The following is a 235,907-nucleotide window of genomic DNA, read 5'->3' on the forward strand; positions in this document are numbered from 1 at the left end:
ATAATGATAATCGTAATCCTTAGGATCTCCCGGATAACTCATTTATTTCATTTAAAAGCCAAATTACAGCGCTCAGATGCAGCGGAGGCCACGGTGGCACTCAAAGCCGAGCTTCAGAAAGCGATGAGCGACGCGTCGTGTCTTCATTAACTGTGCGAGAGGGAACCAAAGACTCTGCACGCAATTAATGCAACATCACAGTGCTAACGTTTATCACTCGCCCCCATAGACACACACACACACACACATACACACTGGGCGACATAGACACAACAGCACGCTGCTCATTACTCCTGTGCATGGCTGGTCTCCATGGTCGACGTGATGTGATGGGGGCTGTGGGAGCAGCCTCCCAGTTGTCTGACACACACGCACCTAGCTTCACCTGCTACAGGGGATCAGGATGAGGGGAACCTCGGATTCACCGCCTTTCATCTCGGGCACATACAGACACACACTCGCTCCCTCTCTGTGTCTGTCTCTCACACAAAACACACACACACACATGCGGTGGAGTCATATCTTGATTAGGCAGCTTAGGTGGTCCCAGGGAAATACACTCATCCGTGTCTGTCTCCCTGCCTCCCCCTCTCTGGCATGTGGTTATCTCCAGGGTCCAAATGTTTGGAGATATCTTCACACACACCTGATGGCAAACAACCTCAGTTGTCTCCCCGGACTGTCCTTCTTCTAACAGGCTCCCGCAGCCTCGACCGGACCCACGGCCTGTTTACAAAGGGTCGGCCTCAACACAGCGATTTTGCACCAGCAGGTCAAACGGCAGGAACAGAAAGGTAAAAAAAAAAAGGCGGCAAGCTTTTACACGATCAAATCCTTCTCTGGAAATTGGATTTCTGACCAACTGTGAAACTAAATTTGCATTTTGTCCAAAATGACAACGTATTACTGAATAGTTGCCTACTCATTGCCATGCTATTAAAGAATATGAAATAAATGTTCTCTATCCTCATGGAAGCCTGTTTTTATTTGTGAATGGTTTGGTGAGATTAACCTATCTTAGCGTATTCATATGCTGTGACTTATTTGAAGAAATCTTTTTAAACTCTGAGCATATTTTAACCAACAAGAAAAGAGAGTTTGAAAATACGCAGCGTATATTTCTCGCAGTTGGACCAGAATATCGCACAAAAGACACAGCAGGCTGAAGCTGAGGCAGATCTGAATTTGTTCGCAGAGTAAGAACAAATATTAAAGCGTAAAACGTTTGTTTAAGCAATGATTTGTCTCTGTGGGAATTAGGCCCAATGTTTTAAATTTGCTCATGAATTTCCATCTCTTCAAGGAGAAAATTAATTCAACATAAACATGTCTTTTCTATTAAAAAACTGTTACCTCAGAAAGTACAATGTATCTGGTTAAATAGGATGCGTGTGTTTTTACATGAAATGCCTCATTAGTGTCGTTAATAAGCCCAACGCATTTAATTTTAGCAGTGATAAAAATGAAACTTGCTCCTCACAATATTACAGCAGGAGCGCTCAGAGCGTCGGCCCAACCACCTCCAACGACAGAGCTTCATAAAACTGTCAGAGCTGTGTGTTCACCTCTTCTTTACCTAAGACGCAGCCGTCTCCACCTTCATTTAAGTCAGAGATGGCAGTTGAAATATAAGCGCTCACATTGTGTCATGATGAACATTATGATCCTAGAAAAATACACAGTGTGACTCGTCAGTTAAGCAGGTAATAAAATAAGGTATATATATCAGCTAATCGACACAGTGCTTAACTAAACTGACAGTTGTCTTTATGAGTGTTTGTTAAGGGAAAAGTCTGCGTGATGAAAGGGACGTCAACTCTCCTCGCGCTTCGACTTCAAAGTTCAGTCAATAGAAAAGGCGACGTGACGCCTTCCCCCCCTCCAGCAAAAGGTCATCCAAAGGTGCGTTCAGATTAGTTAAGTCACGCTCTTTAGCAGAAATTAGACCACAATTCTCCATAATGATGGTCTTTAATGGGTGATTTTCCATGTAAAAATGAGAGAAATGGTATAATATGATAATACTATATATTAATAGTATCTTATGTATTACTCTATTTGATATTTATTACTCAAAAGGCATCTGTATCTTATCTATCAACACTTAAAAAACGGTGTGGTTTGAATAACAGTGGATGGCATCTTTAATCTGCTTTAATAAGGAGGCCCTCCGGCCTTTGTCTGTCTAGTAATGGCTACTGTCATTGCTCATGATAACACGTATTTCCTCTATAAGTCCATCCCAGCGCCGGAGCCGACTCCTTTAAAGTTCTCTTTTCAAGACCAAATACATGATACATGATACATGATACATATCTGATTGACACGGTCTGTCCTGTTGCAACACAGACTCACACACATCCTGCATTGAGCCCTGCTTATCTCAAAACTGTCAACTCAAATGTTTTCTTACTGTCTTTGGCAAAACATATTCCAACCATATTGTTCTTACAAGGCCTGTTGAGCAGGTGATTTCTAGTCGTAAATAAAGTGTTCCTGATCCTGTGAATTATAAAAACAGTGTTTGTTCCTGTTTGCTGAACATGTTGTTCATCACTTTGTAGGTTGTTACCTGTTATCTGGAATGAGGTATTTGCCGGTTCTCCATCACATGCAGAAGAGAAAGATCCCGCCACACGTTGCCTCATGAGCTACCTACTGTTGATCCCTGCAATGCTATCATTACTTTTCCCTCCAACACATCATTAGACAATTACAATACACCGGAATATGTAACGCTGAATGAGGGTCTGTAAACACAGGACACACACTGAACATATAGGTACATACAACTTTGTGTGACAGCAAGTAAACCGTGATGAGAGAATTCCTGCTGTTGACAAGCAGCAACAAGACTGAAGGATGATTGACTTGAGTACACACAAACACACACAAACCCATTTTGCACACATTGTCTCTTTCTGTCTCACACACACACACACACACACACACTGATCTGCTTGAATGGGCTCTGTTCAGCACGCCATGACTTTGCTATGTGCTTTTTATTTTTCTTAATCCCCTAGAGTTGACTCATGCTCCGCTGCCTTGCGTGTTGTGTGAGTGTGTGTGTGTGTGTGTGTGTGTGTGTGTGTGTGTGCATGTGTGTGTAGGTGTGTGTGATGAAACGCTAACAGAGTTCACTCTTCTCATATGCACAAGAACTGATGATGTGGTGTGATCGGTGACTGTAGCCAAAACTATTGCAGACAAGTTTCAAAAGGAGATATGAGGAGCGGTTCAATTTTCAAAATGACTGACTGTTGAAAGCCAGAGCTGCTTGTATAAATACAGGAATATGCACACACACACACACACACACACACACACACACACACACACACACACACATGCTCGTGGCAGGTTAAAATATTCAGATGCTCAAATGCACACAGTGTTGGAGGCATCATACAAAATAATTCACACTACTTTTTCACGTTTTTCACTCGTGCAAAAAATGGTGTGAAAAGCCACGCGGACAGCGAGAGGGAGGTTGTTTCATGCCGTCTGGGCCTCCAGCGCCATAGGGCCCAGTAATTGAAAGCAGGACAGAATGATCTGAGCGAATGACAGTCCTGAAAGATTATGTGAACGCAAACATTAACACAATTAAGTGTGTGAGCACTGGAGTATGTCGCAGCATTAGACTCTGTCTTAATAGTCCCCCCAGCAAAGAGATAGGAATGTGTGCATGTGTGAGAGAGAGTGCACGCATGACAACCCATATCACCATGGTGCGATGTACAAAGACCAGAAGCAACGCTTTTGAAAGCACCAAATGCTGCGAAACGACAAAATGTGCCGCCATTTTTGGTTTGGTTTTGCAATCGGTTTCATTTCAAAGCAAGAAATTCAACCAGACCTCTCCAGAACCACGTCAGGCGGGAAAAACACACTGATAACTAATGGTGTTATTTTTTATAGCGGTGATCCGGTTGTTAAAGACAGACGCTTTATCAGACAGTGAGCAAATGATTCAATTGTCTCCCGGTGATTCCACGCCTTGGCAACAGCCGCCGGGTCGGTGTGGCGGCGGCTCAGTTCTGATTTATCTAGCGGGCTATACTCAGGTGCTGTTTTGTTAACAGGATTGCAGCCATTTATAACTGTGTTTCATTACTGTACTCAGAGCCGATAAGATGATCACTCACGCACACAAACACCAACATTCGCACACACGGAGGCGCTAATTCAATCCGCTGACAGGGAAACACGGCAAACAACATCCATTATGGCCTTCGAGCTAATTGGTAATGGGGAAGGGGGAGGGGGACGGGGGAGGCGAAGGTGTAGGGCTGGGGAAAGGGAACCGGAGGAGGCCTGCGTTTGGTGGGCGATTTCTCCAATGAGGTGATCATTCGGGGAAAAATATGTCCTCTATTTTTCAGTATGGTTTGCAGGTATTCATCACATTGCCGCTCACCTTACTTTAGGACGAGGCCTTTCCAGACACAAGACACATCCCCTCTTCCTTCTTGGAAGAAAGCAGTTGCCGGGAGGTAAAGTAAAAATGAAAATACCTGCCAATAAACCAAACACATCCATGTGACCAGCAGCCAAATGTAAGCCCCGAAAAAGATGGCATCTCAGCCCTAGGTGGCATCAAACTACTGTTGACATTTAATAATTCCCTCTCTCCCGCTAACCCTCACTCCCTCCCTCCCTCTTCGATCACCAGACTCACCATTACAATTAGAGATAAATATCCTCCTATAGGCTACGCAGAAGAAGCAGGGAGAGAGAGAGAGAGACAAGGTAGTGATGAATTACCGTCATTCATGCTAAGACAAGATCTTTTAGGATTCCTGGCTTAGGCCCTGTTTATTTACTTCCTCCATCACACCACATCAGCAACAGAGTGACGGTGGATTAATGGCTGGAAAGGCAGGCAGACTATCAGACAGATGGAGTTGCGGGGAAAAATACATAATGCAAGTGGAGGAAAAAGAGAGGAAAAATTATAATGCGGAGAGAGGAGAGGAAAAGGCAAGAAAAGCGCAGCGGGGAAGGATTTGAATGCCCGGGGAAGAGAGACAGATACACAGACAGAGGCGAGTAGAGACAGAAGAGGCAGGGAGCGATGGAGGAGCAGATTTAGAGGGCAGGAGATAAGAGGAGAGATAAAAGCAGGGAGGAACAGAAGGAGGGAGGGATTGGGCTGCTGCAGCGTACAATGTTTACATGCACCAATACGTTGTTGAACATGTCTGCTTACTTATGTCATTAGCTGGAGATGTCGAGTACACACACACACACACGCACACGGCAGATGAGGCAGGTACCAAGACACACACACGCACGCACGGAAACCGGGAGCAAAAGACATGTTGGTACAACAAAAGTACGTCTCAGTAACTGGATACAGCGTTCTCATGTTGGCCTGTGCCAAGCTGTGTGTGTTTATCTGGACATACCAACGAACAGGACTAAAAAAGCAACGCTTTTATTTATTTTCAATCCAACTGTGGTGCGGTTGGTTTGAGCAGTTGGGAACGCAGGACCCATCTGAGCCAAAGGGAACATACAGAATATGATAAATAAAGTCTACATTTGAGATACATTGGGATAAAAAGGGATTTGTGCCCACAGTAGATCAGCGCTGAGTCACTGTGAAAAAACTTGGACCTCGTTCCTTTTTTGACACGCCCTTTAGGAAGTACTTTTTTTGTTTGATTGGTCTGATTCAGACTAACCAAACAGACTATGGATTGTCAAAGCGCCCTTACATTTAGGTTTGTGCTTTCCCTTTCTCGTTTCATGCCTCAGAATCTCATAAAACTTGAATTTAGGAAAGAACAACTTTGGCAGTGAGGTTTTAGTCATTTTTTAAACATGTCCGACCTGGCTCTCGGTTGGCCTGTTGATGCTCACTGGAGTTTTGGTCCAGACTTAAAACAAACTGATTGTGTTTCCATCAGCCTCAAGCTGTACTCTGTGTTTTGTGCTAATTAGCCAATGCAAGCTGCTAGCATGTTTGTTCATTCTTGTTCTTTGATTGACGACTAAAACTTGAAAGTCATTGAATGCACCAGTGGAAATAATATGAGCACCCTTTGTACATTGGGTACAACATGTAAAACTAGTGGTGGGCTGCTGTATAACCTCTCTCTCATCTCAGGGAGTTTCCATGCTGGTGTAAGTTATGTGACTACTGTGTCCAGTGAGTCGTAGTCGGCAGACATGGATCTGACGTCCAGAGCCATGTAGAAGTCACTGTTGATGTTGGGAGACCCAGAGACTGAACATGTTCTCCTCTTCTTCTTTTTCTACTTTAAGCACTAGTCCTGTCACTATTATTGTAACGGCCCAGCCGCTGCAAACACCGACTACGAGCATTATAGAGAAGGCAAACATGCGTTTACATTTGGGTGGCTGATAATTGTTGAAGATTTATCTGAATCGAAGCCATGTGTCTGAGTCGGTACACCGCTGTTCTTTGATCCGCCGTCAAGGATTGCAGACACCCCAGTGTTTATGGGTCTTCTCTGGACTGAGGAGGGGAGGTCTTCGTGGCCAATCATGGCGCAGACATAACTGCCCGTATCCTCATTACTGATTGGGTCCAAAGACAGGAAGGTGGTCTTTGCTCTGCTGCCATTTAATTGCAGTCTGTTCTTGTACCAGATGTAGCCTGGGTTGGGGTTCAGATTTCCAGCCCAGGTGGGGGCACAAGTCAGCTTTATCGCGTCTGACCCTCTATCACCGTCCGATCAGCAACAGGCACACCCTGTCCCCTAACAAGCTTCTCCACCAGGATTCTCACAGCAGAGGCAGACGTGTAGAGCCTCACACCAGGGAGTCCTTTACATGTCACACTATGACCTGTAACAGTTCTCAATGTGTATACAAAATAGTAAATGTAAGCGTCAGTCTCTTTTACGAATGTCAATGTTATCATGCAGTCGTTGTTTTCACTCTCAAGGTTGTCTATTCAAAAAAGAAATACCCTGGCATCGGTTTCGAGGGTATTTCTTTTGGACCACCGTGGCTTGGAGATGACCTGAGTGTTATTGGGATAGGAGCGGGAAACTTTACAGATGGGCCCTTTAAGACACAGGTTTCTTTGCATTTGTTGGTCACACACGTGGATGATGATATTTGAACTGAAATAAAAAACAAACACAAAATGATGTTGTGTTGCCCGATTAAAACTCTTGGTTGCCCAAAGTTTTCTCGACACAACAACAATTATGTAATGTAAACCTGTACCTGTCACAGGAAACAGCACGAGAAAGACGGACCAAAATATACTTCCTGCTGGCCTCGCCCCATTGATGCTTTAACCGACTACACCAAAATGGACAAAGAAAAAGGATATGAAGGGAAAGATGTCCAAACAGCTCATATTTTAGTGTAAATTACATGCACAGAAATGATACTTTTGCCATCCACAAATCAAAAATGTTAATAATAAGTGAAGATAAACAGTATACATAGAAGGGGACAAAAAAAGTTCCATTGTTTGAGTTTGAATAAGCACATTTTCTTTAATATATTATACATAGATTTCATGGTTATCTTTAGTTTTTCTCTGTTATATGAAGAATACTTGTTGTTTTCAACAACTTTTCGAACGGTTTTAATAATTACATTTTTTGTTTTTTCCTTAATATAAGAAGCAATCTTCCAACGACTACAGTTGGTCATAAATAACATAAATAATCTCACTTACAGCTGAGACAGACGTGCAGTCCTGTCTGAGGTGAACGTGGTGATGTGGACGTGGACGCCCTCCATCACACTCCTGGCTCCCGGCCATAATCAGCACACAAGATTATTAAAAACAAGATCATCAGCAGCACACACATGGTTAATTTACAAAGAGCTCAAATTAGAAGCATTAGACATATAAAGTGTTCCTCTTTATTTATGGTACATCTCAACGAGCGTATTCCCTCAATCATCACTATCTTCAATAATACATGTAGTGTTATTCCTTTTGTAATGTAATTCTACACACTATAGCATACATGTTAAACTATAATAAGTAGCTTTTTGTGTTTTTGCCTGGGTACTTGAACCTTAAAACATATGTTGGAATCACCATAAACAAGCTTTGAACGTCTGCTAATTTATAGTTTTACAATATAAAATTACATTTTTACATGGAGAGGTTTCTGTAATCCGTTGATTATTGATCGACCACCAGTGGTTAATTCATTATGGATAACTGAGGCGTTTCTGTCCTTGTTGTCGAGAGCAGCTGTTGTGCAGTTACATTTCCTTTTTTTTTTAACGCTACTTCAGCCCACATGCAGAGGAAGCAAGTCATTGGAGTGATGAGCGAGCGGCGTGTCCAGTAGTGTTATCACCTCTTTGAAGCAGACGTCTGAAGTCATGGTTAGCGACTCTGAGGAGAACGATGAAGATGACATGGAGGACTTTTCTTTTCTTATTAATGCTTATTTTGTTGTTCTGCCCAACTATTGTGATGTTCACGAAGAAACTGTAAAGGACGAAAGTACACATGCTATACAGTGCAACAGGACAGCCAGCAGCGCTACGTGTGAAAACAGACAACAATGAAGAGGAAAGCCATAATCTTTGTAAGTGTTCATTTGAAAGTAATTGTGATATGTGTGTGTGTGAGAAATATCAATCAAGCCCTGCAGCGCTGTCACTAAGTTTGAAAAATAAAAATCAACAAAATGTGTCTGTTTGAGAATATAGAGAAAGATCTTAAGTATCAATCTAACCTTTTATTATTTAAGAGCACAATAATATAATAATGTGTTTTCTTTAATCGATCTACTTCCTGCACCCGCAGGCCCATGTGATCCTCATGTGATATTTGTTTTCAGTCTTGGTTGTGTAGACAGAAATAGTTTCAAACGTTTCTGAAATGGCCGTGTGGATGGAGCTTGTTTTCAAACCTGGTTTGAGACAGAAACATATTGGTTAGACTACCTTTGGTGCAGAATCATCAAGTCATCAAGTCTTTTCTGTTGTTACATTTGTCATCTGCTGCAAAGTCTGAAAACCGACTGGGTGGCATTAAAAAAACCTTACTGCAGTTTTTATGTATTAATGCCTGTCAGGGTTAAAAAAATTCCATTGCTGTGTAAAACCAGTTGTGACAACATACAACATACCACATTCAACATGCCACATACAACATACCACATTCAACATGCCACATACAACATGCCACATACAACATACCACATACAACATACCACATTCAACATGCCACATACAACATGCCACATACAACATACCACATACAACATACCACATTCAACATGCCACATACAACATGCCACATACAACATACCACATTCAACATGCCACATACAACATGCCACATACAACATGCCACATACAACATACCACATACAACATGCAAAGGGTTATTAGACATAACCTGAATATTCTGGTTGCTGCCAGAGAACTAAACAATCATGGATAGTGTTTGAAAAATATATCAGATATTTCAATAAATGTGGCAATTTAATTGTGCACATTGTGCATTATTGCACACATTATACATGCTCCTCTGTGTGGAGTTTGCGTGTTCTTCCCGTGTCAGCGTGGGTTCCCTCCGGGTTCTCCGGCTTCCTCCCACAGTCCAAAGACAAGCAGCTCAGGTTAATTGGACTCTAAATTGCCCGTAGGTGTGAATGGTTGTCTGGCTCTATGTCTGCCCTGCGATGGGCTGGCGACTTGTTCGCGGTGAACCCGGCCTTCGCCCATTGGCAGCTGGGATCGGCTCCAGCGCGGTGCGGATAATGGATGGATGGATTTCACATGTTAGGTTTGATAACCCTAACGGGAGAACACTCATGCAATAGATACAAAAAACAACAATGTAGATTCATTGTGGATCCAACCCCTCCTGTGTTGTAGTTATTTTTAAAGTAACCTCTGAAGAAACGCTGTATTGTTTCTTCCTATTAATGAAATGCTATTTGCATTACAACTCAAATATAATGCACTTTAATGAATTTTAACGTGCAGTGTGCTTCCCCCCAAAGGCCATACTGTACATTTAAATTAACCACTTCGACAGGATTTTCCATTTGACATTTTTTATTTTATTATTTATATTATAAGTGATGTGTAAAAATGAATCATTAAAAATGTAATGTCTATTAAACTGGCGTAGAGACCTGGAACTCAATTTAGATCATTTAGATTTAAAAAATATATAATAATTACTCTTTCTGTACCAAAGTAGAGAAAAGTGCTTTTGATTGAGAGATGTAATGGGATAAAATATGACCTTTTAATCGTCCTATATATTTTTGGTATATCCGAGAGCTCATGGTGATCAGGATTTACATGGCAGGACCACCTCTCATTACTGGTTATACTAGATATTCGATTTGTATAATTTTCCTCCCAATCCTGCTTCCAGTGCTGTTACACGAGGCCTGAGCGGCGTGTGTTTTGATAAGATAAAAACACCTCCTATTCTTTAAGAGATGACCACGATGAATTTTTGCACTGACTGATAGAAGGTGTTTGACTTTCTCAGTGTGCATGCAAACATCATCATCTTGAGAAATGGGAAAATGATGCCCTAAAATGGCTTCATATTCCTCAACTGTTCCTCAAAAACATTGGACCCAGTCGACTGTCAGGACACCTGTAGAGACCCATGAAGGCAGCTCATTAGATCTTATTGCTCTTGTCCAGGGTTCTGGGTTTTCTGGTCCACACACAACAACTGCATCTTTGTGCATCGGCCTTGGTAATAGGCTGTTTGTGAATGGCAGCCCTGAATACCGGCTTTCACACTGTACAGCTTTAGTTAACCCTGTGCCACAGAAAGTTTAAGAGGTTGATTAAAATCAATGGCCAGAGTTTGTATTTCTACAAATATTAGAAGCATTCCCATTACAGTAAATGTTTGTCTATCTCTGTGGCTGTGCCCCGAAAACACTTTAACTCTTGGCTCTTTTCATCCATTAAATAAATACATGAAATACTTTTTATTCCTCTTTTGTATGTATTGGAAAAATGTTGCACATAAGAACCACATCCTGATAAAGTAGACTTTCATGACCAAGATGACAACTTTTTTCAGAAAATCACTATTGTGTATTTGTGTATTTATATATTTATTTACTTATTGTTAAGACTGACAGATAGCATCTTTCTCAACCCATAGAAACACATGGAGCCATTAATCTGGATGGCACCAGATTAAACACAGTTCAAGAAGCACAGGTACATTTAAATCAGGAGAATTTACATTTCCATATGCCTTGTTGTTTCACAGATTCGCAAATTTATGTAAATTGAGGTTTCTATAGTTTGTTAGCTTTTTTCATGCTGAGCAAACGTGTCGCCGTTCAAATGCATTTTAGAGAACGTGCAGCGGTAAATGAACGCATCACCATTCATAACTGTGACTGACTATACTCAGTTTAGTAGTACGTTCAGTGTGTTGTTGGTTCAACCAGTACAGGTGCCGACATTTTGATGTCGGTCGACTGAGCTAATCGGCTATTCTGGAGCCCTTGCTAACTAGCCGCACTTTGCTAGCTCTCTCCACCTCCACCAACAACTTTACATTTTAATCCAATCCAGCCTGGTCTCATTAAATGGTGTATGAATAACATGCCAAACTTGTCTGCTGAATGCAATTCTTGCTTTTAGCGTGTCATTTAACCCAACTTTTTTGACTGCTATGGATAGCCATTTGCGTGAAAACGCTACGCTCAGAGCTCGTGACGTAATAAAAAGACTTCTGAAGGGAGTTAGACTTGGTCAAAGAAACGCAGAACTATCACCCAGGAGTTTGGTGTTAGTGTCCCATGTAAAACCAAAAGTTTTGTTAACTTATTTGACATTATGTCAGTTACGTTAGTGACGTTTGTAACGTGTTTTCTTTAGTGACATCAGTAAAGCAAAGATGTATTTCCTTGCCTAAACATAACCACGAAAAGGCTGTTTCACAGTGTGAACAGTGTGGCATGGAATGACATGCAGAACTCTTAAAACGTGCATCATGACACACAGACGTCCTTAAAAGTGGCGTGCTATTCATGCGCGTTCTCATGAGATCACTTTGTCCACTTTGTTGATCGGTGAACGACGTGATGATGTGGAGGTGGATGGCAGGCTCCAGATGATGATGACTTCTTGCTTTTCACGAGGCCTACTCGCGGAATGATTTCAATTAATTATTGCATTACAGTCACACATTAGCCCACTGGCCAGAAAACAAATGTTCCTCGGCAAACAAAGAAAACCAAGAATAAACCAATGAATTAATTTACTCTTGAGGCGATGGCAGAGTCAAGCCCATGAAAATGGAACCAAATACCAACCATTATTCAGAGCAGAAGCAATGCCATCTGGTTTGAGTTTATATCTCTATGTGCATGTAATTTGTGCTGTAGTTGATCCGAGTACTGTGTAAACACATTTTAATGCACTGGGGGGGGGAAAGAGAGAAGAACATCAGGACAGAGACGAGTGACATGGGCTCTCTCTATTCACGTCTTCACCTCCCTCTCTTACTCCTCCATCACACATTTTTGGTATGTTGATGGATACAGCACACTCAGCAATATTTCAAGGTATGAAAGAAGAAAAAAATCCTCTCATGGCAAAACAAACAGGCCTTCGAGCTGCTGAGGCTTGTGTTGACAAATGGGCAGGGAGCAATAAGTACAGTCAGAAATGGCAATGTGAATCCCCTGAAGAATAGAAAGAAAAAATCTGACTACTTGGGGAGACCATAACCATAAGGCTGGGTAAATCTAACACTGACACACACACACACACACACACACACACACACACACACACACACACACACACACACACACACACACACACAGTCCTTTGATGAGCCTCAGGCGTAGAGGGAATAATGGTTAGCAACCTGAAAAATGCCCTCATCACAAAAGGCCTCCGACAGTAATAAATGAAATAGTTGAGCCAAACACATTAATCCATGCCGGTGCTTCAGTGCGTGTGTGTGTGTGTGACTCTCTGTGTGTAATTGTCTTCATATTTCCACTGGAATCTGTCAGTGTTTTTGTGCGTCAATACACACAGGCTTGTATGCATGCATACATGCATACAAGCCTGTGTGTGTGACCCGGAGAGAGAAAGGGAGACAGCTGAAAAAACTCTTTAGCGAATGAAAGTGAGGTACTAACACACTGTCAAAGAAAACACTCCCGCCGTCGCTCTCTCTAGGCTGCGTTCACACTAAGCCTACGTGGAAAACACTGGTTACGTGTGAAAAAAAACAATGTGTGTCTCAACTAACGTTTTCAGCTGAGGCATGCTTCATTTCAATTGTGGGATTTTTGTAAAGTTGTCTGGCGAAATCAACACCAAAACAGGTTGATGACACCCTCTTACCGAAAACCAGAACTCACAAGGAAGACTATGGCATGGGCTATTCGTACAAGTGCCTCAAAGTATGTATATCATGACGATGGCTCTGGAAGAGCTTAAAGTCTAATCGCGGCTTGGGCTTTGAGACACTATTGAGTTGCATTATGGACACGCACCCCCGAACCGTGAAAAGCAAATTGTGTCCGCATGAAGAACATTTTAAATAAAGCCCAAATCAGTGTCGACATACACATACAGAAATGTGCCCGTCGCCTCCCACTTCTTCCACTCTTTCTTTTTGAATCTTTATCACTTTCTACACAATATACTTTTTCAGTCTCTCTTTGTGTCTTAACTGTATATTTTTAGTCACCACTCTGCCTCTCCTCGTTCTCCCCCTCATTCTCTTTGCCTCCGCTCTTTCTCTCTCTCTCTCCAAACTGTGTATATTTGGGTCTGTCTATGGGGAGTCAGGGGTCATTATTAATCTAGCTAGCTCTCCTACCTCCAGGCATAACAGCAGGCAGAGTCTCTGTGTGTGTGTGTGTGTGTGTGTGTGTGTGTGTGTGTGTGTGTGTGTGTGTGTGTGTGTGTGTGTGTTAGTGTGTGTGTGTGTGTGTGTGTGTGCGTGCGTGTGTGTGTGCGTGTGTGCGTGTATGTGTATAAGTGAGTGGGAAAGGAGTTATTGTGAATGAGTCAGTTACGCTGTTGGAGTAAAGGTGTGGGAGAACATGTTTTTGTGAGTGCAGCGTCTGTATGCCGTTTAGGTGTGTGTGTGTGTGTGTGTGTGTGTGTGTGTGTGTGTGTGTGTGTGTGTGTGTCTGTGTGTGTGTGTGTGTGTGTGTGTGTGTGTGTGTGTGTGTGTGTGTGTGTGTGTGGGAGAGGGAAAGTGCATTTTGCCGTGATGGATCATGAGAGACCCACATTCTTAATGCACACTCGCACAAGACAGACACCCATGAGAAATGAAGGGTGGGGGAGAGGGCGCTGAGAGGGGAAGGGAGCAAGAGAGAGAGCGAGGTGGTGAGGAAACAGAGAAAGGAAGGAGAGAGCAGGGAGAGTCCCTGTTCCTCCTGAACTCATTAACCGTTGTCCTCTCCGCCCTCCCTCCCGCACTCCCACAATGCCGAGCAGCGGCGTGCATCAATAATGCCGGTGACAGCACGAGGGGGACGGGTCAGACAAGCAACCGCCATCTCCCTGGCAACCACCGCTACGGCCACCATCGCCACGACAACAATTCCCGAGCACACGCAGGGGGTGTCCCCCTTCCCCGCTGGCCCGGCTCCCCTCCTGCAGCCGGGACACAGCGAGGGCCGCCGTGCCTGCTGCTGGCGGATCAGAGGCAAGCTAAATCCGCAGCACGGCTCCGGCATCGGATGAGGCGAGAAAAAGCTGACTGATCTCGATTCTGAGGTGAACTGAATGGACGGGAGATTCAATCTGAGCCGAATTTAGCCGCATTATTCAACAATTCAAGAAGAAGAGGAAGGCCGAGGGATGTTCTGGGGCCAAGAAGAGTCACTGCGAGGCTCACGAAGGAGCTATAGCTGCAAGGAAGACTTCATTTCAAGAGGATAGTTGCCTTCATTGCATCAAGTTTGCATTTGTTACCAAATTACTCGGTGTTCAGGATGTTGAAATAAAAACTGGTGTTTGCAAAAACAAGTCTTATTTTGTGATTTGTCTTTCTCTGAATTTTTCTTGAACGTGAAAACAGCAATATTTATTATTTTAATTTAATTATCTTTCTTTTATAAAGGACTATGTAGAGTGCAGACATAAATCTCCCTATTTGATACACTACCAGATTATAACTTAAGATGATTTGCATCTGTAGTTATTTTGACATTAACACTGATGATATGACTATGTAATGTGAAAGGAGCCAATTAATGCTAAAGTCATAAAGAAATACTTCCCAACTCTGCAACTCTAACAGGACGTTTCAGCTCCTCATAGCTCATATATTTTTGGTTTTGCTGACAAGATCTTCATATCTGCAGTGAAGCAGTGATGCTCCAATAAACCTCTATATTACCTGCTTACAGACAGCAAATAAAGTTAGCAGGTAGCTAAAAAAACATAATTTGGAGATGGTGGAGACCATGGTGAAAACCAATACAAAGTTAAAAGGAATGAATGCAGCTGTGTTTCTGGTTTCATTTCATATCTGAATAAAAGACAAATTAACCTTAAAGAAATAAAATAATAAATAGAGTTAAAATTGTGGCTCATGGCTTAATTTACAAAGACTTCATACCATGCATGGAGGCTTTCCTAAATTAAAAAAAAATAGACAATACAATATTGCAATATTAAAAACTGATTAATAAAATCTGAACAAGCTATAACAATTAGTTTTATTAGCATTTTACACAAAGTTTTGACAGTGCATCAATGGCACATTTTTTTCTTTAAAGAACAAACACACACACACCACTGAGAATGAACTTTATATACAGTAATTCAACTATTACAAAATGTTGTGCACATCTTTGATGACAATGCAGGGGGCTTTACTTTTATCACACTGAGCTTTTTTAGAATGTTCAACATTGAGACGGACTCTGATCAATGTAGCCTATTTACATATTAATAGGTAATTTAATAACACTGCCACATGTTTTATTAGTGCAGACACTAATATATTTGTTAAAAGTGTAAGTAGGTAGGTAGGGAGGTAGGTAGGTAGGGAGGGAGGGAGAGAGGTAGGAAGGTAGATAGGTAACTAGATATAGATAGATAGATAGATAGATAGATAGATAGATAGATAGATAGATAGATAGATAGATAGATAGATAGATAAAGACCAGAGACTATACTCTCACACCAAATTTGATTAAGCTTCCTTGCCTGTTAATCTTTAGTAATATAATTAATTAATTAAAGGTTAATGGTCCTGTCACTGCCAAACTGCACATATGAACATGGACAAGTAAGTGTGTTGGTTTGTGTGTGTGTATGTGTGTGTGTGTGTGTGTGTGTGTGTGTGTGTGTGTTTGTGTGTGTGTGTGTGTGTGTGTGTGTGTGTGTGTGTGTGTGTGTTTGTGTGTGTGTGTGTGTGTGTGTGTGTGTGTGTGTGCACAGAGCACACACGCGGAGCGCAGCGGCTGCTTCTTTATGAAGAGAAAATGAAGAAACAGAGACTGGCTGAGCAAACGTTTCGGGGAAATTGGCGGTAAAATGAAATAACGGGGAACTCCGCGCGCGGCGATGTCGACGCTGAGTTAAATATAATATCTAGTAATCTGTTTTTTCGTATTTTCGGGCCGTTAAGAGGATCGGTGCGAAATGTCAGATCCGAGTTCGCGCGCCTCCTGATAGATGTGAAGGGACGGCGGCGGAGGCGCGGCTGCCCGCGCGAGCCCATCGAGCTCGCGAGAGGGATATTTCCTTTCCTCACGGACGAAAAAACAAGGCAAGGAAGGATAGGGGGGGAGAGGGAGGGGTTGATCGCAGGAGTTTGGCCAATCACGCAGTGAGACTCATATGGGCGGGTCTAGAGTGTCGGGTCTCCGCCAATGAGAACTCAAATTAGGGTTCTCGCCCCCACGTGGGTTCTGAGTTCCACAGAACAATGACCGGGCTGTAGACCAATCACGAACGAGCAAGGTGTTAATCTTGATGCGGATTGGCTCGCTGTTTTTCACAGAGTCCCCTCACTCATCACGTTTAGCCCTTTGTTATTAACTCTTTCCTACCACACAGGAAGGCGCTGCTCTACCCATAAAACAGGAACCCGCACTGTAATAGCCAAATGTGAATTAATGAATGATTCAGAGGCGGTTTGTTTTTAGAAACGCGATACATCAGTTAATCCGGACTGTTTCAAACACTCGTTTCAGACACATTTAAAGAAAAGCGAGGGTAATATACTGAACTGTAGTGGAGCACATGGGGCGACCAGAGCTGCGCTGCAGTCTTTTCAAGCGTGCATGTTGCCCTGATCATAATCAAATCAGCATGGAAGAAAACCAATGGGATTAAAAGCACATGATAAATGTATGCTTGGCACTGAGGTATAACCCACATTCACAGATTCAGGCTCTAAAATTGTGGGTCAAACCTGCTCCTGTTATACCATGTACAGCCTGCATTACATGGCAGAGAAACAGACTCTGGTACATTGACTTGAAATGATTGAAACATGGGGAAATAGTCCACCTCCTCCTCTCGTTTTAATTGCACTGATGTTTTACAGTTGATAACGCTGCACGTGTTGTTGAAGCCTTTCAGATTCAGGAAAGTTTCCCTCTGCTCAAAAAAAAAGAGACATTAAAAGCAGCCATTTTAAATAGCAAGTCATTCCCTCCTACGCTATGCAGTCACACAGGCACCAACACTGACAAACCAAGTATCAATCTTCTCTCTTTTTTTACCCTCCAAAAAATATATAGGCTCGGTTCTCATAAAGGAGTCAAAGTAGAAGGCGGACACCGCCTCTCAGTGGTGGCTTTAGGAACTAGAAACGTAAGACTGCCAGTTCAAGTCTGTGAGGAGGTTTCAACATGCATGAAAAGCAGAGATAAAAAAGTAGAAAATAGTGATTAAAAACGTTTGTTTTCTCACTGCAGTTGTATGACACGAGTTTGGATAATAGACAATAGAAATGTTCATCAAATGACATAAAATGTGAAAGTTGGGAGGATGAAGCGGTTGAAAGAAAAGCTTGATGGATACTGGACAGGCTTAACAAGTAAAAACCCTTTATGGATCTTCATGCGGGGAGCAGGATTGTGTTTTTGGTTCATTCAAATTGAAACATAATTTGCTTTTATAATTGATATTTCAGCCTTACAGTTAGCAACTGAAGCTCTATAGTGGGTGGCATCCTCAAACTTATTTTCATTTGTTCATACACCCATGCATGTAAAAACAAACAAACATGTGACTAAAAGAAAAGAGAAAGGGTATTTTCCTTTATTTTTCTTATATTCTTATGGAAAAAATATGACAGTGACTTCTGGTTAAATAAGAGCCATTGGCTAGTGTCACCTACCAATCGTAGGATTTAAGTTTATATGCAAACACCATAAATAGGACAAAGCAGTTCAACCGTACAGCAGAATACTTAACAAAGGCTGTTTTCCCCTTTTTCTCCCATGTTTCCCTTTGATTTCCAACATGGCTCTTTGTACAACTTTGCTCTTCTGGCACTATCTTTTGGCACAAAAATAGAAGAAAAAAAAAGAAGTTGTGTTTAACCGAGTAACAGGTTGCCATGAAATGCATACTCCAAAGTGTTGAGTACAATTTGGGGTCCAGATCCAAGTTTTTACTGAAACAGATTCATGAGTGAGGGAATAAAGGAAGGGAAGTGAACACAACCCCTTACAGCCTGTTTTGGCTTGCTTTTTACAACAACAAGGACAACCAGTGGACTCAAAGATTGATCCAGGTGATCTCTCTTTCATTCAGTTCACAACCTCTGGAATTGAACTGAAGACGAGCGAGAGGACGGGGGAAAATGACTTAAAGTGGAAAAAAAGGGGGGAAGAGAATGACTGGAAGAAGAGTGTGGACGCGAGTGTGTATTTGTGGTGTGTAGGGAGGGGGTGTGTGTAGGGGGGCACTGTGGGGTATGAGGCAGCCCCCCGCAGTCCCAAGTAATGGCAGAATAGAACTTAATAGGGTAGAAAAAGGCTGGAGGCTGTTAACTCAGAACGGTCATTTTGAATTCCCCATTCTCTCCCTCAGTCCCTCCCTTCCTCATCCCTTCTTCATGCACCTTCTATGTCTTTAACGTGGTTTCCCATCCCTGTCTGCCTGTGTAATTTGCCGATTCTCCCTCCGTCTCCCTACACCCTTAACCCATCTCCAACTGGTCTCCTCTCAGCTGCTGCCCCTTACTTTTCTTTCTTCCTTGCCTTCTCCCCGCTCTTCATCTTCTCCTCCTCCTCACCTCTTTTCCTCTCATCCTACAGCCTTCACCCGTCCATCCTTCCTTCTTCCTTTCCCTTGCCTCATCTCTCCGCTCCCCCTCCTCCCCCCCCCTCCTGTGTGTCTCCTTGGAGGAGGTGTAATGATAGCTATTTGAGTGTCATCAGAGGACCACTGTAATGGCTTCTAAAGCACCATTCCACGGTTGCCACGGTGAACCTTGCACATCCTCCGTCCCGGCATAAAGGATGGAGAGAAAAAAAGAAAAGAAAAAACATCTGGTTGGCCATCGACAGGCGTCACCGTGCCGACGGCAGCAGGAGTGCCGGCACAACAGCAGACGATGACGCAGCCCCCGGGGCCGCGGAGAGCAAGCTAATGATGCGTAGGATAGAGCACATGAGGAAGTACAGTCGTGATAATAGTGATGGTGATGGAAACAATAGACTGATAACAATAACAGTGTATGACTTTTTATTTGTGTCAGTCTGCTCCTCATGCCTCTCTTTTACTCCAACTCTCTGCAAGTGTTTTCTGAGTGTGTGTGTGTGTGTGTGTGTGTGTGTGTGTGTGTGTGTGTGTGTGTGTGTGTGTGTGTGTGTGTGTGTGTGTGTGAACAGTAGGTATGAATGTGTGTGTGTGTTTGTATATAAGATAAGAAAGGGAGGACAGGAATGTGTTGGTTTCCCTGATGAGGATTTCATGGGGAATGTGAGGATCTGATTTCCAATTTATTTATGTTATTTTAAAGATAATCAGTGTTGCTACACACACACACATGCACACGCACACACACACACACACACACACACACACACACACACACACACACCCACACACACACACACACACGCATACGATGCAGCTCCTTCTTCCAGGAGGAGAACAGGCATCTTGTCCAAGAAGCAGAGTGAACGTTTGTCATGTGATTCATACACATCATCAAGTGTGTTGATGAACAGGCCGGTGGACGAGATGGTCTTTCATATTTCCTGATTGACGACATAAAATAGCCTTCACTATTGTTCAAAGTCATTGTACCCTGCTGATGCTATTGAATGTCCCTTTAACGTCTTAGTTTCAAGTCAATTGAATCGTACATGTTAAAAGACAACCTAAAACTCTCCAATCCTGAAAAGTCGTTCGCAGGCTTCATGTCGGACGTCCTGCCTGCAGAGCAGCAACGTCCTCCCAATGTTCTTGTGAAGTATGAGGTGAGTCAGATGTATGTGCTGAAGAAACTTTACACGCAACAGTCATTCAATAGTCAATAAAATAATATCTTATAGTGATACTCAGAGCTACTTGTCAGCGTTGCAATTTTAGTTTTTTAGTTGTTCAGTAAGAGACAGTTAGTAAAAGGCCTTTAATAATCACCAATACAACATGTTTTAATACTTTAGTTTTTTATTAGATTCTCATTAAATATACTCATTTAGATAATAACTGATGTGAAGAGTCAACATTTTAATGAACACCTTTCTGTATCATAAGGCCATAATTAAAAAGATATGACACGTACACGTGACAGCGTCAACTTTAATCATCTGTAGGCCTTCAGAAGTCCCCTCAAAATAAAGTTGTTTGTCATAAAAAAAAGTTAGAAGTAATTACAATTAGACAAGTAGAACCCAAATTACAGTGACAGTACTGCATTACAGCAAGTAGTAAAACTATAATTATTATTGTTAAAGAGCCACAAAAAGCACCACAGCCACACGTTTGACTTCATGTCTGATCCCATGTTGGCTTTAGGACATTTTGAAGCTTTTTTAAGGTTCTTCTTATTTAGATATTGTGTGGTTAAAAGGGATCATTTTCCTGATATTGATTTTGAACTCCCTTTTCTTTTGCAAAGCCAGGTCTACTGCTGTCCCCTCACACAGTTTTTGCCATCGTAGTTTCATCCTGATGAAAGTATCAGAAAAAAGCAACATTTGCTGATCTCAAGCCAACATCTCAGAAATGTGGGAAGACCATCTGCTTAGTGTTCACACACTCAGTTAAGCACTCATGTTCTTCAGTATCTGTGTTTAAGTGTACGTGTGTGTGTGACACACATTGTGTATGTGTAAAGCGCAGCAGTTCAAGTCTGGGTCAGGAGGAGTAAATCTTTGGGTGGGTGGTGAACCCTTGGACCCTACTTTAACCTTTGTGTGTGTGTGTGTGTGTGTGTGTGTGTGTGTGTGTGTGTGTGTGTGTGTGTGTGTGTGTGTGTGTGTGTGTGTGTGTGTGTGTGTGGTGATAACACACATGTTGCTGTGGGTCATTGAGTCTATATATATGTATGTTTATAGCCATTGACAAGCAGAAGGTGTGTGTGTGTGTGTGTGTGTGTGTGTGTGTGTGTGTGTGTGTGTGTGTGTGTGTGTGTGTGTGTGTGTGTGTGTGTGTGTGTGTGTGTGCGTGTGTGCGTGTGTGTGTGTGTGTGTGTGTGTGTTGGGAGTGGGGTGGGGTTGTGCCGGTAGATTAGCTAGGTTGGGATGATTGGTTTGAGGATTAAATGGATTCAGGAACAGACACGTCTGTTTACTCGGCAAAGAAGACTTATAATAGGCTGATTGGCAAGGTTGATTACTCACACACACAATAACACACACACACACATACACACACACACGCACACACTTGTTGCACACACTCAGTCATTCAAAACCCCATATGTTGATTAGCTTATTATTGTTCCCTTTACAACACCACCTCCTTTCCCTTTGCTTGTCTCCTAAATTCGGATGTAGACTGCGACTCCCTCGGCCTCTCAGACACATTTCCCATTAGGACTGACCCAGAGAGCTTGCAATCAGAGAAGGTGTGTAACCTAACCCCCAGCAAGGCAAGTAAGGGGAGCCGCACTCAGGCAGCTACCCCAGGCACAGGGAGTGCTCTGGTTACCCGGTGCTGTGTGTGCATGTGTGTGTGTGTGTGTGAGCATTGTTTCTACTTACCTGTCTTTATGTGTCACAGAAAGAGGCAAAGTGCAGAGCTCAGAATAAAGCGCAGAGAAAGGCAGGATTATACACATGGCGGGTTAGAGAAAGGCAGAGGAGAGAGAGAGAAGGAGAGGATGGGAGGAAAGAGCGACAGAGAGAGGCTTAAGACTACAGAGGCGAGCACCCTTTGTTGCTGAGTTCAGCTGTGATGGACGGCTTATGTTTAGGGGAAGAGTGAAGGAGTCCTTCAATGCTCTACCATAAAATTTGCAGGACCGCTAAGGATGTTCTTCTTCATTGATCAAACTTGCGTCTGACAAACGAAGAAACTGGACTTCAAGGAAGGTGAAGAAGAAGGTCAGTGTGTTCGACGTGATCCAAAGATAGTCGGCAAAAGAACCAAAAGAGGGGCAAAATCAAAAACCCAAAGGGAGGCTAGTCAGGTGGGACAAGGGGATTGAACCTTCAGGGTGAATAACTAGTCAAGCACGAGTGAGGCTGGACGAGAGAGCACTGTTCCACGAGAGAGAGAGCGAGGAGGTCAGCTGCACAATTGGACACAAGCAGTCCAGAACAGAATTAGTCCACAGGAAAAGAGAGGTTGACTAAAGACAGATCAAGCTCGACCCAAGTCTTTGCTGCCTGATTAGGGTGAGGAGAGCCAGCGAGGAAGGGAGAGAAAAGAGAAAGAATTACAAGAGGACGCTTGGCAAAAGAAGCCTCTTAAATCTGGGAGCTGGAATTAGAGCCGCAGAAACTGCAGAGGGGAAGCCGCAAAACCACAGTAAGTAAATTAAGAGGCTGGAGCAGGAAAATGTATAATGAAGCCATGGGCGGGGGAAGGAATTTGTGGTCTATGGAGAGCTTTTTATACTGTACCTTAATTAATTGATTTCCTGTCTTTAAGATGTTCTCATTTCATCATTCTCCATGACTTCATCCCCTTCCATATTCCTCACCTCTTTAAACAACTCCTTATACCGCCCTTTTTTAAGGTATCGCCCTCACTTCTGCATCCCGGGTCAGGTCTATTGACCTGTCCTCATTCTCCGTTCCCACTCCTTCTCTCCATCCCTGACTTGTCTCACCCCTTGTTCTCCTTCCCCTGAATCCACAGGTGAAGATGCCTGCGAACGGGAATCGTCCCTTGAAGTTGCAGTTTGGTCTGATCAACCATGAGGGTCGCTACCTCACTGCTGAGGCCTTTGGCTTCAAGGTACAAACATGTCATGAAAGAAGAATTGTAACATATTTGCCATTTTTTTGGTGTTTAGGCATGAACTTCTTTATCTTATACAGAGAATATAAGACTAAGTTGAAAGGCCTTCATGCTCCTATGTTGGACCATGTGCTTGTCCCTCAGGTGAATGCGTCAGCCCCGAGCCTGAAGAAGAAGCAGATATGGACTCTGGAGCAGGACTCTCAGGACACCCAGGTGGTCTATTTGCGTAGCCACCTGGGACGCTACCTGGCCTCGGACAAGGACGGCAAAGTCACCTGTGAGGCTGATGGACAAAATTCTGACTGCCGCTTTCTCATCGTGGCTCAATCAGACGGCCGTTGGGCCCTGCAGTCTGAGCAGCACCTCCGCTTCTTTGGCGGCTCTCGGGACTACCTGTCCTGCTTTGCTCAGGTAATCACAGATGCAGAGCTGTGGGCAGTGCACCTGGCTCTGCATCCGCAGGCCAACCTGCTGTCTGTGGCCCGCAAGCGTTACGCCCACCTCTCCATGGAGGACGGGGAGATCGCTGTGGATATGAACATTCCCTGGGGTGTGGCAGCGCTCCTGACACTTGTCTACCTGGATGGGAAGTACTGCCTCAAGACCTGCGACAGCCGCTTCCTCAGCAATGACGGGAAGCTCTCGATGCAGAGTAGCAGAGCCACGGCGTTCACGCTGGAGCTGAAGTGTGGGAAGCTGGCCTTCAAGGACTGTGAGGGGAAGTATTTGTCTCCCATGGGACCTACTGGCACCCTGAGGTCTGGACGGTGCTCCAAGCCGGGCAAAGATGAACTGTTTGACCTCGAGGAGAGCCACCCACAGGTGGTTCTGATGGCCGCCAACGGGCGATATGTCTCCATAAGACAAGGTAAGGAAAACACAGACACACATCAGATCTTTGCCTTGAGGCTTCGCATGCATTTACATGCCGCATCTCCTGCAGCTTCCTAGGTTTCCTAAAGTCTTACACAGGATCCCAGATGTCTGATTAAATCGCCAAAGGCTGACCTTATGGACCACTGAGGTTGGTCACATGAGCTTTTAGCTGACACCCAGTGACCTGCTCACATACATAACAAAGCACAGTTGCAACAAATACTACAGCTCCGACAGTTACTCCTACTAACCTTTACACAGTATGTTGGCCACTGATACACCCCCAGGAAACTGATCTTACAATACACAGGAAGTAACTTGTGGGCCTGCTTAAGGGAATGGGCCATTCTCTAAAGATTGACAACTGATAAGAGATGCATGGTAATTATGGGTAGTGTAGTCTGCACATCAACATGGATCCCATCACATTGAATAGTGGCATCTTTCCAGGAAAACAAAATAGATGTAGCTGATATGGGAGACTATCAGCCTCATCTGGGAGACCTGAGACAAATACGTCATTCGTTTTGGGGGCTGCAATAGATTTGACAACAACAATTGGCAATGAGTTTTGTCAGAGAAGGTGTTGTATTTCTAAAAGGGTGGATAATTGTTATTGCATGCAGCAATTATAAGAGAAAAAGTTTTGCCAAATAATCCATCATAAATGATAATCTTTTCGAAAATCCCCTTTCATTCCTTCTCAAATGTACCTCCTGGCTTTGTCGGGTAATGGTGTTAACGTTCAACGCTTTTCCCTTTTGGGCTTACTGAAACAGCTGCTTGTAACCTATATGCTGTATAGTGCTGCTCTGTTGATACTGTATTATGTATTTACTCTGCAGTCTTGTGACAGGGCTGTTGGAGTGCGTTATTTGATCAGCATGCAGGCATGACACCACACTACTATACTGATGGATTACACCTTCTCCACATTGGCTTCAAAGTTGATGGGGTTTTTTCCCACAAAAACAAGGTTTGAATTTCTTTGATCAGTGTAAATACTAGAAACACTGTAATTGTGACGATCAGATTTCATCTAACCAGAGCTGCTCGAGACGGACTTGGACAAGTGTTCAGTTGCTGATATTCTAAATGGTTTGCTGGTCTGATTTGAAACTGGATTTGGGGTGGATTAGCATACACCAACCGTGCTTGTCAGCATACTTGGCCATGACACCCATCCACTGGCTGCAGATTCTTGTCTGCAGGGTCAAATTACTTCAGTCCCGGGTGCAGTAACTGAATCTCTCCCTGCTCATTGTTCCTGGGTAGCAGTGGGAGCTTCAGGCAGAAACCAAACGACTGGGAGCGCTGTAAACTGATTGGTTGAAGGGAAGGAAAGACGTGGTGCAGTATAACACACACACATGCAGCATATAGAGCAGCTTCATGTACGATCGTATGCACAGACAGCAATACTTGCAGCATGCTCACATTTTTCTGTTACTGTCGATCTTTTCCTTTCCTCACTCTCTCTTCCTACACTTGTTCTACACAAACAAAAGCTTTATCTTCCTCGAACACTCGCCCCCGCACACAACCATACCATCCTCCTGCTGCGGCGAGTGGTGAGTTGAGGTGTGTTGAATTATTGATGAAGTTGGCCCCTGTTCCTGGAAGGCGAGGGGGGGAGTCTGCTTTCAGAAACCCAAGCTGCTTCTCACCTGGGGCCAAAGCTTCTGCCCCTCCGAGTCCCGCTCTAACCCACTAATCTAACCCGGTTACCCCCAGCACGTCAGTCAGCGCTGATGCGCTGATGTGCTGCTGTAAATCAAACAAATAAACCGATATTAGGTGAAAGGTTAAACCGTTAAGTCGAACTAAAAGAGGGACAAAAGCATGCTAAAATGCTCTTTCTTCCAATTGTTTTTGTTTGTAAAAAAAGTGTTACCTTCTACCTTTCGGTTCCGTGTGATGATTAAGGAGATGAAGAGAAAATAGAAAGCAGAGAATCGAAGATACAACTCTCAAAGGATTTGAGGACAATAGGAGAACGTGTGAGACAGGTGGGCTCTTTATCCTACCTTGTGTCACCTGTGTCTTTACACATATATTAGCACCATTGTTTCTGCTCCATTTAGCGCAGAGGACTCACATCTATTTTAAAGCGAGTATGAAAGCAGTAAATGGGTTAGTATTGTAAGAGGGTCAGCTGTTATGAGGTACAGCTGAATTCAGGTGGAAAACTGTTAAAGGAAAGCACAGGAATGCAGAAACGTTCAGTCTGCCCTGAGTTGTTCTTTATCTTTATTGCCTGCAGTTTGTGTGTGTGTGTGTGTGTGTGTGTGTGTGTGTGTGTGTGTGTCTTTGCATGTCATGTGGATCTGCCACCATGTCCCTCATCATCTCCCTGTGGTTCGCCGTACGCTGGAAGTGAAAGAAATGATTGTCCAAAGAGACACACTTTTCATTAACACGCATGACCACATGCACACAAATACATGCATGCACCTGCGATGCACACGTGCACGCGCGGAGAAAACGAGAAGAAAAAAAACAGCAGAAAATGCAGTTGTGCAGGATGAAGGATTGGGAGAATGACGAAAATAAGGGACAGGGGGATAGTGGCAGCAGCTTACCATTAATAATAGATGTCAGAGCCAGCTATTGCTGATGGATTAGTTAGGCCTGCTCCACTTGCAGCCTGCAGGTAGGACAACGCCAGAAAGTGGAGCTGGATCTGGGGTCTGATCCAAAACGTGGCACTGCAAAATGTGTGCTTTTGTGTGTGTGCTTTTGTAGCTGCACCAGCAAGTGTACTGATTAGGAGCGCACTGTGCATAGTTTATCGGCGACCGTGGCTATGATGACAACACCTTATTTTGTATGCTTTACCAACTGCTGTGTCAAAGATGGTCATCAACACTGCAATTGATATCCTCAGATTGCTGGCTTGGATTTCAGCGTATCTAATCTCTTTTTCCCCCCATTCTCTGTTTCTTTCTCTTCCTCCATCCTTCTCTCCTTCCTCTGTCCCCCCTCTTCTCATCTATCAGATAGTGCCTGCGTGGTCCCAGCTGAGCCCTGTCGGAGAATCATTTTTGGGTTGAATTAGTGTGAAATGGACACATGGAATAGGTAGACAAAGCATGACATTGAGTCGGGATGAGAGAGAATGAAAGTGATGGGCCCCCAGGCATAGGTGCGGAGTAGAGGGGCAGAAATGTATGCTTCAAATGCACTTAAGATCAATGATAATTCACCAGTTGTAAGACCTCATGATTCCGAGTTTATCGGGTGTGAATAAGATGTGATTAAAGCGTCCCGGTAGCTCAGTAACCATGACATCTTTGTCGCCTGTCATCCCCTTTCTCCATCCTCCAGCCTGTATCTCCGATCAGATATCAAATTAAAGCAAAAGGCCTTCAAAAGAATCTCAACACAGATGATTCCCGCTGTCACTAACCACAGGCCAAGGCTGAACAACTGGTATACAACAAGAAACTGTTTGTTTTTTTCAATAAAAAAAACAACTCTAACCTGACTTTTTATAAGGTCATATGCATCTTTGCTGGAATATGCAGATGTCGTGTGTATGTATGTAACCAGGTTAGTGGCATTGCTCTCTGGCATTGTCAACCCGCCACTTTCGTCCAGAATGAAATATCTAGTGAACATGTAGCGGATGGATTACGATGACGTCCTGTAAAGTCATTCAACGTCCGGCAGCACCACCAGGTGAAATGTTGAGTTACTTTGGTTCGTGACAAAATAACTGCAAAGACAAAATTATAGTCAGCCTTAACTGTACTTAATGTTTAGTATCGGACAACATCGCCATTACATTTCTAGCATGTTTTCCATAGGCTTGATCCTTCAGCGCACCGTTAGCTCGCGGGTTGAGAGGGGTTGGTAATTATCTGTGCATCCCGCTAAGTGTGGACCATAAAATCCTCTGGTATTTTTCAGTTTTTCCTTTATTCTTTTTTTTTTGAGGGGATTGAGGGATTGGATGGGTAGCACTTGAAAGCTGATTACATCAGAACCCCGCTGTGAAGAGGGCAGATAGGCAAGGCCGGAGGTGGGGTGATGGTGGGAGGTGTAGGGGGTGTAGGAGGTCAGGGGTAAGGAGGGAGGGATGGGGGAAGGTAGGAGGAGAGAGAAGAGGGGCCAGAGAGGGGAGCAGAGAGATAGCAGGGGGGTTTGATGAGTACTTATGAGTGCTGTTAAAGGATTAAGGAAATGCATCTAATTTAATCTAATTTGGGATTTGGCTCTCTGCAATCTGTCTCTTGGCGGTGGCCAGCAATTGTTTTTTCTCTGCCAACATTCATGATAATCTTGACAGTTGAAATATAACAGCGGCTCGTTTTAATGTCACAAAGGACTTGTGAAAAAGAGAAGCGGTTTGATATTAAAGCAGATATATAGGTGAGTGATGTCCCCGTGTTGTGCTTCTCATTGTTTGACGGCAATACTCTTCGATGTGTGAGCAATGAAAATGATAAATAATTGGTTTCTGAGTGGTTTCTATAAAGTGTTTGGCAATCAAAGGTGTGGTTTCTGTTTGGTTGTGAAGTAGTAAGTGTCAGTGTCTGTTATCTCTGTTATCTCTGTGTCACACATTGTATTATAAGAAGCATGCGTTCTACACATTTAGTGTGTGATAGCTTGTCTCTGGGAGATTTTCCGGCATGGGCACATTTACCGCATTTGTTCTTGTTACATATATTCTTAGTCTGTTAATGCAACCAGAACGTCAATCAGTGAAAATGTGTTTACCCTCAGGAAAGTATATGCTTGGCTCATCAGAGCAAGGGTGCAGTTAAAGACGGAATTGCTTAAAAATAACCCAACATCCCAGGATCAAATGTGATTACCAACTCTTTCATGCTGAGCCAAACTAAACGTAACAATACAACCTGATGAGCACGCTGCTATGTTGCTGTTTTCCCAAATTGCATTGTTGGTTTTTCACTTTGAATCAAGAAGGAAAAAAGATGTCTCTAGAGAAATGTATTTATTTTATGATCAAATTACACCTACTCAGTACAATCATATGTATTTTTGTTAACACAAATATGGATGCTTCATCAAATTCCAGCAGCAATGGCACGCAATATACAAGTGAATACAACTGAGAAACGACTGAAATGGAAAGTGACCATTATTAGAAGATTGTGAACAGCGTTCTCCCGACACTGAATAGTCCTCAAGTTTTAACGTTGAAGTATTAATGACATTGAATGCCTGCTCTGCCCTCCCAGGAGTAAGCCTTGCAGCCAATCAGGAAGATGAGACGGACATGGAGACGTTTCAGATGGAGATCGACAAGGAAACCAGGAAGTGTACGTTGCGCACCAGCCAAGGCAACTACTGGGATCTGGTGGCCCACGGAGGCATCCAGATTACAGCCTCTGAAGTGTAAGTGAAAGCTCTCATGTAACCTGTGAAGAGTAAAAGTGTAGACGTAATCAATTGTATTGCGTGTCAGTTCTATAATTTATATTACAAATATGGGCCTAGAAAAGGAACTGTTCAATGATTAAATCACCATCGAAACATAAATATTTCCTTTTAATCACCTGCAGCCTTCCTCTATTCCACGTGAACTTTGACCTCTGAGTTCTTGAGGTATAGATGTAAATGAACGCTTTATATAATCGAAAGGGGATTTTATGACACAATGGCAGATATTTATTTAAGGAATAATGCTACATTTTCACCAACCCACATTCAGAGAATGAAAATAATACTTTAACTATACACGACTATAATTTGCTTGCATTCATAATGATGTCCCTGCTTTGAGTACATGATCTCAACCTCCAAACCTTCCTTGGTAAATTACATTTTCAGGAAACCTTCAGTCTCTCTTACTTGACCTGCTTTACCTCGTATGTGCACTCAACGTGCAATCACAGTATTTCCAAAAGCACTTCAGAGCAAAGAAAGGCTCATTTTCTCCCCTGTGATGGACCTGCAGGTCAGCAAACACCATGTTTTCAGTGGAGTGGCTTGGCCACAGGGTGGCACTGAAGGCTAACAATGGAAAATACATCTGCACCAAGAAGAATGGCCAGCTCCTGGCTGTCAGTGACTCCATAGGTAAAAGACTATTCTAGGTGTTCTTCTCTATCCATCTCTTCCCCATTGTGCCTCCTCACTCTTTCCTTGTGTTCCCTCTCCCTTGTCTTCGTGATTTGCCCGTCACCTTTTATCAGGCGAGGACGAACAGCTCACTTTGAAGCTGATCAACCGACCCATGCTGATCCTGAGAGGAGAGAATGGATTCATCTGCCACCACAAGAACTCCAACTTACTGGACGGCAGCAGATCGGTCTACGACATTTTCAGCCTGCAATTCAGTAATGGGGCGTACCATATCAAAGGTCAGGCCGCACCCGCTCAAACAAGAACGACTCAATCCCTGCTCCTTCTTTCTTTGCTCCCTTCTCGCAAACATATCTGTGTTTCAGCCACGAACGAACATCAAGCTGCTGCTCCGCTCCTTGTGTGTTCAAACTTGCAGGTGTGGACGGTCGGTTCTGGTACGTGAACAGCGCTGGACTCGTGTGCTCAGACGGCGAGGCCCCTGAGGACTTCACTCTGGAGCTCCTGGAGCACGGTCGCCTCGCCATCCGTGACAAGGGCGGCAAATACCTGCGTGGAGACCAGGGAGGCACGCTGAAGGGAGATGGACTCAGCCTGAGCAGCTCGGCCCTGTGGGAGTATTAACACAACCCAGTATTCGGTATTAGTCGGAAAACTGAATCCTCTCATCCTGCGATTCACCAAATAAATGCTTCATCTGGAGGTGAAAGACAGTTACAGCCTGTTCTGATTTTATCCCACTTTTTTTCACCTTCTTGTTACAAAGAGACAAACAGAGACCACACAGCAGATAATTGCCTCATACGACAGGAGAAAGAGCAAAAAGAACTGACCGTACCAAGATAATAAGTCTTGAGTGAACAGCAAGAGGTTTGTGTGAATGAACGTTCAAGTTGTTGTGTTGTTTCTTCAGATTGTTTTTTTTTTTCCAATAAGCTACTTTCCATAATGACATGTAGATCTCTCATTGGCCTTGAACCCCTGCAGATACAACTCCCATCTTTTCTTTGCATCACTTTTCTCTTCTGCTTTCAAACTTTTCTACCATCCTGACAGCAAGGCGACAAAGCGGTGATACAGGTGTGTAATGATGACGCTCCTCCAGTCTGTGCACAACGATTCAGAGTGCCACTCGACACCGACATGGTCACCGTTTCAAGCAAGGTCACCTTTTAGAAGTGATGAGCATGTCCGAGGATGTTCCTCAGGAGAGAAGGATGATTGGGTTTCTAGACGCTGGGCTGTATTCAAGACTCTTGTGCATGGAAGCGTTATTAATAGGAAGCGACTGGTAGGGGGTGGATTTTGCATTTGTCTCTCTTTTTTGTTTTTCTACATTTTTTCTGTCTTTTATGAACATAAAGATTAAAAAAAAAACACCTGTGCAACTGGTTATGTTTTGTTTTTAGCAATGTCACATTATACCAGGATTATAGGAATTGGGTGCAGTTTGTGTTGTACCATAGATTGTAAAAACAATCTTGTATAATGTGAATTTGTATCCAGTCTATGTCTTAGACAGACTAACTCACTCAGTTTGTTGGTAAAAAGCCAGTGTGAATATGAACCGGACCAGAACAACATATTTTAAACCAAAAAAACTGAACTACAGGTGTGCAAAGCGTCCTAGACGTCAATAATACAAAAGACTCAAGCTTTGTTAAGGCTTGTGCCCATGAAAAACCTTTAAATAATACAGTCGGAGAAGGAAAGATTGCTCTTTGGTTGACCTGCTCACCAAACATATCCATATTGAGGACAAGTTGTTCAGGAGCAAGACACACAGATTACATCTGTTTACCCTCTTATGTGACTCTCTGTAGTCATTACGCCTCTCCCTGTGGTTTTGTGTCACTATGTGGTTATTTTGTGTTTCTTTATAATTGATTTGATCTTTCTGTAGACATTTTGAGTCTCTTTGTTGTTGCTTTGTGTCTATTTGTGGTTGTTTCCCCCTTTCCATAGTCTTAGTTGTTTTGCATCTTATAATCTTTTTCTGTCTCTTTGTAGTCGTATGTTTCTTTGTGGTCCTTTTTGAGTCTCTTTGAGAGACATTTTGCCGGTGAAAGCCAGGGGGCGTGTGCACAGTAGGCCTGTTCAGTCATCCATCCATACTTATAGTCTCAGATCATAGTCTGGATGAACAGCACACACTCCAACTGTGGAAGATTCGTTAAAATGGTTTCCACAATGTACAAATACTCCATTGCAGTTTTGTTTTTTTAAACACTGATCCCTTCAGTCATCCAGATGACTTTATTTCAGTTGATGTACACTTCAACAATCTCTGAGGATGATTACAAGCTTCATTCAAATGTACTGACTTACTTTTTCTTTCTTTTTGGCATTGTATCATCAAACCACTGCAATCTAGCAGTCTTCTGGAAATTGCTGCAATTGTTCAAGAACTATGTATGATATAGACATCATATGTGTCAATGTTACACCTACATGTCTGACACCTTTTGATATTGTCAACCTGCGACCTTCAACCAGCTGCAAGACAGAGTTTACCCATTTACACTGTAATTGCAGATATTTTTATTCCACCTGAGCTCAACAGTCACCTTGAGTTGAATGCAACATCTGGTGCAGTGAGGTTGAGTTGAAGCAAAAGACCTGGCTGATGTACAATAGCAAAATATTGCGTCATAAATTCTTCTTTGTGTAAAATATAAAATGGTAACAGTCATTGACGGTGATAAAAAAAAGCACATTTATGTAGATTATTTCTCATGCATCAGCTGCAAAGACGAGTTACATAACATTGGAAGAGGCAGAGCGCAGCTGCGTGGGCTCAGCAGAAGAAAACAATTATTAAATTACAAGGAGAGGGTTTTCTCTGAGTTCTTGGTAAACGGCGAGAAGTGATTGGGTCATCGGCCTCGTGGACACGCCCACACCGAAGGACCCTGAGACTCGACTTTGCCGGATCTGCTGCAACAGACGCTGATTGACGAAGAAATACCAGCAATTTAGATTTAAACATCGACCATGAAAAATAGACAAATGGATCAAAATGAAGTACACGTGGGGTCTTACCTCGGCCCGCTGCACAGCCTGTCTCAACCCTAAACTCTGGACCGTCTTGGTAGAAGCAGCCCTCTCCGGAGCCGTCTGCAACAGAGCCTGTGTGAAGAAACAGAGGATAGTCAGAGGTAGTTGTGCTGTGTAGTTCCAGGCTAATCATTGAGATTGTGTCAGGGAATGATTTTGGTTTCCCTCTCACACGATCTAAATTGGCACGCCACAACTAACCTGTTTGATTCTATCACTTAGTCTTTCCATACTCCTGTGTTGAGAACTTTTAAAAGACTGGCAATGCAGCAGTTTTCAGTCACCGGCTGGATCCTCCTCCAAAAAAACTCTGCCAAAATGTCGGACAAAACTAACGCTATTGTTAAAATGTGTGTTTGTACCTGAATCCGGCGCAGCAAAGCGTGATGCAGCCCACACACTGCAGCTATAGAGGAGCTCTCAACCTGAACCTCCACTGCGGTCAGGGACTCTTCCTCCCCCGTGCTCTCCTCCCTCACATTTACCTGCAGACCAAATCAGCAACTCCTTCATTAAAATGATACAAGATAACTAAACCGTTATCAATACAACCCTCGATCAGTCTTTACCTCTTTTGCAGTCAGTTTGACTGCGTGTCCGTTTGGATCTTGAGCACGGACCACTGAGCTGCTGAGTGCAATCTTGTCTCCTTGGCGTCCCGCTGTGACGCCTCCAGGAGCTTCAGACAACAGCCACTCCAGCAGAGAGACACACACATTTTGAGGAGCCAACTTCGAGCGCCCCTGGGCGTCCAAATCCGATCCTTTCAACACGAGTGTGTCTCTCAGCAACTCTGACGACACCCGAACACTCGCTGAATGCCGCTCTCGCTCAGTCTCCTCTCCTCCCTCTGCTCTTCCACTGCGGCTAATCCGCCGTGATCTTAAAAAAGCTTGGATGGTGTCTGTCTTGTTGTAGGATTGAGACGTGGCCTTCCTATGGGTGGCGATGGGACTGGTCACCTGCAGAGCGTGCAGCCAATCCACCGTCAGTGTGTTCAAGGGCAGACTGACGCAACTACTCTGCAGTCCAGGGAGGTATTCGGCCTCCTCGCCCAGGAGACCGGTGAGTGAGAAGTCGAGTGAGCAGCTCACGGTCACGGGGAAGGATGTTTCACCGGCAGCCGCGAGGGGCAGCGACACTTCCAACGTCTCACCTGGATGGAGATTGTGGAACGGGAATGAGAAACTTGTGGAGGAGTTGTCCCCTCCTGCACCGGGAGGATAGGAGAGAGGAAATACAGCGATGCTCAGAGTCCAGCCTCGTTCTAAAATGTAAGGACTTGAATTATCCAGGACACATGTCAGGTTCAGGGAGTCTTTTTGAAGTAATCTGCTCCAACCGGCCGTGGCGTGACACCTGATTGGCTTCTCCTGGACGGGAAGATGCTCTTCGGCATTTGTGCTGGCCATCAACAGGAAGCTGATGTTAAGCACCTGATTCAGGTGCCTCAGAATTTGGTTTTTGGATTTGATGGCAATTTTCAGCACCGATGCTCTAAAAGGAAAGCAAAAAAAAAAAAAATCATATTAATATCAACAGAAACAGAATATTAACTACAATAAAGTCTACTATGCTGAGCATACCTTTCACAGACGTCCCCGATAGCAGACAGCAGGTCCTTGACACTGCGGCCGCCCCGTGTGGAGGGCACCTTGGGCAAACTTGCATCCTGTCTTTCCACAGGTAAGGTAATCCTCTGGAGCTGCCCTTTAACAGACAGTCCCAACAGCTGAACTTCCCCTTGTATGTAAAAGAAATCAAGGAAGAAAAAAAAAATACTGTTAAGTCTTAAGAAATCAGAGTCACAAGTTAAATGGAAAGGAGAATCACAACCTGTTGGAGGCCGCACCTCCATGCTAGGCCGTCTTACCTGCAGTGTTGCATGTCGGCTCAGCCAAGGCGACGACTCTACACACATTCAAACTAGTGGGGCTTTGGAGGGCAGCGTCCACCATACTGGATGTCTCTCCATCCCTTTCACGGCTGTCTGATGAGACCTCCGATAGATCCAGCACCAGCAGGTCGGACCCAGTGCTGTAGTAGAGACGCTTTGTATCCACACAGCCACACATCACAGGCCCCTGTACACAGCCCTCAATAAAAACTGTTCTTTTGCCCTCTCCCTTTGAATCTCCCTTATCTGATTTGATCAACACCACTCTCCCTTGTTCACCCACTGCCACCAAACACTGTGCAGGTCCTGGACCAGCTTGCATGACACCAGATGCTCCGACAAATACGACTGGCTGCTCAAGGATGTGAAGGACTTTGAGCCGCGATCCTTGGGGACGCAAAGGAAGAAAACACAGGCACCCATCTGGCAGGCCACAAAGGATGACCGGTGACTTGGCGAGGGCGGCGTCAATCCCAAACAGGAGTTTGAAGAGGACCGGCTCAAGGCTTAAGTGGCCGCCACTTCCGGTTTCCTCCAATGAAGAAGTGGAGGGGGGAGATGGTGGTGTTGCTACAGCACTAGAATGGACACAAACCAGCAGAGGCCTCTTTCTCATTCCCGTCTTTCCCTCAGTGTCACTGTGTAAAACTCCTGAGACAAGTGGTAGACTGACTGAATGGAGCATCTCATAGTTTGAGGAGCTGTACAGAGTCAAAATCCAGGACGTGTCTCTCTGAGAAAGAGTCAGGAGGAGAGAGCCGACGAGGAGCAGCGATAACACTCCTTCTTCTGCAACAGCAAGAAACTCAGTGGACATTTTCAGTTCAGCTGGACTGGAGGATGCGTCACCCGGGGAGCTTTGAGCTCTGCAGAGGTGAAAGGTCACATTTGACAGGATTGAACATAACCGATTTTATAGTACAAATTGGCATATATTAATGGATTTAGACTACATATGCACTAGACTAGAAGAATACATTTTTTGACCACCTACACAAGCGCTCATACCTGGATGACAGCAATTGTAAGCTGACACAGTAAACTCCGCTTCTACAGGCGACATAGAGGAACTGCCTGTCATGACTCTCAACTAGGTCAGTAACAGGTCCAGGACACTCGATGACAGCCTGAAATAATACAAAAATATTACAGTCAAACACATACAATGTAAAATATATATAGCTATCTTAAGTAATTACCTAATTTTGTAGTTTATTCGGGATGCAAGTGTGCAGTAAGAGTTATATTACCGTGAGTTTTCTTTCCTGAGAACTGAAGACATAGACCTGGTCGTTGTCAGTGCAGAGGAACACATCTGTGGCTACAGCAAACTTGAGCATCGGTGTGCATGATGATCCTGAAAAGCCAAACTCTGCCCAAGTCTCAACAGCACACCGTCCCTCCATACCGAAGAAGAAGAAGAAGAACACGGACTAGCCTGCATATGTGACGTTGACCATCCTATTAGCTTTGTGAGAGATAGTGAGGTAGAACATGTAGACGAACCCGGACGAGCTACTCCTGGACCGGTTGTTGACAGAGGATGGGACGCCCTCACGAAATTCCGCGCGTCGCGGTTTAGACCAATAAGAGCCAAGAACTACATTACCCATGATGCCAGACGGTGAACGTGAGTTTGGTGATTATTCTTCTTTTTGGCTGCAAAAAAAGGGTGATATAATAGAATTAACTAACAATTAGATTTTTGTAAAAGCGTGGATTGATCCTTTTTTTTGTTTCAGTCCAGTAAAAGTTTACGGTAAAAGTTGAGTGTTGCCGAGAACACTGGGTGGCGGACCCGGGATTTTTAATGAAAGTGTCGATCGGGTAATCCACGAAGAAGAATTCACGCGGTCACGTTGTTTTCATCAGCCAATCAAAAGAGTCCATCTGAACATTCGCCAAAATTCGAAAACACCCGTCAGCCTGCTGACTTCAGTTGGTAAAACCACTGCCGTGTATTGAGCCCTAAAACAATGGAGCTGTTAAACGAAGATGATATCAAAATGTATGTTTATGAGAACAGGCTGAAAACTTTTGAGGGATGGCCGTTTGACGAAGGCTGCTCGTGTACCCCGGAGAACGTGAGTAGACGTTTCACACGGTGTTGACAACACGGGCCTCCGAGCTAACGCGACAAATAGTTATGCTAGCTCGAGCTAAATATAAAGAAGCTCACATTTAAGTTCAATACGTTTTAACCTTACCTGGGGTTTAGCTTGAGCTGTCCGCCTCTTAGTTAGACCATCTTAATAGTCATATATACGTATATGAAAAAGTTACATTAATGTCAAACATTCTCACTCTGCATTAACGCAACAAGCTGGAACGAGCAGCAATTCCTCACATCTGAAAGGTGGAAATCCCTACACACATTTTGGAGGTCAAACTAAACTATTATTTTCCGTATGGACTAATTTATACATTAATTTCATATATACAATGGTAGAAATGCCCATCACATATACTCAGAGCTCAAGATGATTCTTCAAAGATAATTTTGTCTGACAGAGTCAAAAACATTAAATACACAATATAGAACTAGATGCGGCTTTAGCTTGGGAAATGGTTAATTATCAGTTAATTACTAAGTTAATTAATGCATTGCTTGTAGGTCTATGGTTATCCTGTTTCAGTTTAGGACATGTTTGCTTGGTATTAAAAATCTTTTTTCAACAATAGAGTGTTTGTTAATTCATTTTCTGACCATCAGCTCATCATTTGAAGCTGCACACACGAAAACATCTATATTTTTTTCATGTGGTCTGTCTGTTGTTTTGTTTCTCTAGATGGCCAAAGCTGGCTTCATTCACACCCCTTCAGGAAACAGCCCAGACATCGCGATGTGTTTCTTCTGCCTCAAAGAGCTGGAGGGCTGGGAGCCAGAGGATGACCCACAGTAAGATAATTGCATCATCATGCACATGATTTAGAAATGCCACTGAAAGCACAAGAGATTTATGCAGCTTCCTTTCTTTATTAATTTAAGTTCATCTTATTGTTACAAGTGTAAAATGTGACTAAGCAGGGTAGACAGACAAATAGCTCACAGCAAGCAATGGTGCAAGAAAATTATAAAACCATATTGCAGAATAATAAAGTAGGTTGTAAAGTAAAATAATTTGATCAGATATGCATATGATTAAAGTGGCCCTGTAGTGATTTTACATTGCACTTACATAAAGTTAGGGGGCTTATGTGAGTGTGTTACAACAAAGAAAGGTCAAAGATATGTCAACCTTTTTTTTTTTGTTCTCGGTCAACCCCAAAAATATTGGATCCCTTAATTTCATGCAATGTGATATCATCTTTATGCTTTGTAATCTTACTGTGTGGGGAATGCAGTGATGGAAGTAATGGAAAAAATAAACTTTACAATTGACAAAAAGCTTTTCTACATTCTGTAATTTAACATGTTGCAAAGCACATGTCCTTTTTTTTAAACTTCCTGTTCAGTTTCCAGTTAAAATGTGCACTTGTTATATATGATTTTTGTATTCACAAGACTTTCTTCCTTCTTGTGTTCCATAATTTTGCAGTGTTCTTGACCGATGAGTCGGCACCTCAGGCATTAACTATCGGAACTCTCTGTAACTCTGTAAATATGTAATTTATATTCATGGCCCTTGAAATGGCCCCATTACTGTGAAATCGCTGCTGGCGAAGTTAACAATATATGGTGTGTATAATTGTGTTTGTGTTTTACCAGCTGTCTTCACAGCAAGCAGACTGGTATCGGTAACCAGACTGTTGATTTCTAAGCAGAAACCTTAAGGAAAGTTACAGAGCTCTTCAGAAAATAAATTATATACTGGCAGGGGTCACTAACAGGACCGCGGTCCAAACCCAGACACCGTTGTCTTTGGACCGAAAACCGACAGATAATTAAGAAATATTACATTTACATCCCTTCTACGATCAGAACCCTGAATCATAAATTAACTGCCCAACAATGATGAGAAATGAGCTGAAACAAGTGGTTTAACAAGTGGTATAATAACCACAGATAAAGTTATCAACCCCAAATTCTCTAACCGGACGTTGCTGAATTTTTGTTCAATGCCCCGTGTCCTATGGGATTAACTCACAACACCAGTGGACATCTGAGACTTTACTGAAACATTCTATATGGGTGTTATTCCCTTAACTAATGGCCATGGATAATGCTGTAAAAGTACAGTGCACGTTATAATGTCTATTTCTTACATGTGTGTGTGCACATTTTGCAAATGCTCCTTAAAATTAGATACTGTATTTATATAGATACTTCTCCCTCTTCCACTGTTCTCGCTGATAGGAAGGAGCACGTATCTCATTCACCATCCTGCCAATTCATCGCCCTGAAGAAGAAAGTAGAAGAGCTGACTGTGGAGGAATTACTCAAACTACAGAAGGAGAGGCACAAGTTGATGATTGTACGTATGTCGGGGGAACTTCGTACATTTCATATGACTGATTTGCATGATTTTAATAAATTGACTGTTCGATTAAACTATGTAACTGCCAACATACTTTTCAAAACCGTTCTTTTTTATCTTTTGTTTTTTGTTATTCTTGAACGTCTTTAAACAAGAATAAATTGAACAGCAAGACTCGCATCCACGAATGTTGCCAGTTTCCTGTGACAAGATTGTCTCATCCAGATTTAATTTCCTCCTCCTCCTCACAGATCAAATGCTGTAACGAGCCCGTCACTAAGTTTGAAGAGGCAGCCAAATTGAGAAAAGCAGATATCATCAAGACTGTCATGGGCGAAGACTGACAAGACGACAGCAGATGAATGAGAGATTGATGTCTGTCTGACTGTTTCTCACTGAACATATGTTTATGTTTCCTTTTATGTCTTCTTCACCTTTTAACGTGTCCTGTTGTCCTGCTATCTGTTTTTATTCATTAAACCTGTTCTTTCTAGTCGGCTGTATTTGTTATTGGAGGGGCAGGATTCAGATGGGAAACATACTAATGTCTATAATCATGGATCTGGAAATATATTAAACTGTCAAGAGGAAAGCTGTACGACCCATTCACTCATAATGTCTGGCTTTATTATGACTGACGTGTTGGGGATGTTTTTCTTGACTCTAATGTATTCTCCTTATTCTGACTAGACTGCATGTGTGTGTTGTTCCACCTCTTGTTGTGTAAACGCCTCCCCAGTATCCAGTCCCTCCTAGCCTGAAGCTGCTGCATCAGACAGGATTCTCTGCAGCTCTGCGACTTCATGCATTCAGTCTGGATCAGCTGACCTCCATCTTCACCCTTCAGATTGTAATTAACGCCTCAGCAGAATTTTCTTCATCAACCTGGATGCATTGCGCAATGAGCGCGTCCACGTGTGACAGACAGGCGCAACACTAGAGACCCGCGTTACGCGCGAGACCGAGGTGCCGCTCACCTCGCCTCCTGCTCGGGATGAAGCTCTCTTTCGGCGCTCTGGTGATCGCAGCCGGAATCTGCGGCATCCTGAGTTTCGCTTTTTTGGCGACTTCCCTCGGAACCGAATACTGGTACATCATCGAGATGAATCCTCTGAATATGAGCGACTTTGAGGACTTCAGCTCCCACTCGGGACTGTGGAGCATCAACGAAGGTGTAGGCGACTTCTCCATAACTCTCATAATGATTTGAATATCAGTTCTCTGTGTGATAACCGAAATAATGATATGATATGGAACAACGCTACCATGAATGTAAGAATGGTCAACTATTTTTGAGTGTTACAAGTGTGAATGAAATGTGTGTGTGTATATATATATATATATATATATATATATATATATATATATATATATATATATATATATATATATATGTATATATATATGTATATATGTATATATATGTATATATATGTATATATATGTATATATATGTATATGTATGTATATATATGTATATATATATATATATGTATATATATATATATGTATGTATATATATATATGTATGTATATATATATATGTGTATGTATATATATATATGTGTATGTATATATATATATGTGTATGTATATATATATATGTATGTGTATATATATGTATATATGTATATGTATATATATATATATATATATATATATATATATATATATATATATATGTATATATATATATATATGTATATATGTATATATATGTATATTGAATTGATAAGAATGTAGGATATAAATATAAGCATTATGCTTCTCCTATACTTTTCAGTCTTTTTGTATATTAGACTGTGGCTTTACTTATTGAATTGTATGTAATGATTGACTGAATAATAACACATACTACATATGTACTTACCGTTGATTGCATTTGATTGTGACCACCAGATGGGAATATGAACGTGGACACTATTGACTCTTTCACAGCAGACTCCTCCAGGTACTCCGAGACTGAGCTGCACATGCTGAGTGAGTCTCTCTTCAAGCAAATACTCTGAGATTACGTTTCATAGTGACTCACACCTGTGTGTGTGTGTGTGTGTGTGTGTGTGTGTGTGTGTGTGTGTGTACACAGATATGCACAGTGCAATCGTGGTGGTGCTTCCCTTCAGCCTGGTCCTGATGCTGTTCGGTGGGATCTGTGGCTTGGTCAGCTCTCTGGCTCGGAGCCCGGTCCTCCTCACCCGCACGGCCTGCTACCTCTTCATCTGCAGTAAGCCGAGGTTCACTTCCTTCTCTCTCGGGTCTGCTCTCACCGCACGTGTCCATCTTTAATTCTAGTGGGGCGGTTGAGCCGTCTTGCTGCACCCTTTAAGATATTTTAAGTAACTAAGACTAATCCATTGAAACAAAAAGCAGAGCTTTCTAAAGATAGAGGGAGTCTCCATAGTATGGACAACGTGCCTTTGGGTTGTCTATCGAGAAGACAGTGATGCTTTTGTCCCATTTAAATTTAAATTGTGGTCGTATCGTTAATACACGTTATTGCCAGTGAGTTGTAGGAAAGAAGCTAATAAAAATGAGGCGTATACAAATAACATCACAGTCAGTGCAAGAGAGATGTGTGCATCAACCCTTTTACCCCAGTGACTACAGCTGGAGCCATTAAGAGGTATAAAGGAGTTCATTGTTGTGACACTCATGCTGTGAGAAGAACAAGATACTCAGAAATGGTCTGAGGGATTTGATTCAGTCGCATAAACATTTCAGTCAAATAATTGATTGTGAGACAGTTATTAATAGATAGTGACATAGCAATGACAGCGAGGCTCCTTTGTAAGTCTTTGATCTGTTAGTTTCATCTGATGGGAAACTGTAACGTCATTTTAATGATATCTTGAACTGTCAATGCTCACCAAAGGACTGGTGTTTAGGGACCAGCTTGAGACGACAGACATGAGGACTGTACGTTGGGCTCTGCTTCTGCAACTGTCCACGTTTCTCTGTGCTCGCACCTTTCAAAAAAAAACAAAAAACAAGCACATTGACTCAACACAGAAGCAGGATGATCAGAAGTCAGATAGAAAGAGCACAGAACAGACATAGTTTCACGATTCATCTTAAAAATGGTCACAACCAATGTGGTTGTGATTTACGGTCGTACTCTCCACTCAGACAACATTTAATGCACTGATTATATTACAGAGGGAAGTGGGACACTAGAAAGGTGCAATTTATATGGCTGAAGTGTGGCAGTAAAGCAAGGCCATGTGGTTCATTTGTGCAGACGAGAACACTTTATGTGCAGGGCTGAAGTTGACCTCGCTCATAGTTATTGACCTCCTGTGGCCGAAGGGACTGACGTTTATTACCGCCAAAGACTGATTGGCTGTTGGATCCGGCCGTATTGGTTAAGTATGCATGAAGGGGCAGGTGTGTGTGTGTGTGTGTGTGTGTGCGTGTTTTAGTGTGTGCGTGCGTGCGTAGCTCTTGCATCTGTTACATCAGAAGACTTCATCCGGTACTCGGTCGGCTGGGTTATGAGAGCTTTTATTGGACTGTGGGGAGGCACAACATGGAAGTAAATTGGCTTCGGAAACCATCGCTGCCCAGATTTGTGTCGTCTCTCTTACATTCTGTTTTTCGTCTCATATCGTCTTCAATAACACTTGATATGTCTTTCTGAAACCGGCACGTGCCGGTGAACCAACGTGAAGATAAGCAGAGCAACCAAACAGACGAGACGTATACTGTATGCGTGTGTGTGTGTGTGTGTGTGTGTGTGTGTGTCTTTGAGAAGTTGTACGTAAACAATGTGGTTCAATTCATTATCACAATCATTTTGATTCTTGTCACCGTGACGTGACAAAATAACACGTTCAATTACATTTTGAATTAAATGAAATCATGTCACTAATGTGGATATTGACGATTACCTTGATAATGGAGATTATCTAATTGTAATTTTTTTTAAATTTATTTGGTGTTTGAGACTTCCAACCTACGGTTTCTTTCTGCCTCCCTCACACCGACTTGGTCATTATTTCACTTTAAAACAGATTCTATAAATGTGGGTTATTGAGAGAGTTGGATTACTGTTAACCATGTTAGCACCAATAATCTGTGTATTTGCAGTAATGAAGTTATTAGTGTGCACATTCATTCCTGAACACCTTGTGCCCTCTATCAAGAGGACCTTGTGATGGATGAACACTCACTTTAAAAGACTCCTTATGTTCTCCCTTTAATAAGCAGCGCATGACGACGTGTGGAATGAATCAGATTGAGTTGTGAACCTTTTTACTGTCTGAGTTTCAAAATAGCCCGGCCTCCAAGCTCCTTTATTTTTAGTGCCTTCGTTGTCCCTCAAGTGTGTCTTTGACCTCTTTGTTGTTCGGCCTTCTTCCACTCTCACAATTATTTTATTTCAAAACATTCTGCGGCAAATATTCACTGATTAAAGTTGAACGCCTGTGCTTCCTCAGTCGCTGTGTGTCATGAAAATAAACCCACAGACAGAAGATGTGTGTGTGACGGTGAGACCGCCATCGTGCCTTATTGCATGACATACACACACATATAGTACAGAGTATATATTTATAGTATTAGAACTCTCTGTTCGGGTTTTGTACTAATGATGCAACTTCTGTCCTCACCAACCATGAAAAGTGTAATGGGTATTTGTCGGCTCCCAGCAGGGCCATTCACCTGCTTCCCTCCTGTTTCATTTGCAGGGTAATTGCCATTCTGAGGAAGGTTTCCTCTGACATGAGAACACCCACAAAGTGCTTCCGTCTTAACAACCGATGCCCATTTAAAATGGAAACAGAAGTGCATGATCTGTCGTCATTATAATTATTGAGTAGCCGACCCACAAACATGCATGTCATTGGTGTGGAAATGACAGGAGGACAATACATGGCAGTTCATGGGACTGTCATTAGTTTTGTAAGTATAAAGAAATATGTATTTATTGGACAAACTAGAGAAAAAGTTAGGGAAAATCACACAAAAGGCTTTGGTCCCGTGAGGAATATGAAGAGGGAAATGCATCAAATGCTGTGGCAAGCCATCCAATACTTGTTCAGATATTGTGTCTGGATCAAAGTAGCAGAGGCAGACGGATCTAGACCGTATATATCGAGTCATCTCTCTCCATCTCAAGCTAAATAACGCCCACCACAATTTCTCAGAGCCCAAGCGGACGTGTCACCTGTTCGCTTGGCTAAAAACAGTCCAAACCCCAGAAATATTCAGTTTCATGTCACAGAAGATCTTTAAAAATCAGCAACATCTTCACATTTGAGACTCTACTAGTGAAAGGAATCTTATTTTATTCAAACTCATCGGTGATGACGTCTTGTCAATGCACCGATCAATTATTAAACGTTTTGTTTGAGCGGTAACAGCAGTCCTTTGTACAATATGCGTCTCCATTTGTGTCTCTGCAAGAAAATGAGACTTCAGATGCTGCCTCCTCCTCATTCTCTGAGCTCGCAGCACCTCAGGGTGTCGTTGCAATAAAACGATTATTAGTCCCGCTCTTGGTAGCCTCTGTGCTCCCCTTGAAACCAGTAGCAAACCATCACAATTTAGAGGGTTTCCAATGGCAACACTATGAAACTTGTGAGGACTGTTTGTGTGTGTGTGTGTATGCGTGTGTGTGTGTGTATGCGTGTGTGTGCCTCAGTCGTCTCTGGTGACTATCGTGTAAGCAGACAGCATACGTCAGTATATTTCCTGTCTCTCACAATATGAGATTTGGGGGAGCTAATGGCGTGATGTTATTGTTGGTTTCATCGATGAGCTCCCAGAAGGCAACTCTGACTGGTACGGATTTCCGCTTCGTAATTGCTGATGCACGATGACTTGAGTTGATGACAACGTGGATGCATCTAAAATGTTTTTCAATGAACAAGACGGCCAGGAAAATGAATGAAAGCCTAATGTAAATGTCGCGTCTGCCTGCAGGTCTGCTGACCCTGAGTGGCGTGAGTCTCTACATCGTCTACTCGTACCGGGCCCTGGCTGAGACGGAGAGGCTGGTGGGCCCGGAGGGTCTGGCCTTCATTCACACCTCCTTCGGCTGGTCTCTGGGTCTGGCCTGCCTCTCTTACGGCCTGGAGCTCCTCGCCGGCGCGCTGCTGCTCGTGGCCGCGCGGATGGTGAAGCTGCAGCACAGCAGTCCCAGCAGGACCTGACACCGGCCTGCACAGAGGAGCCAGCACCTCGAGGAGGGAGGATGGAGCTGTACTGCCCTGCAGGTGTTGCTGGCACGCGGCCCAGCCTTTGAACACGGTAACAAACAAGAGCCGGACACTTGTAATGAAGTCATACCTGTTGTCATACATGTGAAGTCATACATATACATGTTGAACTAAAGATGTTTTGGGCTGTTTTAAAAGAGTGTTATTTAAGTGGATTGTCCTTAAACTGCTTCAGATTTGCATCAAGTAAAGTGAAGCGGTGGACGACTCTGACCATCGGCGCCCTCTTGTGGTGAGAATTGAAGTAACTCCTTAAATCCACCATCGGCGCTCTGGACCGTGTATGTTTATTGTCATATAGAAATAATCTGTGCCAAACTAAACCGAGGCCTCTCACTTTAAAATGATTTCATGAGACTTTGTATCAATTTTTATTCCAACAACATTTTATATTGTGCTTTTTAAAAAAATGGATTTAAACCTTAATTTTACCAGGAGAGTCCCATTGAGGTTAAACAGCTCTTTTTTGAGGGAGACCTATGTTTGTATTGCATATTATTTGTTGTAAACTATTTGTTTGTTGCTTTTTAACTTTGCGTTTGCAGTGTTGGAACACCATAAGTAAAGTTGTTGTGTGTCATAACATTAGTTAGTCTCATGTTTTCTATTGAAAAGTGAAAAAAAGTCTCTATCTCCTCCTACTGTGTGTGTTGCCCTGAGAACTGCAAGATTTGCTCACAAAGAAAATGCCAAAATAAATCATTTCAGACGAAAGTATTTAAGCTTAAAATAGCAGCTCTTGTGACTGGGAGGTTTACGGCGTCAAAGGCCGTTTGTATTCTTCAGCAGAGTGGGAACTCTGGATCCCCGCTGCTGTCGCCCATTAGCTGTCTGGATGCTTTCACAAAAACACAAACGCACATCACCGGATACTTTTTTTGTAGGTGTTTCTATGGCAACCTAAACATTATGTGCATCCACACACGAGAGATGAAACGTGAGCGAGCGTCTGCTCCAAACGAGCCTGCAGGAGCTTCTGCAGAGAAGATGTATTTTTGGCCACGAGATGAATTGATCTAATCTGAGACTTTAACCGAAAAGTTTGTTATGCTCTCTTCTTGAGATACTTGACTTTATTACACGAGCTGCCGAATTAATATTTGTTTTTTTACCGAGAAAAAATCCTTCAGATGTAATTTTGAGAAAATTAAAATCACCTAAACATAGCAATATATATATTTTTTTTTAACAAAACAGCAGTGATATGTTGACATTACAATATAACGTCACCTTGAATTAAGAAAAGAAATTGCATATTTTCCTGTAATGAACCCAACCCTGACCCCTTGAGCTGCTAGCTTAGCTCAACTAGCCTTCCCTCTCGCTGTGTAAACTGTTTTAACATTGTTAATACCTCCAGTACCACGCTCTTCTAAAAGACAATCTTACATTGACGAGACAACCGCTGTTCCAATGAGTCTTTTTAATGAGATGAGATCTCCCATGCTTCTTCCAGAACAGCACAGTGCTTCTAGAAAACGTTCAGACTGGATGTCTGTTCATTTAAAACAGGAATGAAGTCGCCGTCAGCGCCTCGAATATATAAAACTAACTAGTCATAGATTCGCTCATTTCTTGATACAGTGTTTAAACAACAGGAAATGCTCAAACCCATGAATGATACATTCATTATGACTCAGAGTGTTTGACCTGCTGGTCCATCTGTTGAAGCTCGACAACGTCCTCGAGACCGGCTCATCGTCCTGCAACATCCGCGGCTGCAACTCGTCCATAATCATCATGTCGGAAAGACCCGATTGCCCGTTTTATGTTCCACTTGTAATATGTGTGTGCTAAATCCTTCCTTCTATCCAGACTGTTAGAGTTGATCCAAGAGCCACTAACTCAACTGTATGGTTTTTTTAATTTTATTTTTAGGTTAACAGCTCTTTTAAGGCAAAGTGATCCCTCACACATATTAGCGGCGAGGAAAGATCAGGATACATTGAGCCTTTTGATAAGGTTTGCCTCGACAAAAAAGACATAACTGAACAATTCAACAAATAAATAAAATGCTCCTTGAAAGTAGAACTCCGTCGTGTGTGTTTCATATTGTTCCACGCGGCCGCCGTCAGGAAGAGCCGCCGTCAGAGGCAACTGGGCCGACACATCAGGGCATGTGCATCCAACCCGTCATTAGATCTTGAGATGACGGATAAAACCACAGAGCTCCGGATGTTTGAATCCATTCCCATCATGATATATATATATATATTTTACTGTTGCCACTTCACAGTCTTCATTCAGGGCCGACAGTGATGGAGGCCATTTCCCCAAGCGAGCGCTCTGCTCCTGCTCGGTCTCAAGCGGGTTGAACGCGATGATTCCAGCTCCCACGACAATCCATCCAAAGGGAAAACATATTCTCGGTTTAGTTCAACTTCTCATCGGTGCTGCCGACACCGCCGTGGGAAGAGTCACTTCTAACAGAAACTTGCATCCGCTTGTGCCGTTTCTCCAAAAGGTACAAAAAAAGAGGAGGAAGTCAGCCGGGCAGGCAGACCTTCCCAGCAAACAGCAGTCCGACAATGGTGAAGAATATGGACAGAACAAAGAGCACGTAGGAGGAGCCCACCACTGTGTTGTTGGGGAGCTTGTATGGCTGTCCTCCAACCTCTTTGATGTAGAAGCCGATGGGGAATATGAGAGCCGCCATGCAGAACAGGACCACTGTGACAGAGAGACAGAAGATGAAACAGATTACATTGAATAATCTGCATTGCATGGGTTGAAAATGGATCAACACGAAATCTTCTGTTTTAGCTCAGCCCTAAACCTCGCAAGGCCAATGCTAACGCAGAGTCGACCGGTCTATGGGACTTGTCCATGCAACCTCAAGACCTTAAGACTGGTTACTCCTTCCCCACTTTCATTTTAGCATGTTTTCCAAATGATGGCTTGTGGGTTTAGTTACACTTGAACTTCCTCTCGAGAGACCAGAGTCCCAACCAGGGAGAGGAGGGAAGATTGTGGAGTAGCGCCACAATCTTTCCATGATTTGAATTTAATAAATGAATATCCAAATATCAGGTCATCCGTAACGCCTGAATGCCATGTGTGTGTTGAGTGCATGAAGTTAGTGAGCGAGCCGGCGGATGAGTTGAAACAGTCGACTCAAAGTCACGGATAAATGCTGGAAAAGGTGGAGTCAGTCCAGGAGTACTGGAGTTCATCTTATTTACGTCTTTACCACCTTGAACTTGCTTCCTGTTGTCCCATCTTGAGAGCCAAGTGAAGTGCAGCTCTGTCTCTTTCCTTGCAGCTAATCTGGAGTCACTTTGTCATAATTAGCAGACTGAAAGCTTTGCCGAGGTAAGCCTCATTTATTTCACAGGAGATTCTTAAGCAGCATCTCTTACTTTCACAGACATTTTATAAACTATAATGGGCAGTTTCGCTCCCACCTGCAGTTCATGTCTGACCCCGATGTGGTGCTTCAGAGCTAAAAGGTTTTATTGTGATAATAAAAGCAACAACATTCATAAATCCTGTTTATACAACAGCTGCAAACTGGGCAGAGCTAATTATCTTTGCTGCGGTTGCCGATGCTTAAAAAAAAAAGGTGTTTCTTCTGATGCGGAACATTTGAGACCGCTTGTGTTTTGCTCCCAACTTTAATTTTCCTGTTTGTGAACAATTGTCCTCGACCCTGGAACGTAAAGAGAGAAAATCTATTCTGTCTGAACATGTGATGTGGCTTTGGGAACGGCGTGGACATGGAGTTGCATCAATATCAACATTCTGACACGTGAAATGCGACACTATTGATTCGATACTGCTGGCCGTGACGGGCGCAGGACGAGCGGGAACACTCACTCCCTGTGAAGGCGATCCACCGGGCGTATCGGGCGGCCTCGCGGCGCCAGCGGGACATCACCAGCAGGCCGCAGGTGACGGTGAGGGAGATGATGCCCAGGATGATGAAGAAGAGCGTGGTGATCCACTCGGGCGGCAGCTGCGGGGGGATGCAGGTCCGGTCTCGGCCGTGGATGGTCTGGCACTGCCGGACCAGACCCACGGTCATAGAGCCTGGACGGAGACAGAGGAACAGGTCAAAGGTCAAATGAAATTATTAAGATGGGGACGACCCAAAACCCTGAGAACTTATCTTCTCAATATCTCTCCATAAGGATCAGCGTCCTCATGAACACAGAACAGTTTTTGCTGAAAAAACTTTTTTTTTCACTTGTAAGATCTCTGAATTGTGTGTTTTTTGTGTGTGCGTCCGTCACACTGGTGTGAAGTGACGCGTACTGGTCAGGATTCAGCATCTAAATCAAAGTCAGATGATGTTGTTGGGTGGCTTACTTCTGTTCCAACATCAATCCAACGCGATCAAAGCACATCCACATCGTCCGGATGGAGCTGATTAGCCGAGTTCTTTTTTTAACTCCTAATAAAAAAAAGAAATGCCTGAGGATGTTCTCTCTCTGAATTTGAAGTCTTTCAACCTTTTTTTCCCCACTTCGGGACGCTCAAAGCCGTGAGACTGAACCAAAACACACACGTTGTGGACCAGCCGCTGATCCATGAGCTGAAACTTGCTATGAAGCCGAGGAAAGCCGAGAGGAAGTGCAGAATATTCTCTGAAGGTTCATCACCGCTTCACATTGTTTTCACCTCGTTATTCTAAAAATATGGATTATAGCTGCTCTGAAAGTTCTCTGGATTCAAAATCAATTGTTCAGGGGCTTTGACCCCGTGCAGATTGGATTTGTTTATTTTATTGATTGTAGATAAAACGTCAGCCGCGCTGCACGGTAAACAACACAGATCAGTCCAGATGGTGTTTTAACCAGGAAACTGCAGAAAGGGACTCGTTAAAACAATACTCTGAAGTCCACTGCACGTTAAACCCACTAAATAAAAAGTTATAGCGTAATGGCTGCCGGCGGCCTGTGTGATGACTTTGCATGCTTCATTTATTATAGCGACACATGTCATAATGTGTGCACAGCCTTGGGAAGGTTATAGTTAAACTGTTGAAAATATATAGTAAGTATTGCAAACATTTGAATTACTTCATCAAAGGAATACAACTTAGCACATCTGACTACTTTTTAGTTACTTTTTTAAAGTGTTGAACTGGACAATTAAATCTAAAAGTCCTAAAAACATGAACTTCCACCATGCAACATGTTCTACTGTAAAAGCTTTGTTTAAATCTCATTTATAGACCTCAATTTGGATGAGACCAACAGAATAAGTGTCATATTCTACAGATGATTAAAAAGTATATATATGGATGTACACTTGTAGCATTTGAATAAGCAACTCAGTTACACGTGAGTAGTTACTCCCCAACACTGTGTTTAAACATTGACTCTCGCTATAAGACATGGCGACCTCCCAGAAGCCCCTCTGATTCCCCGCAGTGACCGGGGGGCCGAGGATCCCGTTGGCATGGGAACCTCCCGATGGGCAGCGTGCCAGCATCAGCGGCGACGCCCCCGAGGGATTCATGAATGATGTCAAACAGACTCAGGGTCCCGACGTGAGAGGGGAACGGTGAGGTGTCCCAAATGAAGAGATCAGTGGACCCACATCAGAGAGCCCGTCCTCTGACGGCCTCCTGGCTCACAAAGGCTTATAAATATAAATAGTAAACACACACGCACACACACACACACACACACACACACACGCTCGGAGCCCAACAGAGACTGCATCTGCTCATCTCTGCATCCAGTATGACTGCATGGAAGACGCAACATAAAGCACATAACACAAAAGCGCTCATTTAAATCCTCCCACACCTTCATTTATTCTTTCCCCTCCCTCCTTTTACTTTGTTCTTGTCCTCAGCAGGCGGTTAGTGCCTGCCAAGCAGACACAAAGGGAAGAGGAGCTCTAAACACGTTATGGATTTATGGATTTATTCAGGGGAATCCAAACTCAGCGACTGTAAAATGAATATAATTGTCACGATGGCCCAAATGACAAGTAACTAATATCACAAAGAGTGGAGGACAAACACGAAGAAGCACTGAAACCACATTTCATTCAGGGAAAAATAATCTGCTTTTAAATAACGCCTGGTACTTAAAGCCATTAAGACCCTTCAATTGACATCTACCGGTTTAGTAAGTAAATAATATGTAAAAGATGTGAAACACGAGCACACAACAATGCAAACATTGTATTCTCGCTCATGATGCAACTCCCATATCCATCAGCCCTTTAAATATTTATGGTTGATCCTGGATAAAGTGCTGGTGATGACTCCAGGACCACTTCCCTCGGCCGGCTGACCTATCCCCTTCATGCGCAGGATATCCTCTTCCCTTTCAGCACATCCTTTCATACCGCAGGGTGGGGGACAACGTAAATACTGCAATGATGTCCCTGCATACTTCAAAATAAAGAAAAAAGTCCAAGATTTTTCCTGTGGAAAGTGTCTTTTGTTTTAAATGCAATGTGATTGAGAGTCATAATGGATCAACTTGAATTAGTATGAGAGCCAACAGAGGAAAAAGAAAAAGCGCTACATTTAGCATGTTGCATTCCACATGCTACATGTTTACTTTGGCGTGTGTAATGTCAGCTATGACTTAGGAACTTGTCTGTTATGCAACATTGTGGAAAGCAGTCAGTCCAATACTTCTTTAAAGGACTATGACTCTTGATGATCATGATAACTATCGAGACATTATTGACGTGCATGTTCACGGTGAGCTCGCTATATTACCGTTATTATATTTTACTATTAGAACTTTATTTCTTATTCTACTTCTGGGTGTTTACAAATCCAGAGAAGTAACTGAATTACAGAGCTGGGGAAAGAAAAGGTCTGAGAAAGAAAGAAAAAAAGGGGGATTTTTTTTGTGTTTTCACTATGTATACAGCAAGCACGCCATTACTGAGCCTGAGGAAGTTTAATTCTCCAGGTGGGAAGAATTACTCTCCCAAGAGGCATAATTAAAAGTCCCACATCTTCATTCCCCAGCAACACTTCCTGCCTCCAGGTTATTGCTATTTGGCTAATTAGGCAAGAACAAAAAGCTTTTAGAACAGTAAGTACAGTCATCACGCCGTTGTTTACAGGGGACGGGAGGTAAAACCATCAGAGTGTGAGCTGACCTGCAGCCCATATTGTACTGCGACGAGTGAGAACCAAAGATTTGGTGCGGGTTTAAACTCATTTAATTATGCAACAAACAACTGCTTGTTATGTACTTAACTTGCTGCAGTAGTCAGTATTTCTCTACAACAAATTAAATCCTGTAATAACCTCTCGGCACATGTGGTTACGTGCGTATCTCCGCTCCTCTGTGGCGAGAGGATGGAGGCGGGCAGCTGTGCATGTACGCTGTGGTGGTATGGTTCGTGTGTTGCATCAGTTTTAGTCAATGTTTAGCTTTTGGACTTTGCATCTGAATATTACTCGATTGCAATAAGCAGCGGGGCTGTAGGATTTGTTAACGCTTAATTGCAATGAACCTGACTGTTTTTACGTGGATCATATAGGTCATAACTAACATTGAAGACATTGAAGATATCAATCAGAATCCTCCATTCAAATCTTAAGCATTCACTCTAACATGACATATCCATTGACTCCACACGAAACAAAGTACATTGATGTAAATGATCCTTAGATGGGATACGTTAGGAAGCTCCACCTGTTTTACACATCAAAGTGTGTTTACAGGTGTTGAGGAGTACTGTCACATCTGTGCATAAAGGTTTTGGACCTGAAGAAGTTTGACAATGAAATGAATCCTGATGTGTGGAGTTACAGAGAAGTGAACTCTCCAGGCGTCTGTAGGGAAGAAGGAAGAAAGCAGGGAAGAAGGAGAGGGAATATAGAAGATGAGGGAAGGGAAAGAAGATCATTTTTAAATATTGAAAATATATTCTGAAACATATAAGACAAATATTCTTATAGTATCTTATTAGATATATTTCGGGAATAATATGTAATAATAATTATATAATAATTGTTATATATATATTATGATTATAATATAATATGTATATATATACATATTTACCACGTATATATGAATAAATATAAAATATGTTATTATATATATATAATTTATATATAAATACATATTATAATATATATATAATTATTAGTAAATATTATATATAATATATATTTACAATAATATTTGTATTATATGTTTCAGAATTATATATTTTCAACATTTAAAAAAAGATCTTCTTTCCCTTCCCTCATCTTCTATATTCTCGTCTTCTATAGTCTATATTCTCTATTCTTCTTTCTTCCGTATCTTTCTTCTCTTCTCGGCTGCTCTTGGTCTGGGCTCTCGCTGGGGGCCTGTTGGGCTTGGGGGCCCTGCCGGGGCGCATTGGCCCCGGTCAGCATGGCTCTCAGGCTCACTGAGCCACTCTGGCTCCTCCAGCTCCACGTTAAGGTGTCTTTAATATGGCTGAGGCAGGTGTCTCAGGGAATTGTGGGTAATATTAATGACCAATCAGGTGAGGGCTTTGTGAATATCAAGGTATGAAGAATTATCATAACATATTCATAAACAAGTAACTTGAATCAGTAATGTACAGAGATTCATGAGATACATTTCTTGATATACATTTCTTGCCTTTTCCTCATCAGCAGCCACGAGCATAATAGTCGAGTTGCATTGTGGGCAATGGAGCAAAAAGAAGTGGAAAGTGTGGAATGAAAGACAAATGATCTGGATTCGCTGTACACAAGAACAGAAATCCTACATTTAAAAAAAAAAAAAACTCAAACTGTTAAAACTTTGGCATACACACTGTTTTGTATTGAACTAAATGGCTGACTGATGGCTGATTGAGAACATTTGTTTTTAGGGACTTTAAAGTCCACCACACTTTACTCAGCATATTCACAGTATAGCGGAGAGTGGCTCCCGGAGAGAAAACCCTCCAGTTGTGAGTGTTACTTCCCTATTTTACGTTGCAAGATGAGTGCAGATGCCCTTGCAAGAAGATCCTCTGCATTTGAACATAACATACCCCAGAAAGGAGGGTGACACTAGTGACGCTAAGTTGTTACTGGTTTGTTAAGGGGTCCCGAGGTCAATCTGGGCATCCCCCCAAATCCAGGAAAAATAAATCGGTTATCTGCTATAACCTGCTATGACATTGATTATTTTGAAAGGGTCACAAGCCAAACATGTTGAGAAACACACTCCCTGTTTGTTTACAACTGTTGCTTTTAACTTAGTTGATTTGGACTAAAAACACTGACTTCTGACAATTATTTTTCTCCCCCCCTACAAAACAGATGCCATTTTCCACTTGGAGCTCAATTTTCCAGAGTATTATCCAGTGAAGGGACCACACATAACGGTGCAGGAAGAGAGACAAAGTGCAACAACAACAACAACAACAACAACAACAACTTACCAGCGGACTCTCCAGTGCTGATCCAGTCCGGGTTAACGATGCTGGCGATGGCGAAGATGTCTGCAGCGAGGAAGAGGCATCCTGATATCACGGTGAGCTTATCCATGTCGGTGGCTCCAGGTGGAGGTCAGTGCTTTTTGTGTCTCTCTTTCTCTCTTTCTCTCTCTCTCCTAAAGGGAGGCGGGACATGTGGAAGTCAGTAACCTGAAGCCAGCCATCGTTGGGGAACTTGCGTTGCTGGTGAAGGGGTCGCCTTGATCCACGATCTGTCTGCACATTGTGTTTGATCCAGATGAGCAGGATCCTCTTTCATTTGGTCCCTCCGGCAGCCTGACCCGACCGGGCTGGCCCCTTCTTCAGCCCCGGAGGAGAGAGTCACTGGCCGGGCTCATGGATCCCTCCGCTCCGGATGCTCCACCACATCCCCGGTGACTTCGCAATAATGGCTGATTAAATCCCGAGCGGTGGAAACGGACTCACGCAGGCGGTCGACTTGTTTCCCGAGTCTGCATGGATCCCCTTTCTCCCTCCCTCCCTCCTTCTCTCTCTCTCCTTTATTATTATGGAAGCGGTTTCTTTCCTCTGGACGCACACGGACGGGAAACGCCGCCCATACTCAAAATAAAAGCGCTTTTCTGCTGCTTCCAAAATGCGCACGCGGACACACGCGTATGCGCAGTATCGTCGGTTCATCTATTTAAAAGAAAGAAGGAAAAAAAGCTTCTCCAACGCGGAGGCAGTGTGTTTCCAGCAGGACGCCGCTGTCCTCCCTCCGCAGCGAGAGCTGAGACGCAGGCAGCTCCTCGCTGCATCTCCGCGTCTGTGCTGAGCAACTCTCGCGAGAACAGATGTAAGTCGCTCACGCGCCTTGTACTTTTTGCATCATCATAGATTATGTAGGGGTGATCGATTTGAATGGTTTCCTATAACGTCTCGGGGCACATTTCAGCAGTTTAAGTACAACAACCCTCACACAGTTATAGAGCAGCTCTTTTGCTTTTCAGGGCTTCAAAGTTGTATTGTTTTAATGTGTTTCACAACTTGCCCTGGAGCTTTTCATTGTATAACATCAACAGATTATTTTTAGCCCAATTATCACACAACTGTAGTTTAAACATCCCAGGATTTTGAGCACTACTCGTCTACGAGGACTAAATAGGAATTAACTGTCAAATTGTGTCAGAAGCTCATAACAAGCAAGTGCATCTGGCATAAAGATGAAACTCATATTTGGTATTGTAGTATCAAAAACAAACACCACAACAACACACTTTGAAGTCTGTCAAGTAGATAGAATTTATTAATTATTTTACATTAGCTACACAGTTAATGTGGACAGATATTGTGATGCACCACAGCAGCATCAACTGTTACAACACCTATAAATACCCAGTGGTGTCGTGACAGTTTACCCCAGAACAACATATTGACCTCTTGTTGTCAAGATGCAGAGGAAACAACATCTGTTGTGTACAAGGTAACGAGGGCTTTAGATCTCGTCCAAGAAGGGTGTTTTTATGAGGTTTCCGCTGGATGCCATAGTCTTCTTGCCAGTCACAAATTGCTTGGCAGCCTGCAAATAAACATAAAGAAAGTTAAGAGCACTATTACGAACCACAAAAAACACATGTTTAGTAAATGAAAGGCTCTTATGTTAAAGTTGTGATCTAACTAATTTGATTTCAGTAACAGCCTCTTAATATCCGAGCATCGTCAATAACCAAACGTCTTACGTTGGAGACATCCGTCAAGGAGACGTTGTCAATGTTTTTGGAGACTTCCTCGGCGGACCGGTAGGTTCCCTCGGCCAGAGCCTGAGAGCCCATGGCCTCCAGCAAACCCTCCGAAGTCTCCAGAGACATCAGGATCTGCCCCTTCAGCTGCGCCCTGCAGACCAAACGAAAAGATCACAAAAGATCATCAGAAGCTGCAATACTGCAAACTGGGAGGAAAACTTTTGCGAAACAAGATGTTATTTTTCGAGAACCACGGTATCGCTGCTTGCAGCTGCCAAGTGTCAAGTTGACTGGATTAAAGGCTCTCCAGCGTTGCACAGGCCATACATACACAGACAAATATTATATACAACTGCGCCACCTACTGGCCAAACGGTAGCACATTTTCCACGATAACTCAGATATCCAGATGTCCTTTTTCACATGTCCACCAAATGTGGCAGCCATAGCACAAAGCTATCAGGAGATATTGGATGCAGATGTTTTGGAGGTAGTGACCCTAAATTACTTAGTCATTCTCGCATAGCTTCATCTCATCCAAATAATTAGTTTTTTTACCATTAGACCCATTTTGGTGGTGTTTATTGTAAACTAGAATAGAAATAACTGACTTCTAAATGCTTTCATAATGTAGACTAAATGTTTAAAAGAGGCAGGATTTTGAAGTAGTGTCTCTGTATGTCTTACTTGGCCCGAGTGAGGTCGGCGGCTGTGACTCCACCATCAGCAACAGCCTTCACCTCGGCAAGAGCGGCCTTAATCACCTGGAGAGATGGAGGAGGACCGATGATACATCAAGACACCTTACTGTTGCCAGTGTATTTTATGTTTTCAAACAAAGACTGCAGCTACGTTGTTGAACAGACTCTTGTCATGACTTTCGGACACTCACATCACCGGCAGCTGCAGGCTGGGAAATGGTGTAAACTCCAAACAGACCAGAGTCAGAGTAGCTTGAGTTGAAAGCGCTGACCTGTTCAGAAAGAAAAAAGAAGGAAAAAAAATGTTGAAATTATGATTTTAACCAACCAAGGTCCTGGCGTATGAACCGTTTAATAAGTTAATATTAAAAACCGACAATCACTCACATCGAAGGGGTCAGCAGTTGCCTTAGCAACACCCTGGACCAGTTTGCTGGAGGCGCACGAGCCCCTCTTGACATGCGGACCAGCTCCCAGTAAATGCTGCAGCACGCTGAAAGCCATCGCCTCGCTGGTGCCCGCTGCGGCCGACTGGCTCACCACCGCTGAGTGGACCAGACTGCTGATGCCGGGCAGTCGAACCTCACCTAGACAGAAGGAATTCGGGGGCGTTTCATTTTCTTGGAAAAGTTGAAGGCCGTGCGGTGGCAGTTTTATTTATTTGATGACGGTTCAGCTCACCTCCGCGATACTGAGCCTTGGCCCCTGTGGTGCCGGCGCCACTGCGGATGTTGAGGAATTGCTCCCCAACTTGCGTTAGCACCGTGTGGTCCACACCTGAAGGAAAGACAAACATCTTACACTGAAGGACCTTCTGGTCATTCAGGAAAACAGTAGCTTTATTACTCATATATATGTATATCCAGTTATATATAATGACGCTTACCAAGTCCAACAAGAGCCATTCTTGAGCTGGTGAAATTGTTCTGGACAAACTGATGCAGCTGGTGAAAAAAAATGCAAAACATTTAGGATTTAAATGGGTATGTTAACACCATTTGTCTTTTTAAATTAACATTGTAAAAATACTTACATGCCCGGACTGGATGTTGCCGACCATGTGGCTAGGACAGTACAGGGAGTTACAGAGAGCGTTCTTGTAGGCAGCTTCATGCAGACTTTCAATCACACCTGCAAAAGACAGAGGCATGACCACAACGCAATATTCTAATCTTAAAGCTGGAATTTGCAATGTCTTCTTAATTGATACATTAACCTGAAGAACCGTGTGCATTTTTTTAAGGCAAACAAACAAACCAACTCTCTTAAAACATTTCTGCACTTTATGCACATCTTTGCTGCATTTTGCATTTTGGCCAGTATGGCGGAGACTTCCAAGATATAGTGATTGAATTTGGTGCACCGCTTTAAAGTCCTCCGCTTTTGTCACTAAAGTAAATAACTGATTTTTATAGAAACATAAGATTTCCATTTAAGAGGCTTTAAACCCCCGGAGTAGCAGTGTAGTGGTGACTAGGCATAAACGCAGTTAAAATTATAAAATTTAAAACGTGGACGTAGTAATAATTTAGAACTTGGTCCCTGGGGTTAGAACACAGTTCCTCAAAAGGTTTCTAGTCCCTGGGGAACGTTCCAGCAGTCGAAAAGGTACTAAGGTCTGTGTGTGCAACGGAAATAAAGGCGCACTTATTTGAGTGCTCTGTGCAGCTTGGGCCCTGTCCCGCTTCACTCTGGGCGTGAGGTCTGACACCTCCCATGGCCGGAACTCTGGGGCGGTTGTCACGTTGATCAAATACTCCATAACTGTGTCACTGCAACACGCAATGGAAAGGGAGAAAATGTGTTAAAAAAAATGCTCGTTTCACAATGACTTTACTGTAAGAGACTGATGTCCGACTAGGCTTAGTCCTGTAATTCACATTAATTCCAGCTCAAACTAAATGTGTTAACTTTCTGTTCTCAAAACATATCTACAAACGTGGGACATATCCTAATATGATTCCTGTTCATCTCTGACTCGTGTGTATTTTATTCAAAGACTCACATGTCATCTCTCAAGCAGTCAACGCTGTAGATCATGTTCTCTCTGGATGAAGTCACACTGCAAAGAAATATGCAAATATTCAGAAAAGGATACTGATCATGAAAGAAAATAGTTTACTATGACCTTCCTAAGAGGTCACTGACCTCAGGTTGCCTCCGACGGCCTCGACACTTCGGCATATCTTGAAAGATGAAGCTCCTTTGGTTGTCTGGAAAAGCAGAAAATGCAAGTCTACACCAAAACTAAGACTGATGAAGAATAGTATTTATACCCAAGTAATTGATTATGAATAATACTATTTGAAAATAGGGGCAAAAGGCAAAGCAAATCCTAAATGGTCCACAGTTTGAAACTGTCGCAGGCTGTGCAGCATCATACCAGGTTGGAGGCCAGCCGGAGGAGGTGGGTGACCCCCTGGTTGTCAGGAGTCTCATACCGACAGCCGGTCTTCACAAACACTCCGATCTTGGAGGCTGGTGAATAGTTCTCCAGAGAGGCGATCACTAGTCCGCTGGGCAGTCTAGTCACCTGGACAGGACACACAAAGATAGGTAATTTCTATTACACAGAGAATAGATGGATGTTAAGTTCAAGCATTAAGACATAAGCAACATATGTACTTTTCTAATAAACCAACTCATCTGGTCATTCTAAGACCAAAAAAACACCCTGTCTGGACAGAGACCACCCGGCCTCATCACCAACATACGTGGATGTCCTGGAAGGAGTGTGCAGCCCCTGGAGCGAGCTTGAGGCCAGCCAAGGGCTGAGCAAGGGACTGGCCTGATCTGGCAGCCACATGGAACCGTCTCTGCGGAGAAGAAATACAAGTCAACAACCACTGACCTGCACATCCTGCGGCTGAAACGCAACATGCTCGGCGGCCCCAGTGAACTCCACCTTACGGGCAGCCTGTGCCGCGTAAAGCCTCGTCTGGGAAATAAAGAACATGGGAAGGCGGGATATTAGAACTAATGTGTTGCACTGCTCTTGCTGACTGATGCAAGGGCAGTTTGAGAGGGGGCCTCAATCAGAGGCCTCAGGCATGTAAGATTGTGACATGCTCTCACAAAATAGGCTTGTACGGTTCCTGCACTGCTGCCTTCAGACAAAATAATCTCCCCGCACAATGTGTTCTTGATTTCTTCTGGAGCTTTCGCATGATCTTCTTCAGCAGATGCGTTTTTACCATTTAAGTCATTATGGATAAAAAAAAAAAGCACATAAAGTAACGCAATCAAGAAACCTCTATGAAAGTTGCATGTCTGCTCAGACCATAAACTCCTTTAAATCGAAATTGAAGACTTTTCTGTTTGCTGTTGCCTGTAATTGAACCAGATTCAACGACATCAATTTCGGCATCTCACAACTGCATTTTATTTATTAAACTGCACAGCAACTTTTATTCTATTTGTTGCCTTTTTACTGTTTTAAAATGAATGTTCTTTCTTATTAAATCGTGTTTTCTTCTGCATTATGTTTTGATGCTTTCAAGGGTTTTATGTGAAGCATTTTGAATCGCCTTGTTGTTAAAATGTTCTATATAAATAAACTTGCCTTGCCTATACCTCCGAGACAAAATCCCTCCGCTGATTAAGATCACGTGTTAACACAATGTCCATTTAGAAGAACAACTTCTAAATGGACATTTTAGTGCTTTAAGCTAAAACAACAGACTTTTGACGGCGAATATAAAGCCGGTCACACACTGCTTTATCTGTATAGTGGTATACAAATCAGCACTAGCGCTAGCTCTCCCTTCTCAGTTGGGTTTAGCAGTACATTTAAAATACATTTAAATGTACTACGATGTGTATGTTGCTTATTATGTAACGTTATCAGCTGGGCTGCTGCTGGCTGAGCAAGAGGGTCACGACGAGCTGCTGCTTCCTCATCATCATCACAGCTTGACCGGACACGACCCCGTATGTTCACACCCTCCGTTAACCGCTCAGGGGAGAAACCAAACGGCTACCGACGTCCCGACACGCAAGGATACAAGACACGTTACCGGGGTCCTTACCGAGAGCTGACTTATTCCCCGAATCCCCTTCATGTCCCTCACTCTCCTTCAGACAGGACGTTAGAGCAATATGGCTGACATGAAAGTGCCCTACCCAGAATCCCTAGCGCGTTCCCTGCTCGCAAAAGTATCGCGAGCGCCCTCTGGTGTCACGGAGATGAACAGCGTGAGACGCGACAACAAACGAGAAAGAAAGACGTTTCTGGACTGCACAAAACAAAACAAAAGTTAGTTTGGGCATTAAACCAAGAGATTGTGTCTAGATATTCCCCGGTTTAATACTGATAATTTAACGAGGGACTTTCCTTTATTTCATGATTGCATTAATGCTGTTTACGTCTACAAGTCAAAACAAAAACACACAAGCACATTTTAAATTGCATATATAAATACATGTGCATTCACAAACAAAGAGACTATGTTTTCTGTTTTACGAAAATAATGTGAGCAGCAATACCATAGTATCTTACACCAATATGAATTATTGCCATTATTGTTACTGTAATTTAATTATTGTTTTTATATTATTTACACATATATTCACGTGATTTTTAGTATCAAAATGTGTATATTTTCCTTATTTAGTTGTTGTTGTATTATTGGTATAAACTCAATTTCCCTGTTAGACATAGCATTATCAAGATCATTTACCACCCATCCAGGAAAAAGGGATTTCCTGCCATTGTCAGCGGATGTCGCCGGTGCGCATGCGCGTCATCTCACACGTGTTGTGAACGTTTGGACTGGCTGCATGCAACAGAGCTGAGAGAGTTCGTAGCACCACCGAATATTACTTACAGAAAACACATCTCGTGTCTTGTTGTCCTTTTTTAACGCAGGTTAAAAAGAATAGTCCTCCGTGAAGCATTTCGCCGAGAGGGCCGGAATACAAGAAAACCAACTCTTAACAATGGTGAGTGTTTCATTCAGAGTGAACGAACACGCTAACGGACTAGCTAACTATTAGCCGCTGTTAGCTAAAGTAATTAAGTCCGGCTGCAGAGCGACCTGCGCATTAACTCGTAACATCCTCGTGTTTGTCACCTCTTTGGGCCGCCTGCTCGTTGTTAATGTGTTATTATTTTGTGTACCATGACCAGACTGAACCACAAGTCAACCCGAAGGCCTACCCGCTGGCCGACGCCACGCTGTCCAAAACTATCTTGGACCTGGTGCAGCAAGCCTCAAACTACAAGCAGCTGAGGAAGGGTGCCAATGAAGGTGAGACGACGAGGTCTTTGGACTATAATGTAAACGTTGGTTATTGATTTTACGAAGGCTACAATATAGTTATTTGTTTACCCAGAACTTCAGAGGTAATGAGGTCAGAAACGTGCGTGGTGTTTGTCATGTAGGAGGCGTGAACATATCATGTGTCTCAGATCTGTGTGTTTTAAAATACGCTGACCTGGTAAAGCAATATAACACTGCAAGACTTTCAAATCACTTCTATAGATGAAGTTGATCGTAAAATGAATCAACCTTTCCAATCTTGAGTTGGTATGCATTATTTGTTGATGCAGCTTCTCCAAAGAAGTTTGCTCGTTTCAGCATGTATTTTTTTTTTTTTTTTAAGCTTTGAACTGTTTGTTGGATTAAACAATGCATTTAAGGGCATTAAATGGGTTATGAGAGGTTGTGCACAAACAATTATATATATATAAACAAGAAAGAAGTCTGCAGGCTAATCTCAAACCGTTTTTAAACCAGTGGGCTACCAGGGTACGTCTGCCAAACAAGTTATTTAAGTGATGAGGATGTAATAGTGATAAGTGTACATGTTGTACTAACTTTGTTCTACTTCTTCCCCAGCCACTAAAACTTTGAACAGAGGCATCTCTGAATTTATTGTGATGGCCGCTGATGCTGAACCCCTGGAGATCATCCTCCACTTGCCACTGCTCTGCGAGGACAAGAATGTCCCGTACGTGTTTGTCCGCTCTAAGCAGGCCCTGGGCCGGGCCTGTGGGGTGTCTCGCCCCGTCATAGCTACCTCAGTCACCATAAAGGAGGGGTCTCAGCTCAAGCCGCAGATTCAGTCTGTCCAGTTGGCGATTGAGAGACTGCTCGTCTGATTTCTGTTGCATTGTGACACCGTCTCCTTGAAAAAAGGAAAAGACAAATTCCAGATTGAAATTAATCTTCTGTTTTCGATTTAAAGAAAAAAGTTGTAATGCATGGCGAGAGTATGTGGCTGTTTTTCTTTTTTACTTCCTAGGAGAGTGCATCATGTTCAGTGTATCAGTTTGCCATGGCATCACCTGATTCATAATAAAATACTTTTTTATTTAAACCAAGTGTTTCACATTTTTCATTCAGATTGGGTAGTTTATGGTCGACAACCTTATAAGTGTCTGAAGTTATTTGTAATTTATATCAGAATATATCAATTTGGGGATGAATGTTAATTTCAGTCCTAAAGGGCTGCAGGTTTTCATTTCAACCAAATGCAACACCAGCTAAAGTCTAAGTTTAAGAGGTGATGTAATTAGCTGAAGGTCTCACATTGCTTAAGTGGACTTCTGCTTATTCATTATTTAAATAGTTTAATGAACTCATTGTGTGCAGTGTGCAGTTAAAAAATGTAATTAAACCTATCAATTGGAAATATTGGATTCAATTCGAGACTTTGTTATTCGATCAGCTACTAAATTGAAATGCTGCATTGTTAATAATAGTGATAAATGTTGGAGTACTATGGCCAGTGTAACAATTTCATAATAGGCCCACTTCAGTGTAAGTACATTTCTATTCAAAATCTTACCTCAGTATAATGTAGTTAATACATTTTAATTCTGCCGGGAAATTACCAATTTGACAATATTGTATTAATGACACATTACTAACACTAATTTTACCTCAAACAGTTACTAAATAAACCTGTCTGAGATGTGTGGAAGGGAATCTCTTTGGTGGAGCCACTAACAACTCAGATCACCTGAAAGTAGACAAACCAGCAGGTTCATTATTTTTTGCAAAGGGGCCCATGTTATGAGCCACTGGTTTCATCTCTGCACCACATTCTATAAGCTTACACATGTTTTTTTCTGCAAAACAGTGACTATAGCAGTTAAAGGAAATCAGTGCAGGGAAAAGTACAATATTTTGCTTTGAAATGTAGAAAAGTAGTGGTTTGAAAATGGAATTAATTCAGGCCTCGCTGAAAAGTGCACAGTAAATGTACATATTTAGTCTATGTGTAACACAAATGGGAATTCTACATAACTCGTACCAGGCCTGCCTTTAATAATTGAATACATTTTGCTTACTTCTGCTTTTACTGTAAGTACTTTTCCTTTGAGGAATTACTACTTTTACTCAGGTAAAGGACCCACTCTACTCATTGATATTTAATACCTGTTTTTATCAAAAACCCACGGTTGATCCCTCATTTATAAATGTAATTGTTATGTTTTCGGTGCTCGGTAGGTCGTCACTACGTCGGGCTGTCCGCTCTTACCTCCCACCCGCGCGTCACATACGACAAGTAGCGATCTACTGCGCATGTGTGGCGGACGGGTAAGTTTGCGGTTCAAGCTCACACTTTTCTCTCGGACTCGGAAGCCATGGCCGCCCCTCCTGCTGTCATATGGCTGCAAGAAGTGGAGCGTCTGTTGCACTACAGAGATCTGGTGCCCCGTCTGGAGGAGGCTTTGGGGAAATTCTCCAGACGAGACAGCGCAGAGTTGATTCAGCCAGTGCGCAGCACACTTCCCCTGCAGAAACACCACGGGTAGAGCCTGCTGTGTACTTCAACTGTAGCCATGAATCAAACATTAACAAACTGTTGCTGACACTGCTTCACTGTTCCAGCTTCTTTGGATCAATGCCCACATACATGGAGAACGACGGGGTGCTGTGCACAAAGCTCGTGTGTTTCTACATGAGGGAGGCCGGTTCAACTCTGCCTTCAACACAAGCCACAGTGATGCTGCTGGACCCAGAGTTTGGGAATGTAAAGGCTGTGAGTTATAGTAATGCCTGCATGAATGACCATGTGCATACAGAAGCTACAATATGCCTGCTCTAGTAATTCAGTATAAAACCCCTCACCGGTCAGTTTAACATGTTTCCAACCTGCAGGTCATCGATGGCGAGCATATCACAGGAATGAGGACAGCTGCGGTCTCAGCCATCTCTGCTAAGGTACTTCCAATTTTCCAACTTTTCTTCATGCCTGTTTTGTTTTAATCTTGCGATATTCTGATTTTGACATTGTCCTGCTGTGTTTTTGTCCCACAGCTGCTGATGCCCTCTGGAGCGGAGGTGTTGGCCATCTTGGGGACTGGCAGACAGGCCGTGGCTCATTACAATGTCTTCACAGAAATGTTTCCATTTAAAGAGGTAATTACATCATATTGTGAATAGATATGAATAGCAAGTCTTTAGATGCTATATATCGTTTGATTATTTTGTTTAAAAACAACAGTTTGTGTTTTTATAGATGGTTATTTGCCAGACTACTTCCTGTCCAGTTGCAGTGACTTCCTGGAGTCTCTGATCACGACAACATTATAGAAGTCTGGTACCAATACCAGCAATACTGAATATATATAAATGCACTCTAGCTATCCTATTGAAAGCCTTTTTTTTAAAGTTTATTAAAAACAATATTGACAACTAATTGACTACAGTTAAAAGTAGATCTGTAATCGTTTGATATGCATAGATGTTTAGGTTATTCTCAAACTGCCACACTTCCCCTGCATCCTCACAACAGGTGCGTGTGTGGAGCCGTACACGACAGGGAGTGGAGAGGTTTTGCCGCTCCGTCAGTGGTCCGGTGACGGCATGCGTCTCAGCGGAGGAGGCGGTGAGGGGAGCAGATGCCATAGTGACGGTAACCTGCAGTCCAGAGCCAGTGCTCTTTGGTCGGTGGGTCAAGCCAGGAGCCCACGTGGCCGGTGAGAAGAAACAATCACGCAGAAACCAAACTTAAGAGGAAATAAGTGACATTTGTAGATCAGCATTTCCCACCCGCGTTTGTCTCCTGTTGCTGAGCAGCGGTGGGAGCTTGCAGGCCAAACTGGCGGGAGCTGGACGACGTGCTGATGAAGGAGGCCGTGGTGTACAGCGACAGCAGGGACGGAGCAACGACGGAGTCCGGTGACGTCATCCTCTCTGGGGTCAGACTGTCATGGTGCTTTCTAACTGCCTCAATGAGATAACTGTGGCTGCCGTTGCAGAATGCTTGTCGATCTCTGGTTTCAGGCTGAGGTGTTTGCTGAGCTTGGAGATGTCATTAATGGGACAAAACCTGCTCACAAAGAGAAGACAACCGTGTTCAAATCTCTTGGTAAGCCCTACTCGACATTTGCCCAGTCCGGAGTATGTGGAAAGTATACATCAAGACTGGTTTTGTTTATCTACAACAGGATTGGGAGTTGAAGACGCAGTGTCTGCTCAGCTGGTTTTTGACCAATGGAAAGCCAAAGCCGGTTTACCATGAGGTGGCCGTGTATTTCAATCCTGACCTCTTTGTTTGATCTCAATGGCCGCCAGTTTAGCAAGATCAAGGCAATTTTAAACAGGACAAGAAATACTAGTTATGTCATAATTGATTTTACTTCAGATTACCTGATAAAAGCCTGTTGTATAACTTGATGAACCTGCCAGAAACATGTGGACTGAATTTGGCATAGAGCAGATTATTTAATGCCAAAGTACTAAATGAATTGATCAAATAGGGTGAACGTCCTCATTAAGGCCACACACCAAATAATCCCACTTAAACAATTAATAAACACATTAAACTTTGTGCCGTGATGTTTTTTTTCAATGAAGCTGCGTGTGACATATATTCTACTTTTGATTGTAAGCCGATCAGATTTGTTTGAGTTATTGAAGCAAATGTGACTGATAACAAGAGAAGTCGCAAAAAATGTTGGTATTTTGCCCTCAAATATTAAAGACCATCAGGGACTTTATTAAAATGATAATGTAAATAATCATTATTTAATCAAGTTTAATAGAATCACACAATATGATAGTTTGTATGTTGTACGCCATCTAATTTACATTTTCACATACTCATACCTTTTTTATGACCACATTAAAATGAATATAGAAAAGCCGTCAGATATTTAATCATTTGAGTAAACAATTTGTAGTTTTTGTTGGAATTTCTTCCCGCCTGAAACACACCGTCTGAGTGGCTAATAACCCTGAAACCTGTCTTCTCGTCTTGATAAAAGAACCAACGGGTTGCATTGTCATTTTGACGGCAAAAGAACATGGTGATGTTAAAGTGTAATTAATAACGCAATAGACTGGCATATGAAATATGCCATTTAATACGCCAGTCTATTGCGTTAACAATTACACTTTAATGTGATGCTTTGAGCTGAAAGCTAATGTCAGTTGATGTTTAACGGGAGTTATCCATGGTCTCTATGCTGGCTCGATAACATGCTCACTGACATTCAAAACATGCAGATGTAAAGCTGGCGTACAGAACTGATAGTACATCGTCATTTCCCAGATTGTTGAACAAAGTGAAATGGCCTGCAGGTGGCGCTAGAGGACGCGGGGCCCAACCCACAGTGTCACCCCGAGGGCCATGACGCTTGCATAGCTAAAAACAAGCAGTTTTTCTGGTAACAGTTATGGTCATAATTATACAAGAAAGCATTTTCGATGAATTTATTTGCTTTAAAAAAAAGAAAGAACTCAACATATTACAATGCGTTTACAAAGTAAATCCAAGTGTGCACTTCCACTGCACCATTGAAACACTGATAAAAAAAGAGTCCAGATTTACAGTGATTTCCCCAGAGCACCCATTTGATCATTGCTCATTACAAAATAAAATGTATTTGCTTAGTTAATGCTCATATTGTATAACAAAAACAATACAAATCTGTTGCAACATTCGAGCGTGAATACACTAGCTCCTAGACTTCATAAAACACAGGAATAAGAGAGGTCAAAATCAGCAAGACTTCAGTGGAAACTTGAAATGATGATAAAATCTTTACTGATGGATTGAGAAACAACACTGGCTGCACTGCACCTTCACATGCCCGACAGTCGGTCATAAAATACTGTGTGGTGACTTATCACGGGGCAAGAAGAGAAATAGATTCATCGAGACAGATTTTACAAACAAGATAATTAACTGTTAATTATCAAGCAGAGACTGTTTTAAATGCTTGTTAATTATAGACTAGTCATTATTACTTACTTTAGCCGCTGCTACAACAACTGTAATAAGTCATCTGAGAAACTGTTTGACTGCATGATGTCTTCTTGTACACAAAAAAAAAGAAAGAAGGAAGAGACATTTTAGTATTCATGGAGTGACTTCAAAGTGATGACTATTGACTTAATTTTGGCAACGCCTTAGTTTAGTCAGATGACGCATGTAAACAAAACAGTCTCTAAACCAGAGCTGGCGTGACGATGGAAAAAAAAGAGACAATAAAACTCAAACAATATTTTTTTCTCAAAGTAAAATGTCATCAAGGCAGCAGGAATCTCTTAGTGTGTAAGGGAAAAGAGTGCAGTGCATTTTAAAAGTTAAATCTACAATCATTTTATGATAAAATCCAATTGTAATGTGTTTCTCTATAGTGTCTAAGCAAAATGACACAATAGAGGGGTTTTTTTTGTTTTTTTTTAAATCCTCCCTCTCTCTCCTTAATCAACCCCAGAACTAATCCCCACCCTCACATTCCCCAAGGCCTTAACAGAGTCACTTCATTCCCATCAAACTGAAAGAACTAAACACAAGTGAGTAAACAGAAAGCAGACCTTCAGCACTGCTTAAATCTGTGACGTTTTTCAGATGGAAGTATGAACTACCAGAGCTTCTATGTAAGCAAGGACACAAGGGGTAAATAGATATTTGGGGAACCCAGCCATCATCTTGTTCCCTCTGAGCAGGCGAGTTCTTACTGCTACCGCATTTCATTTTCCCCGTGGTCCCTTAGAATATTCTGCACTTCCTCCTCCTCGCCTTGGTGGGTGGGGGGCACAGGACCGCTCTGATGGCTTCGTCAAACACCGTCTTAAGGCCGCGCTGCGTCAAAGCGGAGCACTCCAGGTACTTTACTGAAGCTGGTGGGCATAAGAGAGGAGAGTAGGAGAAAAACAGAGGAAAAAAATAAATCAGCAAACATTCGGTTGATATTTTAAGGCTTGAGTAAGATGAGCAGGTGTTTTATGTTAATTAAGAGGATGATTGTATAAAGTCAAACCCAAACAAAGTCTCTCCACACATGCATGAATTAAACATAAAAAATATGGCTTTTAAAATCCATTAAAGGGAAGCAGGAAATGTATTTTAAATAAGGTTATTCATCGGTATATAAAAACATCATGTCCAACATCGTTCAGTCCAGAACATGTAGCAACCATTTGTCAAATGCAATGTATTAAAATATAAGGAAATTAAATGAAGATACCATATAACTGATATATAACAGCCGTGACCTTATGACCTTGTCCTCTGTGTATGTGCGGAGTTGGAACTGACTTATTTCTTTAGCCATGGCCAAGCCCTGAGGGTAGGTGATGGGGGAGAGTTTCTTCTCCTTGAGTTTTTCGATAGTGTCCTTGTCGTCTCTCAGGTCCAGCTTGGTGCCCACCAGGATGATGGGCGTGTTGGGGCAGTGGTGTCTCACCTCAGGGTACCACTGGGGGAGCAGAGGGGGACAGCGTCATAGGATGCAGATGGACAGTATGACATATAGCGTGGAATGTGAGTGAATTGACATTAAAGAGAGATTTCTTTGGTGGAGGAAAAAAATCAACATGGTGTGACCTTTGAGGAACTCGGGAGCAAGAGAAGGAAACAGAAATGTTCAGTCCTGCGGTTACAATGTCTGGAGTTTATTTCTGTTACTTTACTTCTGTTCAACTATTATCTTTGAAGTAGTTTTAAGTATAAAAAAAAGCATACAGTTTTCAGAAAGAAATACAATGCTCAAAACGTAAATCTGAATTTAATTTTTTTTTAAAACACAAGCATTACTTTGAGTTTTCAAATCAAGTTTCTTTATTTTAGGGTTGCGTCAAAAATAGTAATCGTTTAATGGCTAAAAATCTTTCTTATTCCTCCACACAGATCTGACCATGACATTTAATGGAACAACTACTAACTATAATTCTGGACAGACGTGACAAACTGCAAAAATAAAGAGCAGGTTGTTCTCACCTTGGCACGGACGTTTTCAAAGGAGGCTGGACTGACGAGTGAAAAGCAAATCAGGAACACATCCTGAGGAGAGAAAATGACAAGCATAAATAAAACGTTAAAAACATAATAATTTCTGTTAAAACTGGTACAAGAATCGTATCAGTCAAATAAATTGACAGTGTGATGCTGAAAATAAGCAGACAGCGTGCAATATGGACTTAATAGACTCAAAACGTTCAGATGTGGGGGTTCACAAAATGAGACAAATCTTGACTCTGTTGGTTAAATACACATGAACTCCCACTTTCAGCTCCCTGTGAGTCGTAAGCACAGAGGCCAGTTTGTGGTCAGGACAAAGAGTGCAAACAATGGCTCCCTTTTACTTCCTCCAGACAGTGTATAGGTACTATGGATACAGGGCTCTACTCTGCAGAGACTCTGCCTTAAGCATTATAGGCCAGTGAATAACTCCAAATCAATGCTTGTTAAGTGAAAGCAGTGTTCATGCTCACATTGTCTGGCTGATACTAGTCTGTGCACGACCGCGGTCTGAGACGAGCAGTTGTTACTACTACGCATGAATGCATATACATACCGTCTGAGGGTAGGACAGAGGCCTGAGCCGGTCGTAGTCTTCCTGTCCAGCTGTATCCCACAGGCCCAGGTTTACTGGTTTCCCATCAACCATCACATTGGCAGAGTAGTTGTCAAAGCTGCAGGAAGGGAGTTGCAGATTAGGTTCCAAATTAAGCACAGCGTGTTTTATCACTGTACGCAGAGATAAATGAAGTTCTAGCTCTTCTTAACGTGCCATACATTTCATGAAGGAATTGCATCTGTGTGTTACTTACACTGTGGGGATGTACTCTCCAGGGAAGGCATTGGTCGTGTAGCTGATGAGCAGGCATGTTTTACCCACAGCCCTGGGATTAGAAAGGAGAGGAGCAGAGATTGACAGAGAAAAAAACACTTGCTGGTCATATTGCAGTATATTCTCCAGTGAAATCCAGATGAAAAGCAAGTCAACTTTATAGTAAATGTGTAGTATCTTTAACCTGTCTTGCCCGACAGGTTACCAAGTCAGGAAAGCCTGGGTTAACCAGTGTTGCCTGACTTGATAAACACTTGTCAATTGAATTAGGATGTTGGGCTCTTTTTCCTGGACAATTGTATGTCAGGAATCGAGTCTAGTATTTACCTCAAAATATGCAAGACGTGCACACAAGGATGATAACAGATCAGAGGTGAAGACACCGCTTGTGAACCATCAAAGTCATGTCGCTCAAGATAAACTCAATAGCGAACAATCCAATAACTTGTTCTACTGGATGAGTTCTCGAGCGGCTAACGGTCTCTGTCACCACGGCACCACGGCCCGCGCACGTGGATCAGACGGTCCAGCTGACCGGGGCGCGGGCACAACAACAGCTGCCGCTCGGGTTGCCATGTTAACCCGAGGCTCGTTAGCCGCCCGACAACTGTTGGTAACGGGGTTAGCCGCCCGACAACTGTTGGTAACGGGGTTAGCCGCCCGACAACTGTTGGTAACGGGGTCAACGACACATAACGGTTAGCTTTCAACCGTGACTGTGCGAGTCAAACTTGGACATTTCTTTAGAGCTCATAGGGATGATACAAATCATTTTAAAAAGATGGTTTAACGTACCCGTCCCCCACCACCACACACTTAATGGCCTGCATCGGACGCCTCTTTCTCTCGCTTACTCAGCCGAGGTTACAGCAGCTCGTTCCCAGTCGGCTCAGCTTTGCTAACGGCGTCGACTGAAGCGTGCAACGTGAACAAAGTGCGAGGGCCTCGACTGCAGTCCAAAAAAAGTTAAGGAATGTTGTCGTGACGGAAACTATCCGGCTCGTCTCTCCTTCTCTGCACCAGCCGGTGAAACTTCCAGCGGGCAACACCCAGAGAAAAGAAGAAAAAAAAAAGATTGAGGAAAAAAACGCCCACAGTTTGGAGGCTGTTGCTCCCAGATCCCTGCGAGTCATATCCGGTCAGAGCAGGACGGTCAAACACCGCCATCTCCCGGTCACGAGGAGCATGACACGAGCTAAATGAACGAAATGAAAAGTACTTTATCAAGGAGAATTTTTTTTTTAAATTTAATTTAATTTAATTTATTTATTTATTCATTCATTTTTGAAATGAATGAAAAAAAAAACCAGGACGAGAACGCATCTGCATCTAGTGTTAGATAAAGGGAAGGGATGAAAAGATGAAATGCAAGAAGAATAGCCCTCACTCCAGTTAGCTGGATAATAATTAATGATGCATAGATCTGTACAAATATGTTTTATGTTGCAGCTGGTCGAGATATATATATATATATATATATATATATATATATATATATATATATATATATATATATATATATGAACGGTTTCCTCTGAAATATAGTGTAGAAGCAGAGAGTAGAGAAATTTAAATAGTCAAGTACAGTACAAGAACCTCAGACACTGAAGTTTATAAATTAATACATGTTATTTACACACTGTTTTATGTGAATGGCAGTTATTTTAGAAACTTATCACACTTTGCTATACAAACTGCAGAATGCCAAAACCTTACTTCAACCACATATGTTTCTGATCATCTTAAAGATAACAATTGATGAATTGTGCAAATTTAGGCTAATTCGACTTAAATATTTTCCTTCTTATGAAATCCATTGTTTTTCACAGGGGAATAATGCATTTTGAATATATGCAATAGTTATGCAATAGTTACTTTATGCGAATGAAGAGACACATGATCAAATGATAAAATACATGTGAACAGGAGAGGACAGCATTTTACAATTTTACAGTTTTACTGTGGAACTAAAGTATAATATATTTAATGCCAAACACACACACACACACACACACATTTTATCTCTCCTCACAGTTTCTCTCATGCCTAAAGTATTATATATCATCTTTATAATGGTTTTATTTCTGCATCCATTAATCACTGACTCTCCATGGCAACCAATCAGTGTAACACACGCACACGCACACACACCCACACACACACACACACACACACACACACACACACACACACACACACACACACACCCATACATTAGTAACCTTGACTCTGGATTATGATATTGGGGGATTTTCCCCGCGAACAACACATTAATAGGATGAACGTCACCGTTGAGTGTGGGGTAAAAGCAGAGCAGAGAGATTAATGAAGGATAAACAGCCCTGTCGCTGCACATCAGGGAGGCTGTAAAACACAGTGGAGTCACACGGCGGGACCTCGGGATGTCAAACAGAGAAAATACATTAAAGAGGAAATCTGTTTTGCGGCATCTAGACATCTAAAGAAAACCCTGCATATTTTATAATATACATATAAGTATGTCTTGATTTAGTTTTTCAAAAAGGTTGTTCACAGAGGACAGCATGCAATGGGTGCATCCAAATTAGCAGAAAACTATATTTACCCAATACATCACATTTAGACTATATAGTTCATCTTTTCAGTTTAAAATGTCAGTGTTAGGCTTAGTTATTATATTCCATGTTGTTCGACTGAGCTCTTTTTACCTGTGCACTTAACACAGATGATTCAGCCACTTCAGAGCTCATGGAGGGCTTCTGTCAGATCACTTTTGATAGGAAGAAATATCAACCCAACATCATTAAATTAGCATTTTTGTGTTTAAATTAAATGAACTCATATTCAAGCTGGTTAGTTTAGCTCACCATCATACAGACTGCAAACAGCGAGCCTGGTTTGGGTGGAAAGTTCGGTGCAGGAGCTTCACATTAGAGGGTTCAACAAGCCGGAACTATTATTAAAGAGAACTTTGTTGGTGAGGCTTTTATTGTGCACTGTCACGCTCAGCTCCCTGCAGCACTCAGTCCGCATGCACCTTCCTTGAGAATGCAGTTCTGAGAGTCATTTTATCGGATCATTATGTTTAACCATTAGCTCTCTAAATAATCACCAAGATTTAATGACCCCTGTCATGGTGCTCGCATTTGCATCAGCGTCAGATTGACTGTCTGCAGGCAATCGACACTTAAATGCCAGAATGTGCTCCGTAATGACAGCAGCCCTCACAACAGAGTCCACGGGAAGTCTGGTATCACACAATGTGGTGAAAGTCAACATTGCTAATGAAGTGAAGGCTGAAGGATGAGCGTATGCACTTGTTATTCCTTAAATTTCATCATTTGGGCTAAGCTGAGTGCATAAAGCAGATGGAGGCACCGGGCTTTGGCATTTGTGCTGCTGTTATCTCCAGTTCCCTTTTGATCAATTTGAGCCTTTATGCTGCAGTAACAAGATCCTGCATAACTAGCATATAAATCATTCAGCATCTGATTGATTTCCAGAGAACTTATCAGTGGAGGCGAGCCTTATTAGGGCACTGCAAGTCTGACAATAGAGTTTAATAACAGCTGCATCAAAGAGTAACGTTTTGCCACCCAAGAAGTCCTTTAATCAGACTCAACCACACGCTGCACATAAACACACAAAACTTGTGCTGAAGCTGCATGTACAGCTGCACAATACAACAAATTCTATGTGGAAATGTCTCAGCGATGGGAATGTTATTGCTACTCTTTTAAAGCTGTAGCTGCCTCTAGTAGCGGCCTGCAAGCCTCCAACACTCGACTGCATGTTGAGCTGCGACAGACGGATTCACAGTTTGCCTCCGATTGGTTTCATGTGCAGCTTGTTTATCAGCCAGTGGCAGCAGATATTAAACCTTCTTGGAAAAAAACCTCTGAAGGAGTCCTCACTGTGCAGGAGCAGTGACTTGCAGCACATGTAGAGCTTTTGTCATCAGGTGAAAGGGGACTTTTCCTGTGTGATTACTTGTGTCCGATCCCATCAATTCAATCTCTTATAGCTGGGAGGTGCGTCACATGCTGCTGTGGATGTGATGAGAAGTTTCCAGCCAAATGGCAGCCTTTTGGTCCCAGTTGGAAAGATGGCCGACGCGTTTCCTTTGTCCTCCCTCTCATTTTGTGTGTGTGTTTATCTTTCTCTATCCTCTGCCAGTCATTACCGTCATCGCCCGCTTCACTCTGTCAGTCACTGTGAGAAAGGAAGTGTGTCATATTACTTGTGTGTTTGCATTTGCAGTGAATGTGTGTGAAAATGTTGCAGATGTTTTTTCACAGGATTGAGGAATTCCTCAGAAACCAGGCAAACCACAAATGTACTCTGGAGTCATATTAAAGTATTTATTCAAGCAACAATACACATTGTATTTTCATAAGAAGCCTAAAGTTGTTTTACACAATCATTAGTGTCAGTTGACTCTTCTCAGTGACGACGAGTGGCGATAAAATCAAGTGTAGCTGACTCATGAATTTATCTGGACTGCAGAACACAGTCCAGATAAACGAGGCATGTTATTTCTCTAGAAACAAACATATTGAAGGGCTGAGTAGACACTGAATAATCAGCGTGTCTCACTCACAATAATTCAGACTTTTACAGATGACTGAAACTCTGAAGCTGCTCTCAGATGCCTCGTTACAACAGTGTGGGTCATGAAGCAGGTTCCTCGCTCACAACGTTGCAGCTGAACAACTGCAGCCGAGAGACGCGATGGATGAATCCGGTCCCACACAGCAGAGAGTCACTTCCTTGATAAGGAAGGACCAGGGGGGAAAAAAGACACATTGAAGATGTAGAAAGCGTCCACGCTGATATGAGGAAGCAGAAAGGATAAGAAGAGATGAGATGTGAGAGGTTTTGGGGTTGTGCTTTGTTTGGCATACATGGACCTGTATGTGTCTCTCTGTGGACTGAATGGCGGTTTTCTCCCAGTTTTGATGAATTTACTCTTCCAGGGTTTGCAAGAGAGAGTTGAACTTGTTGCATGCTCTTGCTGTTGAAGTGTGATGGTAACAGCAAAATGTTTTTCCTTTGAAAATAAAGTGAGACTCCACATACTCAGTAATTATCACTACTCTGGCTGTTTCCAATAGCCTTTGTGTTTTGTCCGCTGGCATTACAGATACATTGAATCTTCGCATCATAAAGGACATGTCTTGTTGCTGCATTGCATTCTGGTCTACTTTCGGCGACTGACAATGAAATTGTGAAATTAGCACACACGCTATAAAATCTCACCACGACATCTTATGTGTTGACTTCAGGGGATGAATAAACAGAATCAAACACACAACAACTTTATTCAGAATACATCATAACTCTGTTTTTGTTACACAATATCAAAGTGTATTAAGGCCCAGCAAACTGATCCAGGTTCCTACGCAGAATGTTTTCTAAAAATCAGTAAAAGTTATATCTTCATCTGATTCCCTGCTTGATTTTTCTAAACAAAGATAGCTCAGCCAGCTGACAAAGCCCTTTACATCTCATATGCATGCATGCATAAGCGTGCCCAGCTGTAATCAGACTGCAGCACATGCACACTCACCATGGCTTGAGGTCAGGCCATCCACTCACTGAGATGTTTTAATGTGGCTGACATATGCTGCCCAATAGGACCGTGCTTTCAGAGTGCATCTGACGTTTTTCTGCTAGCTTGCAAATGGGGGGGAAATAAATATAACTACATTGGATTACGGGCAAAAATTATGTCATACGAACTCCAAGTTTATGGGTCAAAAATGAATTAAAGAGGCTGAGCCAAGCAGAGGCCGACTCTCGCATCTTCTGATCGATTGTGTTAGTGGTCAGATATGTCTTTGTTCATTTGTGAGACAAATGCTTCACTTTAAATTGTTCCTTATCCTACTAAACACTGCGCGCATTGTGAACAGCAGATGAATTAACTGATTAGAGGGAGATAATTGAATTGTAGCATGGAGAGAGCTCTTTTTTCTTCCACTAAAACTGGAAACAGCCTCTTCCTGCACTGGTCCGGACATCTGCACTTAACACAGGACTATTCCCCAAACTGACGTCCTTCACTTCGCCGACATAAGTTAGCATGTCAGGGAGATGCACTGGTAGAAATATCAACGAAAAAGAGTCAACAAGTTTCTCAGTAAAGATGAGACCCTGCAACTCTGCTTGGCTCCTGCTGCAGGCGGTCCTGTGAGGAGGAATTTATGGGATCATGCTGCAAATTAATTGTAACTGCCAACGCTGTGCAGCCAGTGTTTGTTCATGCCTGGAGCTTTTGATTCATTTTCTATTTTAGGAGAAATTATATGGTTTCACAGTATACGCTGTCATCCATGTAGAATAAGTAATCTTTATGTCCCATGACCTCTTTTGTGTCAGTAACATGTGATCCAATCATAAGACTGAACTAATCGATACTTAAAGGTAATGAAACCATCGCGATGACCATGACAGGCTGATAAAATAAACACACAGCACTGTAATATATAGTATATAAAACATATACATCATACAAAGTAATCTGCCGAAATAGTTCAAGGCAGCACTTGTAATCGTTGAAGTAAATTTAAAACAGTATATTATTTGTTACTTATCTTGATCAAAGACTCCATTAATAAAAATCCTAAACTTTAGTTATACATCATTGTTTTATAACAAATTTGCACAGATTGGAAATGTGTGTGTGTGTGTGTTTGTGTGTGTGTGAGGGGGCGGATCACATGACTTCCTTGACTGTAGCTTTCTTCCATTGTCTGCCTGTATTGCTGCACAATAAGTCCTCAGCACAACTCCCTTCCTGGACGCTGGACGACAAGCTGGGTCCTGCCCTCCTCTCAGCAGTACATCACTGCTGGCCTGCTGGCCGAGCTCCTCCCTGGAAATGAGGCATGAGCTCACATGGGCCGGGACAGACAGGAAGCTGTAGCTTTGGCCGCGGGCCGTCAGAGGTGTCCTGTCCTCATGCCTGCATCGCCAATAAGGAAAGTGGGGCGGAGGTATGAGATCAGAATCAGAGACTCTTGACAGATTTTTAGAGACGTTTGTTCACCAAATATATATATATTAAAAAAGAAGAAATACTTCACTGTAAATCATGAAGGGGAACACTGTATACTTTAAGAGATAAAGCAGATATTTGGTTAGCAATAAAAGCAAAGGTCCCTCTGACATATTTCTTGTGCTTATCAGTTTACCTTCACATCCTTGATTAAGGAGTTTAACCCCTAACTGAACTCACAGCGTCCTTCCTCTGACCTTAAAGAGTAACTCAACGCTGGCTGAAAGTCTTTGTGTTTGGTAGAGAGTCTCAAAGCAGCTCAGAGAGGGATGTGTGTGGTCAGACGTATAGTGTATCACTGATTCTTCACTCTGTCCTCAGTCTGATGCGATAGAAAGCTCCAGTACAGCCATTATGGATCTTGTGGTGCATTGTTTTGTCAGATGCTTATATTGGAGGAAACTTTGAATATATGACTAAAATATAAAATATATGCATTGTTTTAAACATCTAATAAACCCATTTTAAAATAGTTGTAAAGGTTAAAAAAAAAAAACTGGTTCTATGCTGTGTACTGTAAATGCACATTTGGCCATCATTCCCACCAATCATAATACAATTTTACACAGACTCCAACATTGCATGACTAGAACTAAATGAATTTGAGCCAGACACAGAGACAAGCTGTAAATAAAACCCCAGTCAGCCCAATTATCCGCATCAAATAAGGGTGAATAAGGCCAAATGCACCCGGGTGCTCTGTCGAATCAATGTATAATGAACATGGTAATAATGAACACTCAGGTTTAGATTTACCTTCCAAATAAATTGATTAGATTATAGGATCAAACTTGGGATTTATTTACCACATTTTTACCGACAACATGCCCTATTGGACTTTGTAATTGGATTCAACAATTAATTGTTAAATTATGGAAAGTCCTACGAAAATCTTAATTTCCCTTAAATTAATTTATATTTGTCCCTATTAATAAAGCATCCGCCTTCATGTTCTGCCTTCATCAGTGAGTAACTGCATTTACACAAGCACTGTACATAAGTACATATTTTTAATGAGCTTTACTTAAATATTTCCATCTTATCATTACTTTTCTACTTGACATTTCACAGGGAATGACTTTCCTCCACCTCTGGTCCTCAGAATTTTTATTTTTATTTGCGCGCGCGCGCGTGGCGTATGCGTGTACGCGTGTGTGTGCGTGTGCGCGTGTGCGTGTGCGTGTGTGCGTGTGCGTGTGTGCGTGTGTGTGTGTGTGTGTGTGTGTGTGTGTGTCCGTGTAAAAAGTGTGTATCGTGGGGGTGCTATCAGCAGGGGCGGGGCTTGATGACGTCGCGCAGCTCATGTGAACGCAGACAGCTGAGGATGGAGCAGAGCAGAGAGGGAGCAGCTCTCTCACACCGCCGTCAGACACCTCTGAAATATCCCTCCAACAATTGAGAACCTGCCTTCAGTTCTCCACCCAGACTGCGGCTCCCTTTTCGGTCTCCTTTTCCATTAGTCTCTCGGTGGACACCTCCACTCCACTCCATCTGTCTGGCAGCGCACCGGCTCTTTGGACGGACTGTCAGCGGGGAAAGCGAAGAAGAAGGAAAAAAAAACCCCGTGAAACCCTCTAAATACACACCTTCCTGCCGGAGTGCGCTGTCACTGCTACAATCAATATGGACGAGGACAACCACGGTAAGGCTGTCTTTGTATTCTGCTCCTTTGCAGACCCACGTCGGTCTCCTCTCCCCAGCCGAGCGCAGCGATGGATGGACGGCATGGATGTGTGTGATTGTGTGTGTGTGAGAGTCAGGAGGAGACACGGATGTACGGAGATGCACGGAGGTATCAGGAAAACCAGGATGTTGTGTTTTTTTATTTTCATGCAAACCTGCCCAGAAAAACAACAACGACCTGATATTAAAGGAGCATTTCTCATACATGCAGTACGACTCTGTTGGTTTGGAGGTCTCCTGTCCAGGAACATGTCTAGAAACGGTGAAGTCATGGTTAAAAACCACACACACACACACACACACACATACACGCACACACATCAAAAATAAACAGGCAATTTGCTCATGCATGCACCTTTTCCATCTGTTTGATGTCTTGCTGTAAGGCTTTGAAGTTGCTCTCACTATCTCGTTGCGCTGTTTGAAGCCTCTAAACTGGTGGAAATTGATAAGCTATCTGACTGGCAGCCTTCCATATGCAGGATAGACCGAGCAGCATCTAAATCCTTTTACAAAAACAGAGAAAATAAAGAAAAAGAAGCCCCGGTTGTGATCTTCGAGTCATAAAGTGATACCAACAGGAGATTAACACATCATGATTAGGTTACTGCAGAAAACACGTTGAATGCACAAATATTTGGTGTAGAAAACATGCATTTTAGTTGAATAAATGCCTTTAAGGACAACAAGGGACTACAATTATTGCGTTGCATGCAGAAACTTACGCTACAGGTGGAGGTGAATACACTAAAGTCACGTCTATATACCCAACAGTGACTGTAGGAACAGTCGTAGAAGAGTTGGTGCCACACACCTGACTGTGTGCTGTTGTGATACTGTAAGTCTGAATGAGTTCAGCCCGTGCCGCTGCATGTCGAACCAGGATTCCTGCTCACACGGCGGCTGCAGCTCGGAGTCCCGTATCAGTTATTACACGATGTGTGTGCTGAAGCACACACGCAGGATGCTTCTGAGCAGATAATCCAAACCGCCTTGTGGGCTGAAGGCAATGCAGTGTAAACAAAAGGCTGTGCACTGATAACAGTTAGTCAGTTAAACTGTGAGAGATTAGCATGATACAGGAGAGACCCTCCTCACACACACAATATGTTCAGGTCTGAACTGTTGTACCTAAACCAATAAACTTGACCATGAATTGGAGTGGAAGTGAAGATGACCCAGTTTGGCCTATGTTAGTTAGACTTGTGCAGACATATGCAAGTGTGTAGTAACTATTCTCGTCTTTCTATCATACTCTGCATGCATTTAATTGTATTTTGGGTAAATTCCATAAACACAGCTCTAGATTCATGGACTCCAGAGGAAAATTGGTGATCCCCTGATGTTTCCTTTAGTGACAACTTTGGGCAAAAATCGTACAGAAGAATAATCAAAATCTGGGCCAAAAAATGGGCAAACTACCAGGAAAGTAGTTTAGCATATTTATGATTTGGACACTTCACCAGCTTTACTTTACTTTTCAAAGGAAAGGTTTTCCCCATGGTCTGAATGCTGTTTCATAAGCTTGTTGAAAGTAATATCACTCTGAAATCACAGCGCAGGATCTGATCTGTATCCTCTTTGGGACTCAAACCATGCCATACACACAGAGCGTGAACGGCCACAAAAAAAAAAAGCCGAGTTAATCACATGTTCCATCGCCATAGATGAGGCCAGTCAAAGAAAGAGACAGGTCACTGAAACATGTGACAGGATGTCAGAGAGCACAGAGGCTCGCTGTCTGTGATCAAACTGGAAACATACGCCACCAGCCCAGAGAGATTGTGTGCAGCGCCGTGCAGCATGTGAGAGCGTTATTAAAATAACTTACCATAAACGTTCACGTAATTAAGAGTTCTCATTCGCACGCTGGCTCTCTCACCCTCTCGCACGCGTCACTTAACATTGTTCACATGCACACCTTGATACACTCTGGTATCATAGCACGAGCACTTGAGCACATGAGCGCTATATTTGTCCCCACCAGTCACTTCCAGCTGCCGAAGTCACAGTTACACCTCACATCGAGAGCCAATTAATTCAGCGGTAATTGCTCGGGCAAAATAACACAAACTTACTATCATAACTTCATCATTTTGAATTGGGACCTGCAATATTTTGGATCAGGATGTGTCATATTTTGTTGTCTACAGCTGCTATTTTAATGTGTCCGATACGTATTTAATCAGCATTAAATATTGGATCAGGCATCCCTACAAAGATCAAGAGACTAACGAAACTTATCGTGCCGAAGCCATTTCGAGGGACCTTTTCGCTCAGTGTCTGTGAAACAGTCCAATGACAAGCTGTGTTGTGTAGCTCTGAGGGGCTGTTTGTTGCATGCATGCCAACACACATGTGCACATCATCCTCATGTGTGTGCATTTGGGACTTTGCTCTCACGTCTGCGCTTATACTCATGCAAACTATACAACATATGTTTGAAGTTGGGGCTATAATTTGTTCTGCACTAGTAAACCAAAGAGTATCGTAAAACAGATGCCACGATACTTTAGGATTAATACATGCTGTATGAACAGCGAAGGCTCCCACAAGCCACCTCTCACAAGGCTGAAACAGCATGTGGGGATTTTGCATTTTGGTGAACAGAGTTACTGATTAAGCCCGAACTGAGGAAGGGATGAAGAAGTTTCTGAACTGAGAGGCCTTTTGCAGATTAATGGAAAGCCTGCCATTGCAGTAAGGGACGTCTTTGGTGGAATGGCGGTGGATTTGCAGCAAAGGGAGACTGACCTGCATGCGTGTTTCTCAGCTAAACTTACTTAGACAATGAATTAAACTATAAACGGAGAGCACTGTGTTTATTTTCGGCTCTCAGCTGTAGCATGGAATTCATTAGTGCATGTTTACAGCGCTCGCTAATCAGAATTGGCGCTCTCTGCTCCGCTAACGTGCCACAGAGCAGACAGAGCCTGGCCTCAAAATGGATGAAAATCAGCAACAGGCTCGAAATTCGAAGTGTTTTTATTACTCACGTGTCTATTTTTAGCATCATCGTATAGCTGGATGGAGAAGTGGAAAGAACACAGAAGCAGAAATTGGCTGGAAAGCGGTTCACAAACGGCTGGATGGAGGCCATGCATTTTAACACTTGGCTCTCTTGTATTTTCTCTTCTGCTCTCTTCCTTAGAGAAGCTTTGTTATGCTGCAGTCAGGGGATTAATATGGGCTGACTAAATGTCTGTTTTGGGAGTTTGGGATATTAAAACGTTGCAATAAATAGAATTCACCTTTACAAAAAAAAGGGTCTTGCACCTAAAATACGTCTTGTGTTTGTGGGTTCAGACGCCACAAAATGTGCTGAAATGTTTGTTAATGGGCTTTCGTTGACCATATTTCCTGTGTGAGTGTTGTGATAACCCTGCAGTGTCAATCAACGCTCTTCTGTCTATCTGACCGTGGGAAAAGTTGAATGTGAAAGGCCTTTCCTTCAATTCTTCTATTCTCTTTGGACTGAACGTGTGAGTGTGCGCTGAAATAACAAATCGTATTTGACTGCAGCACTTTCTGTTTTGTCTGTAGGGGCCTTTTTAATGGTGCTCACATTGCAGTATCTGTGTGCAGTAGCACGCCTCGGCTTTTTGATTGGCAATATCTCCAGTGGAAAGAGAAATTGTCGCCTTTCTTCCCCGCATTTCTTGTGAAACCTTCTCAAACTTGCTGGACATCTGACTGTGTGCAATTATTTCACATCCCATTCACCCAGCAGGCATGAAACCAAAGCTCGGGTGTCTTTTAGGGAAACCTGAATCAACACTTTGTATGTGTGAGTTTTTGGCGCCTAGTGCTGGAGTTCTGAGGGGGATTAGCTGGTAAGAAGAGGAAGTTTGTGTGATTAGGGTACGGTTTGTTGTGGCTGTAGGGTGAGTGTGTGGGAGGACATCAGTCAGTCACTAGCTGTAATTTGCTCAGGGAGTCTGGCTGGCTTATTGTAAGTGGTTGGTGCTGAAGGGCTGGATAGCCGCAGAACAGCGTTCAGACACATGTGTCTCTCGACATCTACATCTTTCTTCCACCTAACGGCTCCTTGAAGACCATAAATAAAACAATCACACATCCAATTAGTTGCAGCTCAAATCATCTTTTTAAGACTAAAAAGTAAATGGATCACAAAAACCCCTTCCTTCCATGTGTAATAAAGCTACACATACGGATGCTGACTTAGCATATGGAGTATAAAGCTGGAACAAAAGAGACCTGTCAGTGACACAGACTACGATATGTTTTCGCTAGTTACACCAACAATTGGTTCCACAGTTAGCTCGTAGATCAAGTGATGGTTCGACATTTTGTCTTTTTTCTAAAAATGAAGCTATAGCCAAGTGGCGATAGCTTAGCTTTCCATAAAGACTGGAAACGGTGGAAACAGCTATCGGCTCCGACCAAAGGCAACACAAAGCGTGTGTGTTAACACGTTACATCTTGTTTGTTTAATTCATCCAAAAACTTGCTGTAATAAAGAACATGTTGGGTTTTTGCAGCTGGTTGTGTCACAGACATTTACGAGGCTGATTTTGTTTCCTCTCGACCGAGAAGTTTCCCCCCGTTTTCCAATCAAGTTTACCTGCAGCTGGCGGTAGCTTCATTACCATCAAGGCATGAGAAGAGTATTGATCTTCTCATTTAACTTTAATGAACAAGTATATTTCCCAAACTGTCAAATAATTAACCAGAACAAATACCGCCAACACTGCATGGTGATATATAGGTGTATCTTAAGCTATAAATCCTTTTTAAACCCTTTGCTTTTATGTGAATTCCTTCCATACTTCATACATCTGTTTTATTCACCTGGCTGCAGACATAATTCTCCCTTTGAGTATGAAAACATGGAGCTGGATTGAATTCACCACTTCCAAATTTCCTGTAACACCCCAGAAGCCTAAAATGAGTGTCTGCAATGTTTTAGGAACAGCGTGTCTCTTATTGCGTGTCGACATAAATGCCAGAAAATGTGCTAAAATGTACTCTTTACAATCTCATTGGTTGACCCGGCAGGCTGGCTGTGTTGTTTCAGGGCTTAAGGGGAGATTTGGAAAGAACAGAAATTCATTTTGACTGCCAAGATTATGGGTTTTGTGGTACAACATTAGAAGATTAAACATACAGTGCAGTATACCGCATGCAACCAGACAAACACACAAACACAGACAGTGCTGGCGCGCGACGTGCATGGATCGAGCCGGAGCTTGTAACAAAACTGCACTACTTCAATGTTGAGAGAGAAAACTACACATGGACCTGATTAGGAGAGAGAGACTGAGGAGGCTTCCCGACATGTTCCCATCACCATGGCACTACGTGTGTGTGTGTGTGTCTGTGTGTGTGTGTGGGCTTGGAATACAAGACATTGGAAGGCAACATTTCGGCTGTTGCGATAAGAGGTATGCTCTGCCTGGAGTTATTGCTCGTAGCTGTCCAGAGGGGAAGCTCTTTAAGCGCGAGACAGAGAGCAGATGGGAGACAAAAGGAATGGCAAATTCAATGAGCGGGAGTCTGGGAGGAGAACACAGACAGACATTAATGACAGCGGAGATGTACTACGAAGGTGGGAGAAGGGCAAGGAGAAAACAGGGTCCAGCTGAGCATACAGGCAGGATGAGGGAGGGGTGCTCAGAGGGAGAATCTGGAGGGTATAGCCGGGTGTTTCTTGGCTTCTGGCTGAATAGAAATGGTGAACCACACCAACGCCCAGCTCGTTCTCACCTTAATAACATGTACTGGCACTCTTTCATTTCCTGCACTTTCTTTTCTCTTCACGATCCAGAGTACATGTTCCCTCATGCTCTCGTCCAACAGAGCTGTCTTTGATCCAGCACGTGGCCACGAGGCAGGTCGACATTTAACGGGATCCATCTATAAGGAACTGCGAGACGAATCATTTAAACATTGAGTGTGGTTTCTGTTGTTACGGTCAAAGGTCGCTCCGGTGTCATTGTGAATGAGACAAGGGTTTTCCGCCGAAGTCAGTGTTTTTGCAGGCAGGCGCACAAACATCACAGGAACATCCTGGACCTCCAAGCCGACGCAGAGCTCCACGTCCTGGTCAACAGAGCTGCTCACTGGAAGGTTTGATGTCAGAGCCAATCATCCAGGTGGAGCCCCCCCGCCCCCTCCAACCCATCCCCCGCCATCACATCGCTGGCGTCTGCACGCTGTCAGCAACATCAGATATGTCAAAATGTATTCCCTCTCATTCACGGTGTACAGAATGAAAAGCACCCATACAGATTTCAAAATTGCCTCCCAAGATAGATATCTTTTTGCAATAATGGAGGTGAGCGTGTTCCCCGTCAGATAAAGCCTTCGTTCATTCTGCTTCCTGTCAATCACCTGACGCCCGCAGGAAGCAACAGCCGTGTCTGTCAGGAAATGATCCCTCAAATATATGTTGCCTTTCAAAAATGATTGTCACATCCAGGTCTTCCATCCTTTGTTTGCGAGTGTGAATTTTACAATAACAAAATCTAGAGAATGCTAAAACAGTTTACTGCTATACGAGCAGCTATAGACTGTACAGAGGCTTTAACGACCAGCATTCAGACACATAATATTAATAATTTCCTTAGGTTTTGTATACTAAACGTCTACACCTCTCCTCTGAAATCGGCCTAAAACCTGGCTGATCATCTGCTGCAGTGAAGGAACAGGGAGCCACTTGGACTGTACTCAGCCTGTGAAAGTCCCTCATCCTGCCAGAAGAAACAGCATCCATCTAATCCATTCTCAGGCCGATCAAATCATCAGATTACGGTTACTTTGGCCGCCAGCATATGGCAGTGGAAGCCCCCTCAGATTCGCCGTTCATCGAATCAAATATTGACACAGTGCTGATGCTGAGCAGATGTGTGATATAAGGAGGACATTGTGTGCGGACCACCTCCTATGCAACCACACACTCACACAAATGCACTCACAGCAGGAGGTCCCTACCCGAAACTGCAGATTAACCAGAGCAATCAGCGTGAGGGCTCTTCAGCCGCCCGAGCCCCAGATTCTCCTCATGACCCCAGATGTAGTTAAAAACTAGAAGCCATATTAGCTCCCCGAATCTCTCTTCTCACGCAACCGCCCGGACTGTTATTCCTGAATTATTACTGAAAAGGCTGCAACACAGTGGAGTAACGCATGATTTCAACACTTTCTCATTCAATTTGAAAGGAAGTTATCGGTTAACATAAAATGTTTATTGTCCTACTTGGGAAGGACAATAATGATTCAGCAAACACAAAAGCTGCTTTGTTTCTGTTTTATTTGATTTCTGTTTGGTCTGTTCTTTCTTTTGTTCTTTCTATATGTGGAGCTGACGCGGTCAGTTTAACAATTTTGTTTTTCGACTGCTTAATCAAAAGAACAGTATAAAAAATGTCAATTAATCTTTTAAATATTTATTTCAAGCAAACATGCTGAACTTCCTCTGGATGCCACTTCTCAGTAGTAAGGATTTATTTCTGTATCACATGTGTTAGAAATGTCAATACATTTAGGTTTTGGACTCTATTATTTGTCCAAACAATCAAGGGTTTAATTGAGAAAACAATCTGCAGATTACACATTCCTTAAAATAATCATTCATTTGCATTTTCAGTCGTAACAGCAGTTTGAATTAAAAGAAACACAAAGCAGTAGATATTTATCATGAGGAGCAACAGCCATCACGGCTGAACAAACGAGTGCAACCTGCATGAAGTTAAGAGTCTTGCAATGAAAATGTAATAAATTACATTTTAAAGGGGGCTTAGTTGTTTTGCTCGTTAAGCTCTCATTTAGTCTTTCATCTGTCGTTCTAAAGAAAATAAAACCTGTCACTGGGATTTACTTTCCATATTCTATTCTAGAGCAAAGTCAAAGAGCAAATCACTAAAACTGAAACAACATTCAATTAAACAAACTACACTTCCCAAAGCTGCACATATCCATGATATTTACCAATGCTCTCTGTAATTTTTCAGTGTCTTAAATGTCTAGAAAGTTCTGGTCATTAAAGGCAACTAAAACACTAATAATGTGCAAGTCACAAATGGTTGCATAATGTTTTCTTGTTTTTGTCAGGCTGTAGTCTCAGTGTCACACCGCTATTGCCACGTGGCAGCATGCTGGCATGCTTTTTTGCACATGCACGTAGACTCCTGTGTGCGTGACCTTTCACCGTCTGCATCATGACCTCCTTCACCTCCTCACGTTGGCCTTTGTGCTGACATCCCAGCATTCCTGCTTTGAGGCTTAAAGCCAAAGTGCCTCTGCAGACAGCTACGCCAGACTATGATCGGCCGCATTTTCTGTCACATCATTTCATCACTGAGGCAAAGTAGCTTAAAGGCAAGGCCAGGCTGAGGCTAGTTGGCGGCAACATCTGTGTATATGCTGTTATACTGTACATCACACTTCCGCTGTGACAGACTCGTTTTGGGCTCACCGAGGGACCGGGAGGGCGAATGTGTGGGATTAGTGCCAGCTGGCCCAAGTGTGTATGTGCTCATGTGCGGTTCTATGTCTGTCTGTCTGTCTGTCTGTCTGTCTGTCTGTCTGTCTGTCTCTTTTTGACCCAGGCTTTAATACAGAGCATGTCTTCGTCTCCAGTTAGAGGATTCGGGTCGACTGGTTTCAAATTAGAGTCTCGATCCAGGAGAAACTTTCTTTGCATGTGCTGCTGGGCCGACCAGAGTAACAGGGTTATCATTTTTGTTTTGATTAAAGCTCCTCCACTTTAAAAGACTTTACAGCCGTTAATGTCGCCAGTCTAAAGCGAGTAGATCTCGACAAATCCCCTTTCACTCACACGAGTCAGTGAAAACTGGGAGCGCAGTGGTGTTAGGCGAGCGTGGGATTTTCCCTCTGAGCTCCATGTGCTTCGAGTACTAGTTATCGTTTCTAAAGGCCTTTACATCTGATTTGTTTTGCCTCTCTGTCTGTTCACTCTAACAAAGGGCTTAAGCGTATTGATATGTGACCAACATAAGCGTGGTGAAAGTTATGAAACGGAGGGTTGATGCAGACTGCTGTGGGTTTGTGTGTGTCTAAGTATCCCTGCATTAGTTTAAATGCCATCAAAGCCTCTGGTTTCAGTGGGTGGCCCGGGGACAGTTGTTAGTTTTGGGTGTGAAGAGCAGCAGGGGATTTACTCCTCAAAGTAGATTTTGAGGGATTTGGTTTTTAGGGCGGGGAATTATTGGAGCCTCTTGTTCTGTGGTGCACGTGTTGGTGTTTAAACCCTTTGGACCCTCTCGAAATGGATTTCTGAGCTTCCATATAGCAGAGGTATTTTCAGTTGGGCTTTAAGTGTAGTTTAAATGAGCACCCCACCAAATACAGCTATCACACTATTGGACAATCTGACCCACAGAAGGTCTATTGATTATATGAAGCAACGGTTTTAGTGGATTAACATTCAAGCGTTCAGTTTGAGCCAATGTGGAGGTAAAAACCAGCCCTACGATGACCTCTCTGCTTTGCTTTCTAAAGACACTAAACCTATTACCTGAATGAGTCATAGAGGGCCGGGGGGGAGGTGTGTTAATAATGTAATTGGTGGACCACCTCTGTAGAGGAGCTCCCCCACCACTAAACCAGATTATCTAATGGAACAGAAACCCTAACACTGGTTTTATAGTCCCTTCTATTATCACATGTGTGGCTTGAAAGCCATATATTACAGTATGTAATACAGTAAGAGATGCGTGGTTTTGAGGATAATAGCAATGCTCTTCCATTAATGGTGATGGGCTTTTATTAAAGGGAGCATCCTCTGCTTTTCATTAGATTTGGAATGAATCAAGATTGTAATCATGCACATAGTTACAGTAGAAATGTCCATTAGCTAATGCACGGCCTCAGGCAAATGGAAAACAAGGAGCTGTCGTCTTCCTCTCAGCAACATACGCACACATACAAACATCCATGCAAATGGATATTCAATATTGTGGCTCGTAATGTGTTTTTTCCATTATATTGACTTATATGCAAAATAATATTGACTGCTTTAGTCTGTTTGAAATCATAAAATGCCCATCACAAATTAACATATTCATATTGTTTATTTTGACCAAGCAATTGTAAAAAGACATTTTATTAAGTTAACTATCATAAACACAAACAAAACAATCAACCAACCTCATTAAAATTGTATGTCAAACATTTGACATTTAATTTGAATGCATTCTTGAGTTCAGTGAGTTTAAAGTGCCCTTGTTCACTTTCTTGCAAAGAGTTTGATGATAAGACTGATGCTACTAAATGTGAAGCTACACTCAGCAGCCGTTAGCTACATTAGCATAAAGACTAAACAGCTAACCTGTAGCCTTAGCTGTATCAAAGTAACAGCCATATATATTAATTGGACAGTCATAAGAGAAGTATTTATCTTCTTAACTAACTCTGCAAGATAACAACTGAAAGAGTATTTCCCACAATGTCGAACTTTTCCTTCAAACAGAGCGGAACAAAGCAGCTTTCACCAGCAGGTTAGCTTCGGCTTCGTTTGAGATATTCTGGAGGACAAACGGACGGATGCAGAAAGCTCCTCAAGTAGAAGATTGAAGAATTGTGTAAAACAGCCTTGAAACTTTTTGAGTACACTAATTAGCTTTGAAGCCACATTCAGAGCGCTTACAGTTGTATTGCATATTAACTGCTGTGAGGTAGCTGGAGGTCAACAAAGCTAATTAACTTTATTATTGTACTCTCAGCCATTGTGCATTTTTATCCCCTCGTCTTGTCGACTCAAAACATGGCCTCATAAATGGAAATCCCTCAGCTGTTTCTCCTGTTGTTTACCTGACCCTCATCACGGTGCTTCAGGATTACATGACCAGGTTAAGAAGGACCTTTTGTCTCAGCGTTAATGCGAATAATGTCTATGACAACGCTAAGCTCTCCTGAAACCAACTCTTTAACAAGCGCTTGAATTAAAAGTGGACTGAATGCTTCCTCTTGAGCCCAGTGACCTTGTTTTTCTTTAATTGGCTCTGTTTCCTGCCTGCGAGGGAAAATAACAAGTGATATATATATATATATATATATATATATATATATATATATATATATATATATATATATATATATATATATATGTAGCAACATGTAGGCACAAAGCTGCGACTGATAGTAGACGTGCCATTTTTCCCTTTGAGAGACTTGCGTTCTTCTGCCTCTAAGCTGCCTTAATGAAGCGAGATTGCAGAGAGAGGATCTTTGTGCTGCAGAGGGATGTAACGTTATTTTTTTTTTAAAATGTGCGTGGGGGAGAATGAAAAATAGTGAAAGATAGGAGTGGGATCAAAAAAAAGAGGAACAAGATTGAGACAGAAAAACAAAGCGAGGGGGAAGGAAACATTGAGCAGAAAGCAAGTTATCGTCCCTTCTTTTTGCCCGAAGCGGTGAAAACCTCACAAGGTCGCAGGCCGTGTTAAATTAGCAAATTCACTTTTAATGAAATACAAACGTAATCTGGATTGGTTTTATTAATAGCATGCCCCCCTGAGCCAAGAGGAGACGGAGGGGAAGTGGCAAAACCCTTTCAAGTGGAATAATTAAGGGCCTTCTCTCTTTCTCTAGTTAATTAAGACGAGCGTGCAGGCTCTTGATATGTGTTGCTTCTGCTGAACAAGCTGAAACAGTCGATGCCGCAGCAGCAGTCCTGTCACTTAACCGCATGAGGAGGAAGCGTCCTTTTCGATTTTCCCTCCGTGGTTGGGAACTCCTTAAGAACGTGTAGGTACTAGATTTGTGAGCAGAGTGGGTACCGTGATGCGAGCCGTGTACATGCGAAGGTTAAAGGTCTGCTGTGTTTTCTCCATCACATGTTTCAGTTCCTGAGGATCTGTCCCTGGAGGAGAGGGACGAGCTTTCAAACATCCGACGCAGGAAGAGAGAGCTGCTCGATGATATTGAGGTGTGTGTTTGCACATATGAGTATAATAGACAATGTTCAGCATACATTTGAGCTTCATCTCAGGAGCTGAGGCCTCTGTTTATTAGCAGTGCATTAAAGCTAATTTGATCGTTTTGTTGCTTCTGATGATTGTGTACTGTGTTGATAGCACTGCATTTTAATGTGGAACAAAATAGGAGTAAAGTACCTGTGAGTTAGTTATTCTGACCTGTCAATGCCTTTTGCCTATCTACTGCAGCGCTGCAGGTCTATTTGCATGCAGCACATAATGCAAATAGACCTGCAGTACATCATCTGTCCATGCCTTGAAACCTTTTTTCCAGTTTTAATTTAAAGAAAGAAACCAACCGTCTCACTCTTTTCTCTCAGAGGTTGAAGTTTGAGATAGCAGAGGTCATGACGGAGATTGAGCAGCTGACGTGTGTTGGAGAAAGGTGAGTCACTGAAGTTGCAGTTTGTGCATGTGGTGTGTACATCTCTAATATATCAGTGACAGAGTGTTCATCAAGTATTTTCAAGCACTTTGTGGCTCGACAACACGATGTGTGGGAAAGTCAAAAACTGAACATTATATTGTCCATTAATTTAACTAGAAACATCATGACACCAGGGCCAAAGCAATAGTCTTCACACTGTTCCGGTAATTTGAATATCTGTATAAATCATTTGTACATTTAGTTGAGTGATATTTTCTGTGCATGTTCTTATCCTTTGAAAGGCAGTAGTGTGCATCACAGTTTCTGTACATAACAGTCTAAGGGCTTTTTCAAAGAGAGTTTTGGATTTGCATGTTGGCATGAGACGTCAAAGCCAGTTGGATTACAAAGGTGTAAACTGACCTAGACGTAGCTGGGAAGGACGCCATTTTATCAAAAGCAATATTAGGTTGCCATATAGCTAACTGGTTGTTTGTGTAGATCAAATGTTGATTTATGGACTAGAAAGTGTCAAACCAACAGCTGCATGAAATAAATAATGAGAGTCAATGAGCAGCATACCGTATGTGCCCGCTGTCTCTGCATATGTTATTTCAGATTATCTGCACACGTTTAATGGGAACAGATGTGGCAGGAAATAAAACTCTCTGTTGGGACTTTAAATAACGTATATTGCTGTGTTTTGACGTTCAGGTACTTGACAATCTGTTATTCTCAGTGTTGTTTAGGGTTAAAACGTGCCAGAAACTCTAATTAAATGTGTTTGTGTTCTAGTAAAACAACCCAGAGAAACAAACAGATCGCCATGGGCAGGAAGAAGTTCAACATGGATCCAAAGAAGGTACCTCCCGCATCCCGTAACAGCCTCCGCTGTCTCTGTAGCCTTGAAAGGAAAGATTTTGTTCAAATGAGACAAACAACATCCTGATTTCTCCTTTTCGTTTCCAGGGAATCCAGTTCCTGCTGGAGAACGACCTCCTTCAGCACACCCCCGAAGACATCGCCCAGTTCCTCTACAAAGGCGAGGGCCTCAACAAGACCGTCATCGGAGATTACTTGGGCGAGCGGTAAGACAGAGCATCAATCAGTCTGCAGGAGAAAGTCCTTCCATGAGATTTATGCTCCCCCTGTGATTAGAGAAAGACATTACGGACTGGATTGATAGAGAGCATGATTGACTCCCTCCAACATGAATCTTTGAGTCCGTGTGGGTGTCTTGTCATAGTCCACCCATGCAGACTTATCACTGGCAATAAAAGATCCATGCAGCTCCTCACATCTCAGGCCAGACTGCTGGATGATGAAGAAGAAGAAGAAGAAGAAGAAGAAGAAGAAGAAGAAGAAGAAGAAGGGTAGTCCTGCAGTCAGGGAGATAAATGGTGTCATCTGAGGGGGAGATTACATAGTGTACAAGGACAAAATACAAAAAATACAAAAAAATGGAAAAGGGAGCTGCGAGAAGGCTGAGAGGAAGTAGAGCAAAATGAAACAGAAAAAGGTAAAAACATATTTTTACAACGTTGATATACATCTTAAAGAGGATCCTATACACATACAGCACTATCTAGACACAACGACAGTCTGTATTATCCTACCTCAGTGTATGTGCTGATTATGCAGCCGTAGACACACACCAGCAATGAAACACACACACACACACACACACACACACACACACACACAATGTGAATGAAGCTGAAAGTTGGGGGGGGGGGGGGCTCTTGGGACTCCTCTTGTTGCCAATAGGCTTTAGTCGTAGAGGATCATCAAAGAGGCCACCTACCCGGTGGAGATCACACTAAACACCGGCTGAGGGTTTACGCTCAGTAATTATCACTAATTGAGCTTATGCAGGGAGCAGGAACCTATCATTACATGCTGAGCAGAGAGGGAGATGAAGAGAGGGGAAAACAGGAGGGAAGCACACGTGAAAAGGAGGGAAGAAGAAGAACGACAAGAAGGAGAATAGATCGTGGGAGATGGATGTTGGTGATCGACTCCCAAATTACAAAACCAGACCTTTTTTATTGTTCTTGTGTAATTCTGCTTTGTTTGCTACTATATTTCACTCGTCTGAGACACATGCTGCATATATGCAATTTCATTTTTCACGAACAGCAGGCCACATTTATATTTCTTTGTGATAAATATACCAAAAGCAATAAACCTCATATATAACCCTCATAGGACAGGATTCATTTAGTTTGGCTGCAGACTCCAGTGTAGGCTTCAAGAAAGCCCCCAAACCATCGGCCAAGTAATCACAGTTATTGTTAAACAAGTTTGATGTTTGTATCCTGCTAGCCATTGCTTTCTGTACTTTTCTCAGCCTCTCCGCAATGTCTTTCTACAAATAAACCCAAAATGTTGAACAATACACATCACAGAGACGATACAGGATCAGTATCATGGCCCCTGAGGTACAACACACATGATCAGAGAAGCTGAGACCGCAGCCTGAGAGCAGCTGTTGACTTTTTCCTACAAAAATCCCACCAATGGCCAAACTAAATTCTGACCGAAAGAGCCTGTTTGGTTTAAGCTGTTTTTCATCAGCCCCCCCCCCCCCCCCCAACACACACACACACACCCTCAGAGTGGAGAAATACTCAGCATCCGGCAGCTGTTTCAATTGCTTCCAGACCACACGCTCAGCACCCGGTATGAATAAGGGCACAAACATGACAGGAATGCTGAGAAACAGGAATTCAGGTCGAGAAACGCTTTCATGGAGGAAATATGGTTTCCCTCACCCTGTCTTCTGGGTTCACGTCGTGTTGAGAGTTATTATTCTTGCTCTTTGAAAAAAAAAGGTTTCGCGTAGGGACACAATGATATTGGGAATCAGATTTGCTCACATGTATTTTTTTTCCCCCACCAGGGATGACTTCAACCTCAAGGTGCTGCAGGCGTTTGTGGAGCTGCATGAGTTTGCAGACCTCAATCTCGTCCAAGCGCTCCGGTCAGCACAACACATGGCTAAAAATACTGAGCAGAAAAAAGTTACAGCAGCCTTGACCACGCTGACTCCCTTTGGCATCACTGATGAAATCCCCTTCTCCTCCCTCCAAGTGTAGCCAGTTCCTGTGGAGTTTCCGTTTGCCAGGTGAAGCCCAGAAGATCGACCGCATGATGGAGTCGTTCGCCTCGCGGTACTGCCAGTGCAACCCCGGAGTCTTCCAGTCGACAGGTCAGACGCAGCGCAGGCTATACTGCCGTGTGAACTCGTGGTCCTCAACCTTTGTTTGTCAGGTGGACCCTGAGAGGCCGGTCAGACGAGCCTGCTCTTCACAACCTGTCCTGTTGCAAATGTCTTCTTTTGAATTGATTTCAAACTGGATGTTGATTTGACAATGTTGGTTATATAAGTCAATATTGTCACAATATTTTTTTCACGCATTTCCATCGAACAGTTAGTGTGTAGGTCAGTTTGGTAAAGTTTCATTTTACTAGATGTTTTAGCAATTTATTTATTACTTAAAGCAAATTAATTCATGTACGTTACCTACAGAAATATTCATTATTGATCCATTACTTTAGCTACTCCATTGCTGTTAATCTAGCTATTCATACTGGCCATTTAATCCATTACTTTTAGCCAACTGTTTCAACTTCTTTCTTGTTTCTTGCGGCATAGTCTTAAATCATTCTTAATTGCCACAGTGCTGCTGTTACAGCTGACTCCGTGCAGATTTCTTCTTTTTTTTTAAGCAAATCATAACTTCCGATTGTTTTTAATGAATTAGCTAATCTTTCCCAATGTGAAACAAAAAGTACCAAAAGTACCCTCCGGGATACAAAAGAGCAAAGTGTAAAAATCCATTATGTTGGACAAAGTCAATGCCCTGATAAGCAATTTAGCGTAATGTGCCGACAAAAGTACTGCCCGAGGGTGGAGGGTGCATTGAGTGATGGCCTGTATTTTTTTTTAATGCATTTCATTAAGCCAGAGTTTCTGTAACTACAGCTCAATGAGGATTAACCAGATTACAGTGACTCCAAATCACATCTGCAGAAGATGAGTTCAGAGTAAACAACCAGCAACCAACAAGGAACATCCATTATTTAGGAATCAGTACATAGTCTTGTGATGAACAACGCTTACAACTACATCGTGTATTGTATATCGTTGAGGGTGCATGCTCTGGCATTTTTGGGACTTTTTAGAGATATGGGGGTTCCTACAGACAGCGGGATTATGACGATCTCTGCACAGGCATGCATGTTTGTGTGTGAGACCGTTGTTGGTGCAGAGCAGAACAGCATCTTAGATCCATGAATGAAGCAGGAACCAAACACTGAGCCCATAAAACCATCAAATAAACCAGCGATCTTTGATCTCCAGTGGAATGAACAACCCATCTCTCTCTGTCTTTCATCATGCACATCGAGTTTTTTAATACACCGACACTCCTCTCACAGTTAAAGCGGCTGCCCTCGCCCCGTATTACACGCTGTGTGCAAAGCTCCGCTTTTTTTATCGAGTATTTTGTCCGTGGGCAGACAATAGACAGCGCAGGACAGCCAGGACCAAAGTGTGTCAGTGAGAGGAGGCAGACAGCGAGGAATGAATGATTCATTTAAAAGGCAGCCACTGGCCCGTGTGTGTCTGAACATTAACTCACAGCAGAGAGACAAAAGCCTCGCCCTCTCACTTTTGATCCCACTTACACCTCTCTCTCAAATACAAATGCAGCACAAAAAGAGGGATGCATTCAATTCAGTCGTTGTCTGTTCCTACCAGCCACCCAGCAAATTATTTTAAAGGAATAACAACTGAAGAAATCTACATTTAAAGGAATTAAAATTCACTTTCCAATCCTCTTGCGTATCTATAATAACAACATAAATAAATGTGTAAGAAAAAAAGGAAACAAGCAAAAAATATCCCTTTATGCCTCTTATGTTCCACCACACATACTAAAGATAATTTGTTTGATTGTCTAACTACACAAAGTAAATAATAGGAAAAGAATACAAATATTAGGAAAATAAAAAGACATTAATGACCTATTTTTCATCGATATGATTCCCTTTTGTTGCCCTCAGATACCTGCTACGTGCTGTCATTTGCCATCATCATGCTGAACACCAGCCTCCACAACCCCAACGTCAGAGACAAGCCCCCCGTGGAACGCTTCATCTCCATGAACAGAGGCATCAACGAAGGAGGAGATCTGCCAGAAGAGCTTCTCAGGGTGAGAAGTTGTCTGTGCAATGACTGATCTCTGTGTCATGACACCTTACAAGTGAAGTGTTTCTCTTACTGTTCACCTTTTTGATGAACACTGTCCCCTCACCTGTCTGCAGAACCTTTATGACAGCATCAAAAACGAGCCCTTCAAGATCCCAGAAGATGACGGGAACGATCTGACGCACACCTTCTTCAACCCCGACAGAGAAGGCTGGCTCTTGAAGCTTGGTATGTTCATTTAGACTCAAAGAAGTGACCTTGATTGTCTCGCTCTTATCATTTGTAAGCATACCCTCAATATCAGTGTTGCTGAGAAGTATCCTTTATGTTGTCTGTTTGTATGAAATGTGTTCATGGGCAACAGTGGCTGAAAATAGCCGAAGTTACTTAACTCAGAATTTGACAATTCAAGTATTTGCCGCAGTATGCTAACAGACACCAATTCCTCGAATGTGCTTTAATTTGCAAGTTTAGTGTAGAGGAACTTTGTTACACGAGTTGTAAACCGTCTTCATAGCGCAAACTCTCCAGGGAACGGACAACTTGATAGTCCAAAATGGAGAAATATATCAAGAGTGGTGCTACACCATCCAAGTCCAGCCTCACGAAGCTACTAGCGTGGCTGTAGCCTTTAAGCTTAACTTTAGTTGTGAGTCCTTTGCGCTAACACAGGAGAACAAAACTGGACATTAACGCTACATTCAAATGTTTAGTGAATGGAGGACGCATGTTGTCATTTTAAGTGACAACATGATAGTTTTCCCATCGTGAATACACTACTAACTCTGGCTAATGAGCTAGCTCACAAAGTTGTTCATGTTAGCAGAGCTGACTCTTCCCAAGAAATATGTATTTACTTAGTTGCAGATAAGTCAAATGTGGTAAAAAGCCATTTTAGTTTGCTCATCATTTCTGCTTACGCAGCTTAATTTCGGCCCAGAAACTGTCACCCTTCATGATGGTGCTCGATAAGATTGCGAGTAGATCTGTGGAGGAACTGCAAAGTGTCTTTTCGTCCCTCGTCCTTCATCTCGTGACCTCTCCTCTTCGTTTTGTCTCGTGTTGTCTCTCCTCTCACTGAACGCATGCTCCTTTCTCTGACTACTGGCATTGTGATTTTTGTGCTTGTTGTGTCTTTCAAAAATCCTTCTGTTTTTGGTTCCACGCTCCTTTTTCTCTAACCTCTCACACTTTCACCTTTTGTTCTGTTCTCTCATTCTGTTCTGTGACGGCTGTCCCTTCTTAACAATCTGTATTAGGAGGTAGGTAACGCTCCTTCCTCCATCCTTCTCGGTTCATCACAGAGTGTCCTCTCACTGGCATTGGCTGCCATTATCTCCTTAGCACACCGGGCCCCTGAACATGCTAGCCGCCTCATTTAATTGGCTTATTGTGTCAGAGTTGTTATTGGGTTAATAAGAACGGCATTGTGAGGCGACGGGTTATCTCATTCAAGGGCAAGGCGAGTTGGAGGTCAGTGATCTCTCTAATTCTGCATGAGGATTGGCTGCATTCCTCTTGTGGCTCTGGATGACGCAGAGGGCCCGTCTCAGATGGTGTGACCGCGGAAAAAAGACAAGATAACTGTCGACCACAGTGCACATTCCCTTTATTATTATTATTATTATTATTATTATTATTATTATTATTATTATTATTATTATTATTATTATTATTATTATTATTAATACCCTTTTCACTGATGTGTTCTATGATAACCAGATTTCTTTTTAAAGTTATACTAATCAGGCAAGTTTGAAAGAAATTCATATTAATTCAAGTTATTTGAAACCCCTCATATAGATGCGCAAATTAAAATCAAGATTGCTTTATTTTACTGACCTACTGCAGTCAGTGTTGTTGCTGTGCATGCAGACAATCCAGCGGACGTGTAATGTACACTGGAGAGTTACGGCGCTTCATGTTCAATTCCCTGTTTTTCAAGACAACTGATTTGAATCGCACTTGTTTAAAGGAACAGTGCGAACATTTGTGAAGTCTGCTCGATCACATTTCAGCTGAGAGTTAGAGGATAAGATTGAAGCCTCTGTCGTGTCTTTCCAATCTCTGCGATGTACGAACTCAAGCTGCTGGCTGTAACGTCAGCTTCACGTCTCGCTTATGATCGTGGGATCAATCTCCTCAGCTATCTCTCGGCAAGAAAGTGAAAACTCAAATCAAGTCAAGCAAACGACTGAATCAAACTGCTGCGTGCTTTAATTCCCCCTCAGAATAACTCTCACATGCGCCGCTCCGACTTTAATGGCGTTTGCCTCCTCGTGGGGTCCCTGAAACAAGCACCCGGAGATCAGCGGACCAGGTCGCCTCGTGCTTTGAACCGCTGGAGACGGCCCTGCGCGTCATACAGCTCCTGTGTGGCTGTGTAGCTGTCTGCCGGAACACACACGCTCAGCTTTAGTGAATGAATGTGCCGCTTGAGTCTGCGCTGTGGGGATGTGTACACCTACCGCTGCGTGGCTGGTCATGCAGTGAAATGAAGGAGACCCTCGCCTATTGTCACTCTCCTCCCTCTGTTCCTGTCCCACAGGCCTCAGTGTCCCACGCTGCTGCTCCTTCTCTTCCTGTACAGACCCCGCTCCCCTCCCTCCTCTCTCTCTCTCTCTCTCATTTGCTCATTATCCCATCAGCTGCACTTGTCACATCATTTAAGGTCCAGTTTTCCCCCATTAGTGAATTCCACGCTAATTTCAGCTCCATCAGCGGGCTCCCTGCTTTATAGGAGACTTTTGTTTTCTTTTTGTTTGAATGAAGCACTCGGGAGTTCAGTGTGATGTCTTGCTGCACTCCTATGAGGCTGTGAAGCTCCTTGAGATCTCATTACACTTCATTATTATCCAGGGCTGAGCCTGCTGCTATGCCTGAATCCATCATCATCATCACGTGTGAACAGCATGTCATAAAATAAAGTCATTTAAACATATCTTTAGGAAGGCCTTGTGTCGACCGAAGGGTCAAAACAGCCTTGTTGGTCTTGTGAGGAAACTGTCAGAGCTCAGCTAAGCTTGTATTCTGACAGACTAAAGAGACACGGACGGATGCAAACAGCTCCTACAGTCCTCCACACTGATTTGAATGCAACAGGGAGATCTGAAGTCAAATACTGTGCCTGTTGGGCATGCAAAGACTTTAAACAAATAAGCTGTGGACTAAATTACACCAGTGGGAAACCTTTTCTATCTTGTTTAACAGTTAAAAAATAGGAAATTGAGAGGTACAAGACTTTTAACTCCCTGTCACTTGTGCACATTCTTCCTCTCTGGAGTCTCCATGAAGACATAAGGGAGTGATAAATCAGCATTATGAGGATGCAAACATCCTTCCTGCAGTGGAAATCCATAATGAACGTCAGGTTTTCAGGATGAAGTCAAACATACGGCTAAATGGGATAAATAGCTCTTCAGACTGGCAAAATGAAACCAGACAACATTAACCAGACAATAGTAGACCACATTTTAAATCTTCATTACATTTTAATGACTTAAATGCAGCGAGTGCATCTGAAAGTAAACATTTCTCATAAATAATACACTACAGATTTTGGATTTGACTGTCGCTAGCAGTTTACAGTGCAATCTGGGTCAGGAGAACATTACATATTGATTACATCAGTAACGGCTGCTTTGTGCTCATTCTGTTAAGTCAGCAAACATGTTATTACGGGGCACACATTGAAATCAGACACATTGTGTTTTTTGGGGGATTACATAGGTAAATTGCATCACTGATGATGTAATTAACAGAAAATCCAATAATCCCGATAATCTTCTTTTATCTGAGGCAGATGGAGAGAATGAGTCTCTTCTAAGGAGTTCTCCTCATGTTATCGCTACATTCAGATGTTTCAATGTATCATCAAAATAAACTGTTTGGCTTCTCGTATTTACACATAATCCAAATTCAAACGTTCTCTGCAATGACCATTACAGTTTTCTGCCTCAGTTTTTTAAAATGTATTTTCAAACCAGGCTTTAAGTCAAGCTCACATAATCCGTCACCCTCATTGGTTGGACCAGTTGAGTGCACTCCCGCTGTAGCGTGTTTCTCCTGGAAGTTAACACTGAGCTGAACGAGCCCTGCAGCGCCCTCCGGCATCCATCTCTGGAGACTGGGAGGAGGTGCTGGAGGCCTCTGATGGAGCCTAATAGTGCAGAGAGCTGGTGATCAGAACCAGATGTGGCACGTGGAGCGATGGTCTCCTGCAGGTCGACCTCTACATGCACAAACACTGTCGCCTCTTTAGTTGGAACTCAAACGTTACGTTTTCTTCTCCGCAGGCGGCCGGGTGAAGACGTGGAAGAGACGGTGGTTCATTCTGACCGACAACTGCCTCTATTACTTTGAATACACAACAGTAAGTTTTATTGTGTGTCAGAGCGGACTCAATGCGGGTTCTTCTGCTGTTGATGAATTCCTCTCTTTGCAGATTACGCACAGAAAATAAAACATATTTGATCATCGGAGTGGACATCTTGAAGGAACATGCAGAGAGTTACATGAGAAGATGTGTAGGGGGTTTTTGTGTTTGACTATTTCTTGGCCAGGAGTGGTGACTCTCTGGAGTTTCCACTGGTTGCCAACTCATGGTGACGACATGGAGAAGCCAGCCAGGAAATTGGCCATCTTACAACCCTCCTTAAAACCAGAGACTCTTGTTTTTACACTTTGGGTTTGGTCCTTTTTTTTGGTACATACTCAGGCTTTATGCTTGGTTAAGCTAACAAACCGCCGGCTGTAGTTTCCCTATTTAACAGACAGAAATGAGTGGTATCCATCTTCTCATCTAACCCTCTGCAAGAAAGCTAATACGCATATTTCCAAAGATTTCTCAATAAATATAGTTTGACATTTTGTAAATATTAAATCTATTATTGGCAATTTAGCTTAGAGTGTGTAAATGACTATAATACAGATAGTCAGGTTAAGTTTAGTTGGATAAACTGTAAAGGAAGAAATATAAAGAATAAAGGGCACACATGTAATCTCTCTCTCACACACACACACACACACACACACACACACACACACACACACACACACACACACACACACACACACACACACAAAAGACAGAGGTCTTTTCCTTCCAGCTCTACACTTAAACAAATGCGGCCCCTTTGACCTAAATGAACCTCACTCCAGCAATTGACACGAGGCATCATAGGAAACATCTGCAAAGTCTACGACAAACATCTGGCGCCGCTAAGCCGCGAGCCAAGTGCCTCCCCCGGCCCCGCTGTCTGTCAACCCACGTGTCACCCCATTGCAGAGGACACCCCCTTCCCCAATCCCTCGGCGCACACACACTTCAGTGAGGGTACACACACTCCAAAAACAAAAAGGCGCACACACAGCCAGCTGTAAGCAGCCGTCCCAGGGCATTTCCTCCCCCTGCTGTGCCCCCTCATTAGTAGGAAGATGACAAGCAGGACACGAGGCTGTTCCTCAAGGCCCCCCCCCCCCCCCCCTCACATCTGGCCCCGCAGACACAAACGCTGGAAGGTGGAAGATGGAGGATGTAGAGAGCGCAGGGTTACGCCTCCCTCGGGTGCTGTCCCCTGCATGACCAGGACGAATAAAAACTTCAAGTGTGCTTTTACCGCCACCTTGATTTTTACTTTGATGGCGGCAGGCTCATTATGGAGAGATAATGGTTCAAATACTTAGCTTCGCTTCGGTGGGAATGAAGGGCGCCGGGTGTCGCGTTAAAAAAAATGTGTTACTGCGTCAACTTCGTGACATTAGTTTTGCTTCTTGCTGGATAAATAGTCATCTTGTAGATCTGGAACACATTTAATGTCTGGAAGAAGTTAAAGAGCATGCAAAGAAAGATCTTTCACTGAAGAAGCAGGTTTTTGTTGACGTGATTTATGGAACATGTGCACTTCGTTCAAAGAAAACACACTAGCACCGACGAATACAGTGGAGAGGCCTCATGTTTTAAATATGGGTTCAGTCTGATTTGATACGGATCTATTCTACGGACACAATGAAGCAGAACGTATTCTGCTTCTTTAAAGACTTTTGAATGAGTGATCTTATTTGGGCAGGATGCTTTCTTCATTACGTGTCATTGCGCCCTCTTTACACACTGAATTCATACGCACTGATGAGTGATGTGCTGATGCAGAGTGTGTGTGTGTGTGTGTGTGTGTGTTTCCAGGATAAAGAGCCTCGTGGGATTATTCCTCTGGAGAACTTGAGCATCAGAGAGGTGGACGAGCCCCGGAAACCTGTAAGAACCTGAAATTCAGACACTGTCTTGTCTCTCTTTTGCGTTTAAGTTCATACAGAGATCATGAACTTTGTAAACGAAAAGGAGATTGTCTTATCAATTGGTTGCATCCTGTTTCCCCAGAACTGCTTCGAGCTCTACAACCCCAGCCACAAAGGTCAGGTGATCAAGGCCTGCAAGACGGAGGCGGACGGGCGAGTTGTCGAGGGCAACCACGTGGTGTACAGGATATCGGCCCCCACGCAGGAGGAGAAGGAGGAGTGGATCAAATCCATCAAGTAAGAGACGCCGTGTTGGTGTGGATCCATTTACACTGAGAGGGCACTTAGCCAACGCCGGGCTGCTCCCTTGTGGGGCTCTCATGTCTGACCTTGACTGTGAGAAAGCAACACACACACACACACACACACACACACACACACACACACACTCACACGTACACGCTGGTGACTAAATGTGACTCTGTTTCTCACACTTCTACACAGATAACACTCAGAGGTGATTTCTGCTCTGCTGGATAAGCTTGCTTCCTTTTGATTGGAGCTCAGCAGGCACACACACGCACAGACACACAAGCGCAGACACACACACACACACACTCGGGCACTTTTCCTTGCTGCACTCTTCGAGGTGCTTCGGCTGCCCTTTCACCTGCTCCGTCATGTAGAAGCCGCCTCGTTCACCAGACAGGAGGGTGGAGGTGCAGCAGTAAATTGGGCTCGATGGGTAATTGATCAGCTCGCAGGTTATCATCCACTCAGCTTCAGCTAAACTGGAAAATGTGATCAATACTGCAGCAGAAATCGTATTACACAATGCCCTAATTACGTTGACATACACTTAGTATTGACATATGTTTATCCATTAAATGGAAGTGATGGTTCGTTTGGCTAAGTTACTGGAAATCTTGTTCTGAGGGAGGCTCCTGAACGCACCGTGGAAGTGATTGGAAAGAGGAGAAAGCTGGGAGATTTAGTCAGGTGACCTTCAGATCACACGCTGCCTGCAGCATGTCTCAGAGCTTTCAGTGCAAACGCACAAGTGTGAACCAGCGTTTTAGTCCGGCGGCGCTGGACATCATATTGTAAAAGCATTGTTGGAAGAATGAAATATCCGAGATTGGACTCGGCAGGACGGAGCTGTGCTGCCTCAAACACCTTCTCACTTGACTCAGCTGCCGGGGCGGCAGACTGTCCTGTGGTCAGCGGATTCACACTCTCACACACACTCACAAACACACACCCAGTACAGTGTATCCACGCTGTCCCACCTGACTCATCTGCAAGACTGGAAACTGCTCTTGTGGTGCGAGGTTACACACACAGACACACACACACACACACACACACACACACACACACACACGCGTGTAGGACTGGCCAGCTCAGCATGTCTACGGTTCTGCTGCTGGGAAGGCTGAGGGTTACTCAGCGTTGTTTTATTTAGTCACTTTAAGGCTTTTATGAGGCTTTGATTTTCCTACAGGGAGCGCAGAAGACTATGGAGCCGTTTAAGTCACTGGCCCAATAAAATAGGGACAAAGCAACTAGCTGGTGAACAAAGTGGAACATTTTTCAGTTGATTTTTCAGTTGGTGGGGACGAAAGCAGAGCAAAAAGGAGCGTGAATACCAGAGTGACTGACAGAAACACGACAAACAAATGACAACGCTGCTTCATGTTGTTGGCTGTGTAAGCAGGCAGCTGTTTGTAATAACCTGTCACACTAATCAAGAATAATTGGACTTACGTACATTTTTGATAGACGGCTTCCTCCTCTGAGATTGCTTTAAATTGACTAGTTGGCAACAATTTAAGTTGCTTTACTGGGTGCATTTTGTTGCTCAGTGTGTTGAAGGTGTAACACATCACAGTACAAGCCCAGCTTCGTGTTGATCACACGGGTTTCTCTCTAGATTCACCAGAAAGCAGTAAACACTACACGGGATGTGCTTTGGTTAAGATGCAGTGACTAATAGATGCAAAAACAGATCGAGGACAAATTAGTACAAAGATAGATGTCTTGACCTCGTCCCAAAATACTCCTTGAAGGTTCAAAACATCCTGACTTGATCATGTGCAACAGTGTTGGTCTCCTCTCTATGGGAACAGATTTCCCTGGTAATAAAAATACATCTCGTTCACAATATTGAAACACCGTCCAGACGGCGTATAATACGTTGTGATAGGTTTGGCATGAGCAGTCGGGAACCTTAATCCTTCCTCTCCTCTTTTCGCAGAGCGAGCATCAGCAAGGACCCGTTCTACGACATGCTGGCCACCAGGAAGCGGAGGATAGCCAACAAGAAGTGATGACCGCCCGCCTTTCGACCACGCCCGCATCGCCACCAGTGACCAGCGGAGTCCTGGCATGTGTGTGTCGTGTGTGTGTGTGTGTGTGTGTGTGCGTTGCGTCTCGGGGGCCGTGGAGCCCCTCTGGTTTGTTGTTCAGGTCTGGAGGATGAGCCGCAGACACGGGTTGGAGTTTTTCTAGTTCATTAACAGCTGAAGAGCGTCCGCTCCAGTTCTTGGGCTTTCATCCGACACGGGTCCTGGACGCTGATTCACTACTTAAAAAATAAAAACTTTACTGAGCCGGACGAAAACAAATGGACTGAATGAGGACGAAAGGAATCATGGGGAATCTTTGCATTGCGTGGCTGTGATGAGATTGCCCTCTGCTGGACATACAAGGAGTTAAATCGAGGGGAGGATTTGGATCCTGAACATTCCTCCTCCTCACATGGCATCCCCTTTCATCCAGACTGCTCGCCTGCCGTCTGCCAACAAGACTCCCAGATGCCATTTGACATTTTATCTTCAACCGAAATGTCCTTCGGACAACTGCCAACAATAATGTGTTGTCGTGTCCAGGAACTACAGAAAGCCTCAATCGAATAAATCAGCTGGTCTGATTTTAAGCCCTCAAGTGACTGATCTGTATATGCAAACACAGATGTACTCTACAAACTCAAACTTCATTGACATAACACGCCCTTATTTCCTCTTTGAGGGCAAAGCAAAGGATGCAGGGTGAGGGAGACTTCTCATATATCTGGAACGGTTTTAAAAAGCTATAAACATCTTATATTAATTCGGTTAATAGGTCATTTTATGTATTGAAGATCCACCGCTGTGTTCAAGTTTTTGTATTTATTTTCTTAATTTGTTTAACAAAAAAAGAGGCAACCCCCCAATTTACATGATGCATGTATAGAATATATTGTACATACTGTTTTTTCTTCTTTCTTTGTTGTGTTTATGTAGCATGTAAATCATAAGGGCCGTAGCCGATACCCGTTCACCTTTTTACTTTAACAGCTTTACAATAGTGGAAGAGGGACTTTGTGAAGCGTTTTTTTTTTTTTTTTTTGCAGAGCAGTGACCCCTCCTCACACCGTTATTACTGAAGATCAGAGAATACATGATGCTTTATGAAATACAAACTCACTATGCTAAGTTGGACAAGAGAGTATAGAACATAGGCGGGTGCACCACACCCTTGAAAAGGTTCAACAAAAGAGATACTGGACACTTTTTATAACTCCAGTCTTGTGAATGCCGACTGGAACCTGAGGACTGCTTTCCCCAAACAGATCAAGAACCGTTCATTAGTAGATGGAGCTGTGAGATGTACACATCTTAGTTTGGGGAAACTGCTCCTGAATACTTTTGATGAAAACTTTGAATAAAATGACATGCTGATCAGAAAACAGTTATTGTGTGCATGTGAATTCAGTAAAAAGAGCTCCGCCCCCGAAACATGTCAGGTCTTTGGTTATTCCAAACATGGAAACAGTGCTGTGAATAAAATGTAGCCAGCTGAGCCAGTCCGCCAATAACGAGACGTGTGTGTACGTGAGAAGAGTGCCGTCGGTTTCAAGCCACACCGAATGTATCTACAACATAATTTAAGTGTTTGATCAACAAGAAGCTCGGATACAATCAGTCTATTCCTAATATATTATACAAAAGGCAGACAGGAGCTTTTCAAAAATCCCTGACAACTCGTCGGTCATCCCAATCAACATGTTTCATTCATTTCAACACAGCTTGTAAACAAAGTCAAAGACCAAGAACAAATTACAATTTCTGACATTAACAAATGTATTTTAAGGCTTTTTACCTTATACAATGTATAAATTCTGACATGCTAAACTAAAAAGGTATAAACAGCAGTTTTTCAACGTCTGTCTAAAGTTGGGGGAAAAAAGAAAACATACTCATTCCCAACTTTTGTCCAGAGAATATGGTCAAATTGAACATGAATGTTTCGTTAAAAAAACAAAGCAAAACAAAACATCTAGTGATGACCCTGATACAGGATCGTTACGTATAAAAGTAACTGATAGTACAGTTGAAAATTAAATTCACAGTATTCTTATGACGCTAGAAGACACAAACTGTAATTTTCATTAGAAAGCAAACACAAATGGTCCACAGCTATAATAACACATTTTTGATGCTTTTTTTTCTCCTTTTTTTTTTTTTTAAATGTTTAAAAATTAAATAAAAAGAATGTGTGAGAGGCATGATCCAGAGGGGAAAAAACCCTGCATCTGTGAAAAAGTTTAAAAAGTACAGGGTGAATCTTAGGCTTCAGAGCAACAATGGAAACCAAATTAAAAACTAAAAGCTGGGAAATGTCCTCAAGTCTGTCCAGGGTTAATGTGGAGGTATCAGTCAGCGAAGCCTCATCCCCCGCACTGCGCTCCTCCGTCTCATTCATTGACTTCCTCCTCCATAGTCCGCTCCCAGTGGGATCAAAGAAACAAAAAAACTCAGACATTGCGGCTCTGTAGATATGGTGACATCTTAAACCTGCAGCCGTGCGGTTCTTCCCCTCGGCAACGCGGTTCCCTTCAGTTCCCGTCTCGTTCGAAGCAGGCGGATATCCGCGATGGATGTTAACAAGTTTTCAAGTCCTGAGATCCACTGAGCAGCAGTTGACATGTTTAAGCTCCAGGCTTTGTTTGTGTTCATACAAGTATATATATTAATATTTTTCATCATAAATGTTTTATCGTGTGACAGTTTTTTCTTCTTCTTTATCAATAGTTAGGAGAGTTACGGCAAATCAAATCTGCCTTAAAAAAAAGATTTCGGAACAATTAAAACACCTTTGTTGTGGTAAAAATACAATATGCTCCCAAGGAAGAAGCGCCACGTCAAAAAAGAAAAGAAAAAAAAGTCGTAGATCTCATTCCTCTGCTGTTGTTAAAATGGTGTTGATGCGTCTGAAATGAGAAAGAAGAGGCCTCCATACAATCCGTTTGCATAGCCAGGAGCGTAAATATTTGCACCTATGATAAGAGTTTCTGTTTACAGCACTGATTGTGCAAGAGCATACTGTGATAATCATTGAAAGGGGGCCCACTCACAGAGTCAGGGCTTCAAGCCACTGGAGAATCCATGGGAGTCACCATTGATTTGGCTGTAACCATTTCCTGCAAAACAGGACAAACACTTTTAATTGGTCAGCTCCACAGCAGCATTATTTCCTCATGTTTTTGTTTTTTTTAGGATGACTAAGGAAGTGAAAAACCTTTAATACCTTTGTATCCGTTGAGATAGTGGTGAGTTGAACCGTTCGTGGGTGAGGTGTGGTTGGAGGAGGGCGGATGTTCTCGGCTGCCACCGTTGTAGTCTGAGCACCGACGCTTCTCTGGCAAAAAAGCATTGTCATTTTTAGCCGCCTTGATGTCGTCATAGCGTCGCTTGCGGCTTTCCTTCTCCTCGCTGCTTCTGCTCTTGTGGCTCCTCGCTGCTCCTGGGCTGTGATGCTCGCTGTCCCTCTGCCTCCTCTTTTTCTTCTTCTTTTTTGTTTCATTGGCTCTGTCTGAGTCCACTTCAGAGCTTCGAGGGGAAGACAGAAAACACGCCATGATTATTCCCAATTCTCGACTGAATCCAAATACACGGCTTAACACAAACAATTATTTTGGGCTACAGCTCAGTATCTTCATTATCGTATCACAAAAAGAGCAAGAAAAAGTATCTTCATTATCGTTTAAATCTATACAGAATATCAAAATATGTATTTTTTCTTAATTATAAGGATCTATAATGATGATGTTGATTTTCTAATGTTAAATGGTTGAGCAAAATGGCAAATGTACGCTATCCCAAACTAATTTGCACAAAGTGCCACGCAGCAGGGAGACAGATGGTGTTACTCACCCGCTCTCACGGTGCCTGTCTTTATCCTTTGACTTCTTCTTTTTCTTGCTCTTTTTGTGTTTTTTAGAGTGGTGGGCTTCAGAGCTGTCATCCCTCTCCTTGCTCAGAGGATCAGTCGTCCTTTTGTGGTTCTGATCCTCCTTGTTTAGAGCTGAACCAAACGTGGAGATACGAGCCTGAGGAGACGAGCCTTTGGACTTCGTGGATGTTTCCGGCTCTGTGGAAGGCGAGGAATTCTCTTCTTTTGACGGATAATAGTCCCTCTCTCTGCCATTGCTCTTGTCCTTAATCACCCGGGAGTCTCGACTGTCTGGCTGCCACCTCCCTCGACCATGAGACTTCTCGCTGTAGGGATAACCGTGTCCCCTCCGCTCACGGTCCCAGTCATCTCTGTAGCGGCGGTTGTGATTGTGGTGGTAATGGTTAGAGCACCTATCACGATCGCGCTCCCTTGGGTGGGGGAGGGTCCGCTCCCAGCGATGCTCGGACTCCCAGTCCCTGAAGGAACGATTGTGAGGAGGAAAACGATCCTTGTGTGGGCGCTGATAGTGGTGGGGATCTCTGGAGTCCCGTCTGTAACGATGCCGATCCCCAGCACTTTCTCGCTCCTGACTCCTGTCCCTGTAGTGTCTCTCTTTGTCTCTGCTGCAGTCAGAGTACAGTCGGTCTCTCTCCCTGTCTCGGTATGTTGGTACTTCATTGGCTCTAGAACTGGGCTTAGACTGGTGTTGCTCCTTAGAATCTGTGCGTCCTTCAGTTTCTGCTGACAGATCACTGGTCCGTGTCGTATCTCTTGCTTCCTCCCCACCTCTGCTAATTTTCACTGGAGAGGCCCCATTAGTGTTTTGGGAGCAGTCTGGCGGGATGGATAAGGCCGTAGGGTTGCAATGTAGAGCAGAAGAGGAAGCAGATTCTTTAGATGAGATAGAATGAGTCTTTGTAGCAGCAGCTGCGGGTGGAGAGCTGACAGTGGAGGATGCCGTCTGCTGAGGGAATGGTTCAGACACATTCTTAGCCCTTGTGTCAGGAGTGGAGAGGTTCTGGCTTTCACTGGCAACCGGATGGATGCTCTGAGAAGAACTGGCCTGGGATGAGGCAGAAGTATGTGCCTCTTTGCTGTAGAAAGACAAAACAAAATAGGAAGCATTTGAATATTACTTTGTATTGTACTTGTAGGGGTTTAATGTCTGTGTATAATGTGCAATGTAAGCAAATCAAATACATTTTATGTCTACTTAACGGATTAATAACTTTTCCAGCTCAGTGTTAGAGGGCTAATCTTACCTTGTTTGACCATGGTCACCGTCTAGTCCATTAGCAGCAACAGTAGTCACAAAGGATGGACCTCCATGATTACTGCCAGAGACCTGAGGAGCAAAAAAACATGTTTAATTTATAATATAGGAATGTAGACAAAACTAATGTTCACTAGGTTATCAATTTACTATGAAGAGATAGTAAAAACACAAAGCATATAATTTACTTTATCAGGGGTGTTGTGTCCGTTCACTTTGTGGTGTTCATAATGGTGCCCATTTCGACTGGATTCAGAGACACCGTTGGTTGCTCCATTTAATCCGTTACCATTGTGGTGCACTACTGACTGTCTGTTGGTGGCTTGAGTAGAATGATCAAACACGTCTCCCGTTCTCTTGTTTCCATTAAGGTGAGACTTAGCCAAAAAGCCCTTCTCCAAAGTGACACAGTTCTCCTGGTCCGATTCCTCCGAAGACTCTTGGCCGTACGGCACCAAGAACGACGCTCCATTCCCTCCCGTGTGGTGATCCCCGTTACTGCGCGACATGCCGTTACTGTGGTTAAGCTGACGTGGAACAAAGCGAACGTCTGAGGTAGACTGTGAGGAGGATAAAGAGCTGGAGGAGGAGCAGCTGCTGCTGCTGCTGCTGCTGGCAGAGGCTGACTGGCTGTAAGAGGAGGCGGAGGAGGACGGGCGGTTCGGTTTGCCTTGTCCGATGAAGAAGGAAAGCTTCTGGCGTTTGTCGTGGTCTGGGATCATCGTGGGCCGGCTGATTGTGTGGGAGATGGAAGAAGAGGAAGAGGCCAGTCCATGGCCAGGTTTTCCCACAACACTGCTGCTGGTGCTGGGCTTGGAGTTGCTTAGATTGGAGTTGCTGGGATAGTCCCTTAGAGATCCATTCCCATTAACGTGGATATTACGCTTAGGAGGAAACAAAAAGTACATAAGGACATGTTTTAAGCATCTAGGTCAAACATTGGTGACATTTCTTAAACGGATAACATTAAAATATGATTGTTCACAAGAATTGAAACGTTAGCAAGTCTGTAGTACGTACCTTGGTCATGTGTGGCGGAAGCTGTGGACCTATGAAGCCCATGTTGTTGTTGTGGTGGACGGTGGTGTTAATGCGTGGTATCACCACCGGTCGTGGAGAGGACTGACCAGGGATGCTCGGGTTATGGCTCATGTGGCTGTAGTCCCCTGATTTCTTCCCATCACCGGACCTAGTGACACACATGAAAAAGACATTAGAGTTAAGAAACTTTTTTTTAATTAGTTGGAGGGTTTATATTAAAGGTTTTCGAGACGATCAAAATGATAGTTTACTCACTTGATGTAGAAAAGGACGTAGGCCTGCTGGTTGAGAACAGACCTGATGTCACTGACAGACACAGAGGAGTCGTTCATCTGATACCACTGCCCATTGCTCGCCTGGACAACACAACAAAAGAAGTGACAGGCTTTAACAGATTAGGCTTAACAGAATCTTCACTGTTACACACTGTCCATTTAAAATTATTTTCATTTTTTTAAATGTTCAATACGATAAAAGTTGAGAACTTTTGACTGTCAAGAACAAATACAATCTTGGATAAATGTGTAAACATAGATATTTTAATAGAATAATTATATTGTGTATATACTTGTATGCATTTGTAGCACAAAATTCGACGCGTCAAGACTTCAGACCAAGAGTAAGAGTTGTTGTAGGATCTCTTCATTAAACTTTCATGGCGAGTTGATGATAGACTGCAGGAGAGACCAATGTGTGGATGTGTACTTGGCAACAACAGCGCCCTGATAGATTAGAACAGAGGTCCATAGCAGTGCCAGTACCTTAATATAGCAAAAATAGTGTCCAGCATGACAGCTGAATCCAGAGTGGACCAGCACAGCAAACAGCCCGTAGACCTGGGGCTCCCCTTGTGACTGAGACATGAAGGGCCGCAGGTCCAGGTACTCTGGATATTTCACATCCTGATGACCAAACGACAGCTAATTAATATCAATTATTCATATAATATCATGTTATTGATATGATAGTCCACACATGTCATGGTACCTTTGTGATTTTGCCTCCACTGAAGTTTGCAAAGCGTTTGAGTGAGAGGGTAAGCACATTTGAACTGCGGTGGATGGTAAATCTCTTTGAGGCTGTGACCATTTTTTTACACCTGAGGAAAAGTAATGTTCAGTCCGTTAACTGTCAAAAGCATACAAATCAAAAATAAAACCCTGGCTCTTTCTTGTCATGTTTTCTAAATTCCTTTAGTCTGTAAAACAACTTACTTGGTGCATTTGTAGGCATTTTCTCCATCCAGCTGCTCTGGCTTGACAAACTGCTCCAGAGCCTTGGAGACACTGGGAGCTGTCTGCATGGAGAGAAAAATCACTTTTGGTTTTGTTCGTAAGATCGGTGCAAAAAAATAAAATAATGTTTTTTTTTACTATGCCTGTAACGATAATTACGTTATTGACTTAGCATAAATTATATGGACATGACCTTAATCATTTTACTGACCTCGCAATTAACCGTTACATTAACAATAGCACATTTTATTCACTGTTTTGATTAAGGATTTTTTTTTTTTAAATGTTAGAATATTCAAAAACATTTCACATTTAAATTGAAATTTAATTGTCCAATTAAATTAGGTATTGTGACAGGACTCATTGTTTTGCAGTAAAACAGAAAACAGAGGCATATCAGATCCACATGTGTTCTCTTTACCTTAATTTCCAGAGTTATATCAAGAAAAGGGTCAAATGTATCAGAGACTGCTTTGCAGTTCAAACATTTAACTGAAAAAAAACAAGAACAAAACAGTGTTTATGTATGAGTCAAAGAATGCTGTAAAATAAAAAAAGGACTTAATTTTTAAGAATCATATCAAAAAACTAAATCAACACTTCTAACGTACCTCTGGACCTTAGGTAGCCGCCAAATACTTGATGGATGTAAGTGGTTGCCTGCGTTTGCCTGTCCAATCTGTCACAAAGATAAATATGAGGAAGAAAAACAAAGACATAACTGACTGGTTGCCATATACATCCAAACAAACAAAAACATTTTTTAGTTGTACTGGAGCAGAAAATAAAATGTCACTTTACAGTGTTTTGCAATGTCAGGTCACAACATATTACAGCCAAAAGAGCAGGAACAAGAAAGGGAAGAATTAGAGCAAGAGTAATTAGATGAGAGGCCACCTGTTATTACAGAATAAAGAGTGACTTGATACTTCAGGTTCCTAAAATCCCTTTGTCCCCTGAGAGGCACAGTGGCCGGCCCAGGGTATCTATTAAACATGCATGTGTACATAACCTACTTGGCAATGGCTCTACACATTTCAGTAGACAACCATGAATACTTCATAGTGTATAGCTTTTATGCTAGATTTAGTCTTTGCAGAAAATTCAATGCATCAGCGCAATTCAGAATACATAGAACACAGTAATAGTTCCTTTTCTATTTGGTGGCATATTGATAAAAGAAAAAAAAGTATCCTAACAGTGTACAGTTTTGGAGATGTATGAAACTTACTTGGTTCCAGTTAAGCAGGACTTTTGCATAGCATCCACTGTGTACCGCAGGAACTCATGGGCATCCTCCTGGCTGCCATAGCGAAAGTGCTTCGCAATCCCTGTGAGGGAAAAAGACAAAACAGGAAAATATGTAAGACGTTGCTATACGATATCACACTGGCAAAGGATGTTAAGTTCAACATTTTGTTAACAGCACACTATAAACCCCCCTAAAGTAAATTTCCCTCCAAAATTAAAAACATAAAACGGCCACACAGCGCCTCCTGTCATCCATTTCAGGTAAATATTTTGTCAAAGGGCACAATTTCAGTGTTTTACTCAACAGACAACCACTTACGTTTAAGCTCATTTAGCACACCAATGGGCTTAATGACATTTCCAGAGTTGGCAAAGACCTGAATGATGTGGTTTTGCATTGTGCACATCATACAGAACCCTGGCTCATGACCTGCGGCAGCAACAGATGAACAAAACATTGATGAGTAAGACATTAATCGGACAAGAAGGCAGCTCATAAATACAACATTGTTGTGATAATTGACAGTACAATTAATTAAGAACATATTTTGAAACAATAACTTGCATGTTTTGGAGTGCTCCCGTGTCAGCAAATAGTTGGCAAACGGAGGGGTGTAGGTGAGACACTGCAGGGCTGAGTTGAGAAAGCAGGTGTTCCCCATGTTCTGCAGGCCAGCGCCAATGCGGTGAACCTGAGTCCACTTTAGGTTGAGCCGCTCTGGAGGAAAGAGGACCTTCTGCGGCGAGTCAATGCCATCACCACTGCTCATCACTGTACACACAGAGCCAATTATTATTAAAGTTAAATTCAATGAATTTACCAGGTCCAGGCTATGAACAAGTATCTGTATGTTACCTACGCTATGTAAGTACATAATGGCAAATAGGAAAAGGAACCGTCTGTACCTTACAGTCATAGCTATCAGTTGTAAGCGTTATATCACGTGATCATGACTACAACTGTAAAACAAGCTAAAGGAGAAAAGACAAGACAGAGTTTCTCTTTAGTTTCTGTGAAACTAGTCAGGCTGCTGCTCTTTATATCAAATCACCAACTGCATCAGAAGCTCAAGAGACTGATCATGTTCTCACTTCAAAACTGGCTTGTTTCTGAGTAGCAAATAGTGTAGCTTCATTAGTTCAGCGTAGTATCATTTATGTACACGTCCATCCACATTTCCAATATGGGTAGGAAGCTATTGACGATTGGTATACGTGTCAAATTCCTGTCAAATTGTATTGCTTGACGACGTAGGGTAGGGGACTCTTCCATACAAGGAATAAATAAATGGTAAGGTGTATAGTTTCAAACCAGCTTACAAGACACTTGCATAAAAAACACAGCTAATAAAAGCTCTCGTTCCCACCTTGCTCCTTGGACCGGTCCACAGAGGAGGGTGTGCTGTTGTAGACTGCAGCTCCAGGCGTTGGGCCCAGGCAGCCTCCTGCAGCCTTCAGCCGTGGAGAGTCGTTGGGCATGGTAGGACCCATAGCCCAGCTGCTGGAACAGCTACCGTCCATCCCCACGTCTCCACTGGTGAAGGGAGATCGCTTACACCCGACTGACTCGTGGTCAGACTTTTCTGAAGATCTGTCAACTATGGTCATTGTTCATTGCTGTATGAAGGGCAGAAACATGGAAGTATGCAACTTCATGACTGATGAAAATACAGATCAAGTTCAAGGTTTTATGTTCTTCATTTCTAATGTTGCTTAGATCTATCGCTGCGTGTGGCCCTCAATTCATTTGGATAACATTATAGTACAAACAGATCACAACCAATCAATGCATTATCTATTATAATAATAATAATAATATAATATCTATTAATATTGGAATTAGTCAATTTCACACCAATCTAGTACTATTCCCTTTAGACAGTCATAAGTCACACACACACACACGCACGCACGCACGCACGCACGCACGGCCCTTGGTGATAGCAAATTATAGGGATGTTGCAATGTTTCATTCAAAACAAACGTCAGAAAACACTGACCGTACATTAACTTCTGTTTTTAATCTGTTTAAATGGACTTCTGATAAACTAAAGTGATCCAGTGAACGACGGAGGAAACGTCCGAGTCGGAAGCACGTTTACAACAACAGCTGTTCCCTCCCACTTGCTCCGGCAGTCTGGCTCACGTTGGCTCGCAGACGGCTGCTAGGCCTTTGACACGCAGCGTCGCTAAACCTCACCAATACACGCATTACACATCCGCCCTCCCGCCCAGGAGAAGGAGCACCGATTAAAAGCTCACTTTTCCCGTCAAAGGCGAGAACCGAATAACCAACGAAGAGCGAGAGACTCCAGAAGTCACGAACACCATGGAAACGGCGAACGTAACTACCGTTAGCCACCGAAAAGGCGCTAGCTGCGTGCGGTGGCGGCGCTCGTGCGGCAATATTGATGCTAGTGGTGCTAGCTAGCTAGCTAGCTCGGCACGGTGGAAGCGGACTGACATGGCGGGGAATATCGTAACCGTGTACTGCACACGCCAAAGTACAGTTTAATGTTCCCTCTTCATAATACATTTGATAAAAACTGCGTTGGCCCGTATACTGGACGTCTATTGAGCCTAGAAAGGAGGGGCTCGACACCGGCGGCTGTGTGCGCTCATTGCGCTGCTCTCTCCGACATGACAGAGAACCGGTGTAAGGCTACTACAACGCATCTCAGCGGCTCAGGCTTACGGGAATACTACTGCTGCACAGTTCAAGTACCACTCGATCGTTAAATCAACAACGCACTCACCTGGAATCTTTTATGAATACGTTAATAGTGGTTGTAAATCCATTCCTTATTTCCAGCGGGTGTCCGGCGGTGAACAATGACGTAGCTAATTGCCCCACGGGTACATCCGGGTACCTTCGATGAAACGAGGTCTCTGATTGGTTTATGCAGCCGTTTCTCTGAGAGGAACGTGTTTCGGGAAGATCCGTCGCATGAACACTTCCATGACCTTTGTGTACATAATGTACATCCAACGTTGTGTGCTTTACACCCATATGTGTATATTATTTGTGGTTTCAGAATAATTACTTGACAGTACAGATTGCTATATCCATGCTGAAATGCTCATTTAAAATCAGAGAACGGAGTACCCACAGTATTTCCACTTTAAAAAGTTCTCAAAATAGACCAGTCCATTCCCTGTGACCAGTAATTTAACCTTACAACAACCACCAACCACATGTACAAGCAAGAAAACAAAGACAACTGTTTGAATATCCAGAAATAAACACCAGTGTATGCTCATAAACTAAAAATTGGAAGGTTACTGTGTCCACAAATGGTTTTCAATGTGCCAACAATGTCAGGACACTCCTCAGGATCAAGAAGCTGCACAATATAATACACATTGTTATAAGTGAACTACTTTCAAAGTAACATCTCAAATAATCAATAAACACATATTGCTTCTCATAAATCCAGATGTAGCAGAAGTAGGTTTTATTAAACATCTGAATGAAGATAAATATTTGCACCCTTATATCTCGGTGTGCAAAACACATTCAAATGCAAACCCACACACACACACACACACACACATGCACACACACGCTCTACAACTTGTATAAAGTCACCAAAACATAGTAGAGCAGTTGTTGAATAGATCCAGTTGTGACAGTCTCTAGAGGGCTGAGACCCTTTAAGGCTTAGGTCTCGTCAGACTCAGAGAAATTAACTGACTTCTGAGCTCTGGAGCCGACTGATCTGTCTCCTCAGCTGCAGGATCTCTCCCTCCTGCTCTTCAACCCTCCTCTGTAAACTATGGATCACCTGGAGAGGGAAAAAAAAATGTTAAAATTGGTTGTCAATGATTATCAGGAGCTGTACTTTAGATATGTTATAAACCAAGCGAGCACTCTCTGGTGACACATGCAGTAAAGCCACACATGCAGAATAACACAAGCTAAACATTACAAGTAATCCTGGAACTGACATTCGTTTCCACAGTGACACACTTTAAAGATTAAAAAAAACATATTTTGGAGCACTCCTGTGTCTATTTGTAAGAAGTCAAATATATCCAGTTATCCCAACATACAATGTCTTTACTGCAGAGGAGTTCACTCTGTAGAAGCTGGCTAGCTGTGGGACGAACACTGGGCTCCTTATTTGTCAGGTTCAAGATGAACTTCGTCAGGACTGGCCATCTCTTGCAGAACGAGTTTAAGATGTTTCCCTCTCTCAGGTCCCCCAGGGTCCGGACCCGTTCCATCTCGGTCCCAAAAGGCTGAAATAGTTCGAGAGCCAGCACTCCGATGCTGTACATGTCTGACTAGGAGAGCAACAACATCCCAAATAGACTTGTTAAAAATGTCATGGAGATGATAGTGAGAAAGAATAATGATAAAATGACGGTGTTGATAAATTATGAAAACATAACACGGAAATATGTGTCATAGTTCATGAACAAATAATTTGTTAATTTACTGTCCTACTATTAATATGTTTACCTTTGAATCATAATGACTGCCCTTCAGTTGTTCTGGAGCAGCATACACAAATGTGCCAACACCTGTAGTATGTGAGGAATCTGCAAAATACAGCAGAGATGTGACTTTAAAGCACATGGCGCCACCTACTGGTAATTCTGTGAGGCACTGTCAGTAAAATATAACAACTGAAGAGATGCAGCATACCACTACTGGGAGATGCGGTGCTTTTGTGGCCATCCATTATTATATCCCTGCAGGCCAAACCAAAGTCCCCAATTCGAACATGGCAGTCATTTCCATGGAGGAAAATGTTTCTGGGCTGTGGAGAAAAACACATTACAATTAGTATTATAATATATGTCAGTCGGTGAAAAGATAATTATTTCCAAGGTTTTTCGCAAGTGAATAAACATTTTCAGGTGCCGGTGGACGTGCTGCTCAGGTTTGAAGCCAACATCAAAAGTCTGAGCAAAGCAGGGGATAAGTGTCTGTTCCTTTTCCTGAACCACAGTACCAACTTAAGGAACAACCCGCTGTTGGTGAAACTCCTCAGTCTGAACTCCCCGCTCACTGTCTACAACCAGAGTGGCCACCTACCCTCTATCTTGATGCAACCATGTTTCTTTAAACAGAGAGACCAGCTGCTAAAACTCACTCAGCAGTCGAGGAGACTTCAGGATATCTGCATGTCCAAAGCAAGAGCCAAGAGTTGAGAAAATGTCTGCCCGATAAGCTATATGACTTTGTGTTCAACTACTGGGAAAAACACATTTCCTTTGTGACAGATGGTGACCAAGAACATTTCAATGACTTAGTTAACACCATTGTGTCACTGCGAACTATAAGTGACTGCTAAAGTTTGCATTAAGCTTCAGAGACAACAAAGATATGCTGATCAAATAATGTCTATCAAAGCACCTCACCTTCAGGTCTCTGTGCATGATTCCCCTGGAGTGAATGTACTCGACTCCTTCAAGAATCCCTCTCAGCAGGTTGAGTGTGTGTTCGGTGTCAACACATCCATATGGGCCTAAAAAAAAACAAAAGTATACCTTTTTTGCTCCAAAAGTGCATTTGATGTAATTTGATCTATAATTTGTAATAGAACGACATCCTTTTGTGAAGTTGTGTATGTTTTAAACCATTACATCTTGGGATTTGTTCTTCTCTGGGCTTGGTGTTCCTCTCAGAGATCCAGTCCTTCAGTGAGCGCTCACATAGCTGCATCTGGATGTAGAGCATCAGGTGGAACTGTCCCTGCAGATACAGACCAATCAAACGTTCATGTTTCACTGTAAGAGAATGTTTAACAAGTTCTGAAAACGAATCAAATCACTTAAGTTCCACTACGCTATAAAACAGGGCAATGTTTATTTATAATTTGTCTGATCACTGAAGGCCTCTTTAAGTGCCTACCTCTTTAGAAGGCTTTGTTGTGCGTTTTTTGCCAGCCCACTGCTGAAATTCCTCGTCGATGCAGGAGTTGTTGTTCGGTTCGATGCTACTCTTGCTGGACTCCTCCTCTAACAGTGCTGAGCTGTCCAGCCCCATGGCGGGACATTTGGAGGTCTTAGGGGGATCCCCCTGTCCCAGGAACACACATGGGACGTAGTTCTTGGGAATCCGGCGCATCGTCTTGGTACACACCACTTGGCTATTCTCCGGGGTTGGAACCAAAGCTCTGAAGGGCTCGGCCTCTCTCGGGAGTACATTGGCACTTGAGTCTGTTGATGCTTGACTGAGGCTTTGAAAAACTATGGAGGAGCTGTTGCTGTTGTCGTCAGAGCTCTCATCAAAACTGTGATTGAAAGAGCCAAGATTGATTTAGTGTGGTTGGAGAGTATAAGGAGTATTATTGCATCTACAAGATAAATAAATTCCAGACTGACATCAATATAAATATTGTAAACACTGTTTGAAATATTTATGTTATTCACCTGCTACACTGTTTAAAAAAAATATTATACCAAAAATTATTTCTATCCTCACAGAATCAAAGTCTGTAATTATACCCAAATTGTTCACAACAGGGAAAAACAGGCTTCAATTTAGGATTAATTCCATCATCAATTTATATGTTGATTATATGTCAATCACTTGGATTATGCAATGAAAGAAAATAGTAAATGGAAACTGATCCCACCTGTCTTGTTGTTCAGGTGACTCCAGTGCAGGCAGGAGAGACTTAGCATCTGCAACAGAGATGTCTTTCACATGACGTCTCATGTATGCAAGTACACTTATTTCAGCCCAAGAGACTTGTCACAGAACAGAAGTACTTACATGCAGCAGGCTGAACATGCTCCATCCACGCAGTGTGATAGCCCACAACGTTTACATGCAGCAGGCTGGATAACATTTTGACTTCCCTGAGGACCTAGAGCCGAACAAAATAATTTAATTATTAGTAAATGATATATCTCTGAATTTGGAAATATAAGGGCTGTATTTAAAATAAACACTGATGGCCTACCTTCATGCAGTCATCCTTTGAGACTTTTCTGATGAGAATTTTCTTAACAGCATAATCCTGTCCATCCAATTTGTTCATAACCTTCAAGATGAAGAGATAAAAAAGAAGACGATTGTGTTGATGAATTTACTTCATGTTCTTCTTCGGGGGAGTTTGTTATAAAAAAATAGCACAGAGTCAAACATAGTGTAATACCTTAAAAACATTTCCATAAGATCCTTTTCCGAGTCTAAATAATTCTTCAAATTCACTAAGATACCGGGACGTCTGCGCTTGAAACAGTCCCTCCTTTGCTCTGCAGGAAGGCAAAGACAAACATCTCTTTCACAATACTTGATAACATATTAATATTCCATTAAAGCAACTCAACATTACAAACTACTCGACGCATAGCCTACCTTACAGCAGGCTTGTGCGCATTTGTGCTGGCACCTTGCTGGCCCTGCAAAATGAGAAGAGGATAAACACACTAACCACATTACATGTTAACAATCTACAGTAGACTGTAGTATTATATCGATTATACCAAGTACAAATAACCACTATACATAATAGTCCTCGCCCTTAACTGACAACATATCAACTGCTACAAAGGCCCAGAGAGGTCCAGTTACACACTAGAATAGATCTGATCTAATTCTATTTAAAATTATATGAAATTCTACATAGAATTCTATTCAGAACTAGATGAAATTCTATTTAGAATTCTATATAGAATTATATGAAATTCTGTATAGAATTAGAATTGGATTGACCCTAAATAGAATTCTATATAGAATTAGATTGAACTCCATTCAGCTCTCTTCCGTCCCATAATCCATCAGCTCGTTCCAGTGTAGCGAGAGGTTTCATGGCGGCAGAAACGGAACTTAAGGAACCCTGGTGGCGTTGGTCACACTGCTTTACTCCAATAGTTTTTATTCTGCATGTCTGCTCCTACTTTAATGGCTACGGGTAGTAATTACACTCCAAAATTATGAAATAGTAACTCTGTAAAAGATTACTCTGCTGTTTTTCCTGTGTACCTGTGGATACAGTGAGGAGTTGGCAGCATGCAGCAGCTCAGTGAAGGCCCGGTTGTGCTGTAGTCTGACGGTGCTGAACTCATCACTTATGGCCATAGGAGAGAGGAGGTTCATGGCAGCTAAACGCTGGCCAATGACTGTCAGCGGAAACAACAACAAAAAATTGTAAAAAAAAAATTGGAACAATTAAACAATAATGTCAATATCCTGATTTAGGGACAATAATTCAAACACAAAAGTTTTTAAACTGACTGTCGATTTCAAGTCCAACATCTTAGTACATACCTTTAAACAGCGTACGTGAGCGCGTTGGGTTGCTCTCGTAGACGAAGCACAGATGCTCCAGTAGAGACCCCAGGAGAAGGTGGTTGGGGATTGCCGAGGCAAACTCTTGAATGGAAGGGTAATGTTTACCAGCCATCAACCCCTCACGGTTATTATCTGTGTCGGAAGCTGAGCAGGCAAAATATTGAGAAAAAAGAAGAGAGAAAAAGGAAGCAGTGGTAAATATTAACTAAATAAAGAAGAATGAATTAACTTGAACTCATGCTAAAATTAAATAAACATACAACCACAATATCACCTCTCTGTAGTCTTACCTTCTTCAATGACTTTTGCTATCATTTCAACAATGTTTCTGTCCCCTAGGTCCATTTTTTCTGTATAAAAACACTTGTGTTTTAATATTAAGCCGTTCTAATGATTATCCTGTCCACCTCCAGTCCAAAAAACAATTTCTCCTTTTTCTTTCTACGTAAGGGGGGCGTGCACGGCAGTAATGCTTATCTGCCTGAACCAGCAGACGCCAGCCTCCTCCACCTACTGTCCTCTCACTCACTGATTGTAAACACTTGGCCAATAGAGAAAGAAAAGTAGATTAATCTGGGCAACATTTCTTCACTCATTTCATTTTACAGCAGGTGGAAGTGGATTGGCAAAACCAGACTTGTTCTGAAGCAAAGATCCATTGCTAAATTGAGATTTGACTTGATTTTACACCCGAATGACGTCACTAGAGCCATGCAAACGTATTTGACAACTGCAAGATTATAAAGAAGAATTGCAAAAATGATTGTACATGAAGGTGAATTTACTTGTCATTTATAGTACTCCTTGGCCTGTGAATACAGCTGTGTATAGTGTTCTATGGCACTGGAGGGAGCTTTCTTAAGTCTGAGAGATTATAACTTTGGTTTGAGGCTCCACATATTTCACACAAAACATGGCTACCGTAAACGTGGGCGGGGCCTCAGAATCACGATGGTCACGTGGCCTATTATCGCTCAACTTCGCCTCTGCCTGTTTATACCAGGAAGAAAGTAAACTCTTATTTATCCGACGTTTTAATCTGGCCATTATACCATAATTTCATATAACCGTCACAAGAGCCAACTCGATACGAATCAGCTAACTGTTGAGCAACAACATGAAGTACAGAAGGAAACGCTGCTTACTGTCGAAGTGGACTTCGTCGTCCTCTTCGCTAGCAAAGCTGAGCAGGCTAACGTGACTCTCCGGCCCGTGTCTCTTGGTGGGTTTAAAGCTGCGGACGACCAAACGGTTACTGCTGCCTTCAGAACTTTCCTCTGACCTCAGGAGTCCGATGTTGGACGTTGAACTGGACATTTTTGTATGTGAAAAATGTTGACGTGACAAAATAAAGTACTTGTTTTCATAAAACGTTGACAGTTTCACTTGACATAATTGGTATTGTCAAACTACTCGTTAAATCCGCCCGTCTTCGATGTTTACATCGTTTAACTCTGTCTCCTTCGACAAAATATTATTCTCCAAAGTCCCATACGGACTATTCTATCAGAAGACGGCCATGATTTAGCCAAGTAGGGGCCGTTTGACAATGTACAATCCGTTACAACAGTATTCACGGACAGAAATCATTAGTAGCACATAATTACAGGATACAATTACTGCTATTGTTGTTCTATATTGTAAAATACAAAACTACAGCTTCAAACTACAGAGAAGACTTCTGCAACAATAAATCAAATGATTTGTTTTTCACTATGTCAGGTAAATGCAGACGCTCCCTAACATCTTGCTCGGTCACAGATTCCGGTGTCTAAATTAGGTGATGAAATACTACAAGGTGTGAGGTAACGGTTTTAATAATACTTAATAATATACAGCGATATATATATATATTTGCTACTGTTATCACTTATATATTTCGTATGTTGTTTCGCTGTTTTACCCGCTCAACATTGATATCGTATTGGTTTTAATAGTCAACCTGCGCAGTTTTGCGCACGAGTGAAGCTCGCGACAGTCTGTGCAATGCGCGCGGTACAACGTTGTGTTTACAACCTGCAGTCGGGAGCCTTTTGCACACATTTGATCAGTTAATGAAAACAAACCTACTACATGTGCGTTGATGCCACCATTTTAGTTGGCGTTTCTTCCCTTTTTCTCTCTTTCAGTCACTTCCTGAAGCTTTTCAGGCCTTGAAGATGTCTGACGTTTGGTAAGTTCAAACTCTCTAACAAGTATTGACTTCGCTTAATTTCACTGTTCATAGTCTTCAGGTGTTCACCGCAGATCAGAAAACACCCTAAGCTTATAACATCGCTGATATTTTCATTATTGTATGCTGTTCATTTATAAATCTCTTGCAGAAGTATACATTTCAGCTTATGCTATTGTCACTTAGCACTTTCTCTCTAACACAGTAGCTCTGAAGCTGCAGGAGCCATAAAGGCCATTGACAAGCAGTCAGTGCATCAAATCTGCTCAGGACAGGTGGTACTGACTTTGGCCACTGCTGTCAAAGAGCTGGTGGAAAACAGCATTGATGCAGGGGCCACTAACGTTGGTGAGGAATTATGCCTGCCATATCGTACATCATTTTATCTGTCAAATTTTCAAAATCAATTTGCCCACCAGAAAGGAGCTAGATTTGTGCATGCTGTCTTTGTCAAAATTACACGGTGTCCATCTTTTGAACCAGTACAATAGGGGATATTGATTCAGCGAATTTCCAACATCATGTTTCTGTTGCATGTTCCAGATGTCAGGCTGAAGGAGTGTGGAGCAGAACTAGTGGAAGTGTCAGACAATGGAAAAGGGGTAGAAGAGGCTAACTTTGAAGGACTGAGTAAGTGTCAGTGTTGTCTGTCCCACCTCTTTTAGTTAAGTCTGCCTAATCTTAATGGTTGAGTGAAACCTCCTCCTGTTGCGCAGCATTGAAGCATCACACGTCAAAGCTGAAGGATTTCTCCGATCTTATCCATGTGGAGACATTTGGCTTCAGAGGGGAAGCCCTCAGCTCTTTGTGTGCTCTGAGGTAACACACTTTAACAGCCGCATTATTTTGGCGCATGCACCTATTTTACATCGTCATCTAAAAGTCCCCGCGACCCTTTGCTTCAGTGTCCTGAGTGTGGTGACATGCCACGAGTCCAGCCAGGTGGGGACCAAACTGGTGTTTGACCACAAAGGCCACCTAGTGCAGCAGTCTCCCCATCCCCGGCAGCAAGGCACCACAGTCAGCCTCCAGCAGCTCTTCTACACCCTTCCTGTCCGACACAAGGAGTTTCAACGCAATATTAAGAAGGTCAGTCGTTTTAGGATCGTTCTTATTTTTTGGCATGCTTTTGTTGATGGGACCACAAATCACATACGTTTATATCTAGAAACTCTGATGTTGAATATTTTTGTGTGAGTGTGACCGGCATTCCTTCATGGGGAACAACTAAATTCACACCATACTTTTTACAATGCTCATTTTGCCTTACTGTTTTTCTTCAAAGGTTGGTTTTCTGACAATATAGTTTGTAAATGAAACTGTTTGCTTGGTTAAAGTAAACTAAGGGCAGCACCAAGCCCTGGATGTCTGATTTCCTGACCACCACATAAACACAACCCCTAGAAGACTTTTGAATTCACACTTTCAAATGTATTTTAAGTTAACTCAATTAGCACATTAATCAACGTAAAAATACAAATGTTTAATTAGTACCTGCTATGTCATCCATCTCTAATCACAAGTATTTAATTCTTCTGTTTTTTCAGGAGTATGTCAAAATGATACATGTCCTGCAGTCCTACTGCGTCATCTCTACAGGAGTGCGCATTACCTGCTCCAACCAAAATGGGCAGGGAAAGCGCAGCACAGTCCTCAGCACCAGTGGCAGCCAGAGTATGAGAGACAACATAGGGGCTATTTTTGGACCAAAACAGGTTGGAACATCAGTTTCACACTTTTCTTGAGTATGCTGTTTATTTGCAACCTGCAGAATGTGTCAGTTTGACCATATTACTACATAAAACTCTTTCTCTAGCTTCATGTTCATTGTTGAGTTCCTTTAATGAGCCAAAATCGAAGAGTGGAAGAATTTCCCAAAGTCTTAGTAGAAGTAAAATATACAACAAGAAATTGCCTTTATTGGAATTTTTTCTTGTCTGTTCTGCAGCTACAGAGTCTTCTGCCTTTTCAACAAGAGTCTCCTGCAGAAAATGTTATTGAAGAATATGGACTCAAAGATGCAGATCTACCTCAGCAGCTGTTTTGGTGAGCAACAACATTGCATGTACAATACGTTTTGTGTATGCCTTCTCTGCAAAAGAAAAGGACATTTCTCTATTTAAATTCTCTGTTTTAACAGCATGACAGGGTTTGTGTCCCGAGGAGACCACGGTGTTGGGAGAAGTGCCACTGACAGGCAGTTCTTTTTCATTAACAACCGGCCTTGTGATCCTCTGAAGGTAATTCAAGTTTATGTCTCCCATTTCATCATTTATAAGCAGTACAAACATTTAGACTGGTATTGAACACATTATTACATATTTGTGTGATGAACAGTACTTCTCCTATGAAGACATGTTCTGTATTATTACAACTTTCCCCAATTTTCAGGTGACCAAACTTGTGAATGAAGTGTATCACATGTATAACAGACATCAATATCCATTTGTCGCCTTGAACATAGCTGTCGCCTACGGTAAGAAAATTGCTGAAAAGTTATTTCTGAAACCTATTGCTGACTTCCTGTCCCACATGAGTGTTCCTGTGGTGTTATTTCAGAGTGCGTGGACGTGAACGTAACCCCAGACAAACGACAGATCTTCCTTCAGGAGGAAAAACTCTTGCTGGCTATTCTAAAGACGTCTCTCATCAACATGTATGAGGCTGGAGTCAATAAGATCAGCCTGAACTATACACCCATGCCCAGAACCAGTAAGCACAGCACATGTAGCCTGCATATCAGTAAATAAGATGTTTATGTTGATAATAATATAATTGGAGGATTTTCCCATGCTTTTATTTTGTGTGTTTGTCTGTCACTTATCTCTAGATACAAAGTCTGCATCCGACATCTGTGCTGTTGTCCCATGCAATGAGAACACGCCAGACCCTGGAGAGGACATGGAGCCAGTGTATCGGAGCTCAAAGGCATCCGTAAACCTGGCCGGCCTAAAAGCTGCTTTTTCAAGTCATCACGGCTCCAATTCTGGGAACAAGTCAAATGTGGCAAAAGCTGCCAGCAGTGGCCCAACACAGAAAACACTGCAGTCTTTTTTTCAGGACACTGTCAAACCTTCTTCATCATCTCCTTTGAAACCCGTAAGCGGTCAGACTAAGCGCTCCCGAGTGGGAGATTCGGCGCTAGATGGGTTCAGGTACGGAAGACGGTTATGCAGTGGTACAGACTCGGAAAAGGACAGCGCCTTGTCAGATTGTGACCTCGCTGTGGCAACACCAGATATTCAGTGTTCTGACCCGGCGGTCTTTTCTCCTGAAGAGATTGACGGTGTAGAAAAAGAAACATTGGAGGAAACATCAGAGAACGGTGCCACTGTTCCTGAGAACCAGGAGGAACAGACTGAGCCGCGCACATCCAATGAGGACCCTGCTGTGAGCCCAAATGTCAAGAGGGCCAGGACAGAGGAGTTGTGTTTCCCAGCAGAACACATGTCCAGCACAGTGGATGCTCCAGTCTGCCTCCAGAAGAGGACGGTGCCCCTCCAGTTCTCTTTACAAGATCTGGCGGGGAAGGTGAAGAGGCTCCAGGACCTGAAGAAACAGAGGGCCGGTGAGGATCTGCGCTATCGACGCTTCAGGGCCAAAATCAACCCCGGAGAAAACCAGAGTGCAGAGGACGAGCTCAAGAAAGAGATCAGGTGGGATTTTACTCTTTATCAATAACTGCTGCTGAACTTGCTAATATTAAAGTGTTTTTCTCCAAGACGGTTACATTGTATTTCTCCACAGTCAAGAAATGTTCAAAGAGATGAAGATCATCGGCCAGTTTAACCTGGGCTTCATTATCGCCAAACTCAACGGTGACATCTTTATGATTGACCAACATGCCTCAGATGAGAAGTACAACTTTGAGATGCTGCAGCAGCACACTGTGCTCCAAGGACAGAAACTCATCGTGTAAGAATCTGACTCAGAGGATGAAGTTTGCCTTGTGTTGACTTCAAGAACCACTTTACCGATCAGTTTTTTTCTCTGTTTGCAGCCCTCAGAAGCTTCACCTCACTGCTGTCAGTGAAAACATACTCATAGAGAACATCGAGATTTTCAGAAAGAATGGCTTTGAATTTCTTGTCGATGAGGAAGGTATGAACATTTAACTGTTAAATACGAGCGATTAATCATGATTTTATCTCACGTTTAAAAGCATTTGTTTCCACTTTGACAACCACGCATACTCAACCAACTGTGTTTTTTTTTTATTGTGACTGCAGCTCAGGTAATGGAGAGAGTTAAGCTGGTATCTTTGCCCACCAGTAAAAACTGGACCTTTGGCCCATCCGACATTGAAGAGCTGATCTTCATGTTGAGTGACAGCCCAGGGGTCATGTGTCGACCGTCTCGCGTCAGGCAGATGTTTGCCTCCCGAGCTTGTCGAAAATCTGTGAGTGCAAACTGTTAATAAACAAGACACTTTAGTATTTTGGGGTATTTACACAGACCAGGTTTTGGCTTTATATAAAAATCATATGTCGTTGATTGTTGTGTTCTAATTTAACACAGACATGTGTTTAGCGTGTGCTGTTATTTGTCATTGCAATGATATTTTTAATTTGACATTGTTGTGTTTACGTCCATCTTCAGGTGATGATTGGCACTGCTTTGAGTGTAGGTGAGATGAAGAAGCTCCTGCTTCACATGGGGGAGATAAACCATCCGTGGAATTGTCCTCACGGCAGGCCCACCATGAGGCACCTTGCCAACCTGGACATCATCTCACAAGACTGACCATGTTGGGAGAATCTCACTTTACATTTGCTTTATATAACAGAAATGCTGCCCTGTTTGACAGAAGAGTCCTAATCATAGATACTGTATTTTTGTGGTCCATATTATTGTTATTGACAGTTTATAATGCTTTTAATATATGTTGTGTTGTTTTATTTGTATTTTGCATCATACAATAAATATTTGTTTTATATTTTAACAAAGAATGGGGTAAATAAACCTGATTCGTCCCTATGTTATCTAGTTTGTGAAATAAGTGGCAGCGCTCTGGTAGTAAAAGATGTTGACGTTACTGTCTGACCCTTTTTGACTGAGAGCGGTTGCCGTAGTTGGTTGCTGTGCTAAATTTACTGTTACCACGGAGATGCTCCTATCTTCAGCGGGAGATACACGACCGACGCAAAATGAAAGTGGAAAGAAAAGAAGAAAACTACGATGACAAACAATGAACAGGAAAACGAGAAGGCGCACAGAAACGCAGAGCTGCGCCACACAGCGGGGGAACAAGAAACAATCAATTTAGTGGACTTTTGTACGAGTTTAAAAGTGAACCAACCAGACAGACAGGACGAGCAGCGCGATGACGACGACGTCCATGAACCCTCGACACTTTTAGGTTTAACTGTACAGAGGTACATCAGCCCTATATGGATATATATACACACATATACACATATATATATTATAATGTGGCGTCTCATTGACAGATATGAAGGGGAAACCTCTGAAGGCCAGTTTCATGGAGAAGGGTTTGCTTGTTTTGAAGGAGGTCATATTTACAAGGTACTATTGGAAATGATGCCACACATTGAAAGACAATATAGTCAACAATACAGCAAATGCATACTTAAGCCGAATGCGGATCATTTTGTAAATTAATTGGTCCATTTACCTAAATTAAGAATGTGTATGAACTGAACAGAAAGTTAAAGTAAACTTTAAATATTTTTAAACTACTGCAAATACATTTCTAACATGTTTTTAATGTCAGCTCACAATTTTACACGGCTTAATGCATTTGGACCAGAACTGTGCAATGCTCATATTTTCATAAGGATAAATAAAACCTGTCGCTACTTTGTTTTTCCAAAGGGGAGTTTTTCCAAAGGACTGATGGATGGACATGGTGTCTTCACAGGAGCAGACGGATTGAAATATGAGGTAGGGAACAATAATGATACATTATCATCACTGTAATGTACTTCAAGTGTTTCTTAAGCAAAGTGCTTCACAACAGCCCATGTCTATAAAACATCCTAAACATGCGTCATGTATACATGCAAAATATAATTTGTATCTAATCCATCAGGGAGAGTTTGTGTGCAACATGCCCATGGGCAAGGGCACCTACACCTGGCCAGATGGCAGCTCCTATGAGGGGGAGGTGGATAGTGGTATACGTCATGGGACTGGAACTTACAAATGTGCAGTAAATGGTGTGTCATACACAGGACAGTGGGATCAGGGCAAGAGCCATGGAAAGGTATGATCCACCAATTCATATCAGGTATATAGTCCTTTTATTCGTGTGTGAAATGTGTTCTCTTTGCGTTAGGGCACAGTGTATTATAACCAGGATAAAACCTCTTGGTACAAAGGAGATTGGGTGAGAAACAACAAAGAGGGATGGGGAGTAAGACGGTATGTATGGAGTACGTCGTCTAATCTGTAGCCTGAATGGCATTTGAACTGCCAAAAGGTGACACCGGTGTCTCAACAGCTACCCCTCTGGAAACATTTACTCTGGTGAGTGGAAGAACAACCTGAGACATGGAGAGGGCACGATGAGGTGGCTAAAACTGGAACAGCAGTATGTTGGGATGTGGCAGAATGGAGTCCAAGTATGAGAGCCCACCACTGACACCAAGTCAAGAAAAAAAGAATTTCATCCCTCTTAAAAAGTAAACCTGTTCATGTTTTTTTCATTCTTCCCTGGCAGCATGGACGAGGCACACATGTGTGTGTGGAGAGGCGAGCGGATGGATCTCAGTATTCCCAGAGCAATCAGTACACAGGGGATTTCGTTCAGGGTCAGACTCACGGCCAGGGAACCTTATACTATGCCAGTGGTGCGATCTGTGAAGCAGAACGGAGAGGGAGTCAAAAACATGTCAAGGTAGATCAATGATACAGAATTGCGTCTCATAGTCAATACACATTTGTCCCTGAATTCAGTTAAATTCCGGATGAGAGTTTGGCTTGCTTCGAAGTGGCAAATACTTGTTTTAATGATTTAAAAAGTCATTATTAATAGCAGAAGATGAAAGATCTGGCATCATGTGTATTACTATTATAAGAATTTGTAAAAGTTACTTCACTATATGGTTCATAGGCTATAGTCACTATTCAGGATGAGAAAGTTTTTGAAGGAAAGTTTGTGGACGACCAGACGATGACACACGACCTGAATGGCATCAAAGCCCCCTCTGCTCTGCCTGGTAAGTCCCCGAGAGTGCATTCAAAATGTTCCGCCGAGGTGATAATAAACAGCGATGTGTCTCATTACAGGTTCATCTATCTTAACAGAAGACATGGCTCTGAACATTGAATGTCTTTTGGAGAAAATCCCTGAAAAAATGCGCGACACTGAGCTTAAACTGGTCAGATCCCACTTCCCACTGCAACAATGTCAACATTTGATCTTTCCCCCATGTCCATTGTTTCACCTGAGTTCCTGTCCTGACTCTCGGGCTTGTGTATAAACAGGTGGAGTTTGCGGTGCTGAGGCAAGCGAAAGAGCTGAGGTCTGTCTATAGTTTCTACAGCAGACTCGGCCATACCCAGTCCCCAGATACAGATAACACCTTCCTGCTGACCCGCCTGCAGTTCTGGCGCCTGCTCAAAGACTGTAACATCCACCATCACGGCATCACTCTGATGCAGATGGAGCATTTCATCAGAAGTGAGAAGGACTAACAATCTCTCCTACATGCTTAATCCATTTTGCATATACTTGACAGGACATGGATAGCATCATAATTACTTTATTTAAATGCTTCATGTTCCTACTTTGTGTCTCAGAGGATGCTACACCAGCAGAAATCCACTCTCCTTTCGCCTCAATGCTTCTGCATCAGCTCCTCAGCAGTCTAGTGATTGTGGCCTACCACATCTACCATAAGGACATGGTGTAAGGAATGACGTCTCACAGAAGGAATTAGTCCAGCACTAAAAACCTGCAAAACTAATGACATTCCCATCAGGCTCAGCTGTACTTTGTGTTTTGTGCTGATTTCCAAACATTTGCAAGCTGACATGCAAATTTAAGATGGTGAACACGGGAACGTCAACATCTTAGCATTGTCATTGGGAGCATGTTGACACGCTGACATCAGCATTTATCTTAAAGCACAGCTGTTGCTCAAACTGTACATTAACTCTAGTGGCATAAGAGTGGCAAGGTATATGCTCAAAAGGCAACACAGGGACACAAAATAACTACCCCAGAAAGAAAAAGATTACAGTTTTAAATATATTCTTGGTCACTGATTTTGAGCAGAGAAACTTCTCTTCTTTTCACAGGTCACAAAACAACCTTGTGGCAGCCTGCTTTTCTAAGATGATGACGGACAACATCCTTCCTGATTCTAAGAATGTAAAAGGTGTTAACACTATACTATTATACTGTTATTCTGCTCATGTACAGATTTGTTGACAGAGAAAGATGATTTATTACGGCAAAAGACGAGTGAAGGAAAACAATTCTGTCTGTCAGGGGATTATCAGTTCTCAGGTTCCTCGTTTGTTGGGCGTTTTTGGATGTTTTGTCTGAGACATCAGCCACAGAAATGGCAGTATTCAAAACCCTTGTTTAGCTCTTTAATATGCAGTAAACGTCCATTAGCTGTGGCTGTGTTGATCCAGGCTTCCTGTTTAGGCAGCCGGACTGTGCCGCGGTGTCTGTGAGATACTCAAAGAAGTGCTGGGAAGTTCATCAGGCTTACTGCAAAGTCAATGTGACCAACAGCAGGGACCAGAGCATGACCTACCGACACCTGCTGTGGATCTTCAAGGTGCAACAGACTGAAGATTACCATGAAATTAGCTTATTCTTGAAAAATATGTTTTCTGTTTATGTTGTGTACTGTAATGAACCCAGAGGGATCAAATAAGTGAATCTCCATGATACAAAAAAAGAAAAAAAACAGCATTCAGTGCATTCATTTAGACACAGTGGTGATATGTTTATTTTACCCGTGCCAGGATCTCAATCTGCTGGACACTAACCTGACCACAGCGAGATTACTGCAGGTCATCACTGCAGAAAGCCGTGACCCCAGCAACCTGTCTGCCTGTATGGATCAGGAGGTCGGTCTGTGGTGTTCACACCAGTTGACTCATTCATTATTTTGTATTGTCATTCATGAACAGATTAGTATTCACCTGCTTACCTTTTGGGTGTCTTCTTCTTCTTTGTGTCACCTTTGTTGTTCACTTCAGATTACATTCCTGGAATTTTTTGAGGTTCTTCTGGGCTCTGCTGAGGTGAAGTGTCAGCAGGTTTCTGAAGGCCTGGTGGAGGGCCAGTCTCCATCCAGCCTCCCTGCTGAGGCCAGGACGGATGCACCTGAGGTGATTTACAAACAGCCCTTCCCAATCGGTCATAGCCTTTTTCAAGTCTCCCTTAAACTCTGCTCCTTAGATATGAAGAGTGTTGTTCTTCCAGCATACTGTGATTTAGTTGTTGTTGGAATCACAGATGTAGATGCAACTATAAGTAAAGCTGTGAATCCTGCACAAGAGATCAAAATAAAGAATGACTTTCTACAGTTTCTTTCCATCCAGGTGACAGCTCCAGTGGATTCCCCCGTCACTCCTGATATCTCCAGTTCCAAGTCAGTGGAGGTTGGTTGCAACTGGGCAAGCAAGCATGTGAAAATAATAAAATCACAATTAGTGCTTTACCAATGCACTGATTTGGTATGACAAGTATCTGCATTGGAAGTCACACATCTTTCATATGAAAAGATGTCTAAATATCCGCTAGTGATGTCAGTAGTTTGTTGGATAACGCTGCTTCTGTTATTAATAAAATATGCTGGGAGCTAGGCTATATGATTTGGCTGGAATCTTAAATAACACAATTGTATTTACATGTGATTACAGACAATTAAATCTTGTGATATAGCAGAAGCATCTACTGCTCAGGATGTGGAGAGTCAACAAGATGTGGAGACTGAAGTCACTGAGAATCCTCATTCTGCGGGTTGGTTTTTATTAGTTTTTACTTTCTCATTAATCCAAATAATGTCCATGGATGAATTGTAGAAGAGAAAATGACTTCAGCACTCTTCTAAACGCTATGTTCAGAAAGTTACAAGAACATTAAATTCATTGCAGCGACTGTATTGAATATATATATCACGTGTCATATTTCCTTTAGAGCAAAGTAGTGAAGGAAAAGGCGTGCTAACCAGAGGAACTGAGGATAAATACTGCGATGTGGAGCTCTGGAACCAGACGATCCATCTATTCTTCGACCAGTTTTTCTTCCCGGCTTTTGAACATAACCAGTTGGTGTTCAGAAAAATAGAGGAGAAGCGCCGCCACGAGAACCAGAGACGTATTTCTCTGGCAAAGGCCCAACAATGAGCCAGGTCGGACGTTTCAAGCAACACCCAGCAATCATTTATTTTTTGAGGTCAGTAGGTTGAGTATTTTGTAATCAATGTATAACTTCTTGACATTTAAGCAGATTCAACAGAAGCATTTCCCCCACAGAATGAGTTTAAATGGATCAACTTCTTTAAATGACAGAAATTAGATTTCTTTACAGAATGCATTGTGAGTTTACAGGTGTAAAAACAGCCTGGTGCGTTTGAAACAAGTTTTATGAGATGCTTTGAGCAACTTAAAACTAGACAAAAGCATCAATACAGCCACAAGATGGCATCATATCACTTTCTCTCCCGAAGCTTCCATTCGAGTATCATCTCTGCTCCTAATGCTCTCATTATTGTGCTAAAGACACGTGTAATGCCCAGTGTTATACTTCACTGTGTTACAGGTAGAAGGGGCATCAGGAGGCCGATGGATGACATGTGAAGCAGCACACAAACCCAATGAAGCAAGTTTTTCTGTACCTGAACTATCCACACAGTCCAAAAACAAACCAATGCCACAAGCCTTTAAATACAGTGACGAAGAAAAGCTTTGGATGTATTGCTGATTTGTGCTTGGATGTAAGTGAAGACCACTGTTCAATACTTTGTTGTAACAAGAACTTTAATTGTAAGACAAAACTATTTTCCAGGCATCTAAAAATAATATATATATATATTTTTTAAAAGAGTAAAAATAAAAGAAGTCTTCAATATATGCAGAACATTAAAACGCATAAGAGAATCTCCAGGTTGCACATCAGAGTGGAGGTGTGAAGACCATGAGGTCACTTGGACAGACAGACTGGCGTATCCGGTCCTTCAGGTCCGGGGTGAAGAGAAGCATGGCAGACTCGGCTGTCTGGGACTGAAATATGCACAAAGAAAAATACAGTAAGACTATTCAGCAATGATACGGCTGGGATAAAAAAGATACAGAAGTGATGAGTTCAATGTGAATTTAAAAAAAGGACAATATTTGAAATAGACATTTAGAAAAGAAAACAACTTTAACCTGTGGTGATTGAAGATTTAACGCTGAACGCACCGCTGGATGTGCTGTGGTGACCGTGAAAAGTGAGCATGACAGTGAGGGAAGAAAAGTAAAATGTGCAATTTAAAAACAAGCCTTTGCCAGAAGAAAGCCCAGTGTGGTATTCCCGCATAACCAGGTGAAAGTTGCAGCATAAGGTAAAAACAAACAGTGGCAGTTAGAACGACTACTCACTTCCTTAAATAAACAAGAATCCTAGTTTCGATATCTTCAAAGACTGCTGCACTGTTCGTATAAATGAGTGTGGTTAAGGTAAAAAAAACAGATGTATACATTGTGTTTGTGTGCATGCACACACACAAGGTCATCAACCCTACCTAGTTCTTGCAGAGTAAGCAGGTCCTCTATCTGACCTCCGGGACTCTCCATCTCTACATCCACCGCCATGGGGGACAGGCTGCCTCTCTGTGACGGCTGGAGGTAACGCTCAAAGTCCAACCCAGGAATTTCCTGAAATAACAAGAACGCAGAGCAAACAATAAATAAACTAATTGAATCATATATTTTAATGAATGGGATTCTACGAGTCCGTTTTTAATAAATAAGGAGAAATATAGTGAAAACTGAAGATCAGTTTACCTCAAGAACAGAGTTGTCCGGTGTGAGACACACAGACTCTTGGGCCTCCAGAAGACATGGCACAGCAGGAGGGGAGGAGAGTGGAGGCTGGCTGGGAGTCACACAGGGTGACAACGTGAATCTCGGGGGTGATGCGGGCTCAGCGGCCTGGCACACTGCTGGAGCCGTTACGCATGGAGACAGAGGGAGGTCAACGTCAGCAGCGGGTTCGCGTCGCTCCTCGACAAGTGAAAGCACGGTTGCGGGCGTGCTCAACTGAGGGGCTTCCTTGACAGGTGAGAAACAAAGGGAGACGTTGACAGTGTCCTTTCTCCCCCGAGGAGTGCCACGTTGAGACTTTGGCTCTCGTGCTGGGGTTTGGTCGAGGGTAAGACAGAGGCGGGCCGGAGTGTGGATGGGCTGAGCGGGAGAGTTGATGGTGTGAAGGGGCGTCTGGGCAAGGGCAAGGGATTGCCTAGTGACTCTCCTAGGTGAGAGGTAGTTGGGGCAGGGAGAGGCCTGAGGCAGCACGGCAGCACTCAGGCGGACGGATCTCTTCACCGAATCTACAGACACGAGACAATATGACGACATGATGAGCGGGGGGAGGGGGAAGAACACAGGCAAACGCCGATGACACAAGAAGCTGGGCTTCAGCAGTTAGCCGTTTTTCTCTCACCCATCGGTCTGGCTGGGCTCTCCACCTGGAAGAAGCCTCCGTCAAAGACAACTGGTGGTTTGGGCGTGGCCTGGGACTGGGGTTCCCCAGAGTTCAGGCCGGGGTTGTCTGCATCGTCTCCAGCGTCTTTTGCCACTTTCGTTGCCTCGGCTGCCTGCTGTTTGGCTTTCATGGCCGCTTTCACAGCAGCCAGGCGGGACTTGGCTGACACTTTAGTTCCTGTTGGCTTGGCAGGTGCAGCTGATGGTTTCTGTCAAAAGCACAGTCCAGGCATCTTGTCATGACACCTTTTGCTCCAAAACAGCAACAAACCTTTTTGAAATAATACAACGAAAAAAATAATTTAGAACTGGTCTTCACCTTCACCACTTTCCTTTGTCGCGGCGGCAGCTGCGGTTTGTGCTCCTCCACCCAGCCTCGGCTCTCTGCTTCTTTAAGAGCGCCAAACTTTCTGTGGACATCCTCTACCTGAATAATGGCACAAGTACAAAGCATATATAATAATCCTTCTCCTTACGGATTTGGGGAAAACAATGTGTTGTCCCTCTCTTGTGGACACTCACCTGGTAATACACCATGTCCCAGAATCCCTGCAGGTCAGTACAGGTGGTGATCTTCTCCCCCCGGCCCAGCTCACAGTCGTCCACCAGACCGCTGAACTGTTTGAAGCGTTCCTTCATCAACAGCCTCGCTTGACCCACTGCTGTACGCATACGGTCTCTCACTGAACACACATGGGCAAAACAAGAAAAACGTTTAGTTAGGGAACAATGTCTTTTTTTAAATAAGAGACGCCACAAAATAGTGACATATTTAGGATGGCACACTCACTCTCTTCTGGAATGGACTCATCCTCCACTTTAGGCTCCCAGTGGACACATAGAGTAATCAGTTTTTCTGTTTCAGTGGTAATTTCCAATCTGAATAACATACAGAAAAAGAATTGTAAAAATGTTGATCAACTGAAAAGTAATTGGAAAATATGAAAGATCAACGACGAGGAAGATTTAAAAAAAGGGATGCCACCTGAAGTATGGTACGTCATGGTTTGATTCCAGAGGGCTGTCTGGAGTTGGGGGTATCATTGTGGGAGCTGTACAGGGAAGAGAGTGGCACGGGGGTTTTGGGGGAGCGCATTCACTTGGCTCAGCCTGAGGCTCAAATTTGAAAGCAGGGACCTCTGGGAGACTGAAGCTGGTGCTAGGTAGGAAGAGACACAGCACAACATTGAGATAGGAAACCACTCAAATGATCACAGGCAAATTAATATCTCTGGTACCTTGTCGTTTAAAAAAAATTTAAATATCTCAATAAAAACTACAAAAAAAAAAGGAAACTCAGACAGACCTCGGTGTAAGGAAGGCGCCTGCTGAGCGAGGAGTGAGAGGATCGAACTTGAAGGTAGACAAACCAGTGGGAGCCTGGAATGTAAAACCTTTTGGAGCAAAAGAAGAAAAAGAGGATGGCGCTTCAACAGGATCCACAACAGGGACAGAGTCGGTCGGGACTTCGTCCACCACCATGTTTTCCTCCTCTGGGCAGGGTGCCGGGCCGGGGGGACAAGGTTTGTCCTCATCCTCCTACACAACACAAAGACAGTCAACTAAATAACCAAGTAAAGATGTACTGGTAAAATTTAGTCACAGCTTTAAAGAAATGCTCACCTTGGCTACAACGGGGTTGTTGAAAGTTGCTGCATATTAAAAAAGGAGAGATGGACATACAATGGTATTAGATAGCAATTAGTCATATGGGAAAAGTTAAACTGATCAACAGTTTCTTAAATTGGATGGCTCTATATTAGCATTTAATGATACCTTGACAGTTATTTTCTCTGTTTGAAAAGGGGGCCACATGGTTGATCAACGCTTTGCTTCTGGTGGTTCTTACATCTGAGGTTAAGGAGAGGAAATCAGGATTATTAAGAGCAGTTGTGTCAAACAATAGTAAAAACTGTAAAACTAATCAACTGTGGCCCTGGCACAGTGCGTATCTGCAAACTTACCCTTTGGTTTGTCTTTCAGCACAGGAGCTGCCAGAACTGGAGGCCTGTTGGCTGCTCTGGTCCTCGAAGCTCGTAGGACAGGGGCCACTTAAATAGGACGCCATGACACAGAGACACAGATTGAAATGCAAATATGGGAACACAGTAGGGGGAAACCATCACAAGAGCCGGCCTTAAGGTCCAGTTATGCGTGCACATTTTTATTCTCATTACTTACCTGCAGAAACTTGAATCTTGGGAACAGCCGGAGCAGGTAGCTTGACAGGAGCGACCCGGCTCCTGGTTGATCTGTCCACAGCAGGCAGAGCTGTGGGAGAGGCAAGAGGTCAGATCTAAAATACACCAGGTCATGGAAGACGGTATGCTTCTTTGGAAATAAAGGGACATTGGATATATTTACTTTTTTTTGCCACAGTATTTCGATCCTGCATCTTCATAGGCTGTAGAAAGGTCAAGAAAAGCCACAATGGGCAAATTAATTTTACTTTTAAGGAAGTTAGTATGAGAACATAATATGAACAGTACGTTAGTATTACCCTCTCAATCTGCTGCTGCTTCATAGAACGAGTGACTCTGGCACTCTGAGATGAAGCCATGTTCACTTTTGTCTGAAGGACAAGCAAAAATGACATGTTGATCATTTAAAAACATTCATGATGATAAATACCAACAAGACATACCTCCGTTATAATTCACGTCATTGTATTTAAAAGGATTAGTGAGGCAGATAATTACAGTAAATAGTGTAAACATGTCTGTTAATGAGTGCCTCCTCACCTCCTTTGCTCTGGTTGAGGCAGATGGGACTACGGGCAGAGAGGGAATGATAAGGGTGTCTTTTGGATGATACATGCCCGTCTTGAAAACCCCTTTAAGCTCCCGTTCTCTCTTTTTCTTCTCATTCTCAAGAGCCTTCCGCTCTTTCCAGCGCCCAAGCTGTTTCATCCTTTCTTCTCCAGCCAGATCTTGGAAGAAAAACAAAGAAGGTGATTGCTGTGAGTGCCTCATTGTGAACATGTTATCAGGCTTTAGTTGTAAATTTCAGCCATACCTTTAGCAGATTTGGCTTTGTTCAATGTCTTCTCCTGAATGGTTGACACGTTGGCCTGAGCAATGGAGGCATCAAGGGAAGACATTTCCAGCTCTGGGAGCTCGGCAAGCTGCCTGCGGGTGTTTACGACCCGTTCACGGTTTTCCTTCTGGGACTGAGACCTCCTGCGGGACATTTTCACTCTCAGCATCGACACACTGGTGTCCCGCTGGCGCAGGTGGGCAAATTGTGATTCCATGTTCAGGTATCTGGAGTAAAGAGGAGAGAGGCAATATATGGTGCATTATAGTCATAGTTATGAGAGGTACCATGACACATCCCAATGGATGTGCTAGTAGTTATGCCATCTGGCAAAACATTATGAACTGAAAATGTATCAAAATAAGGAATCAGAGACTGTTGTAAAATACAAAAGTAAGGCCGTTAACCAATTGGAGTCTGTATAGATTATAATTATTTAAGTCATAAAGATAATGGCAAATCACGGCCATCAGGATTTAGCTGAAATAAAACGTCTCCCTCTCAATAATAACTTTAACGTTATAGGATTTTTTATTATATATGAGAAAAACTCTAACAGCACAATGTACACAATAACACGACGATAGCTACGTAGCGTTATCATAAACAGTGGTTAAACAAAAATAAATAAAATCAGACGTTAATGTTGATCAAAGCCCGAGTGATTAACGTCAGACGTGGTCAACGAAAAAGTCCGTGAACACTCAAATAAGTTAGCGGACATTGGCTTGTTCGTGGTAAACGTGAACACGTTAGCCAGCAACAGCTAAAGAGCTCAACTGACGTCCCCGTGAGGACCGAATCATGAACAAGAAGCGCGTCCGACTAAACTCACGTTACCTGGTTCAGCAACGAAACCAACGGCTCAATGGTCTTCTTAGATAAGACATAAGGACACGTATATCTTACCTTGTTCTCTCCCCCAGAAAAAATCGTTATAAAAACAAACTTCCACTGCTGGCTGTCCAGTAAAAATAAAACTCGTCCAGCCTGAAGAACACAACAATCATGGCGGGTGACTTTTTGAAATCCATCGAATGTGACGCTGATTGGCTGCGGAGCGACTCGTTCGGCGATCGCTGATTGGTCCTTTTTGTTTCTCTCTTCTTCTTCAGATACTGTTTTGTTGGTAACCATTTGAGGAGTTGATGGCATCTACTGGTCTGGAGTGTAAAATGAAAATTAAACAGTAGCATTTGATCACCGTTTGCTCTTCCTGCCTTCTCAAAATACTAAGCTACCAAAAAATGATTAAATCGAGCCCTGATACAGTTAATATCTATGATCCCTGGCATGTTCCAATGGTAAATCCTGTTTGCCGATTTTATATACAGAAATGATTGCTATAAAAGCACAAACAAATTGTGTAAGTAAATGAATGCTGTCCAACTGTTTAATAAATGATCTCTGATGCTGCTATTTGGAAGGCTGCTACTTTATGAGCATAGTCAACAACAACAAAAACTATATTACACCAAGTAAAATGACTTTAATTTATTTAAAGATAGCACAATTGTTTGCAAACCACAATACTTTTGACATGACATCTTATTTAAAAACTAAGGCTGATCAAAGGAACCTGTAGTAAACTGTTCTGTGCATGTCAGTTTTTAAATTAATTTTATATGCATCGTCATGTCCATTAAAAGAAACATTTAGTCTTGAAAAAAATATATCCAAATTAACAGTCAACACAATCTACGAATGTATGTACAAAGAAAAAAAAAAGTACATGTACAGTAAAAATCTGGATTTACATTTAATTACAAGAGAAAAACATATTTGTTAAATTAAAAACAAACTTGGTTAGAAAGCTTTGAATCTTTATTTTATTTTACAATGCAACTATTGCATTACACTGATGCTGTCATGGTACCCTGCAACGCTGACAGTTTTTAGTGTGGTGAAACAGTCTCCGTCTGACAGCTCCATCAGTCCAAAAAGAAAATGTTGTTGAACTGCGTCGCACAAAGCCTCTTAACTTCCTCTGTAGAGGAGAAAAGACAAAAGGGCATTAAGGGTAAAGAAGAGATTAAGTATCAAGGCAGATTGTCTATTGTGCTGGACGGTAATGACACAGATTTACTCATCGCCAGGTGGTGGAGACATACCGTTTACTTCAATCAGGTTGGCGTTCTTCTGATTCAGGATCACGTACAGTTCTCTCTGGTCTGACTTCTTGCCGACTACCCAGTAGTCTGTCATCGCCTTTACGATGATTTCCTCATCCTCGTCAGCCCTGGGAGCAAGATAGCGATAACAAAGCACCATCAAATCAGCAACTAGCACATTTACAGCTGGTTATTTGTATTTCAGGGCAACTGAACATTAAATGCAACATTCCATTCAAATAATTTAACATTTCTTATGGTATGTGTCAGAAATTACATGTTCTTACTGAAACATTTAATTTCTTATTAGAAACACACAAAATAACAATATTATGAAATATTTAATGACACAAATGGCACTGTGATCATGTTTTAAGCGTGCTGACGAGCAGCATCCACCCAACATCTGCACTGAAAGAGGAAGCAATAGTGATACTTGGTTAAAGGCTCTGAATGGCCAATGTCCCTCAGACTAAAAATGTGATTCTCACACGACTATAAACTGTTTCAAAATGGAGAGAGTTTAAAAAGACACCAGGTGCAATACATGTACAATGACATACGTGTGCTGATAACCAGGAGAAAGTTTGTAGTTTAAACACATTTTCGTTTATGGGTTTGTGAAACCTGAAAACCCTGCACAGCTGAAGAGAGTTTTAGTTCCACCAATTTGTTTCTGCATTGATATATTTGCGGTCAGTCCCTGTAGAAAATGTTGAACAAATGTCTGGAGGCGTTCTCTAAAAACTAAATAAACGGTTCAATAAAGCCAATGTTCTCTGTATGTTGCTGTACCTGGCGAAGTCACAGTTGATGTCTCCCAGGATCTTCATGAGGTCAGGGTGAACCGAGGTGAGGCACACACTGGCCGTCTTCCTCATGTGGATGGTGCTCTTCTCCGCCAGGTTCATGTGGTTGAAGTAGATGAATTTAAACTGAGGCTCCTTGTCTGGACTGAATGGACACAAAATAAAAGAACAGATATATAAAAATGGAAATAAACACCGTCAGATACTTCTAAGTGCACACAATCTTTGAAAATTGTTTAACCTGGTGGGTGTCTCAGGGGGAAAACACTATTAATAAATGATACAGTAAGCCAAATCACTTTGGATGATAACATTCAATAAAAGACAAGTTGTGCTTTTAAATTAAGCCTACTCCACCCACGTTAAAGTGAGCCGAGGACACAGTTGTTGCCTCAGCTCGCCAACGGTACTGTGATTGCATCTCAGGAAACGTGTGGGTATTTATTACAATAGATTCTATGCTGCCTCTAATTATTTACAGTTACACCAGGCCAAATCGGGACATGGGCCTCAATGCCGGCGGAGGAATTTGGGACAGCATTATTTATTCAGTGGATTTTTCACTCGGGTGATTTAAAATGGAGCACATCAAATTGCCCGGGTCGGGGAGTCCTGTATTGGATTACAGGCGAAGACGTATCTGAATCCAACGGCTGAGGTTAAAGGAGAGTGGGCCAGGATGCCAGTCTTTAAAGCCCTGCTGCTTGAGTTACCTCTAAGTAGTGGCCTGACAATATCAAATGCTATTAGAGTCTCCTCTATGCTGCCAGAGTAAATACAGAAGGGTTAACTGATGATAAACAACATCCTACTGTAATAAATTGCAGCACTTAATGTCCGTTTAAAAAGTCAATACATGTTTTCATTGGACAAGATGATTCTGATCTGTGCCCTGCTCTTAAGCTGCAGTCTGGAAAAAAGTTACATTATTAATTGATTGGTCTAAAAATAGCAGAAAATTGTGGAAAAACAAACGAACAAACAAACAAACATCAAAATACTCTCACCCGAACAACATTTAAAAAACTAAATGAGATAAAGAACAGTAGCAATTCAAGCTGAAACACTGGAACATGGGAATACGTGGTCTTTTAAAACAAATAAGTTATATAAAAATATGTGATTATTTTTCTGTAAATTACTGAAACAATTCATTTGATAACTGATCTCTTCACTGATATATCTTTCAAGTAATTTAAATGTCAAACATAGCTATTTCTATCTTCTCAAATGTGAACATATGATGAGCTATTATCAAAATGTGATGATGACATGAATCATGAGTTGTCATGAGCAGCAACAAGAGAGGAAAACACAAGATTTAGACAGCGGAAACCCAGATTAACCTTAACGCTCCTGTAATAAGGTCAAGCTTTAAAAGCTTGTCTTGTGTTAACAATGATGTAAATGACAAATTACAATCAAGAACTGTTAAAAGACAAAGTCTTCTTCAGACGGCGGTACATTGTTAATTAGGAGAGGAGATTCTCAACTGACCCTGATATCCTGCGGTTAACTGTGAACTGTTCACAAATGTCAGACGCCAGCAAAGTAAGCTGAGGGCCCACCAAGCCGTCCAGCTGCTCGCAGAAGTCCCTCGTCAGCTCCGCAGACGCTGAAAAGAGAGGGAGGAGAGAAGAAAGTCAGACATTTTGGGACGTTAAAAAGTAAATAAAATAAATATTCCAGCTTTGAGCAGTACAATGGCCCGTGAAGTGAAACGTTAACGGCATCCTTTACTGCAAGGACAGCAGGTGGGTGACGGTGCACACTTACCACTGATCATGAAACAAGCTGCCGCGCTCATCGCCTGGAATCAAGGTCACACAGGTTAGAAATGGCATTAATGTGATGATGAGCAACGTAAGACCTCATTTTAAAAATGTAGCCGCCTGATCCATGAAAGTCCATATCGCTTGATAAGGTAGTGGAATATAAATCACAGATTATAAAAATCATTCTAAAAAATGAATAATAAATTTGCCCCCCTACTTTAAAACATTAAAAGAAAAAAACTCCTTTATGTGTCTGAATGGCGAAGCCTGAAGTCTGTCATGACATGGCCGATCACATTTACTGTTCCTCACCTTGTATACGATCAGATGCAGCTCCTCGTAGCCATCCTCTGTGCTGACAAATATTTTAGGAAATCGGAATTTGGCCTCTGGATCTTTGAGATTGGTAGGTCCTGTTAAAAACCTGGAGAGGACAGAGGACAGAGGGGCCGGGTTAATATTCCAAGAACAGTTGTAAAAGTCAAAACTGATGCCTGAGAGACTCATTATAAAACAAGACTAAAATTGGAGAGAAGCATGACGGATCCAAGAGTTAAGACCAAAAATGGAACAAGGACTTCATTGTTGTGCCGTTGGTGCACGGGTTTCCAAGTACGCCACTTAGAAGACACGACTGCGTGTTGTTGCTCGCTCCTCTGCTGCGATGTTACTGCTCCACACAGCAGAGCAGTGTGGAGCAGTAACAACGGAGCTTACTTTCGGCTCGTTACGAGCCAGAACTGTTTTCTCTGGCCCTCATGAAATACTCTTTATATTCTGGATTTGAAGCTGTCCCACGATAGGGCACCAGGAGTCAGACTTGGACCACTGCCGCAGCTTTCAGACACTAGTTACGTCAAACATTATGCAGATGCAAGTTGTCAGACAGCAAACCGTCTCTTATTACAAATGTGGACTGAAACTCAACAGAAGTGGATTTTAACCCTGAAGCGGCAGAAATAACCTCCGGCTCTCTCACACAAGTGTTTGCCAAGGGTGTGTCCTCTTTAAATAATTTGGTGGACAGCAAGCAAAGCTCATTACAGTCAGGGTTTCAAAACCACATGATGCAGGCACGCAGACACGCACGCTCATGTAAACACAGAAATCCACATTGTGCTTTTTGAGGCACATAAATAACATTATTCCACTGACCTCATCGAGAGACATTTAAACAGAATCCATTGTTTTTCATCCTACCCTCTACAGAGGAAGTGGGTTCACAGATACAGACATAGGGGACCAGCGACTTACCTCCCATAATGCAACAGATTCCCTGCTACCTCCGGCCTCAGAGGAGAGTCCCTGCCAGCCAACTAAAAGACCAAAAGTACGAGGAACGGTTAGACTGAATAAGAGGGGCATAGCTTCGAAAGTAAAGTTTATAGTCAGGTCAGTATGGATCATAAATATTAAAAAACACATATAACATTACATTCTTATATTTAGAAGAAGCATCAATGCCATGGTAGTCATGTCTTTACAAGAGATGCTTTGCAATGGTTTTCTAGAAGCAGCTGGATAGCAGTGAACCTCTTTTCTTTGTCCTACAAAAACATTGCTTGTTTTTTTCATTTTGAACTCAATTTGTCTCCCGTACTTCCTGAAGCTATCCACTTTCTGCCAGCACCCCCTCACCTCTGGTTCAGAGTGTCTGGGGAACAGCGAGGTGGTCAGGTACTTGTACAGGATCCTCATGTCATCTTGTTCCAGTCCGCTCCTGCAGACCCAACAGCAGCAGCATTAGAACACACATCATGCCAATATGCACAACAAAATGTGTGGCTGCGTACAGTAATTATTATTGTTTGTGCGCTGTCTAATGTGTTGCATCATGGGCACGTGTCTCCTGGCTGTAATTATGCTTCAGAGCAATAGCTCTTAATTTGGGCAATAATTAAACATCTGATCTCGGTTTGTCCATTGACAGTCCAGGATGCTCTTGAGTCATTTCATTAGGAATCATGTAATCCCTCAAGCTCACAAACTGTCACGTGGCGTATTAACCGCAAAGAGGTTTACAGGTTGCATTTAAACATGTTTATCCAGCATAGCAAGATCCGCTTAACAGTATCAAATCTGGGTTTTTACATTGGTGTGTAGTTGCAAATATGTGCTAGGTTGTACAGGTTTATGCCCAACATTAACACATCCACTGGTGGATTTCAAAGCACAAGCACACACACACATTTTCAACAAATGTTCAGTGTGTACCATATAAGCTGGTCGTTATACAAGAAGGCTGTGTATTTGATGAGGCTTAGGCTCTCCTCCACTCTGTTGACGAAGGACTGGATCTTCAGGTAGGTCATCTTATCCAGTGGGAAGAAGCTGATGCCTCCGAACACGTCCAGCAAGTCGCAGGACTGCAAGTGGAGAGTCTGCAGATACTGTAAACACACGGGGGTGCACAGAGACGCCGGAAATAATGGGAGCCAGCCCAGAGACACAGGAGAAGGAAAGAAGAATGGGGTTAGTTTACCCACCTATAACAGGCTTGCTTACAGTGCATTTAAGACAGAGGAATAAGAAACTCTCTGACTGATGCTCTGAAGAGACGCTTACATCATCCTGACATTCAACCTCTGACACCCACACCACAGCCTCTCTCTTTCTCTTCGTCTTTGGGTTACATGTAAGGAGGGAAGCCTAACTTAAGATGGGCGTTCCTTAATTAGAAATTAATTTTTTATACTTTTTACAAAAGGCGTTAATGCTTGGAGCCGAGTCGCTTCAGCAATGACTGTAGCGTGAGGCAAAGGTAGCTAATGAGGACAGATAATTATTTTTTTTAAAAACAGTCCATGACATTAAGCATCTTTTCAACAGCTTGTGAGTTTCCACAAAGAAACAATGAGCATTCATAATGAGCAGAGAGCCAGACTTTGGAGGATCAACTAATTTCTACTTTATGAACACCGTGGTAAGCAAAATACTTTAAGAGTTGAAAGAAAAGAACAAGGTAGAAGAGAATGGAGAATTTTTCTCCCGTTGCTGCAGTGTTTATTGTTAAATATGTGCCTGCTGCAAATGTGAGTACTGCTTTTAATAGCATTATTAATATTCAGTGGATTTTTATTTTGTATCTTATGTTAAACATTCTATTTCATCTTATTTTATCAAGGGAGCGGAGGGGGGGTATTTTCTTCTTCTATTTGATATGTTGTATAAAAAGGTGCTGTACAAATATGGATTATTTGTATTATTATGAATAACTATTTGCCCATACATTTAAATGAATCGTGCTGCGGAAGCAAGGTCAACATACATGCATGTAAAGGAAAAAACAAACAGAGGAGCTTTTTACCCTGTAGAAGAACTTTTCAAGCTTCTGAATTAGCAGCTCGACTCCACCGGCTTCCATTTGTCTACCAAACGTACCATTGAAGAGCTACAGCACAAGGAAAGTAAACAATGTTACGAAATGATTGTTTTGGTACACAGCGGTAAAAAGAAAGACAATCTAAACCATACTGAAACTCACCTTGTACATACTGTAGCATTCCCTTACCACTGCACCATAAACCGTGTCCTGCAGAGTCAGGAGGGCACGTGAGGTCAAACTTTAATCTGATGATGGTCAATGAAAGAACTACAGATGTTGATAAGCATCTCTCAGTACTCACAAGTATTTCCTCTTCTTGATATTCTATTGTGGGAGGTTTACCATCTTTGTTAGGTTTCTCAATCATTGGGTTTCGAACAACCTGAGGAACGTAACAAAAAAGCGGCAGATAAAAATGGATTAGTTCAATTACATTGCATAAAACGTCAACAGAGTAAATACTGAACATGTAATGTGCATGGAAGCATTTAAGATACCATGACTATCCAGAAATTGTCCTCGGCCTCAAAGAAAAACTGACGGTTCTTCTGTGTGTGCAGGGATTTAGCTGGTTTTGTTGGACAGAAAGTCCTGAAACAAAGAAGACATGAGACACACCCAAACGAGAAGATCAGCTCCTTATTTTGTGCTTTTACAGGCATGAGATATCCATCAGTGTGCGGCTGACCACTTATTGCAACATTTCCCTATTCTGTTATAACTCAGGTTCAAAGAAATGGAACATTCCTTTTGGTTTTCTTGAACACAAATTATTAAACTAAGTCATGAAAGGAAAGCAAGACAACTTTTAAATCCACTCAAGTCTTGACAAGATGCCAGAAAGCTAAATAAACATAACAATTCATGAGGCAGTAAAATGTTATGGAAATCCAGCTTTAGCTTTTCTCTGCTTCTTTTGAAAGTACAGTACCGAACTCTTTACCTTGTGAACTGAACAATGGCCTCACAAAGGCCCACATTTCTGATCTTCTCATTCTTCTCCACATCACTCGGGTGGTAAAACAAGATCTTCTTCTCTTCCTAAAAAACAAACTTGAATTAGCAATTACACGATCAAAATGTTTATCATAATAACCGGAATAAAGGGATTCAGTTGTTAAACATCTTCTAAGTATATCTTTGTCTGGGAATCTTCCTCACCTCTCCTTCCTTTTGCCCAAATGTGGGGTTGTAAATGAAAAAGTTGAGCAGGGATGGTGTGTACTGTTTCTCTTGCATTCCTGAAGCCATTCTGGGACTGTAACCGACACAAAGAGAAAATTTACAGACGCAGATCCACAGTTAAAAGCTCAAAGAACTCTAGATATCATGCCAAAAATCAACACAATCATATCCACTTTACCTAATCATCAGCATTAGTGTAGCTTGTCGCTGGATTTCTTTTGCTCTAAAGACAGCGTGGTTAGCATGCCGTGAGCCTGCAAAATAAGGACAAGTAAATCACATTGTGGAGATAATCATCAACCTCTCATTCTCGGGTACACACACACAGCCACATACTGACAGACACACTTGATGCACATCAGGTCAAAGTAAAGAAGACCTTTATTTATACTAGGTATAAAAACACAACAACCCTATTACCATTGTGATATACATACAGTCATACTCTGCATTTAACACATCCGAAGTAAGTCAGGAGCAGCCAGTGTCTTGATCAAGGAGACTTTAACATGCTAACAGCTGGAGATCAAACCAACAATTGGGGTCAAACCCAATTCAGCCCACTGAGCCACAGCCACCTGGACGAGGGACGCACTGATCATCACAAACTACGGCTCAAAACGACATTAATTTGAATATCAAAGAAAAACATTTAACATAACTTTCATGACAGTATGGTAGTTCATATTGCTGGGCTGTTGTGTCGAAACGCTGAAGTTTCAGCTCGCTGTTTCTGCTGAACCAACAACTTTCCAAAGTGTCAGATAACCACAACGACCGGTACGAAGTCAACAATGTTTTGACGTTAAAACCTTCACGCGCTGTCAGCGAGAAGCAATGAGATCAATTCAGAGGAGGGAAAGGTTCTCAGTTTCTCCTTCGCTACAGTCGTTGAATAATTAGTCAAGGATAACGATGCATTTCGTTGGCTACTCGCATTACATTTCGTCACAGTCATGCGCACTTATTTTACTGTAACTTTAGTAACACAACTCACCGGGTAAAGCCGGGTGAAGTCTTTGCGAGCCGAGCTGACGCTAAAAACCAGAGAGGGTGAAAACCTCCATGTCTTTACACTCTCGCCGATTTTATAAATCATGACGAAATGAATTAAACAGCCGGGTACCTGTGGGCTCTGTGAATTCAGAAGCACAGCCCCTAACAGCTCGTTAGCTCGCCAGCTAGCTGCCCCTGCTATCAGAGGAGTTGTGAACCGCGACGGAAGAAGAACAACACGACGGCAACACAACACTCACCTTACACGAACAACACGGCTGCTCGTGGTCACGAAGAGCGTAAATAATAAACTCAAAATGAGGAAATGAGATCAGAGAGAAGAGATTCCCATAGAGATGCAGCAGCACTTCACATTTTTAACTTCCTGCTTTTGACAGCGCGGTGTCACAGTTTCAACTGTCCGTGTACGAACAAGCCAAATGAAGGTTCCTACTCCAGACGGCGAAGTTGAGGAACCTCTGGGTTAAATTGTAAATGTAAAGAGGATAAAATCCTCCTTGAGTCTTTACACTGGCAATTATAATGGCATTATTAACTTTAATTAAGAGAGCCATTTCCTCCATACCGACACAAAAACGTTTAATATATTTGTTATTTATAAACAAAAGTAATCATTTAAATTCCAGACCAAACATACACTAAATTACAATTGCTAAACCGTAACATTTCAGTGAATGATCTGTGAACAATACACTATATCATGTGCTACATTTTTCCCAACTTGAGTGTGCACCCGTGTTGTCTTTAAACTGCATCTTCTCTGTATTGAATGAAGTGAGGATTTAGGGGTTTACAACCGTAATTTCTTTGCAACTTTATATTGAAATATATCAAACATAATTATACATACATCATAATTATGAAGTGCTATTTTTTGCGGGGTAAAAATCCAATATTGCATGATGAATTCCAAGTGTGAATAAAATATTAAAACAATATAAGCACATTATGCAATGAAACTTTTTGTCCACTATGTAATATTCAAAATTGTAACACATCAATAATCCCATTGTGCTTTTATTATCCATACTTATTATGTGTTCCCCTTTAGTTTGTTATGCTTATAATGAATCAGCGAGCATTGGTCTACATTCATGCATTATTGTTGCACATAAACTGAGTGATGAATCATTTTATAACATTTGTTTACCCACAATAATTAATCTCAGAAGACAAAGAAGTGATCTGTGTTTCCACATGTTTTATTATCTCATTCATAGATGTGGGGTAAGCACAGAAAAAGGAAACATAAAAGTACCTGTAGGAAAGAGATATTAAAAGCCTGTTGTGTTTAAATGGACAAAAGGTCATTTAAAAACAATTAGCTCACACAGCATTTAGTAGAAAACAAAATAAATCACAAGTGGAATGGACGCTGGGATCAGAAGGCTCCTGCAGTGGGAAAGGAGGACTGACGACCTGAAGACTTGAGCACTTATCATCTCCAAAACTCAGGACAGGACCATAGTCTGGAATTCTAGAGGAAGAAAAGCATTTTGAATTGTCTGAGATTCATCTGCAAAAATAATCAATGTAGATGGTGGCAGATTATGGATCGTCCAAATTCTTTATCGATATGGTAACTTGACACGAGGCTAAAACTGGGAGAAGCATCTGGGCACCATGACCTTTGATATCTATACTGATGACCTTGAAACAACATGGTTAAATAAAGATCCTCAAGATGCTCTTCCATTTCAAGTATCTATGCTGCAAATAGACACCAAAAGAGACTTTTTATGATTTTAACTCTGAAGTCTTTGAATAACTGAACTTCTACATTAAAAAGAATCAAGTTGTTTGCTTTTATCAATTTTGTTACTTGCATCTGATACTGAAGATTAAATCAGCATTAAAGCAAAGCACCACCTTCCCTCAAGTAGCCTCAAGTATACAGCTACAAACTGGGTTTTTAAAGGGTAGGAAACCATAATAAATCAGTAAATAAATAGGTAAGTTGAACGTGCTCTAAGAATTAAAACTCTTCTCTTCTCTATTGACACAGGTTGTGGTTGTTGGACTTAACCAACCAATGACATGATTTCTGCCTCTCTCATGAGTTTGTACAAACACAATGTGAGAAATTAGACACCGACCCTCTACTCCGATTTTGCCGTCGCTGTCATCATCAGCCGCTGATATGAAACTCTTGGTTTCTGCCTCGGTCAGTGTCCGCGCCCCGGGGACAAACCGCTGCAGGAAGAACCTACACAGACACACACACACACACACACATACAAATATATGGGCTGTTTTTAAGGCAATTGTGCGCTTATAAATGCAACAATTCCTAAATTGCACAGCTTGGGTCGATCCTCAGGGTGATTTACATAACACAAAGACAATAATAACACAATGCCTATTCAGATTATCAGGAGACGGCTTAATGGTGCCATCCCAATAATACCACTACCACCAATACTTGATTGTTTCTAGTGCATCACTGTATTCCCGTGAATCAAGGTACAACGTATGTCAAAGTTGTAGATGTATCATGTCTCACAAGGAACCGTTATACTACACATCCTGTCATTGCCTCACACACTTGAGCTCAGACTCCTCGATGTAGCCACTGTCGTCTTCATCGAGGATCTTGAAGACATCTTTGATTTGCTGCGGTGTCATGGAGGACAGGCCACACAGCTGGAAGAACTTCTTGTAGCAGAATGAGTCCGGAGCTGGAAACACACACACACACACACACACACACACACACACACACACACACACACACACACACACACACACACACACACACACACACACTCATGCGGATGAGGGCTGGCCCACAAGGTTCAGCAGGTCGGGAGCTGATGTGGAGATTAAAACAGCATGTGGCTGCTGTCCAGGTGGGAGATTTTCCACCACTGTTTATTTTTTATTTTTTATCTTTTAAGTCCAGTAGGTACATGCCTCCGGTAAAACCGACATGATGATTGAAAACATTTTCAAAATGAGTTAAAGCTGGATATAAATCTAGTGGAGAAGCCACTGTAGAATATTGACTCCATGCAACAGTGAGAGGCAAAGCTATTAATCTGAGAAGGTGTTGTAATGTTGTAATGTTCTGCATAATTTGCTTGCTCGCAATTCAATGAAAAATAACTTAAAACATTGGTAGGGCATGCAGTCTCTCTCTCTCTCTCTCTCTCTCTCTCTCTCTCTCTCTCTCTCTCTCTCTCTCTCTCTCTCTCTCTCTCTCTCTCTCTCTCTCTCTCTCTCTGTGTGTGTGTGTGTGTGTGTGTGTGTGTGTGTGTGGAGAGATGCTACCTTGACAGTCCTTGACAGCATTTTCAATGGCCTCAGCTGAGAGAATGGAGGTGAGCGACATGTTGGTTCTGTGCGTTCATAGAAAAGAAAATCTTTGTTATTATTTGTGTCAAGCTGGATTACAATCGTTAGTTGTTTGGCAAATATGCTCAAGTTGTCAGAATAAAACTTAACATAATTTTAGCAAATTTAACAAAAGCATGAGTGTTTTAATTTTTTTAATCCATCAGGTTTCGTGGTAGCATTTCCCCAGTGCCTCTCAATAACTGACTCTATTTACTTCCTTGGAACTATTTAATTGGATTGGCCGGGTTGTGCAAGATAGTTGGCACTTAGGGACTGTACAAAAGTAGGGAGGGGACAAATTTAAGCAGCTTAATTTATTTAAAAAAATAAATGCAGATGCATTGACAGTTTCCTAATATTTAGTCCATAGGACAAATCAATGAATACAATAATGAGTAAAGGAATATAAATATAAATCTGCACCAGGAAAGGTTCCCTTGTTCTGAAAATCAGACTTGTTTTGCTTGTGTAATAATGAAAATAAATATAACTCCCACTAATAGTTTTAGTACTGACTTAAGGCTAAAATAGTTCAAATTGTGTTTTTATTAACGCCTATAGTTGTGTATATGTTCATTATCTCATAAGAACAATTTATAGGAATCACAAAAACACGTCCTATTATTGACCAAATAGTTCATAAAAAACTTTGGCCAAGTCCTCAATTGCTCAGCTTCTTTCGTTTGATCGTTTGGAGGTATGCTAGTCAGCTCACGACGGACTTAAAACCAGGCTAAATATTTCTAAAAGATGCCTAAAGTGAAAAATAAAACAGTACTATATGGTTCCACTGCGATAGCACCGCAGAGCAGGCGGCCAGCACACCTGGCCAAACACCTGCTCCCCCCTGAGCATCTGCGGGACTCACCGCTGTTGGCTTGGTTTCCTCTCCGGCTTCAGGTCCTATAAGCAGCAGCAGATGGATAAGGCTTTGTGGTGCCCGCTGACAGCTGGCTCAGTCTTATATACGCCAAAGGATGCTTGAGTTTCCAACCTGTCGGCGGATCAAATGATTCCGCAGCCAGCCGCCTCCTTCTCGTGTTCCTCACCTGCCAATTATCTTGCAGTAGTTTATGTCTGCGATCCTCTGACTGCTATCGCCTTCCTTCTCTCCCTTGCTGTCATACTCTTGTCAGATCAACTCTCTCCTGAATGTATCTCTCCCCTCCCTTTCCTCATCTCTCCCCCCTTCTCTCTCTCTCTCTGCAGGTGCAAATGTGGAAGCTTAAATATCTCAAATCTCTTTGGTTTAGGGAATAATCTGGTAAATTCAGATGAGAGCAGGGGGGGTCATAAATCATCTTATGACTCAGCGTTATCCTCATATGGCATTATGTGTCACCAGTATTACAAGGAGTGTCAGTAACATAAAATGACAAAAAAAACACTGTCTGAATATTATTTATTATTTCTTTTCTTTAATTTATTGTTTTCTGTCTGTGGCTTGATGCAGAGTTTGATGCTTATATATTCTATGTTATGCTCTGTATTTCATGCATTTTACTTGCTGACTTGAGTTAAAAAGACAACCCATCTGTTAATCTAATACTTTCAGCAAATACCATGAGAGCGAGAGGAAGTTAAAAAACTGGAAATACGTGTTGGAATAAGCAGACTAAGTAACTAAGTAAACTATCTAATTCAGTCAAGGATATATACACATCTAAAAAAAACGTATTCAGTAGAAATAACTAAAGAGTTTTAAACATTGGGTTAGTTCAGTTATGATGGTTTTCTTCATGCTGGACCACACACGCACAAACTCACCTGACATACTGTAAAATGAGGGGTGGGTTCGGGATTGAACTTTTTTTCTTCTCATGTTTTACAAGGTTTGTCCCTGGTCACCATGATAACTGGCAAGTCTAAACTGATGATGTTGTTGTCTGCAAAGGGAAGCCGTTCAAACCTCCCGACACAGCAGAGTCTCTTGTGAATCAAGTCAGCACTAATGACATTAGCAGGGAGCCGAAGGATGCTTTTTTTGTAACGAGAACCAAGGGAATAAATCTCATTATTCTAAAAAGAATCACACAACATTTCCAGTCCTCTCACACTTGCCAAAGTAAAAAAGTAAACTATTGAACTCATGTAAAGCTCAGAAAATGAATTAACTGTATTTCCTTGCCTCCAAGTTTTGAATGTAAAACCATATCAAGCGTCTGAAACCCTTGTGACTCCCCGAGGGATCAGAGGCACCACCTCGTGGCCGCTTCCTCTTCCTGCAGAGCCATCTTTAGAAGGAGCGCCATATGCCAGGGGATTGTATCTCATCTCACTGTAAAGCACAGTCAGGGGTTTTGCATCTACCGCCTTACTTGGTCTGGTATGACCAGTAGCTTGTGGTGGCTAATGTTAGAAAACTTTTGGTAATATAACGCAGTCCGCCTGTGACTTTTTGAATCGCCCCCCTCCTGTGCTGCTGTCACATTCGATTAGCATTTGAGCTAAATGTGAATCATTTCGCATGACTGCCACTGGTGGTCACAGTGGTGGCTGTGGCCTCCGCGGCTTTTTAAAATGTAACTTTTGTTAAAGATTGTGTTCAAATGAATCGTTTTAGGCCGGTTTGTGCTTTGAGAATTGAGTTTCCTGTTTCCTGTTCCCAGATGTATCACGTAAATCATCTTGTGTAAGTGTTAAGACGGGAAAAAAAAAACAACTTTTGTGTTACTTCGATCTACTGAATCACAACCATATTGAAGACCAGGGTCAAAGTTATTGAAAAAGAACCTTTATTGTTTTCTCATCGTCTGTCCGTTTCCCATAAAAGTGCATCATCACTGATCTCACAGTAAGCAAAACTCACATAGTAAAACAAGGACAGAAGAGAGAGAGAGAGAGAGAGAGAGAGAGAGAAAGACAAGTCAACCACGCTATACACTTAGTCAGGTACATTCATCGTGGACAGCAAAGTGGTGAGCAGGGCCAGAGAGAGAGAGAGAGAGAGAAAGAGAGAGAGAGAGAGTAGGGGGGAGCAGTTTGTTTACGGTCCGGGGGGGAAAGGTCAAATGTATAAAACTGGTTTGGAGAGTTGAAGAAAGAGAGAGTGAGAGGGATAAGGAGAAGAAGAGAGGAGGCGTATGTCTTGGCTCAAGTTGTTCCTTTAGAGTAGTGTAGTAAGATGTTGGTCAGTTCTTAATTTAGCTCTTGACCATTGCGGCGAACTCTGCAGGAGGAAGAAAGAAAGAGAGCATGTTGAGTGTTGTTTCAAGATCTCTTCGGGGTTTCACATATATTTAGATCTGGTTCTAATTCCAGAGAAAGTTCTTCTTGTTTCCTCACCATCCATGCCGATCATGCCGTCACCATCAGAGTCACCGGCCTTGAGGAAAGTCTTGGTCTCAGCGTCGGTCAGAGCTCTGGCAGAGGCAGAGAAGTTCTGCAGGAACAGCCTGGAGAGGAAGAGCAGAGGGAGCCGCTGAGTATGATAGTGCAAAGGCCTTGAGAACAGAAATAACCTGTAATTCTGTCTTCTAGATCAGGAATTGATTGGTTTCAGAGTTGTGTCGAGATCATCTTTCAGAAAAGATCCTAAGCTGCTTACTCGCTGTTTTCTTCTCATTGTATTTAGTTCTGAATATTTTAAGATTTGACTATGACATTCATTTAATTTGGTCCCAAAATGTTAAGCTGGCTTGTTATCTGTAATCTGCTGGCATAGAGCTACAGTCTAAGAGATGGCGCTTACTTCAGCTCCTCCTCCTCAATGAAGCCACTCTTGTCCTGGTCAATGACTTGGAAGGCATTCTTGATGTCATCGGCGCTCTTGGCGGCCAGGCCAACCTTAGAGAAGAACTCCTTGTGCTTGAAGGAGTCTGCAGCTGTGAGAAGACAGATAAGGAATCACATCAGGCGTTGTAGAAATGTCCAACAGGAACTGAAGTGTGTTTTACCGCTGCACTGGCCCTTGTTTGCAAGGTCTGGCAGTTGGTTGCTATTCCTCTGCCCTGACTCTCATTCAGCATTTTAGTTTTATTTGCAGGAGTGTTTTTCTTACAGTAGATAACTGATGAAGTAGAAAATGTGATTTCTGCTAAGCGAGGCTCACAGTGCTATTGATCCAGTCCCATGATGGGGTTTAAAGGACTTGTAATGTTGAATGGAGCAAATAACTCTGTGTGTGTGTGTGTGTGTGTGTGTGTGTGTGTGTGTGTGTGTGTGTGTGTGTGTGTGTGTGTGTGTGTGTGTAATCTTGTAATTCTATATGAACTGAATTCTGCAGTAGGACATTTAGCTACACGTGAATAAAGCAACACTGGTCAAAAACAAAAGTGTGGATCCATCATCGAGGCTCTCGTAAGCTGCAGAGCTGCATGCTGTGTCATTTTGCTGATGGGGTTTACCTTGGCAGGCTGCAAGGGCTGCAGTGATGTCAGCCTGGTTGAGGGATGCTGCTAATGCCATTTTTGTTTGATTTTTGACTGAGGAAGGAGAGCAGAGAACAAGTCATCAGTTCATCAGTTTATCAGGAGCAGATCAGACAGGATTAAGCAGTTTTACTTAGATTTTATAAAGCATGTTAAGTTCCCTCACTGCCCTTTAGGTCATGATTCAGCTTTCAAAGTTAAGGAGCTAGTGTAATCTCCATTATATCATGCAATATATTTTACAGTTCCTCTCTGTGAGTATTCCTCTCTGGCCGCCCCAAAAGACAAGGCACAAATGATCAGAAAAGGTAGTCCAAGTTTCCCAAAACCAAGCCCTCCAAGGCAAAAGATCAAATATCCTTTGCAGCTGTTGGTTGGCAAATAGCTTTTTTCCCTCATTTGGTTCCATAGTTAGTCCGAAGCTCAACTCTTAGCCTCTGATGTTCAGAATCTGGCCCTGTGCGGCCCTTTCCTCGATTTATATCCCATTGCATGAAGTTGAAGCCCTGAAACACTCTCTGAGTCAGGCAGTAGACTTTTTTTTCCTAAAGGTCTGCAGCTCCTCAGTGAAACTCACCTTAGGGGGATATCTCCAAAAGCTAAAGTTGATTCACTCAGGTTGAATCTTCTCACTGCAGTGAACCCCTCTGCCACTCTCGCGGGCTTATATACTCTCACCCGGCCGAAATATGATGCATAGGCTATGTAATAGACACTCTGTGCAAAGCAGTCGAAGCAGTCGGTCGAAAAATGTGTCTAGTAGACAGAGCTGTTCTATTTATATGCACATAAATGAAGATGCTTAAATGGTAGGCTGTGTGGGCCTATGCAAAAGTGCTTGATATTGCATAGAGCTAATAATATACGCATGCTGATTTGGGTGAAACGTACTCTGTGGCCATGTAGTTTTGATCTGTTAACCTGTGGGGATCACCGTTGGAGTGAAGCTAGAGCTAAACTCTAAAGGTGTTCATTCAAACGATCAGGCAGACCAGGCAGGCTTGTATGGAGCGAGTTATTGCAGCTACTTGTTGTATCGTCAGACAGGTATGTTTTTAATGAAGGCGTTGTCCTCATGAACCTCAGAGACTGTGCCGTAATATCAGCATAAAGACGTATACAACACTTCCCATGAGTAAAGGTTTTCTGAACGTTTCAATGTGACTTTTATAATTACATTTTATTATGAAGGAACCACTGAGTATTTCATTGTGTGTACGCCTCTCTTTAAATGACAGTTCTCCTGTTACGTATCTTTTGCTATTGGGTACCTTACGAATAAAGAAATGATTTATTAAAAAACATTGAAGTTGCTTCTGATTATGTGGCCTATAGCAAAGCACAAGCCACCCTACAGCTTTACACCACAGTCGCCTATCGTGATGGATTACCGACATGAGCCTCTGAACTGTGCAGTTTTGGTGGAAACGAGCCATGTTCGTAGTTGGCATGCGTTAAATGCCTAAATTGACCTAAATTGCCAGTATCACAAAAGTCTGGTTGTGATTGGTGATCACAGGCGATGGTTATGTGGTGACTGAGCCTTAAAATATGACCGTTTAGAGACTTTACATGTTTAATTTTCTATAAAGATCTCAAGAGGAATATGTCCAATAACTAACATGTTTATATTCTTGCGTTTGGCTCAATGCAGAGGAGCATTTGTTGACTTAATCACAGCTGCAGAAAGTCTTCCTGCCAAGTTAAATGTGTTTGTCTAAATGTTACCCCTGTCTGTTTTAGAGAGCGTAATCAAAGGGCCAAAGAGGAGAGGAGGAGGGGTTTGATACGACGGCAAATGATCTACGGAAATGCTTTAATTCAACAGCACGTATCACCAAAATTGACTGATTTATTTTTGGAGCTCTTACACCCATTTAGACCGTTTCTCCTAATGGCGATGAGACTATTCGTGACGCTATTTCAGGAAACAGTAAAAGTCGATATCATCTGTTTCATTGTCATCGTCTCGACACTTCAGTGTTAAACTGCCGCGTGGTTGCGTAATGACGCAGAGTGCTCACACAGGACCAGACAATGAAAAGAATGAACTCATACAAGGCGGTCTTTTCATGCCAGGTGCGGGCTGCCATGTACGCATCATACATCAGGTGGCAGTGTTGAGATGATCCTGGGACTAAAGCTAATATTGAATTGTCAGCAGATTTTAATCATCATCAAATATTATACATGAATAATCCACGCAATCTATAGTTTGAGTTTATGTCATTTATTCCTATTTTAAGTCCAGATTTTGTTCTACAACGTCTGGTCTCTCTGATGTTGACTGATGGGTCACTTCCATCACTTCAGTAGCTTCGGGTGCGTGACGTTTCAGCAGCCAGAAAAGAGCCACATATTTTGTTTTTCAGTTCAAATCTTCTTAAAAGTTCAGTAAAACTCGTCTTTGGCCTTCGGCTGTGGTCAAGTGAGGTCTCTCACCTCAAAGGACTCAGCCATAGATACTGGAACTATTCCTGCCCTTCTTCGATATCAGGTTTAAATTACAAATATCTCACAGCGGGGATGAAACTCATCAAGCAAGGCTATGGGTGTATGCGAGACAGCAAAGGGCCCACACACACACCTTCCTATCCTCAACTTTACATTTGAAATGTCCATTTGAAAAAGAAATGAAGCTAAACCTTAACTCCCCTCCCTACATTTCTGAGAAATCAACAACCACGTAATAGGACTATTGCTCGAAGCTGCTGCAGATATTTATTTTTGCCCTTCTGTGTGAACAGGTGTGTGATTTTTATTCAACTGAGTTTCTCTAACGCTCCACCTGAGAGCAGGAGTTTGTTCCCTTATGCTGCAGCAGAAATATATCCGTGACCTATATTCTCTGCCATCTGAGAGAAAGTTGCGAATAAATGTGCCTCACTGACAGAAGTCCTGCACAGAAACTCTATCCTGTCCCAGAGTTTCTCACTGTAAGCACTCCTTGGACCAGCACACCTGAAGCGGTGCCAGACATCCCAGTCCTCCCATCACAGAGCTGCTTCTCCGTCTGCCAGGGCCTCTATTCCAGCTGTGTCCCGCCTGCGTGCCCCTCCATCCCCCCACCCCCACCCCCACCCACACACACACACACCCTCATTTGCAATTCACACCAATAAACATTCCCAGGCTAGAGTAGTTGAGCCCACAGCGTCAAAATATGTTGTGGTATTTTTTTTTTTACCCCATCTCCACATACTGTACCACCATAGTATTGCACTTGATTTGAGTATTTCCATTTAATTCCACATGTAATATTGTACATTATAGATATATGTATGTGTGTATTTAATAGTTGCATCTTAGCGAACTACAACAGATTATAATGACCAAATAAGATAAAACACTGACTGAATTAAGGGGCTATTCTGCAGTACTGCAGTATGTTACATTGATGTATTGCTATACTCTTCCTTAAGTTCCTTAAATACTTCTTAGTTAGAATATATTAGCTAAAAGTTAATAATAATTTCACATTGAAATTTAACAGTCAAATTATGCAGAGAAAATATAATATGGACTGTTTCATGGCCACAATGAGCTTGTTCAAAAGTATATAAAGTCAGCAAAATCAAAGCAAAGAATGTGTTTGGTCGTGGTGATGAACTATTTCAAAGAAACAGGTGATATGTTGAGTTCATGTCGTCTACATGTAAACACATGATTGGTGTCAAATTGAGGTTGCCAGAATGACAAACACTTCATTTGCACAGTGGAAAGCTGCTCATGCTGTTAATTAGAGAAACCAAAGCCTCCCAGCCCTCTTGGACGGGCTGGACGTCTCCCAGTGCTCAATATAACATCACAACACGAGGCACACGACAGATTTCTGCTCATGTCTGCACGTGAGAGTGAAGAGACACACTTTACGTCTCACAGAGACAAAAAAAGTACCTTTATTTCACCCCTTTATGGCAGAGAAAGACACAACGCAGAGAGCAAGATTTCAGGTTCACAATGACTTTATTACGTTACTTTATGTTACAACTACAACGTACTGCTCTCAACACATACGATCCCTGGATGAGTCGGTGCAATTTACTGCAGCTAGTTAACATTAGAAAGAAGGAAAAAGGTCCGCCCTGAGATTATCTCCATACAAGGAATCATACGGGTCACGGTTGTTTTATGAAGACTTGACCAGCGCAGAAAACTCTGGAAAGAAGACAGACAGAAGACATGTATTTATTTGATCTTTCACATTCAGCGGGCAATAGTCGTCTTCTCATTTCAGACTGAAGTGTTCGGCTCTGGCGGTGACACTTTGCATGAGGTGATTGTTGGAGCTGCACTCGAGCTGCCTGGCAACACAGTCGACACACCAGAGGGACGAAAGACTTCTTAAAATTCACTTTTTATTTTTTGATTGATTTCTTTTGGTTGCGTTGCAGATTGTGTTGCCTTTTGCGTCTTACACTTCTTTTAAATGAGGGTTAGCGCTCAAGGAGAAAATGTGTAAAAGTACAAAACATAAATTATCCATCACATTTCTTGCAGTGAGTGCAAACTTTCTAAGACATGTTTTGGAGTAAAACATTATTTTCGGTCATGATGAAAACACAACATGTCTAATTTTCCAATAGGGCAGTTTTTAGCAGTTTATTATTAGTTTTTTTTGTGTGTGCATTTAATAGAGGCTGAAAACAAACAACTTTAATATAGCTGTCACTTTCAATGCATCTACACTCTTTCTTGTCAATGAGACAGTATATTTTGTGTCATATCATTTTTCTCTGATAAAGTGAGGTTGTTTTTCTTATTGGTTCTATTTATATAACGTATCACAGCTTAAAACTTAATTATTTAAAAGAAAAACAAAGAACAATATGGCAGATGAAGGGTGAATCCTTACTAACTGATTGGCTATTTTTGCTCTCAGCATAAATATAAAAAATCATGTGATCACTCAGATTGCTTTCGGAGGATACTCCTACATTTTACTGAAGGTAGTAATACGTAGCTTTTTAAATGTGTCGTATTCTTCACTCTCAACAAAGAGGTTGAACTCATGGGAGAATTTGTTAAAAAACGAGCCCTGTCTCTCTCTGTCGCCTCTCAGTGAATAAGAAATGCAGCGCTCCTCTTCCTCATGCTCGTGCTCAGACGCTTTTACCTTCCCAGCCGATCTTCCCGTCTCCGTCCGCGTCTCCCTCCATCAGGAAGCTTCTGGTCTCAGCTGCCGTCAGTGTCCTCGCTCCTTTGGAGAAGTTCTGCAAGAACAGTCTGATGAACAGCAGGGATGAAGCACCACATGGAGAGAAAAAGACCAAACACAAGGAAACAGAATGGAAAGACACATTAAATGTGTTTCATTTGCAGGAAACTATACCGTCCGATGAGATACAGCTCCATTCATGTCTAGATAGATGGAACGAAATCTATGTTTTGTGTATGAAACTCAACTGTAGCTCATCCTGTTCAATGAAGCCGCTTTTGTCCTGGTCCAAAATCGTAAAGACGCTCTCGATCTCTGTTGGAGTTTTCTTGGACAAGCCCACTGTCTTGAAGAACGTCTTCGGGCTGAAGGAGTCCTTCGCTGAAAGTCAAATTGCAGATGAAACCCAAGCAGTTAAAACGACGATGTTACTTTAAGGCTTCAATAAACTACAGTGAACCGCAAAAACAGAGGCCTCGCATCCTGTGACGAAGAGCAAGACACAGGCCGCGCTCGTTTCAATCCCACAACCATCTCCTCACCTTTACAAGCGTTAAGAGCTGACGTGATGTCCGAGGCTGCGAGAAAGTCAGCGATAGCCATGGTGGTGGAGACTCTGTTGTGGTGGATGCGGCAGCTTGGTGCAAGATGTGACCACTGGCGAGCAGTAAGAACTTACTGGTTACAATGAATAGGCTTTCACCCCCCCCCCCCCGCCTCCCCCGTCCGGCACCCCGTGTCAAAAACCACCAGTGTCCTTCTGTCCGCTGTCATCTGCAGCTGATCACTTCAGCAAACAGTGGGTTCATGAGTGTGTGTGCGTGCGTGCGTGCGTGTGTGTGTGTGAAAGGGAGGCTAAAAGACGGAGAATCTTGCCATAGCTCAATTTTGTTTTCAAGGTGTCTCCAGGGGTCAGAGGTCATTGTGGTTTTGGACACACCAGAACAAACCAAAGTTGGGCAACATCTGTGGATAAACAAAGGTCTCACTCGGCGAGGTTATATTTGGTGCATCTGGGGGAGCCTGGCTGGCCGGCATTTCCTCGCTGCTCGTGTTGCCATACAGCCGCAGTTGCTGCCTGCTTGGGAACAACTCTGGCAGCGTTTCCGCAGTCTGTAAACATCCTGTTATTATGGCCGCTGTCACTTTCAGGCTGCGCTCTGTGGAGCCGTCTCCACTCACAGTCACCTAGTTCCATCATGCTACATTTAGCATTTGAGCGCTCAAACGAGTGGTTTTCATCTAAAATGATGCTAAAAAATACTCTAGTATAGACATATCAGGTCTTTCACACTCACACACTGTAGATTCATTTGGGTGGATTTATATTAAGGTGCATGACTATTAGCTGTGGACATTAATATTACATGACTTATCTGGTTTCAACCGTACTTAATCAGGTTACACCATTAAGAAATTAAGTGACGTAAATCAGCTGCTAGAAAATATGAATAGCAACGTCCAATCGAAAGCAGTCGATGATGTTAACAGGAAGTCACAAGCTGCAGCATATTACATTACATGTCATATCCCAGAAATTACATTTTTCAGAAATCTAATGATACAGTATATGACATCAATGACAGTGTCCATCATATCTCACACTTCCTGTATTAGCAGGCTAACGTCGCCTTGTGTTATAAGTAACTAAGTAACTAAGTCCGACCAGATATTTCACATGTTAGATGACATTTTTTTAAATTAATTTCTAAAATATTGCTGTATTATTTTCATTAAAGTTATTATCTGACCATTGGAGGGAGGTTTAAATACATGATTCAGTTTGTCTAGCTGCATTTGGGGTTGTTGACACAATAATTACTTCATGGCGACAACATATTGTTGAGTCAAGATAAGAAGCCATATGTTTATTTCTTTTTTGACTTTCAGAGGGTTTCATACTGAAACTGAAAATAAAATACAGCAAACACTAGTGGTCATTTTTTTAAAAATTTGCAATAACAATGGAGTCTCTGGAAAACCACCTGCTGAGGAATTCCCACACTCGCAGGTGGTTTGGACGTTTACAAGTAAATGTAGGAAACGGAGGGTGATTTACGAGCAATGTTATAGACTTTTGTTCTGGCAAAACACAAACCCTCCTCACCACATTTGACCCCTTTTGTGTCACTGAAATGCGCTCGTTGTGATTTTGTGTCGACTTTTCCCGCTCGCTAATGCCATTAGGATTTGAAAAGCAGTGTTTTCCTAAGTTTTAATCCGCATATGTCTTTATAGCTCCCATGCGTGCGGGGCTGCTGGAGCGCTGCAGCTACTCCGTCAAACCGGCCGTAACGGGCCGTTCCGTTGGCCCAAGGTCTTGTTCGAGTGACGTGAGCCTGGTTTCCTCAGGATGGACTTCTCTGAGGCCTGCAGCAACCAGAGGGGCAGAGGAATGACAAAAACATCCTTCTCTGTTCCCCCTCACGTACCTGCCCCCCTCGGCCTTGTCCCTTTCCACGCTCCAATGCTTGTTTTCAGGAAGACCAGGCTTCCTGTGTGATGGAGCGTTGGATGAGAGGAGGAAGAGGGGGATGGGACGGAGAGGAAGAGACTCAGAGAGATGGATGGGGATGGGGTGACGGTCCGGTGCGTTGGTGGTTTACTTGACAGCAGCAGGCAGCTGCGAGGAGTATGTGGGACAACCATGAACAGTGAAAACCACTGGAAAAATATTTTGCGCTAATAGAAAACTTTTACTTTCTTGTGTCTTGCACGTGAAGAGAAGTCTTGTCCTATGTGAGCAAAGCAGACACGCAGCAACCTAATGCGCTACTGGGCTTAATTTGAGGAAAATAAATCCACTTTGTGTACATATCGTAATCATGCAGGACCTGGAACTTTTTACTTTTACATGGCTGACATACAAAGAGTTTTATTCCATTTGTGTTGGGAAATAGTCAGCAATGGGACAATTCACACCCGGAAACCAGCAGAGGTAAGTATTACAAGAATATATAGTCGGTTGCATTTTACGCAAAACTAGACAGTATTGAATACATTCTTGTTTTGCACTGAGTTGTTTTGTTTTATGAATTCACACATCCTGAAATGTGACGATTTATTATGTGAGATTTGGCTGTTTTCTCCCCTGTAGCATCTGTCAAAATTTTATCGTAACTTAACGTAAGTTTTCTGTTTATTTGACTGCTATTATTTACATACACAACTGATTTAGTCTGTTTGTCACAACTAATGTGTGCCTAAATAAAGAACGTGAGGATGGGAGATGTTGCCCAGATTGCTTTTCTTAAACTGGATTTTTTCAACTAATCTTTTTTGATTATGTCACTGTGGTTGTTGCTGTATATCCTGACAGCTTCAGTGACCTGTTTATTATAACCTTTATGTATCTTTGCATCTTTGCATGATGAAGAAAAAATAACAATTTGATTGAGTCATTTATGAGAAAACGCTTGATGTTTCCCTTGATGTTCACCGTAACCTGTGTGGAGAAATGAAATAATGAAGATACTTTGGACAACAGATTTCAACAACACCCTGAAACAACAAATTCTTTATCCTTATCCTTTATAATTCAGACGGAAGATAATGTCATCAGCTGAGACATAATATCCTGCTGCATGATGAACAAAATCTGTCAGTCCCTCTGCAACGTCTGAAGCGTTTGACTTCTCAGAAAGAGACTTGTTCATCTTCACATGCATCCCTGAGGAAAGTGGTGGCTCCTCCATTTTCCTGGGCTCAGTTACTCCTCTTCTATTTCTATCTACAGCTGTGTTGTGAGCATGCCAGTGACACTCTTAAATTCAGTCAAGACTCCAACACGCATCTTAAGCTCAACCCTCACTCACTGTCTCATCTCTCCCCTCTGAGTAGGCCTCAATCTTTCAATCTGTGTTGAAGTGGTCTGTGGCATTCAATGAGCCAGTGTCTGTATGCATGTAACTCTCCGCACTGACATCAATCAAGATTGTATGTGTGAGAGCTTGGATTTGTATATGCATTCCTTTTGAGTATGTACACTTTACTGTACCCATGCATATGAACCGTGTGCATGCGGTTGCCTCACAGTTGACCTCTGCTCCAGTATTGGCTTGTGGCAAAATCTATGATCACTTCAATTTTTAATCAATTCACCATTAAATACAATTTTAGAAATGACTGTAAATCTAAAGTGGCCTTTACTTAATATGTAAAAATAACTCAAGCTCACGCTAAGCTGCAAGTAAAACAGCATTTTTTTTAAGGATTCATTTGATTGATAGCTATGTGTGAAACCATGAAAAGGCCAATGAGAGCAGACTTAACCACTTCAATATTCAATGATCCAACAAGTCCCTTTTCAATTCAGATGTGATCTGAAGCTTTCTCAGTCTTGAGGTAAATGAGTTTGATTCGGACAAAAACGCCAATAGTGTCTGACAACAACAGCTTAGCTTAGCTTAGCACAAAGACTGCTAGCTTGGCTTACTTACCAGAGTATAACTAATTATTTCACGGCCGGGACCAGTAACTTCCTGGTTGTCCGCTAACAGGTACTAGCCCATACATGGTGTAGTAGCATACATAACACCCTTGTTAGCTGTTTCCCTCCATTTCTAGAAATAACGCGACGCTACATTAGCCAGCTCGTAGCTTCATATTTTGTGTACAGCGGTATGAATCCTGCCATTACACTTATAGTTCCCTAAATGTCAAAGCTTTCAAAGAAAAGGTCCCAGTAGGCCACAAAGATCTGGTGCTGCCTTGGTCTTTCACAGGCTGGAGGGAAGTTGATCGTCCTCCGCCTGGTAGATAACTGCAAATATGAAATGCCTGTCAAATGCACAGAAGTGCAGCCGTTTCTTACTTCAGCGTCCTGGCTGCTCTATTTCGTAACTGTTTGAGCTGTAACTAAGGGACAATCCTGACTCGTTACATTTTTGACTTAAATGTGGTCGCTGCTCTGCAACTGGATCAGGGCCCGATGAATACCAGCCAGCTTAGGATGCAAGCGATAGGATCTGTGTGCTGGGACAAGACAGGGTAAGAGGGTTTAGGGGGAGGGAGTTAGGGACTCCCTCGGGCGTCTCTGACAGAGGAGAGGAGGTTGAGGTCCCAGCAAAGATAGTGGTGTCAGGGAGAGAGGCACGGTCTTGATTTATAGGTGTGCTGGACAGATAGATGTACGGAACATAGACGCCTGAAATATATTCCCTCTGAACAACCTTTCCTCCATACGACAAGGGACGAGGGCTCTACGAGCCCAAATAAGTCTCATTTAAAAGTAAGGGTTTGACATGAAAGCCTGGTGTCCTGTTTAATGTTCCTATAGTGTGAGGTAGTGTGATATACCCCCAGGCAGCACCTGATTCCCAAATAAAGATATGTATATTCCACGCAGGCCCTTGTAAACCTCATCACATTTAAGATTAGCCGCTGAAACAGATCTGCTCTTATCTGCTCAGGATTGTGTGTGTGTGTCTGTAAATGAGAGCTCTGTCAACGAGCGCTCAAACTCAGCTCCGCCATAAACACTTTAAACTACTCGAGGAGTCCCACAGCTGTCTCGGCCCGCTTGTGCTCAAGCATGTGTGCCTGTGTGAGTGCGAGAGGCCAGAGGTCAGCAGTCCTGACATTTTAAGCCAATTCCCCTTCACTTGTGTGCGTGTGTCAACTCTGTGTTAACTTTATGTGATTGCTGAAATACAATTTGCTCCTTGCTCCCTTAACTGTGGTTTGATTACAGGGTGGGATGAGGTAAGTGTTTACATACACACACTGTTGCAGATATTGCTCAACCTTTTGAAAGCAGAGAAGCAGAAATGGGCCCACATGAAGTGACAGACAGGCACAGGCCTTTCACCAATGCCCCGCTGACGCAATGGTTTAGTGTTAAAAGCTGTTCTCTTTCTTGCTCTTTGCTGCTTGTTCGGTACAGAGACTTGTGCGGTGAGACCGGGGATTGTAAAAAAGTAAAAGATGCAAAGGAAACAATTTGAAGACTTTTTTTTTTTTTTAACTATTACTTCTCCCAACAAGTTTCAGTGTGTGTGTGTGTGTGTGTGTGTGTGTGTGTGTTTGTGTGTGTGTGTGCGTGCGTCCGTGCGTGTGTGTGTGTGTGTGTGTGTGCATGTGTGTGTGTGTGTGTGCGTGTGTGTGTGTGTGTGTGCTCTAGATATCCTCAACCTGATACCCGCACTGAGGCCAGCTGCAACACTCTACTTCCCCTTAGTGATAAAACACTGTAACGACACATGCTGTAGAAAAAAGGTTCTTATTAACTGGAAAACAACATTTCTGCTCGTACGTCATGTTGATAGATTCATAATAGTTATTATCTTATTTAATACAAACCACTGGAAAAAAAAAACAGAAACTGAATCCTATAAATAATTTAGGTTGAGCAGCACTTAATCAACACATAAATTCTTGTAGTATTTAAATGTATGTTGATATTTGAGTAATAGTTGTGAATGAATCATTATTGACACAAAATCCATGCAAATAAGAGCTTTAAAGTGTGCACATTCATCATCCTGCATGCACGCGTCGTCCTTGCTAATTAACTACTGCAGCGCGATGAAAGCGGTGACATTCCCAAACCGAGCAGATTTTACACGCAGCATCACAGAGGACACCTTTGTGTGCCAGCACTTTCATTTTGCTTTTCAGCGGGCTCTTGTTTCGCCAACTCAGAAACAATTTGTGTAAACAAGATATTTATTTCTCCCTCTGTCATGAAATGGATTACACATGGTGAAGGATGGAGTAATAAATGCAATCCACGCTCTTTTAGCAACCAGGAAATTAATAACACCGAATTTATCCCCTACCAACACAGACCCACACTCCACCCTCACACAGCGCTCGCCCCTTCTGTCTTTCTACACCTTGTCATTCAAACACACACTCTCCCCCGCTCGTTACACTCACACACACACACACTCACACTTCTCCCAATATGGCAGTGCTCTTGGCAGTAGCGGTGCTCGTTCAGGCAGGCAGAGCTCCCCGGTCTGGACCGAGGAAGAGCAGGTGTACTGCTGTCAACAGAGGCTCATAAATACTCTGCCAGCAATCTCAGATAGATTACACGTTTATGTCATCATATTAAAGACTCTCTGTCAGCAGACACGTTTAAGACCTTAAGATCTCCTGCCTAAAAGAAAAACCATTGAGAAGTGTTTGTTTTTTTGAAGGAGTTCAAGGCGCTGCTCACCACTAGGATATAGCTGAACCCCAACTTCTGTCATTGAAGATATAAACGCTGCAAAAAATGTGCTCGCTCGAGAGGTGACTCCCGTTTTATTACCTTTAACAAACATGTAGACAACAGTGACGTGTTTACCACTCTGTATGCTGTTATTTCAGTGTCATATTTCAACCCCTCTCAAGCCGTCTCCTCTGCAGCTGTAAGACCCTGCTGTGTCCAAATAAAGGCTGCAAACAGCACTACGAGCGTTCTGACTGGATGTTTCACTTATTACCCAGAGTGCTTTGCAGCGCCCCGTTCTATTGGTGGCGGACAGCGACATCAGCTCCATGTGTTCCTCTTCAGGCCTCAAGCCTGGTGTATCCTGCATGCTCAGAATAAGCCCAAAGATCTCCAATTACCCTCCTCTCACGGATTGTTTGGTGTCACTCGCCGGCTGGATATGATGATTCTGCGCCTGCAGTGTAAAAGGATCGTTCCTCAGTTCTCCTGGTGTTCAGCCTGCAAGTTGCAGCTCAATCGGAGCAGTGAGGTATAGCAGGACCAAACCAATTAAGTACAAATTAAAGCTGAGCTGTCACTTTGGTGCTTGTGCTTGTTCTCACCCTCATTGGCAAAAGGGACACATTTTTTATTTTATGTCATCTGTTGATGCCCCCGATTCAGGTTTCCCTGTGTGCTGCACGGCATTGTGGGATTGAAATACTTCTCTGAAGGCGTGACAAGTGAGTCGCGCAGCTGTGACAGTGGCTGGTAGCAAACCAAATTAGCCCGCTTTTAGCACACCTCTGGCTGAAAGAGCGGATACACCAGTGGCTGAAGGATATTTACTGCTTTCTTCTGCTTAAATTAAACACAGCAAATAATAGCATACAACTGTTCGGCTTCCTCAGCTCGGTGAGAAGGCCTGAAACCAAAGAGGTGCCACTCACTCATCTGACATTTGGGTGCAGAAGTTGATGCGATATCGTATTATGAGCCTCTCAGACGGCACACATCAATCACTCCTCCAATGTGAAAATAGAATGTGCCGGAAAACAAGTTCACATTTTGTGCCAGTGAGAAGGCTTTCAGCTCCGGAGACTGTATCACATCCGCACACATCCTGCAAAGTCCAGTGAAAAAAGAGTTGATTACACTGAAACACTGTACCGTGAGCAGCCAGGGTGCACCGGCTGACCTGATAACCTTCAATGGGTGCAGGTTGCTAGGGGACACGATGCTCCAGAGGACGAATGTACAGTGAGGTGACGGGAAGGAGGAGGAGGAAAGAGGAGGGGAGAGGAGAGGGAGGGAGGCTGGACAAAAGAAAAATGAGAGTGAAGGCCGGAAGGAAAAGAAGACATATGCAATCACTCATTCTGAATGGAAACACCATCTGTCCACCTCTATGTCTCTGTTCCCATCTCTTCTTGCTTCAGCACCCTTCTGTCTCTGTCATTTCTCCTTCTCTCGGGAAGCAGAGGTGGACTGAATGGTGACATTGAAGCCTCTTGGGAACAACATCCTGATGCTGTCTGGGTGTGGAAAGCAGAACTCCAGCATCAGTGATTTTGTTGCCAAAGGGACGACCATACCAGCGGGAACTTCCTGATAAATGTGGGTGCTTGGAGGTTGTATGATGATAATGAGGATGATGAACTGTTCAACTTTGAAACAGCAGCGGACGTACAGGAGCATGTACAGAAACAGGAATAATAGTAATAATATATACAACAGTAGAAGTAGTTGAATATCTGTTTCTATTAGTAAACCTCAGCTGCATCATTGACAGTAACACTAGTCGATACAAGGGCACATAGGGCCGAGTATTTCATTAATTATCTCATGAAATCGTCATGACCTGGTAGGTTTTGTTTTTGGTGGGATAACCAGAGAACAAGCCTCAGCTGCAGGTCTCTTCTCTGCATTTGTGCTGATGAAAGATGCCTGCTGTTCCTCCTTTAGCCTCCAGAGGGAGCTGATGCTCACTGTTCATCTGGTGAGACCATTCAACAAAAACATCAATCAGGAGGCAAATACTACTAAGTCCATTGATAATATACAAGAAACCATCTTAAAATTCTCAAAACTCATATTTTCAGTATATAATGTATTCTGTTTAATCACATTAACCGTTTTTTGACATGCATGAAACATAAATTGTCAATTTGAATTCTTCATTGTCATGATCCAAATGATCACTGGCAATCAGATGATATTGTGGTCGTCCTTTAGCCCGAACTCAAGCCAATCCCACGTTAAAAACTAAATTAATCATATTGAAGATGGGATCAAATGAATGGGACAAAATAATTTATTATAACACTTAGCTTTGGCGTAAACACTAAGCAAAAATAATCTAATTTTAACAACAAAACTTTGGGAATCACTGATGTCAATATTGCCAAAATAATTGTCTGATGAAAACTTCGTTGTCAGACCTCATCTGTCTATAAAGAGTTATTTAAGCCATTTTTCTCACAATGAAATAGACAGTTTGTACTGTAATGGAGTAGGAGTTTTAATTGTGTTATGGAACCATTTCCATATAAGTTATGAATATCAAGTAGTGAGAGAGTAATCAGTTATGACTTTATAAATGTGGAACAGGTCCTGACTCCCTACGAGACGACCTCGCTCAGCAAATATTATACAACAAACCAGTGGAATCCTTCGATGAATGAATGAGTAAATTAATGAACATAACAGTTGCTCAATGTATGCATTATCACATTATTAAGTAACTCTTGTCTGTGCCGCTGTGACACCCACTCTGCTCCGACTCTCATCATCCAGGCAGGCAGTTGTGTTACAGTCGACCAGATATTGATCCCCGTCCTGCACTCTGCTGCTGCAGAGAGGCCGGCAGCCTCCAGAGACTGTGCTGTACATGTGAGCGCTTTGTCCTTTCATTGTCCTCGTATTCCTTCTCTTCCTCTTCATCACCTCCCTTCACTTGTCTTTCACCCCCACATACCTCCTCTGATCTACTTCCCTTACCCCCCCGCCCCCCTAACCTCATCTATTTACCCTCTTTCCCATCTGATGCTTCCCTCCCCTCCTCTCTTTTTCTGTGCATCCCTCTATCTCCCTCCGCTCTCTCTCTCTGCCCATATGTTTGGTTTAACCTCTTTCGGCGTCCTGAATGAGGCGTCTGCCCCGCACTAAAAGCCGGGGGAAGGAGTGGGGCTCGCAGTATGCAAGGTAGGAAAAGAAATATGCTGGTGTCATGCATGTTTGGACGCAGAGAGATAAGCGCGCTGCAACACATTTTGCAACGTCATGATGCAGCACGATTTGGAGGCAATGCACATGAGCTGATGGACATGTTCCTCTCTCTTGTTCACAGAGTTGAAATACTTCAGGGACGGAGCGACGTTGGTGATTTCATTGGATGGTTTGAATTGGATTTCTAAAAGGAGGTGCAGTGACAGAGGAATCAAGAAAAGGTATTATTCAGATTCATCCCTTAATGGACGCTTTGACTGTTTTGTGATTCGAGTGTGTGTTTGTGCATTGGTGGTTTGAAGTGATTGTAATCTGTTTTTCCCCCTGAGCCGCTCCACCTGTCACACAGCAAGGTGTTAATTTACCTGAAAAGGGGCAGTTTACAGGCTTCACGGCCCACTGCATATGTGTGTGAGACCATACAGTAGTGTGTGTGTGTGTGTGTGTGTCCTTTTACATCCTTTACGTCACAGCTGCTGTGAGTCAGCTCCTCACTTCCTCTCCTGAGTCACTCATCCAGCGGTTGCTAGGTGACTGCAGAGCGGTGAAAGTTTCCTATTGCCTTCATGTCCGCGGACGGATGGCCCCCGATATGTATTCAGGCTCAGGAGTGAGTGGACAAATAATGTGTGTGTGTGTGTGTGTGTGTGTGTGTGTGTGTGTGTGTGTGTGTGTGTGTGTGTGTGTGTGCTTGCATTTTGTGTGCCCTGGCTCACAAAGGCTGACCAATCAGTGTGAGTACATCCTGTGTGGCAGCTGACCTCTTAAAATGTCCACTGGATCAAAAAAGAGAGAGAAGAAGACATTGCAATGGATTTTTGTTTGTAAAAGGAGATTATTATAGACAAAGCCTACATATAATCTCAGGTCAAAGTGCCAGCCCATGTACACCCACTCAAGTAGCTTTTGGTAGGTTATTAAAACATGCAATTGTCTTTCTGGACCTTCATCTTTGTAGTTTTGACCATCACTGCTATTTTGCAGCAGATATTTTTACTTGACATTGACTGTTATCTACATTTCAGCTATCGGTAATTTGATTACTCACACCTGTGCCATTCCTACAGTGACATATTTGTATTCAGTGAAAAAGGCCCTTCACCATTCAGAACGGTGGCCATTTTTTTCATAACACAAGTTGTGCATCACACAGGAATGAAGCGCTCCAGCAGCCGATATCCTCCAGTGAGACGATCCGTTGCGATGAAGAGCTGCAGGCCATCAGCTGCATCCTTGATCAAAGAGGAAGTGCAGCGTCTCAGTTTTGGGGAAACAGTGGCTGCAGATCAGACGTGGCAACGCGGCCTTCACCTCCCTCCACCTCCCCTCACCATTGTTGTCTTCCAGAGGAGAGACATGGCTGTACGCTCTCCTCTGTGGCTTCTTCCCTCTCACAGCGCCCAAAGGAGGCCCCATGGACGAGACTTGTTTTCAACGTGCAAGACATTTTTAGTTTGATCAAAAACAATTCAAACTTTGTGCCCCAGCAGGACAGCGTTACGATGGACCGGCGTGACCGGTTGATCATTTTCTGTGACGAGGACATACCGCTGCAACGCTTCGGGGACATTTACTACACTGGGGATTGTAGAACGTCTGCAGGGGAAAGTGGTTGGCACATCGGTGATGACAATGCGATAAGCTCCGCCCACGGTCCAAACACAAACAACTCCAACGGGAATCAACGCGAACTTGTTATCAGAGACAATTTTAACAGCCTTAAAAGTCCTCTGAAATCCTGCCACAGCTGCGCTCCAGGAGCGTTGTCTGGGAGTGACACAAACGTAAAAAAGAGGAAGAGTGTGTCCTTCGAGGATGACGTCATGGTCTACCTGTTTGATCAGGTACAGTTTCCCTGTTGTCTATCACACTGTAGCTTGCTGGGTTTTGGGAGTTGTCTTGCAATGGGATGTTAAAAACTTACTGGCCGCTCTATTCATCCAAACCAAGGCTATGACACTTCTGTTGTTTCCTGTTTAATTTCCACTATTCTTAGGAGAGTCCCACCTTGGAGCTGCACTCTGAGGCCCACACATCTCTGCCAGATGCCCCATTAGAAGACAGTGGTACTATTTTAAAAGACGATACCAGTGATTTTGCATGTTTTATCCAAAGTTTAAATTCAACACGACGGACCATATTGGACTATGGGAAAGCAACAAAGAGCATTTACTAAGTGATGCACTTAAGAAAAGGTTCAATTCAGGTTTAAAGTATTCCCATCTTGTACCACTTTATAGTGGTTATACAAGTCAGAGGGAAATATTAAACTTTTTACTGGACAATAGTTATCTCACAGCTAAAGTGACTAGTTGCCTTAGAACTCAAGTTTTTACAAGAATGATATATATATATATATATATATATATATATATATATATATATATATATATATATATATTCCTGAAAATAAATACATTTGTAATTTACTGATAAATAATGTGTTATCTTGGCTTTCAAACTTGGCCTACAATGTGTATTTATTTCATTGTATTATCTTACTAACTACTTAAGTCGATAAGATGCCTCTGACAATGTTACAAGATCAGGGCGGGACACTACACAAGTTAACAGACTTTAATGTATGCAAATCCTGCTAAGCCCAGATGCTGCAGGCTGTTGTCACTTAGTTGTCACTAATTGTGTGTTTTGCCTGCAGGCTTGGAGTGGGAAGACGACTTTTCAGCTTTGGAGAAAAACTGCCATTTTCAGTGTGTCAGACAGTCTCAGCGGCACACCGAGTCCACGCCGACACACAGCAGCACGGCTCTGTCCCGCCGCTTCTTTCTGTCCCAGAGCTGCCTGTTCCTCACCCATGTCACTGAGTCAGACCTTGAGCTGTGAGATAACGTGCTATTTACACACACACACACACACACACACACACACACACACACACACACACACACACACACACACACACACACACACACACCCACACACACACGCATTGAGTTGTAGGTGCTGATTGTTATGACACTGTGGTGGTCAAACCATACCAGCCCTTCCATCCCACCGTCTGCTGTCAGCCAAAGGCCACCTCACTGTCACCATGGCCCACTGTGACATCCACACTTGTTTTTCTTTCAGACGGCCAGCCTTGGCCTCATGGAAAAACTGACTAATCGAGCAGACCTCATCCTCTTCAGCTCTCACTCATCTCCCCACCACCTCCCTCCTCTTTTATGATGAGTCACGGATTTTAATGGCTTTTCCCCTCTCTCTCCCTTTCTCTCTCTCTCTCTCCTCCAAATGGGTTCAAAGCACCTGCCGTTCATGACATCACAGCCACGCAGGGCCGTGTGATTCAGTGCATTCAGCGGTCACAGTTGTTGGTATGACACGATCACAGGCCGTGATGCGTTGCGTAACAGCGCTGGTACCATTCCAGCTGCAAACCTCTTTGGAAGCTGCTTTTCATGCCAGGTTGTGTCCCTGGACCTACGCTGTAAAATGGAAACATACAGATGTTATCAATTCCAGTAAATTGAATTTAATAAATTGTCATCTGTGTCACAAATCATATTGTATCATTACCCTGTTGTTTTCAACACGTTACAGGTTATACTTGGAATACGAGGAGTATAGCATGTGTTGTTTAGACAGTTTGTTTTGCTTAAATAGAGCATACTTGTGGAGGCCCTGTTTGCTTGCTTCATTACTGAAGTGTATTCAGCTCAGAATTTATCAGCAGCTGTGACTGAATAAACAGTGTAAGCCTTAGGGCCAATGGAGCCAGAAACTGAACAAACTAAAAGTAACAGATAATGTTTCCACAGAGCCAGCATCAGCGAGGTTTGGTTGATTAGATACAGTGTACCTGTGGAAGAAATAGTGAACCTGGCAGAGCCAGTCTTCACACACACACACAAACACCTACACACACACACACACACACACACACACACACACACACAGCTATTCAAGGACACCCAAAGCTCAACATGTTTGGCTGTACGAGCTGGGAGCGTCACACCTGTACATTGTTGTTGTGACATGTTTTTGATATTCTCACATCAGTGCTAGGCCAATATTGACAATAGCCAAATGTTTTGTTGTATTTAAGTACTTTCTGATGATTCTGTCTTTTTTAAAAACGTTCTTGAAGCTCACGTGCCACATTCTCCTTAATTAATTCATGAAACATTTCACTTATTGTTGCTAAGATTACATTTTCTTGCTCTTGCTAGCTTACTTCCTCACCGAAGAAGACTAACATTAGCATCATTAGCGTTCACATTAAAACCTTGTTTAGAATATTTAAATGCATTTTTGAAACATTAGGGAACTGTTTGTAAATCTATGATAGCAAATGTGCAACTACTAACAAACACAATTGGAAAAAAAGCAAAGATATAGCAACTTTTCTTAAAATATGGATAATTTCAGACTGCCACCATATAAACTATGCTGTGAAACACATGAATGTTCAGTCGGTATATCTCACTGCCATGATTCCACTTCACTATCTATCACAAAAGGACAAATAATCCCCCAGGTCAAACAGACACGGTGGAGTTACATCAGCTCACACATGCAAACTATTCCAGAAAGATACTGTTACTTGTGTCCTTTGTTTCTTTTGCTGTCGTTACAGTAGTTTGGTCTGTATTATGCTTGGTAAACCACCGTGCAGCCCCAAATGTTTTTTAGACAGTTTGTCTGGTCAAAGGTAAACAATGTGGGACTTGGCCCTGCTTCTGTACATTAAGGTGTAGCCTGGAGGACTGTATTCAAATGAAGCAGTGGGAGGTGATAAGCCACAATGGAAATTATGTTAACTGCTTCGAGTTAAAGGAATGGACGAGAAAACAAAACGTAGTGCTTCTGACTCCGTTGACTCTTAAAACCACATACAATATGTGCCAACTGATGGTGATGATGTAATTGATTGTGTCTTTTAATGGAGTCTGTGACACTATGGTGTAAAACAATGGTGCTTATAAGATGATCTGATAATAACAACATGTGGATGGGAAACACTGAAGTCTATTACCACAAAAACAAAAAACATTTGATAAGATTATAAAATATGATGCATTGATACGGACTAACCTAACCAATATATAAGCTATACCAATGTTAAAGTGCTAATGCACAATAATAATAAGCTGAAATTTTGGAAAAACAGGACTCTTTACATGTATATTGCTTATTTTTGTGAGTATTTATTTATTTATTAGTACATTATGTGAATACTTTTTCCATCACCAAGTATAGTCTATCAAACCAAATAGTGTAAAAAGTTAAAATTAGGAGTATTTGTTGTAGTTGTGCAGCAGCAGCGGTGCAGAGCCGGAGGGAGTGAGCTCGCTCTCTGATTGGCTGAGCAGCGCGACGTGGACATCAGTCAGTTACAGGTAGCGCGCATGTGACAGTTTGTCTGCGCGCGTGTGTGTCTGCGTGTGCACGTGCGTCTGTCAGTGTGTGAATGAGTGTGTGTCTGCTGCACGGCGACGCTCCGCTGCTCTCTCCGCTCTTTTACTTTGTATGATGGTGCGTTGAATGACCGGCTGCATGGTGACGATTCTGTCTGTAAACACATCGAGGAGGAGGAAAGTTAGTTTAACTTCCAAGGTAAGGCTTTTTACATGTCTTAGATTAGCAGTTTCATTCACTTTGATAGCTGCTGCTCTCATTTACTACAGAGAATGAAACGGACTTTTGTCTGTTTAATCTCATATCAGTTACTCCACTCATGTGTGGGTGATGTAGTTGGTTTAGGGAAATAAAGAGAAGGATGTTGATGGAGAAATATCCAGAATTTTTTTCTTTTCATTTTGTGCACTAATCTATGTAAAACAGCTTTATCTGAAACTGTTTTATAACATCACAGTATTTGATAGCATGGTTAAGAAATGTCCATCGCTTGTGGACACTCAACTAAAGCGACAGCAAATTCGACTGACTTCAAGAAGTTCCTTCATCAATGCCGTATTTTGAACTAAAGATCTACTGGGTATATAATGAGGAGCAATGGAGCTGAATTAGCTGAGTGCTGGCTGGCCTCTGTGTTTTTGTAAGTGTAACCTTGAAATGAGCATTATCGTAGGGGCCGTGAGGATAAGAGAGGCGTAGATTAACAGACTAACATCATGGAGTTTTCACACTGCAAGAGGCTGATTAGATACAACAGGATGCTGGGCCATTTGACTTGGAGAGAGGTGTAGACGGGAATTGAGAATTACTTGATTAATAAGCCTGTATTAAAATACTTCATGTTAAAATGCCACTTTGCATATTTCAGAAACACAAAGTGTTTCTTCCTTTCTCTAACACTCCCCATCTTTTCTTTCCTTACAACTGTTGAAGTTGTAGGAACTACACTGTCACGGAGAGAAAAGTCAAGGAGGCCACAGGATGAAATCCAAAGGTAAGGCTGTGAAACCGTCTCGGAGGACCTGGTCCGACCCCGAGCCAGAACTAGAACCAGACACAGAACCAGAACCGGGCTCCAGCGAGCAGGAGGGCTCGGAGACCTCGGTCCGGATCGGCGGCTCCTGGAGGGGGTCGCTGAGGGGCGGGGACGGCAAACGGAAAAGAGCCGGGAGCCGGAGGCGCCGGCAGCACGGCTCCAGCACCAAGGAGCGCAGCGTCCGACGCCTCGAGAGCAACGAGAGGGAACGCCAGCGCATGCACAAACTCAACAACGCCTTTCAAGCGCTGCGCGAGGCCATCCCCCACGTCAACACGGACAAGAAGCTGTCCAAGATCGAGACACTCACCCTGGCAAAGAATTACATCAAGGCCTTGACCACCGTCGTCGTGGACATGTCGGGGGACTGCCTGCCTGCCGGCGGGGTCCCGTCGGAGGCCAACACTGCCAAGCTGCTCCAGTGCTACCAGAAGCACCTGGAGGACGAGGGGGAGGATGACCTCACCCAGTACCTCACCCACATGCACAGCTTCAGCCAGCGCAGCTAACAGTGGCTGCAAAGTGGTTCGGGGACCAGGAGGCCGTCTCTAAGGCAGAGCGAGAGAGAGAGAGAGAGGGGGGGGGGGTGTGGGGTGAGCTTTAGGGACACATCTCAAACCACATTGAGTTCCTTTGAGTGCACTGCTCTGGGATCTGCTCAGAAGTGGTTCTCTGCAGGAAATGGGTGCTGTTCCAGATCACGGACCTCTGACGTTGAACCCATGCGTGGCCATAGCAAGATGTGGGCTGTCTAGACTAGAACTTTATGCAAAGTATGAAATGATTTGAGCACCATGCACCCAGGAGACAAAAAGACTGCAGACTGGACGGGGAAGGATGGATGTTGGTTATGACGAGTAAGAAGACTTTCCTGTTATTATACCCGGGGAAAATCTTTCGCCATTCTGTCTCTTTACTTCTCATCTTCTACGGTTTGAGCCGGGGCAGAAACTTGTTCTCTTTTGTGTTATCTTGTGATCTTCTGTGTGTGTTTTCTCTTGAGAAACTTGCTGAGCGTATCGCCCCGAGTCATAACTGTCACATCGAGGGGGAAAGAAAGACAAGCAGCAGGCCTGAATACCCAAATGTCGAAGCAGGAAAGTGTGTTTGCCTCCTCACAACGACAAACAACCAGTTTCAGAACACACGTCTTCTTACAGGTTGTGCGCCCATAGCCGATGGGCAAAGACAATATTTAATTAAGTGTGTGTGTTATTTTAATGTTCCGTGTCTCCAGCTGGTGAAAAAGATCAGGAGAAACTATTTGGGGAGTTATTATCAATAAACACATTTATTTATTGACAAGGACTGTTACTTTGACCATGCACAACACTTGATAAAAGTTCTCCACAATGTCAACAGCACTGATGTGTCACAGTAACACAGTTTGATGTTGGTTGTACACAGATAAAAGAGGCCAATCTCTGTACACTTTCCACATTTCCAAAGGCTTCATATCGAGACAGTACATTAAGAAATGGAGGAATTTAGCAGACCGTTAACATAAAGGATGTCTGAACGGCTGCATTTCATCATTGCAGCAACTACTATACTTATTATATAATACCAATATCTTACAGACTGATAACAAAAATATAGTGTGGGTGGGGGGTTAAAGTTTTTTTCTAGTTGCTCAGTCATTCTACCATCAGGAAGTAGATGGCATGTCAATATTCTCCTGAGAAGAGGAAGGTTCAACAACAAGACTTTTACAAGAAATCCATCCTTATTTACATCGTTAACCATTGCACAAACTCCAAGACAACATAAAAAGTATATATATATATATATATATATTTTAGAAAATAACATTTAACTCCTTATAAAACATAAGTTAACCATTTGTACAAGGCAAGCAGCAACCACCACAGGTAAATAAAGCCAGTGCAGGTCTTGTGACAGAGGCTACATGCTGGCTCAAGAAAACACTCAAGAGTGCTTTGAAGTCAATGAGAAAACCTTAAAAGTTCCTGAAAAAAAATTCAAAGTACTTTAGTCCCCAAGATGTCAGGGTACCAGTTAAATAATAATAATAATGTATTATTTATAAACTGACATGAGCTTACAGAAAGTATGTTTTGTGTTGCTTGCCTTGACTTACAGCCTTTCACACGAGCGCAGGGTTTCCCCCCTTTAAATTGGATCCTCTGGCTCCAAACAATTGTGTGATTGTTGGAGACGGTGCACCCAAACTAAGGCTTCACAAATCCCTTCAGAAAGCGGTGAGATTAGAAACCAATGGGGATACACAGATGCTGCAGTCTGTGGTGTAAAATCATACATGTCTGTCAGATTAGCAGCCTATGAGGCCTGGATCGTACATTGTCCTGCTCGCTATATCTTTTATCAATTTCTCAGAGTGATCAGGCTCCAGTCCATCAGAACGTGTGTTAACCTGATGGCTGATATTAAACAGGGTTTTGTATACACTACCAGCTCTGGAGCTGACAGTTATGCAGCTAAGCAACTATCATTTATTCACAGCAATTTTCTTCCCCCTTTAAATAAAAAACCCACATCACGCTTCCACCTTAACTTCAACCTTATGCGAGGTAATCAGTACACATAAACCAACAGAAATATCACAGCCTCATGAATAAATAAATAAATGCATTAAGATCATAAGTTCAATGTCAGTGACCAAAGACAAAAGAGACAGAAATGCCCGCACAGTTTCGGAAAAAGTGAACATTCGGGTTAATTGACTATAAATTGTCTTCAGAGAAAAGGAGACGGATTCAGCATTTAAGATTGTTCTGAGGGTCAGATTATCATTGCGGCTACTCCAGAGTTAAAGTAGAAGTACTTTTCAACAAGAATAAAGACAACAAAGTGCAAATTACTACAAAAGTAATATGGTTTAGGGTGGCTATGTACAATATGCGTGTACTGTACATGGTATACATGTACATGTGTGTCTAACATCCCACTGCGTTGCCGTTGACCTCCGTGGTCCTGACAGGGAGGGGGCTCGGAGGAGCTGGGGCTGTCAGAGAGGGAAGACGGATGCGGGGCGGCTCCATGGAGTTTCCTCTCACTGTGATGTGGTCCCATCCACCCTAAAGACAGGAAGAGAGAGAGAGAGAGAGAGAGAGAGAGAGAGAGAGAGAGAGAGAGAGAGAGAGAGAGAGAGAGAGAGAGAGAGACAGAGACAGAGAGAGAGAGAGAGAGAGAGAGAGAGAGAGAGAGAGAGAGAGAGAGAGAGAGAGAGAGAGATCACCTCAGAGTACTTGTATTTGTTGCAAGTAAACTGATTTACTGTCTGGTTCTAAGCACCAAAAGGGATTGATCGTCCTCCTGCAGCTCAATCAGCCTGCAATCTACTAAAACATTGTTTACTAACGTCAATGCCTACATGAGGCAAAATACAACATGTAATTCATTCATCAGATTCAAGACTTTTAAAAACCCCGACAACACAGTCACACAGTCGAGTTCCTTTGGGGCCTCACCCCGATACCGTAGTCCCACGACTGTCCTTTAGGCTCCACAGGTTGGACCCCGAGTCGATGGCACACTGTTCCACAGCTCAGACTCTGGCTGCCCTGCACCTTGTCTGCTATGATCCACACCTACAACAACAACAACAACCATCAAAAACAATCAAGGGTTGTTTATAATCTCAAAGTAGTACTTTTTGACACATACATTTTGAAATATATAAATTGCGAGACTCTGAATCATGCATCAAAGCCGCATACTTTCCTGTAGGAAGTTCCAAATAATAAAAACAACTCACATTCAAGAATGAACTTTAATACACCTCAAATATTATGATTAAGAGTGAGAGACGTTGTCCTGGTACTGACCTGGTCCAGAGGCCCCGCAGAGACCTTGCGTACATTGTTAGAGATGTGTTCCCAGCTGGAGCCCTGAGGGTAGCTTGGGGTCACACCCTGGCGGTACCACAGGTTACCTGGACAGGAAATCCAAGGAACATAGCTGTCAGGTATTTGCTTATTGAAATCAATGTTTGCATAAGGGTAAGCTCGAAATACAAATCCAATCCTTTTACCATTTTCATCCACAGTGTAGACTGATGTCCTCCCTACCGACACCTGCTTCAACTTCTGTTTTCCCGGGGAGGGGATGTGGTACCAACAGTCGCCTGCAGGGGGAGACACAACACATCATACTGTCTAAGTGAAAATCATCTTTGCTTGCTGGATCAGAAGCTGACAGAAGCAAAACCCTCAACTCTGCTCATTTTTAAGTAAATCTTGATGGTTTAGATTTAAACCGGACAGATGCATGAATGATACACAGTTTCTCCCGCGGACCTGCTGGGCTCTGCGGGGAGACGGAGCCCCTGTAGAAGGCAGAGCCGTCCTTGGCGATGGCCCAAACCTGGCTGGCAGCCCCGACGGAGATGGACTTGAAAGGCTGGTCAGTTCCCACGTGGAGCCATGAGGATCCCTGCGTGAGCAAGAAGAGGACGTCAGAACAACAACCCTCCCACGTCCTTTCAAAATGTGTTTTGTTGCCGCTCCACTGGCGATATCTTTGCAACAACAATCAAACACACAAGACGTCCCCCTGCACTCTTGTATCGGATCCCTGACAGCTAAACGCAGGGAAAGACCACGAGCTACTGATCTGAGAGCAGGAATATAGCGGCGAATGTTTACGAGTGACCCACCACATGTTGTTAAACCTGTTGATGGGTTTGTCAGTATTTGTGCAGTGAATGTGACTCACAGCCGGTGTCAGCGTGGTGACTCCCAGTCGGCAGAGCACGTCTCCCTTGTTGCTGATCGCCCACAGAGGAACCACGTCCACGCTGCTCTGAGCTGCACACGGCAGGATGGTCACATCGATCAGGGAAATAGGCGGGATCTCTTGCCAGGGTCCTGTGCTCGTCAGTTTACTCTTCCTGTGCAGGAGGAAAAGCACAATGCTCACAGGTGCCCCGAATCGCAATGTCTGTGTATGACGCGAGGCAGCGAGAACCATCGATTAGTTCATCCGGGCAGAAGTTATTTTGAATAGCGGTACACTCTTATTTAGAAAGTTGAAACCACGATCAGTGTTATTATGATTGGATGATTGCTAATCATGTAACAGGATCAATATCGCAGTAGCTCTCCCAGCATGCACTGGGGCAATAGCCTCATTGTATGTGTTTCTGTTTCGTAGCTGCTGGTGTTACATCGTGCTGCATTACGTTTCCACTCTTTCATCTCAGTAAACAGTGAAATGTTACCGTAAAGATCGACTACGAGTGATGTTGATGTATGATTGCTTGAGTTTCCCAAAGGATGTGAGACTTTCCAGTGATACTAAAAAACCTTACTGAAATCTCTTAAAATGCAACTTTAGATTACATCAACAATTTTTAGCAAAATACAGTATCTTATCTTTAAGGCTTTAAAATACAATTATTGTAAAGAAGCTCCCTTTATTGTGTCCAGCACCTCTATATTTTTAACATTAGTCACACATTCAATAATATCTAAAGATGCATGTAATTGGCTTGTTAAGAAATTTTGTGCTGTTTTCAGATTCATAAGCAAATATATGTTTCCCACACTAACCAGACATTACTCTGGGATCTGTCTACACAATCAGTCTGCTCTGTGTTGACCCAAAAAAGAAAAACACACACACACGTCAACCTGCTGTGCAAATGCACATATGACAGCGTTGCTTTTAATAGTACCTGGCCCATCGCCTGCGACGCACAAAGTCCTTCAGCGTTTTGTAGCCATGATATGACCTGCATGGAGAGATGGGGAAGAAGAAGGATGAAATCGCAGGGAAAGAATCATTAAAATGTAAACTACGAGGGCAGCATAGTTTAAAAATAAAATAAAAATGAAGAATATGAAGTGAAACCTTACGCTGGAAAATCAGCTGCATACTGCCAGCCTTCTCTGTCTGTCCCCCCAGAGACACTGTAGTCAATAGCCCACTCTGACACCTGTCAGAGCAAATATGGGAAGTGAACACGTCAGTATTTCTGGCTACACACATCTGTGGACCACAGGACCAGTTTCAGATCATTCAGTAATTCTCAATCTTTTTAGAGCCAATGATCTCTCACAAGAATATACCAGGTAGTTATGTGATGGAACAAGAGTATGAATGTATTAGCTTGCGAAGGATATCATTAGTATTGTTTACACAGGACAACAGAACAGAAGCAAAAGACTTTAAATGAACAAATACTTTTTATGGACCCTACTTGTGTGTGTGTGTAGCTGTACTTACCCATGTCCACTGAGGGGAGGGTGGTTTCATATTTGTTTTTGTGCACTCATGTAGTCCTGACGCATCACTCCACATGTAGCGGTCTGTAGGGAGACCTCTAAAACAAACACACTTTAAATGAGTCATGTGTGTTTCAAATCAAACTAAACACACTTGATGTTTGTTGTTCTTTCTGTGTGTTGTACATTGTACCTGAACACCATGCGTGCCAAGACACACAACTAAATGTGACAATTTGTTTGACTCCCTGGTGTAAGTGTAGACACAATGTAGTGTGGACGCAATTTCAGTTGCAATTTCTACTGATACAAACTAGGCACATGCATTTCATGAATGCCAGTAGTGAAAGTAGAAATGTCCCCTCTTGAAGGTGAATCTCAGCGTTTCCCAGAGCAAACCTTTACCTGTTGGTGTAGCCGCTGACTGGGTTCCACCTCTGGTTCTCATAGATGTAGACACTCTTCACATCCACCTGTGTGTAAAGGTTATCTGTGCTGCTGGCCAGTCCCTGGGAGAAGCCTCCTCCATAGCCCCCGGTGTGGACCCAGGCAGTGTGGTCGTAGCCGATCCCCCACACTATGCCAACACTGTTGCACTCCACCACACGGAGGTGACCTCCAACCTGCCGCCAGAACCTGCACAAAGGAATAAATGCTTCATAGGCTGAGACGGCAAATATTATAAAAGAAAAAATGATTTTCTCCTGCCGGTAAGATTCTTATCCTTACATCTGGTCGCATGGCGTGGGGTAAGGCATGGCCTCCAGACTCGGAGAGGGCTCGCAGACAAAGATGTCTCCTTTACAGGTTACGGACCAGGCGGCCTGTTTGGAGGGAGGACCCTGGATCCCCCTGGAGTTGCAGCAGGAGTCACTCAACAACGCCAGCTTGAAACCGGGAACGAGGGTAAGGCAGACAGATCGGGTGAGAGAGGGAGGGAGAGAGAGAGAGAGAAAGAAAGTGAGACAGAAAGAAGGCAATACAAAGGAATTGGTAAGCATGTGTGCATCTAGATCACCTGGAACAGGGGTGTCAAACATACAGCCCGCCAGGGTGTTCAATTAGACAGACAGATTTTTTTTTTTAAGAACAAAATTAGCAGAGCTGGGATTCAAACCTCTGATCCTCTGCTTATAAGATGGACATACAAACCATTGATCCACAGTCGCAATTGATGTGAGCGCTGATATTATTGTGTTAGAAGTCGTTAAACATGGATCACGTCATGAACGTGGCGCCACAAATGCGTCACAAAGCGAGGGAATCTGCAGAGGAGAGCCCAGGCAGGTAAACAGAGGGCTGATGTCTGAGTTTTTGGTCTTTATGTTTTTAGGTAATTGTCTAAAGACCTTAAAATAGAGTTCATCATCTAAAAACCTTCACCAATGATTTAAAGATAAAGAAACATTGTCGTTAATTATGCGTTATTATGCTGTGATTTTACTGGTCCGGCCCACTTCAGATCAAAATGGACAACATGTGGTCCCTTCACTAAAACGAGTTCGACACCTTTGACCTAGAAGATCGAAATGGACCATTCAGGTTTTCTGGGATCAAAAATGCTTTGCAGTATTTATACGTACCCAGTCATGCATCTCTAGCTCTGTGGCTGCTGCCAATCGGATTGGCCACCTCTGTTTGGTCCGCTCAGGAGTGTAGATGGCAAAAGAGTGTTTGGAGTCATTTAGCACAGGAACCAGGATGGTGACCTCGTTGATAAATGCATGCAGGTACTGGAGAGAGTGACAGCAGAGGGAGGAAGAGAAGAAAAGTAGATAGAAAGTTAAAAGAGCAAAACAAGGAGCAGTAGAGATTTCAAGGAAAGCAATGGCAGTACTGATTCATTTAAATGACTCATTCCATGGTGAAAGGTCTCTATAACAGATTCAGTCAATGTGACAATCTGTCACTATAAAAACAACTGTTTCCCTCGAGAAGGCTTATGAAACTGCCCCAGTTGTATTAATCAAATCCACACAACATCGACCCCACCTTCTTCTCCTCATAAAAGTTGTAATAGATGAAGAGGATGCCGTCCTTGTTGCCCTCTGGTCCCGAGAACTGCTCCAGGGCAAAATGAACATCTATCCACTTGTGAGGCTTCCAGTCTCTCCACCACTGCATGGTTCCCTTCTTCACCCACACAGACTGCATCCACACAAAGCCAGAGACAGAAAAAAAGACAGAAACAAGAAAACATTATAAATATCCTGAAGATCCTGCTGCTGGGCAGGTCTCACCTGCTTAATACATAGCGAGTACCTGTTCTATGGCTTGTTCATAATGTCTGAAATTATCCATCTCTCTTTTGGTCCTCTCACTGAGTTGTTCAAAGATTTGTCTCCGCCAGGCTGCCGTCTGGGCCGGGCTGACAGAAAGACTCATGGACTGGACTGACTGGACCAAAGCTGGGACGAAGGACAAAAAGGAAAAATCAAAAACCGAAAACAAAAAAGGGAAACTGAATGGACTGGTGAGTGAAATAAAATGGAGTCATGCGCGCCTTGACCTTGGAGCTCAGGAGTTACATGAATAGCCTCTCTCTGTGTGTTATTGCATAATGATGTTAAATCACCGTGCTACAGTACATAAGGTGTAGTTTGTGTGTAATTAGATCTTTTTTTTTTTACCTCGAGGAAAGACAAAATTCAACATGAAGCTGAAAAAATGTAGAGTCTAACAGCTTAATCATTTACTAGACAAGTATCACATGTAACTCACATGAAGCGTTCATAGCGCAGTTAAACCAGTTGAGTTGGGAGTGGCTGTCCACAGAGCAGCCGCCTCCACTGACCCACGCCCACAGTGGGTGCTCATCTGCACCATACTGGTCCTCTATGGCCAGAGTGTATGTGGCCACTGATGACAAGCTGCATGTGTCAGCTGAGTCCACCACCGCTCCAGTCAGGGCCCGCTGGCCCGCCTCCTCCAGATCAACGTTACTCCATTGGGGGTCAAGAGGCCCTCCGGACGGGCTGGAGGAGATAGCTACATCAGCACAGGGGGCTTCCACCTCTTCTGCTCCAGGGACGGCTTCCTCCTCCAGAACAGCTGGGCCCGAAGGGCCGGCCTCTCTCGGGGTCTTTCCTGGTTCTCGGTCAGAGACGAGTTCAGAGATGAAGCTGTCGCTGGTGACTTTGGGGATGCGGGGCTTGGGGGCGTCTATAGGTTGGTCAGAGTGGTCTGTCGGGGCATCAACAAAGGGCTCCGGGGGGATGGAGGAGACGAGGTGGACGGCTCCATCGAGAGATCCTTTCTCTGCGTCCGATTCCACGTCACTCACTACTGACTGAGGACGCACCTCACCACTGAAGTAACATCCAGCGCTGTGACATAGAGGGAGAGAAAGAGAGGAACTCATGAATTTGAACACTGGAAACGTGTTTGTGTGTTTGTGTTTGTGTTTGTGTGTGTGTGTGTGTGTGTGTGTGTGTGTGTGTGTGTGTGTGTGTGTGTGTGTGTGTGTGTGTGTGTGTGTGTGTGTGTATATATAACATAGACTGTATATAAGTGGCCGTGGCGTCTCCCACAGGTTTTTTACCAGACTGGACAACTTTGTGGTCGCGACCTGTCAATCACAAGGTAGCCACTGCCTTAAGCATACCCGTAATCCTAATCTCTAAATGGGAACATAATTTACTAAATGAACATCATGCTGTGTTGAAGAAGACTCGAAACTAGTGATTGAGACTATTAACTCATGTTTATCATGTTTACTAAGGTAATAATTCAAGTGGTCTGTCTATAACTACTTCCTGGGTTATATTTTAACTTAATGATTAATGTTTGATCTGTTATTAAACTGTAAATCTTGGAAAATAGTAAACTTTGTGTGGCTCTAGCAGCCCACTCCGTAAGGTGTTGGCTGAAATCTGTCCGTGTGTGCATGTGTGTGTGTGTGTGTCCTCTCCACCTCTGCAGGCTGCTTGCGCTGGCACTGGAGTGGGATCGGTCTCCGTCTCGGGGGACGGTGATGGCCCTCCAGGTTTTCCCACTCAGTTCGCTTGAGGTCACACCTTGTCGGAAGTACACGGCCCGATCCTCGCAGCCGATAGCCAACACCTACACACGATAACAATAGGTTGACTTTAAAAAAGGCCACAACCCATAACATCACACTAAAAGCCATGTGGTAATGCTAAAGCAACCAGGAGAAAGGAAGATATTGAGTTGTTACTTCCTTACGGTTTACCTACAATGTGTGATGTCTTGAGGCTCAGATTCACCTGATCGTTGAGTCCCACGTTGATCGTGATCATTTCTCCCACCATGCTGATCCAGCCGGAGCCACAAGGGTTGTGGGAGTTCACGCCGCGTCTGAACCACACCTGGCGAAGCAAGAGAGGACGGAGAAAGCTCTCTTCAGCATAACATACATGTTGGAGTGAAAACAGTTGTATTAAACTATTTTTTTTTAAAAAGGTGGCTGAAATGAGTTTCTCAATCCTGTAGTGCGAGTGTGATGGTATACATTACAGGATTGTCTTACTTTGTTGTCCTTGGTCAACGCCCAAACAACGTTGATTCCCACGGCTACATGTGTGGCTCCCACATCAGGACTGGGGGAGTCCACCACCGCCCAGGAGCTGCCTGACATGCAAAACAATGACATGCTCAATACAGACAATGAACGTAATCACACACAAGCCACATCGTCCTCCCATCAGGGAGCATGTGTACCTTTGGGGCAGTCTCTGCTAATGCCCTCCCTGACAAGGAACTGCCCCTCCCACAGGACCGCCCAGATCAGATCCCCCGGGCCACAACTGATCTGGACCACCTCCGCAGGGAGAGGCACCTCCTCCCACAAAGAGCCCTCGGGGTTGTGGTGGTAGATTCCCTCTCTGAACCACATCTGGAGAGAAAAGGAGGGTGAGACAATCAAGAGGGCTAGCAGTGTGGGAGAACGAGAAGTGTATCAAGCAAAGCAAATGCAGTAGTTTATCTGATGTAACAGGACTCTGTGTGTGTGTGTGTTCTTGCTCTGAGCAAAAAGGTAAACAAATAACTGACACACAAACACATGCATCCTTTGTATGTGTGTGTCTGTGTATTTAACCCAAAAGCGTACACACATCAGATTAGGTAAACAAATTACATTAGATCGCATCACAGGTTTTATGAGCTGCATGACAGCAAAGGTTCAAGTACAAACTGCTGGTTTCAACTGCATTTGTTTTTAACAGCTATGCTGCATGAGTGCAATACATAATTGACTGATGGTTATTACTCGTATACAATAGCAAACACCAGAGGATGTGTCGCGACATGCATGAGACGACAGTAAGACTATAGTTTTTCCACGCTGACACTGACTTCATTCCTGAAAATGTCAAACTTGTCAAGACTTGAAGTACATTGCCATGGACACCTGGGGCTGAGGTAGGTGCTGCATTGTGTGTGTGTGTGTGTTTGTTTGTGTAAACTGTACCTTGCCCTGCAGAGACACAGCCCACAGTGACAGCCGTCCCCTGGGCTCGTCACTGATCTCCCAACCTCCACAGCTGATGTCGCTGAAAGGATCTGGAAGAGTTGTCTCCTGTGAGGGGATCTGTGAGCGCACAAACACACACGCAGAGAGACGCAGGTGAACAAACAGACAGCTTTACACACACTGAGACACACACATATACACGCGGTATAAGCCACCTTAGCCCAGGTGTCCATGGCTTTGTATCTCCTGTAGCGGAGCCATCGCCTGCGTCGGACGCAGGAGTTCCACTTCTTGTCTTTGGTGTAAGTGGCGGGAAAGTCAATGGCGTAGGTCCATCCCTGCAGAAACAAACACCTCAATCAATACAACACAAACCGATGCTGAAGCAGGGAGATGCTAGCATAAACAATACCTGCACACTCACCCCTTTCTCTGTGGGCTCTCCTTCAAGGTTTTCATCCGCGTACCAGTCGCCCTCCCACTCCCAGCTCGTGGAGGGAAGCCGGAAGTTGTCCAGAGGTTGGTGTTGCAGACCCGTGACATCACTCCACTGCCAGCGATCGCTTGGCAACAAACGCTCCGAGAAACCGTCGACAGGATTCCACCGCTGACAAAAAGACGGACAGTGAGGGAAACACACACACACACACACACACACACACACACACACACACACACAGGGCCAAAACAAGTAACATCAAAGTAACGGTTTTCCCCCGGTTGCACCACACGATCCAACCCGAGCGCCTTCTTTCCCAATATCACAGCGTTTGTGAAATACCAAAGAGCACTTGCAGAACAGCCACAGCAAGGTATCGAGCTAATATACACAGCCGTGTGACAACAACCTGCTGGTCCAAAACGTGTTAAATTATTTACAGAAAGCATGAACCTAATCAGCTATTTAAACTCAAACAGTACACTTTGATCGTGTGCGGTATTTTGCTTAATAACTGATATAACGTACTTCTCATGCGCTCGTGAACGCACACAGCCGGCATTGTGTGCTAAGGTTAGTAACAGAGGAAGTGAGACACTGTATGAGGATGTTACAGATGCTTTTTCAGTCACTCAATCACACATAACAGAAGAGGGAGAACTTCACATTTTCAGTTTCACTCGAGATACCTGATGCGGGAATTAAAGGATAAGCGCAGAGAGATACGACGGCATAGAGAGAGACAGAAAACGCGCTGGCTTCTGTTCTCCCACAGGAGACTCACTTGATTCTCGTAGGTCTCCTCCTGGTAGCGGACCGGCAGGTCAGAAGCGTGGACATTCAGGTAGATTTTGTTGTCACAGGCGATGCCCCAGCAGCACTGCTGAGCTGCCGTCACCCGCTTAAACTCCATCTGGGCATCGCGGCACTGCTCCCACACCTGCCCCGCCGTGGACAGGCTGTAGACCCGCCCGTACACGTCCACCGCCCACAGCAGAGAGACGGGCATGGTTGCACCGGCAACCTGGGGAAAGAAGAGAGTGGGTGAATGGAGATAATGTGGCTTTAAAGTAACAACATGTTTTCTTTTCAATGAATGACACCATCAAGTATATTATCTGTAGTTACAATGTGAGTAATTGGAAATAATATTCAAAACGAAGCCGTGTCATTACATCAAATGATACTATTCAGGACATCAGGGGAATCATTGTTTCCAAATGGTCTTTAAAAATCTTTGTAATCATGCCTTCAATCTAAAACATGTCAAGATTGTTTTTATTGCCCAATTGAAAAGGTTAAAGAAAACAGAGGCTGACAGACAAGAGATCTACAGAGACAAACTATTATGATGGAGATAATTCAATAAAAGCATAAGATTTCATGCGGTCATAAAATAAGATTAAAAAAGCAATATACATTTGAAGAGTGTTGCACAGAAATTCAACGTGGTAGGCATCAAGAGATTAAAATAAACATGGAAACTAATGACCTCTGCAACCCAGAAGTCATTAGCCTTTATTTATAAAAAGGTATCTTCTTCCAGGAAGATATCCGGGTATAAGGCAGAACCACTCCATGCACTCACTTTCACTTATCTTGGCAGGAAGAGCACAGTTGTTGTAAATGCCATGTTAACAATGGCTGTGTTCTCTTAAAGTGTCCCAGTGAGCCACGACTGTGCAGCCAGACAACACGCACAACCATCTACTGATCATTCACACCTGTGCACCTGCTTTCCCACCGAGACATTCATACATGCAGCACTATGAACCAGTGATCCCTAAAGGTGGCACTGATCCATGCGCTCTGTGTGCTTTTGTTTGTTTACACCACACGTTGTGTATCTTCAATGGCCACGACCCAAACCCCGTTTATTCTGCATCCCGACCATTTTATTAAAAGCCTGAATGCACATTCACACGTGAAATTGGCAACAGTAAACGACGCACTGTTTGCTAAATACTTGCTATACCAAGTGGTGTCCATGGCACAGCACTACGTGACCGGCAGAGATGCTGCTGCTGCTGCTGCTGCTGCTGCTGCTGCTAAAAGGCGTATCCTCTGTCACCTACAGACACTGTATATTCATCTCATAATGCTAATACAATACTAATGATAATCACACAATAGACACATGGACACTGAAAGTCAAGACACAACGACGCCAGAGCACAAACAAACAGCGATAGGTGTGTTTGTCGGTGGCGGTGTTGCAGTGTGATGGGCATGTCGCTGCACGTCAGCAGTGTGACAACAGCAGCAGCTGCACGTTATCCGCACATCAGCGCAGGAGTGACTGACAGGGGGCTGAAACGCAGCTGCGCTGCAAAAGCTCAACGTAAACTGGACAATTAAATAGGAGCTTCGAGCTTGGACGACACCACTCAGTCGCCATTGGCTCAGACTTACAGGCTATAAGCTCTCTGGGAAAAGCGAATTAAGAGTTCAAACACACCAACCTGGAGCTTCCTCTCATAAAGAGTGAAACGGCGCGGACGTCCCGCTGGTCAGCGGGTGGCAATGAGTGAACAGCTGTCTAAACCATAAAGTGTCCCTCTGATGTTCGCATCATAATTTCTCTGCTACGTGAAACCGGAAGTGTCGCTGTTTCTGTGCTCCTATTGGCTCTTTTCCCCGGAGCAGGTGTCTGTAGCTTCAGCAGCCAGCAGGGGGCGCTGCTGGCTCACATAGCTGAGTGTAAAAATCATAACGCTGGTCAGAAGATTCACTGAGTGCTGCACTGAAGTACATTTTTGGGGGTATTTGTACTTTTATTGATAATTTCCGATTTACAGTACTCAATAATCCACAAGGGTTGTCTGACAACACGTTGATTTTATATACAACACACAATCAGCTTATAAAATATGATTCATTGACCACAAGCACTCATACAGGTGTTTTTATTTGTGTAGCTGAGTTGTGCTGGGATTTAAGGTCAAACCAATAACAATGGGTAGGTGTTTGTCTTTGATTAAAAGGTAGAAAAAAATACTGAATTCAATAATTAAACTGAACTAAATGTCTGGTAGATGTTGATGTTGCGAGTTCCCTTTGTGTCCTCGATGTGTGTGATCTTGCAGCCCACAAGCCAAACACATATCTCTTTTTTCATTTAGTTTTACTCATGTTATGTATACTGGTTATTACATGTTTGAATGGAAATGAGTTTAATAATATTGAACAAAGCTTCTAAAATCAAAGAGAAAACACAAACAGGTAACCGCTTTCACGCAAGTCTCCCACAATATATATGTATATCAAAGCAGAAGAGGCATTGAACACTAGTTATTCAAACTTTTACTTTACCTTGTTTTATTGAGAAAAAAAAGACTACATCGGTCAACACAGTGGCGAGGTACTCTGAAGAAAGCATGAGGCAATAACTAAGATGGCTTCACTTACACACACGGGTCCACGAGCATCAATCAACTGTTTCATCGCTCAGTTCCTCATCATACATTAACATCCTGTCATGCCAAAACATGGCAAAAAAAAAGCTTTTTACAAAACAGTTAATACTTTAAAACAATGACCCACTTTATTCGTACAAAGCAAATGTCTACCAGGAAGGTACATTTGTATTTTGTATAAACTGTGCATTGTACACAGAATCTACTTTAAACAACAGTGAAACCATGAGGAGTGAAAAGAGTTCCCTTCATCAAAAGGTCATTGCCCATTTCAAATACATACCAGCAGTCGAATTAAAATAATCTTGGGATCATAAGCCCGGCGGCTATCGTATTTTAAAAGAATATTAAATTAATCACAGAATGGACTTCTGCACACACATTTTCTATTTAAATATCATACAGAGTTGGTGTGTATAAATAGCCTTCTCCTTTTAAACAGTGACATGCTGTTTGTCCGTCACTCAAATGATAAACCCTTTTCCCAGCGCTGTCACTCTACCTTCATTCTCACAACCGTTGCATATCATAATGCCTCTTGAGATAAAGAAAGACACAAATAATTTTAACAAAAACAGAAATGACAATATATTTTGGGTAAGTCAGGCAGGCGGTCTGGCTGCTGGGCTTCCTGGTCATCATCAAGTTAATCTGCATCTCTCCATTCTCTATGAAACACTGCACTGACTGCAGCACAAACAAGCCGGAAAAGACCTTACAGACACTGTCCAAGCATCTTTCCAGGTTTCATCACTACCTTGTTAGCATGTCCGTAGAAACTCCATTGGCATTTGTGGGACCATCAGACACACAATGAACCCAAATAGTTCAATCTTGGCCCCTTTCAGAGTATTTACATTCAGTAATTATCTATACACTGTAGTAGGGGTTTATCATTGGTGGTGGGTTTAGCATTACATTTTTCAAAATTTTCATTTCGGGGGGGAATTCTTAGTACAATGCAAAATATTTGCGTCACAAAAATCTTTGCTTTCCGGCTTCTCCCTGTGTTGATTGCAATATTTCCCTGTTGTGGCTCATGTAAAACACACACTGGCACAGTCAAACACACGCGTGCCAAGAAACAATGGATTCCTTTAATAGAGCAGACTGTTACTGAGAGAGACAGGCATGCAGGCCGGTGAGATGTCGGGTTGGAGGAATATTAAGTGTGTCGCAGAGGTCCGATGTTGCAGTGATTCCCCTGAAGGCATGACAGCGGTGAAAAACCTCATCTTTTGTGTTAGACATTAGGTGCTGATCTGTCATTGGTGACTGTTGGTCTCAGCTTGACTGTGGCAAATGGATTCCCTCCTCTGCAGGAAAAGACATGTGGGGGGGGAAAAAAAAAAGTCATCATGCTGATACAACGCCTTCAAATTCATCATTATGTGGTTAAGTTGAATTACCGACACACAAAAACTGTGAGTTTTAGTTAGTTGTGTTAGGTCACTCACCCTAGAAAGTGAGCCTTTGCAGTCCCATTGACTAAAGAAACCTGTCGCCAAAAACACAGAAGAAAAGACTCTTCAAGATCCAGTGGACTGAAAGAAATAACACACAACATTCCCACCACCACAGTCACCACAAATCCACACCCTCCCTCCAGCTGTGAAGAAAGTCAGTGTTGTCAGACTGGTTTGGTAAGGTTTCCCATCAACAGTCCCCCTCCTTCCCAATCCGTGCGGAGGAGCTTAGATATGTACTTCAACTACATGTTAACCTCAGACCTCACCAAGTCTGGAATCTGGACAATCTAGAAAGGCGGCATGGCGAGAGACACACTCCTCTTTTTCTCTCACTTGAGGACAACGATATTGAATTCAACCTCCACAGAGCCAAGTGAGCATGGGGTCGATACAGTTGGGGAACATACACATTGTCCCTGACCTTTGTGAGGCGGCTATAGCACACAATATTATATAACATATTGTGAGGAACATTTATAGAGGAGCTACAGCAGTTCATAAATGTTTCCACCTAGGAGTTTGTTAATTTGTGTTGGATGTTGTTTTCATTTTAGATCAGATAAGAACAGGTACAAATATTAATTTATCATTCATCATTAACTGTGCATGACGAGGGCTGATAGAGAGAGAGTAACTGAATATAGTAAACTTTGTGGATTTTTTAAAATCTTTATCCTTATAAGCTATGAAGATAATACAAATGGTTGCATTGCATTCATTACTAATTGCATAAAAAACATGCATTACCCTGTTCTTCCATTAGAGAGCAGACAACATCTGAATTCTGTATTTAGACTCTCCCTCCTGAATTTAGCTTATGTTTGTTTGTGGCTCGAAATATTACTCAAAATCTTGTTTTTTTTTCAAGACAAATGGCCAAAAATATGTAAACGGAATTCAGAAATCTATTATATATAAATAAATGTTTATATATATATATATATATATATATATATATATATATATATATATATATATATATATATATATATATATATATATATATATATATATATATACACTCCAAACCTGAAAAAAACAATGTTTTAAGATTAAGGAGAAGGGATTTGGATGCTGCCTGAGAGACTCAGTTCAGGGAACTAAAGCCCCCATGAAATGGTGACAAGGCCCACCTTTGCCCCACAGTCACAAAAACAAACGTAAAGAGCACAGCCAGCCTTTTTCTTGGTAGGTGGCCTTATCAATGCTGAGCTATGTTTTCACAAAATGTTGAATCACAAGAGGATGAGGTGAGCAAAAGGAAAGTAAAAAAGCACAGTGATCCCTATTGGAAAGGTACATCCCTCATTGTGGTTTATTTCACAGTGAAAGCCTGAGGCAGCAGATACAAAGGACACTGCGTACGGGCAGAGCAGCGAGGAAGGTGATGATGAGGAAGTGTGCTTAGGCTTGTCTGCCGGCTGGACAGCTATAGTTCATTCTCAATCAGCTAAAAAAGTGTAGGCACGAAAATGAAAATGAATTGTGTCGAAACCCTCTTGTCCTTTATGTAACTCTCCTTCTCCTCTCACCTCTCCATTACTCAACAAAACCTGGCTGGGAGCATTTCTCAGGTGTTTTTTTTTTTTTAAACGACAACTTTCTGGTTTCTCACTCGTCGTTTATGTCTCAGTACTTAAGGCAACAGCTCACACATCCTTTGGGGAAATAGTATTGCTCGATAAATATAACATATTTCCTTGAACTGGTTAGAGGAAGTGAGGGCGTGTATCTGGCTGTGCTCCACCTTGAGGGTGTGGAGGCTATTACTAAACGACGAGGATACGTTGATAAGACGCGATTAGTCAGACTAACAGTTGGAGATGTGTGATGGCCTTTTGTGGTCTAGTCAAAGAGTCAGCGATTAATTAGACGAAGCAATAGAGATATCCTATCAGGGGACATAATACGTTTTGTAGGAAGTGTGAAGTGTGAAGTGGCCCATTTCATAGACATTCAAATCCAATGTTCTCCTCTACTCCGCATCGTATAGTAAAGTACTTCCACATTATTAAAAGTGATAAATGGCGGACTGAAGGAACAAATAATGTCTAGTGAATCACATCCACACACAGACAAAACTGTTTTAAGAAATGCAGCAGATGACATGTGGTTAGGAGATGCTTAATGAGGTGCTGGCATTGACCTTGTTCTGTGGCGAGGGCGTTGAAGAGGCCGCCGGGCTGGAAGACGTGTCGTCGCTGTAGTCTGCTGGCGGCAGCAACACCGCGTCCTCCTCATCCTGCTTCTGCAGACTGGCCGCACTCGGACTCCGCACCGGCGTGCCGAGATTGCTGCTAACGCACATGACATCAAGGTTCAGCTGTAAAACAAATCATTGATTCTCTTCCCAGCATGTTGTAATGTTTTCTTACCTGTTTGATACGGCAGGTTCAGTATGAGGTCTGCAGTAAGATGAGGGAAACCAGCCCCGCCTAACAAGGAAGTCAAACACACCATAATGTCATAAAAGCAATCAAATCTTTATTATTCAACGATTACTTGGATATTCATTAACTGTTATCTTCCTGGAGTTTTTGTAATAGAAGACGGGGGAGGAGGGGAGGTATTGATCTCATCTAACTCCTGGCAAAAAAAGCTAATAAGTGTATTTTCTAAAACGTCAAGCTATTTCTTAAAACAATATTACAAGCAAACATTTGATTTAAAACAACACAATCAACCAGAAAGACTTTGAACCAGATTATAGTGGCACATCTTTCAACACGCCAACATAGGTTCATGATGTTTGTCATGCACACATACAGAAGGGTGGGTTGCATGAAAACATAATAACATATCTACAAATATATTCCACGAAAAGAATAATTGAGACTTTTTAAATATGCTGATTTGCAAAACTTTTAAAGTAAGAATGAGTCGTGCAAGAGAGCCAGAGCAGAAAGACACTGACTTCCTCCGTTCTGTGTGCTTACAGCAGATTAGCTGCTACAGACAACACACTTGAATGAGATGTACATATAATCTTTGTCAGGCAGACAGTTTTTGTTCACTAAGACCCAGAAGCTGTCTCCAAGTCTCGTTGGGAGAAAAATATGACTTATTGCAGAGACAGACCAATGCACTGGATTTGTTGCTAAGAAACAGAATGTCATGTGATTTATCCCAACGTGTCCTCGTCTTTGCAAACCACCACCGGCCGCAGTAAATCCACTTTAATTCCAAAGGCCTCTTTAAAACAAACAGACAGATAAGGCCTTTGTTCATTTGTTTCAAATAGTCGTCAGAAGCTCGTCGAGCGCCATGTAATCCGCTCGCCTGTGTTATGAGTCCTAATTCATCCAGCGAGCGGTTGAAGATGACTGCTATGAGGCTACTTGATGGATTTGTGCTGCTGCAGCTATGTGCAGGTATTACTTGATGTACATAAACATTTTCCAAGCTGATGATCTGAGTAAACGAGACACACAAAGCCAACAGGTGCCGTACGTGTTTGCTTTGGGGAATAAGACGCAGGGAAGAATTTGCTTCAGCGACTGAGAATATTTCTCCCTCTCTGCCGTCTGGAGGTGAAATGGAGTCGACGCTGCTGTTCAAAGGAGCGATTTCATCTCAATTGCTTTTTTTTTAGCTTGACATATTAAGTTCCTTCACTCATCATCATGTGCCAGGGTGAAGGGAAATTAGGGAAAAGGGAAACAAAATTGTTTTAGGAAATATACAAGACCAGATGCCTCTTTGTGTACGTGTGTGTTTCTGCACCTCGACATTTGGTGTGTGTGTGTGTGTGTGTGTGTGTGTGTGTGGTGTGGTTGGGTGGGGCAAGAGAGTGAGCGAGAGCGACTGTCTTGTGGAACATACCTGACATACTCTGTGTTCCTGAGCAGTGATGTATTAGCACAACTAAATATTAACAAACACAAAGCAAGCAACTAGTACTGCTAACTCCAGTTATGTGAAAAATGTAGGTGTCAGTGCTGCTGAGTACATTTCCTCGTGTGGGTGTGCCAAAGGTTTCTCAATAAAAGTTCCTATTCCACGTTTCAGGATTGCATTGATTTTAAGTTATGCAAGACTTAAAATCCTTATATCCGTTATCGTTTTATATCTTTCTTATCGACAACAAGTCACTTGAAAAGAGCAAAACCAACAATATTTTAGTCTGTGTCACAGTACTTTCAAACTTCCCCAGATTGTCTGGCAGATTATTACACATTTGGTGGATTAAGGAGTATTTATTGTATTTGAAGCAGCCGGGATGTGATTGTGGGATCGACTTAAAATAAACTACAGTGGGTTTGTTTATGGTAATGAAGAAACATGTTGGACAACAATATTGGTCCCTCCCACAGAGGAATAAACTGTATCCGATGTTTGTTGACGAGGCAATACGATTGAGTCGGATCACTCCATGTTGTGTGTGCTGTTTTCATGTCGACAACAAGAAAAGCATGAAATCATGAAACTTTACAACCACAGACACTGAGATGGATGAAAAGATGGGCAAACTAAAGTATATATATAAGTATAGGGTAAGAAAACCCTGAATATGAAACTAGTGGAAAACCTACTGCTGTGTCTTCTCCAGCTCTCCGTACAACCAACCGTCCTTCTCCTCTTGGATGAGCAGGGCGAGGATGTCGCCTTCGTCGAAGCTGAGGAGTGTGTGGTTGTTGCCTGCCGAGTGGGGAAAGATGGTCCGAACTCTGGGCTTCCTGCTCACATTGAGACCGGACGACTGGGATGTAGACCGGGACAGGCTGACCTCTCCAAAACTGCCCTGGTCTGGAGGAGATTCAAGACGGATCATATCAGTCGTCTGTCTGAACTTGAAATCAAAAGGTAATTTAAAGAAATGTTACATTTAAGCAGCGGTTTGACATTTTGGGAAAGCCGGGTGGATGTCGTTACCTCCTGTGATAGAGGCTCGGCGTTCTCTCGCCCTGCTTCAAGTGTCTTTGCTAAGCTACGCTAACGGGCTGCTAGCTTCCGTTTGACACCCAGATATGAGAGTTGTAATAATTTCCTCCTCCATCTCTCCATTCCCCAAAAACGTTTGTTTTTTTAAAATTGTAACACAATTTCACAGACAACATTGCTCCGATTTTGACGAAACGTCAAAGGAGGAAACAAATAACGTGACGTGTTGTACAGTACTTAACGATAAGACTGACAGATGCCGCAGTCCTTTGTGAGGGTGGTTGTATATTTATGTTTGTGTGTCAGAGAAGCCCCTCATGTACCTGAGTTGTTGTCTGGCTGTTGGCTGAAAGGAAACCTGGGATCTGGGTTGAACATGTTGGCGAGCGGACTGATCTGGGCCTTCAGCTGCGGTGCCGGAGGAGGCGCCCCCGACTCTACGTTGTTCTGAGGACAAGAAGAGGAACATAATTAGCAGATGCAAAATGTAACAAAATAGGAGACAGCCATAATAAACTTATGACAAGCATGTTCTGTAAATGATCAGAATACAGTCTGTGTCAAGGCAACGCTTTTTAAACATGCAGTACGGTAATTGAAACTGAACGTGTCCCTCCTACGCGGCAAAAAATAGCCACACAAAACAACAATCAGGGGACTTTACAAGTGCAACAAGAGCATGTGCAGGATTTCCCATGGCTGACAGCCAGAAAACGATAACCAACCACTTTACACACAACAGCCTCGATCTGATACAACAGATATCAGCACCTTGGCAAGATAAAACACTTCAGGGCGAGTCTTGTCGACACAGTTTCTTCATATGTAACATTTAGAATGCTTTTATTCTAGCGCTTTCATTTGAGATGAGTATTAAAGATAGGGATGAAAAGCACATGATAAGAGAATAAAGCTCAAACTGTGATATCATGAAATGTAGCCATTTTGATGACATTTCAGCACAAATCCAAACAGGACCAACGCTCACCCTGTTGTAATGTTCAACCCGAGGCGATTGCTTTGGAGTGGGGGACAACTCCTCTATCATGGTGGTCACCGTGTCCGGCACCTTGGTAATGTCGCTGCACTTCTCCTGCCAGCTGGGGAGCTGCATGGCCAGCATCTCTCTGGCCTGGAAACACCAGAGAAAGGAAGATAGATGTCAAACCGTGCATCAGTGTAGGGGTTTGACTGTGAATTAACTCTCTGTCCATGCTTACTTTCTCATGGAAGCTGCTAATTTGATAGGAGAACATGCAATGTTTGTCCGCCAGGAAGCAGAAGCGTCTCTTTTCTTCTAGTAAGGCCTCTCTGCAGCCATCAGCGATGAACTTCTGCATGTCCATCTGGCGCGACGAAATGGTCTCCACATACTGCAGACGGGGTCATAGGAGAGTGAGGAGGGTAATAATCCTGGTTTAATAACTCGTCAGGTGTCAAGTGAGCAATATGGTGAGTGAGAGGTTGTAGTTTCATATGGAGAAGTGAACACAAAGACAATGAACAAAACAATTAACCAGAGAAAGGTGTTTCTCTCAGTGCTTCATCAGTCTCATAAGAAGGCAGAATGACCCTAAATCAGTTAGATAGCACAACATAAACAATTAGAATAAAGTAATGAAATAGAATTAAAAAAATTGTAAATAAAAAAACAGAATCACTCAAATAAGTCAATGATAAAAGAACACACAAAGGAAAAACTAAGAAGAGTATTATTTCAAATACAATAGAACAGAGTTGTTAAAAATAAAACATGAAACAATAAAACAATACAATTTATAAGAAAAAGTTTCAAATATGTATTAATAATCACATAATTAGTTTCTTTTTCCATAATTGAAATGTATTTTCTTTTAGCCCCCCCCCCCCACCCCCCCATTTTTTGTATTTAATTTATTTACAATTAAGTGAAATTATTATCATGAAGTCATGTTTCTTGACTACATCTTTCCGTCACCAGAGTCTCCGGCTGTGACCCTCCAGGGGAAGAAGTTGCGATAGTTAATGTGCTTCTTTAACTCCGTGGCTCTCAGTAAAAGTGAACTCTGTGGTCGCAGCTTAATGCTCGCGCGCTCGCCTGGAGTCAGATCCACTAATCTGAGCCTAACGAGCCTCGTGATCGATGTCCCTGCGCTCAGCGTGGAGTTTCTTTGGGTGTCCTGCTGCGCGTGGATCTAATCTGTGCTGAAAGACTCACGTTCCTCCCAGAGAACCATTCTGCCAGTGACGCAGAGCAGATACGCAACTGAACCTCAGCATATAAGTACTTTACAATTACTTCTTATTTTATTCTACACCCACTCCCTTTCCAGTGTCTCTCCCATTTTCCCAGGTTGTCATGGTGACGGTTAAAGTTGCCTGTCAGAGACGCTCCTCTCCGATCTGGTGTCTTTCTCTCTGCACGGCTGCCGCCTGTTACACCCTGAAGCAAGGCTCTGGATCCCCCATTTTCACAGGAAACAGTCGGTCAAACTCTCGGCGAGAGCCGAGAGCGCGGAAAGACGAAGACCGAGCTCATCACTGGCAAGAAAGCTCGGCGGAGCCTCGTCTCCTTTGTAGTGTCGTCTTTAATCAGATGAAAGACACTTCTGAGAGAGGCGGGATCCCAGAAGGGACGTCTGTGAGAGTATCGTTTAAAACGTGCTGTGCAAAGACAAACACACCACTTCGGATGTTGACAGCGGAGGAAAAACAGAAACAGGACGTTCACAACCTGCAATCACGTCTCGATTTTTCAATCAAAAGTTTTGTTGAGCAATTCTGTCGAAGCAAACCAGGCCCACACAGCATCCATCATCGAAGTGAGGACACCGAACCAGTCAATAAATTAAAGCGAGACGGAGACAGGAATTATTGCTCTGGCGTTGCACTCTCGACTTTATCCCAGCGCATTGATTTACAAAGCAAATTGCTGTCTGAGGTGTTGAGATTGCTTGTTGGTGGCGGACAGCGGGACGTAAACACCCGGCGATATGCACCAATCATTTGAGAGCATGCGCTTCAAATAATAGACTCAGGGTCACTGCACACCACACAACAGACCTAGTCAAGCAATGGTGATGTCAACACTGACTAATCCTTCATGGCCAAGTGTGTGTGTGCGTCTATTCACTTGGCAGTGACACTTGTTTTCAGTGTGTGTGATGGAAAAGACCATATTAGTCCACACTGCAGACTGTTTGTCTGCTCGGTAATATTTACTACGCATCGTACACTGCTAAAGGTACAATTCGACCGACTGATGGGTTAAAATGAAAGTTGTTTTCTGGGGAATTTCACAATGTTGTTTTTAAATGCTGTGTGTTGTGTATTTATGGTCCATTATATTCATCATGTAAAGAAAGGTCTGTATCCACTGCGGCAAACGTTTTATGTTTGCTATGAGCTAGCCAGAATGCTAATATGCTCACAATCGCGTGTGAGCTGATGAAAAGTCGGTATGATTAATGTCAGCATGCTAGTTAGCAAGCGCTAACTAGCGCTTTCCGGCCTGTTGGGAACCCGTTGTGTGTGTTGCACTTCAGTTATAATCCAATCCTCTGTGGGCAGAGAAGTCTAAATACCAAACAACTAAACTGATTGTGAATCTATAAAGGACTGGATGTTTCTCTTGCAGCTCTGTTTGACAAAACATGCCATTGGATGATATGATTATCTAGCTGCACTGAAAATACAAGTCGATCTGACATTTTGTGACAACTAACTACATTTTTGGTTACCAGGAATGAACCATTTGGAAAACGACTATCCCAACTTGCTGCCTCCAATACAACCTGAACTGTGTGTCTGCATACATGTGAGCATTTATTCATGCGTTTGTGCAAATCTAGGTGTGTATGGCTTCAATAAAAAACATAATGTTCCGTCTGTATTTGAAAGCAGTGAGGCGAGGCATAATGGTCTCATTCTGCTGCGTGCAGAAACAGGGAATCTGCAAACAGCTATAGGCGTGGTGGCACCTTTGATGGTCCTATTCCCTTTTCCCATCCAGAAAAAAATAGCTTTTTAAAGATATTCAGTGTTTAAACACGCATCTTCAATGTCTGTCATCAATGACGCCAAGTCAAATTAAAGCATAACTGGAAAGCAAAACCTGCAATTTCAGTCCCACACCTTCCTTCTTTCTCCTTCACGCTGGTATGCGATTATCATGACAACTATCTTGGCCACATCTCTCCACCCCGTCACATAAATTCTACAAGTGTCATATTCTCTTTTCTCCGGCCTCAGAGCATGAGCATACAACAACACACAAAGTATCGGACATGTTTTGTTTTGAAGGGAAGGAAAAAAACGTCGGGGCGTTGGTTTGGTTTCACTCTCACCTCGTTCTCTCTGATCTCATACTTGGACGAGTGCTTTCCCTGGCTTTTCCTCCTGAGCTTCTTCAGGTCTGTCTGCGAGCGCTCCAGGGAGTCCTGCTTCACCTTGTGCTCCGACTGATAGCGCTTGAAAGTGGCCTGCAGGACGTGTGACAAGGGAGAGATGCGACAAGTGAGCAGGTTGCAGTTTTTATCATACAAATGTTGGAAACAAAGAAGCTAAAATAATCGTTTGAGTCACAGAACCCTACGAGACGAATTGGTCAATCTAAGCTCAGCGTTCATGAAATGTGTTTGCATTATAAACCCTATAAGCGATGGTAAGAGGCATGTACATATGATTACACTCACGTTCATGTATTTCACATCCATTTCTGTCTTCTTCTCCAGCTCAATAATAATCTCCCTGTGGAACGTCTTGAACTGCAGAGAGAAAGTTCAAACACCTTCAAACACACTTGCGACACACTTCGTGCTGCATGCACGCTGTTCCAAACTCAATGTACAGTTCAACCGCACGGCTCAATGGAGACGCTACGATAAGAGAGGAGTGACCTGGTGGAATGCACGATAATGGGTTTCTGAGAGGATTAGACTCCAACCATCAGGGATGTGTAATCAGCTTGTTATGGTTAAAGATTTACAACCTCCCCCTCTCGCGGATGCAGTACGATCAGTCCAGAGTTGACACGAGCAGCGACGGGAGCCATTCACACAGCACATCGGTTGCTTTTATACGTATTTCTACTTATTTCCAACGAGAATCAACAACTGTTGTGTTTCACTTGTCGCCGTATTCAAACACTTGACTTCTTGTCGCCGGCAGGTATTTGGGGCATTTCACCCCGAGGCAGAAGGGTCAGGATGATTCTGTTGGGTTTTCCACTCTCAGCCAACTCTCTTTCACAGTTAGTTTCAACAAAATAAAACTCTCTAAAATGTGAAGAATGAGCACACAAGGTTGAGGAGGTTATAGGTGTACAGACAGGCCAGTGTATGAAATGGCAGATCTCTGTCTCTGATGTGAAGATAAGCTGAGTGTTGGTGGCCACAGGGTACTCATCGGGGAGAAAATTGGTGATTCAGAGAGGCTTTTTCAACAGGTGAAAAAACTGTTTTAAAGACATAATTGAAGCACAAGAATGCCTTCGTCTTGTTTCATTGTTAAGATCCATTGTGCTGCCTGACAGACGAAGGGAACAACATGAGAGCGGTGAGCTTTCCTGAGAAAACACAAGATGTCCATTTAAAATCCGAGCTGGCCGTATTCTACGTTTTTCGCACTGTGAACAAATCTCATGAAAAGCCCAAAATCTGTTTGTCTTTCTATTTTTACGAAACACCAGTCACATCAGTAAAGTATGCATTTGTTGGAGACCATTATTTAAGGCTACTCACATTCTCTTCCAGTTCATTGTAGACCTTCCTGTGGGCGTCTGAGATCTCCATCAGAACCACACCTAGAAAGGAAATTGTTTTAATAAGATCATTACAAAGAAAAGAAAGAAACTCATTTCGTATATATGGCCCCATGGGCTTTGTATTCTGAGCAGGCATTCTCGTTGTGAGTTAGAAAAGCGCCATGCTACTGCAGAACGTGACATATAACTCATCCTTGAACCACAAAGTGGTTTGTTACATTTGCACATTTTATATATGTGCTAATGTGTTAATTTGGTACCTCGAGGGTGCGTTGTTTCGCTTCCTGGAGACAAAGCCAGCTGTTGCCTCCTGTTTCCAGTCTTTGTGCTAAGCTAAGCTAACTGACTGTTGGTGGTAGCCTCCTATTTTCCGTACAGACATGAGAGTGGTGTCAATCCTCTCATCTTACTCCTGGCAAGAAAGTGCATTTCTCAATAATAAGTATTCCTTGAAGAAAGGCAGGTGACAGCAAGCGTTTGTAAACCAGACACCACACAAACACATCCACCGCACGCAAACAAGAATACAAAACAAGATGCAGATTCAGGAGAAATGTTAATTTATGAACACATTTATGTTTTCCTCAGGCCTTGCGTACATGTTTACAGCCCATATTTCACAGATGACTTATCTCCTTTCAATATTTAAACAGCTGTCAATAAGTAATCTCTATGAAACGTTCTGGTATTGTGCGGTCGGATACAACAGAACAGAACAGTCTCCATTCACAGACCGGCTACGGCATAGATAGAGCAGCATATGACACAAGACAATGGGAGTGAGTCAATACTGTAAACAGAAGTGGACAATCGTAGCTAAGCAGTTTATAGTGCTCCCTCTATCACAATGGGGTGAAATCTAGACTCAAGGTTTACTATAGGACACCGTGTTTGTGGTGTAACCTGTAAAAACAATATGGGACATCATATCTGGATATGTGATAGCGTCACCACTAGAAGGAGAGACAACCTGCGAGGGTTTTTAACACCGTCATAAAAATATAAAGAAGGCTCAGGTGTCAGGTTGGAAAAAAAAAAAACATCTGTAAAAGCTGCCCATGTTGGCACACTCGACCTAAACACACATCGGACCCAACACCTGACATTCCTCCCCGCACGCCTGTACTCGGGGGCAAACAAACGTAATGACCCACTGATACAGAGCTGTACTCCCATGATCCAGCAGGCAGCGTCCAGCTACAACAACATTGCCCTCTGAAGGTCACCAGAACGTACTGGTAAATGCTGCCTTTGTGCTTGGACAGGGAGCGGTGGCTGTTTGTACAGCCCCAACAACGGACCGCGAGGGGTCGAAGGGGGAGGCTGAGAAAGGCCAGGAGAGGGTTCAAAGGGGCCGTTGTACACCTGGAGGTTTCACCTTTGGGGTTAACAAGGTGTGAACGCCTGCAAGTGGGAGGGTGAATGGTACAGAGGGGTACCACAGCTTTTTACGGACTGTACGGCGAATCATAAATCTAAAGTAAAATGTTGTAAATAAGTAAGAAAGTAAGTAAGAAAACTGATGCTGGCTTTCTCTCTGTGGAATTAAAATGTGATATGTGAGGTGTAAAATGATTTCTGGCTAAAGTGTGAATAAAAAAACTAAAAGAAGTTGTTAGCGTCCACTGGGCTGAACTGCGATTCAAGCTTTCTCTAACTTTATCTAATCTCATATCTGTTGCAGGCTATTTGTTCCCGTTTGAGGATTTTAAGTGCCAAGACAATCTAATCTTGAGTCGACGATTTGCACAATGTGCACATGGTTTTGTACGCATATAGAGTCGATAAGAGATCCATGTGGAAAACTATAATCCGTGATTCACTCATATGACTTATTGCTTACTGAGTTATGAACACGCCTGTTCTCTCCTCCACTGTTTCAACACTCAAATTTGTCATGCCAGTGTACACTGATTCAGATTGTGTAGCTTACAACTACAACAATGACTTTGAAGCATGTAGTTTGGTAGTCGGAGCTTTAAGCCTGTATGAAATGAAGATAAACATTAGGGTTGAAAAGCTATGAATAAAAGATGTTTATTTTGCCGTGAGATCAAAATTGGTCTTTGAAAAACGGCTTCAGTTAACATACATGTTGAATTGACTCTTTCCAACCTGTATCTCATGCCTGTTTTACAAGACAGCCGACAGGATGGAGAGATTTCGACATTCTCAACCGTTGATGCCATTTATGTGCTGGGAGTGCCCGGTGCCAACCCCTGACTGGCGATGCGGTGTTAGATAAGCGAGTACAACATGAGATGACGCCGGCGAGGCAAACACTGGTCGCTGACTCCGTGGCTCCTTTTTTCAACCTCGCCTTTATTTCCCCACTCTTATCTCAATGGAAATCTGTCTCTTATTGAGTTTCCTCCTCTAACCGAGGGAACGTCTGAGTTAATGCTGAACTTGGTAGCGCCTTCATCGGTCATGGTCTTGTGCAACTATTTTATCATGAGACGCATCACTGGGCTTGTCTGTGCAGATTTGCGGTGTGTGCAGCCTCCTCCTCTGTGACTCAGGATCAAATGGGATTTCAATTGCACACATTCCAGTGCAGGTGGGGAGACACTTATCGGGGGTTGCTCACGATGAGCTATTGCCTTCCTGTTATCATCATGATGTCACTGTGTTGAGTGTTGAATTCAATGTAGTGAAAACACATGGGAAGGTGACTGTGGTTAAACGCTGGACTCTGGACTCGCTGTATAAACAACCACCGAGAACCAACAATCACTGCATAACATAACATAGCTCAAGTTGAAGGCTTCAGATCTGAGGTGATACTGTTTTATGAAGTGCTTTTTTCAAGTTTGAGAATGAACTGAAATTCAACTTTGAATCCAACATGGACAAATAAATGTGATGTATTTACAAAGTGGGCGAAGCCTCTCTGCTGATGAATGTCATGTAATATGATCAAAAGCTCAGGAGTGACTTATTAATGGACCTTGAGGTGAGACCGTTTAGTCAAAAACAACTGCATGAACTCAAACATACCAATTAAAGACTGCTTTACTTAGACATTACATACACACCCAATTATTAACGATTAATCTGACAATTATTATCGAATAATCTGACAATTAGTTTTCAAACAATCACCTATTTTTTAAATATAGAACAATGGTGGGGGAAAAAATTCCATGTCAATTTCAATAATTTGGCATTTTATCACTCCTGCAGTTATTATGACCGGTATGAGATGCCACCATGAATATGGATCATTCATTTCTCACACCGCTGATGATCAAAAGCCATCTGTTTTGGGTTTGTAGTAATTTATTATTGTTTAGAGATCGGAGCATCTACCGCCACACAGCATGTCTGACAGCTTCCTTAACACAGAGCGATGACCTGCAGTCACGCACGGCACATAACATAATTTATTACTAGAACTCATAAAAATAACTGCAGCCTCCAGCATCAATATAAATCTCTCTTCACTTAAAACAACAAACTAAAGGCAAACCTCATAACTTTAAAAATGGCATATTTATGTCAAAAGTTCTTTATGCAGACAATTAAGTTTCATGGACACTGATTTTATCGACTGGCCAAAATCTATAATAGCCGATAAACAACTTCCGAAGGAGAGGCTCATGGGAGATTTTTGTGAAAGGACTGACGCGTGACTGGATTTTAGATGCTGCGACATCTTAGTTTGAGCGGTAAGCGAGTCCCCGGCCTCTTTAGAGGTCCCTTGGAGGAAAGTCCCAAAGCACCGGGAGCATTCATTTTGATAGTGGAGGCAGAAGCAGGGTGTTTGAGATATGGCATCCTTAGGGACCTGTAGAGCGTGACGAGAGGAGTCATAACTGACTGAACAATAAGTGGACTCTTTAAAAACAACCTCCACCCTCCTTTTTTTTTTGTTTTCAACCGTCTAGGGCCGGTTTTTGGGAAAACAATCTGTGTCTGTGTGACTGACCTGGATATTTTGGTGGCACAGATACATTTATGCCATATGGTTGAGCTAATTGTCCTATGCAGCTGCCCATACTTCTATCATGAGCAGGAGAGCAGACACCACTTTCATTTTAAAAAGGTTGCAAAGTAATAGTTTAACATCTTAGGGAAATTGTCCCTTCCCCACTTTCCTGTCAAGTGCTGGATGAGAAGATGGATACCACTTTGATGTCAGTACTCTAAGTAGACGTCTGCGGCTGGAGCCAAGAGGCCGTTACCTTGGCGTAAAGACAGGAATTAGGAGGACACGGCTATCCTGCCACTGTTCAAGAGTAAACATAATCCTGACTAATTTCAAACGGAGAAACAAACAAGATATGACGTGTTATGGATTGTGAGGGGTTGGTTCGGACATCACCTTCGGACAGACTCGGGCTCGCCGTACTTTCAGCCTCCTGGCTGGAGCGTCGACTTGAACGCACAGATGTCTCATCCAACTCTTGGCAAGAAACATAATAAGCGTATTTCCCAAAAATGTTGGACCGTTCTTCCGATGAAACTTTGGTGAAAGTTGGATTTCATTACTCTAATAGTAAGGTGAGACGGGGAATTACGTACGTCACATAAATCATCTCCGATAAAAAGAATTACATTTTGTTCAAAATGCACAGAGATTATGCGTCTCTTTATTTATAAGAAAAGCACATTTAACACTTTTAAACCCGACTGGCTCAAGGAGACCACTATTAAAGGTCTCGACGGGGAGACATATCCTTAAATGGTTTTAACATAAACTGCATTATTTGTGAGCGAACCGGCTCCTGCCAAGAAGAAAGCATTAGAGGTTCTTGGACTAAAGCTGTTAAGTGTTTTGGAGCCAGGACGAATGAGTCTGCTCCCTGTGTTCTCAGACACAAACAAAGGGACGGGTACCTTCACTGACTTTTAGGAACAATTTATGGTTCCCTGATGCTTCTGGTGATGTTGTGTCTGGCAAAAAAAAGATAAATTGCCCATCATGTACTGATATTGCGGGCAAAACTGTTTGTTGTCTATAGAGAGAAACGATCCCATGAAATAGCTCTCTGCCAGATGTTTGAAATGTCCCAATCTCTTATTATCTATACCATCAACCTCCCTGCAGAATAAATAGCTCCTCTCAAAACCCGTTACAAAAGCTATCGCTAGGAAACACTCAGCGGTTTGCCCGCTCTAAATCCTCGTTCACTGGGGAGAAACATATTGCTTTGGCTGACATTTCCATTTTCTCATGCTGACAGTGGACTTCAATATTTCAAAAAACTATTTCGACAAACGAAGAAACGGTGGAAGGGGTGGGGATGTTGCTATTCTTTCTGCTGTAACACTTTCAGTCCCTGAATACCTGCTGCTTTTCAGAGTGGAATGGCAACTCCCTGTGGAGTCCAGTCATGGCCTCATGCACAGGAAGTTTCTAATTGTATACCCACTGAAAACTATGGCTTTTAAATACGGCAAACAAGCCGCGCTGCCAGACCACTTTCTTATAAATGAATAACAAAACAAAAAAAATCTATTCACCGATGACAAGCTATAATTACACATATGAAACTATAGGTGACCTTTACCAAACAACCAACTGATGGCACATTGAATTTTCCAAACGTACTTTGTTTGCTTCTTTTGTTTCAAAGGTATTTACTGTATGTTTAATGCTAAATGGTACCCATTATATATTAGCTAACTGTAGTCACCATCACACAGCAATATGCGTTAGCTAGCATTAGCCACCATGTATTGAATCTATACCGTATCGATTCAACTTTTAGTTTGTGCGAGTCATTAGTTCTTGACAGGGTACTAAAAGTCTTTTTTTATTATTATTCTTAAATATTTAGAGTAATTAATAGTGGTAGCAGCCCATTAAAGAATCAGAGATGGAAGAGCAGGGAAGATGGTTATTTGAAGTATGGACATGGGAGAAAATCTCATCTAAGGGTTTCCCCTTTCTTGGTTTTACTGCGCTGTATCATTAAATCACATCCCTGTACCGTGTGGCCTACATTTGGATAGTAAAGGGACCCTGATAAAGTAACTATTATAAAAGGAAGTATGCTATTGGGCTTTTAAAGTCATAAATAAGGAGATCAAACAGCACAGGTTATAGGTTTTCACTCACTGTCTCCAGGCAGTTGCGACTTCTTTACTTTCTACTTTCACCTCCATTTTTGCATCAATTAGAAGGAGAAAATGTGGACAAACTGTAGCCGAGGAAAACTAATAGCTCGGTATGAAGTTAACTTTCTGCGAATGCCTGCCGACCACAGTGACGCCAGTTCTCTTTACACCATTCACAGACGTAGGAACAAAACTGAACTCTAACATGCATCAGAGAAAAAATACCTTACAGGTGTCTGCGGAGGAGCTCCAGTCATCACAACATAGTGAAGCGTTTGTGCTTTCATTCTCGACAGTGGTGCACTTTAAAATAAATGATGCTCCGTGCTTGGACTTTTATGGCTAAATGTAGCACCTACTGTCAGAGATGTTAGAGAGTGAATGATTAAATATTCATTTAATAATAAACAATCGTAAATCCTGTATAAGCATGTCTGAAGAATGAAGGTAAAGAGCGGTCCTTTTCTTGAAGTCTGTACATTGTAACACGTCCATCATTGTTTAACTCTGTCTCATGTCTTTTGTTTTTATTCTTACAGCACATTTATTTCATTTTACGTAGACGTTTGTGTCTTTTCATGCAGTTCGAGCCTCCACAGGCAGACAGTAGAGACCGGCGCTGGGCTTTTGGTGAGACAGATGGAGGAACAGGGGGCTGAGGAGGATCAGGGGTGGGAAGACGGTCTCCTCTGTCTTTCTGTTTGTTCAGTGTGTTTGCTACTCGGCTCGCTGCAATGTGTGAGAGAATTCCCACAGCCCCAACGTCCTCCATTCAAGCACCTTTCTGCTCAACGCCATTTCAATGTTTCGATGGACACGTGTGATTGGAGCTGAATAATGTCACTCCCTACAAATGAACCCGTTTCATCTGCTCTTCAAAGTGTTATTCGAAATGCTGCAATCAACGTGAAAGCTGCAAACGTTCCACGTGTTCAAAAGCAAAGATGACAGAGCATCGAGCATAGCAGTTGTGAAGTTGTCCCACCATGTTGTTTTTGCCATGCAGTGTAACTGTCACCGGCAACCCGTGGAGCGTGAACATACTTTTTAATGACGCATCTTAACTGACAGGTGCGGCCAGACAAACATTTCCAACATTGCCTGACAGCAGAGTGTGGAGAGTGTTTGGATAATTGGCACCAAGAGGGATGTTATATATTTGGCCAGTAGGTATAACTGTGGTTGATAAGAAAGCTCTTTGTAATGTCACTCACTTAAAATATAATCCTTCTGACTGACAGGAGAAAGGAGATACTTCAGGGTCCAGATTTCTTTTTGCAAGTCTGTCACTTTAGCATTATGAAACGTATTCTTCATCACGGTTTCATTTTCAGACGCTGACACTGAGCCAATGTTCAGTTGTGCTGCCTTGTTTTTAAACTTCCTTATTCCTTTATTTACATTTTCACCAAACATGACCCAACACGCCTCATCTCGTCTCTTTCACACAGTGGCATCTCTGTGGAAATCACCTCACCTCGTCTGACATTTCATCAAATTTTGTTTATGACTGTAAGCAATGCAAATGCCATCGAAAAAACAGAGAACTTAGTCAATAAATTATGTTTACTGGGGTGACAATTTTTCTTTAAAAGCCCCTGAGCCGGATGACGGAGCATAATTCATCAATTTTCAATCCTCTACTCTGGTTCTCTGCATGTCCAATGTGTTAGCACCTGCATTAAGGAGTGACGCAGTAGATTTTTAAAACAAAAGAACTTACTGGTAATAGCGACAAATCACAACCCCTGGATAAAGTAGGTCAGCTGCACATTTTAGCACTAATAGAATAATTGGAGATGAGTCACATGATGAATGAAAAACAACCTGTAGAGGCTTTTTGGCTGCCTCGGAGAACAGGCAGAGGGAGCACTTCAATCCGAGCGAGGGTGAGAGCAGACTGTAATGAAATGCTAATGCTACTGTGCCACAAAGGTTCCTTCAATGTTATTCGCAGATGTTTGCATAATTGACTTGCATGCAGGCAAAATATGGCATATGGTGGAGATGTGAAAAAGCCACTTTCATCATTTCACGGCGACTTTAAGGAATCAGCACAACTTTTTTGACAAATGCACTTTCTTGCTAAGAGTTAGATGAGAAGAGTGATACCACTCTTGTGTCTTGTGTCTGTACACTATGAGGCAGTCAGTTAGCTTAGCTTTGCATAAAGCCTGGAGTAAGTCAGACAAGACCACAACATGCTGCCGACCAGCGCCTCTAAACCTCACTAATTACCACATATCTGCAGATTTTGTTACATTCAAAGAGATTCAGGCGAGCGGTTTCCCCCTATTCAATGTATGCTAAGCTAAGATAACCAGCTGCTAGCTGTCGATTTATATTTGCTGTACAGACATGAGAGTATGCTTTCCAAAATCTTAAACTCTTTCAACGACAAACAAGGTGATGATTCACTCTCTTTTCCAGCTTCACCACAGAGACATTTGAATATGGATATCACTGGAGGTGGATTGAACCTGGAGTTGCTTTAGACTCACCAAGCTCTCGGGAGACTGGAGACACGGTAGCAGTCTCTCCGACCTTTGACACTGCATCAAAATAGGCCTTCCCAGCAAGAGTCATCGCTGCATGGGAGACACAGACAAATATCCTCTGGTTACCGGCTGAGAAACTTGCTGGATCATTTTGTGCTTGAGTGACACTTTACTCAAACCAAAGTCTTTGATGAGTGGAGACACTGAGGTACACAGAGGGGGTCAAGTTCACATGAAGACGTGTCAGGTGTCATCCTATTTTGAGGGGGGCGAGAGCTGTGTTTACCTGTGACTGATTTCTCATAGTTCTTTCCGAGGGTGACCAGATTCCTCAGGCCTGGGTTGAACTGCTCCATCACATTCTGGGGGACAGAGAGCAGAGATTGAGGGGTTGTGGAGAAAAACAACCATTTTATTCCTGATCTAGAAACAGTTTCACACAGTTGGATAACTCATTTTTATTTATATATTTTTTAAAGACCTTCTGAGAATGATAAAAACTCGTGAGGCTACTTTTGTGGGAGTGGGAGGAGAAGAGAAACACATGAAAACCAGAGCAAGTGTTTGCGCCGTTGCTCTATAAATATCACCAGGCCTGAACAATAAAACGTTCAATCTTTAACTTGACCCCATACACATGCTTTACAACTCCCTTATAAGAGCGAAGTCCCACACAAAGTGCCAGCTATTTGCAGTATGAACCTCATCACGCTCCCCTCCCAACCCCTGCCCCCCGTCTCTCGCTGCCTCTCATTGAAATGCCTCAACAATCAAGAGCTGTTCACCTCCCTGTCTCTATTCCCCTGGCACGCCCTCAGCAGAACAATGAAGTGTAGGTATGACTTTACATGAAGAAAAAAAAAACAGCAGAGGAGGAGAGGGAAAGGGGGAAACAGGTTCCTTGCTTTCTTTTCTCTTTCTCTCTCTCTCTCTCTCCCAGCTGAAACTGTGGCACCCTGTTAACTACACAGGTAGGTTCTCTCTCTCTCTCTCTCTCTCTCTCTCTCTCTCTCTCTCTCTCTCTCTCTCTCTAGACAAAACACACACTCCATATTGCTAATCCAGCATTGCATCATATTCAAACAGATACTTTTCAATTTGAATTTCAATCCAAATTCTAAAATAACCGTTTAACCTTCAGTCAAAACTTTCGTCTTAGACTTTGAAGACATTTGGTTAAAAAAAAAACTCACACACACACACACACACACAAAACAGCCTCTCACACCCAGTCACATCTTCACCTTCTTATCACATGAGGGATCAGTGAAAACCTGATTGGATTATTCCAAACCAACCAATCAAGGTGAATAAAGGACTTCTGATCAAATCACTTAATGTCCATTGACAAGCAGGTTGATTGAATCGTCTCTCTCACTCTTCCCGTCAGACAGACAGGTGGGCTTTGACTGCATGCTGGGCTTTGCTTTGCATCATTAAATAACACAATATTGACTTGTTTTCCTGTTGTTGGACATGACAAGCTGTTATAAAATACAAACACTTTATTCCGCTTGTAAACAGAGAGCTTCAGAAGAGTCCAACAAAATGGGTCCTTAAATAAAATACAAGCCCAGACTCACAATAATTGTCTCTAACACATTTATAGTGTTGTTATATATGTGATTTATGGTCGGGGTTAAAATGCAACAGAATTATAACCCAACTAATGAAAACAATGATCGAGTATTGCTGCATTATTTGCCATAAGACTTACCTTGTATGTACTTTCAGTCAGCTTGCTGACATCATCTGGAGCCCGAGACATGGTGGCAGGTTGTTTCTCAAGCCCAGAAGTCGTACAAAAAAAATTTAAAAAGAAGAAGAAAAGAGTAAGAAATAATAAAAAAATACAAATGGTGTTTGTTAATCCAGGTGTTCACTCCGAATAATCAATCCCACAGCTGGTCCTGCTCCCTGCATGCACCTCGGTGCGCGCGTGTGGACAGAGAGACGCTGGCGGCCGGTGAGGACGCGCGGACTGACGGACTGACGGGACACCGAGACACCTCTGCGTGAGTTTAGGGCTCACGAGGGCGGGGCGCGAGGGAGGGCCCCCGTGACGTCACTATTTATGTAATATTCAATTGAAGTTATCGCGTGGGGGAAATCAAAAAGTTATGAGTCTGGATGTCTCTTGTAAACAAATAAAAAAGAAGAAATAATCTCTTAAGGTGGGACTCGGTTTAACGCTTCTGGTGCCAGCATGCAACGCTCCTGTTGGCCCAGGGGGGGCGCTGTACTGTCCAGGCACTGGTGGAAGTCTGTATACAGATCCTTGATTGTGTTATTGTATGTAAAAGTGCTACAATACACAAACACTACATTACAACACATTCAAAGCAGATTGAATCACTTCATAAACTGAAGTTGTTTCTTCAAAGAGCATAGCACATTGTTATTATCATATTAAATCTATAAAGTCACTAACTGTGGGACTACCTTGTGAGGTGTTAAGATGTATCATGAGGCTAGGTAAATGTCACATGGTTGAGGAACATTTGAGGATAAGTTAATTACAGGGTTTGACATTGAAATATGTCCGCGGCCGATAGGTAAAGTATACCCCAGACAATCCAATATAGTGTATTAGTATCAGCTGCTTTTGATGCAACTTAAAGGTAACACAAATCACAATTTGGGCCTCAGAGCAGTTGTCTGCTTTCACCCAAAGTAAAGCTTTACAAATAATGTCACTTCTCAGTTGTATCTATTACCTGTAGCCTATATTTTGAATGATTTTACATACAATTATTTTATTTTTGTTATATGTAAGAGAGATGAAAAGCTTTTACGAATAAAATTTGATTACAGACCAACAATACATGTTAATACACTTCTATTATATACTTCATCTAGCCATACATTAAGAATAGTCCCCAGTCACTCTGAGTAACCAATGTTTTTGTTGAACCTTTAGTTGTTAGCGCCACCGTGTGGATTTCAATACACCTCCGTCCTTATGAAACTATAGTTATTCCTGTTTTCAAACAGCCACATCTTAGCAAGATGCCCCACATCCCTGACAGAGATGTGAGTCTCCTTCACAAAAGCTGACTGTTGCTCCAGAGCCACATGATTGAAACGCATGGTGACAATTTCAAGCCTTTACAGCTTCACGGCACGCTCTGAATCTCACAGGCAGTCAGGAGGAGCCGCATTCCCCCTCGACTCGCCCGAGTCCAACCACTCTGCTTCCAGGTTTAACTTCTACTTGAGGTCCTCCTGCGGACCAGCAGTTATGGACAGGTAAATCCGACACCCCTCACATATTTAAGACATTTGAAGTGGTTGATCTCTTTTGAAAAGGTGGGATGTATGCCTGCAGAAACAAAAGTGCGTGGATCTTGATGCTCCTTCCTCTGGTCGTGGCAAAGGCCGCACAGAATTGGACAGATTTGGGTAGGCCGTCCCACAATTGTCATTTATACTTTTCTTACAGGCATTGTGGCTTCATAACTAAGAGTATTACTTCTTTATTGTTCTTATTTTACAGAAAACATTGCTGGGAAGTTGGTGTTCTATCAGATGGATGGAAACGCCACCTACGTGCGGGACACAAGGGAACTGGCTTCAGATGTTCCCACTGAGACCATGTTTGAACTCTTCGATCCGCAAAAGAATTTCAGCACGGCAACGTTCTCCTACACGTGGGACTTGGGCAACGGGTACGAGCACTTTTCAATATTTGAAATGTAAAAAAAAAAAAAGGTGGGATGCTTTTCTTTTTCTTTTCCTATTTATTTTGATGCAGAGAGGTGATCCAAGGGACCGAGCCAGTGGTTCGCTATCATTACACTGAGTCAGGGAACTACACACTGCAGCTGAAAGTTGGAGCGATCGTGACCAAATATTCACCTCCAATCACCGACGTTTACTCCACGGACGTCCAAGTCCTCGGTTTGTAGTTATATGTTTTAGTTCATGTGCAGTTTACAGCATATAAGAGCTTCGTATCCAGCCTAATGTTGAGCCGAAAATAATTGACAAGATGGCTAATAAGTGAAATGAATGTGTAGATGCCATTAAAAACATCGAGCTGAAGGGGCCCTCAGACTACATGGTGTCTCAGAACACGAGTTTGGCTTTTCATGTTGATGGAAGGTAAGCTGACTTTTTTTAATATCATGTTTATTGCAATTAAATGCATGCTATCCTTTGAATCTGACATATTTAATGCAATATGATCAACGCAAGTTACAATGAAAATTATCAGTACGAAAAAGAAAATATTAAGATTTGTATTTTATTTTGACATTCTTGACCAATGCAGGTAAAATACCATGAAACCTCTTTTCTCTCTCTCTCTCTCTCTCTCTCTCTCTCTCTCTCTCTCTCTCTCTCTCTCTCTCTTTCTCTCTCTCCCTCTCCCTCTGTGTGTGTGTGTGTCTTTAGTCCTCCCATATGGGTGTGTTGGCGTTTCCTGCCCAACTGTGTGCCGGACCCGGCGGCGAGCTGCACGCTGACCATGCTGTATGAAAACACGCTGCGACTGAACCACACCTTCACCTCTGCCGGCGTCCACTGCCTCGACATCAGCGTCCACAACGACATCAGCAAGTTGCAGACCTCCTTCAGCCTCTTTGTCAGGAGGAACGGTGAGTGGACACACACGCACACACACACACACACACACACACACACACACACACACACACACACACACACACACGCTATCACAACTTTTTCCATGGAGGAGATAGGAGAGACAAGATATATTTGGGCAAGACATGAAACTGAGGGAACATAAATCATTTATTTATGAATTTATGAATTTATGAAGCTGGTTGATCATTCAGGGTTATGAAACCACTCCAAAATATATTAGATAATGGCAAAAGTGCATTTTCATAGTTAGTAAGTTACAAAACAAGAGCCTCGACTTAAATGTACATAATATAGATACATGTTTGTTCTCATTCATCCACTTGATTTTACTTATGTACTGTAAATACCAGATACTTTAAGACTATTACTCAAGTAGTATTCTATTCTAATTGGTGACTTTTACCTTTACTGGATTAATTTTCCAGTAAGGTATGTTTACTTTTATTCAGGTATGACTTTTGGGTACTTTATTCACCACTGCTGGTCACTGTCCTTCACATGGGAACGTCTCTTATAATATCAGTGTGAGCATGGATGACCGAGAGAACCATGAAAAAGCTTTTTGAGGATGAATCAAAACATTAAAACAGAGAGAAGAGGTTAGAAAGTGTGTATATTTGTAAAATACAAACTGTCTGTAAACTTGTTTTAATTTAATGTATAACTTCTTACAGTACACATATCTGTATTCATGTACTTGTGTATTTATTGGAATTATTCCTTTTCAATTGAGCAGGTGTTTTGGTGAATTGGGTGATTTTATTTTTTAACTCGTATTATCTTCAAATAAACCCAATCTTTAAATATCTATGTCATTATATACATGTACTAATTAGTTTACACCTTGACCTAAATTTAAATCCATTGATAACTTTTAGCTCTCTGATCTCACTGCGTTGAATGAATCAAAACGAATCAAAATCAGTGGCACTATCCAATGATTCATGAGCATGCAGTGCATTATTTCCACAAGGTAATACATAATTCATCATTTAATCCTTACCTTCTGGATGGCCTCCCTCAATCAAAACGGGTTCTTGAAGCAAAGCCACGTTGTGTTGTGTCATGAGGTGTTTCAGATGAAACTGATGTGCTGATTACTGCGTTAGTTCCACAGACGGAGAGCGAGCAGCGGACATCAGGGCTGCTCGGCACATGTCCGCTGTGTTCAATTGATTTGCTGCTGTTGTGGGGAGACTTTAACATGAATACTCCTTAATATGTTTACATGACACACTGCAAGTTAATACCATACATGTAAAACAACATTACAAAGTCAAGTTGTATTTTTATTGTGATATCAAAATGAACAGTCCGGGTATAAGGATAGACTTCTCCTTTTTTTAAAATTCAGTTTAAATTGCAACTTAAAACATTGTGTAAGTGTGGCTTCACTGTGACTCACGAGCGACATGTTTTCCTCTGTTTGAGCTGCAGATAACACCCACCTGATCTTCATCCTGTCGTGCGCTGCCATTCTCGTTGCCACCTTCTCCTTCATCGGGGTCATCGCCTGCCGCCCTCGTCACCACAACAGATCTCAGGTACAGAACGAAACATCTTACGAAGACAACTAACATAGTGTAAAGTGCACTTTTATACTTCAATAGGACTATTTATGACCCAGGGTTAAGTTTCAGTCAAACAATGGTGAAACGCTTCATCGTGTTGGGCGTTTTATCTTCATCAGCTCTGACGAAGAGTCCAAACCCTCAGTGATTACAGCTTTTGACCACAAGGAGGCTGTCTGCGCTCACAAATAAATGTGTGTGGCAAAGAAACTCCAAGCAATGTCTTCACAGTTTGTGGTGTTTAATCCAGTACGTTGGAACAAACATATGTTTGACAACATTTGTCTTGGCATATTGGATTTTTTTTTGTTGCAGATTGCTACTTCCAGCAACGCTACATTCCTGAGGAACCAAGAATCTAAAGGTCAAAGCGCAATTGTTTTTAACTTCTCCAACGTGAAGCGGGGAGAGAAGGAGCCACTCCTCGTGCAGTATGGGACACAATACTGATCCGAGCCATCACCCTGCTCCCTTCAGGCTGCTCTGTCTGCGTAGACAGAAGAAAATGCACAGTTATGGCGTCACAGAACAGTTCTCATCTTGCATATGCTCTAGATGTGTTAATCTAAGTCTGTGAATGATTTGTGCACAACACATTGTATTAAATACAGTTGCATATGCCTGTATGTGTTTAGGTCTATGGGCTGAGCTGTATTAGTGAATGGTTGAGTCACAAATGTTCTGTAAGCAAGTAGTTCACACACATTCTGTAAGATAAAGGATGATCAGTTCATGAGCCACAGACCTTTGGCTGACATTCAAATGAACTCATAATAAATTAATTGCGCAATTGCAGGTCATGTTTAAACAATGAATGCTTGGCTAATCATGCTGTGAATAGATCATTTAATGATGTTTCTTTCTCCCGTATTGATGTACTGATGCTTTGCTTTCCAGAGACATGTTTTCTTTTTTTAGATTTTATTTTCCTCGCAGTGCGAAATATTAAAGAACTCAAATAATGTATATTCAACGTGTGAGGAGTAGATCTCTACCATGTTTTCATTCTTAAACATATGGAGTATGTACTACTTCTGATTTATCACTCTATACAACGTACATCAACGTACATGATGATGATGATGATGATGATGATGATGATGATGATGCAAGCGAGAACTTTAGAAAGCGTGACTGATATTGTTCTGGGCTTTTATTTTGTAAGTTGAAGCTGTTTCACCACAATCTATCTACGTTTGTTTCCTCGTTTCCATTGTGCATTGCATTGTGGGAGAATAGTACGCATTATCAATACACTCACAAATAGTAGGTGTTCAGCATGCATCCTGTCTGCTCTGAGGAACATGTCACACACGATATACAAGAAATTAGCAGTAAATGTTCTGGATTTGAGACACAATGTATACAAGTATTACAGCTATTTGTAGATAAAGATAAATAACTTAAAAATGTATATGTTTTCCCTGCTAGTGGCGCTAGAAGAAGTCATTAGGATGCACATTTCATGACATTATATCCAAAAGTTGATGAAATATTACAGTCTGGACTAAATTGTTAGGCTTGAATCCTTGAATCTTTGCGACTGTGCTGACGTCAGTCAGACCACGCTGGTCTTTAATGATCGCTCGTCCTCCGTTAGAGATGTCACAGCTTTGTTAATTGTGAGTCTCCTGATGAATGGCAGCTGTCAGTTACGCTGTGGGAAGCTGCCGGTGCTAAGATGAATACCTCGCATCCATCAGAGGACCGACCTTGAGCTGAAACACCGCGGTGGTTAAAGTCAGCAGCCTTTTTTTTTTTTTTTTGAGAAGAGGAACTTTTAACGAACATGGATTTGTACAAAACAATACATGCTGCGTCATCTATTGCTGCTCGGTAGCTGTTAACATTAAAAAAGCCTTCGATGTGGTAGGATCATATTTATGTGTTCTCACATTAGAAATATGTTTTCCAGATTACTTAAACAAATCCAAAGTTAAGCAGAATAAGTGAAGCTTAAAGCGATAAACTGACAAACAGGTTCCTATTCACAGGCTACATTGTTAATGTATAAATATTGATTAGTGCAGCTTTAAGTGCTGCTAATAGAGTGAACTTGTGGTTGCCAAGTCTCTGATAACACAGCACATTTGTGTTGCCCTTTATTCAAACAAAAAGCCTTTTCCATTTGATTATGTCTATCTTTGTCAAAAAACTTGTTTTCATCAAATCTTTTCACTTGGTTGTCATGGTAGTTGTGTGTGTGTGTGTGTGTGTGTGTGTGGTACAAGGTAATTTACTTAATAACGCCTCTTTGTTTCTCATCTTTTTTCCATCACTTAAAATGTTTTGGCATAAAACAAATAATCCAACAACTACAACCAACCAACCTTGCTCTTATCCACTTAGCTCAGCTTGTAAAATCAGACATAAAAGTATGAACAGATACAGAATGGCCTTGGACGTCTTCTTTTTCCGTCTCCATGACCATTATTGATCATATTCAGCTCCACACAGGACAGATAGAGACTTTTATGTAATTGCTTTGTTTCCTTTCAGCCTGTGTGCAACAAATGGGATGTTGTGAAGAGAAAAGCATGAAAGTGCCTTTCACGACAGCGTTAGAATAAAAATCACATGAATTGAGTCTGGAAAACGGTCCTGTGGGAACTTTAACACATTAATCCGATGACTTTACCAGAGATCATATTGTAAAGCCTGCAACAGACCCGTACATTGTCATCTCTTTGGTTAATGTCTTATTTCTTTATCAAACATTGTCCCATTTATCACACATGGGCATTTGAACAGCATATATAAACAAGTTTTTGCACATTTTCTCTCATTGTTCTGTTTTGCTCAGGTTGAGCAGCTCATCTCACATTTAAAGAGCTGGAATAAAATGTCATTAGTCCGTATTTTATTGAAGCGTATACTTTACGGCCTTCACCACAGTTTTAACTCTTGTTTAGTTTTTGAAGCAGTGTGTGGTTGGAAAGGGTGACTTTGTCTGAGGAAGTGTGTATGTGACACTATCTCTGACCTTTCAGCCTTTCTCATCTGTTAAGTATTGCTAATGCCACCCAGGACACCTGTTGTGTTCCTGACCTGAGCATCTGAGCCTCAAGATCCTGCTCAGCCGGTGTGATTAACTCATGTCTCTCCTTTGTCACCTTACCAGCTTGACCAATGCTGCTCCCATTAGTTTAAACTGGTGGTGATCTGCCATAACTATGATGTAAAATGGATAACAGGAAGTGCACTGATTGGCAGGAAACTTGCAACTCAATGGCTGAAACAAAACTGACATTTATCAATTCAATTTGCAGCAGGAATTTTCTTTATTTTCCACATTTTCATTATTGGCAAAGCATATCATGTTCATAACATTAAACATTTAATGGCACTTAGGTCTCCATGAGAAGGCCACAAGACAATATGGACAATGCCTTATACTTGTACTAAAAGCAGTGATTACATTTAAAGACACTAAATAATGGAAAATTACACTTCACATTCAAAATACATTTCAGAGAGTTTTGATCTTTGACATTTCTTTGTTCAATGCTTGAGTAGACGATCCCTGCAACAGCGTTACTGATCATGAACTGAAGACAAATCACAACATTGAAGCAATACATTTCAAACAGGATTCAACATTTAAACAAGTTTAGAAACGGAACAAGGCCAGGGAAGAAAAGCACGGTGATAAACTCACAAGTATCACTGGTATCGCTTATGTATGCAAAGAGGTCAAACCAAATCCACAGCAGTATTTCTACCAGAGTCTATTGCAAACATGCTCCAACTCTACTTTTCTAGCTATATTCTCCTTAAAAGTGACAGAATGTGTCAGGATCAGAGGTGGGATTGATGTTGGCTTTAAGCCAATTTAAAGTTAAGGAATAGACATAACATTAGCCAGACCTCTAATCTTTTCTCACTGCACGCAATACCAACTCACAGTATTCGTAGTAGTAGCAAAACACACGTGCGTCTGATCCGGACTAGAGTGGATTTTCACTCCTAAGCCAAGGAGGGCGGCGTGTGTGGGGAAAAGGGTGGATGTCTTAGGACCGATACCTGATGGGACCTTTTCTCCCATGTTGGTGGGTGTGTTGAAGGATTGAAGTATCTTAGTGACGTAAAGAAAGAAATGCAGTTACATTACATTTAGTTCATGTAGTTCTCTGATTGCAACTTGATATGAAATGGCCACCAGTCAATGATGAGTTTAACCCTCCACATGACCCCTCACCTGGATCCCAAATTGCAAATATCTCTCTGAAGCAGAGCAAAATTGTTACACGTCAATGTATAAAGTAAAGTCCATAAACTGCCTCTCAGCAAGAGCAGACAATTAAAAAAAAAAAAAATGCTGAGTGGATGGAAATAGCAGCTAATCTAAAGCGAGGCGGACAGATGAGTTTTAAGCATCCGGCAGTCGCTCCTGACACATCTCCAAGGGCCGCTTGAACGCTCCCCTCCCAAAAACTTCAACGTTGGTGGCAAGCCAGGAGATCACATTCCCGGGGATGTAAGCGCTGCAGTTTGCCATGGACTGGATCTCGACCGGCTTCAGAACACGGTCCCAAATGTTCACCTGACTCAGCTCACCCACGAAGGCCTGCCCGGCATCGAAGCGCCCGCCCACCACGTCCTGCGAGGGCCATAAGCAGCGGGATGTAAATGGCAAACGCATCAACTATAATGTAATCAAAGGCATTTATCTCACTGAGCTAGAAGAAGTCGTCAGTGGGACTATTAAACTTTCAGGGTCAATCAGTGTTTTTGTCCTGGTCAATGACGTAAAGGTGTGTTAATATCTGATCTGCCACGATTTAATTCGACATTGCAGGGTAAATAATAAAGTTAACATAATTATGGGCCTGTTCCCTTCAGGTGGGCCCGGTCCGTATATTTTGCACGGTGGCTCACTGTTATGACTGTGAGTCATTTCACAGAATGGGTCCGTCATTGATGTTGTTCATTACACCTGTGTTTACCCTGCTGACATGTCAAAATGGCTGCTGTGAAAAGGGCCTATTGTCCAAATGTCACACCGTAGCTCACAAAACGGTCGGTCTGATCTCATCGCACACAGTACTGGATACTAGTACACCCTATTAATCCGTACTATCAGTTTGACGCAGTATGCAGTGTGTACTATCTACACTCAAGGGAATCATCCGTCATTAGATCGTCTGAGCAACTTTGTTGCCAATTTAGCTCTTTCATTGTGCTAAATCAAAAATCAAAAAAATCTGTCCATGTTGAGAGTTCATCATTTGGGTAACGCAAATAAAACATTTAATGGTAATCCATGCAATAGATTCTCCGAAAGGAACCAAACTAGTGGACCAACAAGCCAACATTATTTTCTCAAGAACCTTGGTTGAATCCTATTTTTTATTATTCAAATGTAAAAAAATAAATAAAAAAGAACTGAAATTAAATTTGCTGCTTTTCACATTTTGTTCTGACTGAGTCAAATCGTTTCAAAATGTCCTCTGATAAGAACAGTCCTCTAATACTGATTAGATTTCCGGATGGGTCTAGTTCTGACATGTTTTAATAGTGAACAGAAGGAGACCTCGTCGTATGTGGGGAGTGACAGAAACTATATTTTGTTATGTCTTTTGTCATTATAACCTGCCGCCGGCTTATTGCTGCTGCTCCAGGTGTACAAAGGTGCTCCATAAATAACATTGCTTATTATCAGAACTGCTTGACATCGCGCTCGGAAGTGTTTGACTTGTGAAAATGCCGCACCAGTCGATGGTACATTGTTCGTGTTCTGTTCTGCTGTCGTTGATCAGCACAAAGAGAGCTGCAGTTATGAGTGAGACGACAGATACGGGCGTGCGTCAGCCTCATGGAGTCCGACTGCGACAGCTCACCTGCTCCTGCCCCAGGATGATGACCCCCCCAGGTTTGATGGGGTGCCAGGCTGCCAGGTTGTCGCCAGTTCCCAGCTTCCCTCCATCTTGGTAAGCGTCCCATTGGCCGTCCCGTGTGGTCCAGGAGATGCAGATGTGGTGCCACCTTCCATCACGTACCTCCAGCGGCAACTGGGCAACCTAATGGTGCACAATACAATGTACACAGTTGTGATTTAGCTTATCGTATAACCCTAAAGGTTTACTAGAAACAGGAAACGAGAAACTCCTTGCCTTGTCATTAATGAGCAGCTCTATTGGATTATTGCCCCATTCGATCAGCACAATCTCATTGGCCTGCCCCGGTACACCGTAAGAGAAAGGCGTGCCTATGCCAGGACTGGCGCTGGACTTGATCCACATGCAGAGGGTGAAAGCGTACATCTCTGGCAGGCTCTTGGTGATGCGGCCGTACAGGTAGTTGGTCCGCTGAGGGAGGGACAGCTTAAAGAGCTCCGGGGACTTGAAATCGCCTCCTCCTGAAATGAGACATGGAGCGAGAGACAGAGAGAGAGAATAGGTCAGGAAGGTAGAGTTGTGAAGTGTCCCATGAGTTGTTTTTTTTTAACTTGTTAATTGCTACCTTGGAATGGAAACCTGGAAACAGCATCACTTTCCTTTATGTTTCATATACAGACTGCCATGACATAAAACCTCAACAAAGGCCCTTTTATATAAAGAAATGATCCGTGTGTGTCTGATTCATCAGAACCTTTCAGCTCTTGTATTCCCCTAAGTCCTCTGCCACCTCTCCATTACCGTCGTAGATGTACAATAGATATCGTTCTTTAAACATGCATTTATGGGCCGCACCATTTTGGCATTGACTCATCCTCACCTCACCGACATGATCATCTCATAAACATGTGTAACCTTGACGTCATCGGTACAGTGATGAGCAGTGTTCTCCGTTACCTTTCTCCAGCTCACTGATCCTGTCCACCAGGGCGCTCAGCGTGCTCTCCGTCTTCAGCCTGTAGGCGGCTGTGGCGTTGGACAGCATGCTCTTCTCCTCCTCCAGGCTGCTGACTTTCTTCAGGAGCTGCTTCTCGAGCTCCCTGAGCCGACGCTGCAGCAGGTCGCGGAGCTCGCTGGGGAACGAGGCGCCGGATATGTTGGCCCGAAGATGCTGTTGCTGAGGGAGGACAGACAGGTGGACATGAGCAGGAAGTGCACGCCATGATCAAGGAGAGTTAGACAACCTCCCATCCCCGCGACAACTGATGTCTCACATCACCGCTCCATCAGTCCGTTCTCCCGTATCACAGGTTGACAGGCGTGCAAATATAGTTTAAGGACTGTATATATGGTTTTGGTCAGTGTTCCAATCCTGTTATTAGATGAGCTTATTTATACTTTCATGAGATAACTCACATATGGCAATAAATGATCCCCAGCACATTAGAGGTCGGAGTCACAAACACTTTGCCATTTCAAGACAATGAGGTGATTAGCGTTCATCATTTTTAATGCACTGTAGTTGGTCTGACGAGAGTACATGACAGGCCATGCACAATTATAGGGAGTTAAAAGCAGGCCAATTAGACAATCTGTTTCTCATATGTGGCCTTCTGTTTGATCACCATGGTGCGTAATGATTCTCAGAAGTGCCAGTCGAATCCACAAAGTGTGGTAATCCAATAAGAGTCAAACTGTGCCTTTACGCATATGGCTTTGGCACAGAGCGGGTAGTCTTGCGTAATTGGTTCCGACTTACCTCCAAATTCTCCAGCCGGTCCTTGAGCCCTTGCATAGTTTTTCCAAGACTGTCGATTGTGTCATTGGGATCTCTGGGAACATCCCCCATTGTGTTTTGCTTTTCTTTGCCCCAGGAACCCCCCTTGTCGTACTTCCTATCGTCGGTGGTTGAGGCGCAGAGGGACAGCTTGGTGGTTAGCTCATTGATGGTGCCTATCTGTTTGGAAAGCGTTTCTTTCTGCTGTGAAATTGTCTCTCGCAGCTGCATGACAGTATTCCTGAGCTCCTCTTCCTGGCTCCCGGCATTCAGCTCTGGTAACAAAGTCACAGGGCAACTTAAATCGCCGCTGAGGGGTACAGCCCGGCAGATGTATCGCTTCCCATCGTCCGCCTGGCTGCTCGCTAGTTGACCGCGGACAAGCGCACACACACATGACAATGCGCACAAGAGTGAAAACATACCGGCGGCTTGAACCGTAAAGGAAAATCAAGGGAAAGGGGAAAGCCAAACACTAAACCCTTAACTCTCTCTATCGAAATCCCCTGGTAGTTTTCGTGCGTAAAATTGAACAGGTCCACCTAAACATCACGTCTAACTATTTCAACAAAACAGCGCCATGCTCCAGCAACAAAATGCAGAAAATCCGATCATGGGTGACTCGGTCTCTGTAAGTCGCGGCCACTTAAAGTTCCTGAGGAACTATTTCTGGCGCATACAGAGCGCACAGTGCGATGCTGACCGGACAGCTCCTCTTACGAAAGAGGATTACCAACAAAAAAGAGATGTGTCTGTCGAAGCTTCTGGGTTGGTTGTAGTATGTTGACGTCACCGAGCAGTTTGGTGAAACGTTAATTCATTTATCTATACTGAAAGTGAATTACGCCATGGAAACTGCGCGGAGTTCATTGTCTCGCAACAGTTAAACTGGTCAGGTTTGAATGACGTCTTCATTTTTCTTCGTATCATTTCATTCCCCATATCTGCTCTCACTTCTGCTTATTCTGATGCGCGTTGGGTCCCTCTTTAGTTTATTACTGCAGATGTGAATTCAACATTAAAATCTGGTCATAAAGTTTTAGTCTATATGGGGAAAATGCAACTGAAAGGAAATTGTTCTATTTACATCATTCAAATACTAAAGTTAAAACAATACTGTCCCAATATTTGTTACAATAAATAGATAAGATCAATGAAGTAATACTATTTACTCTGATAAGATTTAGAGACAGTAAGAACAGCAATCAAGTACCTATATTCTATGTGTGCCAGCACATTTTGAGGACAAAGTTTTCAGCTGTCAACAACATGAAATCATTATAAATGCAGGTGAGTCTCTTCAATAAAGGAAGAAACAGGATGTGGTGGTAAACAATTAGCAACAGCTGCCTGTCTGGCTGTGAAAGGTCAATAAAGCCCGGTGTGCAGACTGCAGACTTACCACTGAGCTCTTAACATGGTGTCCAACATGCTCCAAATCACTCCGTCAGTCACAGAGTTTAATTTATGTGTTTGGTTTTATTCGCTAATTGCACAATGTTCAAGTGTTTGGTGTTTTAAAACAGCAAGGAACTCTGCAGTAGACGGCTTCTTGTTTGCTCTAAATTAACGATCAGACAGAGACGTCAATAACAACAGTTATTCAAGGGATTACATGAAAAGTCTTACAGTTCCACGTCAAAGCATCAGATCAACGTCATACTATCATGGATGACTCATGTCAACTAAATGTTTTTAAAATCCATCAGGTTTGCAGTTTTTACAATTTCAAAGGAAACTCTTCATCCAGGTTAGCCCCACTTACTGTAAAATAAAGGATCTGTATGGTTGTAGTATGTATATTTGACAGCAAATCAGTGTTCTATATTCTGCCCTTTTGACTGAAATCCATTAATATGAAAAGCACATTTTCAGAAGTAGAGGAAGTCTTGTGAGATTTTACTCACAATACTATATTGTAGGGACCGTGATGCACGGCACTCGTATAGTTTTAGTTGTAAATACATATCGTAGTTCAGTGCATTGATTCCCAAGAGGTCAGGCCCCAAACAAAAGGTCATGAAATAATTCTGAGGTGTTAATTGCGCAGGAAGGAAATACAAGTTCTGCTTAATGTGAAATATTTAGATAATTTGATTTGAAACCATGTGAGTATTTCAGCACAAACCTTGAGGGGCTCAAATCATGATGCATCAGCTTTTTCAGAAGAAAAGAACAGAAGGAGAAAAGGAGGGATTGACCATCAACACCTTCAGTTTGCTTTACTCAGTTGGCTTTGCCGTGCAAACCAATTACAATCGTCGGAGGAAGACTTTGCCTCGACAGGTTATACTCAGAATGATATCACACCTTTTTTCTGCTTACCAGGTAACAAAGACAAAGGGTATGTACCCATTCACACTCCAGCTGATTAGAAACATCTCCTTGAAATTGAAAAATACACTTTGATTTACACAGCTGGAGGATTTTCTGGTCTTTTACTCAATCGTTTTAACGGTGCACCGAGAACATGCCCTCTTATACATGATCAAAAGAGTTCATGCACATGGAAGCTACATATGCATTAATAGATTTTCAGGGTATTGTTGATTCAGTCTCAAGGAAAGTGCTCTTCTTTCCATATGAGAAATAATAATGCACGAGTGATGCGGTTTCATCATAAGGGCATCAGCATTGAAAAAGAAAAACACAAATCTAATGGACACATGAGTGTTTTTTAGAAAGCACCAGTGTGTCATCCACTCTCCCCTCTCAGGATGAAGCCCTGGTCACATAAAAAAAAGAAAAAAAACCACTAATGAAACGAATAGGACAGTGCAATAAGCCTGTGACAAACATCTTTTAGCAGATCATTATGTATAGGGAACAGAAAGCAAGAAAGATAATGAGAATGTCACATTGTATGTCTAATTATCTTTTAAATTATATATGACATTAATTGAAAGGAATATCTCATTCTGCTGTCGTTTGCCAGTGGTTTCACTCTGGAAGGAGGAGGCTGTGAAGGAGAGAATTATGAATTAAAATCCATTAGTAAAGCATGTGGGCAGGAGACAGGCCAAGATCAACAATGAGCATCTTTCAACCCGGCCTCATTATTTACAAAGCTATTGAAACAAGCATTATGAGATTAGATCTTTTTTTTTTTTTTTTAAAGAATACTAAGCCTTGTTGTGATACACCTAAATGTGTAAAGCACAGAAGTGTATGCTAGCAACTATCAGTAAAAACTACATTGCAAATATACATTTTTTAACCATTCAATGTTGTGTAAGATCAAATAAGAACAAATAAGACAAACTAAATAATAAAACAAAGATTAATAGAAACTATGATTTGACCACTGGGATGTTTTTTTTGTGTTGTTGACAGAAACACAATATTCCAGACGTCTGGCTGGGGTGACTCATACATTCTCTAAAATCTGAATTATTAAAAATAAAATTGTATCTCAAGATCAAGATCTGAGACCAATTTCCTCTCAACAACACATACATTCATGCCAGGCATCAGAACAAAATAAAAGGGCCATATTTGCAATTTATGCCAACTTCATTACCAGTTTACAGGATGGCTGCAGACCCATGAGTTATAAAACATATTGTGTTTCGTGCAGCCATGTTTTACCGCAGAGCCAATTTTCATTGAATATTTTTTATTCCTAGATGCATGATTATTCTCCTCCATCAAAAACAAACAATGTTCCCTGGTTGTGTTACAACAACAACAAAATCTGTAGAAAATTAGACCTTTGCAAATCACTGTATTTGTTTTTTAGCACTGAGGATTTTATAGCCACTGGCTCCTTCAGTGGGCTGCCACCTTGTGGTAAAAACAAAGCATGCCAGCTAACGCGTCTAACAATTCATAAATGAACTTAATTATGTCAGAGGTATTACATCTTGGTCTGTCCCTCACCATTATCATTCATGACAGAGAATACGTATGATATATTATGATTTCCATTCATTTTCCGATCTTTTAAGTTGTCAGTCAGGTTGTAAAATATCCACCTAGTCTTAATTCTCCTCTGGCACTTTCTTCCACTTCAGTTTTGTAGAACATCTGGACCAAAATGAATCCAACAACATTTGCAATTACAGACATGTGGGATTGTTGTAAAAAAAAAAAAAAAAAGATTTACTGAAGTGCATAATTGATGAATTGGCTTATTCCAAAAGAAACTCATGACCATTTTTTAAATTTTTTTTAAAATTAAACCCTTTGGCCTTTATTAAGAGGAGGAGAAACAACAGCAAACAGAATTTTTCACAAACTCGCATTATTAATCTTTAACTGATCCATAAATAATAGGGCTAATTAATTTTAAATTAACAAATCATAAAGTCATTCATTTTAACCTATAACTGTAAAAGCAAACCAACATAATAATAATAATAATAATAATAATAATAATAATAATAATAATACAACTTCAGGTCAAGCCTAGAGAATGATAAACTTAGGTCTAAAGTTAGCAAAGCAAAGTTGCCCATTTGCATCCCTTGCCTGCTAAATTAGCAAAAATTATTTAGGCAATATATATCAGAGACACACACACACATATATATATATATATATATATATATATATATATATATATATATATATATATATATATATATATATATATATATATATATATATATTATACATGAAATATAAATATTTTTAATTGACGTACTTTACAAGATCTCCTCGGGGGTTTGTTCGGAGATGCGTTCAAGCGCAGTTACCCGCAAAGTTACTTCCTTTGCAAACAATCCTGGTAGCAGAAG

At 42.6% G+C, this 235,907-nt stretch overlaps 25 protein-coding genes across 35 annotated transcripts; 11 read left to right on the forward strand and 14 right to left on the reverse strand.

Moving 5' to 3' along the window:
• Positions 1-22,833: 22,833 nt before the first annotated feature.
• fscn2b (fascin actin-bundling protein 2b, retinal) lies at positions 22,834-30,894 on the forward strand. Its single transcript, XM_068583681.1, has 7 exons — positions 22,834-22,899; positions 23,233-23,331; positions 23,479-24,205; positions 29,424-29,580; positions 30,143-30,264; positions 30,381-30,548; positions 30,689-30,894. The coding sequence occupies exons 2-7, from the start codon at positions 23,239-23,241 to the stop codon at positions 30,892-30,894; spliced, it is 1,473 nt and encodes a 490-aa protein (XP_068439782.1). The 5' UTR covers positions 22,834-22,899; positions 23,233-23,238.
• Positions 30,895-32,630: 1,736 nt separating this feature from the next.
• Positions 32,631-36,631, reverse strand: faap100 (FA core complex associated protein 100). The gene is made up of 8 exons (XM_068583478.1): positions 36,475-36,631; positions 36,233-36,351; positions 35,201-36,090; positions 34,914-35,070; positions 33,897-34,824; positions 33,690-33,812; positions 33,313-33,399; positions 32,631-33,219 (listed from the first exon to the last, which is right to left on the reverse strand). Exons 1-8 carry the CDS (start codon positions 36,628-36,630, stop codon positions 33,088-33,090), a joined length of 2,592 nt encoding a protein of 863 aa, XP_068439579.1. The 5' UTR covers position 36,631; the 3' UTR covers positions 32,631-33,087.
• A 508-nt stretch (positions 36,632-37,139) lies between these two features.
• On the forward strand, positions 37,140-40,135 carry birc5a (baculoviral IAP repeat containing 5a). The gene is made up of 4 exons (XM_068583729.1): positions 37,140-37,308; positions 38,014-38,123; positions 39,522-39,639; positions 39,894-40,135. Exons 1-4 carry the CDS (start codon positions 37,201-37,203, stop codon positions 39,984-39,986), a joined length of 429 nt encoding a protein of 142 aa, XP_068439830.1. The 5' UTR covers positions 37,140-37,200; the 3' UTR covers positions 39,987-40,135.
• Positions 40,136-40,636: 501 nt separating this feature from the next.
• Positions 40,637-45,794, forward strand: tmem235b (transmembrane protein 235b). Its single transcript, XM_068583492.1, has 4 exons — positions 40,637-40,814; positions 41,542-41,622; positions 41,729-41,866; positions 45,565-45,794. Exons 1-4 carry the CDS (start codon positions 40,637-40,639, stop codon positions 45,792-45,794), a joined length of 627 nt encoding a protein of 208 aa, XP_068439593.1.
• Positions 45,795-47,304: 1,510 nt separating this feature from the next.
• Positions 47,305-55,760, reverse strand: LOC137789722 (uncharacterized protein C16orf52 homolog B-like). The gene is made up of 3 exons (XM_068583484.1): positions 55,221-55,760; positions 49,677-49,889; positions 47,305-48,530 (listed from the first exon to the last, which is right to left on the reverse strand). Exons 1-3 carry the CDS (start codon positions 55,324-55,326, stop codon positions 48,346-48,348), a joined length of 504 nt encoding a protein of 167 aa, XP_068439585.1. The 5' UTR covers positions 55,327-55,760; the 3' UTR covers positions 47,305-48,345.
• Positions 55,761-56,491: 731 nt separating this feature from the next.
• uqcrc2b (ubiquinol-cytochrome c reductase core protein 2b) lies at positions 56,492-61,791 on the reverse strand. Of its 2 annotated transcripts, none has more exons than XM_068583887.1 (14): positions 61,686-61,791; positions 60,509-60,595; positions 60,041-60,190; positions 59,806-59,870; positions 59,663-59,719; positions 59,305-59,429; positions 58,691-58,788; positions 58,544-58,601; positions 58,339-58,434; positions 58,045-58,244; positions 57,849-57,929; positions 57,644-57,720; positions 56,954-57,107; positions 56,492-56,793 (listed from the first exon to the last, which is right to left on the reverse strand). In XM_068583887.1, the coding sequence occupies exons 1-14, from the start codon at positions 61,716-61,718 to the stop codon at positions 56,710-56,712; spliced, it is 1,365 nt and encodes a 454-aa protein (XP_068439988.1). In that variant the 5' UTR covers positions 61,719-61,791; the 3' UTR covers positions 56,492-56,709. The 2 variants fall into 2 exon arrangements, with proteins under 2 accessions (XP_068439988.1, XP_068439987.1); XM_068583886.1 differs by lacking the exon at positions 60,509-60,595 and adding an exon at positions 60,372-60,473 and having other exon boundaries at positions 61,686-61,775.
• Positions 61,792-62,413: 622 nt separating this feature from the next.
• LOC137789732 (NHP2-like protein 1) lies at positions 62,414-63,978 on the forward strand. The gene is made up of 3 exons (XM_068583498.1): positions 62,414-62,598; positions 62,786-62,906; positions 63,498-63,978. Exons 1-3 carry the CDS (start codon positions 62,596-62,598, stop codon positions 63,758-63,760), a joined length of 387 nt encoding a protein of 128 aa, XP_068439599.1. The 5' UTR covers positions 62,414-62,595; the 3' UTR covers positions 63,761-63,978.
• Positions 63,979-65,209: 1,231 nt separating this feature from the next.
• Positions 65,210-67,422, forward strand: crym (crystallin, mu). The gene is made up of 8 exons (XM_068583587.1): positions 65,210-65,418; positions 65,499-65,649; positions 65,769-65,831; positions 65,928-66,029; positions 66,406-66,589; positions 66,690-66,811; positions 66,897-66,981; positions 67,061-67,422. The coding sequence occupies exons 1-8, from the start codon at positions 65,252-65,254 to the stop codon at positions 67,132-67,134; spliced, it is 948 nt and encodes a 315-aa protein (XP_068439688.1). The 5' UTR covers positions 65,210-65,251; the 3' UTR covers positions 67,135-67,422.
• An 891-nt stretch (positions 67,423-68,313) lies between these two features.
• LOC137789261 (ras-related C3 botulinum toxin substrate 1-like) lies at positions 68,314-72,808 on the reverse strand. Its single transcript, XM_068582650.1, has 6 exons — positions 72,491-72,808; positions 71,676-71,747; positions 71,420-71,537; positions 70,843-70,905; positions 70,162-70,321; positions 68,314-69,743 (listed from the first exon to the last, which is right to left on the reverse strand). Exons 1-6 carry the CDS (start codon positions 72,523-72,525, stop codon positions 69,613-69,615), a joined length of 579 nt encoding a protein of 192 aa, XP_068438751.1. The 5' UTR covers positions 72,526-72,808; the 3' UTR covers positions 68,314-69,612.
• A 7,273-nt stretch (positions 72,809-80,081) lies between these two features.
• Positions 80,082-108,047, forward strand: LOC137789212 (cytohesin-3). Its single transcript, XM_068582535.1, has 13 exons — positions 80,082-80,376; positions 92,246-92,328; positions 92,698-92,762; positions 93,540-93,606; positions 93,714-93,832; positions 95,647-95,727; positions 95,843-95,955; positions 97,815-97,963; positions 98,076-98,187; positions 102,255-102,331; positions 104,141-104,212; positions 104,336-104,490; positions 106,451-108,047. Exons 1-13 carry the CDS (start codon positions 80,358-80,360, stop codon positions 106,521-106,523), a joined length of 1,185 nt encoding a protein of 394 aa, XP_068438636.1. The 5' UTR covers positions 80,082-80,357; the 3' UTR covers positions 106,524-108,047.
• On the reverse strand, positions 107,356-118,032 carry usp42 (ubiquitin specific peptidase 42). Of its 4 annotated transcripts, none has more exons than XM_068582530.1 (18): positions 117,969-118,032; positions 116,580-116,829; positions 115,778-115,984; positions 115,532-115,642; positions 115,193-115,292; positions 114,573-114,640; positions 114,383-114,453; positions 113,941-114,023; positions 113,714-113,825; positions 113,488-113,628; positions 112,982-113,082; positions 112,706-112,874; positions 111,874-112,569; positions 111,675-111,757; positions 110,391-111,506; positions 109,765-110,066; positions 109,592-109,657; positions 107,356-109,447 (listed from the first exon to the last, which is right to left on the reverse strand). In XM_068582530.1, the coding sequence occupies exons 2-17, from the start codon at positions 116,818-116,820 to the stop codon at positions 109,596-109,598; spliced, it is 3,663 nt and encodes a 1,220-aa protein (XP_068438631.1). In that variant the 5' UTR covers positions 116,821-116,829; positions 117,969-118,032; the 3' UTR covers positions 107,356-109,447; positions 109,592-109,595. The 4 variants fall into 4 exon arrangements, with proteins under 4 accessions (XP_068438631.1, XP_068438634.1, XP_068438633.1 ...); XM_068582533.1 differs by lacking the exon at positions 117,969-118,032 and adding an exon at positions 117,413-117,468; XM_068582532.1 differs by lacking the exon at positions 117,969-118,032 and adding an exon at positions 117,218-117,458.
• Positions 118,033-118,644: 612 nt separating this feature from the next.
• eif2ak1 (eukaryotic translation initiation factor 2-alpha kinase 1) lies at positions 118,645-124,993 on the reverse strand. The gene is given in 16 exon segments (XM_068583186.1): positions 118,645-118,904; positions 118,906-118,997; positions 119,266-119,499; positions 119,678-119,757; positions 119,864-119,978; positions 120,583-120,689; positions 120,808-120,916; positions 121,076-121,457; positions 121,803-121,851; positions 121,943-122,036; positions 122,133-122,213; positions 122,328-122,427; positions 122,531-122,574; positions 123,158-123,294; positions 123,443-123,610; positions 124,612-124,993. Coding segments are annotated over 16 exon segments (1,995 nt in total). The 5' UTR covers positions 124,784-124,993; the 3' UTR covers positions 118,645-118,873.
• Positions 124,994-125,255: 262 nt separating this feature from the next.
• On the forward strand, positions 125,256-130,517 carry pms2 (PMS1 homolog 2, mismatch repair system component). The gene is made up of 16 exons (XM_068583185.1): positions 125,256-125,264; positions 125,596-125,639; positions 125,845-125,987; positions 126,183-126,269; positions 126,356-126,458; positions 126,545-126,728; positions 127,187-127,354; positions 127,588-127,685; positions 127,780-127,879; positions 128,031-128,115; positions 128,199-128,351; positions 128,470-129,295; positions 129,387-129,554; positions 129,640-129,740; positions 129,869-130,038; positions 130,239-130,517. The coding sequence occupies exons 2-16, from the start codon at positions 125,626-125,628 to the stop codon at positions 130,380-130,382; spliced, it is 2,544 nt and encodes an 847-aa protein (XP_068439286.1). The 5' UTR covers positions 125,256-125,264; positions 125,596-125,625; the 3' UTR covers positions 130,383-130,517.
• A 216-nt stretch (positions 130,518-130,733) lies between these two features.
• rsph10b (radial spoke head 10 homolog B) lies at positions 130,734-136,532 on the forward strand. 3 transcript variants are annotated; one of them, XM_068583543.1, is made up of 19 exons: positions 130,734-131,014; positions 131,090-131,165; positions 131,475-131,543; positions 131,692-131,865; positions 131,938-132,023; positions 132,103-132,223; positions 132,322-132,498; positions 132,715-132,820; positions 132,891-132,982; positions 133,089-133,284; positions 133,404-133,512; positions 133,905-133,984; positions 134,247-134,395; positions 134,586-134,690; positions 134,823-134,954; positions 135,168-135,227; positions 135,489-135,588; positions 135,766-136,023; positions 136,390-136,532. In XM_068583543.1, the coding sequence occupies exons 1-18, from the start codon at positions 130,818-130,820 to the stop codon at positions 135,972-135,974; spliced, it is 2,238 nt and encodes a 745-aa protein (XP_068439644.1). In that variant the 5' UTR covers positions 130,734-130,817; the 3' UTR covers positions 135,975-136,023; positions 136,390-136,532. The 3 variants fall into 3 exon arrangements, with proteins under 3 accessions (XP_068439644.1, XP_068439645.1, XP_068439646.1); XM_068583544.1 differs by having other exon boundaries at positions 136,394-136,532; XM_068583545.1 differs by having other exon boundaries at positions 132,909-132,982.
• A 57-nt stretch (positions 136,533-136,589) lies between these two features.
• dlgap5 (discs, large (Drosophila) homolog-associated protein 5) lies at positions 136,590-142,416 on the reverse strand. 3 transcript variants are annotated; one of them, XM_068583542.1, is made up of 20 exons: positions 142,260-142,416; positions 141,330-141,577; positions 141,056-141,243; positions 140,815-140,886; positions 140,679-140,718; positions 140,496-140,585; positions 140,279-140,365; positions 140,091-140,165; positions 139,938-139,966; positions 139,621-139,853; positions 139,300-139,473; positions 139,105-139,193; positions 138,837-138,997; positions 138,634-138,741; positions 138,274-138,523; positions 137,616-138,160; positions 137,354-137,486; positions 137,211-137,261; positions 136,998-137,041; positions 136,774-136,850 (listed from the first exon to the last, which is right to left on the reverse strand). In XM_068583542.1, exons 2-18 carry the CDS (start codon positions 141,565-141,567, stop codon positions 137,215-137,217), a joined length of 2,559 nt encoding a protein of 852 aa, XP_068439643.1. In that variant the 5' UTR covers positions 141,568-141,577; positions 142,260-142,416; the 3' UTR covers positions 136,774-136,850; positions 136,998-137,041; positions 137,211-137,214. The 3 variants fall into 3 exon arrangements, with proteins under 3 accessions (XP_068439641.1, XP_068439642.1, XP_068439643.1); XM_068583540.1 differs by lacking the exon at positions 137,211-137,261 and having other exon boundaries at positions 136,590-136,850; XM_068583541.1 differs by lacking the exons at positions 136,998-137,041; positions 137,211-137,261 and having other exon boundaries at positions 136,590-136,850.
• Positions 142,417-142,863: 447 nt separating this feature from the next.
• On the reverse strand, positions 142,864-151,948 carry ccz1 (CCZ1 homolog, vacuolar protein trafficking and biogenesis associated). The gene is made up of 17 exons (XM_068583294.1): positions 151,812-151,948; positions 150,734-150,809; positions 150,532-150,628; positions 150,314-150,411; positions 149,868-149,961; positions 149,672-149,752; positions 149,530-149,577; positions 149,353-149,436; positions 148,260-148,435; positions 147,684-147,765; positions 147,300-147,361; positions 146,358-146,469; positions 146,047-146,080; positions 145,768-145,885; positions 144,257-144,415; positions 143,462-143,589; positions 142,864-143,337 (listed from the first exon to the last, which is right to left on the reverse strand). The coding sequence occupies exons 2-17, from the start codon at positions 150,745-150,747 to the stop codon at positions 143,282-143,284; spliced, it is 1,443 nt and encodes a 480-aa protein (XP_068439395.1). The 5' UTR covers positions 150,748-150,809; positions 151,812-151,948; the 3' UTR covers positions 142,864-143,281.
• An 810-nt stretch (positions 151,949-152,758) lies between these two features.
• pvalb9 (parvalbumin 9) lies at positions 152,759-155,829 on the reverse strand. Its single transcript, XM_068583091.1, has 5 exons — positions 155,777-155,829; positions 154,843-154,910; positions 154,118-154,250; positions 153,669-153,778; positions 152,759-153,049 (listed from the first exon to the last, which is right to left on the reverse strand). Exons 2-5 carry the CDS (start codon positions 154,901-154,903, stop codon positions 153,024-153,026), a joined length of 330 nt encoding a protein of 109 aa, XP_068439192.1. The 5' UTR covers positions 154,904-154,910; positions 155,777-155,829; the 3' UTR covers positions 152,759-153,023.
• A 1,797-nt stretch (positions 155,830-157,626) lies between these two features.
• LOC137789344 (parvalbumin beta-like) lies at positions 157,627-159,945 on the reverse strand. The gene is made up of 5 exons (XM_068582809.1): positions 159,856-159,945; positions 159,255-159,332; positions 158,600-158,732; positions 158,194-158,303; positions 157,627-158,077 (listed from the first exon to the last, which is right to left on the reverse strand). Exons 2-5 carry the CDS (start codon positions 159,313-159,315, stop codon positions 158,052-158,054), a joined length of 330 nt encoding a protein of 109 aa, XP_068438910.1. The 5' UTR covers positions 159,316-159,332; positions 159,856-159,945; the 3' UTR covers positions 157,627-158,051.
• Positions 159,946-163,231: 3,286 nt separating this feature from the next.
• LOC137789271 (parvalbumin, thymic-like) lies at positions 163,232-165,093 on the reverse strand. The gene is made up of 4 exons (XM_068582670.1): positions 164,979-165,093; positions 164,685-164,817; positions 164,395-164,504; positions 163,232-163,436 (listed from the first exon to the last, which is right to left on the reverse strand). The coding sequence occupies exons 1-4, from the start codon at positions 165,037-165,039 to the stop codon at positions 163,408-163,410; spliced, it is 333 nt and encodes a 110-aa protein (XP_068438771.1). The 5' UTR covers positions 165,040-165,093; the 3' UTR covers positions 163,232-163,407.
• Positions 165,094-174,663: 9,570 nt separating this feature from the next.
• On the forward strand, positions 174,664-178,232 carry LOC137789888 (uncharacterized). The gene is made up of 5 exons (XM_068583747.1): positions 174,664-174,781; positions 174,927-175,026; positions 175,959-176,649; positions 176,802-176,871; positions 177,465-178,232. Exons 1-5 carry the CDS (start codon positions 174,775-174,777, stop codon positions 177,647-177,649), a joined length of 1,053 nt encoding a protein of 350 aa, XP_068439848.1. The 5' UTR covers positions 174,664-174,774; the 3' UTR covers positions 177,650-178,232.
• A 2,014-nt stretch (positions 178,233-180,246) lies between these two features.
• On the forward strand, positions 180,247-181,747 carry bhlha15 (basic helix-loop-helix family, member a15). Its single transcript, XM_068583817.1, has 2 exons — positions 180,247-180,382; positions 181,118-181,747. Exon 2 carries the CDS (start codon positions 181,166-181,168, stop codon positions 181,727-181,729), a length of 564 nt encoding a protein of 187 aa, XP_068439918.1. The 5' UTR covers positions 180,247-180,382; positions 181,118-181,165; the 3' UTR covers positions 181,730-181,747.
• A 746-nt stretch (positions 181,748-182,493) lies between these two features.
• Positions 182,494-195,898, reverse strand: tecpr1a (tectonin beta-propeller repeat containing 1a). 2 transcript variants are annotated; one of them, XM_068583524.1, is made up of 24 exons: positions 195,765-195,898; positions 194,087-194,326; positions 193,288-193,470; positions 193,079-193,201; positions 192,861-192,980; positions 192,110-192,284; positions 191,919-192,019; positions 191,656-191,757; positions 191,343-191,491; positions 190,151-190,755; positions 189,692-189,837; positions 189,422-189,577; positions 189,013-189,162; positions 188,159-188,316; positions 187,835-188,065; positions 187,431-187,527; positions 187,061-187,140; positions 186,880-186,936; positions 185,919-186,093; positions 185,501-185,636; positions 185,236-185,328; positions 185,030-185,136; positions 184,673-184,792; positions 182,494-184,279 (listed from the first exon to the last, which is right to left on the reverse strand). In XM_068583524.1, exons 2-24 carry the CDS (start codon positions 194,309-194,311, stop codon positions 184,139-184,141), a joined length of 3,630 nt encoding a protein of 1,209 aa, XP_068439625.1. In that variant the 5' UTR covers positions 194,312-194,326; positions 195,765-195,898; the 3' UTR covers positions 182,494-184,138. The 2 variants fall into 2 exon arrangements, with proteins under 2 accessions (XP_068439625.1, XP_068439624.1); XM_068583523.1 differs by having other exon boundaries at positions 195,761-195,878.
• Positions 195,899-196,620: 722 nt separating this feature from the next.
• Positions 196,621-219,333, reverse strand: baiap2l1a (BAR/IMD domain containing adaptor protein 2 like 1a). Of its 2 annotated transcripts, none has more exons than XM_068583229.1 (14): positions 219,093-219,333; positions 217,662-217,737; positions 217,379-217,465; positions 208,789-208,850; positions 207,742-207,813; positions 207,394-207,528; positions 204,289-204,441; positions 204,057-204,200; positions 203,392-203,515; positions 202,720-202,933; positions 200,563-200,622; positions 200,334-200,481; positions 198,176-198,216; positions 196,621-198,034 (listed from the first exon to the last, which is right to left on the reverse strand). In XM_068583229.1, exons 1-14 carry the CDS (start codon positions 219,141-219,143, stop codon positions 197,962-197,964), a joined length of 1,440 nt encoding a protein of 479 aa, XP_068439330.1. In that variant the 5' UTR covers positions 219,144-219,333; the 3' UTR covers positions 196,621-197,961. The 2 variants fall into 2 exon arrangements, with proteins under 2 accessions (XP_068439330.1, XP_068439329.1); XM_068583228.1 differs by having other exon boundaries at positions 200,334-200,484.
• A 507-nt stretch (positions 219,334-219,840) lies between these two features.
• On the forward strand, positions 219,841-224,004 carry tmem130 (transmembrane protein 130). The gene is made up of 7 exons (XM_068583493.1): positions 219,841-219,850; positions 220,872-221,043; positions 221,130-221,275; positions 221,395-221,479; positions 221,771-221,973; positions 223,421-223,527; positions 223,870-224,004. Exons 1-7 carry the CDS (start codon positions 219,841-219,843, stop codon positions 224,002-224,004), a joined length of 858 nt encoding a protein of 285 aa, XP_068439594.1.
• Positions 224,005-226,916: 2,912 nt separating this feature from the next.
• Positions 226,917-231,591, reverse strand: nptx2b (neuronal pentraxin IIb). The gene is made up of 5 exons (XM_068583532.1): positions 231,151-231,591; positions 230,349-230,568; positions 229,668-229,912; positions 229,395-229,574; positions 226,917-228,154 (listed from the first exon to the last, which is right to left on the reverse strand). The coding sequence occupies exons 1-5, from the start codon at positions 231,589-231,591 to the stop codon at positions 227,924-227,926; spliced, it is 1,317 nt and encodes a 438-aa protein (XP_068439633.1). The 3' UTR covers positions 226,917-227,923.
• Between the last annotated feature and the right edge of the window lie 4,316 nt (positions 231,592-235,907).

The sequence above is a fragment of the Clinocottus analis genome, unplaced genomic scaffold (genome assembly GCF_023055335.1).
Source record: "Clinocottus analis isolate CAN_PGR_092001 unplaced genomic scaffold, fCliAna1.0.p SCAF_19, whole genome shotgun sequence".
NCBI lineage: Eukaryota > Metazoa > Chordata > Actinopteri > Perciformes > Cottidae > Clinocottus > Clinocottus analis.

Coding starts and splice junctions, on each gene's coding strand:
- dlgap5 (XM_068583540.1), bottom strand. CDS start 141,567: ATGGAATCACAATTTGCCCACCTGCGCCAGCGGGACACCAGTGTGTCG. Junction 137,042..137,353: donor GCTTACTCTGCAAGAACTAG/GTAGGGTTGATG, acceptor CGGTCACCACAG/CACATCCAGCGGTGCGTTCA. Junction 136,851..136,997: donor TAAATCTTCAATCACCACAG/GTTAAAGTTGTT, acceptor TGCATATTTCAG/TCCCAGACAGCCGAGTCTGC.
- rsph10b (XM_068583543.1), top strand. CDS start 130,818: ATGACAAACAATGAACAGGAAAACGAGAAGGCGCACAGAAACGCAGAG. Junction 134,691..134,822: donor CTGCCTGTATGGATCAGGAG/GTCGGTCTGTGG, acceptor TGTTCACTTCAG/ATTACATTCCTGGAATTTTT. Junction 135,228..135,488: donor CCAGTTCCAAGTCAGTGGAG/GTTGGTTGCAAC, acceptor ATGTGATTACAG/ACAATTAAATCTTGTGATAT.
- uqcrc2b (XM_068583886.1), bottom strand. CDS start 61,718: ATGAAGGGGATTCGGGGAATAAGTCAGCTCTCG. Junction 60,474..61,685: donor GGGGAATAAGTCAGCTCTCG/GTAAGGACCCCG, acceptor TCTTCTCCGCAG/AGACGGTTCCATGTGGCTGC. Junction 57,721..57,848: donor AGCCTGCAGCTGCCGGTGAT/GTGAGTGTCCGA, acceptor CCATCTCTCCAG/GTGATTAAGGCCGCTCTTGC.
- baiap2l1a (XM_068583228.1), bottom strand. CDS start 219,143: ATGTCTCGGGCTCCAGATGATGTCAGCAAGCTGACTGAAAGTACATAC. Junction 207,814..208,788: donor ACAATGAACTGGAAGAGAAT/GTGAGTAGCCTT, acceptor TTCTCTCTGCAG/TTCAAGACGTTCCACAGGGA. Junction 203,516..204,056: donor GGGTTGAACATTACAACAGG/GTGAGCGTTGGT, acceptor TCTTGTCCTCAG/AACAACGTAGAGTCGGGGGC.
- fscn2b (XM_068583681.1), top strand. CDS start 23,239: ATGCCTGCGAACGGGAATCGTCCCTTGAAGTTGCAGTTTGGTCTGATC. Junction 23,332..23,478: donor CTGAGGCCTTTGGCTTCAAG/GTACAAACATGT, acceptor CTTGTCCCTCAG/GTGAATGCGTCAGCCCCGAG. Junction 30,549..30,688: donor TGGGGCGTACCATATCAAAG/GTCAGGCCGCAC, acceptor TCAAACTTGCAG/GTGTGGACGGTCGGTTCTGG.
- LOC137789732 (XM_068583498.1), top strand. Junction 62,907..63,497: donor GAGGAAGGGTGCCAATGAAG/GTGAGACGACGA, acceptor CTTCTTCCCCAG/CCACTAAAACTTTGAACAGA.
- crym (XM_068583587.1), top strand. CDS start 65,252: ATGGCCGCCCCTCCTGCTGTCATATGGCTGCAAGAAGTGGAGCGTCTG. Junction 65,650..65,768: donor AGTTTGGGAATGTAAAGGCT/GTGAGTTATAGT, acceptor TCCAACCTGCAG/GTCATCGATGGCGAGCATAT. Junction 65,832..65,927: donor TCTCAGCCATCTCTGCTAAG/GTACTTCCAATT, acceptor TTTGTCCCACAG/CTGCTGATGCCCTCTGGAGC.
- ccz1 (XM_068583294.1), bottom strand. Junction 149,753..149,867: donor ACAATTTCTGGATAGTCATG/GTATCTTAAATG, acceptor TACGTTCCTCAG/GTTGTTCGAAACCCAATGAT. Junction 147,362..147,683: donor CCAGACACTCTGAACCAGAG/GTGAGGGGGTGC, acceptor TTGGTCTTTTAG/TTGGCTGGCAGGGACTCTCC.
- LOC137789344 (XM_068582809.1), bottom strand. CDS start 159,315: ATGGCATTAGCAGCATCCCTCAACCAGGCTGACATCACTGCAGCCCTT. Junction 158,733..159,254: donor AGCCCTTGCAGCCTGCCAAG/GTAAACCCCATC, acceptor GTCTTCTCACAG/CTGCAGACTCCTTCAAGCAC. Junction 158,078..158,193: donor CGGCATGATCGGCATGGATG/GTGAGGAAACAA, acceptor TTCCTCCTGCAG/AGTTCGCCGCAATGGTCAAG.
- pvalb9 (XM_068583091.1), bottom strand. CDS start 154,903: ATGTCGCTCACCTCCATTCTCTCAGCTGAGGCCATTGAAAATGCTGTC. Junction 154,251..154,842: donor TGCTGTCAAGGACTGTCAAG/GTAGCATCTCTC, acceptor GTGTGTTTCCAG/CTCCGGACTCATTCTGCTAC. Junction 153,779..154,117: donor ATCGAGGAGTCTGAGCTCAA/GTGTGTGAGGCA, acceptor GTGTCTGTGTAG/GTTCTTCCTGCAGCGGTTTG.
- nptx2b (XM_068583532.1), bottom strand. CDS start 231,591: ATGTTTTCACTCTTGTGCGCATTGTCATGTGTGTGTGCGCTTGTCCGC. Junction 230,569..231,150: donor ACCGGCTGGAGAATTTGGAG/GTAAGTCGGAAC, acceptor GTCCTCCCTCAG/CAACAGCATCTTCGGGCCAA. Junction 229,913..230,348: donor GATCAGTGAGCTGGAGAAAG/GTAACGGAGAAC, acceptor GTCTCATTTCAG/GAGGAGGCGATTTCAAGTCC.
- tmem130 (XM_068583493.1), top strand. Junction 221,044..221,129: donor ACGTGGGACTTGGGCAACGG/GTACGAGCACTT, acceptor ATTTTGATGCAG/AGAGGTGATCCAAGGGACCG. Junction 223,528..223,869: donor GTCACCACAACAGATCTCAG/GTACAGAACGAA, acceptor TTTTTGTTGCAG/ATTGCTACTTCCAGCAACGC.
- pms2 (XM_068583185.1), top strand. Junction 129,296..129,386: donor GAGCTCAAGAAAGAGATCAG/GTGGGATTTTAC, acceptor ATTTCTCCACAG/TCAAGAAATGTTCAAAGAGA. Junction 130,039..130,238: donor CCCGAGCTTGTCGAAAATCT/GTGAGTGCAAAC, acceptor GTCCATCTTCAG/GTGATGATTGGCACTGCTTT.
- bhlha15 (XM_068583817.1), top strand. CDS start 181,166: ATGAAATCCAAAGGTAAGGCTGTGAAACCGTCTCGGAGGACCTGGTCC.
- usp42 (XM_068582530.1), bottom strand. CDS start 116,820: ATGACCATAGTTGACAGATCTTCAGAAAAGTCTGACCACGAGTCAGTC. Junction 114,641..115,192: donor TCCTGCTTAACTGGAACCAA/GTAAGTTTCATA, acceptor TCTTTGTGACAG/ATTGGACAGGCAAACGCAGG. Junction 109,658..109,764: donor CTATCTCAACGGATACAAAG/GTATTAAAGGTT, acceptor CCTGTTTTGCAG/GAAATGGTTACAGCCAAATC.
- LOC137789888 (XM_068583747.1), top strand. Junction 175,027..175,958: donor GACAGAGGAATCAAGAAAAG/GTATTATTCAGA, acceptor TGCATCACACAG/GAATGAAGCGCTCCAGCAGC. Junction 176,650..176,801: donor TGGTCTACCTGTTTGATCAG/GTACAGTTTCCC, acceptor CACTATTCTTAG/GAGAGTCCCACCTTGGAGCT.
- tmem235b (XM_068583492.1), top strand. CDS start 40,637: ATGAAGCTCTCTTTCGGCGCTCTGGTGATCGCAGCCGGAATCTGCGGC. Junction 41,623..41,728: donor GACTGAGCTGCACATGCTGA/GTGAGTCTCTCT, acceptor GTGTGTACACAG/ATATGCACAGTGCAATCGTG. Junction 41,867..45,564: donor CTGCTACCTCTTCATCTGCA/GTAAGCCGAGGT, acceptor GTCTGCCTGCAG/GTCTGCTGACCCTGAGTGGC.
- LOC137789261 (XM_068582650.1), bottom strand. CDS start 72,525: ATGCAGGCCATTAAGTGTGTGGTGGTGGGGGACGG. Junction 71,538..71,675: donor GGAGAGTACATCCCCACAGT/GTAAGTAACACA, acceptor CCCTTCCTGCAG/CTTTGACAACTACTCTGCCA. Junction 70,322..70,842: donor TTGAAAACGTCCGTGCCAAG/GTGAGAACAACC, acceptor CTGCTCCCCCAG/TGGTACCCTGAGGTGAGACA.
- birc5a (XM_068583729.1), top strand. CDS start 37,201: ATGGAGCTGTTAAACGAAGATGATATCAAAATGTATGTTTATGAGAAC. Junction 37,309..38,013: donor GCTCGTGTACCCCGGAGAAC/GTGAGTAGACGT, acceptor TTGTTTCTCTAG/ATGGCCAAAGCTGGCTTCAT. Junction 38,124..39,521: donor GAGCCAGAGGATGACCCACA/GTAAGATAATTG, acceptor TCTCGCTGATAG/GAAGGAGCACGTATCTCATT.
- faap100 (XM_068583478.1), bottom strand. CDS start 36,630: ATGGAGGGACGGTGTGCTGTTGAGACTTGGGCAGAGTTTGGCTTTTCA. Junction 36,352..36,474: donor CTCAGGAAAGAAAACTCACG/GTAATATAACTC, acceptor GTATTATTTCAG/GCTGTCATCGAGTGTCCTGG. Junction 33,220..33,312: donor AGGCTGTGCAGCGGGCCGAG/GTAAGACCCCAC, acceptor TTCGTCAATCAG/CGTCTGTTGCAGCAGATCCG.
- tecpr1a (XM_068583523.1), bottom strand. CDS start 195,781: ATGAGAGGAAGCTCCAGGTTG. Junction 193,471..194,086: donor AGGAGACCTACGAGAATCAA/GTGAGTCTCCTG, acceptor TCTTTTTGTCAG/CGGTGGAATCCTGTCGACGG. Junction 185,137..185,235: donor CTACACTGTGGATGAAAATG/GTAAAAGGATTG, acceptor TTTCCTGTCCAG/GTAACCTGTGGTACCGCCAG.
- LOC137789722 (XM_068583484.1), bottom strand. CDS start 55,326: ATGGATAAGCTCACCGTGATATCAGGATGCCTCTTCCTCGCTGCAGAC. Junction 49,890..55,220: donor CAGCACTGGAGAGTCCGCTG/GTAAGTTGTTGT, acceptor GTCTCCGTCCAG/GCTCTATGACCGTGGGTCTG. Junction 48,531..49,676: donor GTGGATCGCCTTCACAGGGA/GTGAGTGTTCCC, acceptor TCTCTGTCACAG/TGGTCCTGTTCTGCATGGCG.
- LOC137789212 (XM_068582535.1), top strand. Junction 93,833..95,646: donor GGAGATTACTTGGGCGAGCG/GTAAGACAGAGC, acceptor TTCCCCCACCAG/GGATGACTTCAACCTCAAGG. Junction 95,956..97,814: donor CGGAGTCTTCCAGTCGACAG/GTCAGACGCAGC, acceptor TGTTGCCCTCAG/ATACCTGCTACGTGCTGTCA.
- LOC137789271 (XM_068582670.1), bottom strand. CDS start 165,039: ATGGCTATCGCTGACTTTCTCGCAGCCTCGGACATCACGTCAGCTCTT. Junction 164,818..164,978: donor AGCTCTTAACGCTTGTAAAG/GTGAGGAGATGG, acceptor TTTGACTTTCAG/CGAAGGACTCCTTCAGCCCG. Junction 164,505..164,684: donor ATTGAACAGGATGAGCTACA/GTTGAGTTTCAT, acceptor GCTGTTCATCAG/ACTGTTCTTGCAGAACTTCT.